Source organism: Acipenser ruthenus, chromosome 10 (assembly GCF_902713425.1).
Source record: "Acipenser ruthenus chromosome 10, fAciRut3.2 maternal haplotype, whole genome shotgun sequence".
Lineage (NCBI taxonomy): Eukaryota > Metazoa > Chordata > Actinopteri > Acipenseriformes > Acipenseridae > Acipenser > Acipenser ruthenus.
The window spans coordinates 12,537,019-12,749,380 of record NC_081198.1 but is presented as its reverse complement, the minus strand read 5'-3'; the positions used below and the strand labels follow the sequence as shown (position 1 = coordinate 12,749,380).

Below are 212,362 nucleotides of genomic sequence, written 5' to 3'. Positions count from 1 at the left end.
AAACTGTGGTAAATGGTTTCAACATCTATACAGTAAGTAAAAGTCGAATAAGGGGAGGGGGATCCTACAACAGTATTTGGTTACTGTAGCAACCCCAATGGGCTAGCAACATCACTACATTTATAATACCTTTAGGTTCAGTCAATAAGATACGTTACAGGGACATTGCATTATTTCCAGCTTCTAGACTACAGGAACAGAAATTCAGCTTCACCATGCAGCTTGGGAGGTCTCATAGAAAAACAATTATGTAGATGCAACAGTTTACTATTATGTAATAAGCATAATGAAACTGCAGTAGCCCACAAAAGTAGTATTTTCATAACGTATGCTGCATGTCCTTTTTGCAGATTTTGATATTATTTTGTGTAACCCTTTTCCTCAGTTTTAAAGCAGGCATAGAACAACACTGGGTATCTGATCGGTGTTGTGAATTACATTGTTGTTATTACATTGAATTGTTGTGGGCATATGAATACAACCTTAGTTAAGATGCCATTGCATCAGTACCAGTACAGTGTATGTGCAAAAAACAAACGTAAAAAACAAACTTCAGCAGGACGATAATTTGAACATTGTCATTAAAACCTTTTCATAGGGCACAAATGTTGCCTTAAAATGTGTACAATATGTAAATGAATTGTGCATTGCTTGGACACAATTTCCTTGTTAGTATAACAACTTAAAACAACAACATTCCTTACTAAAATAAACAGTATCTCAGCACATACTGTCAGGATCTATTCAATTAATTTGATTGAAACAGGATATAAATACCGCTGACATTTAAATCGTTCAAATATTAACCTTCCTGAGTCATTTCATATTGTACAGAGACAGAAGTAAATAAGCTGCCATGCACGATTTGATTTTCAGAACTTTGATTAAATATACACTTGTGGCATTTCAACTGGCCACTGCTTAGAACAAATGCATCAAAACCTCAAAAGCAAAGCAAGGTTACAACTGCAAATACATGGAACTACAATCATAAGAGACTTATTAGTGTAGCAAACATGATAAGGAAACTTGTTTTATTCAGTACCACTGGAGAAAACACACAACAAACAAACAAACAAACAAACAAACAAACAAACAAACAAAGGCTGAATTAAAGACACATTTACTCAGTTTCAAGTAACAGTTTACTTATGTATTTTCATGATACCAAATTGTCATTTAAGATTCCTAAACAATAGAGATACACACTGAGACACACACGCACACACATATTATATATATATATATATATATATATATATATATATACACACAGTGCCTTGCAAAAGCATTCAGACCCCTGACCAATTCTCTCATATTACTGAATTACAAATGGTACATTGAAATTTCGTTCTGTTTGATATTTTATTTTAAAACACTGAAACTCAAAATCAATTATTGTAAGGTGACATTGGTTTTATGTTAGGAAATATTTTTAAGAAAAATAAAAAACTGAAATATCTTGCTTGCATAAGTATTCAACCCCTGTGCAGTGGAAGCTCCCAGTTTACACCAATGAAAGAAATTGCCCTAACAAGGACACAATTACCTTACCATTGGCCTCCACCTGTGAACCATTAAAGTTGCTGTCACATTTTCTGGATAAAAACCCCACTGTTGAAGTATCATTGGTCAGGCTGTGAATCTGAAGGAAAATGAAGACCAAAGAGCATTCTACAGAAGTTAGAGATAAAGTAATAAAAATGCATAGCTGCATCACACCACCCAGGCACTGCCAAGAAAAGGCCGTCCCTCAACACTCAGCACTGAAACAAGAAGGAGACTTGTGAGAGAAGCCACAGAGAGGCCAACAATCACGTTGAAGGAGCTACAGAGTTCAGTGGCTGGGAGTGGAGTAATGGTGCACCAGTCAACCATATCAAGAGCTCTGCATAACACTGGCCTTTACGGGAGAGTGGCAAGAAAGAGCCGTTACTCAAAAAGTACCATCTGAAAGCACGTCTGGAGTTTGCCAGAAAGCATGAGAGTGACCCAGCTGCGATGTGGGAAAAGGTTTTGTGGTCAGATGAGATCAAGATAGAGCTTTCTGGCCAAAACTCAAAGCGCTATGTGTGGCGCAAACCTAACACTGCCCATGCCTCAAGACACACCATCCCTACAGTGAAGTATGGTGGTGCCAGCATCATCTGTGGGGATGCTTCTCATTAGCAGGGACTGGGCATCTTGTTAAAATTGAAGGAAGAATGGATGGAGCAAAATACAGGGAAATACTGCAAGAGAACCTGCTTCAGTCCGCTAAAAAACTGAAGCTTGGGAGGAAATTCACCTTTCAGCAGGACAATGATCCCAAGTACAAGGCCAAAGCAACATTGGAGTGGCTCAAGAACAAAAAGGTGAATGTCCTACAGTGGCCCAGTCAAAGTCCTGATCTCAATCCCATTGAGAATCTGTGGCACTATTTGAAAATTGCGGTCCGCAAGCGTCGTCCAACCAACCTGAACAACCTGGAGCAAATCTGCCAAGAAGAATGGGCCAAAATCACTCCGACACTGTGTGCAAAGCTGGTACATACTTACCCCAAAAGACTTAAAGCTGTTATTGCAGCGAAAGGCGGCTCTACCAAATATTAATGTGTGGGGGTTGAATACTTATGCAAGCAAGATATTTCAGTTTTTTTATTTTTCTTAAAAATATTTCCCAACATAAAACCAATGCCATCTTACAATAATTGATTTTGAGTTTCAGTGTTTTAAAATAAAATATCAAACAGAACAAAATTTCAATGTACCATTTGTAATTCAGTAATATGAGAGAATTGGTCAGGGGTCTGAATAATATATATATATATATATATATATATATATATATATATATATATATATATATATATACATACATATATATATATATATATATATATATATATACACACACATACACACATAGTGTGTTTGTGTGTGTGTGTGTGTATATATATCTATCTATCTTGACTTGTTTGCCATTTTTGCGTATTTACAGCCCTGAATATTTTGGGATTACATTTCAGAGCATTTGGTTAACCCAGAAAAAGACCAATTTGTTCAAATAACTAGCATTGCTGAGGTCAGACAAACAACAGTGGGTTTGCCACAATGTTCATTAGGGCTCGGCTTGTTAGTGGGCACCGTACATGCAAACAATATTTTAATTCGTAAGCCTGAACTATATTTGTTAAGTTCAGTGCATTATGGACAGCATCATTTATTATGTATTCCTAAGACCTTTCCACAAACATGCCAATGTGAGCCACTGTCACCTGACTTCTTGGATCTAAAACAATTATAATGTGTTTCACAGGTTAAGGGCTGATAATACAGTCTAATAAACATATATATTTATACTAAGCTAATGTTAGATTCGGTCTTGTCAAATTTAAAATAAACTGCATAAATAACTTCATATACACACAACTCCTCGCATATTGAATATAGGATTACCATTCACTTACACATTAAAATCTTTAAACTACAGTAATAACAGAATATGCTGCTACATTAATGATATAGAAATTTGATAGGGGAGCAGTGGTAATTACAGTAAAAGTGTACTAATAATTGTATAATTTAATCCTGGGAAACACCATTTTTTCTTCCACACAAATTGAACAGCATATACTACTGTATATATCGTTTTATCTTCTGCAACTTTGTATAGTAATAATTAGATCACATTATCTCCATAGGAGAGTAAATTATATTTAAAAAGGTGCTAGACATGTATTGCCACAACAAATAATACAATTCTTATTTGGCTCTTCTGACATCTTGGATATACTTCACTAGAGAGATATGTTTAGCAGTAAAAAACATCAGCAGCAAGATATCCCAACAGACCTTTACAACAGCCACACCAACTTCCCCAAAGACACATTTGTATATTTCTATTTCTGGACAACACCTAGGAAGGCATATTAAAAGGCTGGCAATTTTTGTCACAGGAGACACAAGTGTCTAGTCGGAAAAGACAAGAGACGCCAACAAGCAAACTCCTTGGGATAAGAAATACTGCTCTCATGCAGCTGACATTGTTCAAACATTTATTTTTTTAGCTGTTTCTACAATCAAGTATATCCTCGCCCATCTAACAAACTACAGAATTGATAACGAAGACCTGAGAAACATTTTGGTGAAACACTATACTTTGTTACTGTATCAGTTCCCAGTTTAAATTGAACCCTTCCTATGATATGTGCATACAAAGATGGATTTAAATATGTCTAGTAACACTAACAGTTTTTTTTTTGTATATCAGTAGAAGAGACCTGGACAAAAAATGAATATTATTAACACTGCACAGTAATATTATTCAGTGGCTCTTGATTTTATTTAAGGCACAATCTTATCTTGTATCCTATAATGTGTCCTTATAAAATGCATATCCAATTTTAAAATTTCTAAAACTACTGTAAATATTCAGTTATTTTTGAAACAGTGATATCTATATACTGCTCCAAAATCATTAAGTACCTTGTTCAAAAGTTCAAATAAATACTTTAAGACTTTGTCTGAATTAACAAGCAACTGAAGTTTACTATTCTCTTCTTAATGAAATGCAAATGGAAAAAAAACCAAACATATAAAACAGACTATAACTAAAATGTCTTCGTCCAAATGACAAATTCCAATGTTTGAACACAAACAGGACCAAGACGATTCTAGTTTTCCCCACATATTTTATGATTCAGTGTTTAAGTTAAAACAGATTTCTGTTTTATCAAACCTTTTATCATAGAGCAACACACTAATCATTTAACTAAGGAATTGGTGAAAACAATTTATCCCTTTCGATTGCATTGAGAAGCTTAATTTCAGTAGATACTTGCATTCTAACCAGCATCAAGTCAAGACCGCAAACGCTGTATCACAGATTCTTACAAGCCAACAGTCCCTATATGGTCTGGACAGTCCCGATTTCCTAGCAAATGTCCCGCGTCCCGATGCATAGGAGGAAAGTCCTGATATTTACCTATAGAAAAAAAAAATTTTATTCTGCACAGTAGAGTTAGTGAAAACCACATGCTGTGTTCTTTGTGCGGCTGATCACTAACTTATACAAAGGTAAGAACACTTCATTATGTCTGTTTTTACTGTCATGATGGTCGTGTCGTGTTGAGTTGGGGGGGGGGGGATATGTCTATTATATGATAATGAGAGTGTTTTTTGCGAATGACCCCCCCCCCCCCCCCCCCCCCGTGTCGAGCATCTCGCTGAACAGTTTCGCAGTTGGCAAGTACGCAGATTCTTAAGAAAATCCTTTGTATCTACAGCTATGGCTAAATGTTTTGCACCCCCAATTTTAGGACTGGGACAGAATACAAATAAAAATAAAACTATATGAACATAATTCTGATATTTTATTTAACATCATGTAAATCAAAGAAACTAACTACAAAATGATATTGTGAAAGTCTACCAGAAGCCATAATAATAGTACAGTATTTCATGTTAGATTTCGAAATGTCACATTTTTCAATTTGTGTCATTTTTTCGTTCAGTATTTGGAAAACTACAACTATGTTAACGTAACATTATTCATCAGGTTTCATTTGGTTTTATGAAGCAAAATTAGTTAATCCTATAGGGTGATGCAAAACATTTGGTCATAGCTGTAAACCAACATCATAGTATGTATTTGCAGACTATGTTAATTCGAATAACTGCTTCATCCAGAGAAGAGAAAAAAAAAACATTAAAAAAGACAAAGACATGAAAACTGTAATGAGAAAGAAAAAGAAAAAAAGGGTAACTAGTCGCCTGTGCCGAGAGTTTTCTGGAGATTGGAAACACATGTTAAAACGTCCATTGTGTAACACTATAATTAAGCTTTCTCCCCAGGATCTGAAATCTTTAGACCAGCATTAAAAGCAGAGCTTATACGATACATGGACTCAATCTCTTCCAGAAGACCCTTCTCTTCTGTTTCCGTTTTCAGATCTTCCTCAATGTCTTCCTTTTCCCATGGAACTAAAACGGATGGCTGACGTCCCTTCTTTTGGGGGTTTTGCCCTTGAAAGGTACTCTCTGGGCTGCATTTTAGTGTTTGTTTGGGTAGTTTGTCTCTATGGACAACACTGGAGCAGTCTGCTTGGGCTAGGGTGTTCTGAGAACCTACAGGGGCTGCAGAGTTCACTGTGATTTTGGATAAGTCCTTTTTATGAAGACCATGAGGAATTAAACTATGTTCTTCTGTGACTACATACAATGCATCTCCAGGGTCCCCACAGTTCTGTCTCCTTGGGGATGGTGGAAGGTGCTTCCTGTGGAGCACACTATCATCCTGCCCAAGATTCCACCCCGTGTGTTCACTGCCACTCATGCACAGCTGGGGGAGGCTGATCTCACTGGGTGTGTTGGATTTGTTCTGGAAGAGAATAATAATAATAATAATAATAATAATAATAATAATAATAATAATAATAATAATAATAATAAAAAAATGTAAAGCTCGTAAACTTACAACAATACAACAATGAACTGATCCTACTCTGTGGTTGAGCCTGGGTCGAGGGGGGGGGGGGGGGGTTGCTAGTTTAAATGAATAATTTAAAATTGGCTGCATTCACAATGGGTTTATTTCAAACAGACTCAGTCTGGTCTGGTTTGTTTCTTTTGAAATAATGTATTAATGTGTTTGCTGTTCACACTTATCTGCCAGCAAAGGGACCAAGATCGTTTGGATGCGAGATAAAGTTTGTTTCTTTTGGTCCTTTTCCATTTATTTTTTTTAAAGACTGAGTTCATTTGTGTACACAATGTAGTTTTCAAGCGCACTCGTTTTGTTTAAGGTCTGTGAACCAGACGTTTACAATACACTCCAAGGTATATTGAAAGATGGCAGCTATTGATGTATTGCTCCGGTTTTTACTACAGCATATTTTAGATTCATACATATTGCTGTGGAAGAAAGCACTGGGGGAGAACTTCGCTAATTTAATTAATACATTTTTATAATGCCTACAGTAGGAGAATAATGCAGTTCATGCAATTCTGCACGGTTATCCTAAAGTAATTTGAGAAAAGACTGAATATATTTGACTATTTTTGTGAGTTTTGTCCAGTTCGGCTTGAATTTTAGTGTCTGACCAAATTTCTATCAGAGCTTCAGTTTCTCGCAATGTCCATGTAGCTTAAGGTTACCAGATTTCCACAGTAAAAAATTGGGACTTTTTTTTTTTTTCTTTAATTCACTGACGCCGTAGCAACCCTGAAGCTGTTAAAATAACAGTGTATAATAACGCAATGACAGTTTACAAATTAAACATCGGGTGAATTTATTGCAATGTGTCATCTTGTCAAAACATGTTAAATGTAGAATAAATTTTAAAAAAAAATCAGTAAAAAAACTCGGTTCATTTCCCAAGTGGAATTTGCTGTTCACACATCATGGTACCGAACCGTACCAATCCCTCTAAACGGACCCAGTGTGAACACAGCCTTAGTGGTCTTTGTGAAAGTACTGGAAGTCTCTTGCCTGGACATAGAAAACACTAATATGATGAACTATTTATATGGCAACAACCATTACTGATGGCTTTTAAGGTCTACACTTACTACATCACGACATGATCACATACTGTATATATCACAAGTACTCCAGCACTTGACAAACAATAAATGCATTATAGCTCACTGGAATTTAAAAAATTACCCAATTGCTTTTCTCAGCTGCATGATGCCTGGGGATGCTGACTGTTTTTATGTGCCTGAGCACTTGTAGCACACATTCTGTTTTCTTGAATGGATGTTTGCATGTTTCTATGAAAGCATGTGACTTCTAAGCAACTTCTTGGACTGAATTGAAAATCATCAAAAGCCTTCATAATGGAGGAGGTAAGCAACATTTACAGATTACAGATTGTTATAACAAAGAATTTCATCAAAACTATTAATAGAGCATATATTATTAATATAAGCATAATTATTTGCGAGTTCATAATGGTGTGATTTGCCATGTTATCCAAACTCTTCTAGTTATCTGTACTTTAACACTATTATATATGATGTTAAGACTGTGGTCAGTCCACAGTGAAACATAAATAAATAAAAAAGAAACAACTTACCACCTTATAATCAATGTCATCCATTGATCTGAAGAAATCTAAGCTCTTGGCTCCTGAGAGCTTGCCCTGGTCGGAGCTGTTTATGCTTAGGGTGTCTAAAATCTCTCCTAGCAGGTCCATTTTGCCAGTACATTGTTTATCTGAATCCATTTCGCAAGAATCATCACTATTGTCAATACATGCCGAAACTTCACCGCTATCCTCAGAGGACAACCTAAAAGTACAAACATCATCAAGTATATCTGTGTCCACTAGAGGTCAGTCTTGATACAGTAAATGGAGACAGTAATTTGACTGTTCAACTAGCACACCTATAAAAGTACTATTTAAACAAGGATGTGTATATATACATATATATATATATATATATATATATATATATATATATATATATATATATATATATATATATATATATATATATATATATATATATATGTGTGTGTGTGTGTGTGTGTGTGTAATTGAGATATTTTGTTTAACATCATGTAATCAAAGAAACTACAAAATGATATCGCTAAAGTCTACCAGAAGCCATAGTAGTAGTACAGTATTTCACATTAGATTTCAAAATGTCATATTTTTAAATTGTTGCCAGTGTTTTGTTAAGTATATGGAAAATTACAAAATGGTATGTAATTCAATATATTAACGTAACATTATTCAGCTGGTTTCATTCGACTTTTGAAGCAAAAACTGTTAACTGTATAAGGTGATGCAAAACGTTTGGCCATAGCTGTACATAGTCCAGTCCCATCTGAGCTGTACTCAACAATTACTTTCCTAATCAGATATTTTAAACAAACAAGAACACTTAACACACTTGATTTTTTAAAAAAGTACTCTACTTACTTGCTGGCTGTATCCATCTCATTATCATCATCCAATGCAAAATCTGCACAACCCATACTTGTGTTTGGCCGACGGAATTTTCTCTGTGTACAAAAATAGTAGAATTATTATTTTACAGTACACCCACTGATTATTACAAGCCTTGTAATATCATCTGCTTCAAACTGATTAAACCACTAAAAGAGGGCACCTGAGACAGTATTACACTTCAAGTTTAGGAAGCACCTTTTTTATTTCACACTCCTATGTATTAATATTTTAATTGGCAAAAGAAAGAACAGAAACATAACAGGTCCAACGTTCTTGTGGAGCACAAAGCTGCTGTCTGTCATTAAGATCACATCCCATGTCTGCATTTAAAGTAACAATGTAATGAGGGTAATAAAAAGTGATAAAGTTCTATTTCCCACGTTATCAAAGGTAATCACTAAACAAGTGTCAGTAAAAAGTTAAAAACACCCCAACTGTATATTGTTGCTTTTTATAAAGATTGATACATAGCTAGCACTTTAATTCACAGCCTTTGTAGTTTAAAAAAGAAACCTGCATACACACATACATACATAAAAACACAAGGAATATATAACGGATAGGGTTAACAGTCAAGCTCTATTAAAATAGTTAAGAAATGTGTGTACTGGCCATTTAGGCTCCTGCACATTCAAATAAACTATAACATATGTTCCAACGTGAAGGCTCTTCTCCCTGATAGCTGGAAGGTATAATGAAAGTGATTACAGGGGGTTTAGACTGCAAGTCCCAAAAACGTTTTAATGGATTCCAATGTCAGGATCATAAATCTCAACTCCAAGCCGTACTGCGGAACGTGAAATTGTAAATGCACCTGCGAAACGCTGTCAAGCTCATTTAGTAGAACTTTACATAACACCAATGCCCTGCTGTTTGCAGTTATTTACCCTCTTAATTTGTGTCTTGTAGCATATTGTAAGTGAGTATGCCAGTCAGGTCGCTGGATTCGCTTTATAAAAACAAGGGCAGGCAAATGCTTCCTTCCCTTCATCATTAATTTAATAACAACCATACCTCACTTGGCTCCCTTAACCACAACAAAGGGAATTACTAGACGTTTCTCTGTACCTTAGGAAACACTACATTAGAAATGACAACACAGATTTATAGTGTTAACACGCTTTTGCTCTGTTGTCTGGAAAACACACTTATTTTAGATTTACTATTAGAAAGGAAATAGCAGGGAAACAGACAAACAGGAACATACTCTAGTAATTTATGTAGCTGAATCTGAGAATTTACTATTTTCAGCACTATAGCAACATTTTACTAAATATCCTTTCCCTTTGAATCTACTGCAATAGATCCAAGACTGTCTTTCCAAATATAAGCGCATTACATATTGTAAAGTGTAGTGTTGCCAGAAGAAGCACATTGGTATCTAGTGTCAAATCACACACAAGAAATACTGTATTCCTTTGAATTTAAGACACCCTGGAATTTAAGATGCAGCCCAAAAATAAAACATAAAATAAATATGCATTTACAAAGATAAAACCTCAATTATGTATATGGAGGCAGTTTGCGGCCGTCTGCTATCACACAGAGCATTTGAGTTATGTGCTGCTTCTCATTTCCAGTCAGGATTACTCACACCTGTTTGTCTCCCAATTTGTGAACTGTTATATTGCTTGGCATGTCGAAAAATACAGGGATTTGATCGGCAATTCTGATCTGTCCAAGCTGGTACTGTTTGTTAGAACTGAGCCTAATACCGAAACACTGAAATTGTAGCTTCTCTTCGAATTCCTTATGAAACTAATGACGCTTCTTTGAAAATAGCTGCCTCTACGTCATGGATGATTCGAGATCGGACAGTAACGTTTTTGTTCGTCTTTTCTCGGCAGTAAGTCACGTTGCTGCTTGTGTATTCGGGTAGTGACGTCTTTAGTTGCCGATTTTAATGCACGCATCACTATACAGTACTCAAATTTAAGAAAGAAATTGTTTAAAAAGTGCGTCTTAAATTCAATCCATATACATTTTTTTAAAAGAAAATATATATCAAAACCTATAACACCGGGACAGGGTCCTTTTTTTTTCTTCTTGCAAGTGACTCAATCTTCTCACAGTGTTCTAATATACAGCTTTGGCCCAAAAAAAGCAAGTCAAGGCCATTGAATATGGCCAAACCACCAGTTTGGAAGAAACAATACTTCTTTTTAATCCCTAGACAGAATAATTCAGCCAACAAGGAAATCAACATTTGCAGACCTAGTTCAATGTCTATTTTTAATACAGGGTGCTGAGAAACGTCTTGTAAAAAGCCTGAAAAGCACACCTCCTGTAGGAGACCTGAAAGATCTGAATGGAGGTTACCCTAATGCTGATTTACTTTTCACACTAGCCATGTGTAGATGGCACTGCAAGTTGCCAAAACCTTATTAACTGACCCAGCTCTCATGATTCATGTCTAACACCTATCAGTTGACATAGAAAACAGAAAAAGCTATTCACATTGCACACACACAGATGTTATAGTCTCATGCAGGCAAGAGAAAGAATAATGGGAAATCAAGACACAAACATGGCCACTCCACCCAACTACAGCATTGTCACCAACACATCAGTGTGGCACTAGACACCACTGACAAGCGCATCAGGTTTTTTTTTTTTATACAGGACAAAAGATCATATTTTTTACTTGAGATACTGCCATTTATTTTAGTTTTTCTTTAATTGGCAATTGTGGTAGTAAAAAAAAAGGTTCTACTTTACTCAACATATATATATATATATATATATATATATATATATATATATATATATATATATATATATATATATATATATATATATATATATATATAGCCTTTCCTTTAATATTTAACAATATAGAACATTTTTACATTCAGATATATACTATATATTGCAGCCATATGTTTCAATCTAAAGCAAGAATTGTATGCTATTTTACATATGGTATAATATTACAGCCAGTAGATGGCGCTCTTGGTACAGAGAGGTGCACTGCTCGTTTTTTTCAAAATGATGAGCATAATCAATTTAGAGAATCCTATAGTTGTTTCTCTTTTCCAAATAACTTATTAAAAATTCCTGAATAAAATTAGGCTCGTTATTACTACTCTAAACAGAAACGTTGGGGGGGATCCTCTAGTTTATAGAAAAGTATTTTCAAGAACAGATAATTACCTTATTATAAAATATTCATACTTCTATCTAATAATTATATGCCATTACATATGCTATTACATTTGGATTCACAGAAAAGCTTTGGAAACTTGCAAAAATAACCATCCTTAGTAATATTACTTAAACTTTTAGAGTTTGAACTAAATATTGAATAATGTAATGGAGCTAATTTCCTGTAAATCACCACATTATAATGATGGTTACATGACCTGCAGTAGTTATACCATAACATTTGTTCCTATGGGACAAAAACACAAGTATCCCTTATTTCACCAGTCACTCATGTTCGTGATTCAAAAATCACATACAAAAAAAAAGGGCCATATTCATAGTTTTATTAATGAGTTAAATATTTTAAAACTTTCTTTCTTGCTTTGTTGCTTTCCCACTTTTTACATATATATATATATATATATATATATATATATATATATATATATATATATATATATATATATATATATATACATATATCAAAATGCTCTCATTAATGACATGCTTAACAGGATTCAAACCATGAAAAGTAATTTTGGCTCTTATTTGTCAAACGGTCAGAAAACTGACTCATAGTTCCGATGCCTCTGTTACTATTGTCTCATCAGGTGTTCCATTCTTGGACTCATGCTTTTTAACTTGTATATGCTTCTGCTGGGAGATGTGATTAGAAAACATGGCCTAAATTTTCACTCCTATGCAGATGATACACAGGTTTACTTTGATTTAACCGCTAGTGATACCAATGCTGATTAGGTTATCTGCTTCCTTGAATGATATTGCGGCCTGGATGTCCAAAAACGCCCTACAATTGAATGCAAGTAAAACTGAGCTGTTACTGTTAGGTACGAGGAAAGAACTTACAACTACCTCGCTTTCTTTGGTGGATGCCCTGTTTATACATCTTCTACAATTAAGAGTCTGGGGATAGTGTTGGATGCTGGTCTTAGTTCGAAGCACCTGTTTCTTCTGTGGTCAAATCAGCTTACCACCATCTGCAAGATTGCTAGAGTTCGTACATACCTTTCTTTACATGATGCTGAGGTTTAGGTAGATGGATTTGTCTCTTCACTTATTGATTACTGTAATGCTCTATTAGCTGGGTTGCCTGTTTGACTAGTGAATAAGTTACAACTTGTTCAAAATGTGGTGGCAAGAATTCTGACTGGTACTAAAAGGACTGAACATATTACACTAGTTTAACTATGAGTGCATTGGCTTCCTATTAGTTTCTGTATCACTTTTAAAAATCTATTGCTGACCTTAAAGCACTTTGTGGCCTTGGACCTCCATATCTGTCAGAAATACACCATCCACACAACCCTGGCCGCCAGTTGCAATCAACAGACTCCGGGCTGCTGGTTTCACCAGTGTCTAGTTATGTCATGCTATGAGGTCACAGTTTTTCTCACAATGCTCAAGGCTCTTTGGAATACATTGCCAGGGATCATCAGAAATGGTGATTCTCAGGCGGCATTTAAGTTATGGCTGAAGGCCTATTTGTTCTCTCAGGCCTTTGGAGTGTGATTATATTTTACGTTTTTGTTTTGTGTTTTTATTTTACTTGTTTTCATAGGCCCTTTTACTTATTTGACTCTGAAGCATTTTGGAAAAGGCGCTATATAAAAATAATTTGATTGATTTGTAAAGAAATGTCCCCTATCTCGGATTCGTTACCAGTGCTTGTGTGGTATCTTCACTTATAGTAGAACAGTTTCTGTGGGTATTCTCACACGGTAGAGTTCCCTACAGGTTTGTGGGTAGGAAATTCAATTCAACGAAAACAAAAGCATGGAACCAAAATCACATGAATTTTATAAACCTAAATAAATATGCTTCTATCAAGTTTAAAGAAGAAATTGCTCAAATGTATTTGATATGTAGGGATGGGAACATTCTCAAAAGAATGAAGAAAAGATTAACAGATACAGTTTTAAAACACAGATGTAAATACTTTCAAATGTTGTCAGTCAAATTCACATAATGTAGAAGAAATGTTTCTCTTGATAGGCCTTCTACACTGGGTAATAGTATCCTCTCTGGGACTGCAGAACCAGCCCTATCACCACCAAAATCTGCGCCCACTTTGTCCCCCGAGGCCCGTTATGCTGTTGCTGCCGAGGGAAATATCACTTCACACAAAGGAGGGAGGAGCCTGACTTGCAATTGCAATGCTTAATTGGAAGACCTTTGCTGCTACACCTTTTTGGCATTTATTTAAGCCTCCTAAACAAAACAAGAAATAGTTGAACTAATTAAGGCAGTGTTGGGAAATCCGGAATAAAAAGGGGTAGCTCATTGTTTTATTCAGCAAAGCACTAATGATGTAAAGTCAAGAATTAATAAATGAGCTTGGGTGCCATACATTTCACACAAACCACTTTTTTGTTGTTGTAAAATAAAATATAAAACTTCCAGCGATCAGATAATTAGTTAGAAAAATTAGGTTTTACTATTCAAGAATAGATCATCAGCGTTATTTATTTTATAATCATTAAGGCACTGCATTACATTGTTAAAAAGATTAAAAAAGTGTAAAATTGTTTTTGGTACACACCATCATAAAAAACAGAGTAGATGCTATGGCTATGGCAAAACTATACTGTGACCATTCCTACTTGCATAATGCTTGTAGAATTACACTGAATATTAATTCAAGATTAATAGGATTTTTGGTACTTCAAAACTTGGCATTTCAAAGCAGAACAATGTTAAATGCACGGGGCAGGGGGGTTCGTGTTGGAGACTGAATACTTTTCAAACCTTGGTTTGCTCACTGCCAGTTACAGGGTATATGGCCTTGAAGCGAGTCAGTTCACATGGCACAAAGTTTTACTGCATTCATTAAAGTTTCCATTTCTTCACTATAAGCATGAATCACAAACCAGCAGTTTAGTCTCAAGGCGGCATAGTCACAAGGTGCAGCAAAGCCCATTTTGTTATGTCCCAATTTTTTCCCCCTGGTTTAGATCAACTTAATCCCAGTTAGGATCAATGTTTACCAGTTTACTACTTCAGTTCCTTGAGTTTGACAACATTAATATTACAACTTTACTGTGCATCTTCATATTGTTTACTTCCAGAAAGAAAATGGAAAACCCAAGTGCCTTCAAAATAATTATCAAAAAATGCCAAACTTCCTCACTTGAGTAGGTTGACAAATTAAAAAATGGATTAAGAAATCCATTTTTAATTCAAATTATGAATTAAGCACAAAACACAAGGCTAAGGCATGCACCATCAAAGAATGCCTAACTGGAATCTTTTGGTTAGAACCCAAATGTCTACAAATCGTGTGCATGTCTGGCATGCTATAACTGCAACAGAAAGTTCCCCAAAACGCCATTTCTGAAAACTGGCTGTGGGCCATAGCTTAGAATTAGACATCAAGGCAGTGATTGCCATCTGATATTCACAGACTCAATCTGTAGTTATATTATGTCCAATTGGTTTGAATGAATGCTTTTGATACAGCTATTCAATATGTAGATAAGAGAAATGTATTGTGGAATTTTGTAAATAGCACATTTTGTAAAACTTCACAAGAATGAAACTCTCAATCTCATTTTCAGTTGTACTATATGGGTTTATGAATGTAAACAGCAGCAGTGTGGCGTAGTGGTTATGGCTCTGGACTCCTGACCGGAGGGTCGCGGGTTCAATCCCCGATGGGGGACACTGCTGCTGTACCCTTGAGCAAGGTATTTTACCTAGATTGCTCCAGTAAAAACCCAACTGTATAAATGGGTAATTGTATGTACAAATAATGTGATATCTTGTAACAATTGTAAGTCACCCTGGATAAGGGCATCTGCTAATAAATAAATAATAATAATAATAATAATAATAATAATAATAATAATAAACCTCAACATCTTTATATGCATACCATTTTAATATAATATTTATTGTATGTGGATAATTTAGCAAAAGTAAAACATAGATGTTTAACTAGCCTATCCTAACATGCAGAACATGGATGTAAATGCATGTACAGTATACAACTGTCCAGGCAGAGGTCCCTCTAGGCTGCAGTCAGACCTCTTGAGTACTAAAATCAGTCAGCAGGCTTCGGGCTTCACTGCAAGACCTTGGAGTGAAAAATCAATGCTAACAGCTAAGGTTCCCAAGGCTTTCTCATATATCGATGTTCCCGGAGCCAAGAGCCCGAATCATTTATGGAAATCGGTAAGAGCACAAGTTCTTGGTGAGCAATCACAGTTTGCTGTTCCTTGGCTCTCGGAGAGAGTGTGACAACTAGGGTGCTGTTGGAAAGGACATGCTGCTGTGAGCAGCACTAAGAGATAGGCCCATTACTGATGGAGCATTCTTGATGGACAAATCCCTAATCTCTAAGCTCACTGCTTGAAAGGCAATGTAGGTTTAAATCTTTGCCTGAGATCATCTTAATGAGGAAAAAAGATGCAGAATCCAGTACTTAACTGATGATGTTATAAAAACATAAAAAATATACCATGCATTTCTGTTTTATTAAAAATCCATTCAAATACATTATTATTATTTGTTTATTTAGCAGACGCCTTTATCCAAGGCGACTTACAGAGACTAGGGTGTGAACTATGCATCAGCTGCAGTCACTTACAATTACGTCTCACCCGAAAGACAGAGCACAAGGAGGTTAAGTGACTTGCTCAGGGTCACACAATGAGTCAGTGGCTGAGGTGGGATTTGAACCGGGGACCTCCTGGTTATAAGCCCTTTTCTTTAACCACTGGACCACACAGCCTCCTAATACATGAGTTCAGAAACATACAAGGCTAACTTTGTCCAAGTGAATGCATGTTACAAGAGATCTGCACACTTTTTATATTGTATACAAAATATTCCACATGAAAATACTCACATTTTTACACAAATTCTGAACAATACTCTGACAAGAAAAAAGACATGTGTATCTTGTATTTATTTTTATTTTGTTGTGAATCAAACATTATATATATATATATATATATATATATATATATATATATATATATATATATATATATATATATATATATATATACACATACATACATACATACATACATACATACTGCAGGCTTACCTGTTTTTGCCCTTGCTTTCTCTTAGGTGACAGGGTCTTAGTACTACTGAGAGAGCCCATACTGAGTTGTCCATCTTCATCGGTCTCCTGCAGGGCACACAAAAACATAGAAGCTGGTTTTCTCTGGGGATTTACTTATTATAAAGCTCCAACCCCCACCTCCCACCAGCACATTTTAGTAACAAGTTTTTTAAGTGCAAAACAGGAGAGAGCCAGGAGATGCCATCTCAGCAAACTGCTTTGCAGCTTAACGTTGTACTAGAAGACCATTTGTAGGTTTTTGGAATACACTGGCAACATAATAAAAAAAATAATAATAACTAAAATGTCCTACATAAAATTATTATTTATTATTAATTAGCAAGTCCTGAAACAGGATAATAAGGTGCTCAACTAACAGTACAAGAACTCTGGAATAATAATACAGAAAAAACATCCATTAATAACCAACCATTCTTTATTCTTTACGTTTTACAGATATCCATGTATCACTTTGAGCACTGTTTTCTATAATGTTTTTTTTTTTTTTTATTAAATGAGAAAAGACAACTATGGCTATAATAGCACTATAAGATCTGCTCTTATGAGCTTTCAGCTTGACAGTTCAAGTATCAAAACAATCACTTTTATGAAAACATACGTCTCCTTACAATAACTTTGAAGATTTCAGTGGCTCATTGATAAAATATGCAAACAATAAAGGCTCTTTCACTGCCTGGATGACACGACAAGATATAGCCAGGGGCTTATTTTAAAAAATGTATAAAACTGAAGAAAGCACGAAGCAGATTAATGATTAAAAACATTGATCTGAGATTTTAGAGAACATTATACTCCATACTAAACAAGAAGGCGATTTTAAACAGGTTAGAATTAAAATAGCCTACCTTTTGCTTTAACATACTCTTCATTTCTTTTAGTCCTTGCTTAGCATGACTTTTAGCCTGTAAAGTAAATTAATCCTTTTTTTTGTCAAATATAAAAAATAAAGTCCTCTCAATTAAATGTTCATTTTTCCTGTTTTTTTTTTTTTTTTTAATTAAATTGTTTATTTTAAAAATTCACTAAATAATAATAATAAAAATGGTTCCCGGCTGTAGAGGCATCAAACAACAGACATTTTTTAATACCAAGAAGATCTTAATCAAAACAAAGCTTCGACATGACAAAGAAAATAAAAAAGCCCACAGTATCTACAGGAAAGGTAAGTCATTGAGTACATTTTCATGCATGTTAGAGGATACATCACAGTGCTATCACTGACTGCTGTGTATTATTTACATGATGTACGAGGTACATCTTTTCCCACCTTCCCAAGTTACCAGTGAGAGACAGCCCTTGGGCCCACAGTATACAGTAGCAAGAAAAATGTTTTGCATTTGTGCATTTGTATTGTACCCATTCACACTGCAATTAGGAGTATGGAAAAACAGGAGAAAAACCCAATACTACCACATGTTATATTTTAAAAATGACATAAGAATTTGTCATTACCCAAACAAGTTCTGCAACAGCGGAACATACAATATATAAAATATACATTCTTTAGGATGATAACTTACAAATTTGTATGCAGTTTTCACAGCAGGGCTTGCTTTGGTAACGGCTGTGTTAATCATTGCACCACCTTTCTGTAGAAGACATGGAACATTTTCTTTTAGTTATTTAAGAAGCTTATGAAATTATTAAACTTGCATTTTTAATTTTATACATTTTAGAAAGCAATTAGGCTACTACAAAGTTTGAGCCTATTCTTTGGACCTTTCAATGTAAATTATAAGGCATGTGTTAGAAAGGTATGACATACACTTTAACTGTTGCCATACTTTCCAACCTGATATGTGTTTTCATTTTTCATAAATGGCTACAATTGCCAGAATTTTTTTTAAATGAGGTGCCAAAGTGTTCTCTCTTTTTTTTTTTTTTAAATATATACCGATGTTAATCTTGAGCTGCATTGTGTTAAAGCTGAATGCATCTTTCATACCAGTACTCAAGCATGAGCTGAAGAATGTTATATGATTATATATTACATAGCATTATTGGCTAAGTTTGGCAGGAACTCACTGGATAAGAAAAACAGGTTTAACAGTTTTTAAAACAGTTACTTTACCTGTATGAAAGCCAAAAAACATTATCCTTAAAACTTTTCTTTAATTTCTTCTTTCCTGTCAAATTCTATAGAAAGGCTTTCCACTACAAATTATTAAATTGAAAAAAAAAAAGTTTAAAACTTAAATACGTAAATTGTAAGAGTCAACAGTACAATACCAAGGCCTAGCAGGTTATTACCTTTACTGGTTGCATCCACTGTTGATACGACCTTGAATTTGCTAAATTTACAAGGAAAATAAAAATGATTACAAAAAAATAAAATAAACTGATAATACAAACAGTTTAGTCAAGTGCAGTACTGTGGCTGTCTTATGAAAAAGGCAACACTAGTTTGGAAGAAACGGTTAACCTACCCTGAGGAGTTACTATAAACAGGACAAATGACGGATACCTCAAAACATGGAGTCATACTTAATAATATCAAGGGAAGGGAACATTGATTGAAAAAAGGATTATGCATTTTTAAACATTTTACAAAAACATAAGATGCTATATAAGTTTGTGAAGAAACGGTAGCAGGTGTACAGAAACAGGCCTTACAGTGATCCTTAGTTATACAATGTGGTTATGGAGACTTCAAAACCTTTTTGCTACTTACCTCCACAAAAGCCACCCTCAGTTATTTCTTCTTCAAAAACATCTGAAAATCCTCTCCCTGCATTTATCCGGGCTAGTCGGCCGTCAATGAACTAAAGAGAAAAAAAGCCAGGATGGATAATTAATTAATTAAATATATATACACACATACACACACACACACACACACACACATATATATATATTTTTTTTTTTTAATTGACCTACTCAAATCTAACAAAGTGAAACAGATGAAGGACTGACATTAAAGCCGACATGTAACACATCCTGCACTAAAATAAATCTAATTTATCTACATTGTCACCTAAAAGGCATAAAACCCTCATAACTAGTAGTTTTATTACCAAAATTGCATATTCCAGTCTACTGGTACTATTATGCTAAATTAATGTTTGCATCCAATACACAGAACTGTATTTTAGCATGCCATTGTTTCCACATGCATAGTACAGTGAATACAAATAATGTATTGGCAGATTCTAGTTAGTTGCTTTTGTTCTCATTGGCTTGGTTTACATGCAAAAATAAAAATAAGTCTCACCTTTTTGCCACACTATTTTGTACCTTTTGGGCAATTTGGGTTTACATGTAGTTTTCTTTTAGAGAGAGAAATTCTCATTCAAAATTAATCTGACCTAATTCATTTCAGTTTAGACAGTACTGTACCTCAAAAAAGGTTTTTTAGCAAGCCAGTCTGGATTAACTGACAAGTATTATCATTTCAATTAAAATGTACACTTAAAATATAAATAACCTATATACCATTGAACAGTTAATAATGCTCCTGAGAAAGTTATGAAGCAAAATTACATCTTATAAAAACAGATACACACTCCCTATTGAAGTTATCTTCATTTTGCGTCTGGGTTACTTGTATATAAATTTCCACTTGAAGAAAGAATGCAACAAAGTCACCTGACAAATCAGAAATAACTGTTCAGAAAAAAAAAGAATAGTCCATCAAGGCTCAAAAGTACACAACATTTTGATAATGTCATTTTCTAAAGCTAAAACACTCAGATTTACAAGATAATTTGTTGTAAAAGGCAAAAAATAATTTTAAAAAGTATTCTGTGTCAAACACATGGATATATTGAACTACAATAATTATAGAAGCATTTTAAAACAGATTTGTTTTGGTTTTGAATGTTTGATTTGTATGTTTATATATACAATAAGTGGTTTTGTGTTACTACCAAGACTAATTTAAATCAGAAAAACTACATTAGCAAATAATGTTTACCGATTGTACACATTTATCAGTTTATATTCACTGTGATCACATAACATTAGCAGAGGAATGGGAAGCATCATATATTGTAATGAGCCCCATAATAAGACCAGTCAGTGTCTAACTCTTGTCAATTTAGGAGCTGCTGGAATGAATCAAAACTGACTGAAAAAAAAAATACAACAGCAAACGGTTTGAATAATGATAGAAAGCAGGTTGTCACTGACTTGCATTTTCTACTCTCTCTTGGTAGAATTCCTATTTATTAGAAACAGGCTAGCTTCCAAATGGACTTGGTTCATGGTCAGAGCAGTACTGCATCACTGGACAATTTCACTGCAAGTTTAAGAGATAAAGGCACCCAAGCTACTGCAGAGAGGAAAAAATGTCTTTGAACTGCGGGTCACTATCTTTTCTGGGAAAGCTATGAATTTATTCAATGTCAGAAACAACGGCATTCATTGTTATTCTCATCATACTGGAAAAAAAGATCTACTGCTAATTGAGGCTCTAAATTGCAGCTGTCAATAAAAAAAAAAGATATTCACTCAGCTTTGCTTGCCAAGCAGCAACATTAAACAGTTTATATTTCCTAATCAAAAGTACTTGCTGATGGTTACATTTTTGTAGATGCGGGATTGAATGTGTTCAGTTTAAATTAATGATTTAAAGATACATCCCTTCCTTTTGGATGTCATTTACTTCCTACACAGGGCTCTGGCTCCAACTGGGTGTATGTGCAGTTAACAATGACGTACTGGTAGTTTAGGATCAGTAGGTCTACTATTTATGTCAGGCCTACAGTCAAGTTTGTCCAACAGTGCTTTAATAATTCTGGCACACACTTTACCTGTTTAAAAAGCTGAAGATTCACCGCCATTTTAAGGAAAGCTCTCATAGTGCTAGAGCGATGGTTTATAAAACTATCTTCACAAAAGGAGATTGGCTCCCCCTAGAAAAAAAGGAAGTTTTATTAAAAAGAGGAAAATCCAGTAAGGTTACATTTATAAGTTGATGAGTTTTTATTACTGTATCATACTAATCAAGATAGTTAACATAAAATACATCTATCACATCCAGGAAAAGAAAAAGAAAAAAATCCTAAAACAATTTTTGAAAATGCGTTCATTTATTTTTACATTATGGACATACAATTGAAACATCTGCCATAGCACTGTCAATAGGATGAAGAGCCACCATGGGCAGGCATTATAGCATTGACCAAAATGATGACAAGTGTTTCAATTGTTCAGTATGGATATGTGATGAGTTTCTAATGGTTTATCGCATCCAGTTACATTAGATGTTGGGGGGTGGAAATCTGTGCACATTTTGTTCTTACATGATATGCCCAATTGAGTCGTGTTTTTAAAAACTGTTGCTTGAGAAACATCATTAATTTGTGTAATTAAAACAGCTTGTTTTGGGAGTAAATAAGAATGTGCGTGCACACACACACACACACACACACAACTGATTTTAAACACATCTCCTTGTTGCTGTGGTGTTGGTGAGATTTATGACTCTCCTGTTTAGGAGAGAGTCTCAGTTTCACACTTATGCCAATGCAATATCCTATACTTGCAGAGATGTCAATCATCAACTATGCACTTAGAAAGCACACCCAGGTTCCCAATATAATGCGCCAAAGTAACCTAGTGAGAATGTAACGTTACTAAGATACAATAAAGACAAGAGTTGTTGTTGAGTAGACCCATTTGTGTATCAATGGATAGTTAAAGTTTAATGTATATAAAAATCTAATATTTAATTGACTTACACAGTGTAATAATGTCCTGAAAACATGCTAGTATTTGAAACAATTTGGGGTTTGCCTTGTAGTTTTAACACTGTACATCACAGATGAGAGTAAGACATGACGTTAGAATGAAGAGGTGTGTTATACACTGCAAAGGTACTGTACATTAGTGTGGTGTATCCTTTTTAATCACATCGCATAGCACTGCAAAATGAAATTCTGATTAAATGTTGGATGGAAATGTATATTTTTTTATTGTTAGAAGCAGCAGGGTGGCTTCTATTCCTGTCTAGGGGAAACACTAATGTGTATGCCTGAGGTTCAGAAGACAATAAATACTGAATTATCTAAATAGCAGAATAGGCCTGTGACAGTTTTATGTTTTGAGAAACATGAAGGCAACAACTAAAACGCAATTGGAACAGTACTTGTTTCCTTTGTCTAATTTGCCAAAGCCGACAGATTTCAATCTCACGTTAAATTAGACCCAGTTATATAATGTGTTAGAGTAATGTGTTAGAGATGTGACATATTATATAAATACACAGTCTGCCTAGTAAAGCTAAAAACAGGTGGGGGGGGGGGGGGGGGGGGGGGGACGACAGACATTTAATTAAAAAGCAAGGTTTAAAAACAAAGACATTGTTTGAAAAAGATTGAAGATTTACTATCTGCCAAAGCAACCACTAAAAAACACCAACACATACATTGTTGACAAAATACATTGCAGTTGAGGAGTAAAAAAATCAGGACCACTTCTAGAGTTAACTTTATTGCATATACTATATTGTTCAGTATATAGGTTTACAAGCTTAGGGATGAGTAGGGAGACAAGTATAGAGAAGGTATCATAGAACAGCTACTGTATGAACAAAGGCAACAAGATAGCTTTATTTTTATATTTAAATCAGCCTGCACACATTTGTGCACGTAGCATTTCAATACCACTTAATTTAGTTAATATGTTAAGTATTGTGACAGCAAATAAATCTGACTGTTTTAAAAAACTAGATTTTTTACTATAATACTCACTATAAAATTCCCAACAATATAAATGAAATACATGAACAGGGTTTGGGTGTACTGTTTACAGAAGAGACAGATCCGCCAATTATGTATCCCTGTTCTCTGGGCCTACGCAATCCAATTATTTTCTAAACTTGAAAATGTGGAGCTACCAGATATGACAATGCGCTCCGAGAATTAAAACTGAAAAAAAAGTATTTTACAAAAAACATTTTAAAAGTGCAGAGATAATAGGTGCTGTGTGGCTCAGTGGATTTACAAAGAAAATGTAAGGTAATGATCACATTTGAGTGACGCCATCCTAATGACTTTTTTATGGTTCAATGCGAATTGTCAAAAGTGGCATCATTTCAGTTCTCTCATTAGATGAGCATAACCGGCAAAGCAAAATTAAAACAGCTGTACTCTTCAACGCCAAGTGCCAAGAATACCAGTGCAGCATCAAAGGTGACCAGTAATACTGTGTGATCAGCCATATCAGAATATACATCTTGTGGTTATTCTGAATTGTTATAAATCTGGCACCAAATTGAACCGTCATAGAAACAATTATTATCTTACTGGCTTATATCTCAAGGCATCTCTGTAGGAGCCGAACAGGGCCGCCTGGGTCCTGAGAAAGGCCATAGCCACTCCGCTGCCCGTCGCTGTAGACTGCTTTTTCAGTTTACTTTTCAGAGTGGAGATCTGTAGAAGAGAGAGGAAAAGTTAAATTAACACCTTTGAAATTGGTAGAGAGAGACATAAACTCGATCAGGGTGTGAACCGTCACATTTGCAGGTCAGCCAAAAGAGACTTCCCTCTTCCTGATAGATTATCTGTTGTGCTGTGGAGAGCACCTGCTGGTCTGTTAATTGAGAAGAAAGCGAGGGGGGGGGGGGGGGGGAGAGTGCTGGTGTAGTGCTAATGCACAGTGCATGCATTCATTCTCTCGGCATAAATATGCTTTAATTATTTTATTTTATTTTTACTTTACTTTGGTTTTTTTGGACATTTTTGTACCAGTTTACCGTAGGATCTGAAAATGTGCCAACTTGTTTTAGGGTAATAAAAGATGTGGATCCAGGGGGAAGACCATTTCTTAAGAGACATGCTCAAGTGCTGCTTATCACCTTTTCCCATTTTCATCAAAGAAGCATCAAGCTACTTTGAATGCCCAAGAAATATTTCACATCATTATTGAAAATGACAGAAAGGGGCTCAGAATCATTAGAAGGAAGAATCATGATGATTCTATTATGAAGCTCTTTTCTTTGCAGAGAAACACCACCTGCACAACGTATATAGGCAAGATGAATGCTAGAAAATTCAAGAATTAACGTGGGTTGACTTCTTCGCATCTACATTGAATGTTTTTTCCACGCTACAAGATGAGATAAATTGCTAATCATATGGCTTTATAATTAGTATGAATTAAAAACAAATGAAAACAAAACAAATAGAAATATTTAAAGCAAAAGTATTCTGGTGGATATGTTCAGACTCAAAATCACAATCAAATGGTATAAAACGTGATTCGTAACATTTTTTGCATATTATTTACATTGCAATCATATCAACACATTTCAGCAGAAGCTTTAAAAAGAGATTATGCACTGCTAAATTAAACAAAGTGTTGTGTAATGCATCTGCAAATTTACACTAAAATAAATGTTTCTTAAACTTATGCAAAACATCAGCAACGTTAATATTTAATTCTAAAATGCATTTATTAATTAAAATAAACACAATCAAGTGTCAGTTTTTTCTAACCAATAAAAACATGAAAAAAAAACTCAAAAACAAAAAGGCATAAACAAAAACAGATGCAAATGAAAAATAAAAGCAATTAAGAATACATTTTTGATAACAACCTGTCATTTGCTCATTTGTGAAAGAAAAGAGGATTTTCTACTAAACACAGCATTTGCCATTTATATAAAAAGGTTTAGGTGTTTAAAGGAAAACAATTTCAATAAAAGGATATTAAAATGAATGTACAACCATATATTTCACAGCAATAACGTAATAATGAAAGAAAAAAATAGGTTTCTGTACTGCTACTGTATTAACCGACTCCAATTCCTTGTAAACTTGACTTGCCCTAATACGCCTGTACATCAACAAAATGTTATCTCTCCAATAACTACGGTAATTTGGTTCAAAACTCCATACACTAATAATCAGTTTTTATATCAAAAGACGCATCAAATTCAGATATCTATTTTGATGACGGCACACACAAAACTATCTTGCATCAAATAACCATAATTGATCTGTCAATCTAATTAACTGTTATACTTTTAATACTGCTAACAAGAAGTGAATGAGGCATCAGAGGCTTAGCTCTACAGGTGATTTGGCAGTGACATTTTTCAGTGTAAAGTCACAGTTGCTGTGATCTGATCAAAGAGATGGACCCCCAGTGGGTCCAATTATAACCATAGTATTGTAGAAAAATCATTTGAGTTATGATATTCATAATCTATGCAGAAAGGCCTTTCAGTGTAGGTCTTTTCTCCGTAGCTGTGATCTTTTCAATTTGCATCAAGGGAAGATAGGTCTAGATAAAAGTCTGGAGTTCGATTAGTTTAGCCCATGGAGGGCATACACCAAGGCTCATTAAAGTCTCTTCAATTAATTCCAGTACAAGGTTTGAAGTGCTCACTGTTCAATGTACTGGTCAAAGGTTGCAGAGAAAACAGATCTGCAGTTAACACTCCAGCTGGGAATGATAATTAACAGGTGCAATGGTATCTCTTTCTTTTAGTCTAATTCAGAGAGCATCTACAAACCTGCACAATATCACGAAATATAAAAAAAAATCAGTCATATCCATTTATATGACATATTTTGTAGTAATCGTAGTAGACCTAGTTGAAAACTAGATTCGCTTTAAGATACTTCAACTCCATTACAGCATTTATATATAGCTTGTAACAATAACGATAATAATCAAATTATCTATCGATTGAGACCCCACGATAACAAATCGATAATATTTTAATGAAATCGAATATTCCATGAAATTAAAAATTTGTCTTGTATATATTAACTTACTGTCAAGAAAGTAATCTGTGTTGTTGCTTCTAAATGTTACTGAGACTATGTGTCTGTGAACAAATACAGGATAATGATGCAGAGAGCAAGAGTAACCCGCTTTATTAATGTATTTTAGATATATTATTTTGTTTTAAATCGGTCACAGCTGTAGCCGTCTGTCTTGAGCGAAACTAATAATATTTAACATTACTACGTTGTCACATGCCACTGTTTCAGAATTTTTTTTTTTTTTTTTTTTTACCTTTTCGTTTTGAAACAATGCACTATCCGTAACCTTTTTCGTTTTTGATTGCTGTCTGAGTCTAAATGCCCCTGGATCGTAGCTCGACGGATGTGATCCAATGAAACATTGCAGGTTGTACAAAATAGTTTGCCACCAGTAGAATGCAAAATTATTGTACACGATCCGCTGCAGTAATTATTGTATATTATTTTTTTTTTTATTCATTTTGGACACTCGCTTAACAATACCAGTTGAGATCTCCTAGGGTACTAAACCTGCCCGGATGCCCATATCTACCAATCAGTGAGGTGATCCCAGAGTGGTTATTGGCTGCTGTCACGTGTCAATCAATAAATCCTGTCAAGTTTTCTTTTTGAAATTAAAACAAGCTTATAATCACATCAGAACCTGGACCGGTACACATAACTTCATTGGATTTAAGTGCAGGGTAAAAGTACACAAAACAGACAGCTTTCACAGTGAATAATGAATTTCAGGGTCCGTGTCACATTTTTCACTGCCATGAAATAGGTTGGGCTTAGTAATGTATGTAAGCGAATCCATGTGGACAAAACGTTGCGACGTGGTAAATCAATTAATAATAAATCCACATACGTTGAAAGAGATATTCTAATCTACATATTCAAGTATAGAGATGTAAAATAAAACAATCAACCTGAGAATGTGTCCCTGTGGAAAGTTCCGTTGGCAGAAAGGGTAGGCTACCTCTAATGTACGGTTTGGAAAAATGACAATACAGCTGTATTTACTGAAGATAATGCAAATCTAATTGTAAGTGGCTATGCAAAGTCACGTACAGTTTTGATTAAAATATGACAGCAAAAAGTGAAATTCATCTCTGCAGCCATGGCACCGGCAGGGACTGCTGCATTTGCTAGAAGCTGGGCTATGTAATTCATAAATTGTAACCGCAACAGCGAATTTAAAAAAATTATTTCCATGTTAATAGTGTTAATATATAGTAAAATGCAGTAGTATATTTTATAATCTTGACTCATACATATATTTTTTGGTAATCTTTAAATATAAAAATTAAATATTATGCAAAGGCTGCCAACTAATGACCCTTATAATTGTGCGTGCATTTTATCATGATATTTGTCTTAGACATATATATTTTTTTTATAGATTATATATAGATTATTTAATGAAATGCATACCATGGGGATGTAATTAAAAGAACTACAAAGAAATACACACTTTCACTGTCAAATTACAATTTTAAATAGCCTTCCAAACATAAATTCAAGGTTTTACAGAGGTAATGGTCATGTAAAAAAAAAAGCAGCTATTTCTACTAAGTGTAGTGAGCAAATATTTGAAATAAACTCTGCACTATGTAACACAATTTTTGTTCCTGGGTAGTAAGTGTTATTTCCTAATTGCTTATGCCTCAAAAGTATAGAAAATGGCTATTATTCCCCACAAACTTTGCTTTTGTGACCAGGACAGTGATATTTTGAAATGTACCTATTTCCAATGAGAAAACGGGCGAATTTGTGTCTTTTCGTTCACATAAAGTCAGAAAAAAACAACATATGAATCCAAATGAACATGTATTTATACTAAAGTAATACAAAAATGACTACAAAAGATTTAGAAGCGAGTAGTTTTTCAAGATTTACGATTATACTGTAAATCACTTTCACGAATCAGCTCCCAAATGTAGTCTCCCATCATGTTCTCGTTATACTGTCCTTGGTAGCGGCGTTCAAAGTCCAGTATATCCTGGTGGAAGCGCTCGCCTTGCTCCTCCGAGTACGCTCCCATGTTCTCCTTGAATTTATCAAGATGAACATCAAGGATATGGACTTTGAGGGACATCCTACAGCCCATTGTGCCGTAGTTCTTCATCAGAGTATCAACCAGCTCCACATAGCTTTCGGCCTTGTGATTGCCCAGGAAGCCCCGAACCACTGCGACAAAGCTGTTCCAAGCCGCTTTCTCCTTACTAGTGAGCTTCTTGGGGAATTCATTGCACTCCAGGATCTTCTTTATCTGTGGTCCGACGAAGACACCGGCTTTGACCTTTGCCTCAGATAGCTTAGGGAAGAAGTCTTGAAGGTACTTGAAGGCTGCCGACTCCTTATCTAGAGCGCTGACAAATTGTTTCATAAGGCCCAATTTGATGTGCAGTGGTGGCATCAGCACCTTCCGGGGGTCCACCAGTGGCTCCCACTTGACATTGTTCCTCCCCACAGAGAACTCGGTCCGCTGTGGCCAGTCCCGCCTGTGGTAGTGAGCCTTGGTGTCCCTGCTGTCCCAAAGGCAAAGATAGCAGGAAAACTTGGTAAAACCGCCTTGGAGACCCATCAGGAATGCCACCATTTTGAAGTCTCCTATGACCTCCCAGCCGTACTCATCATACTTCAAGGTGTCCAGCAAGGTCTTGATGCTGTTGTAATCCTCTTTGAGGTGCACCGAGTGAGCCAGGGGAAGAGACGGGTACTTGTTACCATTATGGAGCAGCACGGCTTTGAGGCTCCTGGATGAGCTGTCAATGAAGAGGCTCCACTCATTCTGGTTACAGGCGATTCCGATTGCCTTGAACAGACTGGTCACATTGTGGCAGAAGCAGAGTCCATCTTGACGGGTGAAGAAGCTGGAAAAAGGTTGGTGACGCTTCCTCTGATCTGCGACTTGCACACTTTCATCAAACAAGTTCCACTGCTTGAGCCTAGACGTCAAAAGCTCGGCATTGGACTTGGTGAGACCAAGGTCTCTAATCAAGTCGTTGAGGTCTTTTGGTTGGGGTCGTATGGGTTTCTCTCCTCAGCTCCACCTCTGAAATTGTCATCTGGATCTACAACGTCTTCCTCGCTCTCTGACTTGCTGCTCTCTTCTAAAGACGACTGCTCTCTCTCCGGAGGAGTGGGTACGGGGAGCTCATGGCAGTGTGGCACCGGGGCGATGGATGAAGGAAGGTCCGGATACGTGATAGCAGGTGCATTCTTGCCAGTCCGACATTTGGAAGGGTCCACCATGCAGAAGTAGCAGTTGCTTGAGTGGTCAGTGGGTTCCCGCCAAATTCTTGGGATAGCGAACTTCATGGCTCTCTTTTCCCCTCTGTACCATCCTACAAAAATACAGGCATGCCGAAAGATGCCTTGTAGGCCTCACACATCTTAGCAGATGCTTCCACGGAGTACTTTTTCACTCTTGTCTTGATAAATTGGCCGCAGACATAGCAAAATGCGTCTGCCGGATGCTTGCAGCCTCTTGATGCCATCTCAGAAAAATGCAGATATGTATCCACTTAGGCAGCTGGAACTAAACTGAACTGGTGGGCTTAAGGCCTGTGTATTTATACTACTATTTATATTACTGGAAAGTTCTAGAAGTTACTCCAAGTTTACTCAGCACTGAATCTATCTGGAATGTTCTAGTAAATTTCAAAATATCACTGTCCTGGTCACAAAAGCAAAGTTTGTGGGGAATAATAGCCATTTCTATACTTTTGAGGCATAAGCAATTAGGAAATAACACTTACTACCCAGGAACCAAAAAAAAAAAAAAATAATTGTTACACGGTGTTACTTATTGTTTAATTTCATGCTGGGATCACAGATTCATTGTTCAGGTGTTTCCTCCAATAATTTAACACTACATCCAAAACAACTAAGCTTTTGCGAATTTGTGTAACTTTTATGCAACTCTGATTGCATTGCGAATATATTAACATATATGCTGTTCAAACTGTTCCACAGGCTATAGATATATAAATATATATATAAAAAAAGATGATTTGAAATTTGAGTTAACCCCTTGTATTTAATTACATCTAAGGATACCCCTCGCTCTTCAAAGCGTCATGAGATATGTTGACTTTAAACTCGCTTGGGTGCAATTGCACCCTTTGCCTCTGACAAAGTGTTGAAGAAAAACAACTCTGATTTGAAAATCTGCCAAATCCATTAGTGGAGGACCTGCATCAGAGCCGATCACGTTAACAAAGTCATTGTGTCCTAAACAACTCCCACTGAGGTTGGGAGTGCTCTAAGGTTAATTCAAACAAAGCTTAGTGAACTCCAAACTCCCTCTTAATAGGAGTAAAGTGCATTTAAATAGTATTTTAGCTTGCATAATTATTTACAACTCCTCCTCCAGAGTTGAGGAAAAAACACTTGCGATTAAAAAAATTAGCAAAGTTTTATTTTTTCTGCAACTCCCGTTTTAAGTGCAACTCGCAGGCACAACCTTTTCTCAAGGCAGAACTGAGGGGGAAAAATCCCCACAACTGCTCTTACAAAAACTGGCATCTCCATTGAATATCTAGCCCAGTCTCTTATTCAGTTTCTCCATTATAATAATGTGACTTTTCTCAGTTGAAAAAACAGTTAAAAAGACCGAAGGAAATGTTTTGAAAATATGCCTGTGACAGGCAGGCTCTAGTGGTTACGTCAGACCAGAAAGGAGTACACAGACAGACGGTGGATGTAATGGTAAATGCGCTTGCTTACGCCGGTTTATTGTAAAATAAAAGGTTTGTACAAAACGAAACACAGGACACGACACTTAAACAGACAAACAAACCGAATAGACACTAACAAACAGGGACGAACACTAAACAAACACGTACCACGTAGCAATTGTTCCTTTTTTACCTCTTCTCTCTCCCGTTCCTTCGCCCTGAACACACAACCCCGAGTGAGTGAAACGTGCATCTATATTTACTGTTGTGCCAGGATTCAATTTCTAATTAATTATTCACTTGAATCCCAGCACGTGAATTAATTATGTGCAACCTCGTGCTCACATATTAAATACTTTAAATGCACGTGAAGTGATGTGCAATCCTCGTGCCTAAATACAATTATACATTTAAATAACACGTGCTGCACACACCCATTATATCCCGTGCAGCCAACTACAATACACCAACATTAACACACCACACGCAACATATAACACAGAAATGCACACAGGGGCGGGACACATTACCACAATGCCCCAATGCATCTAATTAATATTTGCATTAACTATTATAATGCTAATAATTTGGAAAACAATGCAGACGATTGTCAAAAAACAAACATACAAACAAAAAAACAGTTTTGTTACTATGGTTTAACACAAAAAAAAACCAAATGCCTTAAATATATTCTAGCAGCAACAAAAGCAGCAGTGCTCTACAAATGTATACAGCCTAATTCTCAGATAATGAAACAAAACTGATTTTTCTGGGATATGCATTTCCATAATTGTACCAGGTTAGGTAAGATTTAGTTTTGTTATGACACCCTTGTTATTCAGAGAGACCTCTGACAGGTGAAATGCTTGCTGTGCATCACTTGGTTGTTAAGCAATTACTGCAAATCAAACCACTAAACTAAAATGGGAAGCGTTTCATTTCAATGAAAATTAAACTATGCAACTCACCAGTGGGGGGTGACAGTATATTGTGAACAAAAGATTTGCTTTCAGAGGCTTCGATTATCCATAAAAGCAGCAACTAGAGGCAGTGTCCAGAAACATCACACAAGAAGCAAAGCTGTTTATCTGTAACTTGCCCCAACCAATCGGGTCCCCAAGGGAGTGCATGGCCACAGAACTGACTGCATGCGTATGCATGTGTGAGGATGGAGGTATGGAGAAAGCTTTAATTAATAGTATATTCTCCAGGGCTTGTTTTTCGCACACATTTCTCTGCTCTCTGATGCAGAACCTACACATATTAATGTATTCCATGCTGGATACAATACAATAAAATCTATGTTAGCTCCCAGGATGAGTCAGTTTAATTTGTACAGAAATTGTTGTTTTGTTTTTTTTACAAATTATCGGTACAGGTATAAAAGACGTACAAAAATGATTCCACCTGCTTTTAATTCTTTCTTGTTTGTCTTTCTCCCTCCGTTTGTAGTTATGACCATGAGTTTTAATTATAGAACGGAAGTGTGGATCTTTTTCTCTTATTGGACTTTCTTGGATGCAGAGTGTCAGCACATTAACGAAATCATAACAGAGCAGTTGTTATTCTTACATTTAAACACTAAACTAAACAAGTCCAATTTTGCTGGCTATTTCAAATTAATTTCAATGTAATAGATTTGATACAAACCATATGGTAACCAGCTATGATGTATATTTTGAGAAATCCACATTTTCTCGTATTTAAGACTTACTTCTTGCAATTATCCAGAATTTTTCTGAAGGTCATAAAATCCAATATCAACCTTAGCACCACCTTGGCCAGCTTAATTTCTTTGAAACAAAAGTTAAAAAGCTGGTCGTTTTGGCAGGAAAAAGTTTTGCAATCATTTCTAATTAACTTACAAAATTGCCAAAAATGATGTCACAAGCTATTTTATGTCTATGTTGCCAGCCTACAGTACTTTATAAAACATTAAACTGATTGATACATTTAACAACTGTTCTCAATTATGTACTATAAAGGTTTTCTTATGTAAACTTTGAAGCACGGGTGAGAGTACACACTAAAATAATCCAAAGACCAACTTCTCAGCAAATGATTATTGATTTCTTGAAAAACAGATGATTGGTCTGTGAACAGTAAAACCTCTTTTTTAAAAAAATCTTTACATTTTAATTAGATATTAATAATGACTCAGTTTATTTTGAGTGATTTTAGCATTTCTAAATTTAGCACTATTGGGTGTTTAATAGTTATGGATACAATCTAGGTAAAAGACGCTTATGTAAGTTACTGAGGTATGAACCATACATGCATGCCTCTTTTAACAAGTCTTAATGAGATATGTACAATATAATTTTACAGAAATGGTTTTTATTTTATTAACTTAATCATTACAGTCAGTTTAACTTTAATGTGCTATGATCTGTGATAACACAAAACACCTCTTTAATAATCTTATGGTTTTAATATAACAAAAGTCTCCAAAATGATTTTCAAATGCCTGGTGCCACAACCTCTATAATCTTACACCAATTATTCTCCCTATTTGTAAATCTTTAGGATTTTTCAGAACGGAACCGCTACTGGCAAGGTAGCATTTCTAATAGTCAATAAATCTAAAATATTAAGTGTGAATATCGGAAAAGTGGCCATTAAGAGAAAGCCAATGTGGAAAGCAGCATAGGGTCTCATATGAAAAAAGGGCAGGTAATTCAGGACAACTGTGACCCTTAACCTTTCAGAAAGCAGGGCCAGTGGTCAACCTCTCACAATAATGAAGTCCACATGGAACCAAAGCCTCCTAACCTATAATTACACCTATCCCAAACGCTTCGTCTTGAATCAATATGGACATACATCTTTGTTTGAAAACATTCTGCTGTAGGCACTTTTATTTTGAAGGCTGTACAAAGGCATTGTGTTTTCTATTTGCTCAGCCTTCACAAGCGATCCAGATACAGGGTTAATAAACAAATGTTTCAGTTCACAGTTTCAGTATCTTGTTCATTTAACACAGACACAATTGGTTGCATTATATAAATCTAGTACAGGATGTAATGAAAAAAAAATACAACATATATTTTATAGATGTCTACTCTATTTTTTAATACAAATAGATACCAATCATTTTATAAAAATACACAGTGCACATAACAGTATGTACTGTACTTAGGCACATTGTTCATAAGCAAGTAAGAAACCTTAAGCTTCATATTCAAATCATTTCTAACATTTATTGCTGGACATCTCCCAACATAGAAGAAAAGGACATTATTCAATAAGCAAGATTTATCTTTTTTTTATTTGCATTTTGAGAGATCTATTTTTTAAACAATTTCTCTGATACAAAAGACAATTTGTTTTCTTTAATGAACTTATTAAATTGAATTTGAGTCATTTTAATAGCCTTTGCACACATTGCAAAGTGAAAAAACTGATTTTTCTTTAATTAGTAACCAAATCAGGTATGTATATTTATTTATTCTTTCTAAAAGGTTAACCAACAAATATGTTCTTGTTTCCTATACATTTATTATCACTGGTAATAGTAAATGCGACATTTAATTTTTTTGGGGGGGATGGGTAATTAAACATGAAATACAGAATATGTTCTATCATTAGTCAAAAATTGCTGAAAGATCAAAGACAACGCAGAGCTGTCACCTAATTTATTAGACAAAAATACTATTTTTTTCACCCTGTCATTTTCAAAAGACCCAACTCCCTTTCATGACAAACTCAGTTTGCAATTTAATTTACAAATAGAATCCTGAGTAAGGAGCCGAGGCTAAGCAAACGGAATCAGCAAATAGTATGATTTTCACTCAAACTCTCGTCTCCCACCGGGGTATTGAAGATTAAAATACAACTGAAATAATAATTCGTCAAAAAACAAATCAAATGTTTCAGGATGCATAGGGTGGGATCAAAGGCACCAGCGTCTCTTGTTATATTGACCAGTGTCATCAGATCATTAATTAAAAGGAAAAGCACTGGCAGGTGGCAGAAAAGCAGGAACTGATAATTGGCCCAGTTTTTTTTTTTCTTATTTTCAGAAATGGAGCTCGCTTCTTCAACAAGACATGCCACTAGGCAGACAGAAATGCCTACTTTGTAATACAATGATTAAGATGAGATGAAGAGACTCTTCTGTTCTTACAGCACTAATGGCTAACACCACTAGCTTTAAAATTAGAATCTATCCACCTGCAAAACAATGACCATGTTTTGCTGAAACATTAAAATTATTATTAAAAAATGACAACTGTCTAACTTAAAAATATACCTTTTTTTCTGAACATGTCTCTGGTTAAATAATAAAGAAAATACTGAAACATGTCGAGTATGGACTATGACAGAAGGTTCTAGAAGAAATTCTCTGCAGTTCTCAGAGGACTTACCACATCACTGGGCAGGTTTTGAAGGTCATCAAATGGGGTTTCCAAAGTGTTTGTGTCAACATTTAGGATGACTACATCTTCCAGTGTCCTGCTTTTTACTTTCTGTAGAGAAACATCATTGCATTTATGTTTCATAGAAAAAAAAAAAGTACAGGCGATTACAAAATATGATGTGAATTTAAAAGCCAATTGTACTTCTGTTTGAAGAACAGTTATGACATTAGCAATTAGTAAACACAATCCTGGTATCAAACAAAAAACTGTTACAGATGATACCCGTATAACAGAATTATAAAATATTATTTCACCACTGCAGAACAATTATCAGCAATAATGGATTAATAAATTCATCAAGGCCAAATAAACCGATGGTACATGTTCGACTAATGTAATAAGTACTCATCCTGATTGAGGCTCATTAGGCCACTCATTTTCAATGCCATTCTTTTATTCAGTATTTATTTTCTGACCAAAGGAGTATATAAAACAACGTAAAGAAGTGATGTATTTTCTACACATTATAGGACTGTCTTACAGTCTACCTTTCTGAAAAAGCTCAGTGCTAAATTAAGTACTAGCATTTGAAAATAATAAAGAAGTTTACAATAATGCGCACCAACATTCAAGAAAAAAGATTGTTGAATTCACAGAATGAGCGTAACAGTTTGTCCGTTAATTAATACTTATTTGGGTTACGGGATCATTTCTACTACTGTAATTGTACATACCGATTGCTTATAAAAGGTTTTTTCTTCAGTTTTTTTTTTATTGTTTAATGTATGCTTTTTGAAGAAAACAGGTCCCATGATAATGTTTGAGTATGCAGCAACATGCACAATATAGGTAGCCTACAGTATATTTCATTAGTATATTATATTTCATTAGTATATAGTAATTTTTAACTGGACAAACTTGCACATGGTTCATTATTCTTCTGTAGAAAATCAAAAGGATTTTCACATTTTGACAAACATTTATATTCATAATATACAGAATGACAAATGCACCACTCCACAATTTTCTGCAATTCTTCTGACACCTGCATAGCGGTATTCTAGTGTTAATTTTCATACTGGAGGGGGGGAATATGTAAAATTCTAGTTTGTCATTGCATGAAAGTGACTGCTATACAGACACCCATGCTGAGTTTATCTCATTATATAAGCCCAGATATGCAACTGTCACTAATCCTGTTTGTGATAAACACAATGGGTTCCAGCATTGTCAAATACATCAGCATCTTATATTGGGTTACATGCCCATTCTAGACCACTGCAATTACTTTCTATAATGAAGCATTGAAACTGATTTTTTTTTTTTTAGCGCTAGGCAGGCAGGCTGGCTCCAATATATTCACTAGCCCAAGCTGACCTATGAAATCTTTCACAGATTCTGCTTCATTATAATTCCAAATTCTATGAGAGTTTGCATATTGTGAATAGATTGCATGTCCCAAACAGCTGTAGAACATTTAACCATTAAGATGCTAGAAAGCCATTTGGTACATTCCTGGAATGCCAGATTCTGGCTCATGCATCCTATTCAATTTTAGTGTGTTTAAGAGTCAACACTAAAGTTCGGAAACAAAAGTAAGATCTCTGCAAACCGCACCCACCTCCAATAAACTTAGATGAACTCCAACCACATAGGGCATAGGTGCACTGAGGAAAACAAAAATAAAGAATATTAAAATACAAATATTATATTAAATACTGTATTGCTAGTTTTAAACCATTAAGTTTCAGGAGGCAGTATAGAAATCATTCATTTAACCCAAAAATATTAATCTACATTGATTTATTTATATAAAATAACAATAACAACAATACTTAGAAATGTCTACCATACCTAGAGCTTAATCTTCTTTATTCTCAATATTGCTATATATTTATAACTTAAATCGCATTTTATTTTGTAATGTGTAACTAGACAATCCATTTATTATTTATAGTCAAAGCAAATTTTATTAATATAAATAAAGCATGCTTGGCAGAGAGAGACATTGATAATTTAAAAAACAAAAAAAATTAATCATAACAAAACATGCCTGTAGAGAAAACAGAATTAGTTTTATTATATTTCCTGAACCCATTATATTATGTAGATCAGGTTAATTTAAATGGTACTTTTTGTTGTTGTTTGAGCATACAAATGCAAGCTTTTGTGCCTCTTCCCACTAAATCTTGTAATTTGTCACATTGCAACTGTTGCTGGAACTTTTCAATTAAGTTAAGCAGTTGATAAGTCACGAAGCTGCCCTTGCAACATCTGTTCTGTACGACTGTAGAACCACATTGCTGCATTCAGCCATTTATTTTCAAACAAAATTCGCCATGCAACAGGCTTTTCCTCTCTGTGCTATAATTATTGTTGAGCATGAGCATAATGACTTTAAATAGGTCTAAATTCAATTTTATGAAAGGCTTCTTGTTTTTTTTCCTAACATTAAAAGGGAGACCACCCACTTAGAGAAGTCTCTGGTCTATTTCCTACAGTAGCTGGGTAACTGTGTGCCTTGTATCATACATAATATAATAATATATGCATGTTATGTATGGTTCATACCTACTTGACAAAAATGAACTGTTTATTCATAAGTTGCTAAATTAGCCAACAGTGCAGAAACCTGAGGAGAAGTTTTGACATAAGAATGCAAGTAGTGTATGTCAACCTGAAAAAATAAACTAGGTTTAAAAGGAAACGCAGCTGGAAATCTTAGAATAGCAAGTTGGGTACCATTAATAATGTTTAGTTGATTCCAAAAAGTATATGATTAAATGGGAAATTGCAAATGTTGCTGCTCATATGACTGATGTTAAAACAATTATTTTGTTGTGCTTATTTTATTGTTCACTTAAAACATAAGTAGCACATAATGTATGTGTATTGTACAAATTATACAAAAACAAGAATACATAATAAACAGATTTTGCAGCAGAGCCAAATGGCCTCCTCTCGTTTGTAAACTTTATGTTCTTATGTATTTGTCCCTTGGTTTGCCGGGTAATGCCTGACTACTTCCAAGGAGGCTACAGTAATTATAATATTTGTGTAACTAGACACTACCTCGAACCAAACCAAAAATAAAAAAATAGAAGCAGTGCAGAACACAGCACATTTTGATTTTGAGGATGGCTTACAAGCAAAATGCACAATGCTGCAGAGGGTATGAAAAGTAAGTGTTTCACCAGTACAAAAGTCATCATTACTGGGTTAAGACGGTGGTGTATTAAATACAAGAGAAAGCAAAAAAGGGATTGGTGACCTTACCAGCAGTAGTCCAAGAGTTGTGGAGGAAGAACTGGGATGTAAATATGTTGCCAGAACAATGGATACAGCAAGGCAGTGGACCCATGAACACATGCAGTTAACTAAAGGGTTAAAAATAAATCAATACATAAATACATTTATGATTTGCTTATGAGCATGTTATTGTATCCTAAAGAAAACACAGCAAGTTTGATGGAAATGCTGTTTAAAATTATTTGAAGAGCAGCAGATTTTCATGAACACTGGAAGCAAATCAAAAAATGAAACAAAAAAACAAAAATGTAAAAAATAATTTGCTGGCCGTTGTGGTTAAAAGCACTGTTTTGCTTTTACATTATAACTGGGGGATATAAAAACTAAAAGTATGTATTGAAATTCACTGTGCTTGTGTTGATATTAATTTTAAGTTTGGTTAACAAAAATAATGTACTTATTTTTTTTACGAGCAGTTAAAAAATGGCCACTAAAAATGTGAGACTGGTGCATTATGCAGTGCATTCCAATATACAGTGCTCGCCCTTTATAACGCTGTAGTGGGGAGCCATAGTTACAAGACCGTGCTATTTGTGTTCCGCCTTATAACGAGTATAAAAGGGCTACTGTAATGGCATTGTGGAGCAAATGAGAGCCACGACCCTACCGTGTTATAACCGATTCCACACTATAACGAGGCGCGTTATATCGGGTAAGCACAGTAATTGTTAAGCTGAACATATAGACACACAGATATGTTGCTATTTAACTTATGTGAGAACACATCTGTTGGGTTATTAAAGTTTTTTTCCAAAACCCTAACAATTTAAACACATTAACACCCTAAACAAAATGTAACACTGTATAAATAAACAGACATTTAAATCATTTAATAAAACACTATTTACAGTACAAGTTATCAACAGATATGCAGAACTCTGCACAGGTGTTTACTTTCTCAGTTAGTATAACAACCACAGAAGGTGTGTATCAAAAAATTATCCAGTTTCCTTCTGAAAAATAAAACATTTTACTATGGTTTAAACAGTAACACAGATTATAATGACCTGTGTTGCAGTTTGCTCATCTTCTAGATTAAATAACATGATTAAATATGGAAAAAGAACAGAGGTCTGTAGGCTCCTAAGGGATATCATTAGGGCAAATTGCCAAAGAATGAAACATGAGCTAGCCAAGAGAGACTGCAAGCTGCAATAATACCAAGGGACCAGTATGTTTGACAGTTGGAGCTCCAGTAATGTGTGAACTGCAGCTCTAACTATCAGGAGACCCTGCTCACTGACACACACAATGTCACAATTGACCAGCAAACCGCCCAAGCTTAACGCCTGTACCACAGCAAGAAGAAATCCATCTTTCAACTACAGCTCTGTATGTCTGTAAACTTGTAATCTCGGTTTCCGTTTAGGGTTACTATAGATACATAGAACTATAGATACATAGCTCTATGTATCTATGTATCTGCTCTATAATTACCTCCACTGTTGCAATTAAACAGTAATTAACATTCATTGTCTCATTGTTGACATAAGCAAGCCCCAGCTTCATTAAACAATAATAACATTTTATGGTTTATTTTTAGGTATTTATCACATTTTAAAAGTACAATATTGTCTCTTTCTACTACTAAACATATTACTGTAGTCTGTTATTCCATGCAATTAGATATTCCTAATTAGATCTGACACGCAGGAGTATTTTTATTGTATATGTTATAAATACATGAAAGTAATCCATATTCATTTGGCTATTGTTTAATGCCGCTTTTATTTATAATAATATAATTATATGCATAATTATATATATATATATATATATAGAGAGAGAGATCTCTCTCTCTATCTATATAGATCTATATCTATCTACCTATATAGATCTATCTATCTATCTATATAGATCTATCTATCAAGTTGTTAACATGAATATGCAGATTGCACTAATATTAGATTTATAGTAAATACTGCAGCTTACTTCAGTGTTTGGTTCCAAAGTGCAATTTCTAATAAATAAATCAGAAAAAGGATACTTATTCCATACTATGGCTTTACTTATTGAAAACCTCGTAACACCACCTTTATTCTATAAAAGCACCACTGTCAAAAGCAATAGCATAATAATAACAACAACACTACATTTAAAACGTATATATGTAATCTGAAATGTAATCCATCCATCTGATTGAAGAATCATAAAGTTATCTACCAACAGGTAAAATTGAATTTCTTAATTGTTCTTGATTTGTGTGTAATTGAATCCCAATGCGATTCTTGCAAAAAAGCAGTCAGCCAAATTTAAATTGCCTTACACTGATGGTGCCAACAAGCTGCTGTCTCGTTCCCCAAGGAAAAAAAACTTTCAGCATGCAGTACCATGATGTAATGGCTCAGAAAACTTGGGCGTCCGACTCCAATTATTTCAACAAGGCCTCCAGGCAAGCCCAATTGGTTTGATTTATTTAGAAGTTTAAAAGAGATTTGGCATCTCTGAAAGGGTATGAAAGCAAGATAACAGTTTCAAAGCAAATTATAATGTTTGATATTTCACTCCTTTGCTGTGAAGAGATAAGAATTTACATAGTGGAGCACCGCACTAATAATTACTGTCTACCCGACAGAAAACCTGTAGCGTAGCTCCTTATACTGGTATTAAAGACCAATACAAAAAATAAATCAATTCCCTGTTGCCAAAAAAAAAAAGCAATGCATTTCAATGTGTGCTTTGCTTCTTTGGGCTCAACAAGGAGAATACCTTGAATGGAAGCCATTAAATATGAACAAAAATAATGAATGCCACAAGCAAGTGGCTGACAGGGTCTACTTGGAGGTCTATATGCAGCAGAATATAAGCATGGAATACAAGTATGATAATAGACTTTTAGACTAAAATTTAATATGGTAATACAGTTGTAGCATAAAATAATTATCTTTCAGTGAGTTAATTAAACTGTTGGGGATTTATTCAACATGAATAGGAATGCTTTATAAAGGTATGACCATATGCAAATACACATATTCAGTAACAATAAAACAGGAGCATGAACAAACAAAAGGTTAAAAAATAAAGACGTTTCCAGGCTATTCCTTTGCCGACTGAGGACGGGAGCTCCCAGGGGGCGGCGCTCAATTGATCGAGCGTCGCCCGGGGGGAGGGAGGGTTAGGTCGGCCTGGGTGTCCTCAGCTCACCGCGCACCAGCGACCCCTGTAGTCTGGCCGGGTGCCTGTGGGCTTGCCTGTAAGCTGCCAGAGAGCTGCGTAGCTCTTGGGTGAGTCCGCAGTGTGAAAAAAAGCGGTCGGCTGACAGCACACGCTTCGGAGGACAGTGTGTATTCGTCTTCGCCCGCACCCAGCGCAGGGGTGGTAGCGGTGAGCTGAGCATAACAAAAATAATTGGCCATTCCAAATTGGGAGAAAATAATCAAAATAATTGGCAACGACTAAATTTAAAAAAAAAATAAAATAAATAAAAAAATAAAATAAAATAAAGACGTTAAAATGGGCCTAAAAATGACATATTGTAGATTGTGGTTGGAGTACTAGAAGTAATCTCCAAAGTGACAACGTTAGAAACGTTTTAAGCAAGTGCGTGGCAATAGAGAACTGACAACACTGATGTGGACACATTCTTCATGATTAATATTAAACCAAAACAGAATTATAGTTTGACATATCTTCACAAGAGTTACAGACACGTATTAACACTTACTGCAAGCTGTTAAATTGTCCTAGCAGTTTTCATGTACCAGTAAAGTTTTAAAAGGTGCCATCCCTATTTTTTTTATTGCAAGGACATAAACAGTTGACAAATGCACAATATCAACTTTTCTTTACATCATCAATGCAAAAATGATATACAACGAGACATGTTTCCATTAACATGATGTCCTTTTACTAAATCTGTCGCCATGGTCCTTGCTGCTTTTTCAAGTACTGAGAAAAAAACATCTAAACCAATAAATAAGTATTAAATTTAAAATTAATATGGTTTCTAACTAGGGGTTTTAATCGATTAAAGATTAATCGATTAATCATGCCTGTGGGTGTTGATTAAGGGGGGGTGCCAAGACCTGACTGGAAAATACATTTTTCTGACTTCCTGCCGATTGTAAGAGCTCCATGATAAATGGCAGACTCAGTGATTCTCCAGGATGATTGACTCTATCAACTATCCAGGCAAGGATCACGTTAATGTGACCAACCCCCGTCCGCAGAGCTTGTGTTGTTTCAGACCTGTTGTAGCTCAGCGCATCTATTGCCCAGGCCTCCTTCATTTGAAAGTGTAGCGGTGGCGGGTTAATATCAAATAAAAAGATTCAGCTTCAGTTTATAAATGGGGGGGCTTAGCTTTTAGATTCATTTACGTGATTTGCAGCGTGCAGAACGTAGAAAACGAGCGAACGAGGGTGCAACATTTTATTAAACAAATCTTTAATAAAGTTATAATAAAAAACAAAGCTGGACAAACATTACAATTACTGTTCATAATTGTATCAACATTTAAAGACTAGTCACATGTATATTGTAACAACAATACTGAAATAATAATAGTAAAATCTTTAATTTACAGGGTTTTGCTGCAAAACAATTATATAGGCTTTTAAATCCTCCATGTCCTTACTTTCTCATTCAAAAGTGAAATGAAGAACGAGAAAAAGAGATTGTATTGGTGTTAATGCAGTTACGAATAGTGATTGTAATAAGGTGTATCCATCTTAAATATATATACATCACCTTGATTTAAGATAAATGATTTAAGATAAATCAAAACAGAGGCAATATATATATATATATATATATATATATATATATATATATATATATATATATATATATATATATATATATATATATATATATATACACACACACACACACACTTTTATTTTACTGTTTATTAGAATGGGGGGTGGAGCAAAATAAAATCTCTCTGAAGGGACGCAGCAAAAAGTTTGGGAACCACTGACTCAGAAGGAAGGAAAAAAGACTTGCAAGATTTGCTCTTCGGGGCTTTCCTTTCACGGCAGTACTACAAGTCTTCTGAGTCGCAAGTAAGTTTATTTTTCTTTTAAACAATGTATTCTATTAGTTTAAACCTGTACCAGCTATAGCTTAAGTCTAAGTTTTAATTATGGTATATTCAGCTAACTAAATTAAACTAAAATAAAATAAAATAGCACTCAATGAAAAAAAATACCTGTTAAAGTTTATACAAAAAACGGACCAACATATCCACAGTATTGGTTGTAGTACAGCTATTAAATTTACAGTAATGCATGGCACAGTATTTTATGTATTATGTTAAAAGACTTGCTTTGGCTAACTTCAGATTACATGCAAGTAAACATTTTAATTTATTGTCAAATTGTTAAATTACAGTTGCCTGTAAAACATTAGGTGTCATTAATAAATGCTTGCAAACAATAGCATTAATACCAAGTGCTACTTTTAGTTGTCTTTCACTACAATTGCATATTATAGCAAACGGGTGTGACTTATCGATTAATTAATCGTCCAGATGGGGTGATTAATCGATTAAAAGAAAATGCCAAGATTAAAACCCCTATTTTCTAACAAAGTGTTTTGCTAGATTTTATAATTTGAAGAAAAAGAACATAGCTTTCTATTATCTCAAAAAAAGGAAAAAAGACACATCACCTTGATTTAAGATAAATCAAAACAGAGGCAATTGCTTCTGACAGATGACAATGCAGCAGTCATTTGAACTCATGAAAGTGCAACAGGCTTCCTCAGAGATGTTTTTTTTTACTGACATTCTTTCCACTGGTGTAAAGTTAAAAACTGCACAGGTGGACCAGTTACATGTCGGTGGCATTTGGAAGAAGAAACCAACAAGAACACACCAAGCAAAGGAAGCAAGAGGGTGTGCGTTGAAACAAATTCATTTTAAATCAATAGTGGTGTTTGGTAAAACACTGTAGACAATACACTTCAAAACAGAATAACTAAACCAAAGCAACCTCTCTGGCTACCACTGCAGGACCTGAAGGATCTGCTCTTGTTAGCATAACACTGACAGGATGATGAGAAGGCTCCTGTCAGACACAGGCCAGCCGGGGTCTCAGATACGAAATGTTCGGCCCCAGTTGACTAGTTAGAGAAAGTCTGGTACGGTACAATTATACAAAGCATATGACAAGCCTGCACGCTTGGTTGACTTGAGTGCCAATGACATGGCTTTAAAACAGTGGTACTTCTTACCTCTGGTCACAAAACAGCAATAAGTCAACTGATGCATTGTTGTAAAATCATGATTTATTCCTTTGCTTTGAATACATGTGAGTATGGAGTGATGTTCTGGTAGACTGGCACAGCAGGTTCACTGGGGGCCTAAACACACAGGGCCTGCCTGCAGCATGCATAATATATGAACATCTCCTCTCCTCTCCAAGCAGCTCACTGGAACAACTACAGCAGGTCTGGCTGGACAAAACCCCAACAAGGACTGAACACTCTTACACAAACTATTTTGTTTCACTGAATTATATGAAGTACGACACCATACATGTGATATCATATCTTTATTACACAATAGAAAGTGCAATATATATATATATATATATATATATATATATATATATATATATATATATATATATATATATATATATATATATATACAGCTCTGGAAAAAATTAAGAGACCACTGCAAAATTATCAGTTTCTCTGGTTTTACTATTTATAGATATGTGTTTGGGTAAAATGAACATTTTTGTTTTATTCTATAAAACTACTGACAACATTTCTCCCAAATTCCAAATAAAAATATTGTCATTTAGAGCATTTATTTGCAGAAAATGACAACTGGTCAAAATAACAAAAAAGATGCAGTGTTGTCAGACCTCGAATAATGCAAAGAAAATAAGTTCATATTCATTTTTAAACAACACAATACTAATGTTTTAACTTAGGAAGAGTTCAGAAATCAATATTTGGTGGAATAACCCTGATTTTCAAGCACAGCTTTCATGCGTCTTGGCATGCTCTCCACCAGTCTTTCACATTGATGCTGGGTGACTTTATGCCACTCCTGGCGCAAAAATTCAAGCAGCTCGGCTTTGTTTGATGGCTTGTGACCATCCATCTTCCTCTTGATCACATTCCAGAGGTTTTCAATGGGGTTCAGGTCTGGAGATTGGGCTGGCCATGACAGGGTCTTGATCTGGTGGTCCTCCATCCACACCTTGATTGACCTGGCTGTGTGGCATGGAGCATTGTCCTGCTGGAAAAACCAATCCTCAGAGTTGGGGAACATTGTCAGAGCAGAAGGAAGCAAGTTTTCTTCCAGGACAACCTTGTACTTGGCTTGATTCATGCCAAAGCTGCCCGATTCCAGCCTTGCTGAAGCACCCCCAGATCATCAGCGATCCTCCACCACATTTCACAGTGGGTGCAAGACACTGTGGCTTGTAGGCCTCTCCAGGTCTCCGTCTAACCATTAGACGACCAGGTGTTGGGCAAAGCTGAAAATTGGACTCATCTGGGGGTGCTTCAGCAAGGCTGGAATCGGGCAGATTTGTCTTTGTGAAGGACGCATGAATCAAGCCAAGTACAAGGTTGTCCTGGAAGAAAACTTGCTTCCTTCAAAACAGCATCAATTCTTCTAGGTACACTTGCACACAGTTTTTGAAGGAACTCGGCAGGTAGGTTGGCCCAAACATCTTGGAGAACTAACCGCAGTTCTTCTGTGGATTTAGGCAGCCTCAGTTGCTTCTCTCTCTTCATGTAATCCCAGACAGACTCGATGATGTTGAGATCAGGGCTCTGTGGGGGCCATACCATCACTTCCAGGACTCCTTGTTCTTCTTTACGCTGAAGATAGTTCTTAATGACTTGCGCTGTATGTTTGGGGTCGTTGTCATGCTGCAGAATAAATTTGGGGCCAATCAGATGCCTCCCTGATGGTATTGCATGATGGATAAGTATCTGCCTGTACTTCTCAGCATTGAGGAGACCATTAATTCTCACCAAATCCCCAACTCCATTTGCAGAAATGCAGCCCCAAACTTGCAAGGAACCTCCACCATGCTTCACTGTTGCCTGCAGACACTCATTCGTGTACCGCTCTCCAGCCCTTCGGCGAACAAACTGCCTTCTGCTACAGCTAAATATTTCAAATTTTGACTCATCAGTCCAGAGCACCTGCTGCCATTTTTCTGCACCCCAGTTCCTGTGTTTTCGTGCATAGTTGAGTCGCTTGGCCTTGTTTCCACGTCGGAGGTATGGCTTTTTGGCCGCAAGTCTTCCATGAAGGCCACTTCTGACCAGACTTCTCCGGACAGTAAATGGGTGTACCAGGGTTCCACTGTTTTCTGCCAATTCTGAGCTGATGGTAATGTTGGACATCTTCCGATTGCGAAGGGAAGTAAGCATGATGTGTCTTTCATCTGCTGCAGTAAGTTTCCTTGGCCGACCATTGCGTCTACGGTCCTCAACGTTGCCCGTTTCTTTGTGCTTCTTAAAAAGAGCTTGGACAGCACATCTGGAAACCCCTGTCTGCCTTGAAATTTCTGCCTGGGAGAGACCTTGCTGATGCAGTATAACTACCTTGTGTCTTGTTGCTGTGCTCAGTCTTGCCATGGTGTATGACTTTTGACAGTAAACTGTCTTCAGCAACCTCACCTTGTTAGCTGAGTTTGGCTGTTCCTCACCCAGTTTTATTCCTCCTACACAGCTGTTTCTGTTTCAGTTAATGATTGTGTTTCAACCTACATATTGAATTGATGATCATTAGCACCTGTTTGGTATAATTGTTTAATCATACACCTGACTATATGCCTACAAAATCCCTGACTTTGTGCAAGTGTACCTAGAAGAATTGATGCTGTTCTGAAGGCAAAGGGTGGTCACACCAAATATGGATTTGATTTAGATTTTTCTTCTGTTCACTCACTTTGCATTTAGTTAATTGATAAATATAATCTTGTGGCAATGTGGCCAGGCCCTTGTGCGTAGTGTGTGTTATATGTTGTATGTTACGTGTTGCGTGTAAATGTTGGTCTATAGAGATGGTACACGGGATATAAACGGGTCTGTGTTTCACGTGTATTTAAAAATGTATAATTGTATTTAGGCACAAGGATGGCACAGATCACTTCACGTGCTGGTTAAAATGTAATGTGTGGTCACGGGAGTACACTTAATTAATTCACGTGCAGTTGTACCGAGATTCCAATTGAATGATTGACTAGCAATCGAGTCTCGGTACAACTGCATAAAAGCAGCATGTTTTCACTCACTCGGGGTTGGGTGTTCGAGAGTGGAGAACGGGAGAGAGAGAAAGGAGAAATACAGTTAAGGTGAAATAACAATTGCTACAGCGTGCTGGAAGTGCCAGCACGGTACTTGTTTAAACGTTCGTCCACTTGTTTTGTGTGTTAGTACGTTTTGTTTGTCTTTTTATTTTGGCGTGAAGTGCCGTGTCCTGTTTTTGTGTTCGCTTATTTTGTTTATTAAATGCTGAGCACAACCAAGTGCTCAGCTTCACCAACCTCACTGTGTCTGTCTGTTTCTTCCGGGTCTGATGTGTCACCACTCAGCCAGCCTTGTGACAAATCTATTAACATGTTTATTTTTGAAAGCATTCTTACTTTACAGCATTTTTTCACACCTGCCTAAAACTTTTGCACAGTACTGTATATATATGTCTCTTAAATGTCAATGCCTTAACTAATTTTTAAATGTGCAAAACAGTTTGTCTGTGTTACTTACAACTTACAAAATAACCCCATTTTGTAATCAAGATATTGTATGAAAAAGTGCAAATACGAAAATATACTGCCATATACATATGCAACAGAATTACAGATTTTTTTTTTAGTCTAATGACCCTCTATTAAGACCATTGCACTCCCATTGGTGGTCTTAATAGAGAGATTCCACTGTAAAATATAATATACTATTGTGTAAACTAGTATATGCAACTGTACACAATGTAAATGTAGCATAAGCAATAGCATTTTAGAATCTATATTAAAGTAACTTTTTTTGTTAATTCTGAAATATCATTTTAAATAATACACACTTTGCATTTCAATAGGCTGCCTCTTGCTCAGGGGAGGGAGGGCTGTTATATTTGACCGATGGAGGTATATCTGATGTTAAATAATAACATATTGTATTACTTGTATTGTAACGCTTGAAATGTTTTTGCTTACGATTGTAAGTTGCCCTGGATAAGGGCGTCTGCTAAGAAATAAATAATAATAATAATAATAATAATAAAGCAAATATCGGTAACTGCATTATTCAATCATTATTCACAGCATTTCACTATTGACTAAATATTTAATGCAAGTAAAAATAATATGTATTTTTATCTATCTTAAAAACAAACAAACAAAAAAAAAACAAGGCCAGTATTTTACTGCTTAATACCCCATACGTGAAAAGGGGACATTTCTCTGAGATTGAGTCATTTGTACCCTCCTACAAAGAAAATCCGAGAGGAGACCTTGAATCCTGTCTTGCCTATCGCTAACACTGCCCTGAGATAGTGAACTGGAAGAGCAGAGATAGAGCCGAGATGACATCATTACCCCGGTCTCCATGAACTGTCAAACATTTGGACTGGAGTCAATCTCCCAGATAAGAGACAACTCCCTTTACAGTACAGGGTTCTTGACAGAAACTATGTAGGGAGACACAAGTACCTGATAACAGTAGCAACAAAACATTCTATAACAAATATAAATGAAGCACTATATGCATAGTCCTGTACAGCTCTGGCCAAAAGTTTTGCATCACCTAGAATTTTAGGATTCAGGCATCATTTAAAAAAAAAACAAAAAAAAAAAAACTGCATGAACATAAATTTAGATATTTTAAAGTCTACCGGAAGCCATAATAGTAGTACAGTATTTCAAGTTAGATTTAGAAATGTCAGATTTGTCAGTTTTTCGTTAAGAATATGGAAAACTACAAAGCGGTATGTAATTCCATATGTTAACATTATTCAGCAGGTTTCATTCGACTTTATGAAGCACATTAGTTGATTCTATGAGGTGATGCAAAACTTGGCCATAGCTGTATAGTTCACAGATTGCCAGTGTTGCTTTTGAAAACTAAAGTCTTGTTTTCCTGTTGAAAGTTTTCAGGAAAACATTTTTCAAACTGCCAAGGTGAAAACAGCAGCAACATAAATAAAGAATTGTTTAAATGCCAGCTTTTCCCTCATTTGTAACTGTTTGAACAACATTACGCTTTTCAGTCATTTCAACTACTGAGCAACATTTAAGACAGTTCAATAGCATAGTTGATGAATATATATATATTTTTAAACAAGCATGTAAAACATGCAGTCCACCTTTCACAGCCTACAAAGGGTTAGTAGTAAACTGCTCTTTCTAACCATTGATTCAGTATTCAATGTTAAATATTGAAATTGACACATATGTTTATACATATACATATATATATATATATATATATATATATATATATATATATATATATATATATATATATATATATATATATATATATATATATATATATATATATATATGGCTTGTAACGATAATAAATCGAATTATCTATCGATTGGGAACCCATGATAACAAAATCAATAATGTTTTAATGAAATCGAATATTCCATGAAATTAAAAACGTGTCTTGTATATATTAACTTACTGTCAAGAACATAATCTGTGTTGTTGCTTCTAAAAGTTATAGAGAATATGCATCTGTGAACAAATACAGATACAGACATCAAGAGTAACCTGCTTTGTTAATGTATTTTATACATATTTTGTTTTAAATCAGTCCCAACTGTAGCCGTCTGTCTTAAGCGAAACCTTTTACCTTTTCGTTTTGAAGCAATGCACTATCTGCAACCTTTTTCATTTTTTGAGTCTAAATGCCCCTGGATCGTAGCTCGACGTATGTGATCCAATGAAACGTTGCAGGTTGTACAAAATAGTTTGCCACCATCACCATGCAGAATGCAAAATTACTGTACACGATCCGCTGCAGTAATTATTGTAGATATTTTAACTAATTTTGGACACTCGCTTAACAATACCAGTTGAGATCTCTTAGATTACTAAACCCTCCCCAGATGCCTATATCAACCAATCAGTGAGGAGAGTCCAGAGTGGTTATTGGCTGCTGTTAAGTGTCAATCAATAAATCCTATCCAGTTTTCTTTTTGAAATTGAAACAGGCTTATAATCACATCAGAACCTGGACCGGTACACATAACTTCATTGGATTTAAGTGCAGGGTAAAAGTACACAAAATAGACAGTTTTCACAGTGAAGAATGAATTTCATGGTCCATGTCACGTTTTTCACGGCCGTGAAATAGGTAGGGCTTGGTAATGTATTGTAGCGCCGTCCCTTTTCTTTACAGCGCCAGCAATAAAGTCACTGACAAAGTGAGTGTTCTGCAGTCTTCTTTTATTTATTCACTACCAAACTGTCACACACACTTTTGTCAAAACCTATAACGTCCACCACTCACACGTGCACCACCGACTCGCGCACACACATGCAGTCCTCTGCAGCCATGCAATCTAACTAATCCTATTCGGGCACCTCCTGCGCTGTCTCTCGGGACTGAACACCCAGATGGCCTCCCTGGAACTGTCGTGGTAGGGTGGCATATTGCAGGCCGGGGCCAGAGCTAAGAGCTTGTGGGGGTAGTGCAACTTGGTGCAGGCTATGGCCCAGGTTTTATTGGGGTGCTTGCGTGGCGGCAGGGTACAAGCTTTGGCCCTGGGGAATGAGGGGTGGAGCTGGAGCAACGGGGCATCGACACTGGATGTGCCTAGATTGCCCGCAGGACCAACACAGGTGTGGGCAAGACGGAGGTGCACGGGGGGCCTGTGTGGTAGTGGATCTGATCATGGCAAATCAGATTGGGCATCCATGGCGGGTTGCCGAGGTCGTTCTAGCTCTCTGGACCTTCAAGTTGGGTCTGCCTGGTAGTAGGGGGAGCTGTGCCAGCTAAAGGCTTGCTTCTGGGGGCAGCAGGGCCAGCCGGGTCATCTTCCTTAAGCACAGCTTCAACTGGTTCTGCCTGGGACACAGCCTGCAACAGAGAGGCGGGGGCAGCCACTCTGACCAGGTACAGCACGTCTGTGGCAAGGGCGCCTAGTCTCTCTTCTGGTCTTCGCGTCATAATAGCCAGCTGCTGTCTAAACCCTACAGCAGGTTCACTCCTACCAAACCGGCGGTCCAGGGCTGTAAGCAAGGCTTCATAGTCCTCTACCTCTGTTGTGCTGAGATCCAACAGCGCCTGCGTGGCTTCCCCTTCGAATGCAGCCGCCAGCTGCCCTGCCTTCTCGCTGGGACTCCATTGATTAATCAGAGCAGTAATTTTAAATTGTATTAAATAGGCTTCCCAGTAAGTAGTTCCATTTTAACGACCTGCTTTGACTGTGCTGCGGTAAGGCCTAGTCACAAAATCAATGCAATTACTGTTTAAAATTAAACTATAAAATGCTTTAACAAAAAAAGAGACTGTCGTTTTAACACCATTTTCTAGCCACAGAATCCAGAACAAAGGCTTAAAAATACTGTATAAAAAATTATTTCAATGTATTTTGCCCCTTTAAAATAGCAGGAAAAAAAAAAACTTTGACCAAGTGCAAATGTGAATGAACCCTTTCAAATCCAACCTTTGTGCTGTAAGATATTAACATCTTCCTGAGCTATTCAAAAATATATTATAACTGAATATTCTTGCCAAGGCACTGCATTGTAACAAAGATGAACCTACCTATTATCAGCCAGAGGCTATTTTCCTACCCCCTGACAACCCTCTCCCACTTTGACTTGTCCAAGTTGCTTTAGAGAATAATAAAGAACCTGTAATAGCCTTGAAAGGATCTTTTCTAGGGCCCACAAGGCATTCAAATGAAGTAGAGTCAAAAGAACTCAAATCTAATCTTAACATCACAACATTTCATCCAATACACAGAAATAATTCAACTGACTTTTATGCGACAGTCCTTTTGTGCGAGAGAGTGCTTAAAATGTGTCAGGAGAGTGTGATAAGAACTTCATTTTCAAGTATATGAGAAATTAAAAAGGAAGGTTTTGAAGTACTTACAGTGCTTAGCTTGCTTGAGGTAATAATGATTCGTCGTTCGTGCATCATACTGGCGTAAAGCTGCAACATGTTGTTCACATCCACAGCAACGAAATATTCAGTCAGATTTCTCTGCAGAAGAATTTTTAGTTTACATTAATCTTTACATTTCGACATACATGGGCATGCATTTTATTAAGTAATATGAGGCTGTACACAAACAAACACACAGGCTGTAAAAAATACAGAATGAAAATAATAAAAATATGTTTTGTTTTACAAAAGGTAATAAGCAACCTATTAAGAAATCTCAATAAAAAAATAAGCCTGTTAACGATGTTATTTCATATATAATTAAAAATGAACCATTCAAAATGTGGAATCATTGTACATTAAACTCACACTTTCAGGTATTGTCGGAAGTCCATTGATATCGGGAGTTATGAAGTATGAATGCTATAAGAATACATAAAAACAACAAAAAAAAAGTCAAGAACAAGTCATTCACTAGCTAAGCATCTATTGTCAATTGCACTACGACAAAACCATTATGGATGACTACATTATATTATCCCACCACCATCAAAAGAAGACACTCACCTATAAGGTAGTATGGTCAAATGCTTGGAGACTAAAGACTAAAGCAGTGGTTCTCAAACTTGTTGGATTGTGCCCCACTTCCTAGACATTTTGACATGCCAGGTGGTGTCAGCAGTAAGATTTGCTTCAAGTGAATTATAATTTCTTGAATTAATTTTTTATTTTTAATCCTGCACCTTCTCACGCCCCACCAGGATACAGCCCCCCAGTTTAAAAGCCAGTGGACGAAAGAAATGGCAAAAGATTCCACGGTGTTACCGACAGCAAGTCTTTAAACCTTTTTGTTCCTCTGTAAAACTCGGCAGAAACAGGCACAGACTCTCTGACGGTATCACATTGGGGGAGTTTCCACGTGTGGTTAAGTGGCGATGCACGTGCACATTTGGGAGAACAGCGCAAGAGTTTCAGGTTTGTGGCTGAAAATAAACCCTAAATGTATAGGGCCATTTTGCATTTGGCTCGAGCACAATGTCTTGAGTAAAATTAGAATGCACCTAGCAACTGCCTCATAGACTCACACCAAAAGTTAGAGGTACACAGATCAGCCTGTGATTAGTCAAATCTGGGAGGGGCCCTAGCAAAATGGAATCTCTTCCAGGCTCTTTGGGTCTGTCACTAGGAATACACATGTGGGTGGTTAGGACACACACTAGAGCTTGACACTGATCAAGTCTCCCACTGGGGCAAAAAGGAGCAAGTACAGAATAATGATCTCTTGAAAATGAAAAAAAATAAATGTTCCAATGCCATCAGAGACTTATTAATACATCTACTGTTTTGTTTCAAACGCATGCTTCAGAGCAAACAGAACAAGTGGGTCCCAAGATGTAGCCTTGAATAGCTCAGGCAATCAGCTGTCAAAACTTTGAGAAAATAGGTCACCATGTGCTACATTCAAAAGAATTCCTACACCAAGTGTCATTACAATTGGATGGCTGGGTAAAAACTATGACATTCAGATGTACGCTCCCACTACATCCCAGTCAGGACGTGTTATTGAAAAAAATAAAATCACTACCTAAGACTGTTTTCAATATAATCTGAAAGTACAGTTCAACATCTGCTCTCTATATTAACTTTTGTTATATAATCACATTAACATTCTTATACAAAACATCTTAAAATTGTATGAATTATAGTTAAGCAGAATGGAATACCTAGCCATTTCAGGATTTTAAAACTACATTTTTAGCTGAATTGGATGATAAATTACAAGTATGTCATGTTTTCCTATATCTTACTGTACTGAACTTGTTTAAAACAACAACAAAAATGTTTATTATGGGCTCTTTCTGGCTAGTAGGAACCCTAAATAAATTATAAATGTATAGATAAAAGGAAACCAACCACCAGAATATATGAATAGATGGGAAAGAAATTACAGCATGCAACCTTTAACACATACTGGACATACTGTTAGATTCTAAGAAAGGTGCATAAAAATGTACGAAGGGAATTCTAAGAGAATGGTACTGGTCGGCTCATGCGTTTGCATTTGACTTCAGAGCAAACCCCAAAATGTACTAGAAAGCTCAAAATAACTTAATATGCAGCTTTGAAAGGCACTGCAAGACGTAAGTTACATCACAGGGCACATTTGTGTTGGTGTAGATCTACAGTATGTGAAATGTAACAGAATATAACAATAAAATGCATGAAAATATGGAGAGAAAAAAGTAGGTTAAAATTAGATGTATTTGCTTGGTGGAGCTGGGAAATGTAACTATATGAATTAAAGAACATTATAGTAGATTTGGGAGAGAGCACTCAAGTTTTAACAAAACTTAAAAAGAGAATAAAGTAGTACAGTACATTGTTAATTATTTGCAAAGTTTAAGAACCTAAACCCCAAAGAACCTCATTTTTTATTCATATATGAAAGATAAGAAAGATTATTAGGCAGAATCATTTCAAAATATTCCCCTGTGATTAGTTCTTCCATTAGTTTTAGACTTTTTTCAGATATTCTTATTTGACTCACCGGCAGCTGGCTTTGCTGATCTTTCAGAGCTTGCCTGCTGGCAAAGACCAACTGTTCATTCTTTTACAGTATGAGGAAAAAAAGTTAATGTTCACAATAAATCGATATACCCCAAAAGAAAAAAAAAAAAGACATGACAAACCTTTTACTCTTCCCATTCACCAAGGGGTTAAAAGGGGACTTGCATATAAAGACATTTAATATGTCCTTTACCCATAAAATATATCACCCTCATTATCCTGTCTATCTGCGATGACCCTCAATTGACATGTCAGGATTTTAAATCTATTTTAATGTGTATGGGAGCACAGTTAAAACATTCTACAGTAAAAATCAGCATTAAAACTAGTTGGAGTTTTACTGTAGTTTATAAGGCAAGTTGCTCAGTGGTTGCCTTCCTGACATACTGTACTGAGCAACCTTGGTTTCCTTTTAAATTTGAAAGTCTTGATTAAAGACACAGGGTTCATACAGCTGGCTCCCTTCAAGTGATTTAAGACTCTGAACATGACTTTCCCTACCAGGTCTTTCAGTTATTCCACAGAAAACTATTTGCAGTCCCTGATAAAACTAGACTTGGTCTATCAATCAGGCTTACTAAAAGAAATCTTCATATAAAATCTGGATTTAAAAAAAAAAATGGGTGGAAAGTTAGTGTAGTATAGCATTTCAAAAATCAATGAGACTAGGAGATCCACGTCACTGTACTGTAGGTATGTATACATGTACAGTTATTGTCTGACAGCTTTGTAGTAACTACAGAATTAGTTTAGCAAAAATACTTCCCCACATTATTTCTTAAAATAATCCATAATGAAGCCTAATCGTTAGAGGTTGCCAGGTCTCCATGCTTTGTTGAAATGGCAAATTTGGTAAAACAATAGTAATTTAGGCCAAAGCATTTGGTACATTTCGTAAGCTTTTTTTTTTAGCCAAACAGCACAATATATTATCTATCACACAGTTTGATTCACCGGTACTCTGTTGAGGGTTACAAGTTTAAGCAGTAAACGGAAACACATTGAAATTACCTTCAACTGTTATAAAACTTATGGAAATGTTCACAAAGAGCTCATTTTGTCCAAAGGCCATTCTTACTGTGAAGCTAAAGATTCAACTTCACCAATATGTACACACCAAATGACAGACAGACTGCTGTAAAAACACATCGAGTCACAAATACATCAGAACACGATGAGTTGTGAAAGTACCCATTAGGATAACAATGTCCAGTTACTGCTTATCTGATACTAAAGCTATTAAACCCACTTCTGTTTCAAAACAAAATGTCAGCTTTCAGCTGCTCTGTTAATACCTACCACGCTGAGATTGACAGAAGTGTTTGGCTTTGGCACCGGGTAGCTGTACAATGATTTTAGCATATCATTCAAGTCATTTTCCTGTAGGAAGGACAAAACACAATGTGTAAATGTGTGGCTGCTGTTTGTAAATATTTATTTTATGAAACATTCAACAAGAAGAAAAGCAAAAAGATATTTTACAATGAACTGCATTATGAGGGTTAAAATTGCAATCCAACAGCAGCATCAGTTATCTTTCCTGTGGCGAGTAAGAAATTATTTACTGCACAGAGTAAATATTCTGCTTAGTATCTAGAGACAGAAGATGACTTATTAGTGCACAAATAAAAGCTGATGATTTGTTATGTATTCTTAAAGCATAATTTTAATAAGAATGGTGGTGGAACTGTGATTGTGATGATGATGATGATGATGATGATACAGGCACCGGCACTGAAAGTTTAGTACACAGATTCAGCCAATACAGTAGGTCGGAGGTAGCACTTCATTAACCTCTACTGGCCTTGTCTTGAATCATCTGTCATCATCTTTCTAAAACTAAGGTAACAAAAAACAACCCATATACCCAAGTGGACATGTCACATACAGTATAAGGCCAATTTTAAATGTTTTTACTTTGATTAACTGTTTATATTATTAAATTTAGGCTGCATAATTTCAAATTGCATCACAGCGCTCTTAGTAAAGTCGAACAAATGCTCTTGTAGATAGTACAGTACTTCTTTTATGTCAGTACCAAGTCTTCAAACTGAATGAATTTAAAACAGACAACTAAGATAAGGAGAGATGTCAGTGTACCTTAATCTAACCATTGAGAAGCTACTGATTGATAGACTTGAAGAAAGTCTGCCAATAGTCTGTATGTTGTGGCAAAATATCCCCCCCCCTCCCATTGATACTGCACTGTACATGAATCCAGCACTGGCCAAACAGCAATGGGGAATAGGGTTCAAACATCATCGTGTCATCCAGAGTTTCCTGCCCTGACACTCTGCACATACTTAGCCTGAGATTTGTTTGTACAAGAACCCTGACACCCCCTACACTGTGTTCTCAGCAGCTTTTAAACATTGCTACATGACAGCACACTGATAGCACAAGTAGGACTTTCAGGATATTTCTTTCATGGAAGATAAATGCTGGCTCATCAAGTCAACATTTCCGATATGTAAGCTGCTAATGATCATGGACACAACTATTTTGTTATGTTCCAAGATATGTTTCTTGAGACATAACATTTTCTCCCTGTATATTTTCTAACAAAGTAATTCTGACAACCTACAGTATGGACAGCAGAGAAGACAGAATGTCTAAACTTATTTGAGTGCCTAACTCTATCTTTAGTTTTTACTGTACATACGGTTTCACTTTTCTTGAAAAAAAAGATAAGCATGAAAGTTAGTTTTACATTATTTTTCCTTAAAAAGTAACTCACCTGTTGTTTTGTTAAATAGTCTCCCAGAGTATTTAACAGCTTATAGTAAATCTCAAACCAAGGGAGGTAACTGAAAAAAACAAAAACACATTTTTAAATACATATGCAATTTATTTATAATAATAATAATAATTAATAATAATAATAATAATAATAATAATAATAATAATAATAATAATAATAATAATTAAAACACAACTCTTTAAAATAGGCAACATTAGTTGTGTTCATATTTACGGAACAAATCATTGAAAACAGCCATTATGTTTTACAAATCTTGCTAATGCGTCTAAATAACAAAAATGCAACTGAATATAAAGTTTCATCACCCTAATAAGCATGCAGTGGTGGAACCACATTATTCAAAATAACAATTTTCCACAACACGAAATTATCATTGATAGCCCCACAAAGCAACCTAAAAACAGCTTTTGTTAGATGTATCCTGTTATACAATTAAAAGCAGATGCTGCCGTTCATACACAATGGCAAATTTATTAGCACCTCCCATGTAATGCAGTATTTGCCAATTTGGGCTTTCCTTTAAAAAGAAAGAATAAAAGGATAATTTCAGGTGCCTGTACCGTATTTGTAAACTTGTGCAGGGTAACATAATCCTGATAAGTTGTGTATAAATATTAACAAAATCGTCAGCATTTTTACGCCAGTCATGTACCAATTGTTTCTGAAAACTAAGCATTAGTCTGATACAGCACTCGTTTCTTCTTCATAAATCACAGTACGAGTTAAGTGTCTCAAGCTGACGTAGAAGGGTATCTATGCTACTATGAACTGGAAACTGGTTTCACAGGCCCTGATAAGGACAAATCTTGGACTACCTAATGTTACATTTTATTTGGTTTTACAGACCCAAACCAATGGTGGACTCAGCATTGGTCAGGGTCAGTGAAACCAGCCAATAAGCCTTTATCTCTCTTCTTTTTGTACGAGACCCTTTTTGGCTGTTTCAAACTAAATGTTTTAAATTCTCCTCTGCCAACATATGGATATTAAATGCACTTAATGCATCTGCTCTTGCTCTAGCTGTTATACACATTTATTATTATACTTTACAAACAGCATACTATAGCTAAATCCATCAGTATAGGACATTTTCCCATTACGTTTAAGACTGGACATATGCTAAACCCAATTACATAAAGTATAAAGAAGCAAAACAGTAAAATTAAGCCACACGATAATCATTCCCATTTCAAGCAGAAGACCACACACTCTGTACAAAGTTGTAATGGAATAGTACATTCAGAAAATGCAAAGTTGTGTTCTGCTAGTATGCAAGACACCATGCACGGGGTTCCCCAACATAAAGACAATACTATACATGCAAAGTTGAAAGTTTATTAGGAGAACATTTAAATGCAAAGCCTAATAAATATATACAATACATGTGGTACTGCACCAGTGCACAAAGGACTACCATTTATATGCATTGTACAATCTTCATTATAATATAGGTCAGTGGGCACTTTGTAGACTGGAAATAACTCACTGCAAGAAAACAGCATTGAACGAAATGTCTTTAAAAGGCAAATGCACATACTTTTATGCATTTCATCACAATACATAAATTAAAAGTCAGAACCACCATTAACCTGAAAAAAAACAGTAAAATTCTTAAATTGGCAAAAACTGTTTCTTTGTGGTTCATCATGCATTTGCAAGCCAGATCAATACACAAACACAATGTGAGATCTACTGTATACAAAAATAACGTGCAAAAAAATGATACATCTTCGAAATTTGACACTGAACAAATTAATCATATAAAATGTACAAATTACCTGTTTATTTTTATCTTTAAAGAATATGTATACAGTAAAGTCTATCCCATTATCATTCTTTCTCTTTGCTGCATTGAGATTAAAATGTGTTTCTAAATACATGTCTCTTGACTTTTAACCCTTCATTTTTCATTTCTGAAAGGTCCTATAAACAAGGGTCTTCACTGTCAGTGTGGGTTCCCAGTCCCTATCATAATGGAAAAATAAATGGGAAGACTGTAAATCTTATTTTGAAATGAGATAAACTGATGTTCTATACACTGTGCATTTACTCATCACGAGATGAAGGGAGGGGTACTTGGTAAGCAGGGTCATTTTTATTTTATTTGTTATCTCGTAAAACATACATTTCATAGTTTTTTTGTTTTTTTTTAAATAAAACTTTTAAACAAACCTCCTCACTCCTACTCATCTCCATTTGTGGTTCTACACTGTCTGCTGCCAGCAAATCTTATGATACTGCATATCTTCCAAAGCACAACACACACTCTCTCACAAGCAATGGTGGGAGATAAGAATATAAAACTGCAGTTCAGAACCAAAAAGGGTACTGTAAAATAGTCCATTTTGAGTATTGTAAAACACTATGCAGAACATGCAAAAAATCTAAGTAAAAGAAAACATAACATGGACATTTACAGTAAATCTAACCGTTTAACAAATATTTATATAAAAAAAAATTATAAAAAAACATTTATAAATAATTTGTGCATGTGTAGTAATGATACAAATAATGCTTCATGACTAGTGAGAAGCAGAGTTGAGAGGGATGTGTCTTGGTGGGAAGGGCCCATGTCTCATTGACAAGTTAGTGAGGCAGCATTGGCACTTGTAAGGATCTACATGCAGTTATGTATTTTGTATTATCTACTACAGTATGTATTATGCGTTCTTATTGATATGCATATGAATAAAATGCATTTGCTACATGATTAGTACCGAACACAGTTCTGTCTACTCTCTTAGCTACAACCAGTCATAAAAAGTAACCATGTGCTACTAATAGTATTAAGACCAGCTATTTCCTAAATTATACAAAAGGCACATTAAATCATAGCCAAGGTTCTATTATGCTACTAATAGTGGGCTTTCATCTTCTGACCCTTTAGCCTAAGCTTTGGTTAAAGCGACACCAAGGGTTACAAGTTAAGTAAAGGAAATGTTTTGTTTTTTTTGTTGTTAAACGGTTAAGTGTCCACTAATAGAACTGAACTTCCAGCAGGAATCTAACTCCAAGCAATCAAATAAAACAGAGGAAACCGCTTTTCCATCCTGAAACTTGAGATGTCTTGGGGCTACTTTTTCACTGCAGAGGCAACGACACAAAATGTGTAAAACTGAAACATTCTGTATTTCAAGGGTTTTGCCTAAAGTAACCAAGGACTTCAAGCTTGCTGTCAGGCTGCAGCACTACAAAGGCCTGTTCGTATAAAACTGTCCAACTCATTAGGGTATTTCATTGTGTAAGCATAGGCGACAATTTTATAGCCCAACACTTCAACAATCAAACAGGCAGCTGTTTTAATGACTTTTAGTTCTGCATTTAAAAGGAAAAAAAATATTTGGGGCCCTTTTGCAGCAGATCCATTCCGAGTTGTTTGCTTTGAGCTTCATCACATGAAAATATGAATTATTCTTTAAATAAATAAATAAATAAATAAATAAATAAATAAATAAATGGACAAGTTTTGCATTTGCTTCAAAACATGGTCCCAAAACAGGATACAGAGGACACAGAAGTTTAATAAACTTTGCTGAATTATTCTTTGTTTATATATATATATATATATATATATATATATATATATATATATATATATATATATATATATATATAAAATTTGTAGAAATATAACTACTTAAATATCAACAGTGCAAATTAACAAAGAATATTTCAAATTTATTCACACTACAAAAAAAAAGCGGTCCTAACTTCTTTCTAACTAAATCTTAACATTTAAAATATAATAACCAAATATAAAACACAAATTTATTCATGTTCTTTGTAACACCTCTGTATCTTGGCAACTATTTTATCCTAGTATGAATGAACAAAACCATGAAAAAAACAGCAACTCAGAATGCATAATGCAGTGCATATATAGTATGTCAACAGAATTACAATGTAATTCTCAATGGAAGAGAATGGGGAGCCATCTACTAATTGGCACTGGGATTGCATAATTATCGCTGAACTGTCTCCGCCACACTTCAGTGCCACTAGCAACGCAAGAAAAACAAAAGCAGTCTTGGCTCAGCAAAATCACAGACAACAAGTTTAATCAAGACGATATTCAACCTAAATCTTCCAGTGGGCTTTGCTGGACACAATAAAACAGTATAAGACTTGCCAAACCTATGGTTTCTTTAAAAAATGAAAAAAACTGTGAAAACTAACACCACCACTGGAGATATTTAAAAAAAAAAAAAAAAAAAAAAAAAAAAGGTTAAAAATCACTGTGTTTATGCTCCCAAAAAGCAGATCACATTCAATTTAACAACTGCTCAGAGTTGCATAACCAGAGCAGTCTACTATATGCTGGCTTCTCTGCAGATTGGTAAAGCCTATTTTTTCTGCTAACTACCTACTGATGGTGAAAATAGTCACTTAAAACACAAAAAAAGTAAAACCACATTAACATACCTGAGAATACAGAGGCAGACCTTGCATCCAGATGTGAGTCGGCAAAAACCAAACCTCTGTTTGCTGTCAATGTCTGTAAGCACAAAGGTAAAGTGCTGGCCCACCTGGGTCTGCGATACCCTGTTAATATGGAAGTGGAGTTATCAAATAAGTTCCCTTATAAAACCCTGCCGGTCACAGATACACATATACATATGTTTGAAAGGAGGTATAACAGTGCAGTGTACAAAGTTTTTTGGGATGTACGCAAAAGATTTAAATTAAAAAAAAACAAAAAAAAAACATACATTTTATTTCAGGTTCTTTCATGCAAAACCCCCAAGTCAGCTATGTAGAAAGAAAAGTAAAGTAAACACAGTGCAAAAGTTTACTGCACCATGTTTACTTCATTTAAACATTCTGTGTACATCCGCAATTGTCTTTTTTATTTTTTTTATAAATAAATAAAAATAAAGACACACACACAAATTTATATTATATTTTTATATATATATATATATATATATATATATATATATATATATATATATATATATATATATATATATATATATATATTTATATAAATATATATATTTACAGTACTGTATATAAATAAAACAAAAAGATATGACAGAGGTCACACCATGACAGGCTAAGCTATAATAAATCACACACAGGACATATTTTTTTACAAGAACATAGTGCCTTCCTTCAGGAAACTGAATATCTTAGTCTTTGTTGTAAAAGATGGGAATAGCGATCAAACAATTAAAATGCTACTGCATTAGTTGCTATTTTTAGTTACTATCTATCTATCTATATTTATATATCTATATACAGTATATATATATATATATATATATATATATATATATATATATATATATTTAGTTCATAGACGTATGCTATTAAATTGAAAATGGTGGTTACAAAGGCAAAGTATTAGTTTTGTTTCTGTCAATAATGTCTCCACTGGATGGCAGCAGCAGTGTTTCAGCAGAGGGTCTCTACCATTTTGACAATACCCATCCCCCAGCCCCAATGCTCAATGCTACTTTTCAAATAAAGAATGGCAATATTTACTCCGTGAACACCAAATTAATTATTTATTTTACATGTCTCTTAATATCAATTAACAAACTTTGATCTGTACCAAAAAAACATCAATTAAAAAAAGAGAAAAAACACTGTGATAAATGATTATTCCATCACAATTTAAAATCCACCCACTCCTTTAAATGTATTGGTTACAAGGCCTTCATTTTAGCATTACAGAGAGAAACTAACACTGATGCCAGTGTAGGCAGTTTATTAACAAAACAAAAAGGCATTTGCTGACAAAATCAGATCCATTTCAATTAAATATTCTCTTCGTCCTTATTTAACATTTTTTTTTCAAAGAATGACCACTCTGCCATCATTTTAATTGTGCTCAAAAAAAGGTGCCAGTAAAATTGTGCTATTTTTAATTCTTACACAAAACTTTTAAAGCCATTGAATAAACTTGTACTTCTACCGTTGTAATTTTAACACAATATGCATTTGGTGGATATCTTTATATTATTAGTGCTTTAATTCCTTCTGCCAACTGTACAACCTTGGATGAAAACACCTATTCCTCTAATTTCCAGTGCGAATGTATAGAATATTGAACATGTGAACCTTTCGAAGGTGTGCTCAAGGCTGCCTTCTCCGCAGTCACGTCTCAGTGTAATCAGCATCTGCCCTGGCTATTGACTGCAACATAAATATCCACTACACTCAGTATTGTTCAGAAAAAGTAAGCAGTTTAGTAACTTTGACAACATTACTATAACAACTGAACCAAAGTATGTATTTAGTGGTAAGATAAGCTCTAGCCACTTCTGTTATTTATATACTGTACAAAATCTATACGTCTGCATAGCATAAAGAGGAGGAAGCAGTATGTAGAGTGCAATTGGGATGTTTTTGCTTTAATCAGATACAGAATATTAATGTTTCAGGAGTGATCATGTTTTTTTTTTGTTTGTTTGCTTTAATACAGTCTTTATGTAAAAAACACACACACACACACACACACTATTGCACAGTACCTTTCAACGTCAAAAGGGAAGCAGAACTTTGGCACAGTCTGCAGTACTTCCTGTGAAACCAGATGGGAAAAAAAACTAAACATTAAAAGACTAACAAAAGCATTGGATTAAAAACACTTTGCTTAACTATTTGTCAGCAAGCTTAGAATTGGAATGACTTTCTTTCTTTCTTATTACTATTTTAAAATATATATTTTGTTGTATTAAATATCTTGGGAGAGTGGGTTGTTTCAAGGCTTAAATAATTAGCCACAATTAAGTTCACCGATTATAAAGGGGGAATTAAATTGTATGCTTTGGCAGATTGCAGTGACAATGGCAAAGAGGTACCAGGAGTAAAAGGCCTGGCCTGAAGGGTATTAACACCCCACACTCCCCCAGTGGGATCCCCTTCACCAGAAGCATATGGATTTTTATAAGAAGTGCTGCACCATATGGGTAAGCCACGTCTGCCGGTACTTGTACCAGTCTAGCCATGGGGACTTCCGACAAAATATACAAATGCTGTTTCAATTAAAATGTAGGTGGAGGAGAAGGATGAGCATGCAGGAGAATAACAGTACTGTATTAAGTTAACAACTCTTGTCACAAAATGGTAAAACTATAAACTTTTTTTTTTAATTTATTTTTAATGCTGCAAAAATCCTTCTATACAGAGTATCATGTTTTAAATTATTGTAATGCACATGCATCAGATTGCTTGCATATACTTTAAAGCATTGCACATGGTGTGAATTCACATTTTGCTTTCTGAGTAATATATTTGTAAAACAATCTATTCAAGATACAGAGACAACTAAACACATAATAAACTAGAATTATGTGCAGATATCTGGCCCTCCAACCTGAATTATTTCCATTATTCCCTTTTTCTAAGCAGGACTGAGGATAGGTGGTTTCATTTTCCCCTCAACTGTTATAGTAAAAAAGCGTTTACAAACTTAGGATGCTCCAGCGAGCTTTTTATTGTAAGTCTGTGTGCAGTAACACATAAGGATCTTGTAGATGCAATTGTTGACCACATTGTTACTGCACAGGCATGAATAACAAAAACCTTACTAGAACAAGTGTGTGACAGCTCAGTTTGCATTAGCTGTATCCCACGATAGATGTATAAAAAGGTAATAAATATACACATATCATAGGGGATGCTGGTAGAACAATAAGATTAGATATTTTTATTTACTACTGACACAAGGGTAGCACTCACTGTGGAGGGCAGAATAATTTGTGGCAAAAAAATAAGAAAATACATTTCTTCACCAGGGATAATGTACTCGTTCATTTATTATGCAAAAACATATCAGTTGCATGTCTGAGTTTCAGATATGTTTCTACATGTTTTATTTGTGTGTGATTTTTTTTTTTTTTTTAAATCTAAATTTCGTCTGTAAAATTCTACTGAGTATATAAAATAAATTGTATTAACTAATTAAAACATAGTAAACAATTACTGCAAATGAGAATTATAAAATTATTTAAACTTGTGATCTTTAAATTCTGTATTCTTCAGCCACAGCATAACATGAATTTAATTTCACTTGGAAACCTCCTGTAAGCTGTTTTCAGTTCTTTCCCTTGCTTAAAAAAAAAAAAAAAAAAATCCCCAGTGCTCACCTCCCTTCTCTACTGGCAGAATGCTCCCTCGGGGCTGTGTCTTTAAACCTCGACACTATTTAAAATTCAACCAGCCAGCAGGTCTATAGACTGCTGTATAAACAATATAGACAAAAAAAAAAATCTTCTCTCAGCTTATGTTGGTGGCAAAGCTGCTCAGCTGAGGCTGCGTCTCCCCCGACAGCGCTGGCTGATCAATCAAAGAAATTGTACCCCGCTTCCGAGGCTCCAGCCTTCGCACTAATTACAGATACCTCTCAATACATTTCAAATTAGGAATAAAATGGTATTTATTCAAGCCATATTTTCCATGACAATGTAGGTCTGATTAACACACCAGTTATTTCTTTGCAGAAATTATTATGGAGTCAGTTACTTAGAGATGTTTTGCCCTTCAAGGCCTTAAATTTGTTTTGCATTTGTTTGTTTTTACTTCAAACCTAAATGAAAGCTTTTAAGATTAAATCCAGTTTTAGTCTTAAAAAATAATAATAATAAACCTTTTGCCTGTGTTGCATGGTGACAAGCTTTCAAAAGAATGTTACCAGCATACTGTAGTCATTTTATTTTTGACTTTTTCTCTCCAGATCGAATATTGCACCTCATTAACTTGTCCCATGTTCGGCATCCAAAGGGTCAGTTTACTACAATTCCCCTTATGAAACTAGATTCACAATATTTTCTTTGATGTAACTGCACTGAAAATTATATTTAATTGTAGCTTTACGTCTGAAGAAATGGCAAGAATTTTTCAGAAAATAAAATTTTAAAAAAACCCATCAAACTACTGTTTTATTAACAGCAAAATTGTATATTTCCAAATAAACTTTAAATGCTTTAAATAGCCTTTTCAACAATCATTACTATAGCATATGTCATTTTCTGATGGAGTATAGTTTTGTTTTAAAGACAGACAAACTGATATTCCTCTGGGCAAAACTGGAGATTTTGTACCATACGCCTGAAAGATGCTAAGCCATAAACATCATTAACTGAGTGCCAACTGGCCTCAGGGGTTTTATCCATTTAAGCTTTCATCTCCCACTGGACTCTATAGCTTTGTATTACCCTGCTGTGTGCTCCTGTGTGTATGTGCAGAGACTCCTCCATGGTCCAGCAGCACAGAACAAACCCATTTTTGCTAAATCTTAAACCAGGCATAATATTATATAATAGAATGTAGTATACCGTATGTGTACATTTTTGAAGAAGAAAACATAATTTCTAGATCTAAAGTTGTTGTAATGGGTATTCAAGTGTCAAATTATCTTACAACTTGCAGTAGGGCTTGTACAATGGCATGGATTGTATTCAAAATGTAAATTTAAAGGAGTAAGTATCATGTGATATACACATGTACAACAGTGTTGGTATAAACTGTGTCACTAACTATTTGCATGTGTTACTGCTACTTTATAAGAAAAAAAAAACAGCATAAACCAAGACATGTTCAATTTCTTAAAAGCTTGATGTTCCAGAACCACTATACCTCATGGTATATGAACATTTTCATACCTACACATACTTTCAACTGTAAAATAAAAAAGTCTGTGTAAGCAGGAAGCATGTGTAGAATTAACAGACATGAAGGTGAAACCAATCTGTGGAAATCCCTGCATTACAAGAAGCTTATCTTCAAAGCTGTGTGGACACTAAAGTTCAGAGTGTCTAAAAAAGGGTTCCATGCAAATACCCCATACTCTTTCCTATCACAGTAAAGGAAATGCTCCTGTATGCAAGCTAATGGATACATTCATAGTTCTAACAAAAGCTCTTTTACATTCAAGTTTTCATCCATTTAACACAAATCAAAGTGATTTCCCTGCCATCCAGTTTTATTTGACAGACAGAAGTAGTAATTCTATATTGTTGACCAAAGTGCAACTAATGTGACTCTAAGCTCGTCTCAAATCAGTTGCACTTTGTTGGATGACTGTGTTTCCACTGCAGATTGTAATAGATTGAAGTGGATAAAACCCAGAAGCATCAATGACTCCCTCCCCATTGTATTGTAAATCACAGCTCCTGAAGAGTGACAATGTGCATTTCAATGCTATATTGTAGATGTATCAGTGAGACTGACAAGTGTCTGATTGTGATGGTGAAAACACACTGAAAATGTCCTGACTGGAACAGTAAGATAATTAGATACCATACAAAAACAGTATGTATTGTCTGTCTGTATGTGTGTGTGTATGTATGTATGTATTTGTCCAAATTAATATTTTGTACCACTATTTGTACTTTGAAAGAATTATTCAAGATCAGTATTTCCCAACACCGATTATTAAAAATCCCTATTCCCTACCAAAGACTTGATTTCAAATAAGATCAGGTTATCCCACCTCACATCATAGTCAGACATGTCAACCCCTAAGTGTTCATACCAGTGAGACCCCTGCTGAAAAACCTTGGGATTGATGAAAAACCTTAACCTAGACCACTCGATTTTGTTGGGGGGGGGGGGGGGGTTGCTTGCTCCTTTTGTGGTGGCAAAATATAATAAATAAAATAAAGAAATAGTCTGGGTACACCACACACTAAAAAATGACATTGAACAGTGAATGTTTATATGTGATCTGGTTTAACATGTACATTATTCAAAAAGAATACATCTACACATATTTCTTTGTAAATACTGAGAAAATTAGTTTAATATACTTTTTTTATTGATTTTCAGTTTTAATAAAATCTTCAGTTAGTGTGTCAATGTAATTATTATTATTGGTTAACACTATTAAAAAAAAAAGAAGCGTCATTTTACAGAAATACGAAACCAGTGTGTGGTGCTCCCTGTCACTTTGACTAAAATTAAGGTGAAATAAAGAGGGACAGATATACCATCAATTTCCAATTGTTCTGTTATTTCTTACCATATGGCGTCTTTCTTTTTATTGTCTTTATAACCACCGACATTGGCATCATACAGAACATTATATTTTTCGACTTAATAATTAAATTCTTATTGATGTCCATTTCTCTTTTATTTCTGTGGTAATTTCTGCGTGAACGAGACAGTGACAGTCTGGCAGGCTCTCCTTCAACTCTGTCCGAGTAATGATGTGTTGTGTACAGAAACATAGAAGGCTCGCGCAGACAAACCGTCAGTTTGAGACAAGGCAATTCTATCTTTGGCGTAAGGGGGGAGTTTGTGTAGCAGCTACAGGAACATAGAATGATAATGTACGCCTCTCCATGGTGCCCCCCCCCCCCCCCCAAAAATGAAATAATACGCTTGGACAGTTGTGTTAGATTTACCGCTGTATCATGTATAAAGGATTTTGCAGCCTCGCAAGCAATAACAAACTTATGTACAAGCATGAGAATCCATTGCACGGACGTGAGATTGTGAAAAACCATGAGTTTCATGGGTAAACCTTGACACATTTATTCATCGTGTTTATACCTGTTTACAGTTTCTAGTGATTGCATAGGCTAACTGGTACAGTACAGGGTATCTCCACATAAAGGCCAAACGCATCCACCATCACCTTGGATGATGAACCACAGGTCAGCATAATCAAGAGCCATTAACTAAGTAGGCTTTAGCATGAGTACAATGTGCCTAGGCATAAAGGCCAGCACACCAGGGTGGGTCTGCCAATTTTACTGGAATTTAACAATTTAACACCCCCAGGGAGCCTGTGGAGGAACTCATGACGATGAACCAACCTCTAAACTTGCTGTCAACATTCAGTGAAGGGGAATTACCCTTGAGTTGCAGCCTTAAAAAAAAAGATGACCATCTTAGCACAAACATTCTGGATCGTTCGGATAATTTCCCCCAACATCTCCTGGGTGGTGAACCACATCCTACAGCAGGCAAGGAAAGGAGAGGCAGCCAATCATGAAGTGTCAGTTTGGATCTTTTGGTTGAACATGGTGTCAGATAGTACAAATATTTGGTTTTAGGACCCTTGGGAAGAAGCAGTGTTTCCTTACGAGTTAGAGCAGTCTACTAGAACAAATAATTCCCCCCAAAACAACCCAACAACCAATTAGTTCACTGTTAAACTCGATGGCCTTTGATCTTTAAACAAGAAAGAAAACAAAAGCCTATTTGTATATATTGTGCATTACAATAAGTTTAAACTTCATAGCTTTTAAAAGGATCCAAAAAGTCTGCTTTTGACTGACCTGGGTACCGACAATGAAAACAATTAAAACTGATCTAGCCAAACAAATTTATTACAAATAACAGCTATGAAAAAAAGAGCTATTATTATTATTTATTTCTTAGCTGACACCCTTATCCAGGGCGACTTACAATTGTTACAAGATATCACATTATTTTTACATACAATTACCCATTTATACAGTTGGGTTTTTACTAGAGCAATCTAGGTAAAGTACCTTGCTCAAGGGTACAGCAGCAGTGTCCCCACCGGGGATTGAACCCACGACCCTCCGGTCAAGAGTCCAGAGCCCTAACCACTACGCCACACTGCTGTTAAATTTATAAAACAAAAGCTTGCAAATGACAATAAAACATTTACTCCTGTAACATACATTTATCATTTGCTCTTGCAACTTTATTGCCGGATACTGAAGTAGTTGCTGCCATATAAAAAGGTACAACAAAATGAGTGGGAAAAAAACTGGAAAGATCACAAGATCATGAGCTGCTAAAACTTCCTGGTGAGAGATTAGTCACATGACTTCCTCTTAAAACTACAGGTAGCTGTGAGACAAGTACATGGTTTTATTTTCTTCACTTACTGGGCTACAGCAGAAGTCCATTTTCATCTTCTTCAAAATCTAATGATAAACCGGGTGAAACGAGGCAATGATAGAATGGCAGTACAGCTACTGACCCAATGTTGCATGCTACAGAACTGCAGGTGTCGGCTAGGGAGTCACACTGGATTCATACACTTAAATCTGCACATTTTGTAAAAAATAGTTAAGCATATTGGGGTCATATGTGATGCTGCATTTAATGTGAAATACATGTTTTTGAGTGTGGATATCTATATGATAAAATACAGTTTAAATGTAGGCAAGATAAGATAATTTGTTCTGGATCAGCTGTAATTTTGGGGAGAAAGAATAAATAAATACAAAAATCACCTTAACTGAATATAGTGGATTTATTTACTTTGTGGGATAGATCACAATCAAATATATGCCTAATTTTGGCAAAGTACGCTTTTAAATGGTCTTGCACAAGGAATCCCTTAATTTTGAACATGCAACATCCAGTACTATAAAACAGTGCTGTACAATGCATACCACACCTAAATGTAGCACTGTAATACTATTTTAACTGCTAAAAGAAAAGGATGATTAAAAGTTCACTCACAAAACTTGTGACTGTCAACGGGCAACCAGAATTATTTTTACAGATTTCTAAGAAGTTGGGCGACAGATCTGAGAAGGTATAGATTGATTTCCATCTGTCTGCTTCATTTGCAAACCATCTTCTTACAATTCAAATGTATGCCTTTGCTTCTGCACACAGCAGCTGGGGATGACCAAGACTTCAGAGTGCTCAAGTGATCATTTTCATTTCATATTTCACAGCCGATGTGCCAGCTCCCAGTCTGTTCCCCTCGGAGTCCTATTCTGCTGGAGCAGATCTTCTCTCGCTCACATTTTTTTTTTTAAAGAAAAAAAAAAAAATCAATTCATATTTCCATAATCCACACTTGTGTCTTTCTCTTTCTCTTCTCCCCAGGGTGGACTAACCCCTGCACCCTGATCTACGGCCTACAACTGTCATTACGCTCAGCAACAATAACAAGATAAACAAAAGGGCCCTGTAGAGTTTAGATCTGCTGCTGACATGTGCTGGCTAACTTTAGAAAAGAAAACACATATCTCCAGCAGCAGCACAACAAAAAACACAAGACGTGTAATCCCAATAACGAGTAAACTGAATGAGCCCTTTATGTTTATGTGGAAAAAGCCAATCCATCTGTACATACGCTGGGACTGAGCAATATAATCTTAATCAAAAATGATTTTATCAACGCTGGTACAAGATAAGTTATACAGTAAGTAATATTATAATATAATTGTAGGGAGGAATTATTGTGTTGCACAGAATAAAAGAGATTGTCTTTTTGATTTAAATGATTTGCTAGAGATCTTGCTGAAAAGTTTTAAAATTTTGAACAACTGGTCTGCTTGAATACTGCATTGCATCAAATATCAACTGCAGCTCACTTTTCTCCTGGTTAAGGATCTCTGTAAATCTGATATTCCTTGTGAACAGCACCCACCATACAGCTCCATCCTTTAGGTCTGATAATGAAAGTACAATATGAAGAGTGAGAGCTTCAATTTACTAAATTCTAAAAGCCTGATTAGCCCCAGTGTATAAGATACAAGCTCAGGTGTGTCTTGTTAAAGTCACAGTAAAACTAGAAATGGATCAAGCTGCTATGCAATCAGAGCCTTATTTCCATCCCTGGTATGTATATCCTACTGCCTGCTTTTTCAAATAGTTTGCTCCCTGGTTGGTAATGCGTTTCCTCTTTTGTTTCCACAGGCTGCTATGCATTGACTTCAATAACTACAATATACAGTAAAATATCACATTTTGTAAATACTGCAACTGCCAATTCCCAAGCACAACAAGGATACCCTAAGTAGATGCATTCAATACCATTACAGATTGCTGTACTGCCTTATTTATTAATAATCATGTACTAATTCAATTAACTTTGACTGAGCTTTGCAATGCTGAGACAGATCAACAGTAGCTATTACTAGCAGTAAGTAATGCGCCCAACATTGGACAAATACAGTATTCATTTTCTTGGTGCACTATTCATAGACTTGCCAGTTGAATTTAAATTGACATTTTGAGGTATCTGGAGATACCAGATTTTAAATGTAAATTCATCATTCAAATGCAAACCTTACACAGTTTATATTCTAGCAGCCAGAATTAATAGAGCAAAATACCAGATTAAAAACAAAAAGTGTAGATTGGATTACATTTAGCCTAAATGATCACTTAACAAAAAAAAAAAGTTTCTCATGATATATTTACTTGGTACTAGGTATCTTAAATAAAAATAAAAAAATCCAACACATGATAAATCATTTTGTACTCAGTTAAAAGCAATGTTTAAAGTACTTAAGTATAGTAACATATACAGTAATGTACAAGTAAAGATGTATTTATTTTTTAAAAGTTGCAATTTGATCATGCAAGCTTCCATACTGTGTTGGTAGCCATTTGGGTATGGCAAAAGCATGAAGCTCTTTGTACTGAAACACACTATGAAGCCTTCAGAACAATATATTCCATCAGCAGAATGTGTGGTGTGAGGTCTTATGTGCCTGAAGTATACAAATAAAAATGACAACCAGCTCCACCCCCAGCCCTAGATACTATCTGTCCTGCACATACTGCTACTCCTGTTTACATATTTACCATATCTGATTTAACACAGCCTTAATGAATCCTACAGTCCTGATCCACACAAGAGGCCTTATCTTTGTACAGCTTCCTCATACAGTCTACGCCTTAGTCATACTTGTCACTGTTGTGACTTAGAAATGATGAATGCAAAATAAAAATAAATAAAGGTGAATCCTGTTAACATGGTTTAAAACGATGCTGGCAATAACACCTAACTTAATATAAATTAAATCCACTATTCCAACAACAGTTTAAACAAAACACAAGCCACCAGGAAGCTGGATTCTTATGGAGACCCAGTATGTAGTTCTGTCACAGCTGCATCGTTACCAATACATCAGTTATCATCGTAGATCAGCTCGCTGCTTTTCATTACAGTCTGCCGCTCCACGGCTGACTAGGAGAGGATTTTTATTTTAACATTAAAAAAATAATAATAATAAAAAAAGTTTCCAACCTGGTCTCCAAAGTCCTTTGGGAACTTCCACAACACCACTGGATCTGTAAATAATTGACAGACAGCATTAATCAGGAGCGGAACAGAAAATAAAATTCAGCACATATAAATATTAAAGTGGGGGGACAGCAGGCGGTCAGCTACAAGCTCTCATGCAAGTGTTGAAAGCACAGCTCAATATCTAGAAGAATATACCGGTACCAATGTATTTCACCATTTGATTTTATCTATTCATGTATTTATTACAAAAGGGTACCAAAGGCGGCTTGAAAATGCTTCTCTGGTTCCCAATTCATGATAAATCAACAGAATATAGCATAAAGGAATTTTGAGAAATTGATAAAGCCTGCAGTGTTACACTACTATAAAAGAGTTCATCACCCAACCAATGTGTTTTAACCACATCAGTAGCAGACCACCCCCGCTTCACTGGCTTGCATTCTCACTGCCCACACTCAAGACATTGTGTGTTCAACAGTCTAGGTCTTGCAGTTGAAAAGTCTGTGATGTTAGCCAATAGTTTAAGGTTTGTTTTGTATTAGTTTATATGACTTAGCTTGTACTGTAGTAGAAAACAGTTATACTATATGAACAACATAGAAGACTACGCGGCGATCTGATTCAAACATTCAAAATCCTAAAAGGTATAGACAATGTCGACCCAGGGGATTTTTTCGACCTGAAAAAAGAAACAAGGACCAGGGGTCACAAATGGAGATTAGATAAAGGGGCATTCAGAACAGAAAATAGGAGGCACTTTTTTACACAGAGAATTGTGAGGGTCTGGAACCAACTCCCCAGTAATGTTGTTGAAGCTGAAACCCTGGGATCCTTTAAGAAGCTGCTTGATGAGATTCTGGGATCAATAAGCTCCTAACAACCAAACGAGCAAGATGGGCTGAATGGCCTCCTCTCGTTTGTAAACTTTCTTATGTTCTTATGTTCTAACATTTTATCTGCTGGTTGGAAAATGGTTTACAGTCTTTGTCATGAAAAGCCCTACATTTTATTGTTCGACCAAGTCCCCATCTGTGAGGTACCAAACGTGACTACTGTAATTTTTAGTTTTAATGATTTCTCCTGCTGCCAGTTTGCATTAAAACCCTGAGTGTGTGAGTGTGCTTCTTTTTGTGCTAGTACGGTAGATTAGCCTGTTGCTAGGATACACACTTCAGGCCTCTACATTTGCGTTGGACAAGCCAAATCAGAAATAGGCCTATTGTATTCACGTTTACTTGATTTAAAAATTAAGGCAATATGTTTTTTTCTTGTTTTGTTTTGTTTTAAATCTACCGATTACCTTACTTTGTTTCAAAGCATGTTGTGTTTGGATTATATGGCATTATTACATAAAAAGAAGCTGAATTTATAGTTATATTAGTCAGGATTTGTGAGATTAATTGAAATGTTTTGCTTTGCTTTTGGACAGAAAATGTTAACAGTAATGAACAACCATAGTTCAGAAGCAAAATATTCACTATAAATGTTTATCTGAAAGTTTGACTATAAATCGTCCCCCTTTATTTATTTATTTACTATCATGAACATCCCCTATGATAATTTCACATAATATGGTTGTCAGCAATATCGCACATAGTACAACCGTGTTTTTCAAGCACGGTGAGTCTGCCCAGCAACCCGTCCCTCAGTTTGGGTGCGGGGGGGGGGGGGGGGGGGGGGTTAATTTGTGTATACTTTATACATTATTTCAGCACTTTATGAATAAAAACAAGAGAAGCAACATCTTGTTTGAAACGTATTCTCTCCTGTAATACTGGTCTATGTCAGAAGCATTAGCCCTTTGTTCTGTGGGTTCAAGTACTGTAAGAGTTTGAGAGTGGAGGGGTGGCTAGATCCTGGACAGTCAGAAATAAGTCAAGTTTTCAACTTAGAATGGTATGTGAGTTGTTTTCATTTAGTACTAGGTTGAACTCAAGGGGATGGGAAAAGCTAAGAACATGTCAGCACTCTGTGAATTAATACTAGATTCAGACCGGTAGCAAACACTTGAGAAAAGCTCATTGTTACATCCCAAACATTTGTCATGTCAGCAACTAAATTATGGAGAAAAGAGAGGAATTTGGCTGACAAACAAAATGCATCCCCTCAACTTTAAATCATCTACTACTGTATATCACACGTGACCATTATTTTCTCATCTTCTTCATACTTTTAGCAGATTGTCAAATAACATGCAAAATAGGCATTTCATTATTCTGCTGCCCTAAAAGGACACAGCACAACACAAATGAAGTGTTATATTTACTGCATTTTGAGAAAAGGAACAAACTCACTTAAGGACAGAGCAGACAGAATCAAAGACACATTACATAATCTGATTTCATGATTTCAGGCACTTCATCTTACAAAGATTTACAATGACTGAATTTTCTTTTCCTAAGGGATTATTTCCCAGATGTCCCATCTGATCTGTCAGTGTTAGGTCAATGTTAGACTGATTTTATGGGTGAGAGGATGAGAATCACTGCCAGAAAATCCTGTGACCACAGACAAAGTACCTAGAGCACTACATATATGCATTTATTTTATAAAACAGCCGTGTAGTAAAGGCTAAACTACTCAAAACACACCTCAGGACACATGCTTATTCATACGAAGAAGCAGAACTTGCAAATAACAAGCCCTGTGGGCTTTTTTTTTTTTTTTTTTTTTTTTTTTACAAGACTTTTATAAGGAAAACACAAATTAACTTTTTGTTCTATTTTGTCCTACTTTATGCAAGTAGTTTTAGATGTATTGTAGCTTTAAGGTTAACCTTTTTTTTTTTTTTTAAGACACTGCAGGCCTGGCCACTGCAACAGTGTGAAAGACCCCATCCCCCACCAGTAATATATATGTGGATCGTACTGAAGATACTACATGATCCTATAAGGAACATTTACATAACCTCTAAATAACCAAAGCAGAATTCGCACAGGACTAAAAATCAGGTGTCCTCAGAGCTGGTCAAAAGCAGAGGATATCTAGTAACCTCCTAGACGTGGATCATTTTTCAATAAGAAAAACCTGTAAATTCAAAATGAAATGCGATTCTAAACAGTGAACCAGATGTACAAAACTAATTTTGTTGTACCTTCTTTTCCAAAGGTTAGAATAACCATTTCGTCCCTTGAGTGATATGTATTTCCATACATACCTTGAAATGCATCATTCAAAGCATCCATTTTTTAAGAGTCTCCAATTATGTTTTGTATTTTCCCCCGATCCCCAATTTGGTTATGCCCAATCGTTGCGTTTTACTGAACTGTAGAATCCCGGGACAGATTACGGTTTATTGTAAAGTCTGGTGTTGCTCTGAGGCGAATACCCCGGAAATGCTATATCAATTATAACATAACACTGACATGGGGCGCGTTGATTAATTCACCAATGTAAAGCGGATTCACCAAACCATTGTTAAATTTACCAGGAGTCTCTCAACGAACTGTTGTTAAACTCACCGATGAGTCATCACTGAAGCAGTGGAGTCACCAAGGCTGAGAGTCAGTGAATTGCAGCAAAACCAACATGGCCGTGGAAGTAGTTAGTCTCCAGTATGGAGACACTTCTATCAATTTAATTGTAGATTCAGAGACGGCAAATCGTTTGATAATGGGTATGGAGTTGTGTATTAAATAAATATGTTTAGCGCCAATAAAAATATTGATATATTAGCCAACAATCTCATGTTGTATTGTATTTGAAAAACTGCCTATGCCGTTAGATCTTTTGTACCCCGACTTGGCTCTGGTGTACAAGAATTAGATATGAGACGAGAGAGAGAACAAGATGGACTTTTTTATCTCCTTTTTTTTTTACAGTGTATGTTATTTGTTATTTTATGTGTCAAACGAATATGTTATAAAGTTGCGAAATCGGGGCTAACTATTTGACAGTGTATCTATTAATATTTATAAATATTTACAAATTGCAGGCTAGCTGCTTTCTACATTCGATTTTAATGTAACAACCTAGCCCTAATATCCCTATAATATTAGTCGGTTAAAGATAACTAAACCTTAACAGAAATAATATCCTTGGACTTTTGGTTTCTTGCACAATTTAATTTCAATGTACTTTGTTATTTGGCTGTCAACGCTATCATAACCTTCCCACCAGTCTAATAGCGTGCGATCATCCTCACACAAGTCAACCACAGCCTTGCAAGCAGCAGCAGCAACATCATTAGCCATGTTGATTCACCAAACTGTTGTTAAATCCCCCGCACCGATGAGCACCAAGTGATGTCACTTCCGACTTAGTGATGCAGTGCACCGATGAATAAAACAACGCAGCCATGGTCGATTTGCACAGGTGTAAAAAGACACATGATGCCTGAGTTTGAAATTATACAGAAGGTCCCAATGTCCTGTAATAATATATATATATATATATATATATATATATATATAATATTAAAAAAAAAAAAAAATAGGAGCACCTCTGAGAAAAGTATCTGGGATAAAAAGAAATGGACAGTTCGCACGGGCAAATCGGGCTTAAGTGTGCCTTAAGTTTGAATGCAAACATGTTTCTCAGATTGGTTACACAGGCATTGAAGGATTCACTGAACAAAAGCAACATAAAGAACAGTAACCCCCTCATTATGCGCTGATAAACTGATTTCATATATTTTCTTGTTTGTTTGTTTGGCTGTTCCTCCGAGTGCATGTAACCTAAACTTCTGAACACCTTGTTGGAAAGATCTGAACAAGGGTTCATAATGGTGGGGGGAACAAAACAGTTATAGATTTTGAATACAAAGGGTCCTCCCAAAACAACCCCAAAAAGCCCATCCGCTAGCTATTAATAGATCTAGCATAACACCGTGTAACAATTTTTTTTTTTTTTGGTTCCTGGGTAGTAAGTGTTATTTCCTAATTACTTATGCCTCAAAAGTATAGAAAATGGCTATTATTCCTCACAAACTTTCCTTTTGTGACCAGGACAGTGATATTTTGAAATTTACCTATTTTCCAGAACATTCCAGATAGATTCAGTGCTGAGTAAACCTGGAGTAACTTCTAGAACTTTCTAGAACTTTCCAGTAATATAAATAGTAGTATAAATACAGGGGCCTTAAGCCCACCAAGTGGATACATATCTGCATTTTTCTGAGATGGCATCAAGGTCATAGGAGACTTCAAAATGGTGGCATTCCTGATGGGCCTCCAAGGCGGTTTTACCAAGTTTCCCTGCTATCTTTGCCTTTGGGACAGCAGGGACACCAAGGCTCACTACCACAGGCGGGACTGGCCACAGCGGACCGAGTTCTCTGTGGGGAGGAACAATGTCAAGTGGGAGCCACTGGTGGACCCCCGGAAGGTGCTGATGCCACCACTGCACATCAAATTGGGCCTTATGAAACAATTTGTCAGCGCTCTAGATAAGGAGTCGGCAGCCTTCAAGTACCTTCAAGACTTCTTCCCTAAGCTATCTGAGGCAAAGGTCAAAGCCGGTGTCTTCGTCGGACCACAGATAAAGAAGATCCTGGAGTGCAATGAATTCCCCAAGAAGCTCACTAGTAAGGAGAAAGCGGCTTGGAACAGCTTCATCGCAGTGGTTCGGGGCTTCCTGGGCAATCACAAGGCCGAAAACTATGTGGAGCTGGTTGAGACTCTGGTGAAGAACTACGGCACAATGGGCTGCAGGATGTCCCTCAAAGTCCATAACCTTGATGCTCATCTTGATAAATTCAAGGAGAACATGGGAGCGTACTCGGAGGAGCAAGGCGAGCGCTTCCACCAGGATATACTGGACTTTGAACGCCGCTACCAAGGACAGTATAACGAGAACATGATGGGAGACTACATTTGGGGGCTGATTCGTGAAAGTGATTTACAGTATAATCGTAAATCTCGAAAAACTACTCACTTCTAAATCTTTTGTAGTCATTTTTGTATTACTTTAGTATAAATACATGTTAATTTGGATTCACATGTTGTTTTTTTCTGACTTTATGTGAACGAAAAGACACAAATTCGCCCGTTCTCATTGGAAATAGGTAAATTTCAAAATACCACTGTCCTGGTCACAAAAGCAAAGTTTGTGGGGAATAATAGCCATTGTCTATACTTTTGAGGCATAAGCAATTAGGAAATAACACTTACTACCCAGGAACAAAAATTGTGTTACATAGTGTAATCATTGGTATTTTAATTTAATATTCTTTTCAGCCTGTCAAAACACACACACACAATTCTCTTATAAACTGATACAATGGGGATTAATGGGTACGGATGAAAGTTGAAGGTTATTGGGGTATACTCAGCCCCTTCTGTTCTTCCAGAGGAGAAAAATGTCACCATCACAAACCCCAGCCTGGCTAATCCTCTCGCCTCTGCACGCTTTCGGGTCCTTTAGCCTCCCGAGATGTTCCTGCTGAGTCTGTGCCTATTCTAAGCAGGTCTGTGAGACACACACACAGCTGTTCAAATTATTTAGACACCTTGGTCTTTTCCCTGGAATCAAGCCCAGGTCAACAAGGTAGCGTAATCCTCCCTTATGAAGCCAGCTTAACAAAGTGATTCACGTTTTTCCAGGCTGCGAGTTCCATTTTGTGTTCCAGTTTCCAGCCTTAAAAAGTTCTGAAACAAATGACTGAAAAAGCACACTGTGACAATTAGCCACTGGTATACAAATACTTCATTTTAAAGCTTGTTAGAAAACAGCATGTGGCAGATCACTGGATGTCATGCCATAAAGTGAAATCTGTGTGTTAAGATTCAATGAAGTCGTCCAATTTAACTGTGACAAATTGTGTGGATTATATGTAGGGCTTCTGTTTTTCTGATTTTATTAATTTTATTTTTCAGTTATTTTGAGCTATTTTCGAGTTATATGTAAATAGTTTTTTTTCGATGCTTTCCCTTTTTATATACCGTATGAAAATATTGTTTTCGGTTACTTTCGTTTTTTTCGGTCACAATATATATAGTAACGCGACAGTACTTGCACACTTCAAATTGTACCTTCTTTGCTGTCTTGCACAACAAAATACTGGTCACAGGCATATTCTTCTGGGGTTTTTCTACATTTCATCACAATTTGTAATTCTGTTTTAAATTTCACGAGTGTGTAAATACTACCTATATAGTCCCAACGGAAATCTGCAGTCAAAAAGTGCATTTTCTGCAAAGAAATTGTCAAAAAATTGTCTTTGGCAAACGCTTTTTAATGACAAACAGTGATAACAAGTATTAATAAAAAAGAAAAAAAAGGTCAGTTATTTAAAAAAAAATTTTATTAGATCAGATTACTAAAATCTGAAAAAAAGCATTTGTCATTTTGTGGAAATCAAAGAAAGAAAAAGCATACAATAAAGCAAAGAGAGTTCACTTTTTAAAACACTTAGAGCACTAACTATTTTATGCCATTTTTTAAAATATACATAAAACATAACGATTCTTAAATTAAATACAGATATGGCCAAAACATATGACTATATTTAATCACATTAGTAATAACAACATTTGCCTAGCAGAATAAGATTTTAGTGGTGCACTGGGATTCAAATTACACTGTTTTACAAATGTGTACTAGGCTTGGAGCATTTTTTTGTACAAATATAACAGGGTCTTTTTAGAAACATTTGTTGTTCACCAAAATGTTGTAATTTTAAAACCCATCCACATCAAGACAGCACATAGAAATAGTTTGCAAACTGTGACAAGAGCTTGGAAACAGTGACAGGTGACACTGATTGGCTGAAAATCATTTTTGTTTCTTTGACCAAGGCCACAATGTGAAAGTGCTACCATCACATACCACAAAACAAACGGGAAAGTAACAATTAAAAAAACAAATGTAAGTCATCCCAAGTAATCTGATAATATCTAATATAGTTCACCACCCCCTTCCTTTTTGAGCAATCGTGTTACTACACCATGTACAAAAAAACTTGTGTATTTCCATATATAATTAGAATGACAAGCAAGGTCCTAATTGTTTTTCTTTGACCTTTCACATAACGTTTGCTTTGAACTTGCGACTAAACTATGAAATCCTTTTGTAAAAAAATTGCTAATTTAAAAAATTTTCCGGAGCTCACCGATGCCCTTAGGAATCTCTCCAAGGCTGAACTAAAGCTTGCACTGAAACCCCCGCCACACTTCTCACTGTACAAATAGCGTGTATGCGGGGTGGGTTTAAAGTATTCAGAATGAATCAATGTGCCATACAATTTTATTTATTTTCTTCACAGGAAAGGGGTCAAGTCAACGTGAATTGAGTAGCCACTTCCAGTGTTTTTCCATTATTTATTGGATATACAATGATTTCAATTTTTGTTTTTATCATTTTTTATCAGTTAAAACTGAAAATCAAAAGCCCGAATTACAGTACTGTGCAAAAGTTTTAGGCAGGTGTGAAAAAAATGCTGTAAAGCAAGAATGCTTTCAAAAATAGACATGTTAATAGATTATATTTATCAATTAACTAAATGCAAAGTGAGTGAACAGAAGAAAAATCTAAATCAAATCCATTTTTGGTGTGACCACCCTTTGCCTTCAAAACAGAATCAGTTCTTCTAGGTACACTTGCACAAAGTCAGGGATTTTGTAGGCATATAGTCAGGTGTATGATTAAACAATTATACCAAACAGGTGCTAATGATCATCAATTCAATATGTAGGTTGAAACACAATCATTAACTGAAACAGAAACAGCTGTGTAGGAGGAATAAAACTGGGTGAGGAACAGCCAAACTCAGCTAACAAGGTGAGGTTGCTGAAGACAGTTTACTGTCAAAAGTCATACACCATGGCAAGACTGAGCACAGCAACAAGACACAAGGTAGTTATACTGCATCAGCAAGGTCTCTCCCAGGCAGAAATTTCAAGGAAGACAGGGGTTTCCAGATGTGCTGTCCAAGCTCTTTTGAAGAAGCACAAAGAAACGGGCAACGTTGAGGACCGTAGACGCAGTGGTCGGCCAAGGAAACTTACTGCAGCAGATGAAAGACACATCATGCTTACTTCCCTTCGCAATCGGAAGATGTCCAGCAGTGCCATCAGCTCAGAATTGGCAGAAAACAGTGGGACCCTGGTACACCCATTTACTGTCCGGAGAAGTCTGGTCAGAAGTGGCCTTCATGGAAGACTTGCGGCCAAAAAGCCATACCTCCGACATGGAAACAAGGCCAAGCGACTCAACTATGCACGAAAACACAGGAACTGGGGTGCAGAAAAATGGCAGCAGGTGCTCTGGACTGATGAGTCAAAATTTGAAATATTTGGCTGTAGCAGAAGGCAGTTTGTTCGCCGAAGGGCTGGAGAGCGGTACACGAATGAGTGTCTGCAGGCAACAGTGAAGCATGGTGGAGGTTCCTTGCAAGTTTGGGGCTGCATTTCTGCAAACGGAGTTGGGGATTTGGTCAGAATTAATGGTCTCCTCAATGCTGAGAAGTACAGGCAGATACTTATCCATCATGCAATACCATCAGGGAGGCATCTGATTGGCCCCAAATTTATTCTGCAGCATGACAACGACCCCAAACATACAGCGAAAGTCATTAAGAACTATCTTCAGCGTAAAGAAGAACAAGGAGTCCTGGAAGTGATGGTATGGCCCCCACAGAGCCCTGATCTCAACATCATCGAGTCTGTCTGGGATTACATGAAGAGAGAGAAGCAACTGAGGCTGCCTAAATCCACAGAAGAACTGTGGTTAGTTCTCCAAGATGTTTGGGCCAACCTACCTGCCGAGTTCCTTCAAAAACTGTGTGCAAGTGTACCTAGAAGAATTGATGCTGTTTTGAAGGCAAAGGGTGGTCACACCAAATATTGATTTGATGTAGATTTTTCTTCTGTTCACTCACTTTGCATTTTGTTAATTGATAAATATAAACTATTAACATGTCTATTTTTGAAAGCATTCTTACTTTACAGCATTTTTTCACACCTGCCTAAAACTTTTGCACAGTACTGTATATGTGTGTGTGTGTGTGTGTGTCTATATATATTATATATATATATATATATACACACACACACACACACACACACACATACATACACAGTATATATATATATATATATATATAATGTATTAGATGTTGGTGCACATTATCTGTGCTGTTATGTCCCCTGGTTCATCACTGTCACAGTATGTGGAATTTAACCTTGAAAACCCCAAACCTACACTTAAAAGGAAGTGCTTCATCCTGGATGATCCACCTCAATCAGAAACTTTTTATTTTTCACTAGTTCCCCAAACACTGTTCACAAAAAATGGGTCATAGGTTTCAGCCTTATCTGTTTACGTTAAAGAGCCATGTTCACTGTATCTATTGAATAAAACAAAATCTTCAATTAATACATAAATCTGTTTTTTAATACTGGAAATCAAGTACAGACTCCTAAATACTATAAATGTAATATTAGCTAAATCTTCTACAGAATGTTCAAGTAAAAAGATAGCATTTCAGGAGGTTAAAATTATTTAGATTTTTTTTTTTCAAATTTAACAAAGGCCCAATTTTAATGATTTAAATAGTTTATTTAAATGGAATGCAGGTTTAAGAAGCCAATGCACCAATCGTATTTGTGCATGTGTGGGTGAACATAGAATTAACATTTTTGAAGACATATCACGATGCAAAGGGCACCTATCTTAATATAAAATAAAACAGTATATTTCAGTCTGAAGGAGTAATTTTAAAGTCAACTGTACAAAGCTAATGGGTGAGAATTGAATTGAAATCACCTTGACGGAGAAAGCAATTTCTTCTCTTCGCACCCCTATGAAGCTGTGGGTGATCGCTGTATTGGAACCACCAGTGGTGAGGGGCATCCTTCCCAAGGGCTGGGAGCGTAACTAACCTTCAACAAGAAAATGGCTGCTCGACAGAGCATGAAAGCTAGAGGTCAGATGAAAATCAATGTTTTGACGTTCCTCGGATGCCTGTCTTTAAAAGGCAACACCTTCGCTTTGATAAGAAGAAAGCAGGAAGGACAGGTTAATAGGTTGCTAGTAGTGTAATCCAATGTTTCTTTAACAGCTGGTGTAACTTTTCATCACATGGATTTGTAGGTATAATGGGAAAAAAAGTGCGTGTGTGTGTGTATATATATATATATCTATCTATCTATATCTATCTATATAATGTATATTACACACACAGTGCTGAGAAAAAGTTTGTGAACCCCTTAGGATTTTCACATATTTCAAACCTAAAATGTTATTAGATCTTAATCTAAGTCCTAATAATAGATAAAGATAACCTGATTAAACAAATGACACAAAAACATGATACTTTTTCAACATTTAGTTATCCACAAATGATTCAAAATTCAATATCCATGTGTGAAAAAGTATGTGAACCTTTAGATTCAGTAACTGGTGGCACCCCCTTGAGCAGCAATGACTTCAAATAAGCATTTCCTGCAACTGTTGATCTCTCACATCGGTTTTGAGGAATATTGGCCCATTCCTCCTTACAGAACATCTCAATGGGGTTTAGGTCTGGACTTTGACTAGGCCACTCCAAAACTTTACTTACTTGTGTTTCGGATCATTGTCTTGCTGCATGAACCAGCTGCGCTTCAGCTTCAGCTCACGGACGGATGGCCTGACATTCTCCTGTAGAATTCTCTCATACAGAGCAGAATTCATGGTTCCTTCAATGATGGCAAGGCGTCCAGGTCCTGATGCAGCAAAGCATCCCCAAACCATGACACTACCACCACCATGCTTGACCGTTGGTATGAGGTTCTTACTGTGGGATGCAGTGTTTGGTTTTCGCCAGACATAACGGGGCCCATGTCGGCCAAAAATTGTTCCAGAACTCTTGAGTATCATCCAGGTGCATGCTCTTCTTAGTGAGCAATGGTTTCTGCCTTGCTACTCTGCCATGAATCCCATTTTTGCCCAGTGTCTTTCTGATGGTGGAGTCATGAACACTGACCTTAGCCGAGGCGAGAGAGGCCTGCAGATCCCTGGATGTTGTTCTAGGGTTCTTTGTGACTTCCCCGGACAATTTTACGCCTTGCTCCTGGAGAGATTTTGGCAGGACGGCCACTCCTGGGAAGATTCAATACTGTCACAAACTTTCTCCATTTGGACAATATGGCTCTGACTGTGGTTTGGTGGAGCCCCAGAGCCTTAGAAATGGCTTTGTAACCCTTTCCAGACCGATAGGCATCAACGACTTTTTTCCAGAGGTCTTCAGGAATTTATTTTGTTCGTGGCATGATGTGCCTCTAGAACCTGTGTGCTGACAACTTCACTCTGATGGTAAGGGCCAAAGTTAGTCAGAATTATATTGGGCAGGGCTGGCCCAAATCAGGCCTGGTTGTTAACTAAAGTACTCAAAAAGCTGACCCTAATTATCCCTTTAATTAGGTTGAGTTAACTAGGGGGGGGGGCAATAACTTTTTCACACCTGAAGATTGCATGTTTGTTTACCTTGCACACCAAACAAATGAAAGAAGCACCAAACTTTGGTGTCATTTTTTCTCTCAGACTCCCTCTATATACTACTACAACCCACAAAAAAATCTGACCAAATACAATGTGAAAAATGTGCAAAAATGCAGAAAATCAGACAGGGGCAAATACTTTCACGGCACTGTACATGAAGGGTTTTATAAAACACCAAAAACGCTACTCAAATTCATGTGTGTCATTCAAGTGAACCATGCCATGGTGTTTTGTAAACACTACATAACAGCAACAGGAGTTATGGAAGTACCTTCCATTTCACGTTCTGAATAGCGAACTAGGCAGCATGAGATCGAGCACTGCCCTGCATCAACAAAGCTCCTTTGCACTGCTGAAAATGGAAGCTATATCACAATTTCCATATTTGGTCAGGAAGCATCTTCAATAGTTAATGACTGATGAGGATGTGAAACCTGTAGCCTGGCCTGGAGACAGGGTGCATCTAGACATTTGTCCCATTGACAAGTTTGTGTAGATGGAAGAAGAGCACATTGAGAAATGACTGTTTTACAGTACGAGCATGATACACCCTTCACGGCAAGTCATTTGTATTTTTTAGACCTCAAAGACCAGTAAGATACTGTCCTACAGAACCCTTGTGACCTTTGCTCTCCTGTCACTTCATTACAACCTATTTATGACAAATAACTGTATCTAGAAAATCATGCAGGTGTGTTTTTTTTTAGCTAAAAACAAAAAAAAGCTGCAACAGGACTTTTCAAACTTGCCCTTTATATTAGTTATATTTTGTATTATATATGCCTATTTGTGGTAATAATTTGTCAGTTTAATTCTGTTCTCGTGTAACCATTCCTGTCAGTCATTTATTTTAAACTACCAAAGCTGGGGGCTTGCTTGGCAAAGATTTCTTTTTTTTTTTTTAATCCATGAAAGATTTATTTCACAGTATGTACTGGTCAGGATTAGCTCTTTGAACCAGCAGTTCGTGCAGAGCCTACACGTCAGAGGAAGCTGCAGCTACTTAACATTCACAATAATATTGTGTTTGTAGTAAAAAGTCTGCTTCTTGGTGTCTAGACTTTCACCCAGCTAGCCAAGAAAACAGGAGAAAATCCTATCAGACACTCAACTGAAAGTTAACTAAGGTAGCCCGCTGTGACCTGATGAAGACGTCAACTGAACATACGGTAGAAGTTTCTATTGTTGAACATGAAGCTCTTTTCGAAAGGTGGGGGGGGGGGGGGGGGGGGGGGATTTCAAAGCCAAAAGCATGTAATAGCTGCGGTCATCGTTTTATTTCTGGATCAGTAGATTTATTCTAACTGCCAGGAGCTCCACACCAAGCACTCTCAATTAAAAGGGGTAAGCAGATTAGTGTGCATCTTTCAAGCACAAAAAGACTCACAGAATCGTTTATATATAATAAAAAAAAAAAAAATTTAAAAAAAATTCCAATTACATGCGACAAATGGCATTACATTTCATGGTTATTTAGTAAATCTAAAGGTTCATCACTGTCAAAAAAACTGTTCTTTCCCAAGTAGTAAAATTGATCAGGTTAACCAGTTCTGTTTATTGTCCAAAACTACCTAACAAATCAATTTCAATATTTAAAGCACAGTAATTACTTTATTGTATTTTTAAGTTACCTTAATGTGGCAATTATTTTTGTCCTTAATTCTTATTCAGGTAAAAACCAAGCAAAGTTAAATTCTAAACTGGTATTAGCAACATGGGGACCTACAGTACAGTATACCATCTAAATATCTCTAAAGCCTCAAAACCTCTCAGACTGAGGTAACATTATTGGGAGTTACATTGACTGTAAAAGGTGTAGGTTACAAGCTTACATGTAAGATAATAAAAACAGCTAAGCATTTAGAATATAGGCATGGTCTAATGTCCTTGACTTTATAGATCCTGCATTAGGAGGGCACATGTCCAACCCATTCACAGCTGTGATAAAGATAGATACAGAACGTCTCACAGTACTGCCAAATGACTCACACTTCAACTTGAAATCCAACAAGCACAGCTTCAAAATAAAATGGGACCACATATACAGTGAGCATGTTTTCTTATTCTAAAATACATGAAACTATTCCTGTCTTGACGTGAAGCGAGGAATAATGGAAATCCGAGTAGTACCTTTTTCATAAAAAAAAATATACCTTTCCTGCCAATGAAACAGAGGCACACTTCAAATATAAAACATTTTCAATAAGAATATTATTTTGGAAAACTGTGACATGGCTAACATTTTCAATCCACTTTCATGACATTTGAAACAGGCTATGACTAATGCTCGTTTCTACTACAGTTTTAATGTACTAAATGTAATATTAAAATTACTAAAACATCATCAGCTATGGTAAAAACTCATGACAAAGAGATTGGAACTCTAGTTCTTATGCAGTGGTGGTAAAACTTTTTAAAATGTTACTAAGCATTTAACACAAGGTCTCAATTTATTAGCAGTGTTTCCAGGTTGCTATTATGGTTTCTCACCTGTGTGAGCAGGAAAACACAAGTGTTTATTTTGTCATGGCTGGACATTGGAGATACGGATCTTCAATTAACAAATACTGTTTTTAAGGAAGAGCTTTTTTGTGTAAAAACATAAAACAACTAAGGTATTTTTTATTCTTGTTCTGCTATTTGGGGGGAAGTAACTTATAGTAACTACTGTACTAATGCACTCTACATTTAACCATATCATACAGCCTATTTAGATACAGGACCTAGCATATGAAAGCAATAAAAGACAACAAGGGGTTCATATAAGGTCCAATATCCGATGTGTTTGGCCCACGGCAAAGCAAAGTGCCGTTAAACAGCTTAGACCTGAGGATTTAGGACCTGAACATTGTGCTTATAAAATGGCAGACCCACCCCTCCCAAATTAAATTGATTATGAAGTGCATCAGACAGTTTTTCTACAAGTTCTGACCTGTACTGGTATGGTGACATATTTGCACAGGAAGGATTGCTCCCTCTAGTCTTGACATTTTAAGGGAATATATTTAATTATAGGTTAAAGTTTGTTTTAATAAACTTAACATGCTGAGTTCACTTATTACATGTATTTTTTAAATAACTTGATCAGAAGTCCTCTTATAAAAACAAATAAAAAGTAGGTCCCTGAACGAAATTACAGAAGTCCCGTTTTCAAAACTGTATTAAAATGCCAGTGCGATTTGACTGTCCCTTGTGTAACATTAGTATACACATAAGATTAACAATGTTATTAAACATTTCAAATTTGTCAGTACAGACTTGATCTAACTGGCCAAACAATTACAGAATGGTCTTAACAGGTCCTGGCACATGCTTGTAAATCTGTTACATGTGTCTGCAGGCTGGATCTGTCATGTCCCGCTAGTTTCTGGTGGTGGTTTTCTGAAAAGGTTCCAGGAACACTGTGTCAAGGGATGAGTTGGTTGCACTGGGTCCTACTATCATGCCCCTGTGAAGTCACTGAGATTCCATATACTGTATATCTCTATTCATATCAATTACTACCAACTACTTCGACTGCTAGTAGGATTGCTTTCTTTTCTATTTAACAGTGACTGTTACCAACTAAAAAAATAATAAAAGTTAGGCCTACAGCTAACACTATTTTGTTACCATCACAAAAAAAGATAATTACCATCTCGTATTGTACATTTGAAAATGCTGGACTAAAAACACAGGATCAGTCAGAGCCCTTGTTTACAATCTGACAGTGCTAATTAGACTCTAGGGAAAAGAGAAAAAATAATGTACACAACAACAAATCTTTAAAAAAAAATATATTACTGTAGGAACATTTTTTTTTTATTCTATTTTTTTTTAAGAATTATACCTGGATGAAAATATTAAAACTCTAGGTCAGCTAATAGGCCTTTTCCTGTAATAAGGAAAAAGCAGCCGAATCTTTGTAATGAATAACCACCTATCACAATAATACCAGAAAATTGGCTAGGATCAGAATATTTATTATATTGCAACCATAAGAGAGTTCGGGCTTTACCAATGCCTGACCACCTGAAAAGATGACATCCCTGCAGGAGCTGTCCGTACCCGTCAGAACACGTGAACTTCAAGCAGAACAGAAAAAAATCCGTCATAATGGGTGAACACACAAGTGGCCTTGTGAGCGGGCACTGAGATTAGCAAGGTGTGAGCCCATGTCCCGGCTTCATTGTTTGGTTTGCCATGGGAAATCACACCAGTACTGTTGCAAGTTCCATGATTTCAATCCCTGCAGAGAGAAGTGTCTTTGGCGACAGGGTTAAGCAAATCCCTCCTGGGGAAAGAAAACCTGCTGACTGACAGCAACAAGAACTACATTTGTGCAAATCCAGGCTGTACAGAGATGACCACAACACAGACAAAGCTGGTCACTCTCATTCACTGCACATAAATAATAAGCAAACAATGGCGCCGTTTACATGCACAAGTCATGACAGTTTTCCGTGTTTGCCGTACTTTTCAGGAAACACGTTGCTGTGCAGTTCTGATTTCGGAAAAATAAAAAAACAAATCGGATGTACCAATGCAGATTACTCAATTCATAGTCATTTAGGGGAGGGGATATTTAAATGTCTGTGTCTGCTTCCTAAGTAGGAAAAGAACGACTCTGAATATCGTGAGGAGAGCTTCATGTGTTGCCATGAAGATAAAAACATTCAACAAGAGAAATGAATTCACGTGTTGTCATGCACATTCTGAATTACACAGCGCATTAGCTAGTTGTTTGTCTGGTTACCTTTTCAACACTCAAACACACACACACAATTATATAAAATATAATTTCTACTAAGTACATGTTTTACTACTTATAATTGATATTTCTGTGTGTGTGTGTGTGTTTGTGGAACATCTAAAAGTTAAATTTCATTAACATTTTTTTTATTTTGAATATAACCTACAATATTCTATCTTTATATATATATATATATATATATATATATATATATATATATATATATATATATATATATATAGACACACACACACACACACACACACACACGCCTGTTGTTATCACTACTGGACCTAGCAGCCATCAATTCCTTCATTTTCTACAAGAAATGCACCAGGGAAAATATCAGGAGAGATTTCATCTTGAAGCTAGCCACAGCACTTCAGCAGAAACATTTCGATCAGAAAACTGCAAAGATGCAGGCTGCAGCAGCTCAACCTGGATTCTGTGCTGCGAGTGACACACACACACACACACACGAGAAATCAAACGTTACTTTAGTTTTAGATTAAAAAACGACCTTTGTTTTTACAGTTTTGTATGTACATAAACCTGTTTACACACTAGTTTCTTTTGAAATGTTTATTTTATTATAGTTTTTCATTTTTTTAAGTAGTGCTTTATATGTGGCACGTTAGAAAATAAACCCTTTTATGTTTAATTGTTCATTTAAATACGGTGTTTCGGCTGTGCTGATGTTTGACAAGATGTGCTTGAATAAAACTAGTTTGTCTTTCATTTTTAATATTGATGATGTTTAAAATGTAGCGTGATAATGACTGCCATCGGCGGTTGTAGGTATGAGTCAATAAATGTACATTTTGTGTGTGTGTGTGTGTGTGTGTGTGTGTGTGTGTGTGTTTTGTACGGCCTTTCTGCTGGAGATTACGTGAGATTAAGTCAGAAGAACTGGATCTTGTTTGCTGAAACCTCGTGAGCCACAAGCACGATTCCTGCTCCGGTTTACATGGTTTTTACAGCTATTTTTATCGTGAGAACGCGATTGACCCTGCCCTTAAAGTCGTGCTGCCAAAGGGACGTCCTTTTATTGTTTCACGTTGTATTCGCGTGACAACATCACACAGTCGTGACTGTAGAGTCGATTTTCACATGCATGTAAACCTAAAGCAAGTTATACCCAATCCATTTAAAAATAAAATATGAAAAAGCAATGTGTAAATCAGCAATATCATGTTGCTAATAATATTAAATGTATTTGATATAGAGGTGAAATCGCCCAAATATAAACGAACATGGATACAGACAAGGGCCAATTGTATCAGAACTTTTAAACAGTTTACCACCACCTATCAGTTTTGTGAGCAATCATTAATGACTGAAGTAGGCCTACAGTATATCGGAGTACAATATGAATAATTAGGCTACTTGAATCTAGGCGTGCATTGGCAGGACTTTACAGGAAATAATGGTTACTAAAAAAAAGCACAGCACTAACTTAATACACATCAGCAATTGATAAGATCATCAGTTTCAACTGAAGCAAGCCTGAGGTAAATTTATCTCTTTCTAATCAAAAAAAAAAAAAAAAAAAAAGGAAAACTGTTTAGAAAATGATAACTAATAAATACATACAGCTGATCTGCATTCTAAATGCTGTGTTTATACTACGTATTTGTTTGCAGCACATTAAGTTTTAGGCCCCCTATATATCATAAAATAGCCTAGTACATAGAACTCTATTAACTACAGTAACCAGGCTCTGGAGAGCTGAAAGACAGGTAACATCTGCCTCACTCTGCTGCCTTGGCAGTGTTAAACAATATAGTCTGCTTGGCACAGATCGAAAGAAATCTGTCGCTGTATTAATTTGCAATACTACAGTACAACGGCATGTTTTGTTTTTTTTTTCTTTTAAAAACATGATACAATTTAAACTGGAGAAATGTGGCTTGTGATAAAGAGGAACGACAAGTCAAAGCACATGAACATTTGAAGGCTCCTTAACCTCCCTCACTATGCCACCAAAAAAGAAAACTGTTGGTACTTAAAAACAACCAAAAAAAGCTGTACTTCAAAATTACAGTATAGATAAGGTGAAAAGAAGCACCCTAAAATGGGAAAATGAATTGATCAATTTGCATAATATTGCTTATAAATACTGGTTTGCACACCAGTAAAATAATACACGTCCACACTGTTCATTGACAATTTTACACTAAGCCATCCTGTCAACAGAGAATACTGAAAAGGTGTTTTATGACTCATTTTAATTTTATGGGTCTCTTACAACTTATAAATTGAAATTCATTACTTTTAACCTCAGAGACTTGTTGGCATCACTCAAATGGAAATAGAACAGCATCAAAGCCATGGTTTTGTACAGTAACTTAAAAACACCTTGCGTGCAGTATTCCATTCCGTATACCCAAAACATAAATGATCACTTTGAATCCTTCCACAAATGTATTTTCTCAATTCATGCAATAGGTTTTACAGTGCTTCTTAGGGGCAGTGGTCTATGGGACACAGGCAGTAAGCTATGCTGTCATGTAAAATGGCTTCCTGTAGAGCTGTTTATATGGAAAGAAAGGACAGGCCCAAACATTCCACTGAAACTCAACCTGGTATTAAACACAAGCTAAGAACCACGTCAGGAAAGGAACTTCAGAATTGTGTATTCCAACAGAAGGGGGGTTATCGAAATATATAAGCTGCAATTCACTTATCATATGCTGTTGCTATTTTTACATCAGGGATTGTAGGCTAATTAAGATAGGATTCTGTTTTTAAATGCTTTCTCAACCAAGAAGAGAACTGCAACATAATGAGAACAAAAGCACCTTGATTCATATAGTATGATTCAAGTGTCTCTTGAATCATACTATATGTGGAACTACTGTATTTATCAGCTTGTTCATTTTTAACTTCCAAGTATTCCTAATTACTTAATCACTGTTATGACCAAACATCACAGACTATACCACGAGTGCACTAAAGAACTGTAGAATGCACTCAGAACAGCTGTAATACTGCATGACCTGAACCAAAAGTGAAATTGCAGTTCTGTACTTTGTAGCAAAAAATATGTTACTTCTCCAAATGCAGTATGTATGGTACTACAGATATTCATTCCATAGGATTTGAGATATGAGCATTTAAATATGGTAGATACTGCAAAACATTCATGCACACAGCCAGATTTGGTCTCTGACCAAAGAAGTAAGCGTTGTTAATTACAGATAACGTTACATTGATGTCTCAAACAAAACTTAAATGTTCAGTTATTATATAGGCTACACATCAAAGAATTGCAAAAAAAGTATAATTTAACCTTTTTGAATCTGAGCAGTTTGTACAAACCAAGACGGACAGAACATGGTTTCAAAAGCCCCTTTCCAACTGGCATGCTCTACCCGTGTCGGAACCTACCCAGGTCAGGACCCGGTATCATGCATTTTGGCTACGTGATTTCACACTGCTTTTGATAAAGCAAGGTTGACCTGGGTGACAGACGCAAGTAAACAACACACGTATCAATGCCCCGGAAGCAGCTTGTTACAGACACTTCCATCCAAGCTTCCCTGGATTGAACCGTTGGCCCAAATGTTGTAGAGCAAATGTTTCTTCATCCCTGCTGCAATCTGGCTCATGGTGTGCATCAAGCAACAAAAATGTGGCTAAACAGAATAAGCAAAAATGTTCCTTGCTGAAGTGAAACCTTCACGCAGGGATGGCTGTTTGTTGTTTTGTCGGCCGTCACGCATTTTGTCTTGCTTAACCTGGGTCAAAGCATGCTAACCCACATCCTGAGGTGGGTTGCTGGGACTCAGGTTAACCCGGAACAACCCAGGTACGTGGTTTTACACTACGCGGGATTGTGACCCGGGTAGCCATAACCTGGGTCCGGACCACGAGGTAGAAGTGCCAGTGTGAAAGGGGCTAAAGATATTTATTTATTACAATTTATAATATGTTCTTTAACACATGCTCTTGCTTCATCTGTAAAATGCTTGTGTGCAAAATCCCTTTCCAAAACATGGTTGCCATATACAATGAGGATAGCGTGACACCCTGTAATTATAATGTATTCCTCATACAGTCCTTTATTTCAAACCACATATGTCCTATTTTACTATTCCTAATTGTTTTGTTATTAAATATTTTTGTATGGTTTTTAATGCCTAGGTGTCACAGGTATATTTAATCTCCATCTGACAACCAAGAGAGCCCCACCTCCAGAGGTTTGTGATCATCATTGCTTTGAAGGCAAAGGGTGGTCACACCAAATATTGATTTGATGTAGATTTTTCTTCTGTTCACTCACTTTGCATTTTGTTAATTGATAAATATAAACTATTAACATGTCTATTTTTGAAAGCATTCTTACTTTACAGCATTTTTTCACACCTGCCTAAAACTTTTGCACAGTACTGTATATGTGTGTGTGTGTGTCTATATATATATATATACACACAGTATATATATATATATATATATATATATATATATATATATATATATATATATACATATACATATATATATGGAAATACAGATAATACCACTGTGTCTGTATGCTATTCATGCCAGTAGGAATGTTTATATATATATATATAAAAAAATTAAAAATTTGGCAGCTCGATATTGCTAGATGATTTCCTTAGATAGCATCTCTAGTGCCATCATGGCTGCGTAAGTTCCATTTACATTAAGATTATATATCATAAAGACAATTATGTTTATTATTTCACACTATCCCATCAATCACACAATTGGACACTTTAAGAAGTAAACCTTTAGTAGTGCTTACTGCGGTCTTTCAGGCCAAATTTTGATCACTCATACAAAACAAGAGCTATTAAATATGATACAATAACTGAAAGAGGAAAACATGTGTCTACTGCTTTCAGACTACACCCAGAAACCCACAGCAGCACACAACTTGTAAGCAGTTCAGGAACAGAAAACAAACTGCATGAATCACGCTTGCATTTCTCTAAAGGTTTAAGGACATTGTATAATTTGAAGAAAGCCTTGCTACGTCAAAATGAAGAACTACTTTTTGTTATAGACCATTTTTATTGCTACAGTATTTAGTTCTGAAGAGCAAAATCCTGCCCCATTGTCAGAGCTGCAAATTTACTTTATTTATTGTGAATACAGTGTGTAAACATGTGTCATTTTAAAACTTTCATTTCATCAACATGTTATCTTGGCATATCATCTACAAAAAATGATAAGCTGTATGCCTTTAGCCTGAACCATATCTGGCACATAAGACATAGATAAAGTAAAAAGCAGAATATAAAAGCTCAGAGTTTAACCTTTCTTGCATTATTATTATCAGAGATATAATGTTGAAGCAATTCATATTTTCTGCAGCACTGCCACCATATAAAATGAAACAGTTACCAAGCCATCAGAAATCCATGAATACCTAGAATATTTATTAAACATGCATTTCCCTTGAGCATGGACTGTTAGCATATTGAATGTTTTGGAAGCTGGCTCGTGTCTTTAAATAAACTCTCTTCTTAATGTAACTTCCACACACATTTCATCGTTTTAGTTTCTCTTGAAAATAATTCTGCGATTGGTTGTGCAAAGAGTTACTACTAGTAAATGTTTAGATAATTAATTTCTGAATGTTAGTTTTAGTGTAGATGTTTGCAAATATTTACCATGATGAGTCCTACTCAAAGGCAGCCAGAGCATTCTCTGATCAACAACCTATTCAAGACTCCTTTTCCCATGATACCTGCATGTTCAGTCTATAGGAATGTAAAAGACTGGACAGTCTTCTTATCTATACTGCCCTGGTGATATATTACACACTTAAAGTAGAGGCAATGAAGACATTCATTTGTTATTGTCATCTGCACTTTCATTTTCCTCTGACAATTTAAACAGTTACTTTTTATGAAATATAACTATAACCTTACACAGCAACTGTTTCTAAGGTATCTATTCACTTTATAAGCAACACTGACTTACACCAGGAACCTGCACCTTTAACATAAATAAAGTGTGCACAACTTATTGCTGCTTTTCCCAAATCAAAATAAATCAATTTGAAGCCCCATGCTCTGGTTCAGAGTAGCATGTTCATTACAGCTGACAAACACAAATTCAGAAAAGAACATATGGGAACTACAATGTCATACCTTTATTTTCAGAAGCAGGACATTCCACCTGCAGTACAAGATCAAAGGTTCTTGCAGGGTTCTCGCTGTTAGGGCAAGCAAATCACACAAGACGACTGGTTACACACCTTATCATACATTGACTTAGAAACATTTATATGCCAGTAGCCCTGACTTTACTGTAAGACGGGTGGTTGAAACACAATAATTTTGTTCGACAAATGTATGTAAAATTCAGGACACCCAGGCAAAACTGGCAAGACCATTGGTAGGCATTTGTAAAGTATTCTTTAAATTACATAGAGCAAAGAGCAAATATCAAACTACAAGCATTTCAAACCAACAGAGATCTCCTGCCAATCAATATATAATATAATATATATATATATATATATATATATATATATATATATATACACACACACACACACACACACGGAACGTTGTTATGAAGGTTTTATGTGTTTTTTTTTGTTTTTTTTTTGTTTGTTTTAGCGTACTGTAACTTGTAAATAACAACCTAAATGCTAGTTAAATAAGTAATGACAGTTAAGTGAGCCACAATGTAACCAATGTAATCTATAGTATATGTGTTTAAATATAAATCATTTTAGCAACAACTGATCCAGACCTTTTTCTACTCTGACTAATAGGACTGGTGACATCTGATTTTGGGGTGTTTTAAAGGCTTTGGGCCTACAGCACGTACATTATTAATTAAAACTTTTGCGTTCAGTTTTAATGAATGAGTCACTGACAACAATGTACATGTTGTCTACAATTAGAATATGCAAAATCCTGAATTTTCGTAAGCACTACGAGTTTTGTTTTTGAAAGCATTGTATCTCAGTGACATTCACACACACATACACAGTGCCGTACCGTGTAGGTTATTATTACTGCACCGCTTCGTACTTACTTAATTCTGCTGTCCATGGCTTACAACATCTCCACTCCTCCAGACCGGCTTGTTTTACTGCTGTCTGAATCCACGAAGACTCGACTGTAAATGTTTCGTTTCGAACCCGTTTTGCGTCGAGTGGCTTGCATGTGTTTTTAGACTTCGTGGTAATATGTCATGTTGTGCTTCCTTTGATTACTGCTTTAACCGGTTTGCTTGTGTTTCAGTTCCATACAGCTACTCAGTACAGAAACCAGGAAGTAGAGCTGGAGCTTTAGTGACGTCATTCCTTTGCTAATACCTGATTTTAGGAAGCAGGCCAGAACTGAAGAGTATTGTGTGTGTGTTCCAGTGATACATTCACACAACTAAAGAGCCACTAAAACCACACGCTGTGCTCTTCGTGCGCCTGACACATCTGCTGATCACTAACTTATACAAAAGTAAGAACGCTTCATTGTGTCTATTTTTAATGTTTTAATGGTCGTGTCGTGTAGACGTCTATTATACGATAATGACTGTTTTTTGCGTATGACCCCTCCCATGTCTAGTATGATGCGTATGATGGTTTAATAGTGTTAGGGTACCATTATTTGTGTTAAGCTTGTGTATGTAAATATGCGTTCTAGAATGAAAACATATTAATTTAGTTCTTATTTTTTTATTATTATAAAGTGTAGGCTTCCAGCTTATCAAGCTCTGTACTACAGTATCTCAGTACCACTTCCAATGAATTAAAATACAGGACAAACCTTGGGATCAGCTGATCCCCAAGTCCAGAACAAACTTCAGGGTTAAACTGAGCATTTCTTCAAAAATGACAATGAGTGGGAGAGCGGACAGCTTATATATAGGAGTGCTACATTTCTATGCAACATGTTTCTGTCAGTTTTAATGTATTTGTGGCAGAGCGAAAGCCCGAAATGTAAATAGTGTGTGTGTGTGGTGTGTGTGTATATATATATATATATATATATATATATATATATATATAGGTTTGGCAGGGAGGGTGTTAAAGTCTTCCCTGCCAGAATACATGTGGGAATGTGGCTGGAGCCTTAATTGAATGGTTGATGGTTAATTAGGCTCCAGCCACATGGGATATAAGTAGGGTATTCTGATTTTTGGTACATTACCCCAACTTTTCTACTCTCCTTTAAGAATTAAATTGATACCTGTTAAGCCGTTCCTGTATCTCAATCACAACTGAGAAACATGTTAACAGTAAAACAACTAAATTGGCTTTTAAATTGGCTAAGCCTGAATTTTTGATTTACAAGCAGAATGTACAAAACAAGATCACATGTTAATAAGCTACTAATCTTTATTAAAGCAATAATGAAAAATAAAATGTTTTTTGCTGGACACACTTTATTACAATAGTTCTGCGTGACTGTATTTACATTAATAAAGAGGAGTCGCTTTTGCTTTGAAATAAAAATGTAAGACTTACGATTTAAAAGCTAATTTAGTTGTTTCATAGACAAACCCCATAAATTAAATCAATTTTACTATTAATACGTTTCTCAGTTGTGATTGAGATACACAAAAGGCTTAACAGGTATCAGTTGCATTTTAAAGGAGAGTAGAAAAGACAGCTGATAACACCAAAAATCAGAAACCCTAGATATAAGGGAAGAAAAATCCTTTGTATTTATTATTATTATTATTATTATTTATTTCTTAGCAGACGCCCTTATCCAGGGCGACTTACAATCGTAAGCAAATACATTTCAAGTGTTACAATACAAGTAATACAATAAGAGCAAGAAATACAATAACTTTTGTTCAAGTGTGACAAACCACAATTCAATAATACAGCAGATAATAGTGATAGTTACATCAGGATATGATTAAATAGTGATAGTTATATCAGGATATGATTAAATACAAAATACTACAGGTTAAACACTTGGCAGATTACAGTATTCTGAAGTACAGGATTAAATGCAGTAAAATAGGGGGCAGATAAGAGCAAAATAAAGCACATTTACATGAAGGGTGATAGTGTCCCAGGATACAAACAGAGGAGTTCTACAGGTGCTCTTTGAAGAGGTGAGTCTTAAGGAGGCGTGGAGATGTGCTGGGAATAAGAGAGGCAGGGGTCCAGGGTGACTCCAAGGTTCTTAGCGGAGGAAGAGGGAGAGAGTGTGGTAGGTTCCAGAGGAACAGAGATAGAGAGATCAGAGGAGGGGGAGGAGGGAAAGAAAATGAGGTCAGATTTATAAGTGGTTGGTGTTTGAGAGGAGTGCTGGTGAGTTGTTGTCCTGCAACCCTCACTGTCCCTGCCTCAGCCGGAGTGCCCTGTCCTGTGACCTACACTGTAGCTGCCGGAGAGCGCCGTACTGTGGCTTGCACTGCAGCTGTGAGTGTGCCCCATACCATGGCTTGTGCTGCCACAGCCAGAGTACTCTGCATCGTGCCCACCACCGGAGTACCTAGTCCCGCCACCGCCCCTGTCAGAGTGCCCAGAGCCACCGCTCCTGCCAGAGTGCCCCATGTCGTTGCCACTTTCGCCACCGCTGGTGGGCCCAGCACAGCTACCACCGCCAGAGGGCCCACCACAGCTGCCAGCTTCGCCACCGCCGGAGGGCCCTTGGTGTTGGTGTTTCAAGGGGGGAGGTGGCCAGTTGCGGCCATGTGTGCTGCACACATGAGGGGAGGTGCGTGGCAGGGTGAAAGCCCTAAATGTAAATAGAGTGTGTGTGTGCTTGTGTGTGAGTGTGTGTGTGTGTGTGTGTGTATATATATATATATATATATATATATATATATAATTTATAGGCAGGGAAGGGGTTGAAATCCTCCCTGCCAGAATATATGTGAGACAGTGGCTGGAGCCTTAATTGCATGATTGCTGGTTAATTAGGCTCCAGCCACATGGGATATAAAGGAGGAGAAATGCCTTGTTAGTGGTTGGTGTTTGAGAGGAGTGCTTTTTATATGCCTTTTATTTTGGCCCTGTTTATTTGTTTGTGTGTTTTTGTTTGTTGGTTAATAAACGTGTGCCCCAGCTCTTTAAACTGTAGCTTTCTGGACTCTGAGTCTCATTCCTGACGCTATCCTGTTAGGGTTGATTTACACATTCAGAATTTATGTGGAATATTTAATTACATATACAATAAAAACTTCCTGTTTAATACATTGAAAATACACATCAATGAAGTTGATTAATATCTGAAACAAAAACAGATTGGAAATGTGAAAAGACACCAAGTTATCAAAAGTGCCCAGCTATTTAAAGTGGAGATATCAAAAACACAAGCCAAGTTTCAAGAAACCATTGGGGTAACCTTGCCCAGCACAAAGCAAATAGGCACAACTGTAAAACCGATGGAGGCCAAGGTTGACCCAATTGTTTCTTCTAACTTGTATCAAAAACACAAGCTAAGTTGGAAGAAACAATTGGGGCAACCTGGGCCAGCACCAAGCAAATAGGCACAACTGTAAAAAGGTGGGGGTCAAGGTTGCCCCAATTGTTTCTACTAACTTGGCTTGTGTTTTTGATGCAAGTTCGATCTGCTTTTACAGTTGTGCCTTGGTGCTGGCCAAGGGTGACCCGATTGTTTCTTGAAACTTGGCTTGTAACAAGTTAATCGTCATTGAGACTCGGATGTCCTGTAATATACATATGCATGGATAAAACTGTTTGTTGTTTTTGCTTGCGATGCGTGCGACTAGTCAGTTTTAAAATATCAATAAATCATTTACTATAAATGTACAGACGTCAAAATAAATGTGTTCCCTAGTATATTCCCATGTTGACAAAACAAGTTAATTGTCATTAAACTCGGATGTCCTGTAATATACATATGTGTGGATTAGTGCCTGGGGTCTGCAAAAACAATACATAAGAAGAAGGAGGACATTTTTAAACATTACTTTGCTGACTTATTTCTCTTACTGTATGACAGGTATTTACTTTTTTTCTACATTTCACCTAAGAGTGTTGGGGACTACAAATTTAAAGTGAAATGGTGCTTTTGGCTGATTTACTTTTGCTGCAACAAAATACCCTGAAAACACATAAACTATTCTTGCTGTATAGTCTGGCAGTTCTCGCACTTCGCTGATCGCTGGTAACTTGACACTACCGTTCCTCTCAATAACAGGTTAGTAAACAATCACTGGAGTAACTACAGTCCTCTAGGGCATGAGACTGATGCACTGTGTCTGGTGCAATCAAGGACATCTTAAAACCTAACTGCCGACTATCCAGAGGCATTTAAACCAACGGAACTGGTTAGGTACTATCTTGCAGACTCCCGTTACTACTGTCTTCCTTACTAAACACAGGACAATACACCGTAGGGTCCAGGGTACTTTTAGTTCGTTGTACTTGACCAATGGTCCAAAATACTGCAGTCTGGATTGTTTGAACAAACATTTATTTATTTGACCATATTTTTTTATCAAACAAGTACAATCACAGAAATAGTTTGTTGTTATGAAAATTATGGAACCAGACATAAATGTGGGGTTGACCTTTGCACTTGAATGTATAAGTATATGGGCATTTAAAACTAGGGCAGTAAAAAACAGAAAAATCAGCCAGAACACTAGTGTGGTGTACAGTCAAATGACAAGGTGAAAATTCCTCACATGTAAACCGTGTTTATTTTTGTGATTTATTTTATGCAAATAGGTTATTTGTTTTGTACGGGTACTTGTTCTCATTCACTTACATATTCTACAGTATAAATTTACGTAATTATTCCATCAACTACATCAATAAGAGTATTTATCTTATTTAATGGTGTTAACTTTAGTACTTTATAAATGTTCAATAGTTTTGGTTAAATGTGTGTTACCTAAACCCAGGAAATTGTTAGTTTTCAGCCTTGATTTAAATACTTGTTTTCCATGTGAGAATGTGGCTGGAATTGAAGAAACCTGACCTTGATTGGTGGTCCAATTAATTAATTACATATTCAACTTGTGTTAAATGATGCAGGCGTGTAATAGGCTACATCTACAAGGCTGTCAGTTGTGTAGAGGCTTGGGCTTTGGAAGGAGCAGCAGTGAGTTTGACTGTGTAGTAAAAAAATACATAAAATATAAAAAATTACATTAAATATATTTAAAAAAAGAAAAGTGCTTACTATCATCACTATTTCAACAGATGCCTGATTTCCTGCCTTTTTGCTTAATCGCTTTTTCCTAACCTTTACAAGCCACCATGGGGTACCAGGATAGCACTGATTCATCCTGGGGAGTTTGAAAGTTGTATAAATTGTTATGGAGAGATGACCGTTCCTCAATAACTACCTTCTCCAGAAGGGTCTGTAGCCTTTCAATATATTCTTGACAAATGAGAATATTAACCCACCTAAAAAATATTTATATTTTGGTAAACCATTTTGTTGAAAGTGATGATATGCTATCATTTTCAAGCTGTTTCCATGACAACCTTTTTTGTGCCTTTTAAAATCTGTCTGCCCCCCTCCTTGTCTTACAAATTTTACCATCTTTATGATCTTATTATCATGATTTAATAACAAAGTTTTCTAAGTATTTTTTATAAAATATAAAGTAATTGTATTTCATTTGTATTGTACATTGTGCTTTGAGATACTTTTTCTATGAAAGGCGGTATATAAATAAAATTTGGTTTGATTTGGAGATAATGTATTGCACAAATCCTATGTGTAGCAGTTAGGTTTAAATATAATATTGTTGTACTAAAATACAATATAATTTACTGTACTGTAAAGAGTTCAGTTTTAAAACAAAGAACCAGTATGATTTCTGGTCATATATTGCCCTATTAAAAATCTGTCAACTTCTGTTTATCATGAGGACATTACCAAAGATAGCTTGCAGCCATAGTTACCCTTGCTAGTATTTAAAGGATGTTTATACTCTGTGCATCTAAAAAAAAAAAAAAAAAGAGCATATTCAGATATAATCACCTTTTCATTTCAGTGTTGTGTTGGATAGGGTACAGTATTTAATTTTTAAAGCTACTGCTTTCTTTTCTACTACTAGTCTAAATATAAAACTGATGTGCTATCTCTTAATTAACCTGACTGGCTGTTGCTGTTTGCTATTTGACATTCTAGAATTGACATTTTCTACTTTGTATTTCTTTTTTTCACACCAGGCCAAGAAAGATTTCATTTTGCATTAAAAATCCAACAGTGCATAGTAATAAATAAGTAGTGATCTGGAACTGTTATGATCCTTACCCAAAGGTCAACAGTCTCAGAAGGCTAAAGCCACATGCTTATATTCTGTCTGGAAAGAGTAATGCAGCTTGATGGGAAATAATCTGAAGGTCTGTGGCAGATACAGTCATTTAAATAAATGCATTCTATTGGTTTTGGCAACAATATCTTATTTTCTTTTTTACATCTCTAATGAGGTGAATATGGATAACAATGCTACTGTCAGACCTGGTCTCAATTCGAATTATAATTACAGCATCATTGTGTGTTGAAATGACAGTCACAATGCTAGTTTGTTCAATTAAAAGTATGCTGCAGTAATTAAAATTATAATTCTAATTACACTAAAGTAATAAACAACATCACACATTGACATGTTTACTCTATAATCACAGGTGCAAATACAGAAACATACTATTTAACTTATTTTTTTCTTCAAACAAATATGGTCACCAAACGTGGTTGAAAATACAAGAATAATGATCGAATGACAAATAAATGCATAATTTAACTAATTGCAATGAATTACTAATTGCACAATTTGGCTACTGGAATCTGATATATTTATGTTTTTTTTTGTTTTGTTTTGTTTTTCTTGTTGAACAGGATGGGCACAGTAAAAAAATATCAAAAGTATGCTGTTTGAACCCTTGTAAAGTGTCTTTTTGTAAGAAACTATTGTAATAGTTGCTTATCAGCAAGCTGGTTTTTGATGTAAAAAATTAAAACATTTGTATGCATACCATACCGGATTCATTTGAGAATTACGAATGTTAACGTATCGTAACGTATATACATTGACATAACTCAATCACCAAAAACACTTATACAGCCATTTTAACTGTTGAAGTCACGTCACCTATTACAAAAAACCCGCGACTCTCAATAAAAAATAAACAGACTTGGCAACTATGACGGATAATCCGACCCAGCAAAACTCCGACCTTGGACTTTAGTGTTTTAGCATGCGCCAGACAGGGTCGTGTGAATGTGATGTACTGTGCGAGCTCAGTTAGGCTATTTGCATGCAAGTGGTTTGGTCGTGCACATCATTAAACCGTTTGCCTATAGTCTGAGCGAAGACCAGACATACTACTTTTTGTAGTAAGAGAAGTAGAGTAGCAAAAAACAAACAAACAAACAAAAAAAAAATCTATAAGCGAAAGATACTGACTGTTTTTTTTTGTCATTTTAAATATCCTTCTTTGCTTTGTAACTAATAAATAATAATAATAGTACCCATGCACTAAATGCATATTGCAGGCTTTCATGCAAGCATCGCAAAGCATTGTAAAATAATACAACAATGTTATGATCAAATCAGTACAGGGAAGTAAAGGGGTGATCTCTCCAGACATATCCATAACTGCAGTGTCAAAGGACAAATGGCCATTCATGCTATTGCTTAAAAAGTTGCTGCTGTTGGTTTCTATCTACCTGTTCAGTCCTGCACTTCCTGTTTTTTCTTCTTCTGTCCCAGTTTTCTATGTGCTTCCTCTATTTTGTCATACAACACCTTTTATTAAATTATTTTTTGATCCACATTTTAAAACTGTACCCGCCCACACATAGGGTGGGTTTATCAAAAGCCTTAGTACTTTGAGAGAACACAGCATCATTTCATAGTGCCTTGGGGCTCTGAACAGTAATGACTTATCTTGTTACAGCGTATTGCAGTTTTATAGCAAGTCTACTGAAAGACTTCAGAAATGCAGTGTAACACAGTGGAAAATGCACAATGCACAAACAGTGCCAGCTTCACTATGGAAAGCCTAGATGCTGTCTGTAATGACAAGGCATGCCACGAATAAGCCTGAGGCTTTTCCTTAAAAAGCTGAGTCTCATAGACTAAATCTGAACATCTTCGATTTGAACTTGATTAAGACATGCTCTATGCTTAAGCATTGGTCCAGGAAGTACAGAATGAGGAATAACTTCAACCTGTCAACACATCTTATATACATTTGGTGATTTATGAGATAATCATTACCTGAGCTCTACTTACTTAATAGCAGTGGTAATACTGGGGAAAAAATAATGGCTGTACCTTTTTCATAAAAAAAAAAAGCTGGGAATAAATATATATCTCATATAAACACTGTAGGTAAAGTTATAAAGTGGAACTTGCATTCAGTACTGTAAGTGTACAAATATTGAGACCATCAAGGGAGGTGTTGGAAGGTTAAGGATGGCTTGGTTGAAGTGACAGTGCATGGGCTCTTAACTCCCTGGCAGAGGCTGATTTGTGACAGATACCTTAATATGATACTGAACACTGTCTCTTAAGTGAGGGCTACTGAATTCCTTTATATAGGCTGTATGGTCAAACATCATGATGAGCATTACGACATCTATGAGAAGAAAATGGCCTTTTCAGACTCCCACACAATATTTCAAGAGGCTTTCATTTGTCATCACAAGAACATAGGGAAAAAAATAAAGATACTGCTTTTATATATAATTGTACCTATGTAACCCAGCTGAGATTAGCAGGTTGGGAATTTGAATGTCTAGTTTGTGTTTGATCTGAAGGTCTGTTGCAGATACAGTCATCTAAATAAATGCATTCTATTGGTTTTGGCAACAATATCTTATTTTCTTTTTTACATCTTTAATGAGGTGAATATGGATAACAATGCTATTGTCAGACCTGGTCTCAATTCGAATTATAATTACAGCATCATTGTGTGTTGAAATGACAGTCACAATGCTAGTTTGTTCAATTAAAAGTATGCTGCAGTAATTAAAATTATAATTCTAATTACACTAAAGTAATAAACAACATCACACATTGACATGTTTACTCTATAATCACAGGTGCAAATACAGAAACATACTATTTAACTTATTTTTTTCTTCAAACAAATATGGTCACCAAACGTGGTTGAAAATACAAGAATAATGATCGAATGACAAATAAATGCATAATTTAACTAATTGCAATGAATTACTAATTGCACAATTTGGCTACTGGAATCTGATATATTTATGTTTTTTTTTTGTTTTGTTTTGTTTTGTTTTTCTTGTTGAACAGCATGGGCACAGTAAAAAAAATATCAAAAGTATGCTGTTTGAACCCTTGTAAAGTGTCTCTCGTGGTTAGTTTATAGTAGTGGTCAACTAAACCAACACAGTAAAAATAAATCCACATTTGATTTGTTTCATATTATCCAATGCCTGAATTGTCACTTTTCCAATTTTACAAAAGGCCTTCCTACAATTTGACCCCATATTGAGTCTGTCAAAATATTATATGTCAAATATAAAATATTATGTATGGTCTACCCCATGTCTGTTTTATAATAAACTTGATAATCCTAGTTTTTTTTTCTCCAAACTTGATAAGTTTGTGCTGCTCTTGTAAATGAGCCGTGTTTGTTTTAAAGAAAACACTTTGCTGTAACACTGAACCTCCAAATTGGTACTGTACAAGCCGAGGGTTTAGCTGCTAGATTCATACGCATTAAATTGCTTGCAACGTTTTTACTGTAATCTGTTATCCTGAAAGGTTAACAAAAACAGAATAGCCATATCGATCTATACATAGACCAATTTAAAGACAGGAAGGGACTGGGACACAGCGGTCGTAAGTGTAGCTTGCTGCTTGTGATATAGAGGTAGGGCTTTAATGCTGTCATTTACTTTGAATGTAAAACATGTACATTTTGTTTCAGGAACATTTTAATAATATATATATTGCCCATATTATTATGTATTATAGTACAGAGACATGGCATGTTAATAAAAATATGCACTGAAGCATCACTTTCCCGTAGGTGTATGTGACTGAAAGTAGATTAGATATTTGTTCCATTTGGTCATGCAGTGTGGGCCTTTGTATTAAAAGCTTGGAGCTGGTCAGTTCACACAAACAAAAGGCTGCATTCTTACATACATCTAGTCCAAATCACAGATAGAAAGATCCTCTTTGCTTCTGTTTTATGCACATTATCTACAAAGCTGTGTTACTTCAGACTGCTTTACACGTACTTAAAAGTAAGCATAACAAGTACACCCCTTTATATTCATCCATCACTGTGTAAGGGATTAATAGTGTATTTGAAGTAAAACCACACAGGTGCATTCTCATGAGAATGCATTCAGGTATTTCTGTTGCATTTTATTTTCCTATTTCTTTTCCTTAGGAGGCCCTCACTTCTGATGTGAATCATCCACTATTCTTTCTGTTGAAAACCTAGTTTAACAGGGTACTTTCCCGTTAAAGAAATCTTATGAAAAACATGTAATATTGATTATCACTCCAGGTCCTCCTTGAAAACTGATTAAATGTATTGGGAGGAACCTTTTAAAATATAAAAAGCTTTTTTGTTTGTTTTCTAGGCTGGGCAACAGACATATGTAGACCCTGCAACTGGTTATCTGGTGTTTACCTAACATGCCGACCTTCAGAGAGGGAAATGTTGTGGTTTTGCATCCAGACGTACGTATATCAGTATAATGTGTTTGAGAATAAAGACCCTTCCTGGGTCTACAACAGTCAAAGAAAGAGAGAAAAAGCAAACAAACATAACTAGCAACCATTTTTGACATTGTTGGTAGATGTAGAGGCTGCACAATGTTATGCAGTTAACCCTAAAAATGTCCCAGTATTCAGTTATATTTTCTTTTTAATAAACTTTTTTTCTACTCTCTCAACAGTGTCCATATGGACAAGTCAATGTGAAGGACCCAGCCAAAAAGAAGCATTTTAATTAGCTCTTTTACATATGACGAAGGAGTTACATCTGAACTGAATGCTTTCCACATCTTACAACAATAGAAGAAACAGTGAAGAAACCTGAAATAAAGATAAATGACAAACACTTTTAAATTAATTGTCACACTATAATAGTACTTAATCAAAAGATTAAGCTGTGATTTACAGTGCACATTTCTTGAACACCCAAAAGTCAAATACATTTACATTCATTACAAAAGCTGTGTTATAAATAAATGCAATTGACTCTGCACTACTTGTGTGTTTTCCTGGTGATTTCCTGATTCCCGATGACAGCCAAATAACAGTACTGTACAGTTCTACACAGCACCTAAAAACATCAACAAATGAGCTCTGTCTGCAAACATCCTACTTTATCCATCTATTCCCACACAATATTTCTCATTCTAGAATGAATCACTCATTGCTAAACCACTTGCATGTTGCTGTTGGCATTGCATAAAAATGAGCTCCAAAAGAATACATGGATACAGTTTTTAAGGAAAATACTGTTAACAGCAACACCCAATTACCAATCCTAGTAATATGTATATTGTTGACCCTATATCAGTCCATGGGAACATCCTTAAACACCAAGATGGTCCCCCTATTGAAAAATTGTTAAATTATGAGACTTGCGAAATGGAGCTTCCATTCTGCCACACTCAAAGCTGGCATATATATGACCTATTTTCCTGTGCAAGTGACAGTCCATTGTTGCTTGTGTTTTCCCAGTTTCAGTTCCAGGTGGGTCGCAAGCTAATTGCTTACTCAGAAGCAAACACAGCATCAACAAGGAGCTTCTTGATCCCTGCCCTGCTGAAGAGGACAGGTTTCTTCGATGCATAGTCACTGCAGATGAGAATTGTGTTTATTCCTTTAAACTCTGAATCGATGCAACAGAGCATGCAGTAGCAACATTCTTTCTGGATAGCAAAGGTGTCATACCCATCAGCTACCTGGTCCACTTACAATGGCTGTGTTTGTTTGCCTTGGGACTGAGCTGTCACAATAACTAGCTAGATGCATTGCCGTTCGTCTTCATGTAAGGGACTGCTAAGAACTGCTAAGTGTCCTTACCATCATTTATGTGGTAGTAACTGAGGATCATGTTGTCTGCTAAAAGTGCCAGGCTCCATCAAACGAACGCACAGACATGCCTTTATACTTACTAAGTGAGCTACCAGCGACGGCTGATTACAGATGCACGCACTCTTTAAGATGGCTAGCCAATGTAATGTGTCTATAGTGCTAATGCATTCTTTGACTAATTATGTTCCAGAAAATATATCCTGCAGTTGTTGTTTATTCTAAACCCCTGAAAATACTGCATTTATTCATTTTTAGTACAGTGTAAACATAATGTACAACTCGTCAGACTTCCCATCAGTTGGTAAGCCTGTCTAGAATTGTAGTAAGCAAACCAATTTGGCACATACTATCTTAAAAGAAAGAACAAAAAAAAACAGCTGTGGATTTCATAGTGGAATCTGCTGTTATTAATAGAGGGAGGTATTCCCGGGTTGTTTTAATGGTGAGTTGGTCTTAATATCAAGATAGTCACAAGGAGGGAGTTTACTGCATAGACTTTAACTGTTGAATCTTGGTTTCACCTTTATGAAATGTTCATGGGTCATATAAGAACCACAGGAACTTGAAATGCACAAGATTGAGGATGGATAACATTGTTGGGGCAGGGTAGGTTTTCTGGTAAGGTAGTGCCCTTGGAATACCTTGGCATGGTCATCTTTAATGTCTGCTAAACATGGCTTCATTGAAAACAGCAAACATGCATAATATATTCTGGAGGTGTTTCAGCTATATTACCAACCTCTGTGACATATAGCATACCACACCCACTTCATGTTATATACCAACAGTTTATTTAAACAGGAGTCTATCTCAAAAAGAGCAGATCTCAAAAAGCACCCGCGTCTCCAGCAAACAAAGGGAATTGTGTAAGTTGAAAGTTATGATACAACCTAAACTGTTATGTTAATAGCAGCCTGACAATCAGAAGAAACAAACTTGAAGTTTTAAAGTTCGATCAGTATGGTTATGTCAGTGTCTATAGGCTGTTGTCAGGAAAAGCTATAATGTTTCATGATGATTGTTTGCAGCATGCAAATTTAGTATTAACATGCATTATTAATCAGGCCGGTATATATTGAAATGTTTAATTGTATATGTGATGATGTGATGTAAATGGGGTAATGCCTGTTCATATATATCTATATATGAACAGGGGATTATATATATGGTTTAGTTTATCTTTAACACAGTACATGTCTTGTTCAGTCATGATATTAGTTGTTTAGTGGTTCCACTCCCACCTCCTTCAATATTTTGCGGCTGAACACTTTTTCTTGAAAAACAAGACCTTTATTTTTAAATAGGCTATAATATATGCTAGGCTTTGTGGTTTGTTTAGAACACATTTGCCATATTTTCGGTTTATTTAAATGTATAAAGTCAGCTTTGTTATGGCACTATAAGAATTTGATTATTGTATTTTAAATCTTGTTTACATTGTAAGAGTTTATACTGTTTTACAGTCAGCTCTTTTCACTGTCATAATTGTGACATATAATAATAATAACATTATTATTATTATTATTATTATTATTATTATTATTATTATTATTTGCAATGTATTTGTTAAATCTCAGTAATTATTTTATTTAAAAATATATGCTACTGCAGCATTATAATATAAACAAAAATGATTTACACGTATGACAATCCAAATAATATCTATAAAAACACTGTGTGATAAGGATTGTATTAATAGGAAAATACCAAGTGCAGTGAGTCTTCAGAATACTATTGCACTGCTGTCCTTAATATCTATGTTTCGTGTGTGTATTAGAAAACAAATGCCTCAAATTCGCTCGCGCGTTAATAATCCAGATTAACCTAGCCATTTCAGGGCCCTATTCAAAATATAACATTATCAAAAACTCTTTTATTGTCATGAATATGTTGAAGCCCCATAAAAATGTAATCTTACTTTTTGAGCATATTTTTTGGACATGGCCCCAAATACATACTTTGGTACAATAATATCCTACAGTTTATATCTATGGGTATTAAGGAGATCCCGAAGCTTGAATGAATAGCCTACCTCTTTGTACAGCGCTCGTTGTCAATTATATCTCATTCAACAGCAAACCAGGTGATGGGGAATATTCAACCGCCCTTCTTGTCTAAATAATCCCATTCACTGAATGAGAGAACACAATTCTGTAAATTAAGGATTGTATTTGTTAGAATCCATGCGAGAGTTATGTTGAATCCAATTTCCCGTGTTCCAAAAAAAAAAACAACAACGACGAAGTTTAAATTTAAATATAAATTCTAGCACGAGAAGCAAATCCCAAAACTGGTAGTAATAAATGTAACATGTTTATACGTTGTAGTGCATTTATCTCTTTATTTCTTTCAGTTAAATTGAAATGTTAGCAATTCACTATGTAGGGCCTACTCATATAAACACAGAAAAAAAATAAAATAAACAAAACTCAAATTTTAACCACCAAGGACTCATATGTCTTAAAGAAATATAATTGAATACGAAAATTGAGATTTGCCTTTTGAACTCATCGGTTTATTTTTTTTAACTTGTTTTTAATTTTAAATGCTCAACAAACCCAATGTAATCAATCAAATATGCCCACCATGACCAGGTAAAGCCATTGAGAAGAATTTTTTTTTTTTTTTTTACAATGGCGACCAGGCCAAAATCAGAAGCGGCTATACAGTAGCCTAATAAAAAAAAAAATACAGAGTATTCTTTAACCAGAAACCAGAAACATAGACCTACAGTGTAAGTCTAGAATATGAAATGTAAATGTTTTAAATTGTTGAGTCCGACATTTAGGCAAAATCATATGCATTTCCATCCTAATTTTGTATATATAGGCTACTATACTGTAGTTGTTGAACTAAAGTCGATAGCGTATTACCCAAGAAGACTATTATAGTACAGCCCACTGTGCTTTTTAGAAAATATATGTCGCTTGTTTAAATATTAAACTGCGTCAGTCATTTTACCATTTTTGCCTGAGGGCTGTACACTACTTGTTATGACATCTCCTAATTGGGATCCCAAGGTGATAAATGGGCCAATGAATCGAGACTATGTCGTCTTGGCAAATTAACGAGTGGACTGCAAAATCACTATGTATAGTCTGCAAAAATAAAGCCAATATGCAAACCATCTATTTAAAAATCAAACTGCTGTCAGGTTTACTTGCTTTCACTCATTCTTTCCTGGCAAAATAATGGTCAATAAATCGGCTGCATAACACCAATAGCGTAAATTCTAAATAATTATATAGCTATATAACCCCTAAATATATATTTAAACCAATTCCATTAAATTAAAAAAAAAAAAAATTCCTCATTCATTATATGACTACATATAGCTTAGCCTAATAAGTAGACGGTTGTCTGAAATGTAGGATGGTGTTAAGCGAAATTGTCTATAATACAGTCTGCCTACGTACGCTAACAGATTTATCGTTATTGGATTCCATACGTTGCATACATATGAAATCAAAATCTAACAATAACGTTTTTTGATTTGTTTAATTCTATTCATGTACTTTTTCTATTTTGTCTGTATCTTGTATTATCGTAGTTATATATTGGACGTTCATGAGTTGGAATAGGCCTATGAATAAATAGGCTAGCCTAAAAAAAAAATCTAAAACATATTTCCATATATTTGTATATGCTTTTGGAATCTTAATGCTTAAAATGGCAAAGGCAATCAACTTTAGCTTACCCAACGCTGATGTTATTCAGCCTGCAGTATATTCTTACACTAAGTTATATGTAAATGTCATACATTATTATATTTTAAGGCTGACTTCGGTGGCTATTAGAAAAGAAGAAATTATGTTTTCAAATATGATAAATATACATGGGCCTATTTATACATCTCAAAATTCAGGTAAACAGATACGGTAAGCTATAGGCTACTGTCCAGGCAGAGCTGCGGGGATCAGTCAGCAATGTAGCAAACTGTGAAAAATGAAGGAGAGTTTCTATCCACCAAGCAGCTGGTTTATTTTAATTAACTCGGGAACTCTGCAAGAAACAAGGAACAACCCCCATCTACTGGCAGAATCACTGCCATCTCTTCCCCATCAGCCACCCTCAGTCACCGGTGCACATTTTCACATTGGGAAGCTTCTAAGACGTCAAGGTAAGATCATTCTGCCTTTACTTTATCGAGATTTAAAATAGCACAGCTGTGCATTATACTTCATATTATAGCAATTACCTTTTTTTATAACGTTTAGTATATGCACGTCGAATTTCCTTAGCAACCTAAGAATGCATTGCTACAGCGGTGTTGTCGGTGTCAGTGGTTTCTTCTGATGCAAATTTGATTACTGGCAGGTATTGTTTGGAAAGCCAGTAGGACAATGTACCTGACTCGTAACGTCACATCGTAATCCGGATTTTAAATGCGGTGTAGTGTGGAATTGGTTATTGGCATAAATTGTTACATATCTTTAGAGTGGTGAGGATTTGAAATTAAAAGAACCCTGGACATAGACTATTTTACAATAAATTTAATAATTTAATAATGCATTACTTTTGTTGTAGTTAACAAATGGTCGCCAAAGACAGATCATGATATTGTGGATTACAATTTTCCATTCCCTAGCAATTGTATTATAGGTAGTAGGTCGGTGTATTAATTACAATGTGTAGCTGTTAGATCTTTATATATTTTTCATCATGGAGCTACACAATACTACACAACACAAGTATTTTACATGAGAATGCTATGACATTGAATGAATTATCAAGTTGAGTATGTTTTTGACAAAAGCAACTTATTATTTGTACTATTGCTATTTTTACATTTTTACACACATTTCCAGTACGGGAAAAATGTAGCATCATTGCAGAACTGGTTTTTCCATTTGTTTTTTCAAATACTATTAATGAAGTCAGTTAACCGTTAGGTATACTTTGTTTGAAATTATCATCCTTAAAAAATAGATTTATGTTTGTAAGAAAACTATAATAACATTATATAAATATAAAGGATTACCAAATAGTTGCCGAGAGTCGTTCTGTTAATGTGTGTTTATATAAGTAATTTAAAACCTTGCGTGGTATTCTAAACGTCTGAACAATTTCAATAGCCAGTGTCTAATTCCATCGCGAGCGATAGCCTATATAACAAAATAACTTTAAAAAAAAAAGAAAAAAAATGGTATCAAATTAGTATCAAATACGTTTTAACAAAATTGTCAACCTTTTGATTATAGGCCTGCACATTTATTATAGTTAAATTTGTGTGCATGGCATGACATTGCTCAAAGGGATCTTTATTACTACATATAGCTAAATCGTTCACGATGTAATATACTTCGCGTCTTAGCCCCTGGTCAAGAATGATAGCAGGAAAATCTCATGCAAATAATTTATTATAAGACTTTACTGGTAAAGAAGAGAGCAAGTATCTCCGAAAAGTCTTAACATTTCCATACAATAAGTTAATAAAATTATGGCACTCGGTTTTATAAGTGGGGGAAGGTCTAAAGACTAGTACTGTATATTTCAATATAACAAACGCATAATGTCAGAAGAAGAATTGACCTTATTATTCGCAAAAGTAATTGGTTTAATTGGTGAGCACGTTAACTACTTTTTAAATGTTCTATGCTGGGGTAAAGCCAATTACCATGCAGTCTTTATTTAACTTCACAACCAAACGCATGAAAATATTTCAAATTAAAATGTCAATATGTTTAATTTTGCAATATTAAAAGTTGGGTTCCACAATTCATCCTTTATCATTTGCCAAAAAATAAGGTTGTACGATAAATATGGTGTTATTTAATTTGCAACTAATGTTTAACAAAACGGACTCTTGTATTATTAATAATATTGTCTTGCATTTATTTATCTATTTTTAAATGTAAGTGTAGACCCTTATATGTTGCAGATTCAAGGTTAAGTACGTCTTTCTCCCTTCGTGTACAAATCGCTGCTGTCATTAAAATTATTGAGAATACGTTACACAGGACTGACGGGGCGAAAACAATAGTCTCCTTAATTAATAGCGAATCCAGTTTGTGAGGTTTAGCCTTTCTGGAGCTGCCAAATTACACGTTGTTGTGCTATTGAGCCGAGATGGATATGGAAATGAAACAGTTTTCCCAGTATCTGTGTTGGCAAGGTCGCTATACTGCACCTGCGGGTTTGCATTGAGCGAGAGGGAAAGTACTTCCCCTTTATTTAGAAAAATGAAAGCAAAAGCATACGACTCGTCCATCTATTAATATGTTTCCTTTGAAAAGGACCGGTATAAAAGGTAATGAACCGTTTTACAAGACTGAGATGATAGGGAATTGAAACCTTACAATTGAACCGTAAATGCATGCGTTCGTTAAAGCAATCAAAATGTAACCCTGCACTGTGCTTTTTGAACTGTATAACATCGTAATTATAAAGCACTTAATCTAGCATTAAAACGACAACATGCATGATTAAGACAAACTACAACATTCTAATTTACAACAGGATGAACTAGTTGCATTATACATCTCTCATTTCCGTTCATACAAGTTTGCTTACAGGATTCGGTGCTATCCTGCACAGCTTTTTTTTTTTTTTTTTTAAATGTATTATTCTTATTTTATTTGTTGTAAAATAAAAATGTAATTCATTAAATTAATTTTTTGGTTGCTTACAAATTATGAGTTGTGTCCTGTCGCTTTCTTAATATGTCACTCTCTCTATTTTAAAGCTGTACTTTTACATCCTATCTGCAGGCAATGATTTCGTTAAACTGCTATAGATAATATCTGTTCATCTATTTAACTCTATTAAATCACACAACTCTTGATGTAAACCAGATTTATTAGGAATGTCATCCTGCTATAGAAAACACAGTTTCGGATAATTGGGATTCCTACTGAGTATTAAAATGCCGAGTATAGATAGATAGCTGTTTTATATAAAGAGCATTGATTTCTCTTCAAAACAACTAATTGCATTACTTACAGTAAATAGCAGGCCTGCTGTCAGATTACAACATGCCAACAAAAAAGCAAATCACAGTTTATTTCATTTGATTAGTATAATTTACACATGCAGTTGTGCTTTATGGATTGAATTCCAGTGTCTGGGTAGTGTGAGGGGATTGCAAGTCCAGATCATCAGGTTTTGTATTTGTCTATTATGGAACAAAAGCGGAGAAGTCAGATTAAAATTGGATCCTGACTAATTTCATTTTGTTTGTTAACAAGCTCGAGGAGGTATGTGCATGGTGGTTGTGAAAAAATAAAATCTGATTTAGTGGGTGTTTTACACGCGATTTTAAGGTGGATGTGGGGGTGGAGTGTAGTAGTATCCCTAAGGGTTAGAGAGACGCCTCGCTATCTGAAGTTCCTGCAGAATGGTTTGAGGTGTAATCTATACAGTTGGCCGACGCTCCTCTTGAAGGGTTGGTGACATACTGTTACCAAGACAAAGGATTTAACTCAGCACAATGCTTTGCAATATCACAAATGGTAATGAACATTAAAAGGCAGTAGGCTATCGTAAATTATTTTTATAATAATAAAATAACAGGACGAGTACAAACAATTGAATTTAAAGACGTTTAAAATGCAACATGGTTTCAATAGATTGCACAAATAGCTGTTGAGTCTACATACTTAAACTATAGGCTAAACTACTTATTAAAACTGCCACATTGTGTTTCGTTGCAATAAAGATGACAAGAAACTTAACCTGCTTGCGTGTGTTCCTAAATTAAAATAAAAAACATGAAATTGCTTATTCGTTTTCTCATTATTGTATACTTATAATAATTATCATTGTTATTTATTTACATGTATTCATGATTTCAGTAATATTTTCTTTAGACGTGTTAGAATATCCAACATAATCAATAAATTATCTGTTATTATAATAACACATGCGGGTACTTATGGATCACCGTAGCCTATATATTGATAAGGAAACTGTTATTCGACAACAAGCTGCTGGAGCAGCCATGAGATTTTCTTGTGATTTCATTAGGTTTATATTTAACTCACCACAGCGAAATGGAAAACTTGCGCCCCTGAATAACTTTTGACTATAAACGTGAAGCTAAATATATCACGGTATTTGTTTAGCAAAACGTATATGACAAATAAATAAATGACAACATATCGTAGACTGTGTGTTTTAAACTGCAGCTCTGGGTAATTATCTGAAAATGGATTCTTGTTCCAAAGATCTGGGACGACGTTTGCTTAACTTGTCCTGCGTAAAATACGAAAGACTCTAAAATGGTTTCCAATAATTATCCAAATAAAAAAAAAGCATCATTACCACGTTGCCTCTCTCTTTACCACTGCTGTCTATCACCAGGGGTTTGAGAAGAGTATGACAGGTCTTTGTTGCTGAACAGAAATCAGTGGCAATTCAATGAGGGAGAACTCCTCCTACCCAATTATCCAAACTGGGCAGGCTTTTGCTCCCTTCACAAATAGGACAGAGCTCTGAAATCTAGGCAGTCCTAACCTGACCTTCAAGCACTTGGAACCCCTAAACGAAATCAGCGACTGCAGAAAAATACCGACCGTTGTTATTATTATTTGTTCCACCGCTGTTTAGTTTGGTTGCCTTATTATCTGGACTACACTTTTGTGCAAGCTCATTAGCAAGCAACCTCTATGCTGCGAGTTTGTTTTGTTGTTCTTTGCATTTTTTTGGTTAATAGTTTTAAGTTGTACTTATACTTGCAAAAGTAAGCATCTGTGTGTATCTCTTGCTGTAGATATTTTTGGATGATCATCTAATACTCTTGGGGTGTATATGGAAGTTGTGGGGTGTAGGACAGAAGAAAACACTTGCACATTCCGTCCATCAGCCATGCTTTTCCATGGAATCTCCGGGGATCATATCCAAGGAATCATGGAGGAGATGGAAAGGAGAACTAAATCGGAATCTCGCCTGGTCAAGGGGGTTCAGATGAACGTAAGGGAAACGGTAAGGAGACAAGATTAAAACGACAAATTATCTTTAAACACCTAAATAAATGAATCTTCTTCCTTTAGTTTTATGACGCCCTAGTAGGTAGGTAGATATAAGGAGAAGAACTGTATTTTCTATAAAGTTTTTTTTCTTTTTGAGTTCAGGTTAAATGTATATACTGGTCAAATACACGTATTCAAGCAACTTGTTCAATAATGTGTTATTATTTTAATTATTTTTATTGCCCGTTATTTAAGACGACAAAATGGCAAGTATACAGTTTTAGAGCCACAGCACTGTTACATGTTGTGGAAAATTGAAAATATAAGGCCGATCTATTTTTTTGTAACATTGTTTTTACCTTACCTTTAAAAAAAGGACATATTTTAAATCGTTATAGTATTAAAAAAATATATACACAATTCTCACAAAAAACATGTTTGTAAAACGCATTAATGATCAGTTATAATGTAACATGTGTATTGTGTTATAAGCCTTACGCAATACCCCCAAGTATTTATTCAAAGGCCTGTTAAAATGCGTTAGACCCAGTTAAAACACGCAGACGAAGTGAATTGATAAAATGTTTTATACATGTTGTAGTTTGTAACCTTGTCAGTTATTTAGCCAAGTGGACATACAATAAATCATATTTTTTAAAGTTACCAATATCCAGAAAACTAATAGGAAGCCGTTTCCAAAAGAAACAAACTTTTAGGTATCAAATATTGTAAAATACTGCAAATATAATGTAAATAAAATGAATACGTAGCTTAAATGTATGAGCATAGCATTTTTATTTGGAGAAATGATATTCTATTAGGATGAACAAACTTTTTTATTTACTAAAACAGTAGCCTAACTTTTGCATGTGTTAAAAACGATTCGGTCATTTTGGAAAAAAAAGGTTACCATAACCTCAATGTCGTTGAAATTTGCTTCGCCAGCTGTAAACTTAGGCTACACTACTAAAACTTTGTGAGCACTTTGTGAGCATGAGACTTGGAGACTTGAATGGACTTAACTTGATTGTGAGAATGCATTTATATCTATATCTAGCTCTAGCTCTCTCTCTCTCTCTCTCTCTCTCTCTCTCTCTCTCTCTCTCTCTCTCTCTCTCTCTCTCTCTCTCTCTGACCTACAGTATTTTACAGTGCTAGAGTAAGTTAAATTCACCTTACATTACTTAAAGTTCATAGGCAGATTTCTTTATTATTTTTGACATAATACATACATTGTTCGCCTAAACATACAGTTAAGATACTGTAACTAAAAAATGACTACAAAAAAGCAGAGACTGAAAGCAATGACAACAATGAAAAAATGACCATTTTCTTTTCTTTGGCAATTGTTTTCAGAGTATGCCCTCTATGAGTCTGGAGAAGCCTGCCTTGTGCGCTGGTTGTGGCGGTAAAATCTCTGACAGATATTATTTACTGGCGGTGGATAAGCAGTGGCACCTTAGGTGTCTCAAGTGCTGTGAATGTAAACTGGCCCTCGAATCTGAACTCACCTGTTTCGCAAAGGATGGCAGCATTTACTGCAAAGAGGATTACTACAGGTAAGCGCATAGACATTTAGATGTAAAATAATTAGAGTACAGCAAAGTGACAGCACACGTCAAACATTAATTCCAAATGCATTATATATATATATATATATATATATATATATATATATATATATATATATATATACACACACACATATCCTACATTCGTCTCCAAACTGTTTCCAACGAATAACTAAACTGTGTTTAGGCCTATCTAAAGATGTTTAAGATGGTTTTGCAAATACAGTAAAAATGAAAAAGGCTATTATTTAAGACATATTTGCTGTTTCAGAAGGTTCTCTGTGCAGAGATGTGCCCGCTGCCACCTTGGGATCTCGGCCTCGGAAATGGTGATGCGCGCACGGGACTCGGTGTACCACTTGAGCTGCTTTACTTGTACCACGTGCAACAAGACGCTGACCACGGGAGACCACTTTGGAATGAAAGAAAACCTGGTGTACTGCAGGGTCCACTTCGAGACCCTTCTGCAAGGAGAATACCACCCCCAGTTAAACTACACTGAATTAGCTGCCAAAGGAGTGGGGTTGGCACTGCCTTACTTTAACAGCACTGGCACGGTACAGAAAGGGAGGCCAAGGAAGAGAAAGAGTCCGGCAATGGGAGTAGACATAGCCAATTACAATTCAGGTGGGTAGCACTAGGGTACATATTAAAACGCACTAATAGGTCTACTGGTACTAAAGCGACAACGATAAGGCGGAAATGGCAAACTAGTTGTTTATAAATACTATAGTTTAATTATAATACATACTCGAGTTATTTAATATTCAAAGAAGGCTATCGTGTTTTGGCAGTTTTTAATTAAAATAAAATATGTACATAAATAGACAGTGAATAAAAGAGAACAAAAAGTAATCATCCCTCATGGTGTGTGTTAAATTATGAGCTTTTAGTGTAATTTCATTAATGTATTTGATTGTATTAGTTTTAATATATTTCACTTCCTATAGGCAGATTACGACCTGTTCAAAATAAAAACCACCAACCTAGAACGTAAATACAATAATATTAGTATGCTCTATCCTATATCATTATTCAGTTTTTAAAAAAAGAAAAGTAACATAAGTTACCGGTATTGAGCAAGTGCGTCATTATTATTATTATTTTTTTTTAATAATCCGACTCAATACACTAAACGAATCTGCAGGACATATGTTATGCATTGTATATCGCAAAGCATTTTATATGTTTTTCAAACGATAGCCAGCAAATTCGTTTCATATTCTCATATTTTAAATATTGGGTCATATTTTAATTACTTACTAAATACGGGCAATAAGGACAAATGGAACGTGAAAATTAGGCCCTACATGCTCAGTTCTAATAATAACGTTTTTAACAGTTACAATAAATAACCTATAAGCAGAACGTTTTAAAAATAATTTTCGAATTTTGCAACGACGTCTGTAGCGTGCGTAATAAACATACTTTATTTAAAGCAATATATATATATATATATATATATATATATATATATTGCTATTATACCACGGTAAACATGGTTTTAACCCACTATAAAGACACAAAGGCGTTATTATTTTGGAGTATCCTTTTAGCATTTATGGGGACAACAGTTTTTTCCCCCCGTTCATTATACAATAATTGCAACCAGTCAAGCCATGGAATCTACCCATCATTGAAGTCGTCATATTACTTTTCCAGTTCGTTTCTTTTGTACAGTTTTTGTAATTATCTTTTGGTCGAGAAAGTTTGGCTTTGTGTGCCAAGTTTCTGCTGTTCGTCTGAATGGAGTGAAATCGGGGTAATCTGCGTGTTAATTGTTCTGTGTTAATTGAAGGTGACGTAGGAATCCCTGGCTTCCAACCAGTTTTTAATCACCCTCATAAGGTCGCCGCAGTTCACATAATAATTTGAGACCGCCTGCACAAAATAGCACGTATAATCCCGAATTGTGAAAGTGGCGTTTGTGTTGTTTTGCAGCAGGTGTAACGCAAGCAAAATAACACAAACACTATTTTCACAATGTTATTTGTAAAAATTGTGTTTCAGTTCGTTTTTATATGTTTTACATTACAGTTAATATGTTGTATTACGCGAATCATAAGGCCTACTATTTGTTTTCTCACTAGATTTTCAATGCACAAATAAAACCGCATAGAACGTATGTCTTCAAAAAGAATACTTATGGTAGTCGTTATATAAGAACATATATTAACACACAATTGACTTTAATATTGTTTTCAATATTAAAGAATAGTAAAAAAAAAAAAAAAAAAAAAAATTGAATTGAATAATTAATTTGCTTTTTTTCATTGCAGTATATTCGTAACCGTCTGCTATACTCAGAGGGTTCCTGAGCATTCTATAGAACAATTTTGGTTCATTTGGCTTTCTCGTGAACCCTTGTTTTGTTTGTGTTCTATGAAGAACCAATCCTCTGTTGAACAATACATAGTTCCAGAACCATAGTGTTCAAACTTTGAGGGTGTCCCTAGAGTTGTATTGGCTTAAATGGCGCTATTTATAATCCATAATTATGAAGCATATAATTATCAACCAGCTAATATGTCTATTTAGAAACATTTGGTTTTGTAATTAACCCATTATATCGAACCCTCTGTTTGTTGCGCAGGACTTAGGAATGGTTCTTTATAGAACGTAAATCAAACTATGTAGAACACAGAATGGCCTAGTAATTTCACACAGAACTGTTCAAAAGCAGAAACGAAAAAGGGACATCTTGTTTTTAAATATACATTTATATACAGTATATTGCTTTTCATTACTTGCATTATGTATGTTAATTATAGGCTTCTATATTGAGTATTCTGTCTTTTTATTGTTAAAGAAAAAAATAGGACAATGAGGCATTTTATATTGTTTACATATTTAATTTTCCACCCATCTTATACATCTATGATTATGTTTAAATATGAAGACCTATATTTTTAAAATAATTGGTCAAAACTTTATAATGCAGATTTAAAAAAAAAAAAAACAGTGATGCTTGTTTTAATATTAAACTGTTTCAAAATGCTATTGTTGAAATATAATTAAATATAATGAATTGGTATTTTGATTGATTATTGTCAACATATATTCGTTGCATACACAACATTACATATATTTTTAAGATATTACAGTATCTTGTTTTAAATTATAATTTTAAAACCTAAAATCATAATTTATTACATTGAAATGCCCAAACTAAAAATAATTTGTTTATTTTATTGTTTTTTTATTACGAAGTTTTTGCTAGTATGGTGCTGTAGGGACCCCTGGTGGCCGCTTTTAGGATGAAATTAATTAAAGCAAAGACGGCCTAGTATCAGCATGATTGAATTTCGAAATAAGCAATCCTTTTAAAAATGGAGACAGTGGTAAATAACACAGACTAAATATCAGAATTGGCAACACTAATACAAATAAGTATAGACAATGCTTTGGTGCAACATCAGATCAGTCAGTGGAAGATAAACACAAAAGACCTGTTAAAGATTAAAATATAAATATATATTTTTATTTCTTCTGACATGTCAACCTTGTTGCAATAAAAATGATTTATAACTTAATACAAAAAAGAAAAAAATAGGGAAAAGAGGTCTGCAATAAAATAGGTTCATGAGTTTTATGGCAGCATCTTTTCACAGGGGCCCCTTGTCATTATAGAGCGCCAGTAATAACAAAATACCAAATTGTGATAAATACACCCTGAAAAAATATTACAATATTTTTTTCTATAGAGGCCAAGTTTTCACAGCTGGCCACACAGAAGAGAATAGGAAATATTTTGCTCTTTTAAAAATATATCTCATAAAGGATGAATTGCTCGCTTTTGACCCCTTTGGGCTTATAAACACGCATACAGGTCAAATTTAATGTTGGCAAGTGAGTAAGTTAATAAGAAAAGAGTGTTTGCAGGACACACAACAAGTTTATTTTTGAGACAGATGGCTTATGTTTGCAGATATACCAAGTGCCCTGAAATTAGTATGTTTTTCATTAGATTACACATGAAACACAAAACATAACGCCTCAAAAGACCCTTGAGTAATTTATTCTGAAATACCATCCATCCAATTAACATACGTAGATCATATGCGATTAAAATTAAGCAAAACATGCAACGCACTCCATTTAACTGATCTAAGGCCCTCGAGTAAATTAACTCATATGTATTTTATCAGGTTATTGTGCTAGGCTGTCTGGAATGGAGTTAAATTGCCAAGCGTCCGGCTGTGATTGTAGAAAATGGCACGATGGGTTACAGTTTTTTGTGTGCTGGCATGCTAACAAGGTTGAATAACATTCAAATGTCAGTTCTGTTTTTAAATGAAAAGCAGAGCTTACACATGTTTTATTTACCCATGTTTTATTGTTGTCCTCAAGTAAAAATGCACCACACTTGGAGAACGCTCGTTTAGCTTCATGGCTCCGACTCTGTGGAACTCTCTTCCAGCTTTGGTGCATGACGCTCCCACCATCGCTCGCTTTAAATCAACTCTCAAGACCCACTTGTTCTCTCTTGCTTTCCATGCTCTTTAAGCCGGATATCTAGTATTAACTGCTGTGTTGTTGCTACTATTTTTATTTTTTTTTACCGTATATTATGTATTATACACTTTTTTGTATTTAAAGTATTATGGATTTTGGTGTTACTGTATCTTGTAAAGCGCTTTATGATGGTGGTCTACTATGAAAGGCACTATATAAAATAAAGATTGATTGATTGATTTTAAAAATAAATAAAATAATAATAACAGTAATAGTTTACGCAAATCCTCTTTCCTCGTGGGTCTCTGTTTCATTTACCTGTAAAACTGGTTTAGAGGAGTGGAGAGGTTGGGAAAAGTCAAATAAGAGTTTTAAGCTCATCTAACATTTTTGGTGGGGCAAAATTTAACTTCCAACTATGTAATGCAATATTTAATAGTATATGTATGGGCTGATTATGTTAAACACATGTCACAATGTGAACTGCTTATGCCTGGAATAGTGTTTGGTTGTATTCTTATTTTGAGAGCTCTCGTTATTCTCCAATCAGGTTGTAATGAAAATGAGGTTGATCACTTGGACAGAGACCAGCAGCCTTACCCTGCCTCCCAGAAGTCCAAGCGCATGCGCACATCTTTTAAGCACAACCAGCTCCGCACTATGAAGTCATACTTTGCCATCAACCACAACCCTGATGCTAAAGACTTAAAACAACTGGCCCAGAAAACTGGGCTAACCAAAAGAGTTCTCCAGGTAAGCATGTCCTCAATTTGAATGTTACTGTTACCTTTTACCTTTATATTATTTACATAATCATTGTTTTGTATCAGGACCCATTCCATTGGTTGTATTAGAGGTAATGTAGTGTGGAGTAGGAGAGGAACACTGTTTCATTGTCAGGGCTTTGTTGTGTAGATGTGTATGTAACCCACTGCTTGTATCTAAACAGTGCCATTAACCGGTTCTGTTCAACAGATCAAGGATTTAGCTGTGCCCCAAGTATCAATATGCACACATTGATATAATCAATAAGTTCTAAACAATTCCAAAATAGAATGCTTTTTTTCAGCACAGTTTAAAATGTATTACCATTATTAACCATTTTACAGTATTTATATTTGATTGGTGGAGGCAACATACAGCTTAAAGTGATTTTCTAATTTATTTATTGCTAGTTGATTCCAACCCATTAATCTGTGTCACAATCAGCCCCCCAGTTCTGTATGTAACAAAGTACATAATGTTGTCTACTCTCTTACCTGTAGTACAACCTGTAGCAAGAAAACTGTGGTTTTAATTAGATACAACAAATAATTGCAATTTAAAACAAATAGTTAAACAAATAAAGAAGAAGTAAAGAAAAGTAAAGAAATCAATTGGGATTGGTTTGCAGGTTTGGTTCCAAAACGCAAGAGCCAAATTCAGAAGGAACGTTTTGCGACAGGAGAATGGGGGTGTTGATAAAGCTGATGGCACTTCACTACCACCTCCACCCTCGTCAGACAGCGGCGCATTAACTCCACCCGGCACTGCAACCACTTTAACAGACCTGACCAATCCCACAATCACTGTAGTGACTTCAGTGACCTCTAGTCTGGACAGCCACGAATCCGGGAGTCCCTCACAAACTACCTTAACAAACCTTTTCTAACAGTTTACAAGACATTTTAAATGACCAGACAGATCACGGGAGAACAAACAAACAAACAAACAAACAAACAAATAAACAAAAATCTTGATGTGTAGCATTTGCAACCACTTGGCAGCTGAGTTTCTAGCTAATGTGTTCAAAACATTTTATTTTACATTGAGGGAGTTCACCATTCTAGGCAGTTGTTTAAAGTGATCATGAGTTTATTTATTCCAATTTTAAAAATCCTGTTGCAGCTCAAAAATACACGTTTTACTTATTATTTTAATTTTTTCATGAACACAAATAATTGACAGATATTAATATATCACTTTTTCATACCCCAAATTAAATCCCATCACTATGTGCTAGATTTGTTATAACTTAATAATTTCCATGATGGAAATAAGTAAAATATTTATTTGTGAAATGTTTAGTAAACTTTCAAAATTAACTTAAGGAGAGATTTGTTCTTTTTTTTTTCTCTTATATTGAGTTTCATTGGATTGTAAGAAACCATCTGCCTATCAGCAACATATAACCTTTAAAACTATTGTATGGATTTGTTTTTAAATACTGCCTACATATTTATGTAAAATTATAACATGTTGTAAAAGGTAGCAATAGATAATTGTGAAGTACAAGGTTGTACACAGTATTTTCAGTTAAAAGATATGCAGCAAATAACAAAAGTCCTAAAAATCTAAAATGACAATGTTCCTGAACTCAAAAGCCAGGTGGATGCTGACCTCAATCTATGTTTTGTTTTGTCATACTCCAGTTTACTGTAGCGGGAAGCTAACAGGACTATTGAGATCTGTACAGTGGTAATTGTTCATCTGGTAATCTTGATACATTGTATGAGATGTGTCAAATTCCAGTACTGACAAAACTGGACCTCCATTTCTTATTGTTTTAAACTAAAACCAGACGAGGGGAGTGGCATTTTTTGTTGATTGTTCTAATAAAAAAGCACTTTTACCAATTCAGGCCTCAGTGCCTAAATACAATGATAATGTGGTACAATCTCATTGCAGATTTCAAGTACATGTTGTCTTAAGTGTAATTGAACATTGACAACACTGCCCAATAGAAAATGCATAATTATTAGATATGTTCCTCAGGTTGTTAGAAACTTACTGTTGTAAAAAAAAAAAAAAAAAAAAAAAAAAAAAAGGAAAAAAACAGGATCTAGAGCTGAAAAGGTACTAGGAAACCATTCTCAAAAAGACATTGAAATAAGCCAGTTGAATAATGTCATTCACATCCTCTTAACTTTATCAAAAACACATTTTCATTTCATTATGGACATTTGCCACTGAACAGACCAAAAACATGTTTCTTCTGGCTGAAAGCTAAGGAAAACTATTGCTTGTATTAAGAACATTTTTTTGAAAGTGTCAAAAAGTTGTTCCTTGACAGAACAAAAATGGTACTATAGATCTACTTGCAGTAGATGCCTAACTCAGTTCTACTATGTGCCTTATGCTATAACTTGGGAGAAAGTTTGTGAAAATCAGGATATGTATGTTGTTTGTTAACTGATTCACATCCTTTTGACGCCTCACTAGTTTTGTACTGTTTTACTTCTTATTTCTGAAGATCTTTTTATGGTAAATCCTGTCGAAAGGGGTCAGAGATGTCCTAGAAGGCAGCTGTGCACTCTTTCAGATATAGCTGATAAATCCATGAATCTTATATATTGATCTTCGTGTTTATAGTACAGTAAGTGGTCTAACAAGATTGTTCATGTTTCTTTGTTTCTTGATAAAGATGGTGTATAGAAGCTATTTCCCCTTAAATATTTATGGACCAAACGGTTGTGATATATCTTATTAAATTTGTGTGAATAAAATACTTTGTTTTTAATGAGTTTTATTTTGTATTATATTTTAAATCAAGAAAATGTTGTGTTTATTCAAGAATGTGTGGTACTTTATACACTGTTTCTTTTTTCAGTGACATCATCAGATTGATTATCATTCAGTATCCGAATGCTCAATGCAAATTGTTTACTACATTTTTTTATTCCTTTCTTATATTTTTTACAAAGTAATGCCCCACTGATTTGCAAATGAAACCCTATAGAAAATCAATACCAAATAGATAACTACAGGAAGCTGTTAATGCATGAAAATGACTACAGTTAATAAACTCAGCAAATGCTGGCAGGCATATATTTTATAACAAATAAAACTAAGCAGTAGAATAAATGCAGACCCCTAAAACCCAGGTTGCTCTGTAGTTTAATAAATTGTTACTATGATTTCTTTCAGGGAGAACAAATCTTGGGGCATTACAGCCACACTTCCCGACGTTTGAAAATTCCCTAAAGTATAAAAAGAAGGGGAAAACTTTGATCGGAATTCCTCAGCATGAAGACAAAGACATTATTAGGTTATGATAATTGCATATTTAAAACCTTTGAGCCAAAAATGTAAAAGAGATTTTTCAAATACCATTTCCTGAATGTTTGAACATATGAAGGAAAAAAAAAAAAACATGTTCTGATCTGTTCTTACATAAATGTAAAACAAGATACCACCTTTTATTTGTATTGGAATGAAATTCATATAATTGGAAAAGTTGTATATATATTATATATAAAGAAAAAAAAAACAGAGCAACCTGGTAGTAACCAGCTGGGGTAACTGCCCTATTCAAAGAAAGCACATCCTCAAAAAAAAAAGCACAATCATCATTTGACAGAAACACTTGTACAAATCCATTCACATTTATTTCATCAGCTTGCTAAAAAGTATTTGTCATAAATGTCATCTTTGTAAAGCATAGCCTCTTTAAAACTCAGTGACAGAATGTCCATCAGACATTGCAGCGCTCTTTCACTGGAATTTGGCTGTATTTAAACAAACAAACAAACAAAAAAGAAAACAAAAATAAATAAACAGGACTCATAATTTGCATGCACTTTGTTAACATTTCCCAAGATGTGTACGTTTCTGTATGATGCACTCTTTTTGATGTCAGCTGTAAATAAACATTCATCAGAAATTGCTAACTTCATTAATGTCAATAATACATTCTATTTCAAGACAAATACACATGTAGGTTCTCAGAAGAATGATCTAAATGCTTCAATACATTTTAAAGGTACTTGCTATTTCCAGCCCTGTGCATAGAAAAATATTTGTAAATCATAAAATAAAAGCAATGTAGCCCACTATATTATTGCAAAACTGTCTATGTAATTAGTGGAGCCATTGGATTATTGTCAGTTAATTTAATCTTGCAAATCAAAATTAAACAGCATAGCATCATTTGAGCATGTAGTACATGCGTGACAAACCTCATTAAAAAATGGTGGACAAAATAAAAATCAATGGAACTCACCCCAAACATTTATACCTTGTCTGACTGGCCCCCACGCTGACTTGGTTGAGAGTCACATGCACTGAACACATGCCTTTATTGTGTTGCTCTAATAAGAATGCTTAATAGAACAATGCTTTCAGATACTGTGAGTTGGCTACCATGCATTATTACAATATATTGTATATACCTGGTTGGAGGGCCTGCACAGAGAACAAACAGTTTCAATGGGGACAACATTGATAAGTGTTAAAACCACCACAATATATGTTGCATAACAAAATAAAACATATACATTTTGTTGTCTTGACAGAATTTGTGTGATCACTAGTTGTATGTATTAATGAGTTTATCAATGTATTATGAGAAGCGATATGGTTTTTCTTACAGTTTGTCCAACTACATAAAATATAGTAACACAGCAAAATAAAAACAACATCCACCTAGCATAAAACACACTTATCTATTTTCTTCACCTTAGAATCTGTAATCTGTTTCAGACAAGTTATTTATTCAATATTTCATTCAACAAATAGACACAGACTACTATACTGGGCAAACATTTCAATGCAGCCTTTTACACAAGATTATATTTTCATAACACACATTACTGGCAAATTATATTTTAATGAACTTCTATTAAACTATTGTAGCTGAAATCCACGTTCTTTGTCTGTTCATGTCTGGAAGAATCCACTATTGTCTACAACAATTTAAAATGAAGACTACATGAGCCTTTTTATTATTGAAGGTTAATAACTAAAACATTCATCAAAATAATACCTATAAACATTACGTTAAATTAACATTAAGCGCAATAGCTATAGGAGATACACACAGAAATCTAATGCAAATGTAGTGCAAATAAAATCACAAATACAATAACAATTCATTTCCACTGTTGGGTTCACTGTCTGTGCAAAGAATTTAAAAACAAATCCATTACAGGGCTCTGTGTTTTACAAGCATACGCACACATCACCCTCCCAAAAACAGACAAACCAGCTTTTACTTCTTAAGAAATAATAAATATTATTACACTCCTCATTTCCTGCTTTTCTTTATGGCAACTCTGGACTTGAAGACTGCAACTAATGACTGCCTTTTATACAGCTGGGAGACACTTAATTGGTATTTATTGATTAAGCACTTGTTCTATTCATTTTATGCTAAAACCTAACACAATACAACCTTCAAAATACACAAATACCATATTCTAGAAATAATGATGAGACTGTTTAGAAGTCTGAAAATGAACCGTGAAAAAAACTAAAACAACAAAGAAACTATTTATAAAGAGACTTAATTGATATACTGACATGGTTTAATTGCAATACAGTACCGATCACTAACCTGCAGTAAACAAATGGTAGTTTAAACTAATTGGGTGGAATTGGTGTTAAAATAATTATTTGAATATCCTTTATTGAAGTACACAAAATACTGGAAAGGTGGAAAAATCTGGTGAAGAAATAAAAAAAGTGTGAGGCTCATATTCATGCGTGAATATGGTGCATCAGGTAAATAGTGGTATAAAGGTTTTAATAAGAAAATAATCTTTCTGGACCTGTGACATATCACTGGACCTTATCACTTTGCCCTAGCCATGAAAGTGTCATACCACTTTCTCCTAAATATAAAATCATCTTCAACTGTTGTGTTCTGCCATGCACTTTGATGCACAGCATTATGCATTCATATTTAGGAGTAATATCTACATTTTTTTCTTTATTTACAATAATTTCCATAATATTTAGAAGGTAGTACACTTTATTTTTTGTTATGGTGTGTAGTTCATTTTAAAGTGGTTTCATATTTATATTATACTGCATTGCTAACTTAAAGGGTACTGTTTTTGTTTATTTTTGTAGTCAATAATCATTCCAGTATGAATTACAATGTATTTCTAGAAGGCATGTACAACTTTATGTATACATACTATATTTTTACAGTGTTTTCTTTTGGTTACCATGCATCTGCGTTTAGTAATTACAGACTTTAATAAAAAACAGATTGCTCTTAAGACTATGCTTCAGTTCTGGCTTGCAGTGGTCTTTCTCAGCATACTTTATGGAAAAAATCTGAAAAGTTTATTATATAAATTCTGATCACAGCTGATGAAAACCTTGTCTTCTGATTGGCTGTCCGCTGTACTGCATGTTTATTATTATTATTTGTTTATTTATCCAAGGCGACTTACAGAGACTAGGGTGTTTAACAGCCATTGGGGACAAAATGTTTAATAGAGAACACCTTCGCTACAGATACAACTTCAAAGGTGGCACTCCATGTGGGAAAATGTTTTGATTGCTGTGACTACTTGGATATCAGAGATTGTCATAAAACGACCCCTAATTTTACAGGTGAAAGTATCAAATAACACAATATATGATAACTGTGTGCAATTTTTAATCCTAACACTGCATAAAATGCCAGAACATTGTTATCTTTATCATTTGTTGCTTGTTTTGTTTTTTGGTAATTTATAAAGGCTTTTATAAGGATAGGATATCTTTATTACATAAAAAATACAGTGGACATTCATACTACTCCAAACCTTAACAATATCATATGCATTTGGGGGTTTTGAAGAACTGTATTGTTTTTAGATAACATAAAAATCGATCCGGCAAACCTCTTTCTAGCTATATCAATTATTCAGCTCAAATTTCTTTATGTATTCTGTTAGATAGTACTTTATGCATTATATGCCTTAAGCTACTGCAACATTAAAGTAGAAAAACAATACAAATCACTCTGAAAGAATAGTTTGCATGATAAGAAGTTGCTGATAGAATTTAACTTGTCTCTGTTTTTTTTTGGAACAGCCAGTTAGGACTGCATGCTGATGTCAGGGAAATAAACTGATATTAAACCTCTGCTCCAAACACAAAATTCCACAGACCATAATTCAATCAAAAACTGTTTCTTTTAATCTGTTTTCTTTGATTAGAATAAGATATACATACAAATATTGTGAATTGACAGTTCTCAAAATGATTCAGGGCCAGTAAGGAAAGTCTTGGTGGGCCAATGCTTTCAGGTCATGTCATGAAGAGAGACCATCACCCCTATTATGCAAATGCAGATACTTTATTGCTAAGTGGAAAGAAAAGTACATTGTACTGGACCACATCATCTCTAATACGACTAACTGACAATGACATGTGAGATTCACCAGATGGAAGCAAGCACACAAAATCATTCTATGGTTGGATCGCTATTATTACTGAATAGCAACAAGCATTAAACCTATAATGATATTCAGTACATAATCCAAGAATGAGTGAAATATTTTTCTGTTCTTTGTCACCCTGGAGTACAAACATGGTGTACATTCACTGCATTATAGTACAGATCTGGCTTCATAAAACAATATTCTTGCAACAGTGAACCCCTAGCACTTTCCTTGTCCCTAATAACTCTGGTGCTAGTTGTTGGATAGTTCATAAAGGTTTGTGTTATTGCTGCTGTTGGGAAGTTCAAGACCACAGTTCAAAAGTTCAAGAGCTAATTGGGACCAAGTCATGATCCTTGAAGTACAGGTCATAAAAAAACCTAGAACAACCAAACATATAGTTCATGTATGCTTTCAGCCTGTTGATCTCTCATTGAACAGGGTATATACATTAATCTCTTTTATATAAATAAATCATGAATAAGGCATTGTACTTTGCCCATGGCTGGATTGAAAAAAAATATTTCTATAAACAGTACAGTATGAACAACAATGATGTGCAGCAGTGTGGAGTAGTGGTGGACCAACAGACACAAAAAATAAAAAATAAAGAGTCGGAGACAAGCATCAAATAATAATTTTCTGTGACGAGCGTGTTGTCAACTATCAATTGGTTTATTGTGAATGATCAATATGTTCCTGATTTATAAATATGAAAAGGTGTTCAGTGTCAAAGCATAAGTACACTCAAAATCAACAGTATGGTATCCAATGCATTTACATTTTCATACACACAAATCACCAATAGAGGTCACTGCTTCTAATTTTTTTGTTTGTTTGTTTTAACTGCATTACGATTAGAATTACATTAAATGCACAAAAGTTGTTTGGTGGAAACAGTGATTGTTTGCATTGTGGTTTTACTGAATATGTGTGGAATTTTTGCATACACGATAGATGACATTTGGAATTGAGGGAGCTTCAGATGTACATAATTACAAGGGTGTGTCACAGGAACCAAGCATATAATTGAATTTCTCAGAGAAACTTACAATAGACCCTGAGTATAAATGTGTAGCACAACTAATACTAACACAGAGGTAACACCTATGATCAAGAATTAGGATGTGAAAAACAGCTACTTTGTAACCATCACCTTTAATCTTTTATACTTCATCATCACTGTCATTCTTATGAATCAGGCATTTGACCAAATGTAACTTGTTGTCAGTTGTCCAAAACCCTGAAATGTTTTAGTTGTCTGTTTATATATTGTCCCAATGCTTATTGGAGTGTACATAATACCTGCAGACTTGTTGGATGCTGTTGATGTGAGGATTCGTTTTCTTCCCTTTGGGGCAATTAGGTTAGTAGGCTTGTAAAAGTGGAACTGTTCTTGCAAACCAGCTGTTTGTACAGGCCTGTACCCTTTGGGTAGTACAGTACATACAGTAGAGCTAATGACATTTTTTTTTTTTTTTTACTGTATGTTTTTTGCCTATTCCCCTCTCTGTCCGCTACAGGAGAAGCCATTGCTACAGGTATTGTCATTAATGGCTAATCCCATGCCAAACAATTCATGTGACAGCTGCAAGGGTACTGTGAAGCACAAAGAGTACATTACAACAAGGGCCATATTCAAGCATTTACCACTGTGCTAAGTTTGCACCCTTTTTGTAAAATGAAAAACAAACTGCTAATACTACAGAACTAGCAAAAAACAACAATAACTTTAACACTTTACTTTTAAATGATCCTTTTATTCTTTGTTGGTTTATTGATCCTACTATAAATGTCTTGCTTTATGAATACAGATGCCAATGGTAGCAGTCATTATGATCCTTATAAACTATATAACTCTCTTCTCCCTCAACTGTCTGTCTGCCCAAGTAATTCTTCCCTTGGAAACCAAAATTTTGTAGAGGGTTGAGAACAAGATACATCTTTTGCTGTAAGTCATGTACAGTATGGGTCATTGCATGCCAAAAAAGAAAATCCCGACCCATTAACCTGGGTCAGTACCTCAGAATGTGACAATTAGTTCATCATACAGCTTGTTAATTAGTGCATCATATTATAATGCCCAAATCAGTTTCCTAACTGCATTATTCTTAGGTATCTGGAGTTTTCACTGAACCCATGCACGTGCATAATGCTGAAAATGACAAGATTAAATGGTAGTCACCTGTGAATGGTCTTAAGCATATGGATCATATTTTGGAAGTTTAACAATGACATCGGGTAGGGTGACACAGGTACAATATAAGATTACATTATGAAATGTGTGTATCTTGCATGAAAAATCACTGTGTACCATCTCTTGTCTTCCTTCACAGTACCATACTGTGGCTGGGCAAAGTTGTCCTGCCCCTTTAATGGAAGAGGCCATGTGATTGGCAACCATTCTGGCTCTGGAGTGGAGCTACAGACCAGAGCTGGAATGGCCGCCAATTAAACACACATGATCCCAATCACCAAATGGGGGATTATATAATTAATTGTTTAATTGGCCCAGGTAGCCAATATAAAGCGGGCCATGCTGCAGCATGGGAAAAAGGGAGAACAAAGGAGAAACACTGAAGTGTTGGGGCTGTGTGTTTGCTGTTTCGATGACTGTGAGTTTTGTATGTTTAGTTTAAGACATTTCTGTTTTGTTTAAATCTTTGTTTTGGCCATTGTGCCCTTTATTTTGCCGTGTGGTGTTTTCTTTGTTTTATTTATGTTTTGGTTTATTAAAAATAAAACCCCCATTTGCTAAAATACTCTGCCTCTGAGTCTTGAGAACACCGGTATCTGCGGCCATCTTGTCACACATACCCAGTGCCAAATGTACTTATTCAATGGTCACTCTATAATGACTATGTTATGAACTAGTGAACTTATGGCAAGGGGTCAGAACACTGTTGTGATTTTCTGAATGTTTCCAATGAGCTACATCAAAGGTACCAGCAGTGTATCTGTAGTGCTATAGTGGAAATACATATATCCTGAATTAAAAAGTGAAGAACCGGAAGATTCTTAGCACTAGCAATAAAAGAGACCACTTATGATGCTAATAAAGCTTAATAAGAGGCACGAAAATAGATTGTAAAGCATTACCATTAGTAAGAATGCCTTTATTGTTTTTTTTTTGTTTGATTTTTTAATTTTACAATTCATACATTAGTTTATTGTGGATTGGACAACTTGTTACATAAGGGTTGGATTCTTACTCCTACAATTAATTTTTGAAACCACAATTGGGATATTTAATAGCAACATCAGTCACATTTAAAATGAAATGCTAACACAGATGTGATTAACAAGTAAATTAATGCCACAATCACATATAAAAAGGTGTAGATGTTAATTCAAGTTAACTAGGGAGCAGCTGGTCTCTGTAGAACAAAGAACCTGCCTCACTTGCTTAAACATAAAATGGAAATAAAATCAAAATGAATTGCTACTGTATCTCCAGACTACAATAGTAACACTGCTGAGTAATTGTGAATACATCACATTTGTAACCATTTGTATTGGGATGTACTATTACAATAACATAGATAGTGTGTTAAAATATGGCATTGTTACTTACATGGCAACATTGTAACAATGGCTCATACAAGCAGTCATTTGTGCTACTATTCCCAAGTAATGAATGCATTGTCATTACAAAATCTCTTGGCAAAGGGCATCAACTGGAATGTTAATAGGGTTCAGTCAGGGCTTATACCTGGGGCAATAACAATAACACAAGCAGATAGCCAATAATGGGTTACCTTTTCATTCAGTAAATTGCTTTAACATTTCAGTGTAATTGACAGGTTTGCTTGCATACAAAAGCTGACTGCTTTAGTAACTATAGCACACCACAATAATCTTATAACAGATCAATTTTAAGATTGTTCCAGATAATCTGGTTTATGTTCAATGTGCATAATTTAACCTCTTTACCTCTGGACACATTTATTTTCTGTACCTGCCCTGTGTCTCAGCTGTCCGTTTCCAATACAGGCTGCAGCACACTCCTGCAGGATTTTACAGGAGAATGTTTCGCAAAATGGAATACAAAGAAAGCATTATTTATGTAAATCTGTTCAGCAGCAGCGCTGCGATCTGAGTTAGTTAGTATAGCTGGTAACATTCCGCGCGCAGAGTGGAACATTAAATTTGACCTAAATTTAACGTATTGTCTGTTTTGTTTTTTTTGTTTTGTTTTGTTTTGTTTTTAGCATAGGCAACTGCTTCAATTTGCAGTGAAAAAAGGCAGGTGACAGCGCCAAGTGAGTACAGTACAGGTGAAGGTCCTGGGGGACCTGTTTGATGGTACGTTACTGTACTGTTTGCGTTGGTATACTATATTAGTCGTCTGGTTTTGCACAATTTGTTTTATACGAAAAAACGTATAAAGTATGTAACATATTACAACTGTTTCTGGTCATAAGTAAATCTGCAGCTCTTTAATCAGGTAGTGCAATAGTGTGAGGCACATTTTGAAATGGCGCTGGGGCTTTAGAGGTTACGTCCCAGCACGAGCGACCTGCGCCCCGCCCCTTTCCTCTGGGAATGCTGGGATGTTTACATTACTGGCACTGAGCAGAAATGGGGAGCATCTGAGAAACAGTCCTTAAAACAAACCAAAACTTTCCCACTAACTGCGGAAGTCCACACGTTAACATTTGTTTGCCCGAATGGTAGCCTGCCACGCAGGAGCGGCCCACAAACTTAACCGCAGCCCTTGAAAAGTAAGAGAAAGAGAGCCGCCATCATCAAGACACTGCAGTGAGAACCAAGGCACTTCCTGGTAAGAAATCCAGACAAACTTGTTGGTGTTAAATATGCTTTGCACGATCGGCTTCTTAATAAAGCTTTTAATATGTTTTAACAGATGCCCGTTACAAAAAAAAAGTGGCGAGGGCTAAATGTCGTAAAAGTTAAGCAAATATTAAACCGCCCCAGTCGTTTTTTTTTTTTTTTTTTCTTAAGTATGGGTTGCCTTATTTACTGTCATGGACTCCACACTGTAACCAAGAGAAACTGACCAACACAGGTACTGTAGTTGATTGCAGAAAATAAACTTGACAATTTAAGTCCCACCCACACTTTAGATCAATTTTTTCCCTCCCAAGTACAGATTGCTTCATTAGCTGTCAGTAAATTATTCTTGTGCTGCTGAGGCGACCCTGGTGAAAGCAAGTGAGTATCACTAGTTTGTTAGTTTATTTACAGGCCATATGAATGTAAACGTTATGTACAACAACATGTGTTTGTTAATGACCCTAGAAATACCTCGATTGGTCATAAAATAGTCTACAGTAACCAATCAGATGTTAGTTACATTCAATCACAGTTTTCTTTGTTTTTGAATGGCATCTTGCAGTCGCCTTTTTTGTCGACCGTACTCCAGTTGTGTACGATGAAGTAGGCTACTTTTAAAAATATTGTTGTAACTAACAAGCTAAGCTTGGTCATGTTCTGTTATAAATGCTTCTCTGCAATTCGAGCAATGCCCGTGACTCATTCTTATATTTGTTTATTTGAAAATACGGCCCCACAAATAGAGGCATGAAACCAGATTCTTGGTGATAATATAGGCTACACGTACACCTGGTAACTACCCACCCCTAGGAAACAAGGCGAAGACATTCTCAAGTTTTTTCACGTTAAGTAAGGTGTTGCAATAAGATAGACTGGTTGTGCTGAAACAGCTATATATTTACCGTACTAAGGAAAACATATACAGTACGTACTAGTAAAATTACATCTCCAGTAAGATTTGAATTTGAATCACTACATGTGAGATTTGTGATTTAAATTACCAAACGAACTTTGTCGTATTTCCCCAGTACAGTACAATACTGTAATCAGGATGTTTACAGGCCATAGCTGTTCCAAATGCCCGAAAGTGGCACTGCCTCTGTTTAATTTCTAGACTGATTTGACACATCAGTATGATTGTGTGATGTAATCTTGGTATTTTTTAATGTAATTGTGCAGGGACTGTTAACGTTAGGAGTGTTAGTTAACCAGTTTTATAGTCCCAGAATATCCAACTCTCAAATGCCTGTTGGGGTTGTGATGTCTTTTAATAATAAATAAACAAATAATCTGATAATCTGGCAGGATTTTGACAACCACCCCAGGAAGATTTTAACATATACATGTTGGTTTCACCTGTGACCCTGCCTATTTGAATAAAATTTGTAAGTGCATACTTTACAGTAGAGCTTATGGGTCTTTTTAGATTTAACACATGCTGTGTGTTTTATTCACCTCTCGTTCAGTATTGAGGAGTTCTTCATACCCACTGTTCAACATGGAGGAGAAGAATGATGTGTTATGAAATGTTTAACAGTATGAACAAATATTCTAAATGAAATGTTGAATTGAACAACGCAAGGGCATTGAAAGATAAGAACATAGAAACGGTAGCATCTAGCCCTATTTTATTTTTTTAAAGATAAGAATTGTTTAACAAAAAAATAAATTCCATAGAAATACCTCAGTTGAAACTACTGCTGACCTGAGTGATCAATTCCATTATAGCAAAACATTTTATTTTCATACTTTTTCTGAAAACTTCACCTGGTTGAATTAATTGGAATTGTACTCAGTTTAGACAGTGGGCTGGCTGAGTCTGTACTGAGCCACAAGAATCTACTGGCCACAGTAGGGGGGCCTTGGTATTCTTAATCACTAGGAAACAAACAGGCCATAGGAAGCTGCAGGAAGCACTATGTTGTTTCAGAAGTCATGCCAAGTTGGACTATGAGACCTTTACCCGTGGTTGCGGCCAGTGTATAAAAATATTTTACAGATGTCGCAAGCATGGCCGGGAAGCCAGCAGGATATGTTGCTGTTCTCAGGGAGGTTTGGTTTAAGCTTGAGCAAGCGAAGGAGAAGAAAAACGTGCGGGTGCTGAACATCCTGGCATGCTATCTGGGTAGGAGCCAGATTCATTGACAGTTTAACAGTGAATATTTTACAGTATGTGCTATCCTGGAATGCTGCACATTGTAAACCGGGCGAGTACTTTAAACCCTATTTATTGCATTTGTAAAACCTGTAAAATATGCATCTTAAATCTATCTACTAGGAAATGGCAGATTACATTAGTCTTGTATCTCTATAAAAACCCAGATGAAAGGGTGCTGTTTCTTGTGCAAGGATGCAAGTCACGTAATTCCCCTTTGGGATTACCCTGATTTGGTTTTGTGTCTTCCTGTCATGCTGTGTGTTAAAGAACTATATTGATTTTGGATTAAAAAAAAAAAAAAAAAAAATGGTCAAAAACACATTTTGGAATGGAAATACAGTAACTGCATTTCTTGTAGGGAAATTTTTATATGCAAGTTGCTATATTTAAACTTGTAACAAAAAAAAGGTGTGTATTGTGTAGCATTATTATGCGATTGAGTAGGCTTGTATGAGAAGAGGAAAATATAAAGAGCAAGAATGTAAAAGTGATGCAGCAGAGGGTGCTGTATGTGGAGTTGAACTTTAGCAAGGCATACTGTATACAGTAAGAGGAGTTCATGTGTCATGACTGTGTTGCTTGTTATGAGCTATTGGGGAAACTGTATCCAAAATCTATGGCTGTTTGACTATACACCTTGGAACACACAACTACACAGTTACGGTACAAATTTAAGAAAGAATGTCTTCAGTCAAAACTTCCTATTTATTACCAGTATACATCTTATCTCAAACATGCTATATGTTTAAAAAAAAAAAAAAAAGATTGCAGTGCAACAAATACATGTTGGCCTTTACTAAGATTTTTTCTGTTTGTTTTTTTTAATATAAGTTGCAAAGTTTCAGTAAATCCTTCCTAGTTCTATTCAGACAGGACCATAACCATCTTTAAAACTTGAGACAGTTTAATGGTATGGTAGTGAAATTAGGCCTACCAAGGGACTAGCATGTGAATAAAATGTCATCACAATCATGATTATGCAGAAAAATAATTTTACAACAATGCACGCTGTAGAATGTTGTAACGCTAGCTCTGCAGTTTTTCTTATACCCACTGAAATTACAAAAAATGGCTTGCTTGCTGTTCTTTTAACACTGGTAGCAGGTACAGTAGCAAACCAGTTTTTTATGAACAGAATTGGATTTACTTGGAAACCGGAAATATGATTATTACTGTCACTGAATGGTTTCCTGTAAGCCTGTGATGGTTATTTAAAAAAGGAAATACTCTTCAGAACAACAATATAGGGATTTCCTTGCTTGTAGTACTGTCTATACTGTACAGTATTAAGTTTTTATTATTGATATTCTTAGTAAGTCTTGCCTTGACTCGATGCCTCACCTTTATCATCATAGATAGGTGTCAATGCAGAATCTGAAATACACTAATAAGATGCTGCTACAGTACTGTGCAGTATATTCAATATGTTTTTAGGCTGTTGCAGTGAAAAATCAAATACGGTATGTGATGTATTAATTTTAAATCAGACAGTTAACTGATGGTTTTGTGAGGCACGTGGTGTACTGTAGTAACCCACAGTGCATTCTGACACCTACTTTCATTAAGTCAGTCACACCAAACATTGAATAGAAGAAGATTATTGGAATCATGTAAAGGTTTTATGAAAGGGAGCTGATCATCAGACCACGAAATTATTCTTCTTGTTGTTGCTATGCCTTCAGGGGAGTCTTTATTCCTCAAGAGTTAAAAGTAAACTCCCTACAGGCATAAATGGGATATATGGTTCCCTCCAGTGACGCTGTGATCTGCTTATTATCCGATTTTGCTTAAAATGCACTGTTGCCTGCAATTTGAATTGCTCATGGCTTAATATAACTTAGCAGGACTGCATGTATTGTATTGTCTTATTCTGTTGCATGCAAAGGTGATAAAGCACACTGGCGGTCAGCGGCATGCGTAATAAAAATGCCTTCATTAGACCATATGTAAATGAATGATGGTGAACCAACTCGCCAGTGTTGCCAGAATCCAGGGTGTGTTGCTGATTAAATTAGAACAGTATGGAGCAGCTTCAGGGCACGGAGTGTAAGTGATGCAGAAAGGAAAATAAATATGTATCCAATGGCACGTGGGCCTATATGGTATTCTACATAATATATACAGAAAAGGAAATTCCAGAAAAGGTAGCAAAGTGCAAAGAAGAATGAAGTATGGATATTTATAAAGCATACTATATTTATACTATGCTAATTACATACTGTATTTCTAATAGTCATTCTTTTTTTGTATAGTCTGTGTACATTGTTGACGTGCTGTTATTAATATAAATTAAATCTCAATATTCTGCTGACAGAATATGTAACACTGTAATTAAAAAAAAGGTATTTATTTAATTTGACCTTTCTATATTTATTTATTTATTTATTTATTTATTTATTACAATTGGCACTGCAGTGCACAGTTTGGGAAGCCAATTTTTAGAATGTGCACTGCCGTTGTTTTGATTACGGGATCGCCTGTGAACAGGTAAGATTTGCTGTGGCAACCAAAGTTCTGACTTTGGAAAAATCAGTTGCTGAATGAATATAAGTAGAGCGTGTCTTTCAGGCAAGATCATTTAAGTCAGCTTTAATAATATTTGTCTAACCTTTTTTTCTATTTATTATAAGAAGTTTTATTGTAAAATATAACACGGTTAGAAACTAACAATATTGTGCTACTAGTCCAAAGGACTAGTACCTTTTGAAACTTTGTAGTCCTGATGTAAGCTTACTAGTCCTTATGTGAAGTGCCTAAGTTGGAATCAACAATAACAGTTGGGGTCCCTAAAAATAGGCTTAGATTTTGTTTTGCTAAAAAAATAAACACCGTTATAAATTTTAGATTTACATTTTTTTTTTTAACAAAGAACCTTCGTAAACCCTCATACAGATCGATCAATAACCTGTTTGCACCTTGTTACTGAGCGACTACGTACACACACAGGCTAAATGCGGTTGTGAGTTCACCTTTTGCTCTTAGTACGGTGTGTATACACACACAGTTAGGTTACAAAGGGCAGCGACGATTGCACGAGTTAATCCTTTCCAGAGCAAGTATCGAGTGCGGTTATTAATACAGTTTGGTTAGTTAGTGCGCACTAACTGTGTGTGTATTACAACCACAGTAACACAACCGTTGGTGCTCAGTGGATTTCTGCACAACTAATGATGTCATTGTTTATCAGACATTTCCGTGTGATAAACCGGGCTAATATATATATTAGGACTGATTTGGGCCAGCCCTACCCAATATAAATCTGACTAACTTTGGCCCTTACCATCAGAGTGAAGCTGTCAGCACACAGGTTTTAGAGGCACATCATGCCACGAACAAAAGAAATTCCTGAAGACCTCCGGAAAAAAGTTGTTGATGCCTATCAGTCTGAAAAGAGTTACAAAGCCATTTCTAAGGCTCTGGGGCTCCACCGAACCACAGTCAGAGCCATATTGTCTAAATGGAGAAAGTCTGGGACAGTAGTGAATCTTCCCAGGAGTGGCCATCATGCCAAAATCTCTCCAAGAGCAAGGCGTAAAATCGTCCAGGAAGTCACAATGAACCCTAGAACAACATCCAGGGATCTGCAGGCCTCTCGCCTCGGCTAAGGTCAGTGTTCATGACTCCACTATCAGAAAGACACTGGGCAAAAATGGGATTCATGGCAGAGTAGCAAGGCGGAAACCATTGCTCACTAAGAAGAACATGAATGCTTGTCTCAAGTTTGCCAAAAAGCACCTGGATGATCCTCAAGAGTTCTGGAACAATGTTCTGTGGACAGATGAGTCAAAAGTGGAACTTTTTGGCCAACATGGGCCCCGTTATGTCTGGCGAAAACCAAACACTGCATTCCACAGTAAGAACCTCATACCAACGGTCAAGCATGGTGGTAGTGTCATGGTTTGGGGATGCTTTGCTGCATCAGGACCTGGACGCCTTGCCATCATTGAAGGAACCATGAATTCTGCTCTGTATGAGAGAATTCTACAGGAGAATGTCAGGCCATCCGTCCCGTGAGCTGAAGCTGAAGCGCAGCTGGGTCATGCAGCAAGACAATGATCTGAAACACAGAAGCAAGTCTACATCAGAATGGTTGAAGAACAAGAAATTTAAAGTTTTGGAGTGGCCTAGTCAAAGTCCAGACCTAAACCCCATTGAGATGTTGTGGCAGGACCTGAAACGAGCAGTTCATGCTCGAAAACCCACAAATGTCACTGAATTGAAGCAGTTCTGCATGGAGGAGTGGGCCAAAATTCCTCCACGGCACTGTGAGAGACTAATCAATAACTACAGGAAGCGTTTGGTTGCAGTTATTGCTGCTAAAGGTGGCATAACCAGTTATTGAGTCTAAGGGGGCGATTTTACTTTTTCACACGGGGGCATTGGGTGTTGCATAACTTTCTTTAATAAATAAATGAAATATGTATCAAATTTGTGTGTTTGTTCACTCGGGGTCCCTTTTATCTAATATTAGGTTTTGGTTGAAGATCTGATAACATTCAGTGTCAAAAATATGCAAAAATGCAGAAAATCAGACAGGGCAAATACTTTTTCACGGCACTGTATAGATGTGCCTGATGAGTCGAGTTGATTTTGTAATATTGATGAATAGTAAATTCATAACAATGGTACCGGTAAATAGTGCATACATATAATATACTTTTTTTTTTTATTTAATCAAAGTACATTGTAGAATATATTGTTGTAAAAACCACCGATACCAAACGTCTCATCTGTGTGTTTTGGCACTTCAGAAAATGTCTCAGTAAATGACCACGACACTTATACGACTCCTTGGACATGCGTACATTTTTAATTCAGTTATTTGGAAACCACTCAAGTCGTTCCTGGTCGGAAGATCATCTCTGCTGGTTTTGCAGAAAAGAGCAGAGCTGTGCTTGATGAGCTCTCAATCGATTACGTACAGTACCGTTTTCCAAAAGCATTAACAAAAACGCAGCCTCCATGTTCTCGCACAAAACCTCGTGCTCGGCATGTAATGATGGCCCGAGTTCATTGGTTTGTTTAAACAGGGAGTCACTGACTTCAGTAATGAACGGTACAATAAACGGCCGCAGCGAGTGCCGTTTGTAAATACGTTGTCAAGCCAACTGCAGTATGTGTGTACGTAACTTACACTGTGTTGAGAAACTGACACTGACAGTACCAGATGGGAAATTCTCTCAGCTTTGTCACCTTGCCGACCATGAAGCTATGCCTGAAATTGACACTGATGACACAAATGCAGTGTTTATTTTATTGTTCATTTACATTTCTTGCTATTTACATAAAATGCTGACTGGCTATGAATTACTATCTACAATAATTAATATACTCATGTACACAAGTTCCAATTTAAAGACAGTACGTTTCACTGTAGCCCTCGGGATGAAATTGTTAGGTGGCTTTTTTTTTTTTTTTTTTTTTTTAATTAGTAGTGGGAGAACCGCTTCAGCAAGTGCAGTAGAATCTGCCAGAATTGACGGACGCTGAATCTACTATAGATACAAATGAGAGCATTACAAATACAAAAGAAAAAAAACAAGGAAAACGCAGATCTTTTCAACAATGCTGGGAGATTTTGTATAAATTAATTTTATATTTAAATGCTGCAATAACAGTTGTGCTTGTGAAGCATCCACACTATAATTTGACAGAACAGGTGATTTATTTGCACTATGCAGGACCTTATTTTCCCCAGTTGGTGCTTGAGCCCCGAAGCGCTCGCACAATCGCCTGTGCTCCTATTAGGAGTGATTTAAAGCTTGGTTTTTAAACAAACTGCTTATTGCTCACCAGTACTGTATTGGTATAAGAAGTGTGTTTTTAAAAAAGTAATTTCAGCTTCCAATCACTTAAAATATGCTGACAATAATGTAAACAACACCAAGCTACAGACAAAGAGTCCCAAGCTTTAAACGTGTTACTGTTTATAGATAAGAACTCAACTTTATTATGAAAACATTGTGTTATGTTTTAAGCAACATACTATGATATTGTTCATTATGGTAATTGTTTGTTTATTAGTTTTAAAGTGTTTAGTAAAACGTAGCCTATTGTTTGACCTCCGTTGGTACAACCGCCCCCCTTTGCTAATGACATCTTAAGTCAGGGTCGTAACCCAGTATACATCTCCACATTTTTGTAAAATGACTATACACTTACTTCAAAAGATGCAACGTGTTTCAGTCAATTCAAATGATAAACTTTGAATCCCGTGCAGAGGGAGAACACAAATGTAAAATGTTATTAAGTGGGGTTGGCATTGCAGGGGAGATGAAGGGAGGTTTCAGTTCTGAGTGACTGTTTTCTAAGCATTATTTGTGAATGCTTGCTACACCCCGTTAAAAAATTGACTTCCCTGCCTTTTTTTAAAACAAGACTGAATGTGAGACTATATGTGTACATTTGTTTTAAGTACTCGCCCAGAGAACTACTGAGACGCAGACATCAACTAGCGAGCGTGAGTTTCTAACCCTGATATAACATTACCTGTAATGCAACTACTGTACTGGGTTGAAAAAGATGAACAACATGTTTTTGTATCAATTCGTATAGTGTTATCTCTGCTTTTCTGTTCATTGAAAATAAAGGGCAAGCGCTGCAATTGTAGACAATTAACAGGATGTTTGTGTGTCATACTTGTGTATTAGCAGGACCTACTGCATGCATATTAATTGCCATTACATGGTGTCTAATGAAAGATTAATCAACTGGTTTTTGAAAATGTATTCTTGAAAACACCTTTAGAAATTACAACATAACAAAGGCTTGCAACCCAAGTACATGGGTTTATAATAAGAGATGGTCTGAAGCAGCTTTATACAGATAATGTGGTGATCCTTTAGTGGTGTGCCAAGTCTTCTAAGCAGACTCTAGTCAAAAGAGGAGATACAAAAAAAAATAAAGTGACAGCTGCATGTACTTGAGTATTTGTTAATGCAGTAGGCATTTGTGTGGGTTGCTTCAATGAGAAGGAAAAAAAAATACAAGAGCAGGACAGGCATGATGGTAGGCTTACACAACTATCCAGCGTTCCTTTCAAATTAAGATGGAAACTTAAGAGAGAATACTCAAGGGTACTATAAAAGCCTATTCTGTGTGTTTTGATTAGAATAACATGCAGTAGTTACAATATACATATTGAATATGCATCATATCTGCTTTTATGGTTCAGTGGTTTCTAAAAATATTTTCTCATAGATAATCCTTAATGCTGCCCAAGATTTAATAAAAAAGACCAAGCACTTGCTATACCTGGAAGATTGATATCCCATGAAGTAAAGATCTGGGGCACAGAATTGCATGGGTGATGGTTAGATGCTTGTGTACCAGCTGATTTAGTCTTTTCAAATAATGAAGACAGAATAACTAAAGCAGAGGTCAGAGAGCCATTGGCAAACTCAGACCACAACATGGTCTCATTTGAAGTATTTTTTAAAATCCCAAAAGTAATGACTAAAGCTAAGGTTTACAATTTTAGAAAAGCAAATTATGAAGGTATGAAACAGAGACTAACAGAAGTAGATTGGAGTAAAATAGAGAAAACATCCACAGAAAAAGGATGGCTGTTTTTTTAAAAATGTAGTACTAGAGGCGCAAAACAATTACATCCCAAAAGTAGACCAATCTAAAACAAAATGGCCAAAATGGTTTAATAGATCAATTAAAAAAAAATATTCAGCGAAAAAAGGCACTTTACAGAGTGTTTTAAAGGGACCAAAAACAAAGTACACAGAAAGAGTACTTGGAACTGCAAACACAAGTCAAAAAGAAATTAGAAAGACCAAGAGAGAGATAGAAATCAATATTGCTAAAGGGGCTAAAACCAATTCCAAAATGTTTTTTCCAATATTATAACAGCAAGAGAACATTCAAGAGGAGGTTCAATGTCTAAGAGACACAAATGGCAAAATCATAGATGAAGAAAAAAAAAATAGCAAATGTATTAAATGATTACTTTTCATAAGTTTTTACAAAGGAGGACACGGACAACATGCCCCACATGTCGACCTGTTCCTATCCAATTTTAACTAGGACTAGGAGCTCTTAAAATAAACAAATCCCCTGTGCCGGATGAGATCCTCCCAATAGTACTCAAAGAAATGAAAGAAGTTATTTACAAACCTGTAACCAAGATCATGCAACAGTCTCTTGACACGGGTTGTACCGACAGACTGGAAAATAGCAAACGTAATACCCTTCCACAAAAAGGGAGACAAAACCGAACCAGGTAACTACAGACCAATAAGCCTGACTTCTGTTATATGTAAACTTATGGAAACTATAAGATGATCTAAAATGAAAAATTACCTATATGGCAACAATATCCTGTGAGATAGTCGGCATGGTTTTAGGAAAGGGAGATCGTGTCTAACTAACCTGCTTGACTTTTTTGAGGATGCAACATTGACAATGGATAATTGCAAAGCATACGACATAAAAGATTAATTCTCAAACTGAATGCAGTAGGGATTCATGGTTAACATGTAGAAAACAGAAAGTACTGATGAGAGGAGAAACCTCAAAATGGAGCGACGTAACCAGTGGTGTACCACAGGGATCAGTATTAGGTCCTCTGCTATTCCTAATCTACATTAATGATTTAGATTCTGGTATAGTAAGCAAACTTGTTAAATTTGCAGACGACACAAAAATAGGAGGAGTGGCAAACACTGTTGCAGCAGCAAAGGTCATTCAAAATGATCTAGACAGCATTCAGAACTGGGCAGACACATGGCAAATGACATTTAATAGAGAAAAGTGTAAGGTACTGAACGCAGGCAATAAAAATGTGCATTATTAATATCATATGGGAGATACTGAAATTGAAGAAGGAATCTTTGAAAAAGACCTAGGAGTTTATGTTGACTCAGAAATGTCTTCATCTAGACAATGTGGGGAAGCTATAAAAAAGGCCAACAAGATGCTCGGATATATTGTGAGAAGTGTTGAATTTAAATCAAGGGAAGTAATGTTAAAACTTTACAATGCATTAGTAAGACCTCACCTAGAATATTGTGTTCAGTTCTGGTCACCTCATTACAAAAAGGATATTGCTGCTCTAGAAAGAGTGCAAAGAAGAGCAGCCAGAATTACCCCGGGTTTAAAGGCATGTCGTATGCAGACAGGCTAAAAGAATTGAATCTATTCAGTCTTGAACAAAGAAGACTATGCGGCGATCTGATTCAAACATTCAGAATCCTAAAAGATACAGACAATGTCGACCCAGGGGACTTTTTTTGACCTCAAAAAAGAAACAAGGGGTCTGTGTGGGTCTGGAACCAACTCCCCAGTAATGTTGTTGAAGCTGACACCCTGGGATCCTTCAAGAAGCTGCTTGATCAGATTCTGGGATCAATAAGCTACTAACAACCAAACGAGCAAGATGGGCTGAATGGCCTCCTCGTTTGTAAACTTTCTTATGTTCTTAAGTTCAAAACATGTTGAGGCCACAAGAAGAGTGCTTTAACCCTCTTAGTGTTTAAATATCATCTGGATGTGATGACTGAAAATGATATTGAGCCAAGTACTGTACAGTTATTACAATCAAGAAGAAAACATTAAACAGATTGATATTATCAGAGTTGCCCTTTAAGGCTTTGTTGGGCTCCATCCTTACAGGTTTGCACAAATAAACTGTGATATGTATTCTCTCTCTCTCTCTCTCTCTCTCTCTCTCTCTCTCTCTCTCTCTCTCTCTCTCTCTCATTTGCTATGCGTTATAGACCACACAGCTATTGTAGGCAGTCGTTTGTCAAACTGTCTATAACAAAGATCCGGGATAGGTCAAAAGACAATGTTTACCCAGGATTTGGTATACCAGGAATAAAGTATCCAGGTAAGAGAGAGCTTTCATTTGGATTTACCAGCCGGTAACTGGTTCACTTGGAAAGCTTTCCTCTTTGTGATGAAATCGAGCACAATGTCCTGGAATGTGTTTGGCTGTATTCCCAAGAAACATATACAAGTAATGTGTTTTGTATGTTCAAGACATTTATACCCCGTTTACACTAGCACACCCGAGCCGAGCTGGGGCAGCTTTGTGCCAGTTTGGTGCGGTTCGGATCACTTCGCTCGCGTTTACACTAGAGAAAGGCAAGCCGAGCGACTGACGTCATGCATAATGAACAATGCTGAGTAGCAAGTTGATGATGCAATACGTATGGGATGGTGGATCAAGATGTTGTGGTTGTGCTTTTTTGCATCTGTTTTATTTGATGAATAATACGGTTTAAATGCATCGAAGGATTGAATATGCAAAGAGAAGAATGCTTCTGGAAGAGTCACAGTTAGTCGGCCAGGGGTCCAGGGTGCACGTGGCAGTAGTTGATTTCAACAGTAAGCCGGAGACATCAGCAGTGGAGAGAAGGAGGAGAGGGCAGGAAGGGCAACCGGAGGAGCATCAGAGTGGTCAAGTGGTAAACTGGGTTTGTGGTGGGAGAGCATAGAATAGATGTTGTCAATTTTGTTTCCGAAAGAAAGAAGAGAAATCATGACAGGTAAGCGAGGAGAATGAATGGGAGATGGATGTGTCGGTGGCTGGATGTAGGATTTGGTCAATAGTCTTAAAGAGATTGGGAATATTCCAGTTCCTTCATGTCTACTGAAATTTTGGCATAAAGTTTTTCGTTGCGTACACTAGACGCAGTTCTCCCTAGACACTTCTGTCACACCAGAGAGTTACCAGTGCCTGTACTTCATCACCATCCCAGGCTTGCATTTTCTGTCCTTCAATATCGTTGGATTCCATCTTGTAACTGTTCCTCTGTTCTTCTTTGAATGCTGGTCGATGATGAAAACAAACGTAATGACATAGGTCGTAACCCCGCCCACTGCCCGCTTTAGCTCCGAGCCAGATTCAGATATGTTGCAGGGTTGGAGTTTCACAGTTTGGTTCTGGCTCGGCTTGGGTATTTGCTAGTGTAAATACACCCGTACCCGTACTAGTGTGCTAGTGTAAATATGGTATTAGGAACAATAATTAAATAACATCCCTTCTTGAATCCAGTGGCTCATCAGTAGACTAACTATTTTCACAATAATTAACCATACATTGGAGAATATTATCCTTTTACTATACACTCTCTCAAGCTGTTTTATAATGCATTCACAGCTGTCACTGGAATTTTGCCATTTTATAAAGGACATGATCAAATGTTTATTTCTTTTTTTCTTTAAACTGAAAAAGCTTTATATATAAACTGTAATTATGGACTCTGCACTGTAATTATGTAACCACTTTAAAAGGTGGTAACATGCATTACATTTTCTTTTGATTTTAGTTTTGTTTAATATTTAAAAACTATTAATTTATTTTCAATAAACCAGTCTGGCAGTGATTTGAAAATCTTCTTTTAATTGTATATTGAATTTGATCTGCCCTATTGTTATTGGGTTAAAATTGTGTATTTGTTTTGAAAAGTATTACATATAGTACAAACCAAGCTCAATCACTCCATAAAATACAAATTGAGCACTTTGAAAGACTTAAAACAGAAAGATGCAGTTGCTGCATTATTTTGGTTTCCTTTGAGACTCGGATAGTGTGATGCATATTTTACCATAGCTTGTTAGTGCTAGTAGTGTATTATGTTATTTCATCTTGCTGGAGGTGTGAGCTTTGTGGGTGAAACCCTGCTCCAGTACAGCTACTGCTTTGGGATTTGACTGCTGCTGATGTGCTGCTCGGCTTTGATGAAAATATAGGACCAGAGGCCAATCAGAATATACAGTAACATCCATCTCAATGCTAAATTTTCAAACAACTTTACCTAATTTCCAGAAATAAAACCGAACTCCAGTCTGTAATTAGGAATGTTGGGTCTTATTCTGGCTGCATCCCACATTAGAATTCACTGTAGCAGAGTTGTTGGTTGCAGTTGACCTTTTTGTGTTCTGGCCTGGTTTAATCATTTAACTATTTTTTTTTTTTTTTTTTCAAAACATTAATATCTTCTCAATGGTAAGGAGTAGAGTTATGTCCTTTGAAACATAAACACTTTGTGACATCTCTAAACAGTATTTCAATATGAGTACTATTTTAAAGGATAAAAGAGTGTTAATACATTAATTTCCCCTGTGTACAATATGAATTGAGGTAGCAGTCTGCTGACTTAATTTTCTACGGTGGTTAGAATTTGATTGGATTTATAGTTTTTTAAGCAATTTAAGTTATTTTTTAATGTTGTTTTCTGTTCCTTGTACATTTGAGTGTTTGAGAAGTGGTGGTTTTCTATCATGTCCCGATCAGAAAGACATACACCCATATCACAAGTCACTGTAAGAATTCTGCTCACTTGCCTGGGGATACCTGATCTCTGTGGCTGGCCTCATGGAACTGATTTTTCAGAAGGGGGAAAAAAACACAAATTACTGTACACATTCTTATAAAGTAAGAACTAACTTATGACTACTTACTGTACAATCACCTACTGAAAACAAAGATGTGCCAATGAAGATCTGGACGAAAGAGCTTTTAGAATCTAGCCCTTTCTGTTCTGCCAATGTCTCTGACCATGAACAGTTTTTGACCATGAACAGTCTGTGGTATTGCTACCTCAATTCATCATGTCCCGATTAAGTAGTTTGACCCTCCTTGCTAGATTTTAAAAGTTCTGTAATCTATATAGATAGGTGAAATGCAGTAAGCTTATTATTTCTACACAGTTAACTATTTCTATCAACCTCATTGTCATTGATGTGTTCTGGCATCCCTAATTGATTCTATTAATAAGGGTGTAAAGAAACTTGGTGAGTTGTAGATGTCAATCCAATGCCCTGGAGTTGCAGTATTTTGGCTGTTGCTGTAGATAGGTCAAGACGAGAGTAGAAGAAGCCAGCCTATAACACAAAAAAATGAAGTGTAAACAACTGTTAGTGAGGTCTTCCCCCCCCCCCCAACAATACAGTATCTTGAACGCCATTTTCAAATTTCTGTGTGGTTTAGGTGTCCTACTGCAAATCACAGAGATTTTCAGTTTTCATACTTCCCAGCCACCAGAATCTTCTTTGACTTCTAGACTGTGGTATTTACCTGGTTATGCTTTAGACCAATGAGATTAAGACTTTAGCAAGGGGGGGTGAACGAACGACATAATGAGGAATTAAAATTAGGAGGTGGAGGCATCACGCTATAGGTAGCAAGATTCTGTCACAACTGCAGTAGAGGGTGTTGTTGCCATTGCCACTAACAGCGTATTTTAGCACTGTCTTATATTGGTGACGTTCAGTCATTGAGGTAACATTAACTGTTTCAGCACTGATGAGCTCCAAAAGAGAAAAAATAACTGCACTTGACATAACCAATTACTCTTGGATATGCTCCTATATATTGTTTTTGTCTGATTTAGCTACACTGTAGTAAAAACATCCATATTCAATTTTCACGGCTACACCCTTTTTTTAATTTTTTTTTTAAGGATGCTGGTATCAATTTTGTAGTGTCTTTCTTCACAGCTGCAGATCAAAGTGACACGTGACCTTACCACCATGCTTATCACTCAGTATTCTGAGTACACTTGGTCTGTACAGGGCAAACAAAAACTTCAATCATATTCTTATTTCCTAAACAATGTAGAGATCTAGAGAGCTTTAAATCTTAGCATGCATGATATTCACACAATTAAATCCTCAACAGTCTCGTTGAGTGCTCTTTCATTAATGCAGACGTTCAATTTTGACACTTCAAAAAGCATATGGAGAAACAATTGGTAAATATTTAAAGTAATAAAAACAAGCTAAATGAAGGGACTTTAAAAAATTTGAGGAAATTGAGCCATTGTTGTACACCTCTTCAGCATTTCCAACTTTTTTATTTTGTATTATTTGTTTCACACTTTATGGAACATTGATGGGTAAAAGAAAGTATAATAGAAAATTAAGCTTCAAGTCACATACTATACATTCCAATGACATGTAATTGATTACAATAACGAACTGTGCATTCTAGAGAATATGAAATGATGGGCTGTAAGCCGGAATGTGAACATTATTTTAAATAAAATACATGTTTCTTTGTGCATGAAATGTGTACGTAATTATTATGGTACATAATTTTGTAAAAATATTGTATACTGTGTTTTATACCAGGAATGTGAATCTTAAGAGAGACTTTCTTTTTCTAAAGATATAGGCTATATTATAATCACATTTTAGCATTTTGCTCTCCAGAATCATTATTAGTATTGTACTGTTTTAATTGATCTTCAGTGCTATACAGTACTGGACACACTAGTGCTGTTAAAAATAGCAAGTTACAGAATCATTACAATTCTGATCCCTGCATAAATATTGCAGTTGGGTGTCGAATGCATCATGAAATTGGTGTTTGGATACTTGTCATTGGTTACTAGTCACAGTCTATGGTTTCATGAGGTGATTGTTCTTTAAAATATTTGTTCTGATTTATTTACAGTAAATGCATTTATTGAAAGAATGGCAGTATTGTTTCTTGTACCACAAATGTACAGCACAAAAGGTGTTTTGTTTATTTATTTTATGTGAAATGTAATCTGAAATATGAAACTGATGTTCAATAACCTCTGCAGTGTATGCAGTAACATTAGACCCAGAGATAACCAGACCTTGTAACACAGTGGAGATTTCTACACACTCTTCCTATAAACCTGTATGCTCATTTGCAGGAGTGATAACTAAGAGTTTACAGTACTATAACAAATTGACCATACAAAGTTCGTTTTGAAATGTCTTATTTTTTATTTTAAGAGGTGAAAGGGACTCCATTCCTGCCACCATGGATGAACAACCCCAAGGCCAGCAGGCTGCAGTTCCTCAGTTCCAGCCACAGGTACATTAACCTGATCTATTTATTGCAGACTGTAGGGAAATGATTTTCAAAAAGTGGCAGGAATTGAATATAAAGGCTACAGGATTCATATGATTATGTGAAATACACCAGTAATTGATCTTCAAGCAATGTGGACACAAATTCATGTTTCTGCTGTACTGGTTGGTAAAGTACTTATGGTTCCACTGAAATGATGCAAGTGTAAAATGTTAAGCTTAGAATTCACACTTGAGTTATACATGCTTCTGTTCAATCCTCATTAATAGGCTATATGTTTCCTGCAGTAAAAGTGTTTTTGGTTAAATTAGCTGTTCTGATGCTTGTAATAATAAATTATTAGCTGTTTTCCTTTATTGTTGCAAATATCCATATTATCTTCCATTGTGCTCTTGTATGTAATCTTGAATCAATGTAGAATTGTGTATTGATTGAGACTTTTGTAGTCTGACCTCTAGCTGTGTTTAGATGGTTAACATCGTTCAGTCTGTAATGTATGAATCCTGTTGAAGAAGCAGCAGCAACAGCATTCTAATAGACAGCAAAATCCAGTTATAGATTTTTCTGAAGGGCAGAATAAGGGCAAATAAATAAATAAACTAAAAAGGAATGTAATCTATTTTCTTAAAGGGTAAAACAAGTTTAAATAAAACTGCTATCAGTGGCTATGTTTACAACTTTTAGCACTCTGAATGGAGTGTTCTTTTTCTAGAATTTCGATATCCTACAGTACTATACACTTCTAGATTTTGGAAATGCGTGTTCCAAGTGTTAAACGGTTGGAGGGGTTAGGCCAGTGCCAGTTTTGTACAATTTAACATCGTTCCATGGGTGAAAAGGGACAATTCAAGGGACAAATTGAAGAATCAAGTGTACTGTAATCCTGTTGCAAGCCTTCTGTTAAGAAATGCTTATTGCACAGCTTCGGAACAAACAATGCAGGGCCAGTGAAACTCGGTATTTATTATTATTATTATTATTATTATTATTATTATTATTATTATTATTATTATTATTAATTGTATTTATTTATGTAAGTATGTATGTATGTATGTATTTATTTATTTATTTAGTTATTTTTTTAAACCAACCAGGGAAAGGACACTGTTGTTGGCACAACTTTAGCACAGCACATTAACAAATTGAGGGAACTTTAATGGAAATATTTAATGCATAATGACATTTAAGAGATAGCAAGTAAACTTGGAATATCTTTTAATATCATTATAAAGTCTTACAAAGTCATTTTAGACTGCTTTTTTAGGTTTGAATGGTAGTTTTAAGTAGATTGACCTGGATTTTTTGCAAGTTTTGACAACTTGTATAGTAACAGATTTGCTAGACTAGAAACCCTGTAGCTGGATCCACAAAACCATACAAACCGGAACATTTAATTCTGTCAATAACAGCCTTGTACATTTTTTGGGTTGTGGGAGTCGAAACATTTTATGAGATTCTGGTCTTGTTACAGAATATGAGCAATTATTTTTTGTTTGACACTTCATACACTGATATCTTTTCGGATACCACTGTGTTCCCAGATATTTATGTTTTCAGTCCTGCAGTGAGAGAAAAAAAAAAAAAAAGCTTAGTGTTTTCTACAAGATGCAATCTGTACAAATTGTGTTGTGTCGGCGAGTGACCCAGCGGTCATCAGGGATGTGCAGCTATGCTGCTCCTCATGTCAGCTCTCCACTCTAAATTGTATGACAGGACAAAGCAGCGGATGAGACAAGCTGTCACTCAGCCACGCTGCCCTTTGAAGGGAGGCCATGGGGTGAAAAGGTGCCGCAAATGGGCTGTGAAGTTTACATACACTGCCCACTGTTAAACAGATTACCTCTAATGAAGTGTCTAATGCTCAGACCAAATCAGCCTAATCCTCGCTGGCAGTTCGTCCCATGGCTGCCAAAAAAACCACCACCCTCTGGCCCTCTCTCGCCACTGAGGCCGCCAAGCACAGGGAGGTGCCCAGCGTTAATAAAGCAAGACAGTGTGCGATCTGACATGCAAATGTAGGTCATTGCATATGTAAATGTTTGATTACAAACCTGCATGCCAGAACACATTAGTGAGACTTTGCTCTCAGCGTGCGGTTGTCACACTGCTTCAGAGGCTCATGCTAACATTTGTCATCTTACCATGCAGTGAGTGAAAGTAATTCCTGGTCTTAATCTCAGAAACTGTATATAGTACAGAGCTGCTCTACATACACCCCCCTCCTCATTTTTTGGAATGCACTTTATTTCTACTAATTGGGTAACACAATTCTTGGGTTCATCTTTTTGCTGTCACCCTTAAAGCTACAAAATGTTTGTTTTAAATTGGCTGTTCATGTTGTTTTTTTATTGAAGCATAAATTATATTTATTGGGTACTGCCTATTATAACACTGAATATACAGTGCACTACAATATATAATTTGCATAGAACTAGCTGTCTGTGCCTCTTACAAATGCAGGTTACTTCAGTCTTTTTTTTCATATTCAACAAATATTGGAGAAAACAATAAATACATAGTTAATTAAGTAAATTGCTTCGACTAATTTGTTGGTACTTCTGTCTTCGGCAACTTATTTCTTGAAGGAGGCAAATTAGTTGCCCTTGGCGCTACTCACAGTAGGCTTTTGTACCTTGAACTATGTGCTGTATGAACTATTGAAAATGTATACAGTATATCATGATAGATCCTGTGGTTTGTACCTCCAGGACTATTTGTGTATGGAATTTGTTTGACTATGAATGTAGCAACATTGAATTGATGTAATGCTTGTGTTTCTAAAAGACAGTTTTTCTCACAATGTTTGGTGGCTCCAAGGGAGTCCCATGGCCATCTTTCCACTGTCACCAGTGACATGTGGCAGTCTGATATCTGTCACCTTTTGTTGCCACCGTTTTAAACAGTAAAAGGTTACAAAGAAACCTCTAAAGGTCAGTGTTTTAAATTATAACTAAAGGGCTTATCTTGAATATTACCAGAGTGCTACACGATTATTTTTTAAGGGACTTTGGGGGATTCCATGCTAACTGGCCCAACATAAGTCACTTCAAAGATAGGGATGTCCTGCTGTTTTGCTACGTTGTTGACGACACTGGGAATGAAAACAATGCTCGTTATTGTTTCTATGCGCTCTGCCTTTTAAATTAAATGTTTGAATATGGCTTTTTGTTGTCGCATAAAAAAAAGTTTGTATTGTTTAGTTTTTATTCTTCCACAGCTACTGTAGATAGATGTATTTACTGTGAAATCCAAGTATGGCTTATTGTGATAAATCCTGTTTCTACTTCATTTACAGAAGCCACTGCGGCCGGATATGGGTCACAATGCACTTGCAAATTTTCAGATTGAGAAGAAGATTGGACGAGGACAGTTTAGTGAAGTGTACAGAGCGACGTGCTTGCTAGATCACATGCCGGTAGCCCTGAAAAAAGTGCAGGTAAGAGAAAAATAAATTAATTAATTAAAAGTACTTGTGTGTAATGCATTAGAAGGTGTAATAGCTAAATATTTTTGTGTATTTTGTAAGGGTGATGTGCTCTGTGTAAAGTATAAATAACAAGTCCCAAATGTTATTCCTTACTATAGTCATCAATAATGGATGATCTATTCATTTCAGCATTCTGCTGTCCAGATCATTGATCTTGGCCTTTTAAAATAAGGGATGTAACACATAAAATTGAGAAGAAGAAAATATACTACAAAGGTCTTTCCAATCTTTGTACCACCTAGTCGAGTTATGAAATAATACAGTAATCGTACTATAGTTTACAGTGAGTGGGTAAATTCATGTACTGTAAAAACTATATGCACATTTTAAAATTAAATTGTCTGGCCTAATAAAAAATTGATTAAAAGAAGCTGATGAAGCACTGGTATCCCTGTCCTGAATTGTAGTATTAAACGCATTGACTTAAAGCCAATTTTAGAAGCGACATTTACTGCATTCATCTATTGTGAATCTCAACACAAGTTATACAGTTTCCAAGGACACATCATTAAAAAAATAATTGGAAACAAAAGATTAAAACAATCTTAGCTCTGCAGCTGTTCGTCAGCCAGCCACTGTTTGTAACATAATCCTTTTATTCGCTGCACTCTGGTGCTGATGCTGTCATTGTTGTTGGGGATCATTACTGGCAATGATGACCCTGGCAAGAACTCTTTCCAGGTATACACCACTAATGGCTGGCAGATAACTCCTACTGCAACTAAATACTTGTTTTTCATTTTATTTTATTTTTGTGGTTTTATAGGTTTAGAAAAGAAAGTTTTATAAATGCCAAATCTGGATTGTCTTTTCTATCATATGATATTGGCCACTCCCATTTCTCTTGTTTTCCAGTCAGGAACAGGTTCCTTCAGTCAGTTTTGTCCAGAAAACACATTATATACTAACCATCCAATTATTTCGACATTTGATGAAATACATCAAATTAATTCAAGATTTGTTTCTTTCATGTTTTCACACTTTTCTTTGAAGAGCAAGTACATTGAGATCTATGTATTGCTTCCCTTTTGATGGTCTTTTTCAAAATTTCTGACTAGGTGACTTTCACGGCATGTCCTGAAAAGTTTACCACAGTGTAATATCAAAATAAATGCTATTGTGTTTTGTGGTTGAAATAAAACAAACAAAAAAAAAACAAACATGCATGCAAAAAATATTCAGATTCAGTTATGTAATGTAAAAACAGTAGATGCATGATCTTACCTGTATTAACATAAGTTTGCAGTTTATCCAGGTGTGTACCGCAACTGCAATTTCTTTGTATGGTAATGCTTTGTGTGCAATCTTGTATTCTGAAATGCCATAATACCATTTTCTTTTTATCTTTTGATAGATATTCGACTTGATGGATGCCAAAGCTCGTGCAGATTGCATCAAAGAAATAGATCTCCTTAAGGTAAAACACTAGAGGAGTGAAAAACAGCATCTTGTGTTGTATTATGTTTTCTAAAGGTGCCTCAGCTGAGACCTGATACTGAAGAAAAACAATTGATCTGTATCAGACGCACAGTTTCCTGTGAGGCGAGTGCAGATCACTTCAGTAGCTTCCATATATCATTCCTTGAGGCCCAGATTGACTTTTTTTTTTTTTAATGCCGAAAACTGTCTGTCTGACTATGAAGGATGGCGCAGTGTATTGAAATGTATTTTTTTTTTTTGAGAGAGGGGGGAAAAAAAGGTCAATAATTGGGATTTACAAAAAAAGAAAACATTTGCTTGCACAAATCAACCGAATTAATAGGATCTGGCGAAATCCATTGAGGGTTTTTTTTTTGTTTTGTTTTTTTTTACTAATTGTACTGGCTCAGAAAATAGTGCTTGCTCTGAAGAAGCAAGCGCTCATGTTTTGAGAGCACCAAATGGTTTCATTGTGTTGGTACGGGTCATTGTTTTATGGATGACTGGCTTTGTGTGACAGTGCTTAAGTAAGGTGAGGATTGATGACACAGGAGACGTCCACCCACGAGCCAGTCACAGCATGGGTGAGTGCAGTCTCACGCTCCCAAGCAGCGCTTTGCCAGTCGGCTAACCTAAAAGGAAATGGCCTTCAGTGGGGCGAAGTTAATTTAGTAGTCACGTTTATACATTCTTGTCGTTTTTGTTTTGTTTTTTTTTCCCCAGCAGTTACTTAGTTAACTGGTAATTTGATTTTTGTCAGTGTACCAGGCTGCATCATGCAATTAACAGACTGTCACAAAGTAGTGGATGCTGCATCAGCAAGCATAGCAATAATCACAATAAAACTGGAATAGTAAAAAAGTAAAATTTAGTTTGTGGCCCTTGGTTGTCTTTATTTTAGGACAGTGCCCTTACAATTCAGAGGTATTTCAGTCAAGGGAATATTCCAGAGTAATCCAGACATCATGAGTGGTACTAGAGTGGCCATTTGTTCATGGCTTTAATGTCTTCCATATAGTTGTTACCTACTGTTCTGATATATGTCAGAGGGAACATTTTCTCCTCATTTTACCCCCAAAAATGATGATCTGCAAGGGTGACTGACAAGATAAAATAACAAGATCAACATTTTCAGACTTTACTGTTGTACAACTCTGCAAACTCCATTCTAAATAAAGTGTTGCAGATCATGACATGAGCTTTGCCATTCCACCAGGTAGAATGTAGAATAAATCACTTGGTACGTGTGTCAAATGGACATCGACTGTGGCATATGTGTGCTTAGAAAAGCAGCAGGCCTGCTTTAGTTTCCTTCCGTATGGTTTGTAGCCAGATATCTGAATCCAAATCTTGTATGAAGATTATTTATTTATTTAGGACAGTGCCCATTTTAACTAATACATTTATACCTGTTTTACTTTCCATGGCTTCTCATCTTTGTGCATTGTAGAGTGTTTTTAAATGTATTTTTTAAATATTTGTTTTGAAGCTACATCAAATTATAAAATGCAATATCTATATGCACATTTAGTAATTTTATAGTAAAAAATATATTTATGCATTCTTATCATATCAGTTATGAACATTTGTATAACAGTATGTCATGCCTGTTCCAGAGTCTGCTCCTTTAGTCCCAAACTAATGATATCTGACAAATTACTTTTTCTTTGATTGTTTGAATTTGCTTTTTTCAGTACTGTTAATAGATACATGCATAAAGTCAGTGTGGTTGGATGTCGTGAGTCTTTGACCAGCCAACAGGAATTGTAAGGCAATCCTGTTTTGCATTAGACACTTTTTGTTCTAGAAATATTACACAGCAGTTGACCTTTTAACTCTTCTCCTTTTAAAATATAAATTTGCTTTTTAAATCTGTGTGTTCTGCAGTCAAAACATATATTGGTAAGCTTTTATAGCAAAATACATTTTGCCTGAAGTGAAAGTTTAGTCTAGTATTAAATGTAGCACAGTACAATATTCCTTACTTTCATTTCATGAATGTAACACCGATCCTTTTACAAGTTTTCGGATCATTTCTGTGTTTTTTATATACAGGTTGTGTGTTATAGGAGTTTCACAGTATACTTGGGTTATGGTATTCTATATAGTATACTATGGTGTTATTTATAGAAAAGTACTGTATACAAGAAGATTATGTTATGCATTAAGTACACATTATACAAAGGATGTAAGCCAAGGCTGCTCAGTCTCGTGCATTATACATTGGGTGTGCTTTATATTACAAAAATGACTTGAGTTTTACTGTAGCCAGGTTGAGGTTTTTTTTGTGAACTGCATGGTAGTTCCTTTACTGTAAATAAGGAATACATGCTGTTTTATTTTTTTTCATTTATAGCACTTGCCTTAAGAAGCCTCGGTAACTCAAAGAAATCAAGTTAAATATTTAAACCATTAATGGCACTTCCTTTTGTCATTTCAGCAACTGAACCACCCAAATGTAATTAAATACTATGCATCATTCATTGAAGATAATGAGCTAAATATAGTCCTGGAGCTTGCAGACGCTGGCGACCTTTCACGAATGATAAAGGTAGGAAGGTCATTTGTCACTAATACTTTGTTTCCATCTACTACCAGCATGAAAGTGATCTCAGATTGTCTCGGTTTGTTTCAATTTTTTTTTTTTTTTTTTTTTAAATGTATAAACCCGGTTTGGTAGCTTAGTTCATCATGTACAGTAGATAGGAATTGGTGGCTGACCCTCGTATACCAGTAGATACCCAAATCTATACAAAAAGAACGAAAGTACAAAAGTTGGATGGACTCTGAAAATGAAACAAAATTATGGCCCAAGAATCAATAACAGATCAGACAATTGCATGTTTTTTTTTTAAATGAATGCAAGGTAAAAAAAAAAAAGTTATGTAGAATAATAATAATAATAATAATAATAATAATAATAATAATAATATTTAAAAAATGCAACAAGCAAGTGATGACTTGATCCGAGTCAGAAATTGCACTGTTAGTGGGAACCAATTATACTTGGGAGGCAAGGTTTTTTTTTATTTTTTTAAGTTACCTACATATTTAAAGGTACAAATTATGTTTAAGCTTATCAATATTGCATCTATATGAAGAGTATACTGTAGCAAATGTAAAGCGGCAGCATCAGTACATGTTTTAGTCTGTTTGATTTTTGACCATTTCAGAATTCAAGTTAAATCAAATGGCCCTTCATTTGCATAGACTTACAGAATATTGCATGTACTGTGTTTGTTTTTAAATGCATCGTCGGCCGATATGCACCCCTCTAAATTCTATATTGAGGATTTGTATTAAATATGGGATAAATAAAATCAGGAAGAAACAAAGAAATAACCCATCTTGATTTTTTAAATTATTATTATTTTATATTTGCCTGCACATAATGAATACTGTGCATGTAACCTGCTTTATATCCATTGGTAGACATTTGCATAAAGCTAGTTGGTTCCTTCAAGGATGTGAAAACCGGTAACCCCATTACTGCAGCATTATTACTGATATACAGAGTGTGGTAATAGTTGAAGAAATAGCAGTTGTTTTAAAATAGATAGAAAATGACTTTTTACTGTATGTTAATATTTAATTGGGGGTGCTTTTTATTCCATTGTCCATGCCTTTATATTAATATTTAATGTAATGTATAGCTTTATTATTTTAAACCAAGCAGAGATATTTTTCTCTTACTGTTATCATGCTCATGCCTACCTAGCAAGCTCTATCCTTTTATTTACATAGACCACACTTAACTACAGAGTGTAAATAACAACTAAATGGTGCAGTCCCCAATGTTAAAACAGAATTAGACGCAATCAGCTATAGAGGCACTGCGAAACGCAACACTTTACCACCTTGCAGTAAGGCAAGGGACAAATAGAAAGCTTTTCCTTGGTAACCCACTTTCTGCTTTTATTTTTCTACAGAAATAGTTTATTAGTATTGATCAAACTTCTCAGCAGTTCTTAAAGAAGCCTTTAGTCTAGAAAAGTTCATGAAATCCCAACTTTAATTAATCAACAGCACTCTTCATATGCTGTAACTCATGAGAATGGGTCTATGGGTCATTTTTTTTCAAAATCCTCTGCTGGTCTTAGGCCTAGAAAGTTGGCATGTGCCATGGATATTTGACATACTATAGTGAGATCATTTTTTCTATTAACTCAGTTATTTTGCATTCGTTTTACATTAAGTCATATTAGCATCCTGCTGAGTAAGATCTCTTTTAGCAAAGCTTTAGTAGTCTCTCTCTCTCTCTCTCTCTCTCTCTCTCTCTCTCTCTCTCTCTCTCTCTCTCTCTCTCTCTCTCTCTCTCTCTCTCTCTCTCTCTCTCTCTCTCTCTCTCTCTCCTTTGTTTCTCGTTTCCTTTTGAAGATTTGTAAAAATAGGCCAAAACCAAAAGAATATTCTGTTAAAACTGAAATCAGTGGAAAAAGTTTAGAGAGGGCAATTTCATGTATATTAAAGTTATGCACCAGATGTGATAACCACAAAGTGGATTTTCAGAGTATTCATGTGATTTCAATTGAAACAGATTACATTTACTGTATAAAATATGATGAAAAGAGAAGTGTTTTGTAGGAGGCTTGCAAAATTGTTTTTATTTTTTAAATGTTTTTCATCTGATTCTGGTAGACCAACATTGCTGAACTTTGACAGAGCTTGTTATAATTAAACTCCTATATAACAGCTATTTGCTTATGTGAACAGTTTGAGTATATGACTATTTGGGGAACGTAGAGACACGTAATACCAACCTAATTAATGAATGTCTATATTTTGTCCATGTGACATAAAAACAATAAAATGAGTTTCTATTGGGTCTCCACAAAGGTAGGTATTGTAATGAAGACTGAATGTTAATCCTGCTGTCGTTTTTCACCTGTGCACTTTTATTCACTTATATAATGTCATATGATGAGTGAGCCCTTAAATGAAAATCCTCATAAATCTAGGTTATACACTTGAAATGTATTTGCTTACGATTGTAAGTCGCCCTGGATAAGGGCGTCTGCTAAGAAATAAATAATAATAAATAATAATTATAAAACCTGTACAAGAACTTCTTTGTTTTGGCCGTACACAAGACTCATTCATAGGGTGGGTGGTATCTGCAGTATGTACAATAGGTCTTGTGCTTGGGCAGCTGTTAATTGTGGCTGTTCTTTTTTTTTTATTATTATTTTCAACAGCATTTTAAGAAACACATGAGGTTGATACCTGAGAGGACAGTCTGGAAATATTTCGTTCAGCTGTGCAGTGCCTTGGAACACATGCACTCTCGACGTGTCATGCACAGAGGTATTTCAGTCAAGGGAATATTCCAGAGTAATCCAGACATCATGAGTGGTACTAGAGTGGCCATTTGTTCATGGCTTTAATGTCTTCCATATAGTTGTTACCTACTGTTCTGATATATGTCAGAGGGAACATTTTCTCCTCATTTTACCCCCAAAAATGATGATCTGCAAGGGTGACTGACAAGATAAAATAACAAGAGCAACATTTTCAGACTTTACTGTTGTACAACTCTGCAAACTCCATTCTAAATAAAGTATTGCAGATCGTGACATGAGCTTTGCCATTCCACCAGGTAGAATGTAGAATAAATCACTTGGTATGTGTGTCAAATGGACATCGACTGTGGCATATGTGTGCTTAGAAAAGCAGCAGGCCTGCTTTAGTTTCCTTCCGTATGGTTTGTAGCCAGATATCTGAATCCAAATCTTGTATGAAGATTATTTATTTATTTATTTATTTATTTATTTATTTTAATTTAACATCAGGAAGGTGCTCAGAACATAGTACTAATTGTGGATATCGGGACCAATCATCTTTATCAAGATTACTTTGTGTCCTCTTGCATTTAACATCTGTAGAAAAATAAAACGCTTTAATAAGGCGTAAAACATCAGCCCAGAAGCTACATTTCTAAACGTCAGGTTGCATTCTTGAACAAGGTTACATGAAACTGTCTACTAACAGTATTAAACAATTTTGCAATATAACTGTACCTTGAGTCATCCAAGTCCTAATCAAATTGAATTAATTAAACAGTGCTTTAGGGTACTTTTCCATCCAGAGATGTTAAACATAAAAGGGTGGGTGTATTCTGTTCAATGTGGTGAAATTGTTACTTCACTCAGCACAACAGCTTCTGTTTTCTGACCATGGTAGTGACTGGCACCTTTCTTACTCTCATTGGGGTATGACGTGAAATGTTTTATTTTTGTATTACTTTGTTTGTTTATTTATAACAGCATTTTAGGTTTTGAGATGTTTGTGAATTGCTTTTGCCATTTTATCTGTGTGCTGGCTTTGCAGACAGGAAGGTGATGTCAGTCCACTCTTCAGAATTGTGCCTTTTCATCTCGCTCTACAACATAGTTTCCATTGTGTCCAGGAAAAAAAAATGTGTGTGGTTTAGCAGGGTTCAGAACTTACCTGCCTAGTATGACGCACATCCATCAAACGTAGCTGCATTCTTGCATATTAAAATTAAACCGCTTACCAATTAATTTTTTTATTTGTTTTACAGATATAAAACCAGCTAATGTGTTCATTACAGCCACCGGGGTAGTGAAATTAGGAGACCTGGGACTTGGCCGATTCTTCAGCTCAAAAACTACAGCAGCACATTCTTTAGGTAAGAAAGCCTTCAAGTTCAGCACAGTAGAAGACCAATTTAATTACAGAAGCTGGATGTGTTTCATTATATCGCATAGACTAAAACCATGTGTCTATTATAAAAAAAACTTGTGCAGCCTTAGGCAAACCTTACAAACCGGTGCAGGGTATATCCATTTCATAGAGCACTTAGGGGTTTCCTGTTGCCTTGACCTCCAACCTTTTCACAGATGAAGTCTGTCCTTGCTACTGCAGTACAAGTATGATTGCACAAGAGTGTAATAAAAAAAACAAACAGGCTATGATGAATGGACTGCATTGAGATCTCATGCTGAGCTGACCTGCTGATCTTTTTAAGGAATAAAAAAAGCAGAAATTAATTTTATTTTTGTAAACAACACGTCCAAAAAAAGCTTTTTTTTTAATTTATTTATTTATTTATTTATTTTTTTTTTTAAATAATTATTTTCAATCAAAATTCATATGAATGAGAACCTTGAAAATATCTGTTTAAAAATACACTACTTTTAAATAATGAAGTGATTTTCAGATCAGGTGCTGTAAATCCCTAAATCCTGTATTGCAGTAATGCCTGACACCTTATAAAAATGTCTCTAGAGGGGTGTTGATTTCAATACCATCCTTGTTTTGAGCAGTGCAGTTAGATGCTGTATAAACTCATGCTGAAATGATCTGCTCACGAATAGCCGTAGACTATTTAAAATAAATAAATACATGCAAATAAAATAATTTTATTATCAAGACACTTTGAAGAATGTATTCTAGATTAGTTTTGTGATGAAACAGGCAGTGGTAAAAATGAAGTTTATTTATATATAGACCAGGGTTAGAAACTAACAATATTGTGCTACTAGTCCAAAGGACTAGTACCTTTTGAAACTTAAAGTAGTCCTGATGTAAACTTGCTAGACCTTATGTGAAGTGCTTAAGTTGGAATCAACAACAGTTGGGGTCCCAAAAACTAGGCTTAGATTTTATTTTGCTAAAAAATAAACACTGTTATAAATTTAGATTTACATTTTGTTTTTTAACAAAGCACCTTCGTAAACGCTCATACAGATCGATCAGTCACCTGTTTGCACCTCGTTACTGTGCGAATAACTTGTACTGTGCGCTGAGAAACTGACACTGACCGCACCAGACGGGGTGACAGAGGAAAAAATTCTCTCCGCGTGTCACCTTGCCAACCAAGAAGCTCTGCCTGAAATTGACACCGATGACACAAGTAAAATGTTTATTTTATTGTACAGTACATGTGTTGCTATTTACAAAAATGATGGCTGGCTATGAATTACTATCTACGATAATTTACTGTTCTCACGTATACATGCGAGTCCAAGTTTAAAGACCCTACGGTTCACTCTAGCCCTGGGATGAAATTGTTAGGTGGCTATTTAATTTTTATTTTTTATTTTTAATTAGCAGTGGGAGAACCGCTTCAGCAAGTGCAGTAGAATCTGCCAGAACTGACGGACGCTGAATCTACTATAGATACTAATGAGAGCATAACAAATACAAAAGAAAAACAAGAAACGCAGATCTTTTCAAGAAAGCTGGGAGACTTTATATAAATGGATTTTATATTTTTAAACACTAAAAACAGTTCTGCTTAAGATGCAGAACAGGTGATTTAGAGACCCGGAGCGCTCACAGAACCGCTGCATGTGCACCTATTATCGGTGAATACAGCCTGGTTTTCAAACGAACTGATTATCGCTCACCAGTACTGTATTGGTATAAGAAAAGTGTATTTTAAAGTAATTTCAGCTTCCAATCACTTAAAATATGCTGACGATAATATTGATAATGTAAACACCAAGCTACAGACAGCAAGTCCCAAGCTTTAAACGTGTTACTGTTTATAGATAAGAACTCAACTTTATTATGAATATATTGTGTTATGTTTTAAGCAACATACTACGATAATGTTTACTATGGTAATTGTTTGTTTATTAGTTTAAGTGTTTAGTAAAACGTGGTCTATTGTTTGACCTCGTTGGTACAACCGCCCCCCTTTGCTAATGGCATATTCAGTCAGGGTTGTAACCCGGTATAAATCAACACATTACTGTAAAATGACTTTACACTTACTTCAAAAGATGAAACGCATTTCAGTAAACTCAAACACAAAAGTAAAAAGTCATTAGGAGGCAGTGTGGTCCAGTGGTTAAAGTCCAAGGCTTGAAACCAAAAGGTCACCGGTTCAAATCCCACCCTGCCACTGACGGACACACTGTGTGACCCCGAGCAAGTCACTTAAACTTCTTGTGCTCCATCCTGCAGATGAGATGTTCAATCAGTGTCCTATTGTAAGTGACTCTGCATATAATGCACAGTTCACAGCCTACCTTTGTAAAGAGCTTTGTGATGATGGTCCACTATGAAAGTTGCTATATAAAAATAAAGATGTTGTTGTTATTGTTATTATTATTATTATTATTATTATTATTATTATTATTATTATTATTATTATTATTATTATTATAAAGTGGGTTTGGCATTGCTGGGGAGATGAAGGGAATGTTTCAGTTCCGAGTGACTCTTTTCTAAGCATTATTTGTGAAATGCTTATTCACCACTGCTGCACCCTGTTAGAGAATTGACTTTCCTGCAATACTGAATGTGAGAGTATATGTGTACATTTGTTTTATTAAGTACTCACCCAGAGTACTACTGAGACACAGGCATCAACTAGTCCTCATCAGATTTAATTTGACTTAGGCGAGCAGGAGTTTCTAACCCTGTAGACACTGCAGTAGTTTGCCTAGTGGTTCAGTGGTTTGATGCTCTGTGCTTTAACTCTCTGCCACTGGAGACTGATAAAACTGCAGAAGGAATAAACATTAACTACAAAAATAATGAAAGCTGAGCATGAATGAAAAGCAGTACAGCACCCTCTCTATGTAAACTGGGCTAGCCTCTGTGCAGTACTAGACAGTCCCTCCAGGATTCTGTGATAGAGCAGTGCAGAATTCAGCAATGGAAGGAGAAAACCATTAATCGCCACAGAAATTTGCACAACTAGGTGATTTTTTTCACAAAGAAAAGTATTTTCCCTTCAGAAATACTTTGGGTACCCAACAGCAGCCACCTAAAACCTACAAGATAAATTGTGCACATGGAATATACTGTAATTTCAAAAGATCATGCTTCACAGTACCTGAAAACCCTTCATGAAGACAGCGTGAAACTGTTTGAGCTGACCCGTGAGACTAAAGCACAAGAAAAACAAGTCGCTTTTCCACCAGGTACAACGTAGAAAAAGAGATGCAGACAAAACATAAAAGAATGTTGCTACATTAGAAAAAAAAAAAAGAAAGCTTTTTTTTCTCTCACTCTCTCTCAGAAAGATGGTACCTGAAATGAAGGAGAATAAAAATGTAATTACTGGCACCGATAGCTGTACGAATATGAAGCTAACATTGGCAAATGTAAATGACAAGGATAGTAGCAAAACATATTATCGCTGTTAAATAAAACTAAAGTATATTTTTCTTGATTTTAGTTGCTTTACCAAATAGGGGTGCACCGATAAAGATTTTCTTGGCCGATACTGATAGCCGATGGTTATCTACCCTTATCTGCCGATACCGATAATAAGTGCAGGTAAACTATTGTAAACTACTAGAACATGACATTTTTATAAATGTTAAAAATGAACAGATATCACTTACTTGTGTATTAATGACAAAAATGAGCAGGTATTGTTTACCTGTTGCATTTACTTCAGAAAATGAATACAAAGAATAACGTTGTATTATATTATGATTGACAGCAATTTATACATTTGTTTTATAACATAGTCACAAAAATAACATTTTGCATTTGTACTAGTAAAAAGACTTTGGTAGAAAAAATCTATAATGTGACATTAACTTTTATAGCCACTTGCTGTCAAATATTGTGTATTATAACTTCTACCTATACTGTACAGTAGAAAAGAAAAATGTAGCCTACGCAATGTCAACTACAACAACTTTCGTTAAATTTTTATTTTTAGCATACACTGCTTCAAAATGCAGCACAACTTAAATTGTTCACTTAATCAAAAAAAATATGTTAAAATATAAAATTTCCAGTTCAAACTTGAATTTGTTACTTAAAAGACGGCACAGTAATCAATTTCTCATTCAAAATGCCGCCGAATACACTCGCAACCAATGCAGATTAAGTAAGATCAACAAAAATTACAAAAGGTACATTGTGTAGTAGTAATAATAACATTCTACTCGCAGTTCATCGTTGGATTTAATGTAGCATCAAGTCTGTTCTGCTGCACACAGCTCCTATTGCTGTCTTCAGATATTTAAAAAAAATTCCAAACACCGCTCTTTTGAGACACATTTACTGCAGGTTGATCGCACTGCAAGGAAAATGACAGTCTCGTGTTCTCATTAGTAAGCACACCTTCCCAGACAGTAAATTCTGTGCTGGAAGAAATTGAAGCATGAATATCGATGTACATTATCGGCTAAAATAATAAAAACTGACAATTAGTCGATTTTGTGTTTTTTTTTTTTCCTTATGTCGTTGCCATGCTGATAGGCTACCGATTTATCAGTGCACCCCTAGTACAAAATATATTGTCCATTTGCTCTTGTTTTGCATCTCGCATAGTTTAGGCCTGGTTTTCACCTGATGTATGTTGGGAAATGTAGTTTAGTTAGGTTTATAGGAAGTGTTAATATGGATGTTTTTCCATATTATCAAACTAGATTTAAATCCTTTAACACTGTTAATGTAAAAAAAAAAACAAAAAAAAACCAATCCTGTTTTGTCGCAGATGTGTAGACAAAAATACAAAAAAGAAAACCCTTTTTAAGAACAGTCAATATGTTGTATATTAAGCCATTTATTCTTTAAATATTAATAAAAATGCTTGTTTATTTTACCTCATTTTGTCCATCTTTGTGAATGTGCACCCTTTGCTGTAATTCTGTAAAATGCTCCAGGCAAATAAAAAAAGAAACAAAAAAAAACAAAACACAATCACTGTACAATAAAATATTATATTCCACTTACAGATTATTGTGAATAGTTTTTGTGAACACTTTACATTTCAAATATTAAGTGATTTTTAAAGCTGATATAACAAATTACATAATCTTTTTAATGTTTATTAATGAACTTGTGTTTGCCTTTCTTATAAGACCCATTACAGTGCTTTATTTCTCTTCTGTGATTTACTAAGCTTAAACTTGCCAGGGTCTGAAATTCATAGGTTTCTACATGGCAGGTTAAATTCACCCAGGGGCATACAGACCCTGTACTTGCCTTTCCCTTTGGGTGAATAGACAAAAGCCTCACTCTGCAGGGGGGCTTGACAGTTGTAGCTGTAATGAGACAAACCTGCACTGTAGAACACTGGGATGTGCAGCGTATGGGGTCCAGGAGGCTGTGTTATACGCCTGTCAATTCTCTGCTTTAGAAGCCAAGACGTAGCCTTTTAACTTTCTCTTTCAGCATCTGAGCTGCCTGCAGATACAAACTGCAAAATCGTAGTAATCTGAGCTTTTTGATCCAGGGCTGATTCCCCTTTAAATTGCAAAAAAAGAAGAGCAAAACAAAAGCCATTCAGGAAGAAACCAGTTATATAAAAGTGAAAAAATTATTGCAGTCCATATTTACATTTAATCCGAACAGTCTCCACAAAGAGTAGTACTAATTACCTTAACCTAAAGATAGGTGTGCATATGAGTGCAAAGTGGATGATTAAACTGAAGAGAAATGTACTGATTTTGTATATTTCAACAGCAAAATGCTTAACAAGGTTAAATCTTACTGTAATCTTAATGATCTGCATCTTCCTATGCAATGTGTTTTATATACCTGTGGTGTTTGATTTCTTTCACTCGGATGGCCACAGGAGATTTTAGACTGTAGTGCATTTAAGGTGTTGTACTAGGGCTAAACTGCCAGCATTTGTCTGTATTTTTCCTATCATCAATCTTTTACGCTCCTATCTACCCCCTAATGTTTCAGAAGCTTTCCTTGATCTGCTGGTAGGAATTACTTTTGCTTTTGGTAAACTATGATCCTTCAAACTTCTGTGTTTTACCTGCCCCCTGTGGATTTTCTACAGCTGCCTGTCTGAACATTACTCACTGTCAATTAGTCTTTTGGCAAAGAAAAGGGTGGATCTTTGACTTTGTCCCTTTCTAATTTCTAGATCAACACAGAAACCTGATTTGAAAGTATATACCGGATTCTGCAGAGTCAATGCCCCTGGTTTGAATGATTGCCCTCTCCCCTCCCCAAGTTTTGGCTGAAAGTAAAATTTTCGTCATTATTTTCCGGTTTTTAATAACCATGCGGAAATAATGCCTGAGGGGAAATATCGCGGCTTACGTGAATAGAAAAAAACTGCCTAGAAGTAGTTTCTCTGGGCATTGATGATTTAGACTATTGCTTGCATCATCAATAATGAAGGTTCAGATGACGAAGAGTTTGGCAGTTTCGAGCAGATGATAGACTGTGTTCTGATTGGTTATGCTTTTCTGTTGCACTACAATCCATATTTTGGATATTTTTTTTTTTGGCAAGTCAGGCATTTTTTTGTATTGAACATTTTAATGCTATAGTGTTACTTTGGGTGCTACACTGGACACTTCACTTTCTTACTTACACAGATTATGTAACCTTTTATTTTAGTGGACCGAACATTTCAATTGTTTATATGTTTTTTAAATGTAGCGACTTTTATTCTAGTGTTTTTCACCTACAAATGTGTTTTTTTCATGATGTGCTTTTGCACTGCACACTGCAGCTTTAATGTTTGAATGTTTTGTGAAAATATGACATTACAAAGCAGTGGACATACTGCTGCAACTTTGAATTGTATTTCACCAGTCAATAAATATGTTAACTGCACTTGATTCTTTAGCATGACTGCTGTGCTCTACCTTTTGAATTTTAAGCATGCCTAATATATCTACCTAATGTTAGTAATGTCTGTAATTTCGCCCCTGCCTGATTTTGGTAATAAAATATGTGTAATCTAAGTTCTGACATAGGCTGGTCATCCCTAATGTTAATTAACCTTTTACTCAAAAACGGTTTGTGCTACAGATTTGTGCTAGGTGTCATGTTATTGGAAATTGCATGGTGATGTGTTATTCCTTTGGTCATGTCATCTGAGTCTAATTACATTTTTGTTGCAGAAAATTTCACTGGAATTTTTTACCTGATTATTCAGATTTATTTGAAATGGAGGGGGCCAGGTTAGGTTCAGATTTCTTTTCACAGCAAACCAAACATATTACCTTCCTAAAATGTTGCACATAAGAAGCAGAGACCTTGACTGTTCCATGGTATTTTTTATTTTTAGGGTTTCCCCCGAAGGTCAAAGGCCAAACACTTTAAGGGGCATCATCCTTTGATTGTCTTGCAAATATAATTTTCTACCACAGGTCTGTAGCACAAACAGTGTTTGAATAAAAGGTTGAGCAACATTAGGAGAGGGAGGGGAGCTATACAATTTTAAAATTAGGAATTTTGATTTTGGAGTAATCATTTTAAAATACAATTTCTGTGAATAACTAACAAATCCCACCTCAGCCACTGACTCATTGTGTGACCCTGAGCAAGCCGCTTAACCTCCTTGTGCTCCGTCTTTCGGGTGAGACGTAGTTGTTAGTGACTCTGCAGCTGATGCATAGTTCACACACCCTCTGTAAGTCGCCTTGGATAAAGGCGTCTGCTAAATAAACAACTAATAATAATAATAATAATAATAATAATAATAATAATAATAAATAATAATAATAATAATAACTCATTGATTTTCATCTCTTGCACCTTGTGGTGGGAAGCTATAACTGCAACAGCAGTAGAATGAAATTAGGCGGGGCATGAGTTACATGTTATTGTATGTGTTTAAAATGCAAACTTTTTATGTATTATTCATTTTTATATTGCATTTAATTCAACTGTAAAATATGGGTAGATTTAAGCTGTAATTTCCAATTCATTACTAATTGGAGTCTGTAAATGCTAATACTATGAAGGCTATTGTACAATTTTTTTAATGCAATTCCTTTGCAATTAAAAAATAGCCTGTCAGGCTGTACCTTGTATTTATTATCAGGACGGATTGAATGAAATATATTTCAGAATGGATAGCATTTTTATAAAAAGGTGGGCTTTTACTGATTCTGTTTGCTGTAAATATAATTCTTAGATACATTTTTAAATTCAGTCCCTCAAAAAGCAATACTAGATGCAGTATCTATTCTTTTAATAAAGTGCTTTAAATTCAACAATATTTAGTTGTAGTTTTCAAAATGTAATACATGTCTAGGCATTGCCAGACGTAATCTCAGGGATCTACATTAAATTATGAATTCTAGAACTAAGATATTTCTTCTGTGTTTTTGTGTTCCAGTGGGTACCCCTTATTACATGTCTCCAGAGAGGATACATGAAAATGGATATAACTTCAAATCTGACATCTGGTCACTAGGCTGCTTGCTCTATGAGGTAAACTATAAAATACCACCAACCTGATATACTGATGTTGCTTTACTTTATGAGATGTAATACTACCCTTATTAAGATGTGGTATCTATCATGAAATTACAGTGTCACATTTTTACGAGGAAAGCAATATGAAACGGAAATCTGTAGAATATCTGAAGAGCTTTGGAAAATGATTTTGACACATTTACATATGTTGTAAATAACTAATGTAGTTTTGCTTAAATGACTTCAGTGCTGTACTACAATGTACTATAATTACACTTTAAAAATAAATAAATAAATGAATAAATAAATAAAAAAACCTTTGCATCTCCACTTAATGAAAAACTGTGAGATTTGCATCACAACAGAAAATAAGTAGCCACAGATGCTTAAATGCAGTGGTAGTCCTGACAGTAAAATACTGTACTGTAATGTCATTTTAATTCAAAGGTCATTACATGTAACACCGCACAGCAGTTAAACTAGGCACCCTCACGAGACGATTGCTTTTCAAGTATACTGTAGTAAAATATGATTTTGCAGCCTTGAGTAATCATAATCGTGATCATATAACAAGTTGCTTACCCACAAGGACTTGTTTTGATGTATTGCCTTCAGTGATTGAGCACCATTGACATTTGTATACTGTGTTTAAACTGCTGACACGCAGAGGTGTTTTTGCTAATTGTAATGTGATGTGGCCGAGGGCAGTGTCAATGATCAGGCTGGAGTCTTGGTTTAAACTGGTGTTGGTTTTATTTTTTCTTACAGTACGGTGGGGAAACAACCGCTAATAAAACAAACAAAATAAACCTAGCTTTCAGTTGGAGCACTAACTAAACAATACTTTGTGTGGTCCCTGTGCATACATGCGGGAACTCATGACATCTAGTGGTCAACCCTTTACACTGCAGGGAACAAAGCTTTCATTCTCAAACTAACATACCGATTCTGCAGCACTTCACCACAGTAATCATATCGGTCCACTTTTAAGAATAAACCGCTTATAAGAATCGTTGATAAGGAAGTTGAGAGGCCAGCCACATCATGTTGAGTGAATCATCAAAAACATAAAGAAAAGCCAGCACTGGTGAAAAGCTAAGGAGGAAAAATGGTGTTTGGTTATTCAGCTTTCCCATAATAAAACTTAAATCACTGAAAGGAAAGCACTTGATGTTCCTTTTGATTCCCTGTGTGTAATGTTGTTAGCTGTGTTTTTGGTAATTCAATAGAAACTACAACTCCCAAAGAGCCTCAGGCTGCAAACGCAGAGATTCCAACTCTAAACTGTACAGAGACTATTGCTCTTGTTACTAATTAGTCTCCCACAATGCACCTGTCTCGCACTGTGCTTGCCTAGCAGTTAACTCAAGTCAGACACGTCCGTGAGAAGAGACAAACCAAGTTTGCATTTCAGATCCCTTGGTGCTGTTTGCTTCATTCCTGGGCAGTCCTGTAAACAATACCACTGATTCATGTGGGTTGTGGGGAGGATGATTTCATGTTGAGAATTGCATCTCATGTCACATCACATGACTTGAAACAAAGACTTCACTAGACTAATCCGAGATTAGATCACATGGTAAAGGCTAAGAGGTACACTAAAATAGACTTGTTTTGGTATTTATTAGAATATTATATATGCCATGTCAGGGGCTTGTTGGTTTTAATATCATGATAGATTGTTGCCTTAATCGTACCAGACAAACCCAATTCTATTCATTGTATCATTTAGTATAAAATGGTTATTTTTAAATACTCTTATCCCGATTGGTCAAAACAGGTCACATGGAGGTGTTGCTATTATAGCATATTACTATGGGTTGGCCACTCAAAAAGGGGAAAGTCACTGTTAGATATCCATACGCCAGTAGAATTAAAAAAAAAAAAAAGCAGACATATTGGAATTTATTGCAATAAACATGACTGGCGAGATTTATGTAGATGTTGACCTTTTGGGAAAGCGAAGTGTACATGAGATATTGAATGTCTGAATCGGACACCAGTGATTAATTAAAGTAGTGAAAAAAAGCAAAAGTAGGTAGTCAATTCAAAACTTGCCATTCTGATCATTCTGCTTCTCCCTACTACAGCGTTTTCAGCTTTTTAAGAGACTGGTGGTTAAATGGATGTTTTTTGCCACTGCCCCCGTCTCGCTCTCAGTTCTCCTCTGATTGGTTGCATCTCCTGCCCTGCCTGCTGTCACCGGTCCCACCCCCTGCGCAGCTGTAATCTGATGCAGATTATTTATAAATGCTTCTCGACTATTCCTGCCATACCTTTCTCTCCACATAAATGTGTCCAGGTACGATGGTATCATCTCTTCTGCTGTGCCCTGCATTGCTTTAAATTGTTTCTTAACACTGGCAAAGTAGTTCTCCACATTGTCTAGTCGTAACCTGCAAGTCAGTTTGAGAAGTAACCGGGCATTCATCCATAATGCAAATAAAGTCTTTCTCGCCACTGTGAAGCGGTAGCACAAACCTGGTATGGATACCCTGCATAACAAAGAACGATTAAAAAAACGAAACAAAAAGACAGCACTGTCACCTGATACTGTCGCAGTCTTGTGAGGAAGATTTTGGTTTTATTAAAAAAAAAAGTTATATGGAACTTTTCTCTTAGCAAAGTTTTAGGCAGAAGGATGTTTTAATAAAAATTACTTTTTGTTAATTTAAAAAAGCGTTTTTACAAAGAGTATTAGAGTATATCACATACCCTGTCGTGCCTTATTGCTTACGTATGTACTGTATATAGATATTTATTATTTTCACCATCCTGTATATCTTTTTATTAATTAAACTAAATTACTTAATCTGACCTGTCTTTTGGCAGATAACAGAAGTAGTCAATGCCGTATACAGTCACTGTGCGGGTGCCTTATTGACATCTTAACTGGAAGTGGAGCGGATGCATTACATTCTCTGCTTTGTTTTGGTGTAGACTGGTGTTTATAGCAGTGTAAAGCAGCTAAAGGAATGATAAACAAATCAAAAGAAGTTTTGAAAAATAGCTGCCGTTTTCACCACATTAAATCTCCAGGGCATTGGGTTATTTCCCAGATGATAATGGTTTCATTTGCCATTTCCCCCCCAAGACAGAATTTGGTTTAAATAGTATGGATGTTTTGAGAAAGGGACTAGGAAAAAAATAATCCAAGAGTTACCTCAGAACGACATAAATTATCCCTGGTTCTGGATGATACACATCTAATAAAGCTGAATGGATTTTGAATGTCCCTATCTAGTGTTAGTAGCAGAATCAATAGCCATCATATTCTGTTTTTATTTCACAAACTTTTTTTCATTTTCTTTTTTTAAAATAAAAATTGGCCTGTGATACCATTATTTGACACACAAAACCCCTTCCATGTTGACATTTCACAAGAAAAAAAAAAAAAAAACTGGAATTTTATTAATGTGGGTAAGAAGACTCATGCACAAAAGAATTTTCATCTCTGAAGTTTTGGTGTTGGTTTTATAATCCTGAGAAAAAGGCCACAGTAAACTAAACAGCTGGCAATCAGCATGATCTGCGATTCACAAGAATTATTTTCATAGCAAACTGTCTGTATATTAAAGACAGGCAGTGTGCAAATCAATGAATCTGCATTTATATGGATTACATGTTCTTTTGAAGTCTTTTTAAACTGTCTTTAATAGCACTTGTTGAAATAGCTGGTGGGGTGTATCTTGTTTAAAAATGCAGCTGTCTTTCTGGTTGTTTTATATTTTATATATACATAAATCATGAATTTCTGCTTGTTCTTTTTAAGTCTTCCCTGGTCCTAAACATTACCCCAGCTGCTTGTTAAATTTTTACAATTAAAACAAATATGATTATCTTTTCATGCTCTTAATTTACGACCACATGTTTTAAATACACTGTTTCTTTGAACGCTCATGTTCAATTTAAGTATATTTAAAAGGATCATCCATAACTAATACTCAATAGTGTTGAATTTATAAATAATAAAAGTGGCATTTCTTTTTTGTGTTTATTTAATTTAATGGAATATTGTTTTTTACACTTTAATTCGGGTGTGCAAATATTTTAAATCTAGCGCTATAGTGAAAACTGATGCTGCTTCCTGATTCCAAAGACACTCAAATGGTTTAGCGGCAATAACAGTATACCAGAATACAACATTTTTACTATAGCAGTGTATTCTAAATATTTGCATTTGTCAAATTTTTGGTGTTATGATTGTACAACTGCAACAGGCTAAGCCAAGACCATCAGTTTAATTTTACATGGACTCTGAACCTTTGCACCAGTTAAGTTTAATTCTAAAATTAAAGTGTATTTGTTCACGAAGCCCAGTAGTCCTTGGTCACCATGTCCAAGGAGGTGATAAAGGTCACCAAGATTTCTAATAGGGTTAAGCTAAATCAACCAGTTTCCTATTCCTCCCTCCTTATTGTGGATATGCATCATTAGAATGAGACAGTGTTGTTTCCCAGAAGGCAGTAGTTCAAAACCTGGATCTGCATTCTCTCTTTTGAACAAAGAATTTTAAATTTGCCCACATGGTTTGGAAATGTATACACCATAACATATCGGCATAAATATGTGTTTAGATTTACGGAAATACATACAGCGTCAGGTATACCTTACATCAGTATACTTGCAAACACACAACAGAGTCGTGGATGTTGCTGCTAAATTGGAAAACCTGTTTAGTCACCGTGGTCAAGTATTTGGGCTGATTATTCATGTGAGGACAATATTAGATTTAGAAAATCTGAGATTCTTAAGGATCATTTTAAATCACTCTGTCTAAAAGCAAAAAAAATATATCTCTGGCCCTCTCCCCATAGTTAGGAGGGGAAGTGAACCCTTTAGTAGACACTTCTCTCTGAATCGCTGGCTATCTAAATGGTGTGCCTTAGAGAACCTAGGCTTGGGATAGTTTTTGGGAAAGACTAGGGATCTTTTAAAAGAGATGGTCTGCACCCAAATAGGAAAGGCACATTCATATTGACACAAAACATTTAGAATTACTGTAATAATGCATGACAATAATTTTACATGCATCCCTATCTCTTCCGTTCAACCACCCCTTGCCAACGTAAGCACAGCATTACTTGGTATGTCATTTGGTGAAGCAACTCACAAACCTCAGCTTTGTATTCAAAGTGACAAGCCTATTAGTCCTGCATCGACCCCTCTCCGCCTAGCATTATTAAACATAAGGTCTCTGAATAATAAATCTCTCCTAATCAACAACTTTACAATATAGATATTGTAACCTTAGTTGAAACGTGGTTGAAGCAGGATGACAATATAACACTAGTAGAGGCCTGTCCCACAGGCTTTTCTTTCTTTCAGAAGGCAGGTTCTGTGGGTCATGGTGGTGGCATTGCCACAATTTTCGGCAAGGAATTTGATCTTAAAAATGAGAACACAGAAGGTTATTCATCATTTGAAATTCTATCCTTTGTTGTTTGTGGTCCAACCCCTGTTCCGGTTGTATTTATTTATCATCCTCCTAGATCCAACTCTGGTTTTATCTGAGTTTGGTGAACTTTTATCAACACTTGCTGTCAAGTATGATAGGATTGTGATGTTAGGTGATTAATGTACATGTTGATGTAAACCTAGATCCTCTTGGAAAAGATTTTATCTTATTACTTGATTCTGTTGGCTTTACCCAGCATGCCCCTGGCCCGACCTATATCCATGGCCACACACTGGACTTTATAATGCTTGGTGTCGACCTCCAGAACCTGCATATTTCTGATCTTACAGTTTCAGATCACTTTGCTACCATTTTTTAACTATTAATACCAAATCCAATAATACCTTCGCCACAACTTATAAAAACTCGATCTCTCAATTCCAACACCACTGCTAAATTCCTAGAAGTAACCTCAGCCTTTATTCAATCAGCATCAGTGGATGTGCTGGTTAATAACTATAACAACACTCTAAGTAATATCTTGGATACCATTGCCATTAAAATATAAAAAGTGGTTTCTAAAAGATTCTCACCATGGTTCATGATACAACATGTATATTTAAGCAAACATGTCATAAATTTGAATGAAAATGAAAAGGTTTTCTTTCTTGCTTGGAAAGAGTGTGTTGAACTATAAGGCTGTGCTGTCCTCAGCTAGATCCGCCTATTACTCAGCCCTTCTAGAAACAAATCCGATTTCGGATAGTGCACCCAGCTTGGAGCATTCATCCTCTAACATTCAAAATATTCCTCAGGTCCTGCTGCCCCAGGCCAGTCTTTTGTAGCTTTTTCTCTGATTAACCAGTCAGATTTAACTGACTTGGTTAAGACGAAATCTACTACCTGTGTTTCAGATCCTGTTCCCACAAGATTACTTGAAGAAGCATTCTCTATGATTTGATTCTGGCATTTTAAGCATTATTAACAATTCACTCTCATCTGGTTTTGTTCCAGATTTGTTTAAGGTTGCTGCGGTACAACCCCTGCTTAAAAAAACTACTTTAGACCTAAACGTTCTTCACAACTATAGACCTATTTCCAATCTCCCCTTCTTATCTGAAGTCTTGGAGAGGGTAGTAGCGAACCAGCATAACACATTTCTTGCTGTACATAATGTTTATGTGAAAATTTCAGGTTTTTGCCCAGGTCATAGTACTGAAACTGCCCTTAAGAGTGGTAAATGATGTGCTATCTTATGAAAGGATCCCCTGAAAAAGTTACCTACAGTGATTGAAAGAAACATTCATCATACCCACAGATTAGAATAATCAACCAAATGGAAATCCAGAAATGCAATTACAAAAAAAAGTGATACTAGACATTAAGTGATATTACAAAGCAGTGTTGCATTTAGAATTAAAAAAAAAAAAAAAGGTTTGGAAATAATATTTATAAGTTTACATTTCCAGGCCAAACCTAAATAACACATTATCAAACATTTTCTTGTGAAGTGAACAAGACAGGTGAGATGCATCTTCCTGCGCTGTTTCAATTCTTTTCTTTTTCAAACTGCACATTACCAGACTTAAATGGAACATGGAAAACCATTTTTACTTGACAGTTAAGAAAAACATCCCATTCTTTTACTAGTCTTTTTTAAAAGGTTATAGATTTATAGCAAGTTGTGCTCCGCATCCTTATGTTTTGCATTATCTAATAAAATGGGGATTGAAGTCAGTATTTCAACTTGCTTTCCAAAGTACTAAGGTTTGTGTAACTTTTCTAAATTCGCACATCTGTACCATCCAACCAGACTACAGTAAATGACTTGCAGCAATTATATCAGTTTACTTTGTGTATACTGTAGCTTGTTAAACATGATGCTTAGAACTTTGGTGCTTAGACAGTCCATTCAAACATACTAAAATAGGTGGGGCTTGACCACCAGTCTTTTCAAAAAAATATTAAAATATTCATGATCTTACTTGCTTGACTGTGTGTACTCTTACTGTGCACCTTCAAATGTTATGCTATACTGCCATTTAAACAGAGGTAGAGAATGTTGGTACAATAACAAATAAGGCATAGGGATTCCGTTTCTGATCAATCTGTTCAACAATCAATCAATCAACCTTTATTTAATATAGTGCCTTTCACAAAAGCAATGCCTCGTGGCTGAAACAGAAAATACAAGCAGGGAATGCAATAATCACAGTAAATGAAAATACATGAGCAGGAGAGTAAATGCCTAAATAAATAGATAAAACAGAAGTAAATAAAAACAAGATCAATAAAACAATAATGCAATGAAATTAAATGCATAAATAAGTAGATAAAACATATAAATAAAAACAAGATCAGGGAAACAATAAAACCATAGACAATAAAAGAAAACAATCATTTTAAGATAGATAGATTATAAAAATGTGTCTTCAGTCTTAATTTAAAAGCTGCAACCATTCGTGCTTCCCTTACAGAAATGGGCAAATCGTTCCATAATTTAGGGGCCCTGTAACTGAAAGCTCTGCCACCAATACTAGTTTTTTAAATTTTGGGAATCGTGAGCAGCCTGGTATCCTGGGATTGGAGAGGCTGCCTCGAAACATATGGAATTAGAAGATCATTAAGGCAAGAGGGAGCCAGATCATGTAAAGCGTTGTAGGTTATGAGCAGAAGCTTAAAATCAGCCCGAAACCGAACTGGAAGCCAATGTAGGGCTGCCAATACCGGTGTCGTAGGAAATAAGTTGACCGGGAAATAAGTTGATCGCGCAAGCGCAGTAAGGCAAAAGTAGACAAAAGTAAGGCGGGGCTACAGTTTGATTAAAGGGGAGGTTCACTGCATGGCTTTTTATTTTTATCTGGCCGTTTTATTTATTAGACTATGTATGTTGATGTGTGTTTGTGCCACTGTCTTTTCATATAAACTTCAAAATGTGTGATCGACGTCTCTTTATATGGTAAATTGTTTAAACCCCTGTCTTTTTATGTTTCTATAATGTCGTTGTCAATCGGATGTAGTTTATGTGTGATTGCGGAGATTTATTTATATATTAAATTATTTTACACGTCAAAATGTTGTCAATCTGTAATATAATCTAATGACATGCTGCATCCATAATATTAGTAAGACAAATTCGTATTTTTACATTTTAATATTAGTATAGCTGTAACTTTACTACAGTTTAGACGTGGCAAAACGTAGGCATACCACTGCCAGTTAAAAAAAAAAAAAAGAGAGTTGTGGTTTTTAAATTAGGATAGGGTGAAGAAAATTAACCACAAATAGCCATACGAAAGTTTTTTTTTAGAAAGGAATTGTGTTCTCAGGTTGGGAATAAAAAAAAAAAACTCATGTTTGCACACAGTACATTAACATAAATGCCATATTCTTCGTAAACGTGACAATTGTATTCCTTGCAGTAATATATCGTATTACTAAGAGAAGATTTGTGAGGAAGGGAGATCATACAGTATATATGTGTATATCTACATGATTTTAAATCGTGATAAATCACTTTAGTTCAATATACTATATCTCTTTCTCTTTATATGTCTTACATGGTTGTGCACTACAGGAATTTACCATTTTTAAAATCATGCTGATATACAGTAGCCTATATACTGTATGATCTCTGTTTCTTACAATAGCTATCTTGGTTGGTATTGAACTACAGGTATTTACCACGGTTTAGCAAAGATGTTAACTCTTTAGTTTTTATCTAATTCATGTTTTGTTTCTTCCCAGACTTGTAATTGAAATGCATGCACTATGATAACCAGTCTCCTGTTCATTTTCTGTCCTAATTATACAAAGTTTTGTATGTAAAAATAAATGAAAGAACAAATATAAAATAATAATACTGTATAAGCAACGTTTTTCAAGTACATCATGTGATTGATGTGCACCGTGGCCTAGTTAGTAATCGCAGCATGGAGCTTAATTTTTTCCATGATTGAAACTCATGCTTTAACTTTTGGACAATCGCTCGCATACCTGCTGTCCATACTGTAGTGCGTCCCAAAACAAAAACACCTCCAGAAATGCAAAATAACGTCAGTAAGTAACACATTTTGCTAGTTAACATTTGTTACACAAACAAATACACAATCAGAAATGTACAATCATACAATACAATTCATTTTAAATTATTTATTTGCTGCTAATATATATCAAGCGATATTCACATTCCCTTATCTAGCGTAATACTGTCGAATATATCCGATCTTCATGTTAATGTAAATTATACGTACAAAAGTCATTTTAAATTATGCATTTTTGTTAGGCTAATATATCGGATCTAAAGCGATATTCACATCTTATCTAGCAGCATACTGCCGAATAAATCCGATCTACTAATTTATATAAATTATACTTACAAAATTAATTTTAAATTATTTATTGTTCATTAATATATCCGATCAACTTATTTCCTGGGCTTGATCGACTTATTTCCTAGCCTAGGCTCGTTTACATTAGAAACAATGGAACCTCCCCTTTAAATTCTAGAGCTTGATCAACTTATTTCCCGATCAACTTATTTCCTGGGACACCGGTGTAATATGGTCATACTTTCTTGTTTTAGTTAAAATCCTGGCAGCAGCATTTGTAGAAGTTGGAAACAGGATAAAACTTGACTTGGAATGCCAGAGAATAGACAATTACAATAATCAATTCTAGAGGTTACAAAGGCATGCATCAGTCTCTCTGCGTCTTGTAGTGAAAGAGAACGTCTTATTTTGGAAATATTTCTAAGATGAAAGAAAGACACTTTAATTACTCTCCTAATATCTCCAAGAACTGGGTCAAAAAGTACACCCAAGTTTCTCATTTCAGCCTTCAGTGCAAAAGGGAAGATGTTTCCAGTAGATGCACAATGGTTGGTCTTACTTAAGTTTTTTTGAAGCTAGCAACATTACCTCTGTTATATCTGAGTTTAACAATAGGCAGTGTTTTGACATCCATAGCTTAATGTCAGCGAGGCATGTAGTCAGAATATTTACAGCTGCAGTGTCACCTGGTTTCAGAGATAGGTATAGTTGAGTGTCATCGGCATAGAAGTGAAAGTTTACAACATGTCTGCGAGCAATATTGCCCAAGGGTAGCATATATAAAGAAAACAAGATCGGCCCAAGAACGGAGCCCTGCGGGACACCACTTCAGGTAGAAGAGAGGAGTCGTCCCCAATTTTAACATATTGTGACTTATTTGAGAGAGAGGATTTAAACCAAGACCGAACACTTCCAGACAATCCTATGAGGTTCTCAAGGCGTTCAATCAGAATTGAATGATCAATAGTGTCGAAAGCTGCACTTAAATCTAAAAGAATAAGAACTGAGGGGAGGCCCATAACTGAAGGTAGGGGATCAAGAAAAGTCAAATAATCACTTACGGTATATATCTTTAATTACAGTCCTGCTGAACGTGTGTTAAATGAATGAAATGTGTGGTCTGATAAATATATCATAAAAGTTTTCGTGAAGGCTGGTACAATAAAATAACAATGGGTTTTTATATTAGAAGCATTTGAATTTCTTCACACTTGATTTTATAACCTTTACCCACAGAGGGAAAAAAGACTTTAATTGGCATGCACAGAAAGGAAAAAAAAAAGATCAATATTAATTAAGATAATGGCAGAATCGGTCTCCTACATGGGACCTTTACATAGGGAAAGTGGTTATTACACATTTGCTTTATTGTTCAGAGCAGCGGTTGCCTCCTCGTGAGGTTGTAGGTTGGTGGCGTACGATAAAGAAGAGAGAGTTCCGCCACCAGCCCTGAAGACAGACAGCAGGCTCTTGTACCTTGCACAGCCCCAGAATACTAATCAGGAAAAGTCGGGCCCTGGAGGTCAGGGAGCAAGTCAATCATTTCAGCGATCGTCTCGGTGTGGAGGATCAAATTAGCCTGAAAAATTCAGCTGCTGGGAGTAGAGGGCGAGCAGCTGTCAGGGGCAGCAGCGAGATGCACTAATGAACCAGATGAATAGTGCAAAAACTTGAAAATAAAAACAGGACAGTTGACATTTTTCATCTGTCAAAGCAGGAGATGCATGAAAATACAGTAGTCCTTGTTTAACCCTTTACTGTTCCTGAACATTTTATCTCAAAACACTTTAACACCTCCTCCCCTTACTCAAAACCCACACGTACAGATATACATTGTTAGGTGAATACAGTAGTAGTATAATAAAATCATATTCCTAAATATCCAGCTGCTGAATATGAAAAAATGTATTGCAAAACCAAGAGTAATTATGGCAAACAGTGGGTTTTAATTATTTTATTTTTTTGTTACAGTGATGATGACATAGATCTTTTTGATGATATAGCTTCCCACAGGGCTGCTGTGTTTTGTGACTGTAAGCATTATTATGAGATACTATACTCAGATGCTGTGCTTCCAAATATAATGATTTTAAGGAAACTCTTACATAAGCAATTACTGTCACCAGCAAATGCATCTAAAGCTTTGCTTTCCGAATAACCTAAATGTCCTGAATTCATGTGAAGATGCAGTTAAAACCGAATCTCAGCAGCTGCAGGAAAAGCTCAATGCATGGTCTTTTTACTGTAACAATTCATTTAAATTGGGTGTCATACAACTTATGACAGCAGTCTCTGCAAACTCAGTATTACAGAGTATAGTTGCTGTCCAGATATTCCATTCCTTATTAATATATATATATATTATATATTATATATATATTTTTTGTGATAGGGTCTCGTGGTTTTTTTGTATTTATTTTTTTACTTCTGATAATTGAAATTGCTGTTAGATTGCCACAAGATGTTCTCTTTAGTGAGATGGGTGGTTCTAATGTCATAAATGTTCAAACAGATTGTACACAAGCCATTTGTCATTTGCATTATGCAGTGGAACAGATCTGTTATGATATTGGTATGGAGACGTAAGAGTTAACACAATTTTGAAAGAGAACCAGACAGATGAGCCATTTTCAGCTTGTCCTGTCCCTATTGAAGCTCACCAAGTAGCACAGGATGGGCTAGGGTGTTTCACACACACTCTTGTCTGTCTGGGGAATGTACACATTGTCCTTTCAAAATCAGACTTATTAGCACACGCAGAGAAGGGTGACTGACTCTGGGGCAGTGCTGCTCTCAGTGCAGTCTTCACACTGTTGTGCTTGAAGGATTTAGAAGCTTGGACAGGATTCCTAAGATGAAGCTGCAGCTCTGCCTCACAAAACATTTTATGAGCTGGCTTCAGTTTATTTAAAAAAAAAAAAAAAAAGTTGATACATAAAGGATAGTTAGCCACAGTTTCAGCAACACAAAATAAAGTGATGCCTAACAAACTATTCGTTGTTAACTTGAAATTGCCTCCAGATCTTGTCTAAATGGGGAGGGGGGGAGAGATGCCAACAGCTTTACAAGTGTTGATGAGGTGACACCTCCAAGTGCCACTGCTGTCTGCCGTGGTTGCTGTTGCCTTATTAAATTGATATCTAAGTTGTTGTCATTGTCATTTTTAAAGTTGTAGAATTTTTACATTAATATGCTTTTGATTTTCCAAACTGATGTTTCCTAAGAGGGCATTGCTCTCGGTAGACTTCTTTTAATAAATACATTTTCCAAAAACTGTTTTTTTTTTTGTCATGCCTCAATGCATTTTTAAAATGCAAGTTAAAACCAAGATAACCATTTGAGGACATTTCAAAATAAGCCCACAAGTTTAAATTGTGTGTGTTTGTGCTGCCTGGATGGATACAATCTATAAATATTGTCTCTGTGTCCTGTTTTATCAGGACACTGCAGTTCTAATAATTCTCCCCAATAATCTCTTTCTAAGCTGCAATTAAATGAATACTTTTGTTTACGCAAGCTTCATCAACTTGATATTGAGAAGTACCTTTATATATTAACAGTGGTACTGATCTCAGTATCTGCTTCTACTGTTTGTGGAAACTCCAAGCGATAGTGGTTGCTCTGAGGTGACATTGTAAGTGGACATAAATGTGGTGTTCTGTGGTGTTTATTTTTAGGTTCCTGATTCAAAATGGTGTCTTCTCAGCTAGATTGTAAGCATCTTGCCTTATATTTAATTTGGTGCTGTGCTTCTGCTCATTATGGGTGACAGCATGAATTCGGAAAACAGTCCTTTCCATACATAAATGTTTGATAATACAAAGTAACAATTTTAAGATGTTTAATGGCAGGAGGTTAATGAATGACTGAATAGATTCATAAATTAGTGCGAAGATAATCAACAGGATAAATTCAAGTAAAAATCTATAGTGAAGGTCTACGAGTATACTGTGTGGATTTATGTTTTTTCTTTTATCTTTTTTTTTTAACATCAATCGGGGACCCTCTTTCATTAATGTCAGGGGGGTAGTGGATGTCTATGGATCAAGCGCTGTCTAAAATAAATTATTGGTCCATTCTCTGTGCTGTCGTTCAGTTTTGTTACATTCTCCATTTGAACAGACCAACAAAACTCTCCACAGCCATGCCAGACCAGTGTTGGCGCTTTTAAGTCCTCTAATATAATGTTTGGGCTCTAGGTTCTTTGTTTTTCAATCCAAATAAACTATTACTACTCTAGGTAAGAAGATGGTATCCTTATAATGTTGAAATACAAAGTTAGGGCCAATAAACTGGCTTCCAAGTGGCATGACTTTAAATGAGTTAGTATTTCATTGTACCCTAAATTTGCATTAAGTTCCCAACCATCCCTTTAAGAATTTAGCCCATTAAAAGTTTTGCCAACACCATCTGTAGGAACAGTTTTTTGTTATTTACATTTTTTAAATCTCCATGCAAATGTTTCTTTTGAACATAGTATCTCCTGGCTTGGAGCCATATGATCTGTTTGTTGCAATCCTAAGGCTTTCACAGCTAATGAGGATGTGATCAGCTGAACCTTTGGCAGAGTGCTTCCACATCTCAGAGGTGTTCTCGCTTCTTATGATCAGCTGGGTATCCATGCTTTATTTGTTGCGTTACACAATAAAACTACTGTGAACTGACCATGCATATTTTGAAATAATGCTTGTATTTGATTAAGTAGATTTAGTGTTTTTAAAAGTAAAACTGAATTCCTCCTAGTACTTTCCACATATAATATTATTGAGCAATTTGCAATATTTTATCCTATCTAAATCAAGCATGTTCATATATATCCTTAACCTGTTTCTTTCATTTTCAGTAATTTTTTTTTTTTTTTTTACAAAAGTGAAATTAGAGAACAATGCTGTGAAAGTAGTTGTGCTTTTATTTTTGTCTCCATCAAGTCTGCCTTTTGAATCGGATAAAAATAGCTCAAGGCAACACCACCTCTGAGAATTAATGTCATATATTCAATGTCTAGATTGAGAGTATTTCAAATTAAAAGAGCATTTCCCCACAACAGCATTTCATTGTATAGTTAAATATGACTCATTGGGGTATTTGCTACATTTTTCTACAACATCAGAAAAGACCCAATTGACTTACCAGCTCTCAAGAGTTAGGGGGTACAAACATGTTCTTGCTACTACTTGCAGCAGTGTGGGGTTACGAACATAATAAGAAAGCTCAATTGTAGTTCCAGAAAATACCAAATAAGTTTATTATACTGACAACTTTTTGCAGGAAATACCTACATGGATGACCTCTTAAGCTTGGGCTTATAACACAAAAACTGTTTATAAAATGCTAGAGCCTGTTCTAACCACATTTAATCTTTTAATACACATCATTTAGGGACAATTCAAGATGGTAAGCATCCTGGAGAAATATTCCCCAATGTGATTTATTACCTCCAATTAATCGGTCATACAAGCGCAATGGTCAGTTTGTGTGTGCAATAGTTCACTTGACATAATTGATCAGTACATGCTGTAGTAAGATTGGGCCATGTCAATCCCTTCCTAATGTAAATTGATTTCCCTACAACTTTATTTATTTTTTACAGATGGCTGCTTTACAGAGCCCATTTTATGGAGATAAGATGAATCTCTACTCTCTGTGTAAGAAGATTGAGCAGTGCGACTACCCTCCTCTTCCGTCCGATCATTATTCAGAAGAGGTATTTTTTTCCCCCTATGAATTGGTATACACTAACCAGCTGGTCAACTAAAACCCTGAACTTACGACTGACAAAACCACATTGGCATCAACTTTGTTCTTACTATCCTTGTGGACTCTTAATAGGTTTAAATGTATATTTTTCTTACGTGAGCAGGTCTAGATTACACCATGCTAAACTGTTCTGGCCCACATTACAATTTCACTGATCTTGACACGTTTAACATTCATTGTCTTCTATCTTTTGATGTGTTTGAGTCTCTTAGGAACTATTTATCTAATTTTGACATTTGGCATTCTTATTCATTCTTTTATTCTGCTTTTATTGAGATTTACTCTAAATGCCAATAGGCAGAGTACAGGTCTTGGATTCCGGTCTGCCAGCCATCTTTAATCAGGAAAATGTAAATGTGGAAGTTGGACAGAAAATGCCTTCTGAAGCTTTGTTAGAAGGTTTTATAACTGAATAGGTATTTTCACTCCTGTGATAAAGGTTAAAATCACACTGCTTCCTGGGATCTCTCTCTATTTTTACTTCTTCGAGGCGCGCTTACAGGGGCCTGGCTCCCATTCAGGGAAATGACAGTCACAATTTACTAAATATAAACTGATAAGACATTTTTAAACTGTTTTGTGTGGCTTTCATGAGTCACACACTCAATATAGAGTTATTTTGTGCTAAATGGTTTAACCAGCAGAGTACATTAATTAATAAGAGCATTCTTTTTCAGTCTTTTATTAAAATTAAAAGTGTGTTTTTATGATGGAGTTTGTGAGTGTCCTATTTATCTGTGTTTATATTTTATTGCCATTGTTAATTACTCCTTTCTTCTGCTGTGGCAGAATTGGGGGGTTCCTTCAGCCAACTTCCATTCTAGAGGCCTGGAAATACATTTGGGGTGTAAACAATGATTCGGAAATCTGTCAGAAGACGTTCTTTGTTGTGTCATTTACACTGTCTCCCTTCTTATTTCCCCGCTGAGAAGCGCATGAATATTTCACATATCTGCATCCTCATCCCCTATTCTTCTTGACTAATTTTCAGACTGTCTAAATTTACATTTCACATGCTAACTGATTAGGAGATGCCGAGCGCAGCGGAGGAGCCTCAGCAGACGGTTGCCATGGTGACCTTGCGCAGGATTTTAATGATGATGCCACTAGTAGTTGGTTGAAGTCAGCCTGCCTTCAGGGCTGCTCCGCTCAGTCTCTTACTGCATTTAAGTGTGAAGTTGGGTGTGTGGGGGGTGCAGTGCTTCATGTACAAGGGGCAATTGCCAGGATATAGCACAGATGGAAGCTTCCAAAGGCAGAATCACAACCTTTGCAAGCCCAGTCTAAGTAGTTGCAAATATATATATATATATATATATATATATATATATATATATATATATATATATATATATATATATATTAGAATGATATGTACAATATATCGAAACATTGGGCAGCTGGCTCTTTGATCTAATATATATATACACATGGATGAAGGCTATATTTGCATCCTGAGCCATTCGAAAAAAAAGGCATAATACCACAGTAGTGACGTCAAAAAGTGATAATTCCTCCAGAGGAAAATATACTTGAACTTTGACCCATTCGACTCCTCGAGACCATTACTTTCAATTCAAACACAAAATGTCACTTCGTTGTCAACAGAATGAGAATACATTTAAAAAAAAAAAAAAAAAAAGCACTAACGGATGTCTGTACAGCACTGAAACACTACGTTTAAAAAAAAAAAAAAAACAACTGTACTGCTGAACCTTGTCTTTTTAAATATTTTGCATCACAAGAGTATCCATGTGTTTATAAAAAATAATAGATGGGCCTCTTCAGTGAGTTAGAGGAAAACAATTCCATCTCGTGTTTCTGTGACAGTTTATAAATTACTCGACCTTCGGTCTCGTAATTTATGACGTCACAGAAACCCTAGATGGAATTATTTTCCTGTAACTCACTGAAACCCATCTTATCTTCTCTCTCTCTCTCTCTCTCTCTCTCTCTCTCTCTCTCTCTCTCTCTCTCTCTCTCTCTCTCTCTCTCTCTTTGTCAACAAACGCCTTTTAAGTTGTGTATACACTTAACATGTAAAGGGGAAGTTCTAGATGAACAAAATCAGGTCAAATTATTGTTTTAATTTATAAGCAAAATATATTTATTGAATGTCTTCAATTCTATATATCAAGTAACATTTTATTTATTTAAGCCATGAAAAATTGACTTTTTCTTCTCTTCTGTTGTATCTTTTAGCTGAGAAAGCTAGTAGATCTGTGCATCAACCCTGATCCGGAGAAACGGCCCGATATTGCTTATGTGTATGATGTAGCGAAGAGGATGCAGGCTTTTACCTCAGGGAGCTAAGAATCAAGAAACGGGGCAGAAGATTTCACCCCCAAAGACAGTGCTACAGATATCATTGGGACACATTGAGTACTTCAACTGTTTTACTTCTGGTGCTTAACGGAAGCCGGGTGTTTACTAATGAAGCCCAAGAAGGGTGTAGTACTGGGTGTTACTCTCAAACAGGTTTTTAGATGCCTTATGCAGACATACAGTAGAAAGACAAAGAAATATATATATATATATATATATTTTGTTTGTTTTTTACGAGTTTTAGTGGAAATACAAATGGAATGACACACTTATTATTCTACTTGCTTGGTTTGTGTTCTGTTATTGACATCAGAACTTTAAACTGTTTATTTCATATAAAGAATTTGAATTCCATTACAGTTAGGGAAAAGCTGTAAATGTCTATTTTATTGTTTTTTGTATTTTTTATTTTTTTTTTGCTTTAGTTTTAAATGTTAGTAGTTTTGACACATGCCAATATAATCCATTTTTATTATAGAAAACATTACAGTGGCTGTGGTGTACTTTTACACTGTGTTTACTTTTGGGTAATTCAGTAAAATCAAACTGGCGATGTGTGCTTCCAATTTGAAGTTGCTTAAAAATCTGGTACTCTTGGTAGTGTTGGATTGCTGGCAGAAAATGTATTTTGAAAGTAGAAATGGTGCCTGCTTTACTCGAAGTGCAAAAGTATTAATTCAGAAAATGACAAAGTTTACACAAGATATAAGCTCCATCGGTTAAATCAAATACCAATTTGGCTCTAAATGAGATTCACTATTGAGTATAAATTCCTGTTAAGCATTCCATCCTGTCAAACGAATGCAGTAATAATTTTAAAAAGTGGCGGCTGATTTACATAAATTGTCCAAATATGGTCCAGTTACTGCTCACTGTAATGTACAACTCCTACCTTTTACTATACCTATCTCTCAAACTATACTATGTGCCTTATTAATTGCAGAGCTTCTATATTCCATACCATGGAATTACTTGTACTCTTCTTGCGTTGTTGTTCAAACTGTGCATACCTTTCTGTAGTGAAGCTTCTTGCTTATTCTCTGCTCATGAAGAGTCTCCAGATGAACTTGATATCCCATAATCCTACCTTTTTTGTAGAATTGCATGGGAGAAGACACAACAGAGCTCTTCATGTACTCTTAGTATTAATTTTGTAATCCATAAGCCTCTAAATTAAAACATGAAAATGATCTGAAATGTGTTTTGAAGTTTCAAGTTGTAAAACGGGACATATGCAAAGAAACACCTGAACTGTTGTACAGTGAGGAATGTTAAAACATATTTAATTCAAAATCAGCTTAGCATCTCCAGTACAATAACCTATTACAGAATTAGCAGATGCTTTAAGATTTTGACAAAGATGCCCTAGAAATGTATAGTATAAACAGTGTTAAATATAAAATAAATTAAACTGTAGATTAATAACTGAAATTTCATGGAGAGAGAATTTTATCTTGTAAAAGCATATAAAATAATCCACCCTATCTACAAAAAAAAAAGAAAAATCAAATATTTGATTGGTACTCTCTTCTCACACATACTTCTCCTATGTTTTTAGTAACAGTTACAACTTCTCAATTCCCATACATGCACAATGCACTTGTGTAAAGCAACAAATGTGACTTTACAACTGTTACTAAACTATCGTAAATATTTTTTATTTTGTATTGTGTATGTTTGTTTAATGTGTTAAATAGCTAATGTAGGCTAATGTTTTGCACAATATGATTCTTTTGGCTGATAATTATTTTATGTGAGTGAGCTAATGTTGTCCAACTATTCTAAATTCAATTTTACGCAAAGTGAGTGATTTAGTTTTGCTGTTTGACACGTGCATGTCCATAAGAAACAATTAATTTGTAAAATGAATAACTACCTAAAATGCACAATCTGATTTTCAAAAGTGGAGTTGAGTTACTTCTTGAATTCAGTAATGTTGCTTATCCTGTGTTCCCTTTTGCTAAAAAAAAAAAAAAAAAAAAAAAAAAAAAACACTTGCTGTGTAAGGAAGCATTATTTACTAATGAGTGTAATGACCAGAATACCAAACTGAAAATTAGTGATTCATCTCGTATTTTTTTTTTTCCCCCAAAGCAATACCGTTCATATATTTATATGAAAAAGTATATATTCAGTGTTTTCTGTTTGTAAACTCAAAAGGATTGTTTATTTAGAAAATCCAGGGTAACTGGATGCTGTACAGAAATAAGAAAAAAAATACAATTGAATCTGGTTAAAGCAAGAAAAATACTTGTAGGTACTTTGATTTGTTGACAGTAGAAAGTGCAATCTAAATTTATACCAATTTTTGACCTTTTTTTCATGGTTGTGTTCACGAATTATACCATTAATGACATTCAATTAAAGGTTCATATTAAACTGTAATGCCAATCCTTTTGAGTATCTCTATGTGTAAAGCTCTTGACCAGTAATTGTTTATATATAAAAAAAAAAAAAATAACATGCATTGTGCTTCTACCACAAAGTACCATTAGCTGCATACTGTAGGTGTTGCTGTGACTATACCGCATGTATCATGGTATATAAGTTGCATTATAAATAATTATATTACAGTAACATTGATTCATGTTAACTTGTTGTCATGAATAAAAAAAAAAGTATTTTTGTTATGCTTTAAATAGAGACATTCAAACCTTGTTATTTTGTGAGCAGTAGATCTAATTTTTGCAAAACATCCCCGTCGTGTGTTCCTGCATGTTTTCTGCATGTGTATTTATTGCATCATTTTAAAAATGGTATTCTAACTTGGATGGTAAGCTCTGAAAGACCAATGCAGTGCTTGAAGTGGACCCCAGTATAAATTTGTAACTTGGTGCAAACAAGATTCGAACCACACTAGCATGACTGTAGTACTTCTACTATGCAAGCCACTAGGGACCAAAGGGTTCTGCTTTATTTAATCTTCAAATTAAAAACTCGCTGACTAGTGTATTGCATTTTTTAGTACTCGTAATTGTTTTGAATATATTATCAAAATAATACTCTTCTTTATTAATTATCCTTACAATCATTATACAAAAGTATACATCATAATACATTATAATATACAATTTGTAAGGATATAATATGCACTTTAAAGGATATTTCTTTCTCTAAAATAAAAATGATTATAGTATACCAACTAATTTAGGAGAATCTGTCCAAGCTTGAGTGTTCATTGTTGTTATTTATAATCATAATCTACACCGGTTATCATGAAAATAAATATTGCAGATGGCAAATTTATTGAGCTGATTGATAAAGCTATCTAGTGGCGGTTATAGTTTACAGCATTTAATACTTCTTGATGCCTAGCAGCAAAGGACCAGAAAAGCTGTAAGTTGGGTATTAAAAATAATAATAATAATTTACCTGATTTATATCCTATCAAGCAATATTCAATATTATGTCAATATTATGTCAAGCAACTAATGACCTGTGAATCATATTCAGACATATATATAGTATATTGTTACACCTCTATCCAGAACAATGGCCACTATTCTTCTGGGCGTGCTCTGTGCTCCTCCTGGTTACTGCTTCTCCACAGCCAAAAGTAAACCCCATCTGTGGGCCTGTTGTGACGCATTACTAATCAAAACAGATTCATCACTTTCAGACAATGGCAAGTCATAATCTTGACAATACTTTAGAAACATTTCCACTCTCAGTGTGAGTAGCTGGTCTACAAATTAAGCCTTAATCTTGGGGTTTCTGTCGAATGTGTAGGTAACATTCAGTAAGTTGTTGAATCATATTTATTTTGCTTTACTTAATTTCCAACCAGTTTGTACATGTCCAGAACCAAACCACAATAAAATGGCACTATTTTCCTCCAGTGGGGATTTTTCAGGTTTATTTTGAACTTGGGGGTTATTGTGATATTGTTTCATCCAGTCCAATGCAAAACACATAATTGGATAGCACAGGAGTTTGTAATTTTATTTTGGTGTTACTCAAGGGACCCGAACCCTAGACTGGGAGAGGCTATTTGAGTTTTTAAGGCAATCCAATGCTTGGCTTTTCTTATTGAAGGCCTACGAAGATGGGTATTAATGACAGCTGGTAGTTTTGTGATGTGGACATGATACTTAACTGATACTTAACTGATACTTAACTGATACTTAACTGATACTTAACTGATACTTAAAAACCCTGTTGAATAGGTACAAGTAAGCCTGACGTATTACCTGTTTGATCTTTACAAGATGAATTATTACTAGTTAAATTAATAGACTGCATAATGTGGGGTGTACATTTTATAGGTTTCATACAGGCTCTCCAACAAACCAGTTTTCTGTGCTTTTGTACCCTTGTCAGTAATACCAGAACAGTGCATGCATTCTCAATTGCACAGTTAATGTTATTTAAAGGGTATGAGAAGGTGAAAAGAGTACTGCATTTAAATTTGAATATATATATATTTTAGCTCAAAGAGCCAGCTGCCCTACATACATACATACACATATAAAATGACTACATGCAAAATACGCAGGCAACAGTTACATTTGAAAATACAGATAGTGTGGAAGAACAGTTTTAGATACAAAGTGGCAAAGTCAGAAATCATTAACAATTATTTTCATTACTTTTTCATTTATAAAAGGCGACCATAAATGTTTAGCACGTAGGGTTTTTGTCTGTTTTCATTTGATATAATATACAAAAGTAATAAACATAGTTCACATGAAATGGAGATGTGAACAGAAAAAAATCAATTTGTATATTTATTGTTCAAAGTTTTTTTTGTTTTTTTTTAGATGGCTTCAGAGCCTGAAACTACAGGCTTTAACCCATTAAGTGCCATTTTCCTCATATTTTGGAACATTTTGAACTGCCACCTACCAGTTATTTAAATGTTCTCTAACTATATTGTTATGATATCTAACTGAAAAAGTTAAGTCTAAATGTAATGTCAAATTACATAAATACAGCTTGTCTTCTAATTTTTTTTTCTAAAAAAAAAAAAATTTGGTACTTAGTGGGTTAATGACAAACCGTTTGTCCTTATTAATGAAACTTCCAAAATTAGCTCGAAAGCTCTTTTGAGGCACAGACATGTGAAATATCCATAACATGAAAACATTGAAATTGCCCATGCTCAGCAGCACATACTTCAAACATATTATTTAGTAAGAAGTTAGCCCCATTCAAAGATCAAAGATTTGTTGGATGCTTTCTCAGAACAGAACTTACATCCCCTGCTGTACAATTACCTTGCTGAAGTACAAGGGATACAATTAAGGTGCTCATTGGAGCGTCTTGTTAATTATGCCAATAACTTGAATTGCAATCGGTCCAACCCCTGCAGTGATGTTCTTCTGAGATCTTAGTATTGAGATGTTTAGTGCCCCGTATCTAGAATACTGTGGTTTAGGGGATTACTGTGGGCAATTGAATATAGCTGTAGATATACTTTCTGTGGCCATTGAAAATAATACAAATCAATGCTTTAATTTTATCACTGAAGTGAACCTCTTCATACAGTAACGCTTTGTAATTCTGTATAGAGGCACACCGAGCCTCAATTAAGAAAGTATTCTGTGGCCATAGGTATATTTTTTAAGAATTGTGATGGTGCAACTTGCCTGAATATGGTAGCCTCTATGGAAACAGAATGCAAGTTACTGGCTGTGTTTCAATTTTGTCAAGCGTACTGTACAGTATGCAGTCTAGTTTGGCTCTTGTGTTCAAAAATGACTTGTACTTTTCTTACATGCTTTCCCCTTAATTGCAGTATTAAAAACAAATGTAATGTTAAATTTCAAAAGAAATCTGATGCAGAATGTGGCTTTACTAGTAGCATTCACACTGCCATGGTATTTTCCTCCACAGCTGTTTTCACTTCAAAGTTGAATTTAAAAATGCCACATGTCCTCATCGTGTTGGCTAGTCCCAATGAAAAATAAATCTTTGGGAATATTTTGTCCATTTCTTATATGTGAATGGGACCGGGAGCGGGCCAGTCAGAACCTAAAACAATCCAAGTTCAAAGAAAAATGGAAGTTAGTTGTGCTTCCCCAAGCAGTTAACTGCCAAGCTGTCACAGTCCCCTTATATGCTTTCAATCCACTCCTCCCCAATCAGTGATATCATATCACTAGTTGTCAGGTGTGTATCGCATTAATCCTTGTATTGGAGAAGGAAGGTTGGAAATTGGAAGCATCTATGTGGCTGATCTTACTAAGATGGCCACCATAAACTGGCCATAGACACTGGTCTGTACCATCTTGGTAAGGTAAGGGGGTTAATGGCGTTAACACCTCTGCCTGTCGGGAGGCCAAACTTCACAACTAAATGTCCTTCACCCTGTCTATAAAAGTAGTTATTTTTTATGTGGTTATACAGATATGTTGATGAAAAACAGGTCAGGTCACCTGAACTTTGAGTGCCCCTGGTGCCAGTGAGTGAGAGATAATGACACATCAGAAAATGGACATGCACATGTTTTTATATGGAATGCAGTCTGTTCCCAATCCTGTTATACTTTTTTCCATCTAGCACAATATCTCTAGACCAGTAGTGGACTGCAGGAGACATCAGAAGTTTGTGATTCTAAATACCAGCACTACTTGTCTGGGATTAGTATCACACACTGCTCTTATATCAGTTGGGGTTTGTTGCTGACAGTAAGTCTTTCCTACCAATTATTATATCGCTCACTATACAATTGGCTGACTTATCGGATACCTATGATTTTATATGGTTCTTACTTTAGCCTGTAGGAATTGCTGTGCTTTATTTTATTTTATATTTATTTTCTTTCTAAAGATTTGCATTACTAGGACCTAAAAATGACCTTGAAGTATAATGTAACATTACAAAGTAGGAGGCATGTTAGATCAGCAAATACAAAAAGCAGGTGCTTTCACTTGAATTTAGAATTTAAGGTAATCAGAATCAATGGTTATTGGGTTTCTGATTTGAAAAGCAGACCCAGTGAGTGAATGCAGCAAGAAAGATGCATAAGCCAGGGTAAGCACTAAGGACAGGCTATTTGTTCACTGGTAGCTAGGACTAATATCAATAAAGAAGTACAGCTCCTCAGCACAGGGAGTATTGTTAGCTAGACTCTGAAGAGGCTTCACCATTGCCATAACCCCTATTTGCTTCAATATGTAATTTACATGAGCAGGATATTCTGGTGCATTGAATCTCCATGCTGTAAATCATTGGTTACGTATAGGGTTCTTTACAAAATGGAAAATCTAGCAGCACGATTTCAGAATGTAAACCACAATACAATATAGACTACCTTAGCCAAATATGAACAACACAGTTAAAAATATTGCACGATAAAATACAAGACAGATGTAGTTTATCCATGCTGAGGCCAGAGTCAACATGTGTAATCAAATACAGGCTAATTGTAAGTTCTAGAACAAACACAATTGAAAGGAATCTCTAACAAATTCTAAAATGATTTTGAACAGAGCCGCTAAATAATTTCCATTTCATTTTGTGATTTTGCAAAGCATGTTATTTACAGTAAATTGCATTGATATGCTAAAAAGCATATTATGTACAGTATTTAGTGCTTTAGTGTTTTACAAGAATACTAATGTGGGCTTTCAGATACTGAGGATAATAAATATGTGTTTTAATTTATTTTCAACCTTATATTTATAATAATCCATTAGTGTGCTAATTATTATTTTTATTTTATTTATTTTTTAAATTTAGTCGTCGCCAATTATTTTTACCCCGGTTTTCACCCCAATTTAGCATGCCCAATTATTATCTGTATCCCCGGCTCACCGCTCGCAACCCCCCCGCCGACTCAGGAAACGGAGGCTGAAACACGCGTCCTCCGAAACGTGCTCCTTCCAAGCCGTCATTTTTCGCACTGCAGATCCACAGCAATGCTACCAGACCTATAGTGCCGGAGGACAACACAGATCTGGCGGCTCCGCTGCAGAGCCACAGGCGCCCTATCGGCCACAGGGGTCGCTGATGCGCGGTGAGCCGTGGATTCCCCTGCCGACCTAAGCCCTCCCTACCCGGGCAGCGCTCAGCCAATTGTGCGCCGCCCCCTAGGAACTCTCGGTCACGGTCAGCTGTGACATAGCCTGGATTCGAACCAGCGATAGTGTGCTAATTATTATCCATAATGTGTTTTTTGTGTTTGTTTTATGCATTCAGACTATGCTATTAGGACTGCCTGGGCTTGAATGGAGGTGAGTGACTCACACAGAGTGCCTGAGACTAAACAATCCCAGGTGAAAATGAAGTGCAAATGATATGACTGCTACATGCACAATAAATAACTACTACTACTACTACTGCACTTGTTATCCCAATTCAGACATACAATATTGTTTTTCTCAATGACTCTGCCAAGGACAGGCTTGACTTATTTGTTGATTAACAATTTGGCCTCAAAGAAGGGTTCTGTCATGGAGACTGAGCTATAGAGTATAATTAAGTATTTTTTTAAAATTCAGAATGTGGTTGCTAGGGACCACTAGCTTTTCAGTGATCCAAGTAGTTTAGCAAAGTAGGTTGTCAACCAATATTACACAACCAGTTTTGGTGGTCATTCACATTATAACTGTTTATACATACCTACTACTGTAGCAGAACAAGGGTAGGTTACTCAACGTGCTTACTGCAGACCCGCTACAGCTCTCCTGCAAATGTATGAAACACTGGTGGTGGTGTGTTAAAAACAGTAGGAATATAATTGTATTGCTAGAGAAATTAATCAAGATCCAATTGGAGATTTTGAAAAGAACTGGTGAAGATCACAGGATTCAGGTTCTCCCAAAACCTAGGTTTCACAAAGACTGTCCCAAGACTGCTTCCAGTTGGTTCCAAAGCCACTCATGGGAGCCTGGAGTTACAAGCTTGTATAGCATTGTATCTTACATTAAAACTGCGGATTGGTATTCTGTCATATGTCATATGCTGGAATATGTTTAGGGCTGTGATAACTGGACCGAGTAGAACTCTGACAACAGGCAATGGAAGGTTGTTTGAAGATGAGCAGCATAGCTGTCTGACAAACAAAGCACCAGAGCTCCAATGATGCAGAGTGGTGGGTCTGCGTGGGCTTCATCTCTCACAATGGGGTTGGTGAAAGGGTCAAAAATGTGTGATACCAGAGCTTATACTGCTGGCTGAGCAAGACATTGTATCTAACAAAACTATTGTTTTGAGATTTGAGCATTTAAAGTTAATTACCAAACATAGGATGTTAGATGTTTCTTGTGGTTTTGTTTTTTTTGGTGCGAAGTGTGGTTATTATACATAATATTCTTGCTTGCAGCCAGTGCTATGGTAAAAGATTACTTATATTGGAAGTCAGAATATTACATTTTGTTTGTTACTTACTAAAATTAAAAGGGTACATTCATAAATCATGTAGAAAAAGAAACAGTTGAAAGTTAGACAATGGCTTTTCACTTTGATTAAAATGTATCTTACAAAAACAAAGACGGGTTAAGAAAATATTTTGTGAATTATACGTAAGTGAAAACTGTCATAGACCAAACTTAGACTGGACTCAATTTACCCAAGCTGAAACAACAGGGTGGGAAGAATACAAATGCAACATATGTCAATGGTTTGCAGTTTTATTGCAATTAAAACATTGATTTTATTAATCAAATTACAAAATAAAGGGCCTGCACCTCAGTGTGTTAGTAGGACTGCAGTGAAATTAATCACCTTCCCCAAAGCTCTCCATTGAAACTTCCTCAATTGTGCCACGAAGGGCATAGTGAAATTAAGATGCAATATTTCATTCCTGACATTTAATCCATAGAAATAAATGCCCTTGGAGACCTATTATTTCTTAAAAACATAATTTATGTACTGTCCACCGTAAGAGCGCCATTGTACCTATAGTGAATAAGATTTGTGAGTTTTATTTTTTTAATCCCTGCTATATTTCATACAAATACCATTCTTCCCAAAGTGTTTCCTATAATGTCATTTCTCTGCATGATTTATTTAGGTGAAATATCTAATACGCAGGCCAGCTATAAATTGTCTAATCACCAGCCCAAAATAATGACATTTATCACATTCAATTAAGGATCTCTTAAAGATGCACTATTTCTATTCTAACATATTTCAGTGTGGCAATGGCACTGAAAATAGATTCTAGTACATTTATTAACAGTATCACAATGGCCAAACTGCAGAGCTGTTAGCACAGTGCCTTAGTTGGAAATGTAATACATTCATAATGCAACTGGCCATGCTAAGAGGCTATATCAATATAGTATGGCTAAAATGGCTTGATAAGAGTCTGTGTAATCAGATTAATGTATGCATCATCTTCTGTGGTTCTGTCACCCAAAGTGACAAAAGAGTATTTTGTTGAAAATGGTAAATTTTATTGCATAGGTGTAGTGTCAGCTTGTCTACAAAAATATATTGTGACAAACCTTTCAATTTTTGTCAATTGTAAAGACAGTTATGGCAAAAACAATTTGTTTAGAGATGTTTTGTTTGGTATTTCAACAAAAGAAAGAAATATACATCATTTATATACAGTGTTTACTGGTGTCAGTGAACTACAAAACAAATTGAGAAATGAATCATTGTAACAAGTATGAAGAGGAGGAAGAACACGAAATAAGGTAACATATATTAGCTTGGATTAAACATATTAAACAAGAAACTTTACGTTTGTGATGCCAATTGACGGAACTCAATGCTAATTTATGAGACTAACCCTAATGTATTTTATATATTAGCCCTTAGGCATAATGGGCACTGGGCAGCATTACCAAATTGTGATGGTGCCTGTATGCAGTAATATATACATACAGTATAATACCACATAGTGCATAAACAACAGTTTGGATTACTGTACAGGCCATCTTTCATTTTCCAAGTAAACAGGTATCTGAAAAATATCACTGTCAATAAGATACCCCTGCTTATACAGTTACTTGACTTTTTATTTAATAGATTACTTATATAAGTATTACCATTTCAATACAATTACTGATAACTCATAAACAATATAGTAAGATCATTGTCCAAACTAACGCATAAGTGGTTTTAATCCAATTTCAATTTTGCACAATTCAATAGATGGGATTCAATTTAGGACAAACGGAACCCTGACTATCTAGTCTGGACAATTAAATAAATACGATCTTTGTTATTCGTCCATTCACCATAAGAGCCAAAAAAGTCTTCTCTATTGCTCCTATAAAAATCTCAGTCCTTATTCAAACTGTCTACGCTAGTCTCGCAATGATTATTAAACACTCTCATTCATGTATTAAACTCCTGCTGTCAAAGGACTGTAATGTTTTACAGGTTCCCTACAAATTAAACTGTTACCAGATGTCAAAAATCCAACAATTTACCTTCCTCGTCGCCATATGAAATGCATTCTGTATGAGAATTGTTTTATAAAGAACAAGAGACCACAGACATTCTATTTAAACTGTATTCCTTTACAAAATAAAGTGCTCGAGGAAACCCCATGAACAATTTTCCCACAGTGTCCTCTGTACTATGTGCCAACTGGACTAACCACTGCACGGATTTCAGTGGAGCAAATTAGGAGGGTGGAAGGAGGGCGCATCAGGTTAAAGTTCACAGTATTCTACAGAGACCTCTGAAACAGCTTATGGGGTACATTTTGTGTTCACTGGTTTCTGAGTAAACATAATTCAGCAATAATGAAAGTCTATTTTAGTGACATGAGTCTGTCTTCCCGCACAGCTGAATGTGTGTCAAGTTTGTATACCGAAATCACTGCCTATAAATTCAAAGTAAAAATAAATGCTCAATTATAAATTGTACAAAAATATAATAATAATAATAATAATAATAATAATAATAATAATAATAATAATAATAATAATAATACATCATCATTAAGCTGTAAAATTATTTCACTGGACAACATCAAATGTAAAGAAAAAACAATAATTTAACTGTAGCAAGTGAAGCTACTGTAGCACTGTTTTTCTCATACAAACAACAGCCCCTCCAATTACTTATGACACAATTCTGAAGCACTGGGCCCTCTTAAAGATTTAACTGAGAAATGATTTAAAGAATATCAGTCGATTTCAATAAAGTTTTGCATGGAACTCTTACATAACATTGTAGCGGTTATACACATTAGGCAACAGATAGAGATATTATTGAGAAACAATATTAAACAATTGACAAACGTTACATGTGAAGAGAAAGACAGGTAAGTGAAAACCAAAAGCTCCAGATGAACACATTTTTGTTCCTGGCTAAGTTTACACTTATTTAACAAACACATGAAGCATCTGATTTAAGTTTCACTTGTGCTGCTCACATGCATTTTTTTTTTTTAAGTAATGGAAATAAAAAAAATAAAATAAAAACATAATTAGAGGTGTGGAATGCTACAATACAATATGTATAAATCATCTGAATAGAACAGGCATAGAAGTAATGAGTTAATATCTGATGACACTGGTTTACTGATTTTTTTCAATGAATTTAATAGCACCTTTATTCTCATGAGGGTTAGAATTGGCAGAGAGCACATTTCTTTTAGTCCTGTGGTTTCAGCCTCCCATCCAGTCAGTAAAACTGGAACAAGGTTTATCTTGCTTGTTTAGGGCCCTCACAAGGCAAATAAACGCTGTAAGATTTTCAACACTAGTATAGCAGAATTTTATTAAGTGTATCAAATATTTCTGAAACAAAAAAAACACTGAAAGTATATTGTAGGAGACCAATGAAATACTTAATTAGGTAATTTGAAAAAGTACATTTGCTTTCTTCAAAAACGTTTCCTAGTCTGTGTTTTCATTGTTCGTGCAGATGAATCAATAACCCAATTAAATAACCTTTATTTCCAGGAAACATGTAAGTTAATAACCGTAAAGTATTATTTTCAAAGCTTTCTTGCTCCATTGCAAAAGTTGCATCATGCTTTCTTTCGGGAAGGAACTAACAACTACTTCTCATGCACTGTGACTTTTAATAAGATTACCACAGTATGAATACAGTATGTTGTGTCAGTCTGGCTCACGGAAAGAGGATGTTCAGCTTATTCCAGTCACAGATACTTATTCTCATGGTGATTTGAAAGGCGTGTTAGTGATTGTACTTCGTGCTTTATGATACCTGTGGTTGTTTTGCTATAACAATGTATACAAAACCAAAAAAAAAAAGAAACGGTTTCCAGCAGCCCGATTTTAGTATTACAACAAAAGCAAACATAGAAACTGCTTGTTCAGGTATACTGCATTCAGTCTTGCTTGTATCTCCCAGGTGACAGTATAAATGTATTGAAGTGGATAATGGCATCGGCAGCCACACATGAAGAAAGGTATAGAAGCATATACAGCAGGATCTGAAATATGCTTCTATACAGCAAAAGAAATGTTGGCAGATGTCTAGTAACTTGTAAATGCCAAGAGTCTGATATGTGAAGAAATCCCCAAGGAAAAGTGTGATAAAAAAAATAAATGTTTGTACTTGGGGGCAGGTCAATCTGACTGCTTTGTATTTGCTATTAATATGCTATTGTATTCCTTATAAACAATACCCACGTTATATTGGCACAGTATCTACATAGAGCATTAACCATGCTTGTTTACCATTCTTTACTATGCTTTTGCCTTTGTGTACCGAAGTAAAGAGTTTTCACCAGAATGATCTGTTTCTGATACTGCATACTAGATTAGTAGATGCTAGAAGCTGTAGATGGCAGATTACATGTCAAAGTAATGAAATAATGGATGGATGTTAATTAGTTCGAATTTAAATCGCAAAGAAAGAAAGAATATTAATATAAAATAATATGAATGTATTAGAAAGGCTTTCTTTAGATAAAGAAGAAGTTAGTGTTACAAGCAGTTTTTTCACAACTAAACACTAAAGTTGAATCAGATGTTGCAGACAGTATAGTTGGTCTATTGCATGGGAGCAGCACATGTCCTGTATATAGCTGATCTATCCTAACCTAACCACAATATTTGATGTTGAGTAACACCAGTTACAGGGTTGCAAGTCATCTTCATTTATTTGTACTGCACAAGTATGATCGCCACTTTTTTTTTTTTATATAAACATGTTTAACTTAATGTGATGCTGTCTCATCACATGGCCGGGAACAATGGCTTTGTTCCTGGCCTATAACTTACTATGGATTGGGATGAACTCTGTGACAGACTGTGGCAAAGTGGTAAGTAAGGGGAACAGGTGTAGCGGTGATGCGGTGCAGGAGTGACAGGCAGACAACGGTATTCCAGTGAAAACAGTGCTTTATTCTTTTTTCCAGGTCTGGTGACCGCAAAGCAACTAAATCCCCGGCGATACACAACGATGTGTAACGCACGGGGATAACAATAAACAAGGCACAGTCCTGAACAAAAACAAACAGACGGTCACCAGTCCTGGGTGGGTGCAGTATTGCTGGGGCAAACACAGATAGTGCGGGGTGCAGTGGTGCTCCGGATAGTGCTGACCCTTGGCGACAGCTCCGGAGTAGTGCTTTAACTGTCTGGTGGTGAAAAACACAGACAATTACACAGACAAACACAACACAACACAACACGTAGTTATTTTCTTTTTAACGATGAGAGCTCCTCTCTCGATCCTTCTCTCTCCAAACGTTTAACCCAAACGAAGGAAAAGAACAGCGTTACCCTGGCCCCTATATGTAATCCCGCATGATATCTAGGTAAACGGTTGCAGCTGCCTTATTACTTGCAGCTGCCCCTTGTTTACCTGTCAAATCAATACGGTCTTACAACAGAGTCTCGCTTCCTTCCAGGCTGACCCACTTTCCGGTCCCGGAAACGAACTGTCAGGCCAGCCCTTCCAGATACTTCTCCTCCCGTTCTTTAGCGCCCTCACAGGTCGGGAGGAAGATTTATCACCAGAACTCATTGTATTTCTGTCACATATCCCACCGCTCAGAGTGGAGCCGAAGGAACACTCGGCTAAATCTACCTTTCCCATTGCTCCCCCCTCCCGGGAAAAATAATCCGCATTTTGGTGGTCTTTCCCCGCACGGTGTACCATATGGTACATGAAGGGCTGCAATGCCAGATACCACCGAGTTATCCGGGCATTGCTGTCCTTCATGGTGCTTAACCACTGGAGTGGGGCGTGGTCTGTGACAAGATCAAATGAGTGTCCCAGCAGGTAGTATCGTAAAGAGTGAGTAGCCCATTTAATGGCCAAACACTCTTTTTCGACTACGGAGTAGTTACGCTCCCGAGGTAACATTTTTTTGCTCAGGTACAATATCGGGTGTTCTACTCCAGCTACTTTTTGGGACAAGACTGCACCCAAACCTACATCCGAGGCGTCGGTGTGGAGGATGAATCTCTTGGTGAAATCTGGGGTAATAAGAGTGGGGGCCTGGCAAAGTTTACGCTTAATCGTATCAAACGCCCCCTGACACTCAGCTGACCATTTAATTAAATTTGGAGCACTCTTTTTGGTGAGGTCGACTAACGGGTTAACCACTGTGGCGTACTCGGGGATGAAGCGGCGGTAATAACCGGCTAAGCCCAGTAGTGACCTCACCTGAGTCTTGGTTTTGGGGATCGCTGCATCAACCAAAGCCTGGATTTTGGTGACCACAGGTTTCACCCTTCCATTTCCCATTACAAATCCCAAATATTGAGTCTCTGTCTTGGCAAACGCACATTTCCTCAAGTTAGCTGTCAGCCGGGCTGCCCTTAGAGACTGAAGAACGGCTGCAACCCTAGCCAAATGCTCTCGCCAGGTGGAGCTGTAAATCACCACGTCATCAATATACGCTGCTGCATATTCATGATGTGGGCGTAAAACCTGGTCCATCAGTCTCTGAAAGGCAGCGGGCGCACCATGTAGCCCAAACGGCATGGTTTTAAAGTGGAACAGCCCCTCTGGTGTTGAAAATGCGGTTTTCTCTCTGGAGCTGCGGGTTAGAGGGATTTTCCAGTATCCCTTCGTCAGGTCCAGAGTGGAAATAAACCTCGCTTTTCCCAGTCTGTCTAAAAGTTCGTCGACCCGAGGCATGGGATACGCATCGAACTTGGCAATAGCATTCACCTTTCTGAAATCTACGCAGAAGCGGTTGGTGCCGTCCTTCTTAGCCACTAGTACAATAGGACTGCACCACTCGCTCCTGGAAGGTTCAATCACTCCAAGCTCGAGCATATCCCGTACCTCTTTGCGAACGCCACTTCGTCGACTTTCCGGGATCCGGTACGGTCTCTCTCGCACTGTGACACCTGGGGGAGAGATAATGTCATATTCAACTAAGTTCGTCCTGCCGGGCACATCAGAAAAACATCGCTGAACTCCTCAATAAGCTTACGCAGCTCTCTTTGCTGATCCGGAACTAATTGTTCCCCCATTGAAATCGCTCTTGTGCTCGGGGTCTCTGGACAGGGACCTAAATCATCCTCCATATTGCCTGGGGCTATAAATAAGACCTCTCTTGCCTGCCAGGGCTTCAACAAATTAATGTGGTAAATTTCACGTTCATTCCGGCGATCGGGCTGTCTAATTTCATAATTTACTTTCCCTATAGCCCGAATCACCTCATACGGCCCCTGCCATTTAGCACACAGTTTTGACTCTGATGAGGGAAGTAGCAGCATTACCTTGTCCCCTGGTCGAAAGGTTCGAATCCGTGCATTTTTGTTATAATGCTGCTCTTGTCGGTGCTGAGCCGATCTGAGGTTGTCTTGGGCCAAACGACCGACCAAATCCAGGCGATCTCGGAGTAGGAGCACATACTTCACTACATTTTTAGACGAGCCTTTGTGCTCCTCCCACCCCTCTCTCAGCAGGTCGAGAATGCCGCGAGGCTGCCGGCCGTACAGGAGCTCAAAGGGGGAGAACCCCGTTGAACTCTGCGGCACTTCTCTCACTGCAAAAAGGAGGTAGGGGAGAAGTGATGCCCAATGTTTCTGCTCTTGTGTCACAAATCGCCTCAGCATCGACTTTAAGGTCTGATTAAAACGTTCCACCAGACCGTCCGATTGTGGATGATAAACGGACGTCCTGATGGGACGTATTTTTAATATTTTGTACACCTGCTGTAACGTATTGGACAAAAAGTTAGTTCCGTGATCGGTCAAAATCTCCTTGGGGATCCCTACTCTGGCCATAATCTGTGCTAACTCGGTGGCTATTGCAGCGGCACTAGTGGACCTCAATGGAACTGCCTCCGGGTATCGCGTTGCATAATCCACCACTACTAAAATGTGCGTATACCCGGAGTCAGAAGGTAGCAAAGGGCCGACTATGTCCATTGCAATGCGCTCGAAAGGAGTGGAAATAATCGGCAGTGGGACCAAAGGGGCGGGGCGCACTCGACCCGGCGCTACTCGCTGGCAGTCTGGGCAGGTGGCTACATATCTCGACACATCAGTATGAAGACCTACCCAATAGAATCGAGCCAATATCCGTTCCCTCGTCTTCTCGGCTCCGAGGTGCCCCGCAAAAGGGATATCATGCGCCAGCCTCATGACCTCGGTCCGACAAGACGGGGGAACCAACAATTGTGTTACAGGCTGTCCTGTGCCCGCGGCTAGGTTTACCCTATATAGTAATTGCCCCTTGATACTGAAATGTGGATATACTAGCGCCCCAGCGCCGTCAACATCCTTACCTTCAATGGACCGGACCTGCCCCCAAGCGTGCACCAGTGACGGGTCGTTTTGTTGGCCCCACACTAGGTCCGCGCTTGAGTACCACGGGTCCGGTACATTGAGAGGGGCTGGAATAACCTCTGCTCTAGTCGGTCCAGTAACCTCGCTCTCTCGGTCACACTGCGTTCCCACTCCCTTCGACTGGCGTTTGTTACCATTGCAGCACTCTCCCACCAGACCCCAGCCTTGTCTCACAAATGCTCCCTCCCATTTCGCGGTCCGTCTCTCCTTATTTGTTTTTCTAGGACGGAAAAGAGGGGAAAACATTTCAGTGTGAAAAGGAAACACATCACCAATTCGTTCCTCTTTTTTTTTTTTCTGCCACGTTTACGTGTGTGGCTGAGACTGCCATTGTTTGCATCAATTCTTTGAATTTTGGCCAGTCTCGACCCAGAATAACTGGGTGTGGCAACCTTTCCGCCACCCCGACTACAAGGTGACGTTTTATCGGTCCTACCGATAAATATACTTTTAATGTGGGGTATGCCGCCGTGTCTCCATGGATACAGGAGATGGCCACCTGACCTCGTGGCCGCCACGACACACCGCCCAGGAGAGCTGTCCTAATCAAGGTTTGCTCACACCCTGTGTCCACTAATGCGTGGGTTTTCACATTCCCTAACACAACATTAATCAAACAAGGCCCCTCCCGACCATATTCCCCACGCTTACCAGTTTCAGGTGCCCAATTGCACGCGGCCACGTCACACTCCATGGCAGCGGGGCATGACCTGGCCAGATGTCCCGGCTGGTGGCACCTAAAACAGATAGGAGGGACAGAGGGGGCATAGGTCAGAAATCTGTCCCGCTGCTGGTATGGCAACGGGGCAGGGGCAGCACCTCTACCCCAGCTGGGGGCCAACCTTGGTCTCCATGGGGGGGAGGCAAGGGGGCCCAATGGGGTCGGTGCTCTGGGAGGTCTGGGTCCCTGGAACGTGGGGGGTGGTGGTGGTGGTGTTGGAGGAGAGGGAGGGAGAGGTCGGCTGCTCCGAAGGGCAGGGGCCGACAGGATCCCGATCCGGGCAGAGGTCAGGGAGTCCTCGAAGTCTTCGGCCAGTTTGACCGCCTCCTCCAGGGTGTCGGGGTTGTGGCGCCGTATCCACGCCTGGGTTTCGGCGCCGACCACATGGCAGAATTGCTCTACCACAATGGCTTCCCCCATCTGCTGGGCGGTCTTCTTCCCGGGGGTCAGCCAATGCACCATGTGGTCGCACAACCGCTCTGCAACCACCCTGGGGCGTGTCTCCGGGGCTCTCCGGTACTCCCTAAATCGCGCCCGGTGGGTCTCCGTGGTGATGTTCAGCCGGCGGAGGATAGCCTGCTTGACCAGGTCATAATCGGTGGCGTGATGGTCGCTCATGGCTTGGTAGGCTGCCTGAGCCTCCCCAATCAGGCAGG

At 35.9% G+C, this 212,362-nt stretch overlaps 3 protein-coding genes and 1 long non-coding RNA gene across 13 annotated transcripts; 3 read left to right on the top strand and 1 right to left on the bottom strand.

Annotated features, from left to right (window-relative positions):
• Window positions 1–5,181: 5,181 nt before the first annotated feature.
• LOC117400899 (DENN domain-containing protein 1B-like) lies at window positions 5,182–99,018 on the bottom strand. 5 transcript variants are annotated; one of them, XM_034001251.3, is made up of 23 exons: window positions 98,727–99,016; window positions 97,829–97,893; window positions 74,552–74,595; window positions 65,103–65,152; window positions 63,046–63,165; window positions 58,600–58,669; window positions 57,162–57,242; window positions 55,843–55,902; window positions 53,664–53,717; window positions 53,283–53,393; window positions 39,219–39,319; window positions 37,564–37,609; window positions 35,949–36,050; window positions 24,446–24,571; window positions 21,950–22,051; window positions 19,870–19,960; window positions 19,449–19,489; window positions 18,719–18,787; window positions 18,044–18,100; window positions 17,157–17,243; window positions 8,912–8,994; window positions 8,060–8,273; window positions 5,182–6,360 (listed from the first exon to the last, which is right to left on the bottom strand). In XM_034001251.3, the coding sequence occupies exons 1-23, from the start codon at window positions 98,741–98,743 to the stop codon at window positions 5,818–5,820; spliced, it is 2,334 nt and encodes a 777-aa protein (XP_033857142.3). In that variant the 5' UTR covers window positions 98,744–99,016; the 3' UTR covers window positions 5,182–5,817. The 5 variants fall into 5 exon arrangements, with proteins under 5 accessions (XP_033857142.3, XP_058887770.1, XP_058887771.1 ...); XM_059031787.1 differs by having other exon boundaries at window positions 8,063–8,273; XM_059031789.1 differs by lacking the exon at window positions 5,182–6,360 and adding an exon at window positions 7,565–7,813 and having other exon boundaries at window positions 98,727–99,018.
• Window positions 99,019–99,024: 6 nt separating this feature from the next.
• Window positions 99,025–109,845, top strand: LOC117400911 (uncharacterized). Its single transcript, XR_004544280.2, has 3 exons — window positions 99,025–99,151; window positions 109,217–109,316; window positions 109,535–109,845. It is a non-coding gene; the product is annotated as an uncharacterized LOC117400911 (long non-coding RNA).
• A 4,838-nt stretch (window positions 109,846–114,683) lies between these two features.
• On the top strand, window positions 114,684–132,474 carry LOC117405848 (LIM/homeobox protein Lhx9-like). 3 transcript variants are annotated; one of them, XM_034009270.2, is made up of 6 exons: window positions 114,684–114,804; window positions 119,395–119,606; window positions 120,950–121,152; window positions 121,436–121,791; window positions 126,170–126,372; window positions 127,013–128,943. In XM_034009270.2, the coding sequence occupies exons 2-6, from the start codon at window positions 119,433–119,435 to the stop codon at window positions 127,268–127,270; spliced, it is 1,194 nt and encodes a 397-aa protein (XP_033865161.1). In that variant the 5' UTR covers window positions 114,684–114,804; window positions 119,395–119,432; the 3' UTR covers window positions 127,271–128,943. The 3 variants fall into 3 exon arrangements, with proteins under 3 accessions (XP_033865161.1, XP_033865171.1, XP_033865181.1); XM_034009280.2 differs by lacking the exon at window positions 114,684–114,804 and having other exon boundaries at window positions 118,973–119,606; window positions 121,439–121,791; XM_034009290.2 differs by lacking the exons at window positions 114,684–114,804; window positions 127,013–128,943 and adding an exon at window positions 129,526–132,474 and having other exon boundaries at window positions 118,983–119,606.
• Window positions 132,475–138,266: 5,792 nt separating this feature from the next.
• On the top strand, window positions 138,267–195,985 carry LOC117400588 (serine/threonine-protein kinase Nek7). 4 transcript variants are annotated; one of them, XM_034000777.3, is made up of 10 exons: window positions 138,269–138,540; window positions 155,437–155,518; window positions 158,811–158,951; window positions 160,357–160,419; window positions 162,862–162,972; window positions 165,617–165,725; window positions 166,963–167,070; window positions 175,456–175,550; window positions 190,855–190,968; window positions 193,224–195,985. In XM_034000777.3, the coding sequence occupies exons 2-10, from the start codon at window positions 155,465–155,467 to the stop codon at window positions 193,332–193,334; spliced, it is 906 nt and encodes a 301-aa protein (XP_033856668.3). In that variant the 5' UTR covers window positions 138,269–138,540; window positions 155,437–155,464; the 3' UTR covers window positions 193,335–195,985. The 4 variants fall into 4 exon arrangements, with proteins under 4 accessions (XP_058887769.1, XP_033856668.3, XP_058887768.1 ...); XM_059031784.1 differs by lacking the exon at window positions 138,269–138,540 and adding an exon at window positions 138,914–138,932; XM_059031786.1 differs by lacking the exons at window positions 190,855–190,968; window positions 193,224–195,985 and adding an exon at window positions 177,626–178,164 and having other exon boundaries at window positions 138,267–138,540.
• Window positions 195,986–212,362: the final 16,377 nt, after the last annotated feature.

Bases quoted from the DNA above. Each gene is read 5' to 3' on its own strand.
- LOC117400899 (XM_034001251.3), bottom strand. The intron at 37,610-39,218 runs GTAAGGTCACCA...TGTTTTCCTCAG, and splicing joins CAACTCTTGGACTACTGCTG to TGCACCTATGCCCTATGTGG. The intron at 8,274-8,911 runs GTAAGTAGAGTA...TTGTACTTTTAG, and splicing joins GAGATGGATACAGCCAGCAA to GTTGTCCTCTGAGGATAGCG.
- LOC117405848 (XM_034009270.2), top strand. From the start codon at position 119,433: ATGGAAGTTGTGGGGTGTAGGACAGAAGAAAACACTTGCACATTCCGT. The intron at 119,607-120,949 runs GTAAGGAGACAA...AATTGTTTTCAG, and splicing joins AGATGAACGTAAGGGAAACG to AGTATGCCCTCTATGAGTCT. The intron at 126,373-127,012 runs GTAAGCATGTCC...ATTGGTTTGCAG, and splicing joins TAACCAAAAGAGTTCTCCAG to GTTTGGTTCCAAAACGCAAG.
- LOC117400588 (XM_034000777.3), top strand. From the start codon at position 155,465: ATGGATGAACAACCCCAAGGCCAGCAGGCTGCAGTTCCTCAGTTCCAG. The intron at 158,952-160,356 runs GTAAGAGAAAAA...ATCTTTTGATAG, and splicing joins TAGCCCTGAAAAAAGTGCAG to ATATTCGACTTGATGGATGC. The intron at 160,420-162,861 runs GTAAAACACTAG...TTGTCATTTCAG, and splicing joins AAGAAATAGATCTCCTTAAG to CAACTGAACCACCCAAATGT.